General features: G+C 39.2%; 2 protein-coding genes across 3 annotated transcripts; one reads left to right on the top strand and one right to left on the bottom strand.

Annotated features, from left to right (window-relative positions):
* Window positions 1-67539: 67539 nt before the first annotated feature.
* LOC309821887 (ras-related protein Rab-5A-like) lies at window positions 67540-68259 on the bottom strand (the record flags this gene model as incomplete). The annotated part of the gene is made up of 1 exon (XM_082653431.1): window positions 67540-68259. The coding sequence occupies one exon, from the start codon at window positions 68257-68259 to the stop codon at window positions 67612-67614; it is 648 nt and encodes a 215-aa protein (XP_082509557.1). The 3' UTR covers window positions 67540-67611.
* Window positions 68260-101081: 32822 nt separating this feature from the next.
* STIM2 (stromal interaction molecule 2) lies at window positions 101082-269661 on the top strand (the record flags this gene model as incomplete). 2 transcript variants are annotated; one of them, XM_082653519.1, is made up of 12 exons in its annotated part: window positions 101082-101478; window positions 167227-167357; window positions 206410-206524; window positions 235501-235612; window positions 239806-239921; window positions 242816-242993; window positions 243513-243690; window positions 248765-248932; window positions 249619-249719; window positions 249964-250202; window positions 263189-263459; window positions 268096-269661. In XM_082653519.1, the coding sequence occupies 12 exons, from the start codon at window positions 101082-101084 to the stop codon at window positions 268571-268573; spliced, it is 2484 nt and encodes an 827-aa protein (XP_082509645.1). In that variant the 3' UTR covers window positions 268574-269661. The 2 variants fall into 2 exon arrangements, with proteins under 2 accessions (XP_082509645.1, XP_082509646.1); XM_082653520.1 differs by having other exon boundaries at window positions 248765-248954; window positions 249623-249719.
* Between the last annotated feature and the right edge of the window lie 11192 nt (window positions 269662-280853).

Below are 280853 nucleotides of genomic sequence, written 5' to 3'. Positions count from 1 at the left end.
ACTTGACACTGCTGAGATCTGTTGCCAGATTCCATTACTTTGGAAGTTTACAAAGAGGACACCCAAGGACTCAATGAAGGGAATGAAAAATCAAAACCATATGCACTTTTTTTTTTTGCGGTACTCGGGCCTCTCACTGTTGTGGCCTCTCCCGTTGCGGAGCACAGGCTCCGGACGCGCAGGCTCAGCGGCCATGGCTCACGGGCCCAGCCGCTCCGTGGCATGTGGGATCTTCCGGGACCGGGGCACGAACCCGTGTCCCCTGCATCGCCAGGCGGACTCTCAACCACTGCGCCACCAGGGAAACCCCATATGCACTTTTACTGAAGTTTGGTTTAATGAGATTTACTTCTAGGGCAGAGCAGCTTAGCGAGACCAGAAGTAGGTATTATACATTCATTCTAGAACTGAAGACATTATGCAAGGCATCAGTCTTATTTTGGTCCTTATTGTAAGTAGAGGGTCTTATTTTATATTACTTCTTAGAGACCTAACATGTCTATAATGCAGAATGATAGAATATGGGGGGAAAAAGTCCAAAAATCATTGTCTTTCAATTTTATACTCAAATTCAAGATGCTGATCACTTCAATAAAATTCTGAATCAATGGATTGATAGTCTTACTGAATGCTTAGAATCGTATTAAGTTTTATCAAAATCTAGTTCTGGAGTCTTTTATTTAGAGAGTATATTTTTAGGAAATGTATGAGGTTTAGCACAGGACTGCAAGTGTGGTGGAATTTTATATAACTACTAGTTATTAATTTGGAAATCTACGTAAATGCTTTTATTCATCAGGTACTTGTTGACTTATTGAGGACTAAATAATCATTTATTCAGTGATTGATTCTTAATAAACTCCATGTTATTGCTTTTGAAGACGATACAATTACAATCGTACGCTTTGCCATTCTGTGTATACAAATGCACATTCATCACAGGGATGAGCATATACCCATGATTGTTAGGAAGAGAGAGTTTTAAATGATTAAGGTCAAATGTGTACAGATACACCCACCTTTGGCTTTTTTCTTTAGGAGAATATTCATAAGCTTTTTTAAAAGTAGCAATGTAGTAATCTAGTGGGAGAAACATTAAACTGGAGGAGTTCTTGTCCTAGCTTGAAGTCCCCAGATAATCTATTCTCTCTTATCTGTAATTTGGGTGGGGTATGCGGGGGAGACGACAGGCAGCATGAAAGTTTTGTATTTGCTCTGTTTACCTTACAGGATTGAGTAAGACCAAATGAGAAAATACATTTGAAAGTGATTTTTTTTTTTTTAACTACAAAGCACCAAGCAAATATAAGAGGTTGTCAGTAATTAATTTTGTTTTGTTTTATTTATTTATTTTATGGCTGTGTTTGGTCTTCGTGGCTGAGCGCAGGCTTTCTCTAGTTGCGGTGAGCCGGGGCTGGTCTTCGTTGCGGTGCACGGGCTTCTCATTGCGGTGGCTTCTCCTGTTGCGTAGCACGGGCTCTAGGTACTCAGGCTTCAGTAGTTGTGGCTCGCGGGCTCTAGAGTGCAGGCTCAGTAGTTGTGGTGCCCAGGTTTAGTTGCTCTGCAGCACGTGGGATCTTCCTGGACCAGGGCTCGAACCCATGTCCCCTGCAATGGCAGGTGGATTCGTAACCACTGTGCCACCAGGGAGGTCCCAGTAATTAATTTTAAATATGACATTTTAAGATCAAGTGGTAGAAGATAATATGTGAAGAATGCCCAACTTCATTAGCATTTGTATGACTTTGATCATTTGAGGCTTCTTCTATATCTATAAGAAAATGAATGGACCATGGCATAGCAGATCCTTTCATTTGGAACAGGTGGCTCTAGCCAGTCATTCTGAATCTGAACCCCAAAGCCAAACCTAGGAGGCTGCCACACATTTCGCTGCTGTCACAAGCCCCTCTCAGCCATGTGCTGCTCTTGGCTGCTTGTTAAATTACTGCACTGAGGGCAGTCAGGCTGCCTTGCCCACTCCATCTCTAGCTACACTCACACTACTTCTCTTGACCTCCTCCCTCCAGTATTCTCCCACGCCATCTCCTACCAACCCCTGGCAGCCCCTCACATAGGCTCTGCCATTGATCACAGTGATCTGAATGACCAGTGATAATTACATCATTATTCTGCCTGTGGCATTCTTACTGGTGGTGAAATAGCCTAATAGACGAATGGCATTTGGCTCTTCTGGATTTCAGTTCACTCACTATGTATGTATGTAATATGTATGATCTTATATCGTGGAAGAGTTTATTGAACAATCTTTTAGATCAGAGTGTTTTGGTAATGCAGCCTTCTGGCTAATTGAAATTTTCAGTGTATCTTAAATGCATAGCATCCACTTACACTCTGCATGTACTCTCTCTGCCTATTTCATAGAGAAAATAGAGACCATTAGACTTGAACTCCCTCAGGCTTCCACTTCACAACTTAGCTTTATTCCCCTATACTTATCTTCTTCCTTGTCTCAGGAAGTATCTAATCTGTTCTTGCAGCTCTCTAAATACAGGTTCGATTGTGTCACTTACATGCTTAAAAATTAAACGATACCACATTGCTTAAAGGATAAAGTCCAGGCTCTGTAGCAGAGTGGGGGAAATTCACCGCAGCTTGATCTTTCCATTCCTGTTCTCTCACACTGATCTGTTATCCTGTGCTTCATCCTCACCAAATTACGTGCTCATCCTCAACCAGCTATGGCCTTGTACTTTATCTCTGCCAGAAGGACCTCCATTTTTCAAGGCCCCACTAAAAAACTCTCCTCTGCTGTAAGATACCATGGAGCCTATAAATTAGAATTAATTACACCCTTCTCTTTGTTCTCATAAAACTGCTCATTTACTAATATGGTGCTTAGAATATTGAGTGATAGTTTTTTGTGTATGTATTGAGTCTCACATCACTTTGTTCTGAAGTCAATTTTCATTGACTAGTCCTAGGAATGGAAGATGAAAGAAGAAATTTGTCCATGTGTGTTTGTACCCCCGGACTTGTTCTAAAAATTGTTGGAATCTGTTCAACAATTATGTCTTTCTTAAAATATAATTCCTCCTAAGTATCTATAGTCTCCCTTCTGCTGCAAAGGCTCTAATTTTTATTTGGAGATCTACCCCTCCTCCATGTGCTTCAGATGAGGCTGACTCCCACCTCCAGGACCTCTGGGTCCTGGCCAAGCCATCATTATGTACCATCTCTCTGGCCACAAGGATTGGTTCAGGATCTGTGCAAAACCTAAGACTGTGCAAAATCAATGAAACTTGATTATGAGGCTTTGGTTTAATCTTTCAGGGAAGCTGGATATGAACAAGAGAGGATATAGGGTCTGGAGCTGCTGCAGCCTAGGAATGCAAAAAGTGAGAAGCTGCTCTGTTGACCTTGTTAATTCCCAGGTCACACTCCATCAGTCTACCCCTGGACTGTTTTGTTACATGAGCCAAAAGATTCTCTTTGCAATAGAAAGGATCCTAACTGAAGGTATAGTTATTTTACCTTTTAGGTGATCCTCTACAACATAGATATCATCTTTGGTACAGGACCCCTATCTACACACTGGTTAAACTAGCAGAATCTTCTAAAACTTTTTTTCAGTCAAGACACAAGGATGAAATCTGTGTTCCAGATGTACTAAGCAACCTGCAGTACCTTAAACACATGGTATGTCTCTCTCTCCTTTGGCCCTTTGCCCATACAGCACCCTCTGCTTGGAATGCCTTCTCTTCCCTCTCTACCTAACTCTTACTTGTACCTCAAAACCCAGCTCAGGTGTTGCATCATCAGGGAAGATCGCTTCTCTTATGAATTCTCCTCATACCCTAAATATACGTAAGCAGTATCCTAATGATACGTTAGCTTGTCTTTGTCTTCCACTAGACAGATTCCTAAAGGGCAAAAATGGTTTCTTTTTCAGCTTTATATCTCTAGAACCTGGCATATTTCTTGCCCATAGTGAGCTTTAGTCAGTGCTTATTGAATGAACAAATGAAGTCATCTAATTGACTCATTTTACTGATGAGGAAAATTGCTCAGTTCAGAGTAATATCTCCACTTGTTCAGTGTCACTCAGCTATTTTACCTACTAAATTGATTTGTGGAGTTGCCTGTGGAAGCCCAAAAAGTAGGAATATTTTGAGAGAAAAAAATGTACACGCTTCAGCTCACTCAAGTTATTTCATTTAAGTCAACTTTATTAAGATATAATTTATGTACAATAAACTGTATTCATTTAAATTACACAGTTCTATAAAGTTAGACAAATGTATAAATCCACATCACCACCACTACAGTCAAGGTGCAGAACATTTCCATCACCTGAAGCAATTCTCTTTATGCTCCTTCCCATTTGCTCTTCCATATGCACATTCTTTCCAAACTACCATTGATCTGCTCTGTTACTAAATATTACATTGGTCTTTTCTGGAGTTTCATGTAAATGGAATCATACATATGTACTGTTTTGTGTCTGACTTCTTTTGCTCAGCATGATGTTCTGAGATTCATCCATGTTGTGTGATTAGTTTTCCATTCCTTTTTATGACTTAGTAGTATTTCATACAGTTTGTTTGCCCATCATTGTTAACGGCCATCCATGTTGTTCTCATGTTTTCGTGTATTATGGATACAGCTACTATAAACATATGTGTGCAGGCCTTCATGTAGAATATCTTCATTTCTTTAGGGTAAATACCTAGGAGTAGAATTGCTGAGTCATATGTAAGCATAAATTTAACTTTCTAAGAAACCTCCAAACTCTTTTCTGAAGTGGTTCTACCAGTTTATATTCCCACTAGCAATTTATAAGAGTTCCAGTTGCTCCAGATCCTCACCAATACTTGGTGTTATCATGTTAGTCATTCTAATAGGTGGTTTTAATTTGCATTTCCCTAGTTACTTATGATGTTGAGCATCTTTTTATGTCCATTTGCCATTTATATATATCCTTTTATGACGTGTCTAAATCTTTTGCCCATTTTTAATCAGTTACCTGAAGTTGTAAGAATTCTTTATTCTGGTTACACTTCTGGTTTGTAAAATTTTCTCTCAGCCTCTGGCTCGTCTTTTAATTTTTAACTGCCTTTTAAAGAGCAAAAGTTTTAATTTTGTTGAATCAGTTTATCCATTTTTTTATGGTTCATACTTTTTGCCTCTTATCTAATAAATCTTTTTATAACTCACGGTTACAAAATTTTTTTCCTATGTTTGTTTCTAGAAATTTTATAGTTTTAGCTCTTATATTTAGGCCTTTGATTCTTTTTTTTTTTTTTTAGTTAATTTTTGTGTATGGTACCACTTAAGGGTTGAGAGTCACATTTGGCATATGGATGTACAATTGTTCCAGCACCATTTGCTAAAAAACTATCCTTTTATGTCAGCACCTCTGTATAAAATCAATAGATCATATGTCTATGGATTTACTTCTGGACTCTTTATTCTGCTCCATGGATTCATGTCTATACTTATTCCAATATCACACTGTCTTGATTTTTGTAGCTTTAGAGTAAATCTTGAAATCAAGTAGTATAAGTACTCTAATTTTGCTCACCTATGTCAAAACTATTTTGACTGTTTTAAGTTATTTGCATTTCTAAATAATTCTTAGAATCAGCTTTTCCATTTGTACCAAAAAGAAAAAGCTGCTACAATTTTTATTTTTATTGAGATAGCATTAAATCTATAAATAGGTTTGGGAACAATTGATATCTTAACAATATTCAATCTACCAATCCATGAACATGGACTATCTCTTCATTTTCTTTAGGTTTTGTTTAGTTTCACTCAGCAATATTTTGTAGCTCTCCATGTAGAGTTCTTCCACATTTTTTGTTAAAATTATCCCTAATTATTTCACTTTTTATGCTATTGTAAATGGTATTTTTAATTTCAATTTCCAATGGTTTGTTAATATACAGAAATACAGTTGCTTATTTTATATTGACCTTGTATCCTGAGATCTTGCTAAACTTACTACTTCTAGTATCCCTTTTTGTAGCTGCCCTAGGATTTTCTACATATACAATGTGTCATCTATAAATAAAGACACTTCTACGTTTTTTTCAAATCTATATGCCTTTTATTTCTTTTTCGTCCTTTATTCACTGACTGGAACCTGCAGTAGAATATAGAAGTGCTGCAGCTCACCTAATTTTAAATTAAATGTACTCCTTTCTTGAATAAGTGCAACAAATATTTAAAATATATGTCCATTTACTAGTTTGGCCAGTTTAGGGATTAAACGGTGGAAGGAATGAGACAGATTCAGAATGAGGTGGGGAGACATACTGGTACAAAGTGAAGATAATTTTGTTAAGTTTTATTTTGCTGATGATCCAAATCACTTCTTCAGATCATTTAATTAAACAATTGGCTTCAGGTATTAATGTCTTTGTTATGTTAATTAGGTGATTATTTTATATTACTTCAACTATTCTTTACCCTTGAAACTTTTTTCTTAGATATGTGGTATGCATGTATTTATTCAACAAACACTAAATGCTTACTCTGAACGAGGTACTATTCTGGGTGCTCATGTTTATACGTATTTGTATGTTTGCTTTTTCAGTAATAAATGTGGTAAGAGACATTACTTCTTCTGGAACTAGAATACTAACACCTCTTTTTTTGAAGTAATGGTGCTATCCCTCTTACGATAGGAAGAATAATGTCTCCCCAAAGATTTTCATGTCCCAATCCCTGAATCCTGTGAATGTGTTACCTTACATGACAAAAAGGCATGTTGTTTGTGTGATTAATATAAGGGATTTGAGATGGGGCTATTATCCTGGATTATCAGGTGGATTCAATGTAATGACAAGGGTCCTTATAAGGAAAAGAGGGAGGCAGGCAGGAGTATCAGAGTCAGAGAAGGGTTTGAAGATGCTATGCTATTGTGCTTTTTTTGTTTGTTTTTTAATTCTTTCCTTTTTTTTATATATTAATTTATTTATTTTTGGCTGTGTTGGATCTTCATTGCTGTGCGAGGGCTCTCTCTAGTTGTGACAAGCAGGGGCTACTCTTTCGTTGCGGTGCACAGGCTTCTTACTGCGTGGCTTCTCTTGTTGCAGAGCTCGGGCTCTAGGCGCGCGGGCTTCAGTAGTTTGGCACGCAGGCCCAGTAGTTGTGGCTCGTGGGCTCTAGAGCACAGGCTCTAGAGCACAGGCTCATTTGTTGTGGCGCACGGGCTTTGTTGCTCTGCGGCATGTGGGATCTTCCCAGACACGAACCCGTGTCCCCTGCGTTGGTAGGCGGATTCTTAACCACTGTGCCACCAGGGAAGCCCTATGCTATTGGTTTTGAAAATGGAGGAAGGGACCATGAGCCAAGGAATGCAGGAATGCGTAAGGCAAGGAAATGGAGTCTCACCTAGGGCTTCTGGGAGGAACTTGGCCCTGCTGACACCTTGATTTTCAGACTTCTGATCTTAGAACTGTAACATAATCAATTTGTGTTATTTTAAGCCACTAAATATGTGGTAATTTATTACAGCAACAGCAGGAAACTAACCTACCTCCTCTCAGATAAATTGTGTTTACCATATCGACTGTAACCTATGACAATAAATACGCATTGCTTCAATTCTCTTACCTAAAAAATAGGTGATTCTACCTGTCGAGTTCCTCTCATGTGGTTTTTATAATATTCAAATAGGATAAAATTTGTGAAAGTATTTTGAAGACAACCTTCTTTTGCTCTGGTGGTGACAGGGAAAAGACCCCAAAAAGCTGGGCTTTTATAAGGCAAGTGTAACGGAGGAAGAGACGTGTTGGGGGAAATGCATTGCCAAGTCGTAATGTTTCTCTCCATGTGGAGGGAGTTCACTGGTGTAATGCTTCTCACTCTCTCCTCCCATAGAGAGGAGTGAATTATATTATTGTTGAGGTTGGGATCAATGAGTGGGCATGTAAATAAAGCCAGCCCCTTTCTCTTACCTTTCTTTTAGGGTCTAGCAGCCCAGAGCAAACGTATGTTCTGTAGTGTTCCTCTACGCCCTAGCTTTAGAAGTCTGGATTCCGTGGTATGGGGAGAAAGTGGGGTGAGGGGGTGGCTGCAGTTGTTCAGGTCATCCCTGAGTGCATAAGCCCAAGACACACTTTTGAAAAGCCTGTCCTTGCTGCAAAATTAAGTCACATTCCCGAGATTAACTTTATCAGTAGGAAAGAAGATACATCATCTTCATCTGCTTTTATTTACCTAGATTTTCATTTTACCTCTCAAGTACTCAGAACTCAGGCAGGAGGAAGGGTGCTGTTTATTGGGCCTCCAAACTTCATTCAGTAGGGCAAAGAGGCCACTTCTTTGGCGGTCCAGTGATTAAGACTCCACCCTCCCAATGCAGAGGGGCACTGGTTTAATCCCTGGTCGGAGAAATAAGATGCTGCAAGGCATGGCCAAAAAAAGAAGGGCAAGGAAGTTAAGGGTTTGAAGGAAAAAACTATAACAATGGGTCATGGAATATAAACTAGAAAAGAAGAAATGAGGGATAAGGAGGGGTTGGTGATTGAGGGCTTTCATTCTCTTATATGAATAAAGAGAAGTGGTTGGATTAAAGGTCACAACAAAAAAGTGAAAGCACTTTTGAAGAAAGGGTACTTTAGCAAGTAGCTTGGAAGAATAATATTTGTAGCCAGGATGAGATATTTGCATTTGAAATTTTGGAGATTATGCCATTTTTGTTGATGCCGAGATCTAAGGCATGGTGGATAGCTATGGTAGGGTAGAAGAAACACATCATTGAAAATATGAGGAAGTCAAGAAACCAGGAGTCTGTAGTATTGGATGAATCAATCATCAGCCTACATGTTGAAATCAGCAAGAAGGATGACAGGGATAGAGATAAGAAGAAAATTGAATTGCAAGTTAGTTTTACTGAGAATGAGGAAGAAAGACCCAGAGGCTACTAATTAGTGACTATAACATGGAGGAAGAAGAGTGGTACAGTTGGATGCTGTGAGCCTCAAAGGAGCAGAAGGGATTTGTAAGAGGGAAGGGGGGATAAAACTCCAACTGCCATTGAGGAGTAAGGCTGATGCTGAAGCACTTTGGGTCTGAGAGAAAAGAAATAATCCATTTGAGAGGGCTGCATAGAAACCATGTCCCCAGGATACAGCCACTTTTAGTTAAGAGGTGAATACAGTCTTCAGAGAAAGGGTTGAAAAATACAAGGGTTCATTGATTTCACATTGGGAATTAGGAATTTTAAGAGACAAAGGGGGAGGAATTTACTAGGGAGAGGAATGAAGGATGGGTGGGAATTAGGTCAGAATAAGGGAGGAAAGTTTAGGTAAGTAACTGATGACTGGGAAGCTTAGAATTCTGATGGAGAGAGGAATAAATGGAATCCTCTCAGAGATGATTGCTGTGCTCCAGACCGTTTTCTGTGGTGGAGCAGCTGCTCCCTGAGGGAGCCTGGGGTTGGTATGGTCTAATTATAGTCAGCTGCTTCTTCAGTCAGCAGGAGTTGTGGTTGTCTCTGCGCCAGCACTGCACTAGTTTGGTGACTTAGCTATTTTTTTCCCCATCCAGTGAATTTGGTTCTCCTCTCCCTCTTTGGGCTTTTGCCTATTCATGTTTCAACTTATTCATGGCTTGGGGAGAGATTATTTTAATTACTCAGACAAAAGGATCCTTCCTTTATAAATGAGATCACTGCAAATTTTCATGAAATAGAAAGCAACAAATTGTCTCTAATTACAATTTAATTTGCACCCATTGAACAAGCGATGGATTGACTCATGGAGAGACAATGTGTGTATGTGAGAGAGAGAGAAAAAATGAATGAAGGAATGAAAGGATGAGAATGTCAATGTTAAGACTGTATAGGAAGAAACTCTCTCACCTTTCAAAGGACTGTGTGCCTTACCCTCAAAGAAGGGCATACTATTTTTTGTGTTGATGGGCTTCCTCCCCTTATTGTAGGAGAAAAGTGGCTGAATAATTAAACATCTCATGTGTGAGAACCTAAAGAAAATGGAAAGACCAGAATAAATGTATGGGAAGAAAGATCTAGATCTGCGGACAGCCCTCTAGGACCCCAACACTGACAGGGCTCTGACATTCCCAGGCTGGTGGCCAAGTTCACAAATGTTGTAAGGGGACACCGTATGAGGGACAAGAACTCCCCTGGACAGAAGGCCAATCCAGGACTTCAGCCCTAGGACAAGGTCAGTGGCCTCATCCAGAGAGTAGGAACAACACCCTTCCTGACCTTCAGGACTTCTCTTACCAATATAATCAATGACTGTGTGAGGACACCTCCCAGCATTAACCTTAGGACCCTCTTTACTCTAAGGGACCACCAGATACCTATTCTACGTGAGGGAGATTGTTGGAAGGGAGAGGGAGGGTTCCTACTGTGCTTTGTAGGGAACCATGCATATTAGTAACTCCTGTGCTGAAGATAGAGGGAATGGTCACAGCTCTTGAAAACAAATATTTTCACAATATCCCTTTCTTTTTTTAATAAATTTATTTATTTATTTATTTATGGCTGCATTGGGTCTTCGTTGCTGCGCTCAGGCTTTCTCTAGTTGTGACGAGCGGGGGCTACTCTTCATTGTGGTACACAGGCTTCTCATTGCAGTGGCTTCTCTTGTTCCGGAGCACAGGCTCTAGGCGCGCAGGCTTCAGTAGTTGTGTCACGTGGGCTCAGCAGTTGTGGCTCATGGGCTCTAGAGCGCAGGCTCAGTGGTTGTGGCGCACGGGCTTAGTTGCTCTGCAGCATGTGGGATCTTCCCGGACCAGGGCTCGAACCCATGTCCCCAGCATTGACAGGTGGATTCTTAACCACTGTGCCACCAGGAAGCCCTCCATATTTTTTATGCTCTATTAGACATAAACTTGAAGCCCAGCTCCACCATTTGCTAGCTATGTGACCTTGGTAAAATTACCTAAACTTTATAAGCCTTCATTTCTTCATCTATAAAATGCTAATTAGAACAAAATAGGACTGATTACTCTGAAAATTAAATGAGATAATGCATATAAAACATTTCACATGACACTTTACTTACAAAGAAGAAAGGAAACTGTTCTTTTCCTCAAGAGGTATAGAATTAATATGTACATAGTTACACCAAAAATAACAAGTCCCGAATAGTAGGGCCCGTCAAAATCTCTGCCATTTTTAGGATTTCATGATCAGTACATTTGGGAAATGTGCAGTACAATATCTTCCTTTTGGAGATTTACACTGCCGTTAGAGACTCTCAGAACTCTTGCAATATACAACCTGATTAACTACCTAGCCCTTGGGTTTTCAACCTTGTATGTACACAAACTATTAACATCTTGCAGATTTAGTCTTCCCCAAAACACCGTTTGGGGAAACTTCCACTTCTGTCCTAGGTGGTGGTTATTGACTGAGTGTTTGTGTTGCCCCCAAATTCATATGTTGAAGCCCTAACACAGAATGGGATGGTATTAGGAGGTAGGACCTGTGGGAGGTAATTAGGTTTAGATGAGGTCATGAGGGTGGAGCCTCCTGATGGGATTAGTGTCTTTATAAGAGGAGGAAGAGACCAGACCCCTCTCTCCAGCACAAGGAAGAAAAGGTCCTGTGGGCACACCAAGATATATTAGCCACCACAAGCCAAGGAAAGAGGCCTTAGAATGAAATCTACCTTGCTAGAAACTTGATCTTGGACTTTCCAGACTCTAGAACTGTGAGAAATAAATTTCTGTTGTTTAAGCCTCCCAGTCTATGGTATTTTGTTATAGCAGCCAGTTAATGAAATAATTGCAATCATATTTACTCTCTCCCTAAAGCAACTAAAAAACAAACTAAAACAACAGGTCTCAAGACATGTGGGACATCAAACACTAAGGACGGTGAGCCTTACATTGCCCCAACTTACTGCCTATAGAAAGGTCCCATGATGCAACACAGGAAGGGGAAACCCAGCAAGAATTTGATGGTCTCCCTGAGTTGAAGAAATGGAACTAGGAGGCCAAGGAGGCCAAGGCAACAGGAGTTTGCAGGACAGAGTACTGGAGAGGAGAGCGATGCACAGAGAAGTGAAACTAAGGACCTGCAAAAAAATCCTTTTCAACTATCCAGCTGGGAGCTTTCCTCAGAGCATGCATGTGAGGAAACTACCCAAGGCCAAGAAAAAAAAAAACTACCGAAAAGTATTAGAACAATCCCTTGAGCTCACACAGGGCCAGGATGGTTCCTGTTCCCACCAGCCAAAGTGGAAAACCTCATAATTCATGGGGCATTAGGCAGAGTATTCAAAAGCATTTTGCCTCATTAGTGGAGAATATTAATCCTCACAATGGCGCTCTGGTCCCACCTAACAAACCTTAACGGCAAAACTGAAGATCAAATGGTTTCCAAGTAACTTAACCCTAACCCAAAAGAGAGCTCAAGAATGTCTATAGGAATACAAATATACCCAGCACTCAACAAGGTAAAATTTACAATATTTGGCATTTAATTTAAAAATTACCAGGCATGCAAAGAAGGAGGAAAATTCACTTCATAAGAGGCAAGAAACCAGTAAATCAAAACTGATTGAAAAGACACAGATGATAGAATGTGTGAACAAGGACATTAAAACAGTTTTTTATAACTGTCCCATATGTTCAAAAAGCTAAAGGAAAAACTAACCATGTTAAGTAGAGACATGGAAGATATTTAAAAGTTCCAAATCAATCTTCTGGAGAAAAACAAAAATACAGTGAGATGAAAAATAGCTGGATGTTTTAACATAAAATTAGACATTTCAGAAGAAAAGATTAGTGAAACATGAAGAAATTGCAATAGAAAGTATTCAAAATGAAATACAAAGAGAAAAAAAGACTGGAAAAAAAATGAAAAGATAAATGAGATATATGTCAGCTTCAGACAACCTAATATACTTGTAATTAGAATCCCTAAGGTGGGGGGTAGAGAGGGTGATATTTGCAAAAATAAAGATATAAAATTTTCTAAATTTGATGAAAAATAACCTCATGTGCAAGAAGATCAACAAAACCCAAGCACAAGAAACATAAACAAACTGCAACAAGACAAATCATAAATTTGGTTAAAAGCAGTGATAAAGAGAAAATCTTAAAAGCAGCTGAAGAACTCCCATTCTATGCAGAGAAATGAGGTTAAGGATGACAGCATGTTACTTGCCAGAAACATGCCACCTAGAAGACAGTAGAGTAATATCTTTAAAGTACTGAAAGAAAAAATATTGTCAATCTAGAATTTTTTACCCAGTAAAATTATCATTCAAGAATGAATGTGGAGGGACTTCCCTGGTGGCACACTGGTTGAGAATCCACCTGCCAATGCAGGGTACACGGGTTCAATCCTTGGTGCAGGAAGATCCCACATGCCGCAGAGAAACTAAGCTGGTGCACCACAACTACTGAGCCCACACACCAGAACTATTGAAGCCCATGTCCCTAGAGCCTATGCTCCACAACAGGAAAAGCCACCACAATAAGAAGCCCACACACCGTAACAAAGAGTAGCCCCCGCTCACAGCAGCTAGAGAAAACCCTCGCACAGCAACGAAGACCCAATGCAGCCAAAAACAAAATTAAAATAAAAAAAATATCTTAACACTTAAAAAAAAACTGTTAAATAAAAGAATGAATGGGAAATAAAGATAATTTTTTCACACATTCAAAAGCTGAAAGAATTTATCACCAGCAGACATGCCTTAAAAGAAATGGTAGGAGGCGGAGTCAAGATGGTGGTGTGGGAAGACGTGGAGTTAGCATCTCCCCACAACCAGGCCACCTGCCGGCTGCTGGTGGGGAACTCTGACGCCCAAGGAGACAGGAGGAACCCCAAAGTGAACCAGTAGGACATAGGGGGACAGAGGGGCGAGGAAAAGTGAAGCCAGACAGGATCAGTGCCCCTGAGGCTGGGGACGTCATGAAAGGCAGGCGGGAGGGACTCTCCGGGAAGAGCGGGAGAGGAGTGGAGGGCAATCACCTGGCCCACTCGGGCCAGGAAGCCTGCTGAGCTCCCAAGCCAGTACCCACCCTCAAAGCCCCATCCAGGCCACGTGGGTCCTGGGGGCATAGGAGGGAGGCGGAGGAGGTCAGCACAGGCAGGTGGGAGGGAACCTCCCAGACCAGAGGAGCAGGAGAGGAGAGGAGGGCATGTGCCCTGCCCAGTTGAGCCCAGGAAGCCTGCTGGGCTCCCAGGTGAGGTACCCCTCCCACTGATACAAGTGGTGGGGGGTACCCCTGGGCCCCTTCTGTTCCTTGAGCCTAAGCCCCACCCCCCACAGCCCCCACAGCCTTTTCCAGCCCTGTGGGTCCTAAACATAGTCCCCGCCCACCATCCAAAGCTCACCTTTGCTTAGGCCCTGCCCTCCACAGCCAAGGCCTTCCCCCCACTCTTTCTTTCTTTTCCCTCCTCCTCTTTTTCACTAATGTGGTATTGATGTACCTTCCTGTTGTTGATTCATCTGTATTTTTATTTTTATATTCTTTCTAACATATCTGTTAGTTTCCTAGTCTAATTTTATTTTTTACTTTGTTATTGTTTTCTTTTTTTTTTTGCCACCCCACATGGCTTGCGTGATCTTGGTTCATGAGCTGGGGGTCGGGCCGAAGCTCCTGTGGTGGGAGCTCCAAGTCCGAACCACTGGACTAACAGAGAACCGCAGACCCCAGGGAATATTCATGGGAGTGAGGTCTCACAAAGTTCCTCATCTCAGCACCAAGACCGAGCTCTACCCAATAGCTTACAAACTCCAGTGAAGGAAGCCTCAGGCCAAACAACCAGTAAGACAGGAACACAATCCCGCTCATTAAAAAAAGAAAAAAATGGGGAGCTTCCCTGGTGGCTCAGTGGTTGAGAGTCCGCCTGCCAATGCAGGGGACACGGGTTCGTGCCCTGGTCCAGGAAGATCCCACGTGCCGCAGAGCAGCTAGGCCCGTGAGCCATGGCCACTGAGCCTGCGTGTCCGGAGCCTGTGCTCTGCAACAGGAGAGGCCACAGCAGTGAGAGGCCCGCATACCGCAAAAAATATATATATATACAATATGAGATGGCAGAAAAATATGTCACAGATGAAGGAGCAAGGTAAAAACCTACAAGACCACATAAATGAAGAGGAAATAGGCAATCTACCTGAAAAAGAATTCAGAGTAATGATAGTATACATGATCCACAATCTCGGAAGTAGAATGGAGGCATGGATTGAGAAAATACAAGAAAAGTTTAACAAAGATCTAGAAGAACTAAAGAACAAACAGAGAGATGAACAACACAATAACTGAAAGGAAAAATACACTAGAAGGACTCAATAACAGAATAACTGAGGCAGAGGAATGAATAAGTGAGCTTGAAGACAAAATGGTGGAAATAACAGCTGAGGAGCAGAATAAAGAAAAAAGAATGAAAAGAATTGAAGATAATCTCAGAGACCTCTGGGAAAACACTAAACGCATCAACATTCAAATTATAGGGGTCCCCGAAGAAGAAGAGAAAAAGAAAGGGACTGAGAAAATAGTTGAAGAGATTATAGTCAAAAACTTCCCTAACGTGGGAAAGGAAATAGTCCAAGTCCAGGAAGCACAGAGAGTCCCATACAGGATGAACCCTAGGAAAAACACAATAAGACACATATTAATCAAACTAACAAAAATTAAATTCAAAGAAAAAATATTAAAAGCAGCAAGGGCAAAACAAAAAATAACATACAAAGGAATCGCCATAAGGTTATCAGCTGATTTTTCAGTGGAAACTCTGCAGGCCAGAAGGGAGTGGCAGGATATACTTAAAATGATGAAAGAGAAAAACCTATAACCAAGATTACTCTACCCAGCAAGGATCTCATTCAGATTTGATGGAGAAGTCAAAAGCTTTTCAGACAAACAAAAGGTAAGAGAATTCAGCACCACCAAACCAGCTTTACAACAAATGCTGAAGAAACTTCTCTAGGTGGGAAACAAAAGAGAAGAAAAAGACCCACAGAAACAATCCCAATACAATTAAGAAAATGGTAATAGGAACATATCAATAATAACCTTGAATGTAAATGGATTAAAGGCCCCAACCAAAAGACACAGACTGGCTGAATGGATACAAAAACAAGACCCATATATATGCTGTCTACAAGACACCCACTTCAGACCTAGGGACACATACAGACTGAAGTGAAGGGATGGAAAAACATATTCCATGCAAATGGAAACCAAAAGAAAGCTGGAGTAGCAATACTCGTATCAGATAAAATAGACTTTAAAATAAAGACTGTTACAAGAGATAAGGAGGGACCCTACATAATGATCAAAGGACAAATCCAAGAAGATATAACAATTATAAATGTTTATGCACCCAACATAGGAGCACCTCAATACATAAGGCAAATGCTAACAACCATGAAAGGAGAAATTGGCAGTAACACAATAATAGCAGGGGACTTTAACACCCTACTTACACCAATGGACAGATCATCCAAACAGAAAATAAATAAGGAAACACAAGCTTTAAATGACACAATAGATTTAATTGATATTTATAGACCATTCCACCCAAAAGTGGCAGAATACACTTTCTTCTCAAGTGCACATGGAACATTCTCCAGAATAGATCATATCTTGGGTCACAAATCAAGCCTCAGAAAATTTAAGAAAATTGAAATCGTATCCAGCATCTTTTCTGACTACAATGCCATGAGATTGGAAATCAATTACAGGAAAAAAACTGTAAAAAACACAAATACAAGGAGGCTAAACAGTGCACTACTAAATAACCAAGAGATCACTGAAGAAATCGAAGAAGAAATTTAAAAATACATAGAAACAGATGACAATAAAAACATGACAACCCAAAACCTATGGGATGCAGCAACAGCAGTTCTAAGAGGGAAGTTTATAGCAATTCAATCTCACCTTAAGAAACCAGAAAAATCTCAAATAAACAATCTAACCCTACACATAAAACAACCAGAGAAAGAATAACAAAGAAAACCCAAAGTCAGTAGAAGGAAAGAAATCATAAAGATCAGAGCAGAAATAAATGAAATGAAAATGAAGAAAACAATAGCAAAGGTCAGTAAAACTAAAAGCTGTTTTTTGAGAAGATAAACAAAATTGATAAACCCTTAGTCAGACTCATCAAGAAAAGAAGAGAGAGGACACAAACCAATAAAATTAGAAATGGAAAAGGAGAAATCACAACTGACACTGCAGAAATACAAAGGATTATAAGAGACTACTACAAACAACTATATGCCTATAAAATGGACAACCACGAAGAAATGGACAAGTACAATTAGAAAAGTACAATTTTCCAAGACTGAACCAGGAAGAATTAGAAAATATAAACAGACCTATCACAAATAATGAAATTGAAACTGTAATTAAAAATCTTCCAACAAACAAGAGTCCAGGACCAGATGGCTTCAAAGGCAAATTCTATCAAACATTTAGAGAAGAGCTAACACCAGTCCTTCTCAAACTCTTCCAAAACATTGCAGAGGGATAAACACTCCCAAATTCATTCTACGAAGTCACCATCACCCTGATATCAAAACCAGAAAAAGATAACACCAAAAAAGAAAATTATAGACCAATATCACTGATGAACATAGATGCAAAAATCCTGAACAAAATACTAGCAAACAGAATCTAACAGCACATTACAAGGATCATACACCATGATAAGTGGGATTTATCCCAGGGATGCAAGGGTTCTTCAATATACACAAATCAATCAATGTGATAAACCACATTAACAAGTTAAGGAATAAAGACCATATGATCATCTCAATAGATGCAGGAAAAGCTTTTGACAAAATTCAACACCCTTTTATGATAAAAAGCCTCCAGAAAATGGGCCTAAAGGGAACCTACTTCAACATAATAAAGGCCATATATGACAAACCCACAGCAAACATCATACTCAATGGTGAAAAACTGAAAGCATTTCCACTAAGACCAGGAACAAGACAAGGATGTCCACTCTTGCCACTCTTATTCAACATACTTTTGGAAGTCTTAACCACAGCAATCAGAGAAGAAAAAGAAATAAAAGGAATACAAATTGTAGAATGGGCATCATCAGAAAATCTACAAACAACAACTGCTGGAGAGAGTGTGGAGAAATGGGAACCCTCTTGCACTGTTGGTGGGAATGTAAATTGATACAGCCACTATGGAGAACAGTTTGGAGGTTTCTTAAAAAACTAAAAATAGAATTACCATATGACCCAGCAATCCCACTACTGGGCATATACACTGAGAAAACCATAATTCAAAAAGAGGCATGTACCACAATGTTCATTGCAGCACTATTTACAATAGCTAGGACATGGAAGCAACCTAAGTGTCCATTGACAGATGAATGCATAAAGAAGACGTGGCACATGTATGCAATGGAATATTACTCAGCCATAAAAAGAAATGAAATTGAGTTATTTGTAGTGAGGTGGATGGACCTAAAGTCTGTCATACATAGTGAAGTAAGTCAGAAAGAGCAAAACAAATACCGTATGCTAACGCATATATGTGGAATCCAAAAAAACAAAAATGGTACTGATGAACCTAGTTACAGGGCAGGAATAAAGACTTAGACATAGAGAATAGACTTGAGGACATGGAGTGGGAGGGGGAAGCTGGGCGAAGTGAGAGTAGCATCAACATATATACAGTACCGAATGTAAAAATAGTTGGCTGGTGGGAAGCAGCAGCATAGCACAGGGAGATCGGCTCAGTGCTTTGCGATGACCTAGAGGGGTAGGATAGGAAGGGTGGGAGGGAGGCTCAAGAGGGAGGGGATATGGGGACATGTGGCTGATTCACTTTGTTGTGCAACAGAAACTAACACAGTACTGTGAAGCAATTATACTCCAATAAAGATCTATTAAAAAAAAACATAATGAAAAAGGATATTATATATGTATAATTGTGTCACTTTGCTGTACAGCAGAAATTAATACAACATTGTAAATCAACTATACTTCAATAAAATTAATTTTAAAAAAATGGTAAAGGGAATCCTGCAAGCAGAAGGAAAATGACATTGGAAGGAAACCTGGATCTACACAAGGGAATGGAGAGCACTGGAAATAATAATTATGTAGGTAAATATAAAAACTTTTTTCTTATTATTTAAATCTATTTTTAAAATAAACCGTGTCAAGCAAAAATAATAAGAAATTATGAGGTTTATATAGAAGTAAAATGCATGGCAATAGCACAACAGCAAGTAGAGTAGAAATGTAGTATACATAGTTTAAGGTTGTCCACATGAGTGGTATGACTATCACTGGAAAGTATACTATGATAAGTTTAAGATGTATATAATAAACCTTAAGGCAACCACTAAAATAAAACAACAGTTATTATAATAAGCCAAAGGAGATAAAGTGGAATCATAAAAACATGCAGTTCAGAAGAGCAGAAAAAGGAGTAAAAAAGATACAAAATACACATGGAGAAAATAGAAAATAGCAAAATATTCAGCCAAATCAATAATCACATTAAAATGTAAGATTTAAATGTAAACATTTCAATTAAAAGGCAGAGATTGTCAGATTAGATAAAAAACAAGACCTAACTATATATTCCTTTTAATTAACCCACATTATTATGAAGGTATGTTTAGGTCAAAAGGATGAAAAAAGATATAGCATGCTAATACTAATCAAAAGTAACCTGGAGTGGCTGTATAACTATCAGACAAATTAGATTTCAAAGTAAAGAAAGGAACGTTACCATAATGATAAAAGGTGAAATCATCAAGAATATATAACAGCCCTAAATGTTTATACATACAACAGAGTTTCTAAAATTATGAAGCAAAACTGATAGAGGAGAAAGGAAAAAGAGACAAGTCTAAAATCATAGTCAGAGATTTTAGCACCCCTCTATCAATTATTTACAGGAAAATTAGGCAGACAAATCAGGATGTTGGTGTTGGTAGTTTTGTGCTGATCTTCTGAGGTACTTTCTGTGCTCTTTCAACACATAATTTCAAATCTTTTTTTTTTTTTTAATTTCAAGAAAATTTTCTTGAAATATAGTGTTTAGTATTTGTTCTGTTTTCTTGTTTTTGGTTTTCTTCTACAGGAAACCCTGGGATAGTAGGTCCCCTGATATCTTTACATAGCTCTATTAGATAAGCCTTCTTCACTTTTCAGTGAATGAAACTGATGATCAGAAAGATTACGCAATTTGTTCAAGCTTCCACAGCTTGTAGGAAGAGAAGAACTCTGGCCTGCTCAACTCTGAATCCTGAGGTCTTTCTCCCACACTACCCTGCTGCCTGAATCCAGAAATCGGCCTTTCACTGCATTTATTTCACTGCCTTTCTGTCCCATGGTCACTCTCCTATGTCTTAAAACCTTGCTTCTCAAAGTAAGGTCCTTGGACCAGCAGCACTGGCATCACCTGGGAACTCATTAGAACTGCAGAATCTCCCTTGCTTTAGGACTTCTGAATGAGAATCCGAATTTTTACAAGATGCCCTGGTGATTCCTGTGCCGTTAAAACTTGAGAAGCGCTGCTCTAGGAGAAATATCTGAAGGCGCTTCATGCAGCGGTTCTCAAACTTTTACTGCCCGTTAAACGAATCACCTTGGAATCGTTTAAAAATCCTGATACCCAGGCCACAATTCCTACCAAGTAAGTCAGAATCTCTTGGGATGGAGCCCATGCATCAGTATATTTTAAAACTCCCCAAAAGTACAGCCAAGTTTTGACACCAGTGCTTAAGGAAGAGCTTTTTAGTCCTTAGTGTTCCTAGGAATCACCCGGGAGCATCTTAAAGGACAGATACTGATTTAGTGGATCTGGGGCGGGTCCTGAGATTCTGCATTTCTAACAAGTTCCCAGATGACAGATGCTACTGGTCCGAGGAGTTTCTGGAGCAAAATGAAACTCCCTGGGGTTTCTTTCAACAATACCAATAAATGCAAATAGCACAGAATCAAGGTAAGCTTATCTAAGGCACAGTCCTGGCCCGCTCATCTCTGAGTGAGATACAATAAGGACCTCTGGGAGAAGGGATCGGGTGCTTCTCTTCCGTGGCCTTCCCGCTTGCTTCACACCTGGTGCTGGGCTGGGCAACCACACCAAGCCTGGGCTGGTGGGCCAGCCAGCATCGGGCTGCAGCACTGGGGCCCCAGGGCAGAGCTCTTGCAAGTACGCGCTTCTCCTTTCCGGCTGCCTGTGCCTTCATGGGCCGTCTACCTTTTCTTCCCCTAGTTATCCTCTCACTTCTCCCTGGGATCCTGCGTCTAGGCTTACCAGCAGGCCCTGGGGCACTTGCTCAGCCCCGCGTGTGCTTACTCGGGCTAAGTCAAAACTGCAAAAGTTCAGGCCATAACACTGAGGAACTCAAGCCAGGAGAATAAGGGCCACAGGATGAGCGACCAAGAGACCCGGCGTGACGGAACTCGATTTGTCGTTCATCCCGGCTCCATGCATGGCAGGCAAGATTCAGTCTGACGACTGGAGCTTGGCAGGACTTAACACACACTGTGCTCACTCCAGCTTCTAATTTACATATTTTTCTCCCTTGGCAAGACCCAAGCAACTGTCATCAGCAAGTTGCGTGGGACCTGCCGAGTGCGAGGTGGGCCTGTGTTGGGTCCAGAGTTTTGACTCAGATCCCCTGGCCTCCAGCAGGCAGGGCTGTGTTGGTTGGTTGTGACGTGACGGCTGAGTAAGGGGTCCCTCTGGACACACTGAGGCTGAGGAAGCCCCCTGGCCCTGTTTCTAAGAAGGCAGGACACTTACCCAAAATTCCAGTGGTCCCAAAATTAACTTATACAACAGAGCAAACTAATTCACTTTTCTCTAGGGTTGGCAGAAAAAAAAAAGAAAAATGGGAAGGGAAGGGAAAACTGAGAACTTAAGACGTCTAGTGTACAGGCCACCAAGTAGGGGATTCTTTCTAACTGGGATTATCCCATGTTTTTTATTTGGGGCTTGTTCACTGATGTTTCTAAGCCCTACTTACAAGGCATTTTACCACGTGCCACATAAAACTGGCCATCAGAGCACAAACTGTTTACCCTCTGCAATAACACCTGCCCATCCCCCGCCCCTCCCGCCCTCCAGATTCTTGAGACTCTCTTTAATTTCCTGCCAAGGATTTAGAGAAAGCCACTCTGGGAACTAAAAGAGTTAATGTAGCTCAAAGGCTGAGCAAGTTTCTCCTCTCTACTGATAGCATAATTAATCCTTATTGTTCCCCAAAGCATAGCCAAGGGAATGCTTCATTTCCCAGATGCGGGTGTTCAACAACCTCCCAGAGGCTCTGGTCCCAGCTACTAAGTGGCCAAGTACCCGCAGCACAATCAGTGGGTTGGACCCAGCCTCTCAGATGGGCCTCTAGTCTCCCATGACAGGTCTAAGTAGATTTAGTTTCCTGTCTTCACTTCCCCAAGCCTAATAACACCCCCTGGGGGCACTATTTAAATGTAGGCATTTGAGGGTGGAAACAAAAGAAGAGATTACTTCCTGGCAAGTGAGTAATTGGCCTAGTGCAACTTCACCTGGGGGTAGCTAGTTAACCAGTAGAGAGCAAAGGTGGAAGCAACTCTGGAGGGAAGTACCCGACAAGTGGAGAAACAGCCCAGTGTGTGGAGATTGTCTGTTTATGGGACTGGAAGTTTCAGCCTGGCCGCTGGGGCCCTCTGACAGCCCTAAGCATCCAATAAATTAGAGGAACTTCTTAAGGGCTCTAAGACCCAGGCCTTGAACTGTCTGCCTTGGAAAGCCCCAGAATTAAGGTCCTGCTCTCACCCACGTGTTCTCAGTGCGGTTGCTAAGAAGCAGCATCCCCATCACCTGGGAATTTGTTAGAAATGCACATTTTCAGGCACCGTACCAGACCCGCTGAGTTCAAATCTCTGGTGGTGGGATCCAGCAATCTGTGACTGAACAAGCCCTCCCGGTGATTCTGGCACAGGCTCAAGTACGAGCACTACTGCTCATCGTTTTTTCAGCCCCTTGAAATCAGGCTGCCTTGGGAGCATCCAGAGGTAATGGATGTGACTTTGGGTCACAAAGTGGGGCTTGCAAGTTAGATTGTCAGGTTCTGAATATTAGCTCTGCAACTTCCTAGTCATGTGACCTTGCAAATTGGTTCCCTCGGCTCTAAGATGGGGGAAATAACACCTCTTCCACAGGAGGTCATGAGCATATAATAGTTTCTGTCTCTTTCCCACTCCACTGTTTCTGATAGGAAATTTACAGAACAAGACCTACTGTCCTTAGAGTGAAAATCTGCAAGATAGGAAATGGCCACACATGTATAGGATGCTAATGTTAATATGTTTTAATTAACATTTTTTAATGGTTCTAGGTTTAAGAGTTCAGTTCAGCCTTTGAATCCTGACGATAAGGATTTTTTCTTTTACCAGAAATATATTTCCTCATGCTGACTTTCATCCAAATAGTTTCAAATATTAAATTAAAACTTTCCTAAAAAGTGAAACTTAACTTCATGCAATGATGCTTCCCTTTTTTTTTTTTAATTTTAAAGATATATTTATTGGAATGTAATCTTGGGCCAAGGAATATGAACTCTCTCAAGGATTTTCATATACATGTATCACCAACGTACTTTCCATAATCTCTATGTAACGCTGCAGTCATGCAACTCTTTCATTTAATAACTTTTCAGAATGATGGAGTTGATCGACTCTCAACTTCACTTCCTGATTGAATAGAACACAGGAGAGTGAAAGGTAAAAACACATAATAAATGTCCCATTTGGGGCTGAGATGTCAAGGAGCACAGGTGGGCAGTGATGTCCCTGAAGCAAGACTGTGCCCATAACCGTGATACCTAGTCATTCACTGTATTGGTTTGCTAGGACTGCCATAACAAAATACCAGGTTGGGCGGCTTAGACAACAGAATTTAATCTTCTCACAGTTCTGGAGGCCAGAAGTCCAAGATCATGGTGTTGGCAGGCTCCTTCTGAAGTCTCTCTCCTTGGCTTGCAAACGGCTGCCCACTTGCTGCCTCGTCACATGGTCTTCCTTCTGTGTGTGCATCCCAGGTTTCTCTTTGTGTGTCCAAATATCCACTTCCTTTTTTTCTTCTTCTTCTTTTTTTCTTTATTTTTTTTATACAGCAGGTTCTTATTAGTTATCCATTTTATACATATTAGTGTATACACGTCAATCCCGATCTCCCAATTCATCACACCACCAACCCCGCCATTTTCCCCGCTTGGTGTCCATACATTAGTCCTCTACATCTGTTTTTTTTTTTTTTTCCTTTTTAAGAGAGAGAGGAAGCTTAATTTGGGCTTTTCGTATATATAATTCAGGATCAGGCAAGGTTAACACAACTAATCAAAACAATGTGAGCGTTTTCCTTCTTCAGGCACGACACTTTTGATTCTATATTGCATGCTACATTGGTTTTTACTTATATATTAAAAAGTATATCTTTATAGCAAGAATTTTAGAAAATACAGAGAACTATGAAGAGAAAAGAAAACACCCATATCCTACTGCTTAGAGATTGCCACTCAAGTACTCTTAAGGTTTCAGTATATTTCTCTGTGGTTTGGTTTTCTGCTCACAGGTGTAACTATTAATATGTGTACATATAGAAAAACTTTTTCATAGGAGCTCACTGTTTTGTTGTGATCGCCTCAACTCAAAATTTGGTTCAATGTCAAAACTGATGATGCCACACATGCACCAGCAGGATATAAAAAGGTTTATTACTCACATTATGAGGTATTCTGGGGAATGCAGGGCAGACTTCAAAGAAGGTCCAAAAATGGCTCGAAAGAGCAGAGAAAGGAGACTGGCTTGGGGGTTTTAGTGTGGTTAGAAGCGGGGGCTGGGTGAGGGTTCCTGCACGGGGACTGGTGCAAACCATCCCAAGTTCATGGTTTGAACTTCCTGCTGGTGCCAAAGGAGGTTGCACCTGGGCGGGCTCCTCAGCTTGCCCAGCCGTGGGCCAGACAGGGAAAGGGAGAGGGGCTTGAAGGTTGTCGGCAGACAAACCTCAAAACTGGAGTTAGACTCCATTACTTGCACAGTTTTGCGTCTTTGTCTTAAATTTAGCATTGCGTGTTGTACTACGGTTCATGGTGACCAAAAGCTTTACTGTCAAATTTAATTTCTTTTTACATTGGTGTCTTGTGGCAATGCCTGTTTTCCCTGTAGCTGATCATTTATTTATTCATATTATGGAAGGATGTGTAGGTTAAAAAACAACATTGATTTTTTTTCTTATAAAACAAATTTTTAAAAATCATGGAGCATACACACACTACTATATATAAAATAGATACACAACAAGGACCTACTGTATAGCACAGGGAACTATACTCAATATTGTGTAATAACCTATATGGGAAAAGAATCTGAAAAAGAATATATATACATATATGTATAACTGACTCACTTTGCTGTACACCTGAAACTAACACAAGATTGTAAATCAACTATACTTCAATTAAAAAATAAACTAATTAAAAATAAATAAAATAAAATGCAAATTGAAACAACAGCAAATCATGGCAGAATAAAACATAGCATATATTCTGAGAACAAGGCATTAATAAGTTTTCCTTGAAAATAAATACAGATTGCTCAGGGAAGAGAATACAAATAGTTTTCCTGTCTGTGAGTATATTTGCATTTTTTATGATCACACATTCTACATTCTACAGAATGTGTGAGTCACATATCTAATCTGCTTCTAAATATTGGTCCTAAAGAATGTAAGTATTTACAATCCTACACTTGGAGTCCACACCTTGTGACAACAAAAGACAACTCAAGTCAGCTTCAAACAGGAATTATAACTAACCTCAGGGCTATTTTTTCCAACTGTAATAAAGAATGTTCCAACATCTTAAATGACTGAAGATAATCCTCTGTCATGTTGTGCATCTAGGTTATAAAAATATATGCACTGCTTTGAAGAAAGGTTCTGGTCCACTGATGTCAATTGAAGGTCAGATTATGGAAAACTGGCATTGTTTCAACAAGAAATGAAGCCTGCTTATGTTTCTCTCGGTATTTTTGAATAAAGAATCTTACTACGTAGGTTCCAACTTGAAGATTTAATTAAGGGCATGAGGAGTGATTGATTCTAGATGTTGATCAGAGAAGATGACTCGCCGTGTGTTAGAGAAGCACCTTCCATTGAAATGTATCAGGGAAACAAAATCTGGTTTCTGATTGAAGGTCTACTGAAAGACATTTTGAATAGACCAGAAGAGCAGAACAAATTGGAATATCTTATTCCAAGATTAAAAAATCACTTTTTAAAAAAAGAAGCTATTTGGGCTTCCCTGGTGGCGCAGTGGTGAGAGTCCGCCTGCCGATGCAGGGGACGCGGGTTCGTGCCCTGGTCCGGGAGGATCCCATATGCCGCGGAGTGGCTGGACCCGTGAGCCATGGCTGCTGAGCCTGCGTGTCCGGAGCCTGTACCCCGCAACGGGAGAGGCCACAACAGTGAGAGGCCCGCGTACCACAAAAAAAAAAAAAAAAAAGAAAAAGCTATTTGGTAGAAACCTTAGCCAATCCTATTTTTTTCCCTTTAATGCAAAAGAACTTGTCATCCCAAGAAATAAGGTATGCCTTTTGAGCTAAAGTGTAAAGATTGACAATACAATGTCAAAATGATAGCTAGATGGGGGAGATATAAGATAGGAGGATGGAGGCGGGGTGAACAATTGAGAAGGAATGCTCTTCACGGTTTTTAATTTAGAGAAATGGGCGTTCCTCATAGTTCCCCTAATAGGTATGGTTCAGCCGTGGCAGAAATGTTCCTGGAGCACAACGTCTTCTGGTGATTGCCATCTCCAGGAAGCTTCCCCCCAGCTTCTATGCTGATCATCAATAATTCCAATAATGTATGCAGAGTGGTTAACACATGTCTGTCACACAGTTTGCACTGAAAGATGTTAATGTGCTGATGATGGTGATGACGACATGGCTATTGCCCTCCAGGAGTTCACAGCCTAGGGGAGGGAGCATTCAAGTAAACAGGTGATCATAATACAGTGCTGTGAGAATATTGCATGAAGTATGATCAGGACTTTAGATAGGAGAACTCTACCGAAACTGGGGGCAGGGGAGCGGGTGGGGACCACATCATTCAGTCAACACACAGAAGTGCTGCGTGGATGTGCATGGGTGGCTGACAACCGCTTGTTTGTCCATCTGCTGTGTAAACAGGAACAGAGTTGGGTTCAGACAACTGCTGCTTTATTCATTTCCTTTTCCTTGTGCTACATAGGACCAGGATTTCCAGGAGCTTTTTAAAATACCACTTTGGTTGCTGTTGAAGAGTAGATTGGATTTGTATTCCAGTCATCAGAGCTTTCATTGTAATATAAAGGGGCATGCAGGATGGAAAGAGAAAGAATTATGGTTGTTTAGGAAACGGAGCACTGTTTCCTGTGATTACAATCTCAAGGCTAAAGTTCAATGCTCACTGCAGAAGTTTCTTGACAGCATTGTATACCTGTCAAAAGGTTTTGAAAGAATATAAAACTCAGGTTCTTTGGGGCTCCAGGAGACGCTGGCTCAGGACTCTGGCAAGAGACCCTTTGTCTGTTGACCTGTCTTGAATGGCCTTCCCTGGCCCTGGTCACCTAAAGACCTGGCCTCCTGCTTCCTGGTCACCTGGGAACATGGTTTTTATTGTCTCAGCCTGCCCATAAAAAGCAGGGTAAATATTCAGTCATTAACCAGTTGTCAATAAGTATCCAAAATGCCCAAAGTGCCGTGGTAGGCTTCATGAGGGACACCTGATCCCTGTCCTTGGTGATTCCGATCTGGCTAGAACGGTAATGTCTACACTAGGAAAGAATTAGTACCACACTGGGCTACCATAGGAGGCTTACAGATACTGAGTGTCACAGGACATTGGAAGTGGAAGAGAACTGCTTTGCTGTATGTAGGTATTTGGGGAAGGAACAAGAGGGTGGTAGATGGTCAGCTGAATGGATAGATGAGAGGGTAGAGGGGTGGGCGGACAGATGGGTGCCTGCACACATGCATGGGCGCTGTGGCATAACTCAGTGGCTTTTTCTTTTTTTGGTTTTTGGTTTTCGTTTTCGTGTTTTGGCTGCGCTGGGTCTTCGTTGCAGCGTGCGGGCTCTTCGTTGTGGGCTTTTCTCCAGTTGTGTTGTGCAGGTTTAGTTGCCCCGTGGCATGTGGGATCTTTGTTTCCACGTCCCCTGCATTGGAAGGCAATTCTTAACCACTGGACCACCAGGGAAGTCCCACAGTGGTTTTAAAGCCAACTGGGCAAGAGTTGCCGGTCTGTCATTTACTAGTGACATGACCTCAGGAGATTTAAATAACTCCTTCAAACCCAGTTTCTTCACCTATAAAATAAGATGATAACACTTGCCTTGCAAGATTGCTGAGAGAATCAAGTGTGATAAGGTTTGTAAAACACCTCTTATATGGTAGGCACTCAATAAAGAGTGACTTATTTATATTCGTAATGGTCTAGAAAAGTTTCCAGGTGGACATGAATTAAAGTCAGGCCTGGAGAAAGGATGGGATTGAGATGAATGGAAAGCAGGGAGAGGGTCCTCTGGCAGAAGAACAGCATGATGAGAGCGTGTGCCTAGAAAAGCTGGAAGCACATTCGGTGTCACTAAGGGGGGCTACCTGGAGCCATAGCTTCCTGAGGTGGCAAAGGCGAATTGAGGCCTGAGCTTAGAGGACTTGAAATGCTAAGGAGTTCCGTCCGGCTTTTCCCTAGAGGTCAGCAGGGAATACCGAAGGTTCAGAGGAAGCAGAAAGGTTCCCTCTGGGCCCCCTTTCTTCCTCAGCCCGACCCTGACAACATCCGGACTTCCTATGAACTTGGAGGCTCTCATTTTTTACAGTATTTCTAGTTCCCCTTACCTTTTACAAGTAGCCCCTGGACTTCCTGTGCCCAGGACAGCTGCAGGACTGTGGCAGCCAGCCTTTCCTCCATTACAGAAACCCTCCTCTGACGGTGAAGAAGCAAATGCTTTTTAAAGGTTAGCTGTCACAGGGCTTCCCTGGTGGCGCAGTGGTTGAGAGTCCGCCTGCCGATGCAGGGGACACGGGTTCGTGCCCCGGTCCGGGAGGATCCCACATGCCGCGGAGCGGCTGGGCCCGTGAGCCATGGCCGCTGAGCCTGCGCGTCCGGAGCCTGTGCTCCGCAACGGGAGAGGCCACAACAGTGAGAGGCCCACATACAGCAAAAAAAAAAAAAAAGATTAGCTGTCACAAAGGGAAACAAGGCCCCTTAAACCTCCTTTGTCAAACAAATGCTCCCTGTGAATCAGAAGAGCTTCTGCCATGACTCACACTTTCACAAGGCTGGTGGAGAAGGCTGTCTGCCAGCAGATCTGGGGGCGCGGTGCCAAGCAACCAGAGGCCTTGGCTGGTGGGGTGCGGCTGTGCTTAGCACAGCCAAGCGGACCTCCTGGAGGCTGACCCCGGAACCCAGAAGGTGCCGGCAGGTTTCCTTCCATAGGAGGCAGCAAAAGCAGGAGGCGCGGCTCTTCACTGCTTTTGGAAAGCAAGAGCATTCAAGCTAAAAAGTAACCAGAGTCAGCTGATCTGAACGAGAGCTTCAGGGATAGCCTTCAGGAAGTCAGACAGTCCTGCAAAGTCAGCTGGCTATGTGCATTTTGTGGGGAGAGGACCCCTAGTTTTAGATACTTTGGGTTTTAAAACCCCCCTGGATGTCTTGATCACATCTCAACTCCTCACTTTCCCCAGAGAGCATGAGTGAGTGACTTCCCAAAGCTACTCCACCAGTGGGCAGCAGAGAAGAGAAAGTGAGGTCTCCAGGGCCCTTTCCACTGCCCTGGCCCCATGAAAGAGCCTAAAATAAGACGACAGCCCATGATGTTCTGAACAGGGCCCCCTAGACAGAAATTAGACCCGTCAGATGGACTACTGTGGAAGTCTCGATCCCTCAGCCCCTCTATGCCTTCCGGTGAAGCCCTCCCCCACAGCCCGCCCACCTGCCAGGCTGGCTTCCCGTTAAGAGAATGACAGGCATTTGTGACGGGAGGATTGCTGAGGCTGGCTCCCTGATTATCAAGCACCTGGGGGCGGGGGATGGGCATGGGATTGTTGCTGAGTTTATGGCCCTCTCGGCTGTACCCTCAGGGGAAACAGCAGATTGAGAGTAAGCAGAAACATGGGAGCACTCTGGGGGTCTAGGAGTCATTGTTGCTTTTTTTTTCATTTATTGGGGTGGCTGGTCATCACTTTGCCCTAACCTCCATGGGACATCATCACAGTTGTAGTGATAAAGAGCCTGTACTCTGGGCACTGACAGCTTGGGTTTGCATCCTGGCTCCATCGCTTTCTACTGATAAAACCTTGGGAAATTTCTTAACCTTCTAGCCCTTGGTCTTCTCATATGTAAAACAATATACTAGTGCCCGCCTTTAGCAAAGACAGATATGTGCCCACTGTTCACACACAGCCAGACTGTTCTTCCCAGCCCAGCCTCCCTTGCTGGTAGGTCTGCTATGGGATTGAATTCTCCAGCGAATGGAATCCAGCGAATGGAATGAGAGGGGAGTGATGTGCACTGATTCCAGGCCTGGCTCATGGAAATTTCCTGAGTGATCCTCACATTCTCACTTAACCCATCTGCTAGCCTAGGGTGCCTAAGAGAACTCTGAGGCCTTGCGGGTGAGGGAGCCACCAGATGGAAGGAGTCTGGGCCCCTGAGTCACCATGCAGAAGGCTGCCTGCCAAACACCTGCATGAACTATTACTTGAGTGAAAAACAAACTTTTTAAAAATTTTTATTATTTTTGGCTGCATTGGGTCTTCGTTGCTGCATGCGGCCTTTTTCTAGTTGCAGCGAGCAGGGGCTACTCTTCATTGCAGTGCACGAGCTTCTCACAGCAGTGGCTTCTCTTGTTGTAGAGCACCGGCTCTAGGCACACAGGCTTCAGTAGTTGTGGTACACGGGCTTCAGTAGTTGTGGCTTGCGGGCTCTAGAGCTCAGGCTCAGTAGTTGAGGCACATGGGCTTAGTTGCTACGCGGCATATGGGATCTTCCCAGACAGGGCTCAAACCCATGTCCCCTGCATTGGCAGGCAGATTCTTAACCACTGCACCACCAGGGAAGCCCAAAACAAACTTTTATTGTGCTAAGAAGCTGAGAATCTGGAGTGGGTTTCTACAGCAGTTAGCCTACTTCATAAGGCAGTTGTAATAATTAAATGAAGTAACATATGCAAAGCTCAAAACAGTGCCTGGAATATATATATAAATGAACTACATACATGATTGCTATTATCATAATAGGAGGATGGATGGATGGATAACTAGGTACTGAGAGAGAGAAAGTGAGAAACCGAGAGAATTACCTTTAAGGATTACAAAGGTATTGGCCCCAGAGTCTTTTCCCAGTTTTATGAGATATAATTGACACACAGCACTGTATAAGTTTAAGGTCTACAGCATAATGGTTTGACTTACATATATTGTGAAATGATTACTATGATAAGTTTAGTTAACGTCCATCACCTCATCTCGATATAAAAAAAAGAAAAAGAAAAAAATTGTTTTCCCTTTTTAGGAGAACTCTTGGGACCTACTCTGTTAACAGTTTTAAAATATGCCATACATCAGTACTAAATATAGTCGTCATGTTGTACATTACATCCCTAGGGCTTATCTACCTTATAACTGGAAGTTTGTACCTTCTGACCACCTTCATCCAATTCCCCCTCCCCCTCCTTCCCCTCTGGTAACCACAAATCTGATTCTTTTTCTATAAGTTTGGTTCATTTTTGTTTTTTGTTTTGTTTTGTGGTAGATGCTTCATATAGGTGAGATCGTACAGTATTTGTCTTTCTCTATCTACCTTATTTCACTTAGGCCAGAGTCTTATTTCTTAGATTGTTGCCAAGATAATATTAAAAATATATTTTCACTGTACAGCTGTAGAGTTTGCATTTTGGGGGCAAAAGATAGCATTGTAGAAAAATACATTGAAGCATTTATTAGTACATTCCTATGTTTCTTGAATAAAAACAAAAGTCTGCCACTTTCCTCAGAGAGATATAGTATGGATGAGACAATTAAATTCTTTTCCAATCAAATATGGTGTTTATGAAAAAAAAATATTTTCACTTTTCCACTCAAATAATCATTATAATCATTTGCTTAATGGGAAATAAGAAGAAAAAGAAGGAAGATCATAACTGAACGTGCCTCAGAGGAATCTCCCTCTCCAGATGTTGAGTTTTCCCTTGCAGTGCTGTCTTTCTGCCCCAGTCACAAAGGCTTAAACCCCAAAGTCATCATTAGTTCTTTTCTTGACTATAAAAATGGCCTCCTGCTGGCCAACCTACCCCCAGTTTCCTCCCCATGCCCCCCCGCCCAACCCCACAGCCATCCATCACACTCTCCCCAAGACAGTTGCCCCCAGATTCTCCTTTGTCCCTTCTCTCTCTCCTGCTCTAAACCCTGCATGGCTCTTGGCTGCTTCCCACAGAGAAGCTCAAACTGTTCTAGAGAAGAGCCGTAATGGAATAAGAGAACAAACTCTGTCACCGATTCTTTAATCATTGATTCAGTTCATTCCAATAACATTTTTGAGCACCTGTTATGAACCAGGGGTAGTGAAAAAACAGGCCAAAAAATCTCTGCCCTCGTGGAGCTTACACTAGAGTGCAGAAAGATAGAGGATAAATGAATAAATAAGTTAAATCACAGTACATTAAATGGAGATAAGCAGAAGGAAAATAGTTAATTAGGGGTGAGTAATAGTAGGTACCAGATGTGGGTGTAGGAGGATGCTATTTTAAATAACACCTATTTTAAATAGGTGATCAGGGAAGGACTCACTGAAAAGTGCTATTGAAGTCAAGCCCTGAGAACATGAGGGAGCAAGGAATGTGCAGAGCTGAGGAAGAGCATTCCAGAAGAAAGAAATTTGAGCCAAGAGCAGTCCTGGTGTGTTTGAGGAGCAGCAAGGAATCCAGCAGGACTGGCATGGAATGAGTCAGGAGAAAAGGCGCTAGATCAAGTGAAGACTTGAAAACCATCAGGAGTTTGGCTTTTCCCCTGAGTGAACTGGGAAGCCATCGGAGGGTTCAACAGGAATGAATGGCATGGTCTGACTTCTGTACTAAAATGATAGCTCTGGTTGCTGGGTGAAAAATACCCTAATGTGGGCAAAGGCGGAAGCCAGGAGATGAGTAAAGAGCTGAAGAGAACATGAGCAAGAGACGATTGATCATTGCAGCTTAGACCAGGGTGGCACCGGTAGAACTTCTGGATATAGTTTGAACATAGAGCCAAGACAATTTTCTGATTGATTGGAAGTGGGGTATAAGAGAGGAATCAACCATGACTCCATTGTTTGAAGCCTAAAAGTATCAAAGATGGAGTTGTCATTTAATGAGATGTGAGAAGAACAGGTTTACTGTGGGAAGACCAAAAGTTTCCTTTTTGGGTGTGTTAAGTATGAGATGTATATTAGACACAAGTAGGGATGTCAACTATGCAGTTGGAATTCAGGGGAAAGGTCCAGGCTGGAGACAGCAGTTTGGAAGTTGTCAGCATGTAGACGGTATTTAAAACTGTGAGACTGGCCGAGATCGCCACACCAGACATGTGAATAGAACAGGCAGCAAAGGGCTGAGACCCAGAATGCTCCACCCCCTTGCCTCCCCCCACCTCCATGCAAAGTGGTCTGGGAAATAAGAGCCAGCAAAGGAGATGGAAAAGGAGTAGCCACTGTGAGAAAAGAGACCCTAGGGGAATGTGGGGTCCTGGGAGCCAACTGCAGAGAGTGCTTCCGGGAAGAGAGGCTGGTAAACTACATCAGATTCTGCAGGGGTCACAGAAGCTGAGGGCAGATAATTGACCACTGGATTTAGCAACATGGAAGCTACTAGGGACTTGAAATATCAAAGTGGGAGCAAAGCACTGGTAGGGTAGGTTCAAGAGAGACCAAGATGAGAAGAAGGACAGACAGTAAATTTAGGCATAGCCCTTTGAATGAGTTTTGCTATTAAGGAAGCCAATTAAAGGGGCTAGAGCTGGAGGAGAATATGGGGTCAGGAGAGGGCTTTCCTGAAGCTGGGAGAAATTGCATCATAATTGTATGTCACCAGAAAACTGGGGGTTCATTGGCTGAAGCAGCCTGTCATAAGCATAAAACTTCTTTGACATCTTAAAGATTCAGATCAATTTTCCCTTTTATTCTGAAGAATATGTATTAATTTACAAGCAACTTATCCTCCCAAAATCTTTGAGTAAAATTGACCCTCCCAAAAAAAAAAAAAAGCTATATTTGTCCTCTTTCCCTGCAAGTACTCAAAATATATACATGCCCCATTCTGAGAAGCTGAGTTCAGATCAAGGTCTGTCTGTTTAGCCTGGCTTTCCACGCCCTCTATACCCTGAACACAGCTCCTTTCCTGGCCTCCCTATCTCTCTGCACCAACACACACACCCTGTCTGCAGCCTTCCTGCCTTTCCAGGCAAATGGGTCCCTTAAGGAGGTAGTTCTGTGACCAAAAAGTTAAACAATTCTGCCCTTCTCCCAAGTCAAAACATTCAAACTCCTAGCCAGCTTTGAAATAAAGGGTTTTTCTTTCCTGTTACCCTTAAAAAAACACCAACATTTAACAGACAACCATAAGACTTGGGGAACCAAATAATGTAGAAGTTGCATGCTGAAGAGACCTACGAAGTGGGCCAAGAGGGATGTGACGAAGAAAGCCTAAAGTATAGGGGGTGACTCTGTCAGTGGTGACTTGACCCCTCTCTACCAAGAGATGTGCAGTGACCACGCAATCTGTGTCTATTAGGATTCCTCGTATGGTGTGTGTCAGAAGTCCAATTCAAACTCACTAGACAAAAGTGATAATTTACTTGCTTATATTACTAGAACGTTCAAAGGAGGTGAATCAGCTCAGGCATGACATGATGTCATTAAGAATCCATTGCTTTGTTTCTGTGTTGACTTCAGTCTCAGGCTCTTTCTAGTGGCAACAAAGACAGCCACCAGCAGCTCCAGACTCTTGCTTCATAGCAACTGAAATCTCAGAAGGACAGTCTCACTCTTTCCCAACAGTTCTAGCAAGCCCTGGGAAGAGATCTGATTGGCTCATCTTGGGTCCTGAGCACATTCCTGGACCAATCATGTGGCCAGGTAGATGCAGAGCTCTGAATAGCTAGGTCTGAGTCATTTGCCTCCATCCTCGAGCTTGGCAGTGCGATCTCATTGCCTAAGGATAAGGGAGACATTGTCCCTAAAGGAAAATTGATGTTCTGTTGCCAAAAAGAAGGGGGATGCATATTACAGGAGTAAAAAGAAATATTGATGTTAATTCTACACTACTAATTTCAATTTATTTTTGAAGGAAAAAAATCCTAATTTAGTCAAGAATTATTGTCACTTAACTATTCACATTTTCCAGCCTACTTTGTTAATGCCTTGGAGCTTAAAATTAATTTTTCTAAATAAGAAAATAAGCCAAATGAACTAGGAAGATGAAATTAATGAGACAAAAATCTAACATTATTGAAACAGAAATCAACAAAATAATTAAAGGATAAATAAATCCAAAGTTGAATTACTTGCAAAGACTAATAAACAGATTTTATGAGCTTTATTAAGGATAAAAGAGAGAAAAATGTACATTTATAAGTAAAAAGGAAACACAACCACATATACAGAAGAGACTAAAAGTCACAAATGGATGTACAATGGAAAACATCAAGGAAATGTATGATTTTTAAAACAAAATACAAAGAATCAAAATTAATCATAAAAGAACTAGAAAAGTCAAATATTCATTACCACAGAGGAGATGGAAAATGTGACTTTAAAACCACCATTGAAACAGACATTAGTATCAGATGGCATCACAGTTGAATTTCAACTTTTAAAAATGGATAATTAAATGTTACTTAAATAATTCTAAGCCATAGAAAACTGTAAAAAGTTCTGTAATTCATTTAAAAGATAAAATAAACTAATCAATTAAACATAAATGTAAAACTTGAAAACAAATCAGTTAATACAATCCAGCAATGAATCAGAAGAATAATAGCTTCATGATTGAGTTTTTATTCCAATAATTCAAGGTTAGTTTAGTTTCAGAAAATCTGTCAACATAATTCATTACTACAACATTTTCCCAATTATCTATTAATACTTAACAAATGACCTCAAAACCTGTGGCTTCAGTAAATGACCATGTAGTATTGCCTGTGATTCTGTAGTTTGGCTGGGCTCAGCAGGGCAGCTGTGTTCCACATGATGTTGTTGGGTCCCTCATGTGATTGTCTCTGACTGGGAGTTCAGCTGGGCCTGGAGCATCCAAGATGGACTCTCATCACTCAGTTTAGCCTAAGCTTTGTTACAGCATAGCGCCTGGCTTCTAAGGGGGAGTGTTCCAAGAGGACCACTTCCATTGTGCAAGTGCTTATCAAGCTCTGATTGCAGCAATTGGCTGAAGTCACACAGGGGTGGGAATACTGGGAAGGGTATTCATCGGGGTCACCAATGTAACAGTCAACCACAATATTAAAAGAGAAAAATCATAGGACCCTACCAACGAGTACCAAAACAAATTTGATAAAATTAGCAGCCATTTCTAATAAAAAACTAGGTAAAAGAGGTATGGAAACCAAGAACAAACATTTCTATTGAATCATGTGAAATCACCAATGTTCATCTCTTTTTGACCTATAAAACAATCGCATATGGTTCAACCTAATATTGACCTAAATGCAAAGTGCTGAAACTATTTCCATTAAAAAAAGGAACTTGGAAGGAAAACTATAATCATCATTATTTAACAATGTCTTGGGCTCTAAAAAATGCATTCAGACAAGAATATGAAATAACTGGTATAAATGTTGAAAGAGTCTAAAAGATCTCTGTTTGCTGATGATATGGTTATATATCTAGAAAATCCAAGATGATCTTATAAAATGCTACAAGAATTAATAAAAAAAAACTACAATGAGGTATCACCTCACACCAGTTAGAATGGGCATCATCAGAAAATCTACAAACAACAAATGCTGGAGAGGGTGTGGAGAAAAGGGAACCCTCTTGCACTGCTGGTGGGAATGTAAATTGATACATCCACTATGGAGAACAGTGTGGAGGTTCCTTAAAAAACTAAAAATAGAATTACCATATGATCCAGCAATCCCACTACTAGGCATGTACCCAGAGAAAACCATAATTCAAAAAGACACATGCACCCCGATGTTCATTGCAGCACTATTTGCAATAGCCAGGTCATGGAAGCAACCTAAATGCCCATCGACAGACGAATGGATAAAGAAGATGTGGTACAGGGCTTCCCTGGTGGCGAGCAGTTGAGACTCCGCCTGCCAATGCAGGGGATGCGGGTTTGTGCCCCGGTCCGGGAAGATCCCACATGCCGCGGAGCGGCTGGGCCCGTGAGCCATGGCTGCTGAGCCTGCGCATCCGGAGCCTGTGCTCTGCAACGGGAGAGGCCACAACAGTGAGAGGCCCGTGTACTGGAAAAAAAAAAAAAAAATGTGGTACATATATTCAATGGAATATTACTGAGCCATAAAAAGGAATGAAATTGGGTCATTTGTTGAGACGTGGATGGATCTAGAGACTGTCATACAGAGTGAAGTAAGTCAGAAAGAGAAAAACAAATATCGTATATTAACGCGTATATGTGGAACCTAGAAAAATGGTACAGATGAACCGGTTTGCAGGGCAGAAATTGAGACACAGATGTAGAGAACAAACGTATGGACACCAACGGGGGAAAGCCATGGTGGGGGTGTGTGGGTGTGTGATGAATTGGGAGATTGGGATTGACATGTATACACAGATGTGTATAAAATTGATGACTAACAGGAACCTGCTGTATAAAAAAACAAATAAAATTAAATTTAAACATTAAAAACAAAACTAATGTGTTCTTTCTTTGGGCAATAAGCACTTGAAAAACAAAATGGGGAAAACTGTTTCATTCACAATAAAGTCAAAACTTTTCTAGAAATAAATTTAATAACAAGGACACAACCATAAATCAAAGTATCTAAGCCAAAATCTTAACAAATAGAAAAATATTTCATAGTCTTAGTTGAGAGGACAATGTAACTTAAAAATCCACTCTCCCACAGGAATGAAGATGCAGACGTAGAGAATGGACTTGAGGACACGGGGAGGGGGAAGGATAAGCTGGGATGAAGTGAGAGAGTGGCATGGACATATACACACTACCAAATGTAAAACAGATAGCTAGTGGGAAGCAGCTGCATAGCACAGGGAGATCAGCTTGGCGCTTTGTGACCACCTAGAGGAGTGGGATAGGGAGGATGGGAGGGAGATGTAAGACGGAAGAGATATGGGAATATATGTATATGTATAGCTGATTCACTTTGTTATACAGCAGAAACTAACACACCATTGTAAAGCAATTATACTCCAATAAAGATGTAAAATAAATAAATAAAATTCTTAAAAAAAAAAAAAAAAGAAGAAAGAAACATCTATATAAACCCAGCCCAGCCAGGCCCACAGCCATCAATCAGCAATGCAGGAATCAGCCTTAATCTAAGAGCACACATTTTTATCGCCCTAAATTTCTATTAGTAAAAATAGAAAAATCAGCCCTCCTTTTCTTCTAAAGGACTGATAAATTTGGAGGAAGGAATTATATGTCTGGTGAAACACTGTATTAAACATAAAAATCCAGTCTCCCAAAATTAAGATATAAGTCTAATGTGATTACAGTTGGAATGCCAGCAGTGTTAGGAAGGTGAGGAATGGCTAAAATTATCTTAAAATTTGTACGGAAGGATAAGTGGCTGAGAAGAGCTAACAGAAAATTTTGAATAGGCAAAAATATTAATTAAAGTTAAGGGAAAAATTATACAGTGAAAACTTTTTTCCATCCTTGTCCCACATCTGCCCAGGTCCCCCCCACCCATATCCTTCCAGAATTTCTTTGTATAGGTAAAAGCAGATACAAATACAGAATCTTGTTTTTTCCACACTTTTTACATAAAGCGTTGCATATTATTCATTCTGAATCTTGTTTTTCTGTTTACTAAGTCTCCAAGGTATTTGTAGTATAAAAAGAGCTTTTCTGTCCTTTACTATATAGCTCTTCATGTTCTGTTGCATAAATATACCTTAATTATGGAACTATCCTCTGCTATTGAAAGTTGATGTTGTTTCTAATATTTTGTTACTACAAACAATGTTGCAACTGTGTGTGTCACACCTTTTCTCCTTAATGAAAATGTATCTGTAGAATAATTTCCCAAAAGCACAGTTGCCGGGAAGATGCATTTGACATATCGCCCGATTGCCTTACCTAGGGGTTATGCTCTTATCAGAAATGAATAAGAATATGTTTGCCCATATCCTCACCAACACAGCAAACTTTTGGATTATTGCCAATTTAAGGGGTGAAAATGGTATCTTGGCACAGTACATTAGGAGTGAGATTGAGCATCTTTTAAAAGATATTTGTATTTTCTTTACAAAAACTCTTCGTATCCTTTGCTCATATTTCTACTGGGTTGAATGAGAGACAAATAAATCAGTGGAACAAAGCAGTGTCCTGAATGGATCTAACCACATACTTATAGTTTCTGGTAGGACCAAAGTGAGTTTTCACCTATAGAAAAGGCAAATTTATAAACACAGAAAGCAGATCTGTGGTTGCCTAGGCTGGAGGGTAAACAGGCATTAAGAAAACTTGTCGGGGTGATGGAAATATTCTGAAACTAGATTGTGATGATGGTTGCCAAACTCTCTAAACTTACTAAAAATCACTTAATGACGGGTTTATTTTATATGGTGTGTAAATTATACCTCAGTAAAGCTGTTTTTAAAAGTCATTTTTCAATCCAGTAGGGAAGGATTAGATATTAAATAAGATTGCTAAAACAACTGACTCTCCAGCCAGAAGAAAATAAAAATGAACCCCTCTTTTATCCCATATGCAAAAATAAATTCTGGGTGGATTAAAGCCCTAAATGTAAAAAATTAAATAGGATAAATAATACTAGAACATCACATGTAAAATCAAGGATGGGTGAAAGCTTTTTAATCAAGACTGGAAACTCGGAAGCTATCAAAGGACATATATACATATTTGATAAAATGAAAATCAGAAATATTTGGAAAAGATACCATGAACTAAGTCAACAGATAAACACTAGATTGGGGAGCAGGGGAGGACTGTCAACCCAGAGATCAGACAGAGGGTAAATGGCTATAATATACAAAGAACTCTTACAAAACAAATAAATAAGACAGGGATAAACACCACAACAGAAAATTGAGCCAAGAATATGAATAGGCAATTCACAAAAAAGCAATTCCAGGTAGCCAACAAATACGTGAAAAGAAGCTCAAACTCACATGCACTCAAGGAGATGTGAATGAAGCCACAATGAGACATCAGTTTGCACGGGTCAGATGGAAAAATTAGACAGCAGCAATCCTTATTGCCAAAGGGGATATGGGGACTTTCGTAGTACATTTCTGGTTGGAAATATGTATTAATGCAGTCTTTTTGGAAAGCAATATGGCAACATCTGTTATGATTAAAAATACATTCATCTTTGACCAGAAAATCCACTCCTGGGAATCTGTCTCTTAGGAATGAAAGCTTCCAAACCGAAGGACATATTTACATGGAAGTGGACTGCATATGATAAAAACAAACAAACAAAAACTGAAAACTGGAAACAAAGTGAGTATCGTCCATATGGGAATGGTTGAATAAATTATAGTTCTGTCACCCCATAAAGTTATACGTGGTCATTAAAAAGAATAAGTTGGGGCTTCCCTGGTGGCGCAGTGGTTGAGAGTCTGCCTGCCGATGCAGGGGACGCGGGTTCGTGCCCCGGTCTGGGAAGATCCCACATGCCGCGGAGCAGCTGGGCCCGTGAGCCATGGCCACTGAGCCTGCGCGTCCGGAGCCCGTGCTCCGCAACGGGAGAGGCAGCAACAGTGAGAGGCCCAATTACCGCAAAAAAAAAAAAAGAAGAAGTTGGAGCTAAACTGAGTGAATTAAGAGAGATTCCATGAGGTGTTAGAGATTTTTTTAAAAAAAGCAATGATTATATGAACATGGAGAAAAAATAACGGAAGGATAAGGTCTTATTCAGCTAGGGCTGCTGTAACAAAATACCATAGCTTAATTATCAGACATTTACTTCTTACAGTCCTAAAGGCTAAAGTCCAAGATCAAGGTATCAAGAAATTCAGTTCTTGGTAAGTGCCCTCATCTCACCCTAATTACCTCCCAAAGACTCCACCTCGTAATACCATCGCATTCGGAGTTAGGACTTCAACATATGGATTTGGAAGGACAGACACATCCAGTCCATACAGATATGTCCTAAGTGGTCTATACAGGTTGCCTGGGGTACCAACAATGCACTGGGGGTGCTACAGTACAACTGAAAAAGAGAAGAATGGAAAAAGAAGAAAATAAATCACAAGGTTTATCTGTTAAAATAAAGATTTATCTTGTTCCAACAGATTTCAGGGCACCTGACTAATAGTTGCAGCCCGTAAGGTTTCTCCCTGTTTTCAACATGGAGAAAGGCTGGCTCAGAGAGGATTATTTCCTGAGCCAGGGCCTCACAGCAAGGCAATTACTGAACCATAAATACCACCCAAGCCTCCTGACTTTCCCATGGCTTGAATCGGAACTATTCCCAGATAAATATAACCAAGTCATTAGCATGAAATCGATGAACACAAGCATATAAATGACAAAGGCTTGGCTTCACAGCCTGGGAGTTTGGAATTGGCCCTGCGACTTCAGAGAGTATCCAGTGTCGCTTCGCGGGGTGGAGGTGAAAGTGGCTTGCCTCTGTGTGTTTCCGAAAGAAACAGAACAAATGCGGTTGTGGCTGGAGCCGCACGAGTCAGCTCTGTGGCCCCGCTGCCAGTTGTCTCCAGCCCATTTGTGGCAAACGGTGCATCTGGAGGGATTAACAGGGAGTAGGAGTGGGTGAACAGATGCAACAGATCAGAGAGGAAATCTGTTCCTGGGTGGCTCTTGGCAAGCTGGAGGGGGTTCTGGCAGAACAGCGGGGAGTGAGAGAGGCTGGGGAAAGGAGGAGATGGAAATGTTTCTTTCATTTTTGATTTTGCAGGGCCCTCTGAACAAGAATTTTTACTGCTTGCATGCCCTCAATAAACTGCAGCTACATTATAAATAAAGGGGAAGAGGGGAGTTGATTTAGGAAGGGTGAATTTTCCGGAATTCAATGGATTCAAATGAATTCAGATGGAATTCAATGGGCAGCCTCAATTTCTCTTCCAGTGGACTTGTCTCAGAGCGCCCAGGGATCTAACTCCTACAAAAAAACAAAACAAAAACAAGTAGCTAGCTGCCTTTTTCTGGGTTATTAAAAAGTTGACAACTGGTTATCTCTGCCAGCAGATCATGGGCATTTACCCTGGCATCTGAAAGTGTACCTGGGACGTGACTCCCTCCCCAGCCTTTCACCTGGGGCGGGGGGCAGTTGGCGGACCTCAGCTAAACAAGAGCACCCTGAAAGAGCAGGGAAGCAACCTCATCCCAGTAAAAGGGGGGCTGGCTCTGATGGGCCAAGACGACCAGGCACGGCCGCAGGACTGAACCGGCTTTGCCTGAGCAGCTGCAGGAGAGGCCAGCCCAGGCTTGAGGGCCCCTCTCCCCTTCCGTGCGCGCAGCCATCCACTTCACTAGCACTTGCGCCATGTGCAATAAATGGAGCTCTTAAACGGGAAGCAGCAGACACAGTCCAGAGGGCAAGGTTTATTTTTATTTAGAAACATTGAAGAGGAAAAATTTAAACCTGATTTATATATTTACTCAGGGAGGCGGACAGCTGAAACATTCTAACCTAGACTCAGGAGGAGAAGCTGAAGATTGCCTTTCTGCAGTCAGCCACCGGCCACAGAGAAACCCCCTGGTTGAAAGAAAGAGGGTGTGAAGATTCAGGAGAGTCAGGAAATCAGTTTACAGTTTGAGGTCATGTGGCCCAGCCCCTCATCGCACAAATGCTTCATTGGACTTGCCATGAGACTCTGGGCGAATTACTTAGCTGCTCTCAGCCCTGGTGTTTGCGTCTGTTATAGTTGGAGGGGAAAATACCTAGCTCATAGAGCTCTTATGAGATTAAAAAAAAAGGGAATGTAAAGTGCTGGCATATAGGAAGTACTTAATAAAAGTGAGCTATTATTCCCTAACTCTACGTTAGGCCTAGGAAACTACAGTTTCCTGGACCCTCTTATATGAAGACTCATGGGTCTGAGGAAAGGCCCAGGAATCTGTATTTTGAATATGCTCTCCAAGGGTTTCTGCTGGGCAACCAGGTTTGGAGACCAGGGTCTCACGACCTCATGCAGAAGTGTCCCCAGCCCCTACGGTGGACGCCAGTAATATTCTCAACCCAGAGGTCCTCATTAGGAATCGGATGAGATGCCTAACAGACCAATGGATGCCTAACAGAAGTACAGAGCTGCGTACTTCCCCTCAAACTGCTCCTACCTCGCCCACACCTCCCAGATCACAGCCTTATCCACACAGTTGCTCAGGCCTCGAGCTTGTGCTCTCTCTCCCCTTCCCCGCCTCCTACCCCAACAAGTCCCATCACAGCCTCTCCTCCTGACCTCCCCCTTACCTGATCTGTCTCCCGTCTTTCCCTTGTGCTCCACTGCTGACGCCCATGCACAGGCAGAGAGAGCTCTATAAAGATTAAATCAGGTCCCCGGGCCCCCTGCTCCCAAGGCCTGCCTCTCTCCTCTCTCCTTGCTGCCCTGCTCTAGACTTCAGCCACAGCCACCCCTCTCTCCTGTGCACATGCTAAACTTGTGCCTCACTCCCGGCCTTGGCACTGGCTCTTACCTGTGCCTGGAACCTGTGCTCCCTGCCACTCACCCCCCGGCCTTCCCGCAGCTGCTTTCTCCTCATCCAAGTCTCTGCTTGCAGGCCATCTCTTCAGAGAGGTTTGCTCTGACCGTCACAGCAAAGGGACTAACTCTGTGAGGTTTGGCAGGTCACTCAGCTTTTCTGGAACTCAGTTTCCTCATCTGTAAAATGGGGATAATATTAGCACCTGCCCCTTAGGGTTGCTATGAAGATTCTATGAGTTTAAATGTAAAATTAATTAATTTTTTTCCTGTTTTATTAAGATATAGTTGACATATAACATGGTATTAGTTTAAGGTGTACAACATAATGATTTGATATATGTATCTATTACAAAGTGTTTACCACAGTAAGTTTAGTTCACATCCGTCACCTCACATTGTTACAATTTTTTTCTTGTGATAAGAACTTTTACTCTCTCAGCAACTTTCAAATGTACAATACAGTGTTGTTAACTATAGTCACCTTGCTGTATATTCCGTCCCCAGAACTTACTTATCTTATAACTGGAATTTTATACCTTTTGACCACCTTTACCCATTCCCTCCACTCCCACACACCCCACTGCTGGCAACCACCAATCTGTTCTCTGTAGTTATTTATTTATTTATTTATATTGATGTATAGTTGATTTACAATATTGTGTTAGTTTCAGGTGTACAGCGGAATGATCCAGTTATACATATACATGTACATATCTATACTGTACGTATCTATATTCTTTTAAAAAATTCTTTTCCATTATACTTTATTGCAAGATATTGAATACAGTTCCCTGTGCTATACATAGTAGAGAAATCCTTTTTTATTTTATATTTATTTTATATATAGTGGTGTGCATCTGTTAATCCCATACTCCCAATTTATCCCTCCTCTACCCCTCCCCTGCTTCCCTTTTGGTAACCATAATTATTTTCTATGTCTGTGAACCTCATTCTGTCTTGTAAATAAGTTCATTTGTACTATTTTTTAGATTCCACATGTAAGTGAGATCATACAGTATTTGTCTGTCTCTGTCTGACATTTCATTTAGCATAATGCCTTCAAGTTCCATCCATGTTGTCACAAATGACAGGATTCTCCTCTTTTTTATGGCTCAATAATATTATATATAATAATATAATATTTTATAGAAATAAATAAAATAATATATAATATTTTATAGAAATATGTTATATAAATAAATAAATATTATATATCTTACATTTTCTTTATCTATTCATCCATCTATGGAAAATGTACATTGTTTAAAACAGTGCCAGCCACTTAGTGCTCAAGGTGTTAGATCATATTTGTCTCATTGAATTACAATAATTTACTTATGTGCCTATTTCATCTGCAGATTGTGAGAATATGGGGGATCTTACTCATCTTAATATTCAGGCCAACTGGCAGGGTGTCTGGCATAAAGAAGATATCTCTACTGGGTTGAATAATAGACCCCAAAATTCATGTCCACACAGAACCTCAGAACATGACCTTATTTGGAAACAGTCTTTGCAGGTGCAATTAGGTGAGGTCATACTGGATTAGGGCAGGCCCTAAAGCCAATGACGTATAAGTTCACATGGTCCTTATAAGAGGCCATGTGAAGATACATACAGGCACAGACACAGACACAGACACAGAGGGAAGAAAGCCATGTGATGACAGAGGCAGAGGTTGGACTGATGCAACTTGAAGCCAAGGAACACCAGAGATTGCCAGCAAGTTCCGGAAACCAGGAAGAGGCAAGGAAGGATCGTCCCCCAGAGCCGTTGGAGAGAGCGTGGCCCTGCTGACACCTGGATTTCGGACTTCTATCTTCCGGAATTGTGAGAGAAATTTCTGTTGTTTTAAGCCACCCAATTTGTACTTTGTTATGGCAAAGTACAAATGAATACAACAGCCAGTAGCTGCTGTCAGAGAGAGAGAATAATTCAAAGACACACTGTTCAGATTCTCCCAGCACACTGACTCCCAAGAGAAGGCAAACACTACTCTTCTCCTTTTCCCGCTAACATTACCAGGGAGCTCTTCGGGGTGCTGGCAGACAGGGTCCCCTTGGGATATACAGGTGGGGACCCAGAGTCCTTCCCACCTTCGATTTGGAGGTAGGGAGACCAGTAACGGGCTTGCATCAGCCAAGGTCAGCCCAACATAAACCAAGCCGCCATCTGTCATCAAGACAATGGCCTCTGTTCAAGGTGGGAGGAAGGTCTTCCACGGCAAAAGCGGCTAAAACCCATCCATTGGTTCGGCGACACCGAGTGCGTACCCACCCACCGACGCGTGCCAGGTACTGAGCCTGACTCTGGGCTCCCACAACCACTGCTCTGCCCTCTCTTGGGAAACCTCTCACTTCCTCTCTGAATCTTGACTATTTATATACACTGAGCTGCCTCATTTTCCCAAGGGGGTCATTTGGCAAAGATAAAAATGGCTCGGCAAAACCACAGACCAAAATACGTTTCTGATGAGAACCGCCCACCCATCAATGTGCCACTTGCGGGTTGAGTTCATTCTCTCCCATCCACGGGGGACATTATCAGTTCGCCCAGGACACAGCACGTAGCCCCGGTCGGTTTCTCTCTCTCTGGATCTTTGGCCTTTTAAGGTCAATCCCTATATTCTCTAGGCCAGGTCATAGGTTGAGACATAACTACAGACTATATCAGGTTGATAGGACAATGGAGACTAATTAAAATAATGACAGCTGGTCCTACTGAGGGCTTACTCTGTACCAGGCACCGTGAACTCTATTTAATGTTCATCACACCCCACAGGGGTAAGGACTACTATTAACCCTGCTTTGGTGATGGGGAAATTGAGGCATGAGGAGGTTGAATAACTTACCCAGAGTTACACAGTGAATAAGGGACAAGTGACAAGCCAGAGTGTGATGATGGTGGTCTGGCCCCAGAGCCCAGGCTCCCAGCCACTGCTGATAGCAGAGCTGAAGGACCCATTTTTGCAAGAAGCATATTATACTATCATTGAGGACCCAAAAATGATTTCTCTGAGGACTTACCTTGTTTGTGTTTCTAAAAATAACCAGTATCGACTTTCTTAGCAATAATCCACTAGAAACCTTTATTGAAACATAGAAGAATATCGAATTTGGAGTCAGTGAGACATAGACTTCATTCCTGCCTCTGGCCTCACTAGATATGTAACCTTGAGCAAGTTACTCAGTCTCTCTGGATCCTGGTTTCTCCACCTGTAAAGTGATGGCATTTACAAGTTGCCTGGCACGTGGTAGGTATTCAGCATTTTAGTTCTGTCAGCTCCCTCTGCCTAAGTAGATTTTACATGAAATTCCACAGTTAAGGAGGTACGATATACCCACTGTCTTAGTCCTTTCCAGCCTCTATAACAGAATACCATAGACTGAGTGGCTTAATAACAGCAGAAAGATATTTCTCACAGGAGGCTGGGAAGTTCATGATCAAGGTGCCAGCAGATTGGGTGTCTAGTGTGAGGCTGCTTCCTGGCCCTGTATCCTCACACGGCAGAAGGGAGAACCCCAGTCTCTTCAGACCCTTATAAGGGCACTATTCCCATTCTTGAGGGCTCTGCCCTCATGACCTAATCACCTCCCAGAAGCCCCACCTCCTAACACCATCTCCTTAAGGGTTAGAATTTCAGCACATGAATTTTGTGGGGGGATGCAAACATCCCATCTATAGAACTACCTTAGGTCACATCTAATCTAAGCGAGATCATTATTAAACTAAGATATTTGAAGCTAAAAGGGACCTCCAGGAATCAAGAAGTTTGGTTACTGATTCTGAGCACCAGCTAAACAATTATAGAAGTGTTTAGTAAACACTCAGAATATGGTCATTGCTGAGCACCAATAACCTTATTTTCTGGGAGGACATAGTGTACTGGGATGAATGCTGGACTTTGAAGCAAAAGAGAAGATTTAGATTCCTGGCTCAATAGGGAATGAGTGTTGATACCTGCTCTGCCTCGCTGACCCAGTTATTTTGAGGCAAAAGGAATCTGGGGTCAATGTAAAGTAACTGTAACTATAAAGAGCTCACAAATATAAGGCATTGTTGGGTAAAGCTGTGTTTGTCATGAAATGGTGAGTTTTCCAGCAGCATGGATGCCATTCTGAACAGTGCAGGTTACGTGCTACATCCTGGTGGGATACAGGTGTGCTGGATGTTCTCTATTTGCCCCGCACGCGGACTGTGCTCTCCACTCTTCTCCTTGCTCTGTGCCCCTGGAGACCCTTCCTCTGGGACCTACCACATCACTGGGGCTTCCTTGTCCTCTGGCCGGGGGACTGGGCGAGAGAGGGGACACGGAGCTTCGGTCTTCAGCTCCCTGCCTAGCAAGCAGGGCAGGGCTGCAATTCTCTACGGAAGACCACACTCCCCTTGGACAACCACCTTCCCTGGGCTCTAGCTCTCCATGTCTCCCACCAAGAAGATTCTTGGGTTAAGAAGGACTGTTTAGGGGAGTAGGGAGATGCGCCAGGAAAGGGAAGGTGGCGATACAGGGAGCACTACTGAGCTGCTCGGCTCAGACCTCGGCGAAACAGTGTCTAGGCACCTCCACGTTGTCCCGCCTGAAGGGTGGGGAGGCCAGGGTCCCCCTTCCGGTCCCGGAGCGCTAAGCGGCTGCGCACGGACGCCGGCCTCGCCTGCCCACACCTCCACCCCCATCGTCCTTCCATGCAGTTCTCTTCGCTCACCCCCTGGGCGTGCCTTCTCTTCCCTGCCTGACTCCAAAACTCGCCATGTTTTTCCAACTCGTTCTATCTGCATAACCAGAGGGCGCGGATGCTCGGATCCCTCAGGTTCCGAGGACAGCTTCTTCGCACGCCTGCGGCTCTGCCTGCGGGCTTCTCGGGCTGCAGGCTCCGCTGGCGCTCGCACCGGGACCCACAGTGTCGCGAGCCAAAGCCCCTGGGAGCTGCCCTCCAGCAACGACGCGGGAGCCGATGGACAGTGCCCCCACCCCCCACCCCGGCGTCCTCGCCCCTCGAGTGGAATAACTCCGAAGCACGCTCTGCAGTTTTCCAGGGGTCTGAGCCGGGCTGATCAGGGCAGTAACTGCTCATCGGGGCCGCCTTCCCTTTCCCGGCCCACTTTCCCAACCTTTAACAGTCTCTTGGGATCGTCGCCCAGCGAAGCTGCTGGCACTTGAACCTTTGCCTCAGAGTCTGCTTCTGTGAGAACTCAACCTAGGACCCCAGGTAATCAGGGGTCCTGATTAATCCTGACCTCTGGCATCATCGAGAGCCTTCTCTACCCAGGTCACTTACCAGCCACTATGGACGGAACTGTCTAAATTCCATAGCGAGGTTGCTAAGATCCTCTCGATCAGACCCCAGCTTCACCTTTCCCCAATCCTTTCTCCACCCCACCCTCCTGGTGACTCCCACATACCAGCTACCTGTCAGTTATGTGGGGCTCTTGGAATATATTCCAATCCTCAAGCCTCTGGCCCGGTGCCATGCTGGTCTCTCTGCCAGGCACGTCCTTCGCTACCGTTTATTTGTCTCCCTCCCACTTGGCTGCGAGGTTGCCGGCTTCCTTGGCCACTCCGACAAGCAAGCACCCAAGCTGGGTGACCTGTCCCTCTTCTGTGCTCCCAGACCACTCCGTCCTCGTACTGCCTGTTTTCTTTCACTAGACTGTAAGCTCCAGCACGCAGGAACTCTCTCTTATGTATCTCCAACTTCTCAAGCCTAGCACCATACCTAGGCAGAATAGGTTTTGAAAAAATGCTTGATGACTTAATGGGGGGGGGGGGGAAGTACTAAATGAACAAAGCTTTTAATTTTGAAAAGGGAATAAGACAGTTCTTCCAATACAAGGTGGGATATGGTGAGAGTCGTGAGGAAAGTCTAAACCACTTTGTGGGCAGCCAGTGTAGAGAGAAGGCAGCCATGACTTCCTTGTAAAAGAGATGCACTTTGGCTTTGAAAGTCATCAAGGATGGTGATAGTTGGGCGCTGGAATTGAAGAGGAGGTGTTCTAGAGAGAGAGAACGGTGAGCACAAATGTCCTGAGGAATGATCCAGGCCAGCAGAGTGCAGAGCACCCAGGAGAGCTTTTGGGGGGAGGCGGTGAGGAAGGGGCCGATGGTGGTGCTTCCTCTGACCATGTAGACACCATCGCAAAACGTGTGATTTTACTTATTGTTTCATATACTGACCCTCCCCCGGCACTGCCATCTTTCCTTCCTTCCTTAGCTTCCTCTGTTAGTGGGTGAGGCTTCCTGTTAAGTTGTTCTGAGAACTGTGGTTTTCAGAGCTTCAGAGACCAGGAATGCCTGCCAGCAACATTACCACTAAAGATCCCCACTGAATTCCAAGAAATGATGCCTCACCCTGCTAACCTGGGCACTTCAGGGAGTGCCAGCCATCGAGGGGGATAAGCTGTTCTCCTCACTGTGGGGTCCCCTCCTTGACAGAGTATTCAAGGGCACTCAGGAAGAGTCCTGCACCGCTCCGCTTCTTGCCACAAAGCCAATTTGTAATGACCAGGATTCTTGCTATTTAAGGGAATCCTGCTGTGACTCATTTCCAGGACAGAGACTCTCTTGTGAAGTGGATCACCATTCTCTTCTATTTTTTAATTAATAATTTGAAAAACCTATATCAGGTAAATTTCCATTTTTCTAGAGTCCAGACAATATATGTATATATAAATAGCTACACAGTAACAGAAAGACTATAAAGGACAATCAATCAGCATTCATAATAGTGACAAAATGCTACCAACTCCTAGGATGACTTCTGAAAATTTAACTGCTGGTTAATAATTTCTTACCCACAGTTCCAAAAATCATTGGATAGCAAAAATTGACCCGAACTAATGAGAAGTTATTTATATTCATTTATCTCACTTAAAGTAAATATTCATGCCTTTTGCTTCAGATACACGAATATATTTTATTACAGGGTGCTGCCCTAGACCCCGCTGGGGGCATTATATAATATATAGTTCATGAGAGTAAAAATATTCTCAATTCCGGAACACCTCTGGCCCAAAGGGTTCCAGATAAGGGATTATGAGCCTGAGCTCATGTAAATTGTATTCATCTTTATTTTAGTGTTAGTGAGAAATGGAATATTTCCTGCCATATCAGTAAACAAAGGATGTCACAGTCATCAGCAATTGCAGCCGGTGGTGAGCTGGTGAGCCCTGAGGGAACTCAGGAAGGAAAGAATACCTGCCATCTAGCAGCCATCAGATTGCAGCCACTCCCTACAGTGAGCCCTGAGGAAACTCAGGATGTGAAAACACAGGATACTGGCCCCAGATAGGTGAGGTGCATATCAAAGGACCGATTTCAGTGAGCCCAGACTCTTTCATCTTCCCATACATAGAAAAGCACTAAATTCCTTAACTTGGGATATCTGGTTTTCTTTAATTAACAATACTCCTTTGACATTCAGAATACCTGCCCTTTGTTGCAAAACTTCTATATAACCTGGCTTCCTCCCTCACCTCCTCCTAGCAGATGTCCTAGGGTTACTTGAGATGCTGCCTCCCGGACTTGAAGTCCTAAAAACTCCTGCCAAATAAAACATAATTCTCAACTGTTAGGCTGTGAATATGTTTTTCGTTGACATTAGACATTTTTTAGGGTATTTCAACGTTGTGACGTTGAAGTGCTTGCTATTCCCTTTTCATTGCCTGCCGCCCTCCTGTCGCCTCCTGGATCCATACTTCACGCCCGGCTCTCTGTCCCAGGTGGTCACCCACATGGACGGCCTCATTCTGGCTGACCCTCTGGGTGGCCAGTGTCAGGCGCTGGCTGGAGAACCAGATGAGAGGGAAGTTGGGGTGTCTCCTCCCCACTGCACCCTGCTTCAGTGCCCGTTGCTGGCACTACCTGCCTCCCTCCCCATGTCAGCTCCTGCCAGGTAGCCCAATTCCCATTCACAGCTCCAACCACTAAATCCCTCCCTCCTTCAACTCTTAAGGGTAGTATCTGCTCCCCAATCTTGCAGGAGATAGATGTACCCACCTCCGTGTTTGTTCTCTGTATCCTGCCCACACCTCATAAGCGGCTCGTTTGTTAGAGTTTCTCCATTTGAACCATCTGGAGTGAATGCTGTTTCCTGCTGTACTCCAACCAATACGCTGACAAATCAGAGAGTCCCTGTAATGCCCTGTAAAATGCACTGAGCTTGAATCAAGAGGCTTGAGTTTCAGGATTGGCTGATTTTGCTGAAGAGTGAAGAGTCACTTCACTCTTCTCCTCCTTAGTTTTCCTACCTTAAAAGGGGGCTGATATACCTATTTCAGAGTGTGCCTTGATAATAAAACAAATCAATGTATGTAGAAATGTCCAGGAAACTACAGAAAACTAAGAATTCGAGAACGCTTAGAAAACTGGAATATTCAATTATTCCGAATAGCCTATTCTCCCAAATCTTCTGGAGAAGAATGTTTGCTTTGTGTCTTAGTCCGTTCAGGCTGCTATAACAAAAACAACATGGGTGGCTTAACCAGCAAACATCTTGGGACATCCAATATCAAGTCTCAGGCAGTGTCTGGTGAGGAGGCCCTTCCTGGTTTGCAGATGGAGATAGCCGTCTTCTCCTTGTATCCCCACCTGGTGGAAGAGAGATCCCATGTCTCCTCCTCTTTCCATAAAGGCATTAATCCCATCATGAGGGCCCCTCCCTCATGATCTCATCTTACTCCAACCATCCTCCAAGGCCCCACCACCTACTATCATCCCACTGGGGTTAGGGCTTCAAAATATAAATTTTGGGGGGACTCAAACATTTAGTTCATGACACTTTGTTAAAGCAAAGTATACCTATGCTGAGACCAGAGGTGACTAGAAAAAGGAAAGCCCCCAGCCTTCCCTCTCTCTTTCCTAGGTGTCCACCTTCTTTGCTGCCTGAACTTAATTTTTGTCATCCAACTTCAGTGAGTGTCTTAGCCAGAAGCTTGTGTGTTTTAACCTGACAGGGCTCAATCTACATTTTCTTTTCCATCTTCTCCCATTTTGTAATCGTTTGGGCTCCATTTTTATGATCTTCAATATTCTGTCCTGTTTTGAGGGCTTCTCTATCTGCTTTAAAGTCACATATTTCCGTAGAGTGTAAAGTAATAATTTTTAGTAAGGACTCTATCACTCACTGAAATTCTCTTCACTGCCTCAAGCCAACACTATCTCAGACAAGAATCTCCTGTGGATGGTTTTTATCAATAAGAAATTGTTGCTTTGGCTTTAGAAAAATCTAGATCAGTTTTCTTGTGTGGCCAAAATTCAACAGAAAGTTATTCTACTCTCTATTTGACTTTAATCATATAGACGTGGCCTAAAAATTTGATCTTTTCCAGTAGCTGGTCATTCCAACACTACATGGGTGTTCCCCATAAAAGGGAACAATCAACAAGATTAAGTTACTTTGAGTTCTTAATTGGTTTGCCAGAACTTCCTCTTCCTATCACGAAATGTAGCCTGAGCAGCACATTAAATTTTGCCTAATTCTGCCTGGAGCTTTAGCAAACAAGATGCATTCTGGAAATAAAAGAGACTTCACATGTAAACGACCAGTTAATACTTTTAACCTCCCAATAACCCTTATTATTTATCTTTACCAAATCTACTGCCAAAACAGCTTTGAGAATTGTTCAAATTCGTTTGATCCCTGGAGTTTTGTTGTACCAAATATGTGCTAGAAATAAAGAGGACATTCTTACAGGACTTGGCAATACTTTGAGATGCAAAGATTTTGATCATGCTAATTATGATAATTGTATTTAATTGCTGTGACTTGGTATAATTTTCCTTCTTGATAATTTATAATTATACTCAAAAAACGAACAAAAAACCAGAATTACTCTCTTTTAGGTCATGATACCTCTGTAGTGTGTGTGGTAGCCCAAATGGGGAAGCCCTACACATTCCTAGGTTCTGGGGCAGGAATGCCCTGATCCCCCCACACCTGCTGTACCCCGCAGGGCCTACAGAGTAGATGAATGTTGCCTATGTATGACTTAAACAGAAGTCCAGTTCAGCAGAGCTCTCCCCACGGGCCTTTTTTATCAAGGGTCAGCAAACTTTTTCTATAAGGGCCAGGTAGTAAATATGGTAGGCTTTGAGGGCTATGCGGTCTCTGCTGCATCTTGTCAATTCTGCCGTTACAGTGTGAAAATAGTCAGAAATAATAGGCAAGCAAATGGGTATAGCTGTGTTCCAATAAAACTTTATTTACAAAAATAGGTGTTCGGCTAGATTTGACCCAGGGGCTTGTAGCTTGCCATCCCCCGCTTTACTTTACCTCAGAGCATTTGCTATATTGTACTGTAATTTCCTGAAACTTGTCTGTCTCCTCCATAAACCCATGCACTTCTAATGCAGATTCTCCCCTGTTAAACATTTTCAAAAATAAAGACCAACTATTGGGCAACCCATCATAAAAGTAATTGATTCAGGCAAGAGTCATCAGTGGATACTAAAACGAGTGAGAGAGTTTAATGAGAAACAAGATATTTACATAGTCTCTAAGTATCTCTCCACAACATACTTATTAATTACAAAGGAGAAAATAGTAATTTTACAGCAGAGAAACTGAGCAGAAACCCCCTCAATCAAGTGATCAAAGTTAAGATACCTTGTCATGGGGTAAATCAACACCATACGTCTCACTTCTGTGGGATTCCTGCCAAAAATAAATAATCCAAGTCCAGTTGTGTGAAAACATCAAAGAAACCCATACTGAGGGGCATTCTGCACAACATTTGGACTATACTCTTCTAAATATCAGCGCCACAAAAGACAAAGACTGAGGACTGGTCCAGATTGAAGAATCGAAAAGAAACATGACAAGTGAAGGCACCATATGATCCAGGATTTTCTTTTTATAAAGAAAAATCGGGCATTATTGGGAAGATTGACAAAATCTGAAAAAGGTCTGCAGATTGAATAGTATTTTGCATCAAAATTGATTTCCAGATTTTGATAATTGTACAGTGGTTATGTCTTTGATTTTCGTAAATACACACTGAAGTATTTACAGGTAAAAGGGCATCACAGCTGCAACTAGAGTGAACAGTTGTCCCAGTTTGCCTGGTACAGAAGGAGCTCTCAGATGTAGGACTTTTAATATTAAAATCAGCAAAGGCCCAGGCAAGTTGGGAGGATTTGGTCACCCCAGCTGCAATTGACTCTCGAAAGGTTCAGAACAAAAATGTGTATGTGTGTGTGTCTTGGTGTCTGGTTGTGTCTATGTGTATGTGTCTGTGTGTATGTACATATGTAAGAAAAATGTGGTAAATGTTAACATTTGGGGGATGTGAGTGAAGAACCTTTGTACTATTCTTGCCACTTTTCGATGTCTGAAATTATAGCAAAATAAAAAAGTTGAAAGGAAATAAAGTCCAACTCAGTTTGAAGAAATGTCCTCCTCGGTAGATTCAAATGTGTCTTTGGTGTCATAGTAATAAGTACAGTGGCCCAACATAGGAACCACAGTGATCTGAGTCTCTGGGTTGTGCGGTGTTACTCAAAGAGCGGCCCCCTTGACTTCAGGGGAGGGGAAGCCCTGCAGCACACCAGCTGGATCACTGGAAGCCCGTGTTAGATACCGTGCTTTTAGACCCAAGGGTTAGAGGCGAGTCAGAAAATAACTGAAAGTCAGTTATTGTTTCATCATCGATTCTATGCTGAGCACAATGTTACAGACTTTCTTTCAGGTACACTCTCTCAGTCTGCAGAACAACCTTGGGGGAGACTGTTAGAAACCTCATTCTACAGACGAAGGGAACTTGATTAATGGAACACAGCTACAAGTGGCCAAGGAGGGATCCAAAATCAGGTCCAAATAATGAAAGACAACACAAATGCCTAACAGTAGGGGTGGGAGAGTGGGGGTGGCAGTTAAACACTGTATGCTGATCCCTACTGGGGAATAGGAAGTGGCTGTTTAAAAATATGGGTTATTGCTGCATATACTGATACAGTGTTATTGAGTGAAACTAGCCCGGCCACATTCACTTTGTGTTATATGAATCCCTTTGTGCAGGCAGGTATGTGTTTAATCTGCGTGTGTGTGTGTGTGTGTTTGTGTAAAACTATATGTACACACGCACATTTTGTGTTAATAGAAAGGTCAAGGACAATCGACTTCTCAAATTTTAGAGTCGGTAAGAACCGCCTGATGAACTTGTTAAAATGTATGTAGCAGCACGCTCTGCTTCTACTAAAGAGGTGGGGACCCACGAAGCTGCATTTCCAACAAGCTCCTAGAATCTGGAAGGCCTCCAATCTAGCAGTTTCCAATGGTTTCACCTAGAGAGTAAGAATTTTTATTGTTTACTTTTAAAAATATTGTACTGTGTGACTATCTTTAAACAGGCATATACCACTTTTATACTTTTAAAATTTATTTTTCACCCCTGCCGGGATGCCAGTCCTCTTATCAAACCCCACGGCCACCTGACAGCTACTGGACTCAAGACCAGCCCGTTACTGGCAGCTGAGACCCAGGCCCCAGGGGAAGCAGAGAGCTGTGAGGCCATCCTGTAAAAGTGAGTCTTTCCAGATGCCACGCTTAAGGTAAGCCCAGAGGCTAGCTCATATGTAGAAAACTCATCTGAGCTTCTGGAAACAGCAGCTGTGGCATCTCCGAAGAAATGGATGCCAGGGAGGCCAACGCCCAACAAAGGCAGGCTGTGACCTCCCAGGGCAGCTGCTGGGAACAAGGATAAAAGAAATTCCCAGCGACTAACTGGTTCCTAGAAGAAAAGAGTAACTAGATTTTTTTTCTTTAGTGTTTGTGAGCAACTTGTTCTAAACTTGGGCATCTGTATTCTCTCCCAGTGTAGCCGCCCGCGAGGTTCTAGGAACCAGAGATGGTGCATGGAGATCGAGGTGCCTGGGATGGAATCTGTCACTGAGAATGACTGGGATGGAAGGGGTGTTGGGTCTTCTGGGTCACCTATTCCTGCTCTGTTTTGCTTCTATTTACCCTGAACAGAGTAGGGAATGCTGGAGAGAGGAGGGAAGCACCCACACAGAGAAAAAGGACAAATATAAAGTCTAAATGGATCCAACGTCTTATCATTTCTCATAATTTCCATCACACACACACTGGTCCAAGCCTCCCACGTCTCTCATCTAGATGACTGTGAGAGCCATAGACTTGGCCATAGCAACAGCAAAACTCATGATCGCCCTGCTTCTGCTTTAGTCACTTTCAGTCTGTGCTCAACACTGCAGCCATGGTCATCTTGTCAATACTATGTAAATCAGATTGTGGCACACTGTTGCCTCCAGTGGCTTCCCATCTCACTCAGAATAAAGTCTAAACTCCTTACGATGACTCATGAGGCCCTTCCCAGTCTGGTACTCAGATGCCTCTCTGACCCTGTCAACTACTAGTCCCTGCCTTAATTACTTCTCTGTAACTGTGCTGACCTTCTGCTCTTCCTCAAGCTACCCAAACATTTCATGCCTCTGGGCACCTGTGCTTGCCCCTCCCTTAGACTGGAATGCTTTTCCTTCTTGCCTGACTTTCTTCTTCACCCATTTCAGCTCTTTGCTCAGATAACCCCTTCCCAATGAGGTCTTCTCTTGCCACTATGTCTATCTAGAACTGCAACCGTTAGTGCACTTCCTCTGCTTTACTTTCTCCTGAGCACTTACTGCCACCGAACATATTATACCTTTAACTTATGTGGTGATAGTCTTTGGCCCCATTAGACTGAAAGTTCCATCTGTACAGGGACTTGTTTTCATGGCTGTATTCTGAGAGCCCAGAACATCTCCTGGAATATAGTAGAATATAGCACATAAACGTCTGTTGACTGGTTACTAAGCGGACAGGAATCACTCTACTCAGGCTTTCGTATGCCCTGACCCTTGCGCTGAATTTGGTGTAGGGATGCATGGGTCCTAATGTGATGCATGGAAAGAGGACCTTTGGACTTAAGCATGCATGTGACTAAACACTCAGCAGCTTCAGACTGTCCGAAAGGTCTTCAAGTCCTAGCCACCCTTACTCTTGAAGATCCCACATCTTGGAAAATCCTTACATCTTAGAAAATCTATTTAAACACACCTACCTTTCACATTAAACATAATTTTAGCTTAACTTTTTTTAAAGGACTGTTATAATTTTGCTTTTGAAATCATTTGGCAATGAGTGACAAAGTTAATTTACAACCGGCTCTGACTTTCAGCAGTCATGCTCTTGGGATTTCTTTTGAAGTGAAACCAAATCTAACTTTCAAATAGTCTCCAAATGTAATGAAATTTTTCTGAATAATCAATTCAACAGTTAATAAAATGGGGATAATGCTGTGCTTTGTGGGCATTTATGTAAGCACCTGTGAATTCGGTTTTTGCAATGCTCCTTGTGTGTATGAGAACCGATCATTGTTTTCTGACTCAGGGACTCAGCCATGTTTATGGGCCCCTGGAATCTCATTGCACCAGGTCTTGGACCTAGAAAATCCAATGGATAAAATAGTCACGGCAGAAGTCAGAGATTAGAAAATGGAAGTGTCCTTTTACTGCCTGATAATGTAGGTCCTTGGCAATGAGAGATGTTCCATGAGTGTGGTGCGGAGCCCGGAACTGTGGTGGGACTCGCTGTGGTTGGGCTATGAGTCTCTGTCCTAGGCTGCCGGCATGAATGAGCTGGGTACCCATTCTTGATGTGTGGTAGACCTCTGGTGGTCAGGCATACCACTCCCCTTTGTGACCTTCATCATCTCGTAGGCCCTAGTGAAGGAAATGTTTTCACTGACATTTTATGACACTTTTGCAGAATTCCATTGACTCATGCGAGACAAGATGGGGGATTTTCCTGCAGCAGTTGCCACCTGGGAAAACAGATCCGTTAGTCATATCATACGCCAAGTCCCGCTGCTGTCTATGCAGAGCATTTTTAATCATGTAACTTTCAAAGCTGTCCCTCAGCTACAATGACATTAGCCTGGGTGAATTTCTTCCCCAACTTAAGCTGTCAGTGGCTGAGCTTTTCTTGCTGCTCTCTCTGGCAGAGGCACATATATTTATCACAGAAGAGCCTCGCTCTGAAAGGACCCATGCAAGCTTCCTTCTGGAGCTGAAAAGAAAACATCTCATTCCTAGCCTGTGCCATCCACTGAAAACCTTTCCAAACCCAAAGCTAGTGACTGTCCTAGGGGACAGATGTCATCCAAAGCAGGCATGGATCATTTTGCTTGTTTTTCTTGCTAACCCTGCACGACTTTGAACCCACTCTGTAAATAAAAGAGACAGGAGCACAAAACTCCTTACACTTCCTGCTTTCCTCCCAGTGTGCTGACATTTCAAAGCCCCATATGTTTCCCTAAACAAAGTTTCATGAAAATATGTATTCAATAATAATACAATGTTTTTTAGGTTATTACAACCCAAGAGGAATGACACTGCCTGCCTGTGGCTGTGTAGGGCAGTTTACAGGGTGCTCTGATGGCCTCCACCTCTCTTGGTAAACAGGAGGCATGTTGGAAAGGCTTAAAATGGAGATATGGTTGAAGACCTGTGATATGTGTATGCTTCTTCATTTAGCCATGTAAGTTAGCAATATTCTGCAACTAAGCCGCAGGCAAGATATAGTTTTAATAAATATTTCCTGTTTAGAAATGGACATCTAGACAGTGTTTAAACACATCAGACTTCTAAAGAGTTGTTATAGACATTTGCTAGTCACCCCTCCAGCATGAATTCTTCCCTTTCCCATGTTGACATTCCTTGGGAATACACAACTCTTCCACCCTCACTGGTGGTCCAGATGGGATTGACCTTGGCCCCAGCTTCAGGAATGAACTATAATTGGCTCAAGCCAATCAATGTATCCCATTCCTCAGGCCATATGGATTGGTCGGGGATGAGTTCATGATTCAATTTAGGCCAATGATTCATAGCGATAAACACCTACATTAAGAAAAAAGAAAGAGCGCAAATAAACAACCAAACTTTACAACTCAAGGTACCAGAAAAAGGAGAACAAACTAAGCCCAAGTTAGTAGGAAAAGGGAAATAACAAAGATCAGAGCAGAAATTTTCAATGAAATAGAGACTAAAAAGGCAATAGAAAAAAAAGACAATAGAAAACATCAATGAAACTAAGAGCTGTTTTTTTGAAAAGATAAACAAAATAGACAAACCTTTAACTAGACTTACCAAGAAAAAAAGAGGGAGGACTCAAATAAAATTCGACGTGAAAGAGGATTCCAATAAAAATTAAAAAAAATGTGAAAGAGGAAACATTACAAGTAATACCACAGAAATACAAAGGATTATAACAGACTACTGTGAATAATCATATGCCAACAAATTGGACAACCTAGAAGAAATGGATAAATTCCTTAAGCATAAAACCCACCAAAGGTGAATCATGAAGTAATAGAAAATCTGAACAGACTGATTACTAGTAAGGAGCTTGAATCAGTAATCAAAAACTCCACAACAAAAAAAGTCCAGGACCAAATGACTTCATTGGTGAATTCTACCAAACATTTAGAGAAGAATGAATACTAATCCTTCTCAAACTCTTTCCATTTGGGCCAGTGAGAGAGGTGACAATCACAGGACTTGCTTGAAAAATACTAAAAGAGATTCTCTGTCCCTAGATCACACCTGGTGGGTGGTGAGGATGAGCAATTCGCTACCCTGGAGAGAGAGCCCAGAGTTGCCAGGAGCCTTTGTGTAGAATCTGGAGCTGAAACTGTCACCACTGGAGACACTGAAAGAGCCATATCCTTGGGTAGCTTAGCCTTACTGAAGCCAGCCCAGATTTTTCAGTTATGTAAACCAATAAATTCTCTTTGTTGTTTAATCCAAATCTAAGTGAATTCTCTGCCACTTGCAACCACAAGAAATCTAAATGATTCAAGGCTGCTAATGCTACTCCTAGCCATGTCTAGCCAGCCTCTAAAGAAACTGCAATCTTGTGGTGAAGGTGTCTTTGTTTTTGTGGCTTTTACCTCACCACGTATTCCACTCTTCTTTTTTCACATGGAACCAACCCCACTGTCTCTTAGGGAAAACACCTTCCCCAACTCTCACTCCAGCCATCCTAGCTAACCACGCCTTCTGGCTCCAGCACTGGGCATGTGACCCAGGCATAACCAATCATGGCATTCCATTCACAGAGCTGATAGGATCACAGATGGGTACACTATCCTCAGACGGCCAATGAAAATAAGATTCAGGACTTTTAAGTCTTATTGAAAAGGCAATTGGTGGATTTGCTGAGAGAGGAGGATATAAATAGATTTGTGAACACGTGTACCACCACATGGAGAGAACATTCCTAAAAACGAAGCAATAGAAAGAAAAGAAAGACAAGAGATAAAGAGATGATGAGAGGTCTGAGACCTGGTCCAACCATGCCTGGGGCATGTTCAGGAATAACTTCCTTCTTGTTAAGACAATTTGAACTGGGTCTTCTGTCACTCAAAGTTTAGCATCTTGATTAATATAGACCTGAAATTTTTCCACATTAAAATAAATATTTTTATTTATTATAATATGCTTATTTTCCCCTAGTACAAAAGTAATACATGATTAATGAAGAAAATCTGGAAAACACAAAGAAAATATAGCAAAATTTACTTTTAGTACTACAACTCTGATGTTATGACTGCTAACCTCTTAGTGTATGTTCTTTGAGTCTTTTTCATGTGCATATTTATGGACGTCTACAATATAATTTCCAAATTATGCAGGTGCATTGTAATTTCTTTAATTTCTCCTTTTTAACAAATGAAGTCATTTTCTTTCCTTCTTTCTTTTCTTTTTCTTTCTTTTTCCTATCATTTACTATTTACTAGCATGAATATCTGTTTTGGTAAATCTTTGCTCACATCCATGTCCATTTCCTTAGAAAAAAATCGAATTGCCATATGCATAATAAATTTCTCATGAGGTTGCTCCCAAGTTTTTATTATAAATAATGTTTAAATAAACACATTTATGCATTCTTTTGTATAGAATTAATTCCTAAAAGTGGAATGGCCAGGTAGAGGGCATGCTTGTTGAAGGTTTTTTAAAATTTTTTTAAATTTATTTTATTTATTTCTTTTTGGCTATGTTGGGTGTTTGTTACTGTGCGGGCTTTCTCTAGTTGTGGAGAGCTGGGGCTAATCTTCGTTGCAGTGTGTGTGCTTCTCATTGTAGTGGCTTCTCTTTCTGCAGAGCATGGGCTATAGGAGCGCGGGCTTCAGTAGTTGTGGCATGCGGGCTCAGTAGTTGTGGTGCATGGGCTTAGTTGCTCCGCAGCAGGTGGGATCTTCCTGGACCAGGGATCGAACCCGTGTTCCCTGCATTGGCAGGCAGATTCTTAACCACTGCACCACCAGGGAAGTCACCTTGTTGAAGGTTTTTGATACTCTGTCAAACTGCCCTGTGGAAGGTCATTTGACCCTGAACCTCTGCTGCTCCTCCCCATGATCACACACACTGCGTGTTACCACATTACTATCAAGATGAACATTTTCTTCATACGTCGTTTGGCTATTTGTATTGATTTTTTTTTAACTTTTTATTTTATATTGGAGTATAGTTGATTAACAATGTTGTGTTAGTTTTGGGTGTACAGGAAAGTGATTCATGTATAACTGAGCAGAGTTTCCTGTGCTATACAGTAGGTCCTTGTTGGTTATCCATTTTAAATATAGCAGTGTGTACATGTCAGTCCCAAACTCCCAATCTATTCCTCGCCACCGACCCTTGCCACCCTGGTAATTATAAGTTCGCTCTCTAAGTCTGTGAGTCTGTTTGTTTTGTAAATAAGTTCATGTATTGATGTTCATGTATTGACTTGCCTCTTCAAAACCCAAAACTTGGAATTCTTTTACTTTTCTTTCAGGAGTGATGGGTAGATAAGGCAACACCTCATTTTCAGTTATTTTAGTTATTTTTCCAATGACATTTTCTGTAGGTGAGAGAAACAAAAACAAAAAAACAAAAAACAAAAAACCCTTTAGGCTCTAATGGATGTATTTTGGTTAGACACACCCATTGCCCATGGCTTCAAATTTTTGCTGACAATTTTCAGTATCACTGACCTGCCATGAGTTAAGTACAATGACTTGAGAATTACTATTGTCTAGTCACACTACTTACGTAAAAGAGATTTAGAGCCAGACTTTCTGGGTTCAAATCCTAGCCCTCTTACTTAGTGATTTTGTGACATTGGAAACATTGCTCAAAATCTTTGTGCCACATTTTCCTTATCTATAAAACCAGGATAAAACTACCTACTTCAAAAGATTGTTATATCATTAAGGTAAGATGAGTAAAGTACTTGTAACAAAGCTTCCTGGTACAAGTTCAGCCATCAATAGCATTAACTATTAGTAATGGAATATAAAATAGCTAAACCATATTGAATGTTCACTGAGATACAAAAGACAAAAACATCCCACTTGATCTTCATCAACTCTCTGAATCAACTTCTTTTGTTATGTTCATTTTATAAATGAACTAAGATACAGAGGGGTTAACTAACTTAGCCAAAATCTCCTTGTTAATATGTGGAACTGGGACTAAAGTCCATCTATATTGCCTCTGGAAGAATATAGAGGACAGATTGTTCACATTTAAAAATTGTTTTTTTTATTTTAACATCTTTTTTGGACTATAACTGCTTTATGTTGTATTAGTTTCTGCTGTATAACAAATATCCCCTCCCTCTTGCATCTCCCTCCCACCCTCCCTATCCCACCCCTCTAGGTGGTCACAAAGCACTGAGCTGATCTCCCTGTGCTATGCAGCTGCTTCCCACTAGCTATCTATTTTACATTTGTTAGTGTATATATGTCAGTGCTACTCTCTCATTTTGTCCCAGCTTACCCTTCCCCCTCCCCATGTCCTCAAGTCCATTCTCTACGTCTGTGTCTTTATTCCTGTCCTGCCTCTAGGTTCATGAGAATCATTTTTGTTTTAGAATCCATATATATGTGTTAGCATACGGTATTTGTTTTTCTCTTTCTAACTTACTTTACTCTGCATGACAGACTCTAGGTCCAACCACCTCACTACAAATAACTCAGTTTCGTTTCTTTTTATGGCTGAGTAATATTCCATTGTACATATGTGCCACATCTTCTTTATCCATTCAAATGTCAACAGACACTTAGGTTGCTTCCATGTCCTGGCTATTGTAAATAGAGCTGCAATGAACATTGTGGTACATGACTCTTTTTGAATTATAGTTTTCTCTGGGTATATGCCCAGTAGTGGGATTGCTGGGTCATATGGTAGTTCTATTTTTAGTTTTTTAAGGAACCTCCATACTGTTCTCCATGGTGGCTGTATTAATTTATATTCCCACCAACAGTGCAAGAGGGTTCCCTTTTCTCCACACCCTCTCCAGCATTTATTGTTTGTTTGTAGATCTTTTGATGATGGCCATTCTGACCAGCGTGAGGTGATACCTCATTGTGGTTTTGATTTGCATTTCTCTAGTGATTAGTGATGTTGAGCATCTTTTCATGTATTTGAAGGCCATAATTTTGTTTAAAAAGTTTAATTGAATTCCCACTGTAGGTAGAACTTCACATTCTGTCTCCTACCACAAATCTAGCATTAGAGCATTTTTACCCAGCAACCTAATACATATTTAATGATGACAAGTATCACAAAAGGCAGGATATGTATTTTTTTTTTTTTTCGGTACGGGGGCCTCTCACTGTTGTGGCCTCTCCCGTTGCGGAGCACAGGCTCCGGATGCGCAGGCTCAGCGGCCATGGCTCCCGGGCCCAGCCTCTCCGCGGCATGTGGGATCCTCCCGGACCGGCCGGCAGGCGGACTCTCAACCACTGCGCCACCAGGTAAGCCCAAGGCAAGATATATTTATTTATTTATTTATTTGCGGTACGCAGGCCTCTCACCATTGTGGCCTCTCCCGTTGCGGAGCGCAGGCTCCGGACGCGCAGGCCCAGCAGCCACGGCTCACGGGCCGAGCCGCTCCCGGCATGTGGGATCCTCCCGGACCGGGGCACGAACCCGTGTCCCCTGCGTCGGCAGGCGGACTCTAAACCACTGCGCCACCAGGGAAGCCCTCAAGGCAGGATATTTTTAAACAATTTAAAGTTGATATATACATCAGTTCCCTTACTGTCTGGTTATAGTAGATGAACATTTTTTTAGAAAAAAATATATGAATGACATTACTACTAACCATGTATAAATGCTTAACAGACTCTCCTTATTAAGGTAGCAGGGCTGTTACAATCCTAAACACTTCTTGTGGCTCTTCAATATACCTTTGGGTGTCATTGTTTTAATTGACATCCACATGTATTTTGTCAGTTTGGATTTAAATAGATATTCAAGCACCCTAACCACAAGTCCAATAAAGCTTGGCCCAATGACAGTTCAAGGATTATAACTCTGTTGGTAAGCAGAAAAGACGGTGCTGCTTTTACTTAATAAAGATTAGTGCTCCGATGTTGGGTAGATGTTTATATTGGTTCAGGGTGTGGGTGGTGACGTAGATTGAGAGGACAGAGCAAAGAAAGTGGAGAGTAAAGTGTTATTAGCAATAAAAGATAAACACTTCCGGAGAAATAATAATACTTTTGAAATAGGAATGAACCTCCCAGTCAGGCAGTTCAACCCCCTACTGCGAGGTGGAATCAGGCAAGTCTCTCCCCTAAACTGGTTACATAATATTTCTTTTTCCCCTTAGGAGGTTTCACAACCTCTTTTATAAACTGTTAATGTGCTTATTCAATCGTATCATGGGGAAAGGTAACTAATTTTTAACTTTAACCAGGATGGCTTGACCTTCCCATGCTAAGTCTGGTGAACAAATGCAGGCTGCTGTTCCATAACCTTTCTTTGACTCATCACAAATTCCATCACAATAAATGATAAATACAAAGATTGAAAACGCTTTGTTTTCCCTTTCACTTGATTGAAATACTCAGCTTTAAATGTATTGCTATTTAAATGATCTCTCATCTCAGTCACCAAATCCATCATTTGGATCAAAAACATTAGGCTGGCACCCACCTACCCAGCCCTAAATCCAAGCAAATGTTTTCGAGGAAGGGACCATTTCACTGGGCTTTGAGATGGTTAGAGGCCATTCAACAAATCCATATCGAAGATTCTTAAAACAAAGAACTTTGAAATGGTTCCTCCAAGAACGAGTTTGGCAGATGTTTTGATGCCTATATGTTTAAAGGGTGGGATGGAAATTGCCCAGCGCTGCAAGTCCGAATACCTCAGCTCTGGCTCTCATTGTGTGCTGTCCCAGGAGAAATGTCAAGTACTCTGAGCCTCAGTCTCCTCTTCTCTAAAATAAGCTTGTCAGAGGATCCATGGGCTACATGTGTGAACACAAGGGATGCCCGTTATGATTATTACTTCTGGGTAGACCTAATGTACGTCACCTGGGGAAATTAACGTCAGCCTCCAAGGCTGTAGCTTCAACTGCCTTAAATGGAAGGACCTGACCTGTGAACCCTAACTTGGTTTATTTTTTCTAATTAAAAAAATTTTTCTGTTTTTTATACCACTGTATCCCAACCTGAGTACCTCAATATAAAACTAAACCCTGGTGAAATGTTTTCCTTACTAATTTTGAATTACTGTGAATGTACAAGTTCTGCTAGCAGTTCAACACTTAAATAGATTAAATCATCTCTGACACATGGTAGATTTCATATAATGAAAATACCTAAAACAATTAGTGCAAATATACTGACCTGATCAAAATAAAATGAACTTTGGAAAACAAGGCTGCAAGATTGTTACTAACATATCCAATACTTATGTTACAAATTACTGGTACATTGTTTATTATGGTTCTAGCCAGGTAGGAACAATTGAAGTCCCTTCCTTTCAAAGGAGGAGAGAAGGAAAAAAGTAGCTGTTTTAGTAACTGTACATTTGGTATACTTTTAAGCAACTCTTAAATATTATAGAAAAGTAATAAACATATATGGAGACTGCAATGCAGTACCCTATTTACAGTACAGCTGAAGATCGAATTTAAAATAATCAAGTTTGAATGTACATAATTGTTAGTGCGTTGACTATGTTTATGTCCAAAGGGCACAAAAGCCCCCTCCCTACTCCCAAACAACAAAAGCTATGTAATGGCCAGCAGTGATTAAACAGAAATCACAGACACCTGGTTTGTTTCACTTTTGTTGAAGAACTTACATGTTTGAAGGGAACACTATCCTTTAAGATGCATTTTATTAGTTTTCATGCTCCTAAAATAAGACGGGGTTACATTTGATTTTTTTTTTACCCCATTTAAAAAATAACAGGACTAGCTATAATTTAGATGCCACTTATGTTCATTTTTTTCCCCTTGAAGATGTGGGACTGTTTCCTTGTGGCTAATTTGTTAAAATGTGGAATGTATACTTTAAATAAGGATACTAAGAGAAATTACAGGTTGCCTGAATATGGTAGCTAAGCATAAATATCTTTAGAACCTCCTTCCAAAGAAAGAATTTTTTTGGAAAAGTCCAAATGAGTAAGTTCCAAATCTTTTTCACAGAACTGGTTGGTTAACTGTGGGTTCAGAATCATTTGTTTATATCACTGGTGAAGAGAAATGAGTCCCGCTAACCTTCCAAGGAAACAAGGGTACACCCAGCTCTCATTTCCCCCTTCCACTGCTAAAACATTAGTCAGAGGGTCACATGTATGTTATTAAAAATTAAGTTCAAAACACTTAAAATAATTCTGTATTAGAAACTTGCCTATTGTAAGTCTCTTCTTTTTGGAAGTCATACTGGGCTGGTTAAATGCTCCAATTCCACTGTTATTAACAATTAGGAAGCAGAAGAACATTCCAGTTAGTTTAAACTGGAGGTTTAGTTACTACAGCACTGACTCCTGGTTGGCTGCGTGGGTTCAGTAAGGTCTACTTCTCTTCCTCTGGCAGAATATGCTCCTGGATTCTGTGGCTCATTCTTTGGCAACTTTTTAGCTATTGCCATGAATATTTCATTTACAGTCATTAATGTTTTAGCTGATTTCTCCAGAAATAATAAACTGTTGTCATCTGCATAGGACTGTGCTTCCTGGAAATTGACAGCTGTTTTATTGGCGAGGTCAGCCTTGTTTCCTGATAAAGCTATTACAATGTTAGGACTGGCTTGCCTCTGAAGTTTTGTAACCCAGTTTTTGGCTCTGACAAAGGACTCCTCGTTTGTGTCATCATATACAACTATGGCCGCTTGCGCTCGTCTGTAGTACATGGGTGCTAGGCTATGGTATTGTTCTTCACCAGCTGTATCCCACATTTCAAACTTTACTGTTGTGTCATCAAGACACACAGTGTGGGCTAGAAAAGCAGCCCCCATGGTACTCTCTTGAAATTCATGAAAGTGGCCCTTCACAAAACAAAGCACTAGGCTCCATTTGACAAAAGCAGACTCTCCCAGAAGTACTAGTTTGAACTGGCATATTTTATTTCCAGTATTTGGCCTGTTAGGTCTTGTTGCTCCTCGATTAGCCATGTCCAAATTTGAAAGAAGTCTCTAATTTCAGTCTCTTAATGAACTTCCAGGATGCAAGGTGTCAGTTGTTTTCTTTCCGGAGGTAAAGAAACCTGAGACCGCAGCGCCTGGGGCCGCGGCTCCGCAGCTTCGGGCTGCAGGTCCCGGGCGGAGCCTGAGAGGCTAAGGCTGAGGCTCCCTAACTTGGTTTTAAATAGACTCCTTCTGACAGTTTTTTCAGAAATTCACTATGGGAGCAGAGATAAAAAGAAAGTACTGAAACATCTCTGGCTGGTCCATAAAATCTTGGAGGTGTTGCTTTTATGCTGATTATTATCGGCATAAAAGATTACTAGGGCTTCCCTGGTGTCGCAGTGGTTGAGAGTCCGCCTGCCAATGCAGGGGACACGGGTTTGTGCCCCGGTCTGGGAAGATCCCAGATGCCGCGGAGCGGCTGGGCCCGTGAGCCATGGCTGCTGAGCCTGCGCGTCCGGAGCCTGTGCTCCGCAACGGGAGAGGCCACAACAGTGAGAGGCCCGCATACCGCAAAAAAATAAATAAATAAAAAGATTACTAAATGGAAAGATTATTAGAGGGAAATCATTTTGTCATTCCAAATCATCTCTAGATTAGCCTTTGCTTGGATGATAAAATACTAGATGAAATGACATTTTAAAAACTTCTGTTATAACATTGCTTCCTGAATTCATGCATGCCGAGTCTAATGCCCTATGGTAAAATGGTTGCGAGTCTGAGCTCTGGAGCCCTACCACCTTCACATTTTGCTTTTGCCACTTTTTAGCTGTGTGACCTTGGACAAGTTACTTAAGCTGTCTGTGCTTTAGTTTCCTCGTTGTTAAATAGAGATAATAAAAGTACCTACCTTATAGGACTGCAGGGAGAACTTGCTAAATTAACAAATGTAAGACTTGGAATATTGTGAGCGCTATGCTTAGTGTTAGCCCTTAGAACAGTGTTTGGTAATTAGGCACTGGGTAAATGTTACCTTTTACATTACTGTTTTAAATGATAGAGGCTGTAATGCAGGAGAGTGGGAAGAACTCAGGAAGGGAGATTAGGACAAATCCATTGGTTTATATGCTTTAGTCATTGTATCTACAGTGTTTATCAAACCAATTATCTTTCTTGAGAGCTACAATTTCCTGGGCATCTGCAGATGCCCAGAACTCAAGATTGGAAGGAAACATGAAGCTCTAATAGTGGGTAATTAGAAGGAGCTCACTCTAAAAAATGTTCGTTTTTTAATAAATTTATTTATGTATTTATTTATTTTTGTATTTATGTATTTATTTATGGCTATGTTGAGTCTTCCTTGCTGCACGCAGGCTTTCTCTAGTTGCGGTGAGTGGAGGGCTACCCTTCCTTGCGGTGCGCGGGCTTCTCATTGCGGTGGTTTCTTGCGGAGCACGGGCTCTAGGTGCACAGGCTTCAGTAGTTGTGGCATGCAGGCTCAGTAGTTGTGGCTCGCAGGCTCAGTAGTTGTGGCACGCAGGCTCAGTAGTTGTGACTCGTGGGCTCTAGAACACAGGCTCAGTAGTTGTGGTGCACAGGCTTAGTTGCTCCGTGGCACGTGGGATCTTCCTGGACCAGGGCTCAAACCCACGTCCCCTGCATTGGCAGGTGGATTTTCAACCACTGGGCCACCAGGGAAGTCCCAAAATATGTTTGTTTTTTAATGGCGCTTTAAATGAGCTCATGGGAAGTTTATTATAAAATAGCTTGCCTGCACCAAATGCCTTAATGGGAGAAGCCTTATTGAAATTCCATTGTTTAAATAATATACAGGCCATGTCCCTCCTGGAACTCTGTTCCCTCTGTGGGAGTCAAAGATTCTTTGAATGTCCCAAGGTATTCCAAAGCAATCACAAAATCACATTTCAGAGCTAGAAGGGGATTTAGAAACCATCTCCTCCTAAGCTTTCTTTTTACAGCTGAAGAAACAAACCCAATAGGGTTAAAGGATTTGCCTGAGGCAACTCAGCAACCTTGAAGCTAAAGTCGACCCCCAGTTTCTTTAACTCTTAGTCCAGCCCCTTGCTACTAACCTGTCCCCAATCTTAGAGAGAGAGGGAGAGGGAAGGAAAGAGGGAGGGCCAGAGGGGAAAGGACCCTGCTACTTGCAGATGGGGAGTGCCCCAGTTTTTTCCCTTTCACACTGAAAAAAGAATAAACTGATCACATACCTGTAGAAACAATTATAATTTAGCAGAGAAAATATCAAGGCTAAGCAATGAATCACCAAACATTCAAGGCGAAAGTTTATTACCTTTCTTGTTTATTTTTACTTCTTCAGGACTAAAACCTGTTGCTATGTTGGATCTGGGCAGCATTTTGTGATGCCTGCAGACAAACAGCGTGGCTAACTACCCAGGTGGTGAGGCTTTGCTCTCCCGGAATATTCTAGCAAACAATGTAACCTGACACGGGTGTGACAGGGCTCTCCGGGTGGTTATAGTTTATCTTTGGCAATTCCTTCTGCACCCCTTCCACACCCATAAAACCATACAGGAACCATCCAGGAGCTGGGCTTGGGGAACAGGTACTCTGTGATGTGGGCCACTCCATCCCAAGGAAGTTATGGCTCCCCAGTCTAGGGTGCCCACCGTCCACAAAATAGATTTCTGTAAGAAGTGGACCCTACCAGAGGAGCACCCAATCGCACATACTGAATTTGGAGGGAAGAACACATAACTGTTTACTCAACTTAGAAGGTACTTGCAAATCACCCGCTCTCTTCCGTTGGTGAATAAACAAAGCTTATATGCAAATGATGAACACCAGTTTTGGCGGGGACTCCTGAGCAGTGTGGGTTGGCATGCCAGTGGAGACTTCATCGGAGGGTTCCTGTCTCCCATCTTTAACTTGGTGGGTTATCATTTAGTTATTCCAGTTACTTTTTTTAAAAATTTTTAACGTTTTTATTTTTGGCCGTGTTGGATCTTTGTTGCTGTGCGTGGGCTTTCTCTAGTTGCGGCGAGCGGGGGCTACTCTTGGTTGCGGTGCGCGGGCTTCTCATCACGGTGGCTTCTCTCGTTGTGGAGCATGGGCTCTAGGCGCGTGGGCTTCAGTAGTTGCGGCACGAGGGCTCAGTAGTCGTGGCTCGAGGGCTCTAGAGCACAGGCTCCGTAGTTGTGGTGCACGGGCGTAGTTGCTCCGCGGCATGTGGGATCTTCCTGGACCAGGGCTCGAACCTGTGTCCCCTGAATTGGCAGGCGGATTCTTAACCAGTGCACCACCAGGGAAGCCCCTATTCCAGTTGCTTTAAAGGTATGTGACATCCTACCTCTGCATAGATATTTCTGCAAACCTGACTTGCACTGCACACTAATGGGTAGAAAAAACTGAAAGACTTAAAGAGATAAGTCCTTGCAATTAAGTGTGGGGCCCATACGGAACTCTCAGAGCTGTGCAGTGTTTGCATATTTCTGGGACGTTTATCACCTGACCTCTGCAGTTGCCTTCTATTACTGGAGATTCCCTAACCACCAGATTGCAGCTTCTGCAATTCAGAGGCTCACAAAGGTTTTTTTTTTGGTACGCGGGCCTCTCCCTGTCGCGGCCTCTCCCGTTGCGGAGCACAGGCTCCGGACGCGCAGGCTCAGCGGCCATGGCTCACGGGTCCAGCCGCTACGCGGCATGTGGGATCTTCTCGGACCGGGGCACGAACCCGCGTCCCCTGCATCGGCAGACGGACTCTCAACCACTGCGCCACCAGGGAAGCCCTCACAAAGGTTTTTGTTTGTACCTCAGATCATGTAGAGCCAGCATCCAAACACTAGTGTCTGCAGCCTAAATACCGTTTAAGGCTTTACTTTTATAAAACAAAGAGGCTGCTTCTGAGGTGTGATTTTCTGTGCATGCTGGGACCCTCCGCATCCCCCTCCTCGGACCAGCTCGTGCCTGGAGTCCTGCCTGTAGAGACTCATCAGTCAGTAAAAGAGTAATTTACCTGGACTGTACAGGTAGGCTTCAGACCTCTGTGAACGCTTGAGGTTATGCACAGAGTTTGAGTGCATTTGCCCATTTTTAGCCCTAAGGGAGGCTCTTTAGGCCTTTGCTGGTAACCGAAAGAGTCGGTAACCACCAAAAGTTTAAGAATGATTGCTTTTTCTCATAAGATGTTTAAGTTATTTACTATTGAATGTGCCTGAAAACACATAAACACATGACTATAAATTTTATATCACAAAGAGAGCCAGCTGGAAACTTTGCCTAAGGTATTTTCTAGGAAAACAAACAATAATTTTATTAGCTTTCTTCCTATTCTTTATTCAAAACAAAATATCTGTACTTTTTTTCTTTTTTTTTTTTTAAATATCTGTACTCTTGAGAGAGAGATTCACAACACAGATGCTACCTTTTCATTCTTCACTTCAAAAGTAAGGCCCGAGTGCAGAACTAATGGGGATTCTGAAACTGACTATGGAAGATGTTACCTCTTAGAGGAGAGATGGTCAAACTTCTGTAAACAGTCGGTAGTAAATATTTTCAGCTTTTTGGGCCATGTGGTCTCTGCTGCAACTTCACAGTTCTGCTGTTGTGTGGAAAGCAGCCATAGACAATATGTAAACAAATGGAAGTGGTGATGTTTCAATAAAACTTTATTTACAAAAACAAGTGGCAGGCCAGATTGTCCCATAACAGCAGTTTGCACCCATCTTAAAGGTTTAAAGATGCTATTGAATGAAAATAACAAGGCTCACATATTTGCCAGGTTTATGATGCATACCAACTTCAATCTACCTTGCAAAATATGAAATGCCGGATTATATTATTCTATTGATTGTTGTGTTGGAATGAAAGCATTTAATAATTTCAGCAAGTTATTCTACAGGCTGGGCAAGCCATGGGTGACATTAAACACCTGACAATTAAAATCAATAACTCCACGTGCCACCATCAACAAAACGAAAAGAAAACCTACTGAATGGGAGAAAATATTTGCAAATGATATGACCAATAATGGGTTAATATCCAAAATATATAAACAATTCATACAGCTCAATATAAAAAAAAAAAACGATTAAAAAATGGGCAAAATGGGCTTCCCTGGTAGCACAGTGGTTAAGAATCCACTTGCCAGTGCAGGGGACACGGTTTCGAGCCCTGGTCCAGGAAGATCCCACGTGCCATGGAGCAACTAAGCCTGTGTGCCACAACCACTGAGCCTGCGAGCCACAACTACTGAGCCCACGTGCCACAACTACTGAAGCCCATGTGCCTAGAGCCCATGCTCCGCAACAGGAGAAGCCACTGCACCACAGCCAAGAGTAGCCTCTGCTTGCCGCAACTAGAGAAAGCCCGCACACAGCTATGAAGACCCAACACAGCCAAAAATTTAAATTAAAAAATCAATAATTTTTTTTAAAAAAGATCAAAAGACCTGAATAGACATTTTTCCAAAGAATAAATGCAGATGGCACAGGCACATGAAAAGTTGCTCAACATCATTAATCATCAGAGAAATGTAAATCAAAACCACAGTGAGATATCACCTCACACCTGCCAGAATGGCTATTATCAAAAAAACCACGAATAACAAATGTTGGTGAGGATGTAGAGAAAAGAGAACCCTCATACACTGTTGGTGGGAATGTAAACTGGTGCAGCCACTGTGGAAAACAGTATGGAAGTTCCTCAAAAAACTAAAAATAGAACTAGAATATGACCCAACAATCCCACTCCTAGGTATATATCCAAAGAAAACCATAACACTAATGCAAAAAGATACATGCACCCCAATGTTCATAGCATTATTTACAATTGCCAAGATATGGAAGCAACCTAAGTGTCCATCAACAGATGAAGGGATAAAGAGGATATACATACATACACACACAATGGAATATTACTCAGACAGAAAAAAGAATGAAATTTTGCCATTTGCAACAACACAGATGGACATGGAGGGTACTATGCTAAGTGAAATAAGTCAGACAGAGAAAGACAAATACTGTATGATATCACCTATGTGTGGAATCTAACAAATAAAAGAAATGAATGAATATAACAAAACAGAAACAGACTTCCAGATATAGAAAACAAACTAATGGTTACCAGTGAGTGGGTAGTGGGAAGGGGGAAGGGGCAAGATAGGAGTAGGGGATTAAAAGGTACAAACTGTGTGTAAAATAAATAAGCTACAAGGATATATGTGTGGTACAGGGAATAGACCCAATTTTATTAAAACTTTAAATGGGACTTCCCTGGTGACGCAGTGGTTAAGAATCCACCTGCCAGCACAGGGCACACGAGTTCAGGCCCTGGTCTGGGAAGATCCCACGTGCCATGCAGCAACTAAGCCCGTGTACCACAGCTACTGAGCCTGCACTCTAGAGCCCACGTGCCACAACTACTGAGCCCACGTGCCTAGAGCCCATGCTCCACAACAAAGACAAGGCACCAAAATGCCTTGACAAGGCCCGCACACCGCAACGAAGATCCAAAGCAGCCAAAAATAAATAAATAAATTTATATTAAAAAAAAACTTTAAATGGAGTAGAATCTATAAAACTATTGAATTACCATGTTGGACACCTGAAACTAATATAATATTGTACCTCAACTATACTTCAGTAAAAAAATTAAATAAAATAAGTAAAAGACATAGCTTTAAAAAAGAACTCCACATGTCAGATTTTTCCAGGGCATAAGACAAAAACAAAACCAGATTCTTTAAACCGATTTGTCTCCATGCAACTCAAGGAAATCATATTTTTGGCAAATGACAATGATAAGGGCTGGAATCGGCACCCTATGAACCAGAGGCAAGTCAGTCGAAAGATGATCAAAGAGCCCATCAAAATTGAAATCACTCCTCTGGAAAATAGACACCCTCAGAATGAGTGAGTGCTGAGTGCTGACTTACCTACAGGAAAAACAATCAAAATGTATGTAAGCTCTGCCCACTGTCCACAGGAGCAAACAGCAGTTGCAAAAACACAGAGAGACAAACCAGGAAAGATTTTACACTGCCGGTAACAGATTTAAGTCGACACGAGTAGCCAGACTTCATACATGCCAAGGTAGGAGGTGGTACAAGAGAGAAATCAGGGGTGCAATGCAGGTGCAAGAGTCAGTAGGAAGGAAAGATTTTTTTTTTTAAGTTAAGCTTATTGAAGCATAATTTACAAGCAGTTAAATCGCTCTCTTGAGTGTATAGTTCTATGAGTTTTGACAAACACATACAATCATGAAAAAATATTTCCATCACCACAAAAAAATTCCCTTGTCCCCCTTTGTAGTCAACCCCTCTGGCAAATCCCAGCCCCTCCCAACCACTGATTTGATTTGTGTCCCCACATGTATATTTCTGTCTTTGCCTTTTCCAGAATATCAGATAAATGAAATTATACAGTGGGTAGCAGAAAAAGTGGGATTTTAATCTCAAGCAAAGAGGAATGTTTTAGAGATCAAATGTCTCTAGAGCATCTTAAGACAGATGAGGCAGTTGGTAAAGGTGGCCTGTGCTATAAAAACTGCCATGGATAGTGGAACTTCTGCAGGTATGTTATTTCCACACAAACTTCCTAAAATGAATACCTGAGCATGCCACATCCCTACTGGAAACCTTCAATGGGTTCCCATTGTCTTTAGGATAAAATCCAAACTGTTTCATGTTGGCTCGCCAGGCCTTTCTTTTTTGTTTTTAAAGAAGATGTCGGGGGTGGGAGTTCATTAATTTATTAATTTATTTTTGGCTGTGTTAGGTCTTCATTTCTGTGCGAGGGCTTTCTCTAGTTGTGGCGAGCGGGGGCCACTCTTCATCGTGGTGCGCGGGCCTCTCACTATCGCGGCCTCTCTTGTTGCGGAGCACAAGCTCCAGACGAGCAGGCTCAGTAGTTGTGGCTCACGGGCCCAGTCGCTCCGCGGCATGTAGGATCCTCCCAGACCAGGGCTCGAACCCGTGTCCCCTGCCTTAGCAGGCAGACTCTCAACCACTGCGCCACCAGGGAAGACCAGGCCTTTCTTGATATGATGTCTTTTGCCTCCTCCAGCCCCATCTCTCCTCATTCTCCTCTTCTCCATTCTCCATTTCAGAATTTCTGTGCCTGCCACTCCGCCCACACCTGGTTTATCTTCCTGAAGTGCATTCTCTTTCACCTCTGGGCCTTTGTACGTGGGTTTCTTTCTATCAAGTGCATTTTCCCATGACCCCTACTTCTTTGGTTTCAGACTTTGGCTTCCTCTAGAAGCACTTCCTGACCCTCCCAGTTTGCTTTAAACACCATTCTTGTGTGGACTCCCACACATGTACTTCCCCTATCTTAGTGCTCGTCAAGCTACATTGTAATTGCAGGTTTAACGGTGTGTTTCCCCAATGAGACCTTGAATTCCATGAAGGAATTCTGTCCAGGGGAACAGAAGCCTAGCCTGTCATACTCATAGTTGTATTTTCAGCACCTAGCACGGTGCCTGGTACCAAGTGGATTCTCAATAAATATATTTTAAATTGAGTCAAACGGACAAACAAAATTTAGACAAAATTCAGAAGAGGGAGCGTTTCTTTTAGCTAGGGGTGGTGGAGGGGCCGGGAGGTAAGGAATCAAGAACTCCTTTAGGAAATGCATGCTATTTGAATGGGGCTCTTGTCCAGTTAATGCCTGTTGTCTCACAGCCCCACCTGCCATTCTGTGCTATGTCTCGAAGAGGTAAGGCTGAGTGTCTGAAAACTACATTACTAGACCCTCTTATGTGCTGGGCCCAGAAGGGAATCCAAAGGCAGCAGAGAGAGGAGTCTTGCTCTGGCTCTGAGAGTGAGGTGGCTGCTGGAGCTGCAGCAGGGGCGGGGATCCAGACTTTAGCAGCCCAGGCCATGGCAGCATCATTTCAGCAGTTCCAGCCTGGTCCAGGCAGCACCCCTTTGGCACATCCAGAACTGACAAGCAGCACAGTAGTAGGTGTGGACTGAGAGGCTTCAGACCAAGGGTGCTTAGCTGTGCCTTCTCTTACTCCTTCAGCTTCCCCCGCCTCACCTTTTGCTATTCCAACACTTCCAGCATCTTTGCAACCAATTCCCTGTATTAAATTCCCTGTGTTTGAAACGCCTAGAGTGGTTTCCATTCTCCTGCCTGGACCCAGACCAATACTGCCTTGAAATCAGGATGGGGGTAAAGAGAGAAAGGGAGAGACCGCCATGAGCAAAAGTCCAGAGCTTGAAGAGTTTGGAGGGACTTTTGGAGAGCAGAAAACAGTCCAGTTTGGCTGGGATGTAGTGATTGAATAGGAGAGTGGCAGAAAGAAAAGCCACAGAGGCATAATAGGCTAGCTTTCCCACTATACTGCTTGTGGACCTTGGTCTACAACTTGACAAAGATGTTGGGTTTATGTGACATGATTTGGTAGTCATCGGCACAGAAGTGAGAATGAAAAACATAATGCTGGATGACATCACTAAGGGCGAGAGTAGAGAAGCCAGTCCCACAAGGATGCACGTGGGAGGTGGGTGGGAGGATGAAGTGTTGGAGGTGAGAGAAAGGACATGGAGAAGTAGTGGGAATGTAGGTGGCAGGAGGACCAAGACAGTTCTGTGCCACAGAAGTCAAGGAAGAAGAAGACTTGATGAAAAATGGGACTTGCCAAGACTGTCACTTCCTGCAAAGCGTTAAAAAGAATAAAAGTTGAAGAAAAATCCATGGGGTTTGCACATGTCAGTCTTAGTGATGTAGCAGGCACAGAATTGAGATTTCTAATGGCTAGAGTGGTTGGATAATGAGGAAGTAAGACAGTGAGAATGGCCTCTTGGCCCCTTCTGCACCCATTTTCTCTGCCTACCACAAAGCCCTTCCCTCCCCACACCCTTAGCCCCTTACCCACAGCTCCCCACACCGCCTTCATCCAAGTCTAGGATGGGTCAACTGTTGGAATTATGTATACAAAGCCAGCTCGCTGACTTGCAGCTTTGGACTTCAGGTAGAGAGTATCAGCTTATTGTAGAGGCTCAAGCTATTCAATAGCATCAAAGAATGGTGCTCAAAGTTGCAGACTAAATGCCCTTAACATTATGCTTTCAGTTTTCCTTAAAGATGTCTAGCAATTTATTAAATAAAGGCTGGTTGCTATCTACGACTTCATTAAAAACAAACATATAAAAATTATACAGTTCTCCCCTCCCCTCCTTTTTTTAAATAAAGTGTAGCTTGTCTCATGTACTTGACATCCACTCAAAGTCACAAAATCTCATCAACACACATCATTGTGTTGAAAGCTGCATATCTTACAAGACCCTGGTGAACTCTGCAGACCACATTCTAAACAGTTGGTGAGGGGAGGCCACAGAGGGAGTGAGCAGGCTTCCTGTATTTTGATAGACTAGCGGAAGCCAAGGTTAAAATCTGATTACTTTGCAAGGATTCCAAAACTTGCCCTAAATCACCTCGCAGAAGTCTGTTAACAAATCAGAGCATCTCCAGTAGCACCGAGCAAGAGGCATTCAGTCCTCACAATTCTGGTAAGTTCCACTTTGGGGGTAGGGTATACTTGCCCAAGTCAGACCTTTCATAAAATGTAGAACCTACTAAATCCAGAGCTAACTAGTTCATGATCAACTATCAGCCTCTAAATCACATTCTGTATGGAAAAACAAGCCTGCGAAACATCCAAACAATGGTGCAGTAGGTGGAAACAGATGTCACCATTTATTTTAAGATTAGTTTATTCAACAATTGAAAGGGAGAATGTTGCTTAGTCTACACAACAGCTTAGGATCTGAGTAGTTTACCTGTTATTTTTTAAAAATACAGGGCTATCAGATAGTTTTCGAGATTTTCAAAGCAGAGCCTAAATGTTTAACTCTGTGTTGTGCTGCTATATTAAAAGAAAAAAACAAAAAATAAACAGGTTAAATATTTTAAAGTAACTGTAAAAAAAAACAACTCTGAATTAGTCTCAAATGAATTAGTCTCTAATTTTATTTTTTCTAACTGCCAATAAGAAGCAATAAATACTCATGATTGGTATCTTTGAGGATGACACTTTAACACGGAGCAGGAAAATCTCAGTTAATTTCCACTTCTGGTCTTGAACTAATTTTTTTTTTCCCAAAGTGTAAAAATTTCAAGCAGAGATGTTGCTTTATGTCATCTTGCTTTCTTTCTTTATTTAGTTATAGAGAGTGTGTGGGAAGGAGAAAGAGGGAGGAATAGGGATAGCTGGGTGGGTTCAAACTACTTTTCCATCACCCTCCTTTATGACAAAAAAAAAGAAAAATGCGTGAAAAATGAGTCTTTACCTTTGCTGCCTCAACTTCATCATCTCCCATTCACTTCACAACCCACTGCCATCTGGCTCCCATCCCATTTGCTCTATTCAGACTGTTCTAACGAAGATGTCAACAGTGTTTTCCTACTTGCCGAATCCAATGACCTATTTTTAGGCCCCCTTCTACTTGACCTTCCTGCAGCCTTGGACAGGCTGTGGGACCCAAGTTTCTGATCTCGGCGCCCACGGTAATCGGCTTGGGGGAAGCGGGGCCCGGGTGGCTGCACAGGCAGAGCCCAGTGAGTCCTGGGAGGCTGGTCCAGCAGCAGCGATGCAGCCCTTGCAGGGGAGCAGCGGCTGCTCAACTTTGGTTGATTTTCGCCATGGCAGAGTGTAGACACGGTGTTGTTAAATCTCTTAATTTTTTAAAGAAAAGCTTTTTTAATGAGAATCCTTCTCATTTCTAAATATTGGCTCAAATTTTTAAAATGCTTGTGGAACAAGTAACCATATCTGTAGAGCTCCCAGGAGAAGCCTCGGCTGGAGGTGGTCCTCCCCTTCTCTTGGCTTCTGCACTTACCTCTCTCTCCCTGTTCATCTCTGCCTTATTTATTTTTAAACATCTTTATTGGAGTATAATTGCTTTACAATGGTGTGTTAGTTTCTGCTGTATAACAAAGTGAATCAGTTATACATATACATATGTTCCCATATCTCCTCCCTCTTGGGTCTCCCTCCCTCCCACCCTCCCTATCCCACCCCTCTAGGTGGTCACAAAGCACCAAGCTGATCTCCCTGCGCTATGCGGCTGCTTCCCACTAGCTATCTATTTTATATTTGGTAGTATATATAAGTCCATGCCACTCTCTGACTTTGTCCCAGCTTACACTTCCCCCTCCCCGTGTCCTCAAATCTGCCTTATTATTTTTTTTTAAATTTATTAATTTATTATAGTTATTTTTGGCTGCACTGGGTCTTCATTGCTGCTCGCGGGCTTTCTCTAGTTGCAGTGAGCTGGGGGCTACTCTTTGTTGCGGAGTACGGGCTCTAGGCGCACGGGCTTCAGTAGTTGCGGCACGTGGGCTCAGTTGTTGTGGCTCAAGGGCTCTAGAGCACAGGCTCAGTAGTTGCGGCGCACGGGCTTAGTTGCTCCATGGCATGTGGAATCTTCCTGGACCAGGGCTTGAACCCATGTCCCCTGCATTGGCAGGCAGATTCTTAACCACTGCGCCACCAGGGAAGTCCCAAGTCTGCCTTATTTTTGTTCTTGCTTTTTTTTTTTCTTCCATCTACCTCTCTCATGTTGGAGCTCCCCAGTCTTCCTTCTTGGCCCTCATCTATTTTCTTATCCTCTTGGGCAATGTCACAGGCCTAGGGCTGGTTGCATGTGTTTGCGATTATTACAGTCGCAAAGAGTCCCACGCTTGGGGTTTCATGCTGCTGTCCTGAGATTCTTATGCTGTCCTTGAATTTGTATTCGGGAGTGAAGCTTGATGGCCAGCAGGAGCATGTGCTGAGGGCTTGGCATCTCAGTGTACGTGCTATCTTTCCTCCTGTGCCTCCCTGGGAAGTGTTCTTGGCCACCAGCTCTCTGACCCTTGCGCCCTGGGTCCTGCCTGCTCTCCCTTACTCCCCCTCTCCCCAAACTGCTGCCGCCCTCTGCCCTGGCAAGGATCTAAGTGCAGTGTGAGGAGGTTTGGGGTCACAACCAGTGGCACCTCAAGGGCAAGGCCCGGCAGTGGTGGCTGTCCCCACCCCAGGTTGGCAACACTGCAGCTCCTTCAGTGGGCGATTGGCTGGGCCCAACCTCTCCTTGATCCATATACCCGGCACATCCTGGCACAGAGGTTGTGGTACCCTTGGGGTCGCCTATCTGCTGTAGGTTGGGACAGATGGAAATGGGAGATGCCTGACTTGACTTCCCAGCTCCCTCTTGAGGCACGGCACATTGGTCTGGGGGCTGGTGGGAGGGGAACACAGCATCTATCACGTCCAAGTGCATGCAGATCTTGCCAGTCCCAAGGCGGAATCCCCAGCACCTTCAAGGCTCTGAACTTACCCTGCAAGTATCCCCAGATCCTTTGGGCCCATACCGTGCCTGGGGAAACCTTTTCTTCCTCCTAACTTCTCTGAATCTGGCTAGGATTCTTTTCGTCTGAGCAGCTTTGAGGCACCTTCCAGAGTCCATCCAGAAATATGAATTGCATAATTTGAGTGATTCCATGTACACAGAACAGTTGAACGGATATCTACATTTAGAACTGGCATTGCACAATATAAAGATGAATGGTAAAATTCATGCCAATAATTTAATATTTTTATTTACTTAGAAGAACATTAAATAGCAAATAAAAACCACCATGACACGCTGAGAGACTGTGGAAGGAAGGAAAATGCTTTGTATTTTAGGACAAGTTTATTTAATAACTTTAATGGCACCCTATTCCTGCTTTGTGAACAAGGGGAACCACATTTTCTTTTTCACCAGGCCCCACAAATTGTGTGTCTGGTCCTGTCCAGACCATCATTTGCTGATGGCCCCCACCCTTTTTCTTCAGTCGGGACCTCCCTCCTCCTCTCAGACCCACATTTCTGCGGGCACACTGGACCAGTGCACCTGGAGGCTTTGCAGGCAGCTCAAATTCAACATCTGATCTCACCCCCCTAAACTGCTTCTGCCCTTATATTTCCTTTTTCTGTCATTGGAATGTCATCCACTCACTCTCTTGTAGCAGAGTAGGTAATAAAATTGTTAAATGAATGAGTAAAATCTTAGAAGCGTTTTCAATTCTCTCCTTTCTCTCAGTTTCCAACATCCAATTGGTCATCAGGTTCTGTCAGTTCTACCAAATATTTCATACCCTCTCCTATCTCTATGCCTATATATGATGCATGCTGCCTACAATACCCCTTTAATGCCCACTCAAAACCCAGATCAGGGCTTCCCTGGTTGCACAGTGGTTGGGAGTCCACCTGCTGATGTGGGGAACGCGGGTTCGTGCCCCGGTCCGGGAGGATCCCACATGCCTCGGAGCGGCTGGGCCCGTGGGGCGTGGCCGCTGGGCCTGCGAGTCCGGAGCCTGTGCTCCGCGGCGGGAGAGGCCACGACAGTGAGAGGCCTGCGTACCACAGAAAAAAAAGAAAAAAAAAAAAAACCCAGATCACATACTACCTTGTCTAAGAAGCCTTTTCATAATTGCCCAGGAAGAATTAGTCATTCCTTTTTCTGTGATCCTATAGCCTGCTTTTACATTTATTATGCTTTACTGTGATTATTCGTTTATATGTCTGTCTCCCTTACTAGCCTGGGAGCAAATCAAAGGCAGGGTATATTTATTTATCTCTATATTTTTTATGTCTGGCATAGTATACTGGAGACTCTCAGTAAGTGATTAGATGGTGCAGGGAAAATAAGACAGAATATACGGGCACCAGAAAAAGCAGAATCTTATACAGAATAAACCTATTTTCTAGGAATACCTGGGCCCAGGGGGACCGAAAATGGAGGCAGACCCCACATCTGTGTAGCTAAAGGTTCATTTCAAGCACAGACATATCATGAAGAAGAAACATAGAGAAGCAGGAAAAAAATTTTTTTGCCACTTGCAAAAACATTATATAATGGAAATTAATGAGTAATGAAATAATTCCTCTATTATTTTTTTGGAAAGCTATTAACATGACACTTTTTATTTAAAGAAATGTTTTGACATACAAAAAGCTACACATAATTAATGTATACAACTTGATGGATTTGTAGATAAGTATATATATCTGTGAAACCATCACTGTGACCTGTGCCATAAACTCGTCCATTACCTCCGAAAGTTTTCTCCCAACCTCGTATTTATTATTATTGTTGTTGTTATTCTTGCTACTATTATGTGATAAGAACACTTCACATAAGATCTATCTTCTCAGCAAAATTTTAAGTATTCAATATAGTACTGTTAACCACAGGCACTGTGCTGTACAGCAGATCTCTAGGACTTATTCATCTTGTATGACTAAACTTTATACCCTTTGGCTAATACCTCCCTGTTTCTCTGGCAACCTTCATTCTACTCTTTCTTTCCAAGAGTCTGACTATTTTATAATCATCTTGTAACTGGTATCATGACACTTAAAGCTTCACACTTATTTAAAGTCCACCCAAGGAAAAACTATCAAGGCCATGTCCAAGTAAATTCATATCTCCCCAGACTTTTTAGTCATAACGTACATTTGATCAAGAATTCTCTATGTTCATTACATGTTTTCCCACAGTGTCTTACAAATCCAGATACCAGATGTTAGGATTAAACATCTTAAGGAATCAGAGAAAGTCGATATGGTGCCAAAGCACTCTGGTGAAAACACTATGATAAAATGTTCTACTGACCCCAAAGACCATTAATTACATATATTACATTTTTATCAACATTAACTAAGAACTTCAGGACAAGGTCTATTGTAACCCAAACTTTAAACTTTAGTAATAGCAGAGAGAGAGTTCTTTAAAGTTAAAAAGAGGGCTTCCCTCGTGGCGCAGTGGTTAAGAATCGCCTGCTAATGCAGGGGACACGGGTTCGAGCTCTGGTCTGGGAAGATCCCACATGCCACGGAGCAACTAAACCCGTGCACCACAACCGCTGAGCCTGCACTCTAGAGCCCGTGAGCCCCAACTACTGAGCCCGTGTGCCACAACCACTGAAGCCTGTGCACCTATAGCCCGTGCTCCACGAGAGAAGCCACCGCAATGAGAAGCCTGCACACTGCAACGAAGAGTAGCCCCTGCTCACTGCAACTAGAGAAAGCCCGCGCATGGCAACAAAGACCCAATGATGCCAAAAATAAATAAATAAAATAAATAAATTTATTTTAAAAATAAATAAATAAAGTTAAAAAGAAAATCATATGCTCAACATCCCTAATCATCAGGGAAATGCAAATCAAAACCACAATGAGATATTACCTCACACCTGTCAGAGTGGCTATCACCAAAAAGAACACAAATAACAAATTTTGGTGAGGCTGTGGAGAAAAGGGAACCCTCTCACACTGTTGGTGGGAATGTAAATTGGTGCAGCCACCGTGGAAAGCAGTATGGAGGTTTCTCAAAAAAACAAAAATAGAACTACCGTTTGACCCAGGAATTCCATTCCTGGGTATATATTTGAAAAAAAAAAAAAAAAACACTAATTCAAAAAGATACATGTACATTAATGTTCACAGCAGCATTATTTACAGTGGTCAAGATAGGAAGCAACCTTAGTGTCCATCAACTGATGAATGGCTAAAGAAGATGTGGGGTATATATATATATATATATATATATATATATATATATATATATATATATATAATGGAATACTACTTAGCCATAAAAAAGAAGGAAATTTTGCCATTTGCAGCAACATGCATGCACTTGGAAGGTGTTATCCTAAGTGAAATAAGTCAGAGAAAGACAAATACTGTATGACATCACTTATATGTAGAATCTAAAAAATACAACAAACTAGAGAATAAAACAAAAAAAGAAGACTCACAGATATAGAGAACAAATTAGTAGTTACCAGTGGGGAGAGGGGAGGGGGGAAGGGCAATATAGGGGTAGGGCAATATAGAGTAGGGGATTAAGAAGTACAAACTGTTATGTATAAAATAAGCTACAAGAATATTTTGTACAACACAGGGAATATAATTCCTAAATTACGTCTTCATAGCTTGCTCTCACTGTTTCAGAATGTCCAGAACACATCATCTGGGGTGTTTGTTAAAAATGCCAGTACTTAAGCGCCATCCCAGACCTACTAAATTAGGATCTTTTGAGGAAGGACTGAGGACACTGCATTTTTTTTTTTTTTTTTTTTTTTTTTTTTGCGGTACGCGGGCCTCTCACTGTTGTGGCCTCTCCCGTTGCGGAGCACAGGCTCCGGAGGCACAGGCTCAGCGGCCATGGCTCACAGGCCTAGCCGCTCCATGGCATGTGGGATCTTCCCGGACCAGGGCACGAACCCGTGTCCCTTGAATCGGCAGGCGGACTCTCAACCACTGCGCCACCAGGGAAGCCCGACACTGCATTTTTAATAAGCCCTCCACCCCATCCCAAGTGATCATTAGGCACTCCAGATTTTAGGAAAACCCAATTTCCAATATAAACACAAGAATTTTAGATTGTCAAATAAAATAACTTTTAATTTCTCTTTAACAATATTGGGAAAATGAGGAGTTCCAGCGAAGTGAGTTTCCCAGAAGAATTTAATTTCAGTTTACCCCTGGAAGTCCTGGAACTTCTCAGTGTTTTAAACATTTTAATGAAAATCCTTCTAAAGTGTGTTATATAATGCACCACCTTCTCAAACAGAATATATTACACTCATTGGGCATCGTTATGGGTGACTCAGGATCATTATTACAAATATCCATTATTATAGGAACAGCTTAAAAAGTTATGAAGTCTATAAAACTGTCTGATCCTACCCTAAATTCTACTGCCAGCTGTGTTTTTATGGTACTACAGCTGCTTTTTTGTGTTTTGTTTAGATTATTTTCCTTTCTCCCTTGCTGGTAGGTAACTTTTATTAATGGCACCATTACTTTTTCTACTTTCCACATTTCTCTTTAATAAGCTCTGGGAAAGCATGAGGAATTCTAGATGAAAAAGTTCTTGTGTGGGTGTAAGGATCTGTTGGAATGCTTTCAGGTGTCATAAAGAGCCCCAAGTCAGACTGGCTTAAATAATAAAGGATTTCATTATCTCACATAGCAAGAATCCTTGTTTTTGCATAGGAGTCGAAATCAAATTGTATATACAAGTTTTATTCTGCTTTTTTCACTTATTGTATCAAACCATTTCCTATTTCATTAAAATCCTTAATAAATATTCTTATACGTAACATTTCATCCTACTAATTAATTCAGTGGAACTGTGTTGGGTAGCTTCTAGGTGCCAAGGAAGGAGGGTGGAGATGAAGATCAATAACAGACATGGTTCCCACTGTTCTGCACTTTCACTTTACTAGGAATGTGCCATTATTTACTTTACCATTATTTTGTTTCCAAAGAATTGTTTTACAATTATAAACAACATTCTGATAAACATTTTGCTTAAATTTGAGTTTATTTCCACATGAATAATTTCTAAAAGTGAAATCACTGGGTCATTTTAAGGCTCTTAACATATATACACACATATATATATACATATAAATGTGTATATATATATATTTTAAGTTTGTGGTAAAATACATATAAGTAAAACTTACCATTTTAACTATTTTTTTAAATAAATAAATTTATTTATTTAATTTTGCCTGAGTTGGGTCTTCATTGCTGTGCACGGGCTTTCTCAAGTTGTGGCAAGTGGGGGCTACTCTTTGCTGCGGTGCGCAGGCTTCTCATTGTGGTGGCTTCTCTCATTGCGGAGCCCGGGCTCTAGGTACGCAGGCTTTAGTAGTTGTGGCTCACGGGCTCAGTAGTTGTGGCTCACGGGCTCAGCTGCTCCGTGGCATGTGGCATCTTCCTGGACCAGGGCTCGAACCCATGTTCCCTGCATTGACAGGCGGATTCTTAACCACTGTGCCACCAGGGAAGCCCCCATTTTAACTATTTTTATATGTGCAATTCAGTGGCATTAGATATACTCACAATGTTGTACAACCATCATCAATAACCATCTCCAGAGCTTTTCAACATCCCAAATTGAAACTCCACCCATGAAACGATAACCTTCCACTCCTCCCTCTCCAGACCCTGGTAACCTCCATTCTGCTTTCTTTTTCTATGGATCTGACTATTCTAGGTACCTCATACAAGTGGAATCACACAATATTTACCCTTTCGTGTCTAGCTTATTTCACTTCGCATAATGTTTTCAAAGTTCATTCACAATGTAGCATGTATCAAATTTCATTCCTTTCTAAGGCTAAATAATATTTTATTGTGTGTATATACCATATTTTGTTTATTCCTCCATCTGTTGATGGACATTTGGATTGTTTCCACCTTTTGGCTATTGTGAATATCTCATTCTATTTTTAAATTTCTTTCTGAAATAAATTGTACCCGCTTAGGTCTCCTGACAGTATATAAGTACTTTTTTTCATAGTTTATTTCCCATAAAATTTTTAAACTTTGTTAATTAATAGGAGAAAAAAATCTTAGCATTGTTTTAATTGATATTTCTCCACTTTTTAGTCAAGTAGATCATTTTTAACTGTTTATATTTCCACTTTTGTGAAATGTCTGTTCATGTTTCTCATCCCTATATATATTAGTCTTAAGATTTTTCTTATTGTAAGAGTTTTTTCAATTTAAAAATATTTCCCCATTGTCAAATTTACTGCACATGTATTCCCAGTTTATTTTAGCCTTTAGTTTTGATTAGGCTTCTTTTCGATGCAGAGAATATTTTTCATTTTAATGGAGTCAAATTTATCATTTAGTGCATTTGTAAATTATATAATTTATTTTAAGCTTAGAAAAGTCTTTCCCATCAAGAGCATATTTCTTCACTGATTCTTTTCACTCAACACTTTATCCATCTGGAATTGGATATGTTGGTGCAAGATGATCTAAGCAATTTTTAGGGACACTTTTTATTGCCAGTCTTAATCTTTCTGCTGCATTGGCTCCTAACCACTCTTTCTGGAAGTATGTCTACAATTTTGTTGCTCACTCTTTCCTGGTTCTTCCATATTCTTGCTATTGGTTTTCAGTCTCTTTTCTTGCCCCTATTTTTCTACTTGTTCCTAAAATTGATTTCAATCATTTATTCTTCTCATGTTGTACATACTCTCTGACTAATCAGCCCCTTGGACCTATATGTGACTGACACCCTCCCCCCTTCTTTTAATCTTTGGCAGAAAATCCTACCTGGATCTATATGTTCAGTCATTAATTCATTTAATATTCACCAAATATTACGTGAACATTTACTCTACCAGGCACTTTTTTAGGCTCAGGAGATAAAATGCCTACTCTCATGGAACTTACATGAGGGAGACTGACAATATTCTAAGTACATACAATATATAGTATTTAAGGGCTATAGAGAAGTAATGCAGGCAAGGAAGTTAAAAAGTATCTATGGATGGATAAGAGGGTGCAATTTTAAATTGAGTGGTCCAGGAAGGCCTGCTGAGAAGGGGACATTTATGCAAAGAGCTGAAGGAGATAGATAGATGAGGGAACAACCATTGTGAACATCTGTTAGAAGAACATACCAGGAGAAGGAAAACCAAAAGCAAAAGCCTGAGGCAATGTTGTACCCAGTTTCTTCCAGAAGGAGTGAGGGAACTGAAAGGCTTATGCAGATTGAATCAGGAGGAGAGCAATAGGAAATGTGGTCAGAGATGCAACTGGGGCCAGATCAGCCATTTATTGCTTTTACCTCGAGCAAAATGGGCTGTTCGAGAGTTTTAAGGAGGGAAATAAAATGATCTCTGGCAGATGTGCCGAGAATAGCCTTTGGGAGAGCATGGGCAAAACAGGGAAACCAGTTAAGAGGTGCTTGCAATAATCCAGGCAAGAGGTGATTGTTGCTTGGACCAAAGTGCTAGCTGTAGAGGCTATGAGAAATGGGTAGAGTCAACAGGATTTGCTGAGCGATTACATGCGGGAGTGTGAGGAAGGATCTCAGTCACTGACTGAGTTGGGGAGTAGAGAGAAGCAGGTTTGGGGAGAATATCAGGAATATGGGTTTTGAACATGTGAACTGGAGATGCTAATTAGATATCCAAGTGGAGATGTCAGTGTGAGTCTGGAGTTCACAAGACAGCTCAGAGCTGGAGAAGTTAATTTGGAGGTCATTAAACTATGACGGCATTTAAAGCTATGAGATTGGCTGAAATTATCAGAGAATGAGTGTAGCTAGAGAAGAGTTCTACACACTGAGTTCTGGGCACTCTGTATATGTATAAAACCACCATTTTGATAGAACAGAGGAATAAAAACTGAGAGGAAAGAGTAAGCTTTTATATAGGTTTAAGCTCTTATATGATTATTGAAATCTCAGAGCAAATTTAGCTTTGAGCTTTCTGGAAGCTAAAGAATGAATATTGCTCATCAAATTCTCAGAAGGCTTATTACCATTATTACATCTTTCTTTTACTTTGTAATGATAAACCACTAGCTTTTCTAAAGATCTTCTCCCACCCATTTCTGCTCCAGTGGGTGTACACGACTGTGGTTTTCTTCCATCTGTCCCACCATATTGTTTATTAGGTAGAAATAAGCTTTTAGGTTTAGCTCTTTCAACTCATAATGTAGTATTCTAAGAACTTCCCAAATAGTTCAATGTTGAAATGTGCATGCACACACACACACAAACACACACACACCATCATGAATTTGAGGCCTCATGATGTCAAGATCTATTATTCAATTATCTACATGCTAATGTTTAGTGAAATATGGTTCTCCAAAGAGTGCATATTTACATTTTTATAAGAAAGTTGGTTTTAAAAAAAAATTTATTTATTTACTTTTGGCTTCTTTGGTTCTTCGTTGGTGTGCGCGGGCTTTCTCTAGTTGCAGCAAGAGGGGGCTACTTTCGTTGTGGTGTGCGGGCTTCTCATTGCAGTGGCTTCTCTTGTTATGGAGCACAGGCTCTAGGCGCATGGGCTTCAGTAGTTGTGGCACACGTGCTCAGCAGTTGTGGTGCACGGGCTTAGTTGCTCCACAACATGTGCAATCTTCCCGGACCAGGGCTTGAATCCGTGTCCCCTGCATTGGCAGGTGGATTCTTAACCACTGTGCCACCAGGGAAGCCCTATAAGACAGTTTCTACTTTCTTTTTTCAGCTGCTAGTACTTCCGACTAGACTATCTTCCCCTTTCTCTTTGTCTTGTTACCCTTTAACTGGTAACAGCTTCCTAACCTTCAAAGCCATCTTAATTGTTGTCTTCTCTAAGACAATTTTCTCCTCTATCGTCCTCCCTAGCGCCCCGGTAGGACTGTGGTTATACAGCATTCTCTTTTTACCCTTATTACTATATTTTTATCCCATTATGACATTTTTACTGTAAATCCTCATTCATATGTCTCCATCACTAGGTAGAGTTTCTTGGGAGCAGGCAATCTATCTTTTTAACTTCTGATGCTCAGTAAGTAGCACAGTGACTGGCATTAGTAATCAATTGATACATATATGGTGAAAAAATCAATGCCCTTTGCAAATGAAAGAGCTTTAATGAACACAGAAAATCAAGGTTCTCTTGTTGTTGGGTGAGCTTCTAATCCACATCACATTAACTTTAATTTCTAAATTATTTTCCAAGTTTTAGAATAACCCAATACACTATTATATGCAACTTTTGGTTGGCTCTGAGGGAGAGTGACATTTTCATTATTTTTACAGCCAGCTCATGTCTGGTACCATGTTAATAGAAGGTTTTTTTAAGGGATTATACTTAGATCCCTATTGTTTGCCAAACCGTATTTTCTGTTACCCTACAAAATCTGATTGCCTACTATATGCCAGGTACTGTATTAGATACTGGACTTATTTAAGCTTCAGGATAGTCTTGAAACCTAGGTTTATTATTTTCATAGGCACTGCATTGGGTTGAATTGTGTCCTCTTCCTAATTCATATGTTGAATTCCTAACCCCTAGTACCTGAGAATGTGACCTAATTTGGAGATAAAGTCTTTGCAGAGGTCATCAAGTTAAAGTGAGGTCATTAGGGTGGGCTCTAATCCAATATGATTAGTCCCCATAAAATGAGAAAATTTAGAGACAGACGTGCGTAGACAGACGGGAATGTGAAGAGACACAGGGAGAAGATGGCCATCTACAAGCCAAGGAGAGAAGCCTAGTCAGATCTTTCTCTCACGGCCCTCAGAATGAACCAGCCCTGCTGACACCTTGGTTTTGGACTTCTAGTATCCAGAACTGTGAGAAAATACGTTTCTGTTGTTTAAGCCGGTTTGTGGTACTTTGTCATGGTAGCCCAAGTAAATGAATACAGACATGTATTAATTTTCTCAATGACAAACAGAGTAGGCTGATCCCAGGGTTGATTGGTGTCACAGACTTTTTTGTTGTATTGTGAAATACACTCCTTGACATTTCAAACTTTGGGTGAGGGGTACAAGAATATAAACCTAAGCTACTGAATTTTCTTTAATAAACTCACTTTGGATCATTTGGCCATTAATTTAACAAAGGCTTTGCAGTTATTTAAATATTTATTTTTTACTACTTCTAAGGTTAGTACAGTCTATAAATGAGTTCCTTGCTGTAATAAGTACTTTTTCTTTTATTTGCACCTGTTTAGTGCACAAAGGACAAGATAGGATGTGTACATTTTGGTAAAGTGTGGATAATCTCATGGTTTTATAGTCAATCTATATGCTGATGACTTCTACATGTATACCTCCAGCCTGGGCTTTTCCTCTGAACTCTAGACCTGTATATCCAACTGCTCATTGATGTTTCCACTCAGATGGCTAATAGCATCTCAGATTGAACCTATCCAAAACAGGCTTTTTTTTTTTTTTTGCGGTACGCGGGCCTCTCACTGTTGTGGCCTCTCCTGTTGCGGAGCACAGCCTCTGGACGCGCAGTCTCAGAGGCCATGGCTCACGGGCCCAGCCGCTCCGCGGCATGTGGGATCTTCCTGGACTGGGGCACGAACCCGTATCCCCTGCATCGGCAGGCGGACTCTCAACCACTGCGCCACCAAGGAAGCCCCCAAAACAGGCTTTTAATCTTCTCCACCACTCACCCCTACCCCTGCCCTGCTCTTCTCATAGTCTTTGCTGTCTTAGTTGATGACAACTTCACTCTTACAGTTGCTTAAGGCAAAAATGTCAGTGCTATCCTTGACTTTGTTCTCACACGTTGTTTTCAGTTGGCTCAATAAAGCCAGTTGATTCTACTTTCAAAATTCACCAAGAATTTTACTATTTTTACCATCACTTCTGCCTCTATTCTGGTCCAAACTGCCATCACCTCTTGTCTTGGTTGTTACAGGAGACTCCAAACTATTGTCCCTGCTCCTGCCCTGAAGCAACTGGAGTGATCCTATAAAAACGTACGTCAGATCTCATAGTGCTATTCAAAACCTTCCACTGCTTTTTTTTTCTTTTTTTTAAAGATTTTTTTTTTATGTGGCCCATTTTTAAAGTCTTTATTGAATTTGTTACAACACTGATCCTGTTCTATGTTTTGGTTTTTTGGCTGCGAGGCATGTGGGATCTTAGCTCCCTGACCAGGGATCGAACCTGCACCTGCTGCATCGGAAGGCAAAGGTGTAACCACTGGACTTCCAGGGAAGTCCCCTTCCACTAGTTTCTGACCTCATTTAGAAGAAAAAGCTAAAATTCTTACTATGACCTGGGAGACCCTGCACTTTCTGGCTCCTATTTCTAGGCTCCTATTACATCTACTATTCTCTCCCTATGTCGACTCTAGCCATACTTACCTCCTTGTTATTCCTGGAACAGGCCATACTTTTGTTTCCCCCAAATCTTCCTGCTTCTGGGATCCTCTCTCCCCAGATAGCTGCGTGATCATCTCACCCTGTTCAAGCCTTTACTCAAAAATCACCTTCCTTCACCTTGCTTCTTTTCCTCCTTTATTACTTATCAGCATCTGACACTTGACACATATTTATCTTACATATTGTCAGCTTCCCCAGCTAGAACGTAATTCCCATGAGGTGTGTTTTTCTTTTCTTTTTATATTTCCCCATAGTCAAGGGCCCAATAAATTTTGGACAAATAGCACTAATTTGTCCTGCTTAGAGAGAGAACACTGAACTGTCATCTTCTTCCTTCTGGATTTGCAGTAATGCTACAAGAATGTGCTCCTCCATAATCTGAACCTCCATGTCTCCAGGCTGTTTTCCTTCTTTTCCATGTCAGAAAGCTTGTTCCCAAACAAGCCTTTAATCATTCCACTCCTCCAAACATATTCTGGAACACCTTTGTGTAAATATTAAAACATTCAGACAAATGCCTAATTTTCCAGTTCCTGGCAGCTGCATTATGTGAAGTATGAGATCATTCATAAACTCATTTGATATTAATTTTTTGAGGGAAGAACTTGAAAAATGAACTGTTTTCTTAGAAGTTTTATCCACACCAGAGATTGTAAAACAATCATTTAATGATGGCAGATATTATTAAACAAAGCACGAATAAATGAATGAAATATCTATTTTTTTTATTGCTGTTATGTGACTGTGAGCTCCTTAAGTCCTGAACGTAAGGATTGTTTTTTTCATCTTTGATCCTAGCACCTAATATATTACCTGACACTTAAATTCAACGTTTGATGCATGAATCATGAAGGGCTTCTCTTAGTTCATAATGCCCTTTATGCCTTGGTCCTCCTATGTCTCTGCCATTACTGTTATGTCGAATCCAAGTTATGTATCTCCCTGAGTTTGCTTGGTCATAGTCTTCTGTTTGATGCTACATTTGCCATCCTGGAGCATTACTGCACTGCAACAGCACCCTTCTAGGTTGCAGAAAGGATGCTTCAATCTTCCTTGGAAGGAGGCTTGTTGAAATCTGTGGTGATATCTTGGTGATAGTGGCCAAGACATTGTGATGCTCTGCTTGCTCAGGTCCCTCATGCTGCTTTGGGGCATGACTTAGTAATGTTTTGCTTAATGCCTTGAATCCCCAGCCTTTTTTTCCTGGAGGCTTTCTGTTGCTGCAGAGGTGGTAGGCACTGCTGGAAGCTGCAGGCTGCGGGTGGACAGTTGGGGAGTGCTGTTGGCTCCCATTCACTTGCCGCCTCAGCTCATGCATGGATAATGCCACTGCTGCTGAGAGTGTGGCTTCCCTGGCAGCTGCCTGAGGAGGCAGGAGCCTTGATTCAGAAGTACGGGGGGCTCACAGCTCCTGCAGGAACCTTTGCCTGAAGGGAGCCTGGAGCTCCATTGTTCTACCTTCCTCTGTTCCAAAACACTGTGGTCTCCCAAGTCTGCTACGGAGAAATCACACAAGATCCAGCAGCCAGTTCAGGAGTTCATCCCCTTGATTTTTTTCTACTTCCTTCCCTGCCTCATTTCTCCTTTTCCCTCACTCTTGCTTCCCTGGCATTGCACTCCCCAAGGAATTGTTGTTATATAAGCCTTTACCTCAGATTCTGTTTTCTAGAGAACTGGGATTCAAATACCATCATTGATCATCCCCTCAGGCATAGGCCCTGTAAAGATTTTTATGCGCTTACTTTTGTGGTATGTGCTCTTATCTTTTTCTTGTGTTCTTTCTTTCCATGTTCCTCTTTTGCACAATTTAAGTGAAAACAAGCTCTTGTCCTTAACACCCTTATGAGCTTAGATACTAACAGCTATTTATGCACCAGGTACCTTTACAACCACTTTTACCTCACAACAACCCTGTCTAGGTACTATTATTATGAACTTTTTACAGAAGAAACTGAAGTTAAAATGTTTAGTGACTTGGCCAAAGTCACACAGTTAGTAAATGGCTATGTGAATTCCAGAATCCATATTCTTCTCTTTTTTTAAATTTATTTATTTTATTTTTATTTATTTTGGGCTGCGTTGGGTCTTCGTTGCTACGCGCGGGCTTTCTCTAGTTGCGGTGAGCGGGGGCTACTCTTCGTTGCGGTGCGCGGGCTCCTCACTGCGGTGGCTTCTCTTGTTGCGGAGCACGGGCTCTAGGTGCGCCGCCTTCAGTAGTTGTGGCTCGTGGGCTCTAGAGCGCAGGCTCAGCAGTTGGGGCGCACGGGATTAGTTGCTCCGTGGCATGTGGGATCTTTCCCGGACCAGGGCTCGAATCCGTGTCCCCTGCGCTGGCAGACGGATTCTTAACCACTGTGTTACCAGGGAAACCTTTTTTTTTTTTTTTTAATAAATTTATTTATTTATTTATTTTTGGCTGCGTTGGGTCTTCGTTGCTGTGTGCGGGCTTTCCTAGTTGCGGCGAGCGTAGACTACTCTTTATTGCAGTGCACAGGCTTCTTATTGCAGTGGCTTCTCTTGTTGCAGAGCATAGGCTCTAGACGGGTGGGTTTCAGTAGTTGTGGCAGGCAGGCTCAGTAGCTGTGGCTCGTGGGCTCTAGAGTGCAGGCTCAGTAGTGTGGCACACGTGCTTAGTTGCTCTGCAGCATGTGGGATCTTCCCAGACCAGGGTGCAAACCCATGTCCCCTGCACTGGCAGGCAGATTCTCAACCACTGTGCCACCAGGGAAGCCCCAGAATCCATATTCTTAAAGACATCATAGCTCAAATAAGCCTCCAGCAAGGACCTGGCTTTCCTGGAACCAAGATACAGGAGTGTCTCTCCTTACAAAGCGTTTAGATTCCAAATGGCTGTACTTATGGCCATGTTTTTATTCATTCAAACTTAATGAGAAGGGGTTTAAATTTGCAGTCTCCAGATGAATTTTCCACAAAAGGAAAGGGAGATGGGAAACCCTTTGAAACTTTAAAACTTTAAAACCCTTTGAAATGTCCTTGCTCATATATGTTGTATGGCATCTTTTCCTAAAATAGATATGTTTTGTATATAGTAAGTCCCCTTCATATGAACGAGTTCCATTCTGAGAGCGCGTTCATAAGCCCAATTTGTTTGTTAAGTCCAACAGAATTAGCCTAGGTACCCAATTAACACAATCAACTATATAGTACTGTACTGTAATAGGTTTATAATACTTTTCACACAAATAATACATAAACAAACACAAAAATAAAGAAAACATTTAAAATCCTACAGTACCTTGAAAAGTACGGTAGTACAGTACAACCAATGGCATACAGGGGCTGGCATTGAGTGAACAGGAAAGAAGAGTTACTGACTGGCGGAAGGAGAGGAAGTGGGAGATGGTAGAGCTGAAAGATCATCAGCAATAGGAGATGGAGGGCAAGCTGCAATTTCACTCACGCTTGACATTGATGGAACGTGCGTTCGCATCATCGAAAGTTCGCAACTTGAAGGCTCGTATGTAGGGGACTTACTGTACTTTGAAATTGAGTGTAGGTAATTTCCTCCTAGATAATCTCTTCAAGTATTGAAAGGAACACTTTAGCAGCTTTGTGCCCTGTAACTCACAGGTGTTATGAACATTTGATTAGTGCTTTGAGCCCATGGAACCACACTTTGCCGGAAACAAAAAATTTACCATCCTAAGCTTTAGTTCTAGAACAAATACTTGGTCTTAACTGACTTCAGATTAGGTTAGTAGGCATCTGACTTAGAAGCCTATCTCTTGCATCATACTCCAAGGTTTTTCCATTCTATCAATCACTTTTCTAGTCTCTTGCTGTCAAGAGCATAGGTGTATCATGTTTTACCTGTTGCATAATTTGCCTTTTTATCTTCAGAATCGTCAGTACTATCCAAGGAAGTCATCTGTGTACAAATGAAGCAATTCTCATTCTCTCATCATTTTCAATTATGAATATCTCTTCTTTTATCTCCATCACAATTCCACTTTTTTTACAGGAACTGTCAACTCCTACTGCTTTTGCACTTATCAGATACTACATGATCATTATTATTCATGTAACACCTCAGATTAAGCAGTACCAGAGCCAACATCTTTAATAATAGAAATGACCCCAGAGCCTGCTGACTCCCATAGCTTTGGTGGGCAGAGTTGACTTGCTTTTGCTCTGATGGGTGGCTTTTAAAAAAAGTTATGTTAATACATTAAAAATTCTTAGTTTTTTATTTCCTACTCTGGATGCACGACACCTTTTAGGAGACTTCCTTTCTCCACTCAAGCAGAAAGATGGTATGAGGTCTACCACCTTCCCTGGATTAGGTAATATTCCATGCCTTATTGGCTTTACGGAGAAGGAATCTTGCTAATGAGTTACTCCCAATGTGTCTCTTTTTTTTTAGTGTTTTAATTTATTCAACAATTTGAGGGCCATATTTATAAGCGGAGGCTTCACTGATCAGATACTGGAACCATCATATAAGCAGTATCACTTTGGACGTGTTTCCAAAGTTCTCGGGGCCTTGATTCCCTTGCAAACTAGTGTGGGGAGTCAGTGGGAACACATAGAAGGGTTGGTACGCAACGGTGCTTCCACCAAAGGGAGCTCTTTGCATTTCTCCAAGGGGCTTAACCAGGATGAGCAAATGAAGCGGGCTCTCGGATGATGTTCAGTCAGCCCCCGACATTCCAGGAACACGAAGTCGAAGGTGAGAAATCCTACTTGCAACCGCCCTCCAGGTCACAGGCGGACCGGAGAAATTCCGTGGGCGGTGCGAGTAGCAAGACAAAGCCCCTCTCGGTTAACCACAGGCTGGCGCTCCCCACTTCTTCACCCCCACCCCTGCTCTCGCTCCACGCCCACCCACGGCCCGCCCGCGTCACAACGTCATCGCCTGGCTGCCGGGTGCAAGGACGCGCCGCCCACGGAGGGGGAGCCGGAAGCCGGGAGGGCAACCGCGCTCGGCGTCCCGGAACCGCGGGAGTCTGAGAGCTCGCGCACCTGGGGAAAAGCGGCAGGAGACAGTGGGCATGCGCGAGGCTGCCGGGCGGCGCAGGCGCGCTGCTGGCCTCACTCGAGGGACCAGATCCGGTTCTCCGGGTTGGAGCGGGTGGGATGTCGTGGGTTGTCCTGGCTGCTGGGGAGAAGGGGCGAAAAAGGTGATGTGGCAGGAGGCAGACTCTTCAGAAGGGCGGATTTGCTTCTGGGATGGAGAGGGCCCGGGTGGACGGATCCTAGTGTGCGTCTGTGCTGGGCGCCCCACAGAGTTAGGGATTTGTCGGAAGATGAAATTAATCCACCGCGCAAAGTGCAATGCAATTTTCCTAAGCCAGGAACACGCTTAGAATACACGCCCAGAGCCTGGGGCCAGTTCTCCCCTGGGATGACTACGTATCTGTGTGCCGGGCACCAAGCAATGGCTGACCTGTTATTTCAGTCTCCCGCCGCCACCAACAACCCTGTGAGGCGGGTTTATTACGTGGTCCCCAGTTTCCCCTTTGGAAACCCAGAACAGATTATCTTGTTTACAGGTCGCGCAGCTGAAATACCGTGGAGTTGCTCTTGCCACCAGGTTTGTCTGATTCCAAAGCTCACTGCTGCCTGTCAGAAGCTTGAAGTCATGAATGGGTGAAAATTAGACACAGACATTCTGTAAATAAATGGTAAATCGTGAGGTTTGGACGTTAAAAGGTATAAATCAGGCTATAGGAGTAGGTAGGTGTCAGGGAAAAGGGGTCAAAGTGGATTTTGAATAGGATTTGGCTGGAGGTAAGAAAAGGGAAAGGAAAGGCTTGGAGGTGGAACAGGAAACCTGAGAAGAAAAGGAAGCGATTGCTTCAACTGGAGCCTTGTCTTTACGTTTGGCTTGCAAATTGTAGCATCTGTAATTCTAGAGATAGGCTTGTCTTCCAAAGCAATGGACTTTCTCTTTTCTGCACCTAGATTTCTGCTCGATGCACAGTGATAACTATTCCTCTGTTCAGCAAGAAGATGCATTCTGGCCACCCGTTTAACAGCCGGAAACTTTGGTACCCGTGACAAAGATGATACGAGATGGAGGATGTTTTGCTGAACCCTGGCCTGCCTGAGAGAGGTCTCTTTAGTGCTTGCAGGTTCTTCTACCTGTGTAACTCCTTTGTGGCTCCAGTAGTGAGAAGAATAAACAATCATAAGCCCCAATCCAGTACCATCTCAGTGCCAACATCTATCTTTAAAAGAAAGAAAGAAAAAAAGCCCATATCATCTTTGTTTAAAGAAGCTTGGACCCAGTGATTTGTTCATTTGTTCGTGGTTTCATACTGCTATTGAAACAGCAGTAACAGCTTGCTCTGCCCAATTTAACAACTGATTAACTACTACCTTGTATTAGCCTCTAATTGTTTAATGGGTGTAAATTTTATCTGCTAAGCAAGATTGTAAGATTCCCCACGCAGGGACGGTGTTCTCCGTCTTATATCTCTGAACTGACTTGACTTTTCCAAGTGTCTCTCTTATACCCCCTTGAATCCCCACTACTAAGTACTCTGCCTGGCACATGCTAGGCACTCAGTTAATGTTGAATGAAATGTTGCCTTCTGGAGAGCAGAAAACAAGCTTGCTATTTCTTTATATTTTTCTGGCCCTCTAGTACAATTATCTCCTTTTGGAGGACATTCAGCAAATATGTGACTTGATTGCTGTGCCTTTCAGCAGGGGAAATATAATCTCCCTGATGCCTTATAAAGAATTGCCACCTAAACACCGTGTCCCCAAGAAGTCTGTCAAGAATTCATTGTTGATAGATTGATTAGCCTCAAAGAAATTCTTAGTTCTTTTCTGAAGTGTGCATCTGTCTTTCCACAGTCAGTGACATTCATGGTTATGTTGGTCAGACTGCCTAAGAAATTATTTGGGAGATTGTGTAATTTGAGTATCTTCTTGACTTGAGAAGACAAACCAATAAAAAACCAAATCAAAACCCTAACCCAACAACAGAAACCCAATAACAAACAGGACCTTTGTGCTTAAGAACTCTATCTGCAAAACAACTTTGTGCCTCCGGAGACAGAATGTGTGTGTGTGTGTGTGTGTGTGTGTGTGTGTGTGTGTGTGTGTGGCGTGCTTCTTTTGAGGTACGTGAAGCCAAATGAAATCTGAAACACCGTTTTTCTGTCAACCTATTCAGCTGACAGCAAAGACTCCTTAGGGTGGGGTGCGGTTAGGGAGGTGATGAGTTCAGGTAATGTCTGAACATAGGAGAGTAAAGGCTAGACCAAATCCTTTTCAATATTTACATTCAGTGGCGCTAAATCTGGCACGGTCTCCCATTTTTTAGCTGTGGAAACTGGGGGCAAATAACGTTTCTCAGCCTTAGTTTCCTCTTTTGTAAAATGGGGATGAAAACGATATCACCACCTAACTTTTAGAGTTACAATGTGTAAATCTGTAAAGCACTTAGGACATTGCCTGGCACACTAGCACTTAGCAAGAGCTTTAAGTCTTTGGTAAGTAAGTAAAACGCTATGACCTCCACTTCCATACTGCTAGCCTCTTGTAAGCCCCACCTATACCGAAATTCTGGAGACGCCGCTGTTTCCGATTACAAGGTTTTCTGACCCATGCAATTATTTTTGCTGCCATCTGCACGGTTAAAAGTCGCCCAAACGATTTCGGATGTCCGTACTCTTCTCCCCGTCCCCTTGGTTCCGCTTCCCGCTCCCCCGCCCCCGCCGCCTCAATCGCGCTGGGGGAGTGAATGGGGGAGGGGGACGTGAATGGGGGAAGGGGTCATGTCCGCCTTCCTCGCCACCCCCTATCTTCGCCGCTCAGCGAAAGCCTTGAAAACCACCCCACGGCTCTCGTCCTACCCGGAACGCCCCCGGGGGCGGGGCTCGGGTGCCGCGCAGGCCCAATGCTGCCCCGTCGCGCCTGCGCAGTGGAGGGGCTGAAGGAGGCGGGGGATTGGTATGCGAGCGATTGTGTGAGGGGAGGAGGCGTCCGGGCCGAGCGTGGTACTACGACGGGCGCGGGCCGGAGGGGGCGGGGGGATGCGCCGCGGCGGCGGCGGCGGCGGCGGCGGCAGCGGCGGCGGCGGCGCGGACGCTGGGACTGGTGTTTGGAGGCGCCAGAGCAGCGGATCCCAGTCTTGCTGCCGCAGCAGCGCGAGTGTCGCGCGCGGCCTGAAGACGACGTACCTTTTTGCTCCTCACCTTTTTTTAAAATAACCGAAACCAATGAACGCAGCCGGGACCCGAGCTCCAGAGGCCGCCGGTGCCGACGAGACCAGGCTGGAGCCCGACAGGAGCTCGCGTCTGAGGCGGCGGGGGCGGCCCGAGGAGTCGCAGGAGGCGGCGGCGCCTCGCGAAGCGGGCGAGTGGCTGGCGGCCGGGGCGCCGCCGCGCTTTCCCCCCGCTCCTCCTCCGCGTCCTCATCCCGCCACGACGCCCGGCCCGGCCTCGGGCTGGCTGCGGCGGCGGCGCTGGGCTGCGCTGCTGGTCCTCGGGCTGCTGGTGGCAGGCGCGGCGGACGGATGCGAGCTGGTGCCCAGGCACCTCCGCGGACGGCGGACGGCGGGCTCTGCCGCCTCTTCTCCCGCCGCGGCGGGGGGCGACAGCCCGGCGCTCATGACAGGTGAGGGCCGGGAGGGCGGCGGGCGGGGCTCGGCCGGGCACTGCGGGACCCCCATCCCTGGGAGGGGCCCGCGCCCCCTGCCCGGCGCCTGCTATTCGACGGCCCTCGTCAGTGCGCGATGCCCAGCCGGGTGCCCAGACGCCAGCGCCCTGGCAGCTGCTTGGGCGCTGCACTCCGGACGCCTTCCCTCTCCCCCTTGATACCCCGCCCTCGTCAAAGCCTCTCGACGGCAGTCGCTTCCCCGCCCTTAAGTCTGCTCTCCGGTGTTCCACGCTGAGCAATGCGGTGGTTTCTCTTCCGTGCTGCAGAAGAGCCAGCAGGGTCTGCAGGGTACTGGACTGATGTTTTTTTTTTTTTTTGAAGCTGCTAGAAGAAGTCAGCAGCAGCAATGCGGTATTGAGTCCGCCTTTGGTGCTGCTGTTGCAAAGGCAGCTGGCCCCGAGTCTCACAGGTTCAGAGACCCGCTGAGCACAATGTCCCAGGGGAGGCTGCTGGAGAGGATTCTTTGAGAGTCATAATACCTAGTGGTTCCTTATTAGTTTGCGGAAACCTCTAAGTCTAATATGGACTTTTTGAGGAGTGGGGAGAAGACCGTTATAAAGGATGGATAGATAGTATTTGCTGGTGGGAGCATCACTGGGTGCAAAGGTGCAGAAAGCTGAGCAGGTTACCAGGAATATACCGAAAATTTACCAAGTGCAGGATATTCGGTGCTCGTATTTGAGCAGCACAGTTCTGATAGACTGCAACAGCACTTTTTAAAAATATGGAACGTTCTTGAAATTATTGAAAACTGGCGAACATATGTGGTAAGGTGAGGTAGAAAATTGAATCCTTTTAAAGCTTTCCATTGTCATGTACTACTGATAGGTTGTGGTTTAAGTAATGATGTAAGGATCTTGAAATGATTTCTTTTGGAAAAGTAGTGGAGTTTAAAGTAAGCTTTTTTTTTGTACTTTATTTTTAAAAGTACTTTGTAGGTTTTCTGCATAATTGCAAGACTAAAAAGGAAAAAGTAAAGTGGAACAAGATGACCCATCATTAATTTAACCAAAGTGATAGTCCAAGAGGCGTTTGAAAGTTAACTAACAGCTGCTGTGAGTGGAGCTCAGGAGGTCTATTCTTTAGAGCAAAGCAGCTATTCACTGGGTTCAATGACAGGATGTTTACTATTCTAGAGAGGAGGGTGTTGGTAAACTTTCCAAGCTCTTTGGAAGTTGTAGTGTATGGAACATAATGATAGGAATATTTAGCTTGCTTTACCCTGAAGTATATTAAGCCCTTTAAGTGGAAATTGAAACATCAGACTTATAGCTGGGTAATTTTGATGAAACGATTACAGAATGATCAGTATTAGGAGTGTAATAGAGTTTGAGTGAGAGGTTAGATTGGATAGTTTTATGCTTCAGTAGTCTTATAGTGATTATTGGGAAAGTAGCAAGATAAAACTATAATGTGAAGGTTTAATGCCTCATGCACGAAGGGAAGCAGAATTACTTGGGTTTCTAGAAGCTATAGGAGTGTGGCTCTTGGTTTCTTGAGCAGAAAAGTTTGGTTAATAAATAATTGGCTAGTGTTTTATCAATATGTAGTTGCTAAAAGGGCACATGATTCGGAAAATGTAGTATTAACCACTAACAGTATGTTGTATATCGTGTAGATTAGGTCAAGAAAATTACTTAAGATCGAATTTTATTTTAATAAGCTGTTTATAATCCTTCCTTTTGAAGATTTAAATTCCTCTGAGTTATTTATGGTATTGTGAAAAAGGAAAGGTGATTCTTATTGAATGAAAAGTCTGATATATCACACAAAATTAGTTTGTGCTGTAGTGCTTTAAAATAAGTTTACTAAAATAATATTGACCCTGGAATTTATTTTTAATATTCTTAATATTCTTTCCCGTTGTTAGAATATTGATTTTTAAAAATAAATTTATTTATTTTTATTTTTGGCTGCGTTGGGTCTTCTTTGTGCTCACGGGCCTTTCTCTAGTTGCGGTGAGTTGCGGTGTGCGGGCTTCTCATTGTGGTGGCTTCACTTGTTGTGGAGCACGGGCTCTAGGTGCACGGTCTTCAGTAGTTGTGGCTCGTGGGCTCTAGAGCACAGGCTCAGTAGTTGTGGCGCACGGGCTTAGTTGCTCCGTGGCATGTGGGATCTTCCTGGACCAGGGCTCGAACCCGTGTCCCTTGCATTGGCAGGCGGACTCTTAACCACTGCGCCACCAGGGAAGCCTGAATATTGATTTTTTGAATCATGTAAATCACTTGAAATTTAAGATAATCAAATTACACAGTATACAAATTAAATTGGGTCATTTTAATAAGTTTATGTAAATACAGTTCACAAAGTTAGAGCATACTGAAAATTTCTTTGAATTATATGGTCAGTATGGGGCTCCTTCCTATTCTGATTGTATGAATAGTGCTTTCTTTTGTGGTTTCCATTTGTAAATGTTGTGCTAAACCCAGAACATAATTAATTATTGCTGTTGTACACTTCAGGAAGTAGAACCATAGACTGAACTTAAAAAATACTGTGTTATCATAATCTAGGCAGTGTTAATGGATAGAAATGGAATAGAGAGCTTAAGTAATGAAACTGAGCTTCATGTAAATGTTGAAAATTCTTGTAAGAATTTTGAGAGAATTGCTATCTCTGGCTCTATATTAAAGATGTCATTTAACTGTGAATTCTTAATAGCTCTGAAAATGACAACCAGAGTCACTTTATCTTCTCTTTTTCTCTTCAGATGAGTATTTTAAATACTTACCTTGAGCAACTTCATAAGAGTTTGCCTCTTACTAATAAAATCTAGAAAACAGTCTTTTCCACTGAAGTTTGCCTCTCAAGGGTTTTACTTTAGAGGTTTAGTGTATTTTAAGAATAAATTGCCTTTAAATCATCTACTGCATGCTTAGTTTTGAGCAAGCAGGTGTTCTTTTAAAGAGAGAGACTATGTCACATCAAAATAAACAGGCCCGTTGTCATAAGAATATTGGTTTATATTTCCTTTTCTTTTTTTATATTACCTTTTCAGGATTCAGTGTGTGCAAATGTTTTGATAAGGTGAAACCATTAACTATTTACAGTGCTGTGTAGTAACGGCTTAAGTTATATATATATATGTGTGTGTATATATTGATATATAAAATTTTAATAATAATTTAATAATAACAATACATTTATATTTAGGGTTCTTACTTTCAAAGTGATTGAAATTTAAAGCAAGTTAGGGATTGGTGATTGAGTGCTTGTTGATTATAATCTAAAGCAGTGTTTGAATAATTCAAAACATCACTTTCTTTTTTCTTTTTTGCCTAACAGATTCAGAGTCAATGAATTGATCCCAGTAGGCAGTGATTGATCTCATCCAGATATGGTCCCTGAGAAATAGCTTATGAAAGGGCACACACGTATACAATAGACATACACACATACATAAATATATCGCATGTTTATAGAACACAATTATTTATTCTGACAAAATATGTATATTTTGTCATATATATGTTATATATATACATATACATGTTACTTTGAGTAATATTTTGTGAATTTGCACGTGTTAATGTTTTCATTGTGACAATAGTTAAATTCATAGTGTACTTCACATAGTGTTAGAAAATGTTTTACCTCCTTTTGTGAAGTTACTCTTTTTGAATTTAGCTTAGGATTTCCTGAAGCTGCCTTTTGATGGCTAGGTCTTCTGCTGTATCCTTTTTTTTTTCCTTTCCCACAGTTATCATTTACCAGTCCCTTTCATTTTAAAAAAAAAAAAAATATTTTTTTTGATGTGGACCATTTTGAAAATCTTTATTGAATTTGTTACAACATTGCTTCTGTTTTTTTTTTTTTTTTTTTTTTTTTTTTTGCGGTACGCGGGCCTCTCACTGCTGTGGCCTCTCCCGCCGCGGAGCACAAGCTCCGGACGCGCAGGCTCAGCGGCCATGGCTCACGGGCCCAGCCGCTCCGCGGCATGTGGGATCCTCCCAGACCAGGGCACGAACCCATGTCCCCTGAATCGGCAGGCGGACTCCCAACCACTGCACCACCAGGAAAGCCCTTGCTTCTGTTTTATGTTTTGGTTTTTTGGCCACGAGGCATGTGGGATTTTAGCTCCCTGACCAGGGATCGAATCTGTACCCCCTGTATTGGAAAGCAAAGTCTTAACCACTGGACCGACTGGGAAGTCCCATACCAGTCCCTTTTTTTACTAGTGTTTGGTCATTGCTCTAGGTTGTTTTTTTCTTTTTCCTGTTGCTGACTACAGAATTAAAGAACATACTCGTATCCCTTTTGATCTAGTCTATTCTGACCATTTAAGAATTGGTAGTAATCTTATTGGTCTGGAAACATTGCATCCCTTGGTACTCTTTTTGAGAATGCTATGGCAGAACTGAGTGGTCTCTGTTGGGAATCCCCTGACACAGGAAAAACTCAGAGGGCCAGCTGGAAAAGTGGGTTCAGGATTTAGTTTAATTTTAACAATAGGATCCACACAGGAATTCTTTAATTTGCTAAAGGCTTGCTTTGTGATTGGATACATTCTAATGTTTTTAGATTAATTTAGACTTTTGAGTAACTGTATCAAGTATTTTGGATATTGCCCTACTCATTGATAATAATGCAGTGTGGAACATTTTTGGAATGATGCATGGAGATCTATATTTGTGTATAGGGTAGCTAAAGATTGAACTCATTAAGCTAATGTTAAAATTAACACCTAATAATATGATTAGCAAGCCATTTTTGATATTCACCAGAATTTGGACCTTACCTTATTAAGACCTACCTAGGAGATTACTTCTGAATTGATCAGATTTCATCAACCAAGCAATTATTAAGCATATGCCTATGCCTAATACCATGTAGTACGAATGGGAAAAAATACAAAAGAGACTAAGACATGGGTCTGCCTATTGGGAATAATAGGTATATTTATTAAACTATTACTGGCAGTCAGTATTGTGCTAAGTGCTTTACATACATCACTGTTTTTGATTGTGAGATTAATTCTGTTAGATAGTTGCTTTTTTCATGTAAGAGATGAGGAAACTGATGCAGGATGATCTTAAGTAACTTGTCCAAGGTTACATTTAGTAAGTAGCAGAGTCAGATGTTGACCTGTGTTTCTCTGATTCCAAAGCTTTGATTCTTAGCTGGTATGTTGTATGCTTCCTTATACACACAACTAGACATAATAATGAGATAGACTGTGATTAACAATAACAGACCTAAAAATGTTGGAGAAAGAAAGGCTACTAGAGACTATTACTTGGAGGAGGGTTGGTTTTGAGCTGGACCTTGATGTATAGATAGGGCTTGTTGTGGAGATGAGTGAAAAGGCTTTCAAGGAGGAAGCGTATGCAAGAATAAGGAATAAGTTAATAGCTTTCTTTAGAGTTAAGCATAGGTTGTATGTAGAGTGGCAGAAATGCAAGGAGAAAGGTTTGGCCAAATTATCAAGAGCTTTAATATTCCTTAGTTTATTCCCTGTGTATCAAAATGTCAGCACATCTAAAACTGGGGTACTCAGCCATGTGCTGGGGAGTATGGAAAGCCACAGGAAAGTTGTGATACATTTTCTTGGCATATTCATTTTACTAGATTATTTTGAAAGCAAACATTAAATATTTAATAGATAGTAATTTAAAACATTTAACAATACTAAACATGCACAAGTTATGGAAAATGTAAGTTTATTTTAAAGTTTAAGGTCAAATGAAAGGCTTAAAAGGGTATTTTGACCTTTCAGAATGTTTTTTTCATGAACTTAGAGTTCTAAATCTATTATCCTGTCAGGGGTTGAGAAGCCCTGTGGTTTTTAAACATGGGAGTGACATGATCTCAGTGTTTGAAAAGCTAAGTCTAGGTTGATGGAAGTGAGGAGATAAGAGAGATAAATAAAGAGGCCAATTAGTAAGCTATATAGAAGTGGAGGTCTTGAAAGTTTAAAAGATACAGTGGCTATGAAAATGTTTAGAGGAAATTTTATAAAATTTCCTTTATGGTTAGATTAGAAAGGAATCTATTTATATAAAGTCTAAGAAATAAAAATTACCTTTAAACTTTTAAACTCCTAGAGCTTGTAAAATGACTTAAATTGGTACAAGTCCTTGAAAATAGGCAAGAAGGAACACTTTGTTGTAGAGCGTCTTTATTTCAAATGTGCCTATTTAATTAAAAAATTACTGTGTTTTTATATGATTGGACTTATGTGATGATTTACAAACTGTTTATATGAAACTTTTTAGTATTCCATATTTAAAAATGCATGTTTATTCCTTAACAAAGGATAACTGTTTCCAGATTGAACTAACATTACAATGCGTCAGGGTTGAACTCCCCCCCAGCTGCCATTTGAGTAACAGTGTCTCAGAGTACTGATATATTATTTGTTTCAAAATTAACTTTTGAATTTCATTGTGTGAATTTCACACTTGATCTGTAGATGATTTCAAATGCCAAATCTACATGATTTGTTCCTTTCCTTATCATTCTAGATCTTTATATTAGTAGGTATTAGATATTCAATCCGTCTTGACACTTTCTCATCCTACCGTCAGTAACGATTCTCCTTGACTGGTTTCATTGTTGCAGATTTGAGGTTGGTTCTCCCCTAAGCCTGTGTCCTCAGTCTGTGTTCCTCTAGTCTACCTGAACATTTCCTCCTCAGAGAACTTCATTACTAGGAAAGTTCTAAATTGGGGGTGGGGAACCCCAAGCCAATGATTGATTTGACTTTTGGCTTTATTTCATTTGGCCCTTGAGGTGATACTGCACAACCATCATGGCTGCAGTCCTGAGAGTAATTTCCTTTCTGTTAGGCTTTATCAGCCATCTCGTCTAAAGTGAAACAACTTTAGGATTAAGGCTAAGATTAGTTTTAGAATGTTTAATAGTGACTTTTCAGTGTTTTCTTAAGATAGTGGTAACCGCCTCCCCCCCCCCCACCCCAGGACCAGGAAACCAGAGTATGACAAACACAGTTTACTTGGACTAGTTCATTTCAGAACTCAAGTGCCTGTATCTGTCCCAGTGTTCTTGCAAACGAATTTATCTTTTTGTGTGCCTGCATCTTGGCATCTGTAACTTACTCTTTTTCCTCTAGTCATTTTCACTTTCTCTGCCTCTCTCTTTGATTTTCCTAAACTTGACATTATATGGAACTGAAAATGTCAAAGAAGATTTTAGTGAATTAAGTAAAAACTGGTTTTTAAATTTTGAAAATATTTGAAGTGAGTATCTTATTTAGGTAATTAAAAGATAGTAAGAAACCTCATCACAAACCCCCAGAGTAATGAAAGTGATTCGTAATTGTTTCTTAAGTGAGTCTCAATAAGTGAAAAAGGTTTTAAAATCCTTACTTGAAATTTTTTCCTGCTATTCAGCACAGTGTACGGGTCGATGTTATTGCACTCACGTTTTCTTTGCACTATTGTTTTTCTTTCCTTTCAAAAATATGTGATGTTGAGTAATAGATAATCTTAGTTCCCCTTCTTCTTTACTCCTAGTCTCCAGCAATAAATCTTTTAATTTTTCCATTAATGACAAGTATGTAATTTTTCCTCTTTTCCTGCTCTGTCATCTTCATCTGTTCTTTCTACTTTGTCACAAACATTCAGACTGTGTTAATCCTTGATATTTCTTTCTTCTGTATTGCTGTGTACCAAATTAAAAAAAAAGCTTCTCCAGATCTTTGTCCAGCTGTGGTACAGGTATCCTTTGCTGTTTCTTGAATTTGCTTTTTTAAATATACCTTGCAGTGTGCGTCCAGTATTTGGTTCTAGGTCGGTCGAAATGGATCCTAAAAAACCCAGAGGCTAAAAGTGAGAAAGTCAGACTTCAGTGAATGTGTGTGTACGCATATAGTTTTGAACATTTTTTAGTGACTGTTTTGTGTCAGAATGATGCAAAGAACTGGGAATATAAAAATTGAACATTTTTATTGTTGCAAGAACAATATAAACTTGAAAATTGCTATAGAGTGGATTGTATAATTTTAAAAATGTATAAATACCATTTAAAAAAATTGAGGTATAGATGATATACAATATTATATATGTTTCAGGTGTACAACAGTGATTCACAATTTTCAAAGGTTATACTCCATTTATAGTTGTTATAAAATAGTGGCTGTATTCCCTGTGTATCCTTGTAGCTTATTTTATACATAATAGTTTGTACCTCTTAATTCCCCACCCCTATCTTGCCCCTTCCCCGTTCCGTCTCCCCACTGGTAACCACTAGTGCTATATATCTGTGAGTCTTTCTTGTTTTGTTATATTCACTAATTTTGTTTTTTATAATTCCACATATAAGTGATATCATACAGTATTTGTCTTTCTCTGACTTATCTCACTTAGCGTAATACCCTCCAAGTCCATTCATGTTGTTACAAATGGGAAAATTTCATTCTTTTTTATGGCTGAGTGGTATTCCATTGTGTGTGTGTTTGTGTGTGTGTATGTGTACACACGCATACATACACACCACATCTTCTTTATCCATTCATCTGTTGATGGACACTTAGATTCCTTCCATATCTTGGCAATTGTAAATAATGCTGCTGTGAACATTGGGGCGCATGTACCTTTTCAAACTAGTGTTCTTTTTTTTGGATATATACCCAGGAGTGGAATTTCTGGGTCATACGGTAGTTCTGTTTTTAGTTCTTTGAGAAATCTCCATACTGTTGTCCACAGTGGCTGCATCAGTTTGCATTCCTACCAACAGTGTGCGAATGTTCCCTTTTCTCTGTGTCCTCACCAGCATTTGTTATTTGTGTTCTTTTTGATGATAGCCATTCTTTTTTTTTTATCTTTATTGGAGTATAATTGCTTTACAATGGTGTGTTAGTATCTGCATTATAACACAGTGAATCAGTTATACATATACATATGTTCCCATATCTCTTCCCTCTTGCGTCTCCCTCCCTCCCACCCTCCCTATCCCACCCCTCTAGGTGTTCACAAAGCACTGAGCTGATCTCCCTGTGCTATGCAGCTGCTTCCCACTAGCTATCTATTTTACGTTTGGTAGTGTATATATGTTCATGCCACTCTCTCACTTTGTCCCACCTTACCCTTTCCCCTCCCCATATCCTCAAGTCCATTCTCTAGTAGGTCTGTGTCTTTATTCCTGTCTTACTCCTAGGTTCGTCATGACATTTTTTTTCTTAGATTCCAGATATATGTGTTAGCATACGATATTTGTTTTTCTCTTTCTGACTTACTTCACTCTATATGACAGACTCTAGGTCCATCCACCTCACTACAAATAACTCAATTTTGTTTCTTTTTATGGCTGAGTAATATTCCATTGCATATATGTGCCACATCTTCTTTATCCATTCATCCGATGATGGACACTTAGGTTGTACCCATCTCCTGCTATTGTAAATAGAGCTGCAATGAACATTTTGGTACATGACTCTTTTTGAATTATGGTTTTCTCAGGGTATATGCCCAGTAGTGGGATTGCTGGGTCATATGGTAGTTCTATTTGTAGTTTTTTAAGGAACCTCCATACTGTTCTCCATAGTGGCTGTACCAATTCACATTCCCACCAGCAGTGCAAGAGTGTTCCCTTTTCTCCACACCCTCTCCATTTATTGTTTCTAGATTTTTCTCCACACCCTCTCCATTTATTGTTTCTAGATTTTTTTTTTTTTTTTTTTGTGGTACACGGGCTTCTCACTGTTGTGGCCTCTCCCGTTGTGGAGCACAGCCTCCGAACGTGCAGGCTCAGCGGCCATGGCTCACGGGCCTAGCCGCTCCGCGGCCTGTGGGATCTTCCCGGACCAGGGCACAAACCCGTGTCCCCTGCATCGGCAGACGGACTGTCAACCGCTGCGCCACCAGGGAAGACCCATGTTTCTAGATTTTTTAATGATGGCCATTCTGACTGGTGTGAGATGATATCTCATTGTAGTTTTGATTTGCATTTCTCTAATGATTAATGATGTTGAGCATTCTTTCTTGTGTTTGCTGGCAGTCTGTATATCTTCTTTGGAGAAATGTCTATTTAGGTCTTCTGCCCATTTTTGGATTGGTTTGTTTGTTTTTTTGTTATTGAGCTGCATGAGCTGCTTGTAAATTTTGGAGATTAATCCTTTGTCAGTTGCATCATTTGCAAATATTTTCTCCCATTCTGAGGGTTGTCTTTTGGTCTTCTTTATGGTTTCCTTTGCTGTGCCAAAGCTTTGAAGTTTCATTAGGTCCCATTTGTTTATTTTTGTTTTTATTTCCATTTCTGTAGGTGGGACAAAAAGGATCTTGCTGTGATTTATGTCATAGAGTGTTCTGCCTATGTTTTCCTCTAACAGTTTGATAGTTTCTGGCCTTACATTTAGGTCTTTAATCCATTTTAAGCTTATTTTTGTGTATGGTGTTAGGGAGTGTTCTAATTTCATACTTTTACATGTACCTGTCCAGTTTTCCCAGCACCACTTATTGAAGAGGCTGTCCTTTCTCCACTGTACGTTCCTGCCTCCTTTATCAAACATAAGGTGACCATATGTGCGTGGGTTTATCTCTGGGCTTTCTATCCTGTTCCATTGATTTATATTTCTGTTTTTGTGCCAGTACCATACTGTCTTGATTACTGTAGCTTTGTAGTATAGTCTGAAGTCTGGGAGCCTGCTTCCTCCAGCTCCGTTTTTCGTTCTCAAGATTGCTTTGGCTATTCGGGGTCTTTTGTGTTTCCATACAAATTGTGAAATTTTTTGTTCTAGTTCTGTGAAAAATGCCAGTGGTAGTTTGATAGAGATTGCATTGAATCTGTAGATTGCTTTGGTTAGTAGAGTCATTTTCACAATGTTGATTCTTCCAATCCAAGAACATGGTATATCTCTCCATCTATTTGTATCAACTTTTTTTTTTTTTTTGCAGTATGCGGGTCTCTCACTGTTGTGGCCTCTCCCGTTGCGGAGCACAGGCTCCAGACGCACAGGCCGAGCGGCCATGGCTCACTGGCCCAGCTGCTCTGCGGCATGTGGGATATTCCCGGACCGAGGCACGAACCTGTGTCTCCTGCATCGGCAGGCGGACTCTTAACCACTGCGCCACCAGGGAAGCCCTATTTGTATCATCTCTAATTTCTTTCATCAGTGTCTTATAAAATTCTGCATACAGGTCTTTTGTCTCCTTAGGTAGGTTTATTCCTAGATATTTTATTCTTTTTGTTGCAGTGGTAAATGGGAATGTTTTCTTGATTTCACTTTCAGATTTTTCATCATTAGCATATAGGAATGCTAGAGATTTCTGTGCATTAATTTTGTATCCTGCTACTTTACCAAATTCATTGATTAGCTCTAGTAGTTTTCTGGTAGCATCTTTAGGATTCTCTGTGTATAGTATCATGTCATCTGGAAACAGTGACAGCTTTACTTCTTCTTTTCCGATTTGGATTTCTTTTATTTCCTTTTCTTTTCTGATTGCTGTGGCTAAAACTTCCAAAACTGTGTTGAATAAGAGTGGTGAGAGTGGGCAACCTTGTCTTGTTCCTGATCTTAGTGGAAATGCTTTCAGTTTTTCACCACTGAGGACGATGTTGGCTGTGGGTTTGTCGTATATGGCCTTTATTATGTTGAGGAAAGTTCCCTCTGTGCCTACTTTCTGGAGGGTTTTTATCATAAATGGGTGCTAAATTTTGTCGAAAGCTTTCTCTGAATCTATTGAGATGACCATATGGTTTTTCTCCTTCAGTTTGTTAATATGGTTTATCACATTGATTGATTTGCGTATATTGAAGAATCCTTGCAGTCCTGGAATAAACCCCACTTGATCATGGTTTATGATCCTTTTAATGTGCTGTTGGATTCTGCTTGCTAGTATTTTGTTGAGGATTTTTGCATCTATGTTTATCAGTGATATTGGCCTGTAGTTTTCTTTCTTTATGACATCCTTGTCTGGTTTTGGTGTCAGGGTGATGGTGGCCTCGTAGAATTAGTTTGGGAGTGTTCCTCCCTCTGCTATATTTTGGAAGAGTTTGAGAAGGATAGGTGTTAGCTCTTCTCTAAATGTTTGCTTGTGAATTCGCCTGTGAAGCCATCTGGTCCTGGGCTTTTGTTTGTTGGAAGATTTTTAATCACAGTTTCAATTTCAGTGCTTGTGATTGGTCTCTTCATATTTTCTGTTTCTTCCTGATTCAGTCTTGGCAGGTTCTGCATTTCTAAGAATTTGTCCATTTCTTCCAGGTTGTCCATTTTATTGGCATAGAGTTGCTTGTAGGAATCTCTCATGATCTTTTGTATTTCTGCAGTGTCAGTTGTTACTTCTCCTTTTTCATTTCTAATTCTGTTGATTTGAGTCTTCTCCCTTTTTTTCTTGTTGAGTCTGGCTAATGGTTTATCAATTTTGTTTATCTTCTCAAAGAACCAGTTTTAGTTTTATTGATCTTTGTTATCCTTTTCTTCATTTCTTTTTCATTTCTTTTTGATCTGATCTTTATGATTTCTTTCCTTCTGCTAACTTTGGGTTTTTTTGGTTCTTCTTCCTCTAATTGATTTAGGTGCAAGTTAGGTTGTTTATTCGAGATGTTTCCTGTTTCTTAAGGTAGGATTGTATTGCTATAAAATTCCCTCTTAGAACTGCTTTTGCTGCATCCTATAGGTTTTGGGTCATCGTGTCTCCATTGTCATTTGTTTCTAGGTATGTTTTGATTTCCTCTTTGATTTCTTAGTGATTACTTCGTTATTAAGTAGTGTATTGTTTAGCCTCCATGTGTTTGTATTTTTTACAGATATTTTCCTGTAATTGATATCTAGTCTCATAGCGTTGTGGTTGGAAAAGATACTTGCTACAATTTCAATTTTCTTAAATTTACCAGGGCTTGATTTGTAACCCAAGATATGAGCTATCCCGGAGAATGTTCCATGAGCACTTGAGAAGAATGTGTATTCTGTTGTTTTTGGATGGAATGTCCTATAAATATCAATTAAGTCCATCTCATTTAATGTATCATTTAAAGCTTGTGTTTCCTTATTTATTTTCATTTTGGATGATCTGTCCATTGGTGAAAGTGGGGTGTTAAAGTCCCCTACTATGAATGTGTTACTGTCGATTTCCCTTTTATGGCTGTTAGTATTTGCCTTATGTATTGAGGTGCTCCTATGTTGGGTGCATAAATACTTACAATTGTTATATCTTCTTCCTGGATGGATCCCTTGATCATCATGTAGTGTCCTCCTTTGTCTCTTCTAATAGTGTTTAGTTTAAAGTCTATTTTGTCTTATGAGAATTGCTACTCCAGCTTTCTTTTGGGTTCATTTGCATGAAATACCTTTTTCCATCCCCTCACTTTCAGTCTGTATGTGTCTCTAGGTCTGATGTAGGTCTCTTGTAGACAGCATATATGTGGGTCTTGTTTTTGTATCCGTTCAGCTAATCTGTGTCTTTTGGTCGGAGCATTTAGTCCATTTACATTTAAGGTAATTATCGATATGTATGTTCCTATTTTCTTAATTGTTTTGTGTTCGTTATTGTTGGTCTTTTCCTTCTCTTGCGTTTCTTTCCTAGAGAAGTTCCTTTAGCATTTGTTGTAAAGCTGGATTGGTGGTGCTGAACTCTCTCAGCTTTTGCTTGTCTGTAAAGGTTTTAATGTCTCCATCAAATCTGAATGAGATCCTTGCTAGGTAGAGTAAATCTTGGTTGTAGGTTTCTCTCCTTCATCACTTTAAATATGTCCTGCCCGTCCCTTCTGGCTTGCAGAGTTTCTGCTGAAAGATAAGCTGTTAATCTTATGGGTATTCTTTGTGTGTTATTTGGTGTTTTTCCCTTGCTGCTTTTAATATGTTTTCTTTGTATTTAATTTTTGACAGTTTGATTAATATGTGTCTTGACGTGTTTCTCCTTGGATTTATCCTGTATGGGACTCTCTGTGCTTCGTGAACTTGATTAACTATTTCCTTTCCCATATTAGGTAAGTTTTCAACTATAATCTCTTCAAATATTTTCTCAGTCCCTTTCTTTTTCTGTTCTTCTTCTGGAACCCCTATAATTCAAATGTTGGTGCATTTAATATTGTCCCAGGGGTCTCTGAGACTGTCCTCAGTTCTTTTCTTTCTTTTTTCTTTATTCTGCTCTGCAGTAGTTACTTCCACTATTTTATCTTCCAGGTCACTTATCCGTTCTTCTGCATCAGTTATTCTGCTGTTGATCCCTTCTAGAGTTTTTTTAATTTAATTTATTGTGTTGTTCATCGTTGCTTGTTTCATCTTTAGTTCTTGTAGGTCCTTGTTAAATGTTTCTCGCATTTTGTCTATTCTATTTCCAAGATTTTTGGATCATCTTTACTATCATTATTCTGAATTCTTTTTCAGGTAGATTGCCTATTTCCTCTTCATTTGTTAGGTCTGGTGGGTTTTTATCTTGCTCCTTGCATCTGCTGTGTGTTTTTCTGTCTTCTCATTTTACTTATCTTACTGTGTTTGGGGTCTCCTTTTTGCAGGCTGTAGGTTCGTAGTTCCCGTTGTTTTTGGTGTCTGTCCCCAGTGGCTAAAGTTAGTTCAGTGGGTTGTGTAGGCTTCCTGGTGGAGGGGACTAGTGCCTGTGTTCTGGTGGATGAGGCTGGATCTTTCTGGTAGGCAGGTCTACGTCTGGTGGTGTGTTTTGGGGTGTCTGTGGACTTATTATGATTTTGGGCAGCCTCTCTGCTAATGGGTGGGGTTGTGTTCCTGTCTTGCTAGTTGTTTGGCATAGAGTGTCCAGCACTGTAGCTTGTTGGTCGTTGAGTGAAGCTGGGTGTTGGTGTTGAGATGGAGATCTCTGAGAGATTTTCGCCATTTGGTATTACATGGAGCTGGGAGGTCTCTTGTGGACCAGTGTCCTGAAGTTGGCTCTCCCACCTCAGAGGCACAGCACTGACTCCTGGCTGCAGCACCAAGATCCTTTCATTCACATGTCTCAGAATAAAAGGGAGAAAAAGTAGAAAGAAAGAAGTTAAAAGAAAAGAAAATAAAGAAATATAAAATAAAATAAAGTTATTAAAATAAAAAATAATTATTAAGAAAAAAATTTTTTTAAAATGTTAAACAAAAACAAAACCAAAAACGGACGGATAGAACCCTAGGACAGATGGTGAAAGCAAAGCTATACAGACAAAATCTCACACAGAAGCATACACATACACACTCACAAAAAGAGGAAAAGGGGAAAAAATAATAAATCTTGCTCTCTAAGTCCACCTCCTGAATTTGGGATGATTCGTTCTCTATTCAGGTAATTCCACGGATGCACGTACATCACGTTGATTGTGGAGATTTAATCAGATGCTCCTGAGGCTTCTGGGAGAGATTTCCCTTTCTCTTCTTTGTTCACACAGCTCCCGGGGCTCAGCTTTGGCCCTGCCTCTGCGTGTAGGTTGCCGGAGGGCGTCTGTTCTTCGCTCAGACAGGACGGACTTAAAGGAGCCGCTGATTCGGGGGCTCTGGCTCACTCAGGCCAGTGGGAGGGAGGGGTACGGAGTGCGGGATGAGCCTGCAGTGGCAGAGGCCGGCTAGGCGTTGCTCCAGCCTGAGGTGTGCCCTGCGTTCTCCCGGGGAAGTTGTCCCTGGATCCTGGGACCCTGGCAGTGGCAGGCTGCACAGGCTCCCGGGAGGGGTGGTGTAGATAGTGACGTGTGCTCGCACAGGCTTCTTGGTGGCAGCAGCAGCAGCCTTAGTGTCTCATGCTCGTCTCTGTAGTCCGCTCTGTTAGCCGCGGATGATAGCCATTCTAAATAGATACTCATTTATAATGAGGTGATATCTCATTATAGTTTTTTTTTTCTGTCCTTAGTCTTATATCTCTCTAAGTGTAATAGGTATGAACGGTTCATAAATTGAAGAATTTTTTAAATTCCCTTTCACAATATCATAAGATGTAGAAAATACCTGGAGATGTTTAAGTTACCTGGAGATGTTTAAGACCTACAAACAGAAAACTAAAAAAGACTGCTAACAAAAATTAAGCAAGATCTAAATAAAAGGAGATCTGTCGAGTTTATAGATTGGGACACTCAGTATTTCTTTCTAAATTGAAGCTTAAGTGCAATCCCAGTCAGAATTCTAGTAGGATGTTTTTGTGATGCACAAATTGAAAAGTGGATTCTCAGCTTCATATTGAGGAATTCCCTGGAGATCCAGTGGTTAGGACTCTGTGCTTCCACTGCAGGGGGCACGGGTTCAATCCCTGGTCGGGGAAGTAAGATCCTGCATGCCACAGCATGGCCAAAAAAAGCCACCACAAAAAATAAATAAAGTCTTTCTCTGGAAAAGCGACTAAAATGAGCAGAACAAGTCTGGAAGAATATTGGTAAATATTTCCATTAGAGGACCTTAATCAGTAATCCATGAAGAAACATCAAAACTCAGTAATTAAGATGACAAAATTATATGAACAGAAATTTCAAAAAAGAAATATGGCTGTCTGATTCACTTTGCTGTACACCTGAAACACAACATTGTAAATTGACTATACTCCAATAAAAATTAAAAAAAAAAAGAAATATGGTTGGAAATTAACACATGGAAAACCACTCACATTGTGTCAACAGGGAAATGTTAGTTAAAATCACTAGATACACCTATGACATCACAAATTAGAAAGGCTGAACATACCAAGTGTTGGCAAAAATGTAAAAAACAGGAACTCATGTTCTGCTGCTTCTCGTGAGACTATAAAAAGATACTACCATTTTAGAAAAGTTTGACTGGCCACATATAAGGTATACATTCACCTACTCTACTACATAGGAATTGTGCTGCTAGATATTAAGTGAAGGAAAGCATAAGTGCAGAAGGCATTGCCCCAGTGTGAACTTTGTTTTTTATGAGCTTGGAGCTACCTACAAAGAACTGCATTCTTAAGGCTTTTCTCTAGTGTGGATTCTCTGATGGACAAAAAAACGACTTCTGTAGACAAAGACTTCCCCACATTCACTGCACATATAAGGCCTTTCTCCAGTGTGGATTCTCTGGTCAACAGCAAGACTTGTTTTGTAAGTGAAGGGCTTCCCACATTTGCTGCATTTAAAAGGCTTTACTCCAGTGTGGACTTTTTGGTGCTGAACAAGTGTATACTTGCGCATGAAGGCTTTCTCACATTCATTATGCTTATAAGGTCTTTCTCCAGTGTGGATTCTCTGGTGCTCAGCAAGGTTAACTTTGCCGTTGAGAGCTTCCCCACATTCGCTGCACTCATAACGCCTTCGTGCAGTGTGAACATTCTCATGTCTATTGAGGGCAAAACTGCTTGTAAAGAATTTCCCACATTTGTTACACCCATAAGCCTTTTCTAAAGTGTGAATTCTCTTATGCACAATAAGACTTCCTTTGTAGACATGGGCTTTCCCACATTCACTGCACATGTAAGGCCTTTCTCCAGTGTGGATTTGCTGGTGATAAAGAAGCCTTTTTTTGAAGACAAAGGACTTCCCACATTTGCTACACCCATAAGGCCTTTCTCCACTGTGGATCCTCTGGTGTACAAGAAGGTTATTTTTGTACAGGAAGCACTTTCCACATTCACCGCACTTATGAGGATTTTCTCCAGTGTGGATTTTTTGGTGCTGAACAAGTGAATCCTTGGGAAGGAAGGCCTTCCCACATTCATTACACTCATATGGTCTTTTTCCAGTGTGGATTCTCTGGTGCTCCAAAAGTTTATATTTGTGGGCAAAGACTTTCCCACAGTTACAGCACTCATAAGGCCTTTCTCCTGTGTGAACTTTCTGATGATGAATAAGACTGGAGATGTGTCTAAAGAACTTCCCGCAGTCACTGCACTCATAAGGTTTTTTTCCAGTGTGAACTCTCAGGTGCTCTGTGAATTTAAACTTTTTACGGAAGGCTTTGCCACATTCGCTGCACTTGTGATGCCCTTGCCCAGGGTGAGAGACCTCCCTGCTCTGCCTGCTTCTACGTGGATGCTCTCCATCGTGGGAGGGTTGGTGCTGGGGAAAGCCCAAGCTGCCTAGGAAAGCCTTCTCAACCTCTCCGCACGTGAACATATTGTCAGCCAAGTACAAAACACCTTTCTCCGCCAGGACACTCGTATTGGAAGTCAGAGGCTTCAGGATAGATGGTTTCAGCTTTGGATTCCAGTCTTCTGTCACTTGTTCTACAGAAACACATTGTTCAGAAACGGCCTCCTCAGCTTCTACTCCATGCCAACAGCCCAGGGAGACTATAAGTGACAGGTTCTCCAGCATCACGTCACAGTACAGGAGTCTCTGAGCATCGTTAAGGAGACCCCACTCCTCCTGGGAGAAGGACACAGCCACATCCTCAAAGATCACATGGCCCTGTTCAGGGACCATAAATGCTGCTGCTACCATGGGAACCTGAAACAATAACGGAATCGAAAAGGATGAAGACTCCTTTCCTGGAAAGGGCTCAGCCAATGAAAAGCCATGGACTCAGGGCCGGCTCCTGCACCGCGTTGGTTGACATAGGACACTGTGGGCGCGGTGGTGCCAGGAGATGTGCGGGATAATGGTGGAGACCTAGGCCGAAAATTCTGGAAGTGGGTTCCGCAACCCGCTCACTCCTGGGCAGTGTGGACGGCGCCCCTCGGGCTCTTTCCAGTTTCTCTAAGCTCAGCTTCACCGAGTGATCCTGAGCCTCGGGTGCTGCAGCTCATTATAGTTTTAATTTGCATTTCTCTGATGGTTCATGATGTTGAGCATCTTTTCATATGCCTGTTGCCCATTTGCATGTCTTCTCTGGAAAAATGTCTGTTCAGGTCTTCTGCCCATTTTTTAATTGGGCTGTTTGCCTTTTTGATGTTGAATTGTATGAACTGTTAATATATGTTGGGTATTAACCGCTTATTGGTCATACCATTTGCAAATATTTTCTCCCATTCAGTAGGTTTTTTTTTGTTTTGTCAGTGCTTTCCTTTGCTGGGCAAAAGGTTTTAAGTTTGATTTGGTCCCATTTGATTATTTTTGGTTTTATTTCCTTTGCTTTAGGAGACAGAGCCAAAAATTATTGCTACGATTTATGTCAAAGAGTTTCCTACCTATGTTTTCTTCTAGAATTTTTGTGGTTTCTGGTCTTACACTTAGGTCTTTAATCCATTTTGAACTTATTTTTGTATGTGGTGTTAGAGAATGTTCTAATTTCATTCTTTTACATGTAGCTGTCTAGTTTAACCAGTTATTGGAGAGACTGTCTTTTCTCCATTGCATGTTCTTGCCTCCTTTGTCGTAGATTAATTGACCATAAGTGCGTGGATTTATTTCCAGGCTCTCTGTTCTGTTCCATTGATCTATGTGTCTGTTCTTATGCCAGTACCATACTGTTTTAATTACTGTAGCTTTGTAGTAGAGTTTGAAGTCAGGGAGCATGATTCCTCCAGCTCTGTTCTTTCTCAAGATTGTTTTGGCTTTGTGTGTTTCCATACACATTTTAAAAGATATATATATTTTTAAAATTTATTTTGCTGCATTGGGTCTTAGTTGTGGCACATGGGATCTTTCATTGTGGCGCATGGGCTCTTCGTTGTGGCGCACGGGCTCTCTAGTTGTGGCGTGCAGGCTCTAGAGCGCGTGGGCTCAGTAGTTGTGGTGCATGGGCTTAGTTGCCTCGTGGCACGTGGGATCATAGTTCCCTCACCAGGTGTCAAACCTGTGTCCCCTGCCTTGGAGGGCGGATTTCCAACCACTGGACCACCAGGGAAGTCCCTCCATACACATATTAAAACTATTTGTTGTAATTCTGTGAAAAATGCCATTGGTTTTGATAGAGATTGCAATGAATCTGTAGATTGCCTTGGGTAGTATGGTCATTTTAACAATATTAATTTTTCCAGGCCATGAACACAGTATACCTTTCCATCTGTTTCTGTTGTCTTCAGTTTCTTTCATCAGTGTCTTACAGTTTTTCGAGTACAAGTCTTTTACCTTCTTAGGTAGATTTATTCCTAGATATTTTATTCTTTTTGATGCAATTGTAAATGGGAATGCTTCCTTAATTTCTCTTTCTGATAGTTTGTTGTTAGTCTATAGAAATGCAACAAATTTCTGTGTATTTGCTTTTTAAAAGGAAATGACTATGGTAACTTATCTAGGAGTGTTCCTGCATTTACTAAAAATATATTTTAGGATTTTTATTACAAGTGCTTGTTATACGTTTACAGTATTGAAAATAAGTCTCCTTCTCCTTTTCTTTGGAAAAAAGTATAATGTAAACAAACATTCTTTTTTGTTCACCCCTTTGTATTACTTTTATTCTTCATTTACAAAGAAACCAAAAACTACAAGCAAACAAACAAAAATCTTCAGTGACTTTTATATGCCAGTCACCAAATCAGATGTTTGGGATTCCAGGATTAATAAGCTATTGACTGTGCTTTGTTTTCCAGGAGGAGATATAACCACTTAAAGGATGATGATACATTGTGATGAGGGTATATGGACATTAGGGCATGTGCTGTATTTAGTACAATTGAATACAAAGTTGGAAGTCCCTAACTTTGATGTGAGGAGGTGGGTTATTAATGAAGATGTCCCCCCTTCCTCACAGTAGGGGTATTCACTGAGACTATATAAGAGTTTGTCAGATAGGGGAAATTATAATGGTATCAGAGGAGTAAGCTGAGTGGGGAATGACATTGATCATACACATTGGCATTTGAGAATGCTGGATGGTGATTGTGAATTACCAAATACCCAGGATGGCAGAGTCAGTGGTCAGCCTGCTTGTAGTTTACGAACATTTGTGTGTGGGATTCAAATTTATGCCTGGCATTTGTATGTTTTATCTTATTTAATCCTTATAGAAGCCTTGTGAAATTGTCATCTCCATGATAAATTATTCCGTATAATGGAGATTTAGGATTGCTTTCAAATAGTTTATGCCTTAAAAATCCTCCAGTGCCAAGGAGTGTTACGACAAAGCCCAGGGTGTGATTAGAAGTGAATTAGGAAATGAGGCTGGAGAAGTAGCAGAATTAAACTTTTTGATTAATGTTAAATTCTAGATCTTTATTGTCCAAGGAACGTTATGAGTTCTTTCTTCATTTATCTTTGGTAAATAACGAGTTTTTCATTTTTTAAAATTTTGCTATTAAATATTCTGAACTCTTAAAAAATACACATTTAAAATGTATGATTTCTGGGGCTTAAGACAAAGGGCTTTTTAATAAAAATTGGTATTCTCAATAAGTGGGTAATTCCTACTTGTGCTTTGTTTTCATGAATATTCCTTAAGGATGGAATGTAATTTTTTTTTTTTTTTGCGGTACACGGGCCTCTCACTGTTGTGGCCTCTCCTGTTGCGGAGCACAGTCTCCGGACACGCAGGCTCAGCGGCCATGGCTCACGGGCCTAGCTGCTCCGCAGCATGTGGGATCTTCCTGGACCAGGGCACGAACCTGTGTACCCTGCATCGGCAGGTGGACTCTCAACCACTGTGCCACCAGGGAAGCCCTGGAATATAACTTTTAAGAAACATAGCACTTTATATCTTGAATTTTTATTTGGGCCATAAGTCTGTTCCAACTAGTGTGGTTAAGAGCATAGCCTCTCAACTAGAGCACGATTTCCTGGGCTTGAGGCCCAGTCTGGCAGTGCTTTTGTAATTTAGGGTTGGTAATTTAACCTATTAGCACCTAAATTTCCTTCTCTCTAAAATGGGTTTAAAGTAAAAATGAGTTAATCTATGTAAAGTGCTTAGAGTATGGCAAGTGTAAGTGTTCAATTACCGTTGACTTTTTTTTAAATCTGTAGATATAGATGTAGGAAAGTTGTAGAAATGTGCTGTGATATGTTGAGTATTATTAAAATGTTTTATATGCATTTAGAAAAGTAAGTAGGCATAGTTTGAGTCACTTCTGTGATCTAAACAACCATTTGGTCTGATATTAGTTAAAACTTTGTAGAAATACAAAAGTTAAGTATAGGCAGAGATTGAGGAGTACTGTGGTGTATTTAAAAAGTTGGTTGTATCACTATCTTGTTTTGTACCTTTATTATTTTATATAATTAAAAGATCTGAAGCATTTAGAAGTTGAAATATCAGTCTTAAAAATCTTTAATTTCTGAGTATAAAGATTTATTATAGGAAAGTTAGAGCATATCGAAAAGTATAAAGTCAACATGTCTACCTCAATAACTAGAAATAATAGTTGTCACATCAGTTAGTGTTTTAAAGAACTGTGTGTATATTTATATATATTTAATAACAGGCTTATAGAATGATTTTTTCTTAATGTGAAATTACTCAATAAATATTTGAATGTTAAGTATATAACAAGCATATGATAAGTATTCGGGACATAATGATGAACAGGATTGGTGAGGTCCTTGTCCCTGTGAAGCTTGCATTTTGTTTGGGAAGATAGGGGAAAAGAATAATATTTTATTTTGTGAGAAATGCTACCAAGGAACAGAAGAGACATAAGATAGAAAAGAATGTGGATGGTGTGGGGACACCTATTAGTTTAGGTAGCCTGGTTAGGGAAGGCTTCTGAGGTCACATTTAAGGTGACATCTGAAGGATAATAAAGAGCCAAGTCTGTGAAGAATTAGGGATGAGCATTCCACACAGGGGTGATAGAATGGACAAAGACCTTGAGGCAAGAAGTAATTTGAATTTTTTGAGGAAGTGAGAGAGTATCATTTTGACTGAGCATCTTGAAGGAGGAGAGTAGCATGTGATCTGGCTGTACAGGCAGGAAGGACCAGATGGTTCAGAGCCTCATGGACCTTGTTTGGAGTTTATCAGTGGGTGATGGGAAGCAGCTGAAGCATCTTAAGGAGGGGAATGAAGTGATATGATTTACTTTTTTTTTTTTTTCCTTTGGCCTGCTGTGTATGTATGTTATGAAAAAAATATAACATAAAATTTACCATCTTAACCATTTTTAAGTGTACAGTTCAGTAGTGTTAAGTATATTCACTACTATCTACTTTGTTTCTATGAATTTGACTATTTTAGATACTTCATATAAGTGGAATTATTCAGTATTTGTCTTACTGTGACTAGCTTATGTCACTTAGCATAAGGTCCTCAAAGTTCATCCTTGTTGTATATGACAGGATTTCCTTCTATCTTAAGGCTGAATAATATTCCATTTTATGTTTATACCGCATTTTTTTATATCCATCTGTAGAAGGACACTTGAGTTGCTTTTTTACCTCTTGGCTATAGCGAATAGTGCTGCTATGAACGTGAGTGTGCAAATATCTCTTTGAGACGCTGCTTTCAATTTTTTGGTATATATATACTCAGTGGTGGGGTTGCTGGAGCATATGGTAGCTTTTTTTTTTTTTTTTTTTTAAGAAAACTCTGTACTGTTTTCCATGGTGGTCATACCATTTTACAGTCCCACCAACAGAACACAAGGGTTCTAATTGCTCCATGATATATATTTTAAAGATTTCTTTGGCTGCTGTTTGGGGAATGAATTGTTGGGAGCAAGAGTGACCACAGGGAGATTGCCTAGGAGAGTAATTGTTAAGAGTCCAGTTGAGAGTTAATAATGGCTTCGATTAGGATGATAGGAGAAGAGGAAGGGTTAGCAAGGTGTTTTGGAATTATTGAATAGAATCAATTTGACTTGCTGATGGATTGGGAAACAAGAGTGAAGGAAAGGGAGGAATCAAGGGTAATTCTTAGATTGGTGGTTTCAAGGTTCCTAATGACATCCATGATGCTAATGCAGGTAAGAAAGTTTCCCGGAGCCCTCAACATATTTCTTCTCATGTCTCATAGGTCAGGCCTGGGTTATTGGATAATGGAAATAGATTCCCCTTGTTTAGAACAATCAAGTTTCATTGTCCCAGGCCTAGGGGAGTGGCCCACCTTCCTGAGCACATTGCTGGCCCATATTTGAACAAAATGGAGGTTCCCTTAGGAAGGAAGAATAGAGAGAGTGACACATAACTAATTAACTTTGTGAGCTTTGGGGAAGCATCTTGACTTCTTTGCTTCATTTGTAAAATGGGAGTATAACTATCTCACAGAGTTGTTGTGAAGACTAAATAAAATAGTGTATTTGAAATGCTTAGGAAGGAATAAACGCTCAACAAATGTCATTTTCTTTACGTCATTCTCCCTCCACCCCATCTTTTTTTGACTTTGTATTTCTTTTAATTATGCCACTGTTTTCTGATCAACCAAACTCACAGTCTTGGAATTGTATTTGACCTTTTCCCCACTCTTTTCATTCTTATTGCTGCCATATTTGTTCTGAACTAAATCACAAATAACTAAATTTGTGTTAGAGGAGGCAAAAATCTTATAACTCATCTTGCATTCTATTCTAGTTTCATTAATAAAGCTTTTATTATTTTCCACTTATACCAAATTAAATTTAAACGTGTTATGAAGTTCATAGTGGACACAAACTCCTGCTGATCTTCTGCATGTTATAAATATACTCCAGCAAAATTAGGCTACTCCGTGTTCTTTGAACACACCTTATTTCCTCCTTTATTCTTTTCCCTATGTGTTTCCCTCATGCTAGAGTGTCCTCTCAATCTCTCAGGGTCCATTCTAAATGTTTGTTTATTCAGTCAGTAAATATTGATAATATTCTGTGTTCAGTGCACTGTTGTAAGAGTTGGAGATGTCATAGTTGGCAAAAATTGAGATGGCTCCTGCTCTTCCGTGTTTCTGTTGTCATAAAGTCTTTCCAGAGTCATCTTTAATTTGAGGGCATGACTCCTTCCACCTTGGAACTTTCTTAATGGACTTTTTATACCCTTCTTACTACAATTCTGACAGGCAATATCTGTCTACTTACGTTGTATTATAGTGGTTCTTCTTTATTTTTTACTCAATTAGGGTATCTTTCTCTTAAAAGTTGTACCATAGTCTTGTAGATACTTTTTGACTTGAAGCTTTGTCTTTGATTGTAATCTGTTATAGTTGATGATACCTTACATTTGTATAGTGATTAATCATTTACAAATATCACTTTGATACAGTGTGTCCAGGACTTTAAAGTAAGTTAGTCTGGAATATTGCATGATTTAATCATTGGCATCTGTTCTGATCTAATATGTCTTTGTTGGTATTGAAAAATTTTGTGTGTTAGGTATTTTTGGGAAGAACTGTAGCACATCTTCGTCTGTGACTGCTAACTTCTAATGGAAAAATGTTACAGGATTAACTTTGTTTTTCACTTTTATAGACTGAGCAGTTATAATTAATATATTACTCAGTTGGCTTAAGTCATGAACTCTAATTGATAATTTCACATCTTTTTCACATCTTTTTGAAAGAGTTTAGGGAAATTTAAAATGATGTGATTATTAAAAAGGATGGAATTTTATTCAACCTGTAATCTTACAGACTTTAAAAACATTTAAAAAGTGCTGATTAATGTGCAATTAAGAGTAGTAGAATCAGTAAGTATTAGGCAGGGACTGTGAGATTACAGTGTGTTATTCAGTTGGGGAGTATATTCAACAGATGTTTGAATGCCTACTTCAAACTACTAGACACTTTTTAGGTGCTGGAGAAATATAGAGAACTAAACAAATGAAGTCTCTGCTCTCATTTCACTTTTAATGCTCTGGTTACTTGTCATGCAGTTGTACTTTTGCTATATACAGTATCTGATCTTTGAACAAATTGACAACTTCCTCATTTTATGGTTGCTAATGATCCCAGTATCTGATCTTTGAACAAATTGACAACTTCCTCATTTTATGGTTGCTACTGATCCCAGTGTTCACTAGTTCCCAGACTCCTTTGTAGTTGAAGCTAAGTGGCACATTGATTTTATTTATCAATCTTTTTACTCATTTATAGTATATAAATGAGTAAAAAGATTTATACAAGTCACGATAAATCTGAGTTTTATACAAAGCACATACAAATACATGTTTTCTGAACCCAACTTTAGTACAATATGGTAGACCTCGAACTAGAATCCAGAATTTATTAACTCCTGGTCCTGTGTTGTTTTTGCCATATGCTATATAATATTTCTTTATGGGACCCATTTTTTTCTCACTGTCCCTCCCCCAATCCCTTCATCCCTCCCCTGCCCCCCACTGCTTCCTCCTCCCACAGTCCACCCATAGCTTGATGCAGCTGCCTCTGCCTGACATGCCCCCATCTGCTCTCCTCCTAATGTGTGCTTCTGCCCTCAGCTCATGCTTCTGCCTTGTTAAAGGTGTGTGGTTAGCTTCACGTTTGATGTCTCCTTGGAAGCCTCTTTCTGGGTAGTGCGGGTGTGTGCAAGCATTAGGGTATCCATTTTTCTGAGCCTGTATCTTTGTCAATTTTTATACTTTTATTTGCAGCTCTTGGAGTTTACTTATGTATCTTTTTTTAGCTTTTATTCAAAAAATTTTTCTATAGTCATATGTTTGTTACCATTTGTAGACTCTTAAAAAGAAACCAAAGTTCATATTTTGTGTCTTAACATATATTTTAAAAATTTTACTGTTTTTACCTTTTGACTTTTTGGGGGTTTATTTTAAAATGACATAGAAACATGCAGATATGTTAGCCCTCTGAATTTAGTCAAAACACATATGAAAATATCTGATAAATTGTTTAAACTTGTTTATAAAATTATCAACTAGTTTTTATGGTGTACTGAAAATTTAGGTTTACATTCTGAAGTCTTTAAAAATTTGTTTTCAGGTACATGGTGATAGTCATGACATGTTCATTATAAGCCTTGAATACTGAACTGTTAATAATTAGGACTGTTGTTTTTCATATTCTAGGTTAGTAAAGGAGTAAAAAATTGCTATGATATTCTAGGATCTCTAATTTATAATGAAACAACATGGAATAGACTCTGCTTAGGAAATAAACGATAATAAGTCTTTTTTTGTATTCAGTCATTTTTTCCACATTTCTAGATAAACAGCAGCTGTACTTGTTAAATACAAATTCCAAAGCAAGACATGGTATGTTTATAGATAATTCCTTTCTAATCATGCTGAAGATGTTCCTGAAAAATCTTAACCCTACCACAATTTGGAATTGAAGAACTAAGATCCTGTGGGAAAAATGGGCTTTGAAGTGAGGATCAACAGACACATGAAAGTCTATTTTTTAAAAATAAATTTATTTATTTATTTATGGCTGCGTTGGGTCTTTGCGGCTGCGCGTGGGCTTTCTCTAGTTGCAGAGAGTGGGGGCTACTCTTTGTTGCGGTGCACGGGCTTCTCATTGCGGTGGCTTCTCTTGTTGCAGAGCACGGGTTTTAGGCACACGGGCTTCAGTAGTTGTGGCACGTGGGCTTAGTAGTTTTGGCTCACAGGCTGTAGAGAGCAGGCTCAGTTGCTCCGCGGCATGTGGGATCTTCCCTGGCCAGAGCTTGAACCTGTGTCCCCTGCATTGGCAGGAGGATTCTTAACCACTGTGCCACCAGGGAAGTCCTCTAGTTCATTTTTATGTGGAGATAGTAAATAATATGTCGTATTTTTATGGGTAATAGAAAATAATTTTACAATATCTGCTAAATACATACTCCTCAGTAGCTAATTTTTTCAAGCTATATCTTTATTGAAACCTTTTATTTTAAACTTGCTTGATATAAAATAATGATAACTTCACAATTTTAAGAGCTTACTGACCTCCTTGGGTCTGTGATTTGTTGTCTTTATTTAATTTTGGAAAATGTCAACTGTTATCTTTTGAGATAATTCTGTTCTGTTTTTCTTCATTGGGACTCCAATTAAGTGTATGTTAGACCATTTGATATTGTCCCACAATCATTGGATGCTTCCTTCTGGTTTCTTTTTATTTTTTTAAACACCCTTGTTTTCTCTCTTTGTTTCACCTATAGTTTCCATGTCTCTGTTGAAATCCCCCATCTGTTCATACATGTTATCCAGATCCTTTTACATACTAATCTTTTCCTCTAGGTCTTTTAACATGTTAATCATAGTTATCCTGGCATCCCTGTCTGACAGTTCTAACATCAGGGTCATCTCTGTGTTTGGTTCTGTTTTTTGCTTTATCTCTTGACAATGAATTTGTTTTTCCTTTTTTATGTGTCTCATAATTTTTGATTGGATGACAGAACAGTTGAGACTGAGGACATAAATGTTGCGTATCTCCAGAAAGGGGTATGTTTCTTCTATTAGACAATTAGTATGGTAGTTTGAGTTAGTTTTGTCACTTAGTTGAGCTGGGTATGGCTCTGTTGTTACTATTGTCATAGTATTGTGGTTCAGTGCACCACAGACCTGAAATTTCCCCAGTGGAGTATTGCTTTTACTTGGTGTTTTGTGTGGCCTGAGTATTGTCCCTGCTCCACTGGTAGCTATCCACAGCATGGCTGTGCTACAGAGGAGCCCTCTTTGTGTGTGCTACTGTGGGAGTGGAGGAGTTCTTGGTTGTCCTGATTTGCCTTCAGCTTTAGGTAGAGCTTTTGAGCTTGGACCTTGGCAGTTGGGCAGCTAGACTCTGCCTTGTGTCTGATGGAGGACTTAGACTTGAGAGAGTTTCCTGTCTTTTGCCCAGGGGTAGCTAACTGCTTAGCTGCGGTATGGGATCCTGGGCCAAGTGGGTTTCTTGTCTTTCTCCTGAGGCAGTGGGATTTTACTTCTGCCTTTCCCTTAGGAGCAGTGGATCTTTGCCTGGGCACTGGGGATAGGAGAATTTCTTAACTCTATCCCAGAGGTAAATACCTGCTTCTTCTGGTCTGTGCTTCTCTCTCAGACTCTAATACTGGTTTTTGGTATACGTCTCTTTGCTAATGCTTTCCTTCCAGGTTTTGGATTCTGTTCTTTTATCCTGGTACTCACTTGTATTCCCTGTCTAGGTCTTGACTTCCTGTTGATAATTCTCTGCTGCCCAGACCCCCATGGTCTAACTAAATTCTAGTCTTGTGCTCCCTCTGCATTCTGTTCAGGTTGAGTCCTCAACATTACTGAAGTAGGGTACTTACTGAAAAGACAATAAGGTTTTCAGTTAATTCTGTGATTCAGAAATTGCCAATTATTCTAGTTAATCTACTTGACTGTGTATTATACTTAACCCTCTGGACTTTGGATTGTTGTGTAATTTGTACCAAAAAGTTTCTAATGAGGATTCCATCTTCTCCTTGGTTGATTTCACAGTCTAACAGTTGTTACAGTTTTTATTCTTCATTGTTCACCTGTGGTGTAGAGTGTATGGTTTTGTAGAGATTGAGTCAGATGACCTGGGTTTAAACTCCTGTTTCACCATTTCTTTTATCTGCCTATTTATCCATAAAATATTTATTGACTAACTCTTCTATTCTGGTTGCAGAGTCATTACTATGACTTCTGGCAGATTTAATTTATTGAGCACAGTCATTATGTTAAATAAGTGTTTTTCATAGGTTCACATTTAATTCTTCCAACAGCTCTGTAAGAGCAGTAGGTGTTTTTGTTTTTGTTTTGTTTCGTAGTAATTATATGAGGAAATATTGAGTAATTATTTTAGGAAACTGAAGGCCTGAATAGTTAAGAATCATGTCCGCTGCCTCTAGATAGTAAGAGAAGCAAACCTTCCACAAACATTAGTAATGTTTTTCTGATGGATAGTTCATAATATACTTAACTCCTCCTCTGTTAGAAACACATTTTAAGTTTTGTAAGTGATGATTCAGCCAGACTCCTAGGAGCTATACTTGATTGTTCTGAGTTCTCATTTCCCACATTCTGACCATCTGTCAGTAAATACTATGGGTTCTAACTACCCACATATGTTTTGAGTTTCTCTACTTTTCTCTATTCCCATTGCCATCACTCTAGTCCAGGCCACCATGACCCCCAACTGAGATTCCTGCAGTAGCTTCCTAACTTCTTGTTATTGCTCTTGACATTTGACAGTCTGTCCGCTCAGAAGCCTCTAAAAATGCACATAAGATCATTTTCTTCCCCATTCAGTGGCTTTACTTTGTAAGTATAATAAAATAGCAACTTTTTACCCTGGTCTGCAAATCCCTGCTTGTTCTGACCCCTACCTACCTCTCCACATCTCCTTTTGCCGTTTTATCCCACACTGAGTTCCTTTCTGCTGCTAGAATATGCCAAACTCTTTCCCTGTTTCTAAGTCTTAGCACTTGAGGTTTTCTTTGTTTACTGTTCCTCTGTTCCTCATCAACTTTTTTGCATGACTGACTTTAGTGTTTGGTTTTGCATCTTTTTCAGAAAGATGTTTTTTGGTGATCACCTATAGGGGCAGTCTCCTTCCTATCTTCAATAAATTCATAAGTCACTTTTAATACTTAGGTACACTTATAACTAGAAATTATATTTTGATATATTTATTAACTTGCTATCTGTACTTGCACATAGAAATGTAAGCTCCTAAAAATTGGACCCCTGTCTGTCTTGTTTGTATATTACCTAAATAGTGTCTATGTCATAGGTAATCCATGAAACTTTTTGGATGATGAATGTCTTGATTCATGCCTTTTGTGCATAAGCCTTTTTCTGTATTTTGATCTTTTCTCCCCTGAAGCTAGAAAGCCAAAGTAGAATTAAGCTAAGGGAAATGTTTACTGTGTTTTTAACCATATGTGGTAATTTAAACATTTCAGAAATGATTTCTTCTCTTTTTATTTAGGTCTTATGATATTTAAAATGAGTGCTGGGCCATCTCAATTTTCATTCTTCTTTTATTATGAACTTGGAAAATACAGACAATTGTAGCAAAGAGAATAAAACAAACTTCACCCTCAGAACCACTTTGGTATTGTTCTTTTTTATATACAGTATTACTGTATGTATATAGTTGCAGTCCTCTTAGATGCAGTTTTGCATCTTGCTTTTAAAAATCTAACATTCTGAGCTTTCTCCTAACTGTTAAATGGAATAAAAGACATATTTACTTGTTCTTATTGTTGGATAGATTCCCACTGTTAAATAGATCATCTTCAGTTTTTCCACTAAAAATATTGTTGTAAACATTTATGTGCAGAAACCTTTCTGGCATTTTGGATTTTAAGGGTACGTTCCCAAAAGCATACTATTAGATTAAAGGGTATGAATATTTTTGTTTGTTTGTTTGTTTTTTGTTGTTTTGTTTTGTTTTGTTTTGTTTTGTGGTACGTGGGCCTCTCACTGCTGTGGCCTCTCCCGTTACGGAGCACAGGCTCTGGACGCGCAGGCTCAGCGGCCACGGCTCACGGGACCAGCCGCTCCCCGGCATGTGGGATCCTCCTGGACCGGGGCATGAACCTGTGTTCCCTGCATCAGCAGGCGGACTCTCAGCCACTGCGCCACCAGGGAAGCCCCAAGGGTATGAATATTTTAAGATTTAAAAAATATGTATTACTGGCAGTATATGTATATTTTTGCCTAATTCATATATTACTGCCAAATTGCTTTCTGGAAGGATTGTGTTTTTGAGTGCCCATTGGTGTTTTCATTGAAAAAGAATCTTTGCTATTTTGGGTGAAATATCATGTTTCATTTCTTTAATTATTATAGTTGGAATGTTTTCCCCTTTGTGTATTGTTAAATACATCGTCCCGTGTGATCAGTGGTCCTGACAACAGATCTCTTAAACTAATGAGAGGATGAAGCCTGATTCTTTCCTGACATTCCATTATTGTGACTCTTGTAGAAGTGTGATATTAAAAGGGTTGCACTTTCTGATAGATTATTTATGCTTCCATTTTTTCCAATTTTGTTAAAGTTTTAGCTATTGATAGTTTCTCCCACTCCTTTTAATTCTGATTTAATCCGGAACCTAGTTTCTTGAATTTCTTGAATTTAGCAACTCAAATTTCTGACCAGTAAGTTACCATGAATATTACAAATGTTGGTTGCCTTTATTTTCTGTTGTAAGTTCCTCTTGACTATTCACTACTTTCTAAATGGTGATGTCCGTGATACCTAATTGCATAGTTAGTCTGAAGTTTGTGTTATTCATCTCTTTTTATGACTTGAACTATAATATGTAAGTCTAGGAACTAACTGTGTGTCTCTTCCACCATGGGGACTGGTGATCAGAGAAAACTGCAGAGTGAGAAAAAAGAAGGGTAGGGAGTAAAGATAGGCTTGGAATAAAGGAAAAACTAGGCTTTAGAGTTGAAAAGCTAGGCTTTAGAGTAATGTAAACCTGCTTTAATTGTGTATCATTTACTAACTTAAAGTTTCTGTGCCTCAGTTTCTTTCCTGGGGAAAAAAGGAGATGATAATTCCTATCTTTCAAGGTCACAGTAAGGATCAAATTATACAAACACATAGTATGTATATACCTGTGCTGTGTAATACATTATATGGTGTTCAGTAAATAGCTGTTTTTTCCCTTTAGAAATAGAGGGATTGTCACAATGTCTGGGAGGACCATATTGTATAAACACAGGTGTGAGTTGTACGAGCATATGTTAGGACATTGTCTGAGATGCTGAACATATACAGTAAGTTACGTTGTGGTGAGCAAAACACTTCAACAGATTCGTTCTCTGTAACCAAGCTGTAGTGGAAATAGAATTGTGTAATTAAAGTATGAAAAAACTCTTTGAAGTTTAATTAAAAATGAAAACTTCCTGCTACATTTATTAATTTTTTGGAAGGAGACTTAATGCTATATCAAATAATGCTTCTTTGGTAATTGAAGGAAAAAAAGCAGCATGTAGGATACTGGAGTACTGTTGCTGTACTGTGAGGCATGTAAATCTGCAAGATTGTGTCTTTTGATAGGATGTTGATAACTTAATTTCATATTAGATGCCCATCCAGTGGATCCTCAGCATTTATCTTATTCTCTGCAAAGTATTGATGAAATATGATTATCAAAATATCCCCTGGATTAACACCTGGCAAATGGATAACCGTCTCAGCAAACCAAGCAAGTTACCTCAAATGGGACTGGAATAATGGGATTAGATGCTTGAGTTCTTTACATTCCTCTTCTGGAAGTTAGGAGATGCTTGCTCTAGAATTCACTCAAACGCAGCTGGGCTTAAGAGTTACAACTTTTTTTTTTTTTCCTAATATTTATTTATTTGGCTGTGCTGGGTTTTAGTTGCAGCACGCAGGATCTTCGTTGCGGCAGCGTGCAGGATCTTTTAGTTGCGGCATGTGGGATCTAGTTCCCTGACCAGGGGTGGAACTCAGGCCCCCTGCATTGGGAGCGCAGAGTCTTAACCACTGGACCACCAGGGAAGTCCCAAGAGTTACAACTTTTTAATGAGCCAGTTCCTGGAGAACATTCCTGAGTCCCTTCTTTGTGCTGTACTCTCTGCCAGTTCTGGGAAAGAGGAGTTGAGGTATTTATAACCTAGGGAGGAAGAGCAGGTATAACTACAGAACACTGTGATAACTGAGGTGTACATAAAGACTGAGAGAAAAAAGTTGTGAGAGAATAAGGTGAAGGAGATAAATGTAAGAAAGTGGGCTCTGAAGTAAAATGGACTTATGCCATTTTAGTTAGAGTGAACACTATATAATACCTATTTAATAGGGTTGTTGTGAATAAATAAGATCAGTATAGGAAAAATGTTTGGCACAATATTTGCCACATAGTAACTCTTAACAAAGTGTTAAGTACTAGTATTACTTTAAATTCTTACAGTTTCTTTCTGTGATGATGCAGTGCTCTAAGCGGTTATTTAATTCTTAAAGCTACTTGGAGTAAAGGATTAAAAAAGACCCAGAATGGGACTGCAGTATGATTTGTTGCTACTATCCCAACTTCTTTGGGTAATTCAAATATGAGGAAAGCTAATAGTTAATGATCCTGTTTTATAGAAAGAGTGTGGTACATGTTATTTTAAGAAGGGGCTTTTTGTTGCATTCTGGTGCCCATCTGTCAGTTGGCTATGGTGGAAACACCCCACCCTGTTTACTTAGCATCATTGGGAGATAAAGTATGTCACATGAGTGAAAAGCCAGCACTTACCTGAATACTTACTTTGTGTCAGATGCAGTTCTAAATGCTGTACACAGAGTAATTCATTTGGTCCTCACCACAGGCTTATGAGGTAGATCTCCATTTCACAGGTGAGGTAATGGTGGCCCAGAGAAGTTAAGAATACATTAACAGAGCTGGCAAGTGGTAGAGGCGGGATTCTACCAACAGCTCTCGTATCCTTAACCAGTACTCTTTTGATTCTTGAATAATTGCAGCTTAACTCTTTTGAATTATAAACTTCTTTTATTTTAAACATTTTGGAATCAAATTATTTCTAAAATTTGTTACTTACTTCCCTGCCTGGTACTGAGTGCAAGTTAACAGGCACATTGTTACTGCTGGTGCTCATGCAAAAGCACAGGTATTTTTCAGGGCTGTTGATTCATGTAGAGTTGTTCAACCTTATCTCTCATGGCCTTGAACAGCTGTAGTATTTATTTCTTCATAAACTTTTTACTTAAGTAGAACAGTACAGAAAATGGCATGAAATCTTTAGACAGCTCAGCTGTTTTTCACAAAGTGAATGCTCCCATATTACCAGCACCCAGCTCAAGAAACATAATATTGCCCTCACCCCTGATGTCCCTCATGCCCCCTTATAATCACTGCCTGCGTCTGCCCAGGGTTAACCGCTACTGTCCATACTTCAAATACTGTAGGATCGCTCTCCTGTTTTTGAATGTAATATAAATGTAGAATCATCAACATATGATTACATCACAGTTTATTCATCAGACAGCTGTATTTTAAAAAAATTTTTTGGTATCTGCTAAGGCTGGAAGATGGGTGTCAAGGCTTGAGTTGTCATACCTATTGGTAGTGTAAGGGGTCCTCCTTTGAGTAAAGCATGTAGAGTCTTTATGTGTGATATTTGTGATATCTTTTTCATTTCTGAGGATGTATTTGTGGTTTTTCAGGTTTATCTGTGTTCTGCCTAGGTGAAGTCAGAAGGAGCTTTCAGATAAATGAAGTTTATCTGAGTTTAACTCTGATTATCAGACTAAGGAGTTTAGGAGCAGAGAAACTCAAAATGTGAGGTTCAGTGTTGCTTGCATTTTAATTAATTATTTTAAATTTAAATATTAAAAAATAACTATAGGGGCTTCCCTGGTGGCGCAGTGGTTGAGAGTCCGCCTGCCGATGCAGGGGACACTGGTTCATGCCCCGGTCTGGGAAGATCCCACGTGCCACGGAGCGGCTGGGCCCGTGAGCCATGGCCGCTGAGCCTGTGCGTCCGGAGCCTGTGCTCCGCAACGGGAGAGGCCACAACAGTGAGAGGCCCGTGTACTGCAAAAGAAAAAAAAAAAAAACCACAAAACTATATACATATTGAAATAGATTAATTTCAGGGAACTACTTGTAACAATTCCAGTTTTTCTGTAACTGGTCATGTGGTCGTAGTTGGTATTTCTGCTACCTTCTTCTACTACCCATTCCATATTCTGTTTGTTCTCAGCACCTTAGCTGGTTGTGGTTCTTTGCTTGGTGAGGTGACCCAAAACTTTATTCCTGAAGGATCTGGGCCATTAGTAGTCCTGCCTGGATTGGGTTGTTGTAGTTTTCTATTGACTTTAATCACAGGGCATGGTAGTACTATGAGTTACCTTAAGGGATTGCCTATATTTCAGACTTATTCTTTTTTACCATCCTTGTTTAATACCAATCCAGTCTCCTCTTGGTAATCAGGATTCCTCACACCAGTCAGTAAAGCAGCTCTCTTCTTTGCCTGTTGATGTACAGGGAGGAAGCACCTAAAGTGGCCGGTGGCAGTTTTAACTTCCAGTTCAATGTAATCATTGTGTCTCCCAGTGGCAGCATCTTCCCTTTGGAACTAAGACCTCTAGACAATCAGAACATAAAGTTATGGGGACAGGAAGCAAAAATTTTGCTAGTGGATCTCTAGGGGCAGCAGTGAGTGGTGCCACTCTCATTTCTGCTCTTAGATTCTAGGATCTGTGAATCCTAGCCTTGGGAGAAAGGGCACTATATATTGGATGCTGATTTAGAACATATACAACCTCGTGGAGGACATTGCCCCAACCCTGCAAGATATTGCTGCCTAAGTAGCACCGTAACTGAGTCTTCAAAAGGCCATTCTGTTGTTCTATCAGCCAGCTGCTTAGGATGATGGGGAACATGGTAAGACAAGTGCTCTTACCAAGTGAATTCCATGAGCATGAGCCCGTTGCTGCACTTCTTCTGCTGTGAAGTGAGTTCCTTGATCAGAGGTAATTTTGTGTCTAGTATCGTGATGGTGGATAAGCCTTCTGTAAGTCCATGGATGGTAGGTTTAGCAGAAACATTAGATGCATTGAAGGCAAATCTGTATCCAGAATGTCTGGTTCAGTAAGGACAAAACTTCCCCTTCTGTGATGGAAGCAGTCCAGTGTAATCAACCTGCCACCAGCTAGCTGGCTGATCACCCTGGGGCATGGTGCCATATTGGGGACTCAGTGTTGATCTCTGCTGTTGGCATATTGGGCATTCAGCAGTGACTCTAGCCAGGTCGGTCATCATGGGTTGAAGCTCATGTTGCTGAGCCCACGTGTAACCTTCCTTCCTCCCATGACTACTTGGTTCATGAGTCCGTTGGGCAATGATAATAGTGACTGGGAAGAGAGGCTGACTTGTATATACAGAACAGGTCATCTTATCCACTTGATTATTAAAATCATCCTCTGCTGAAGTGACCCTTTTGGTGAATATTCACATGGACACAGACATTTTCATGTTTTTTGTCCATTCAGAGAGGTTTATCCTTATGTCTCCTCTCCAGACCACCTTGTCACCAGTTTCCCAATCATGTCCTTCCAGGTCCCTGATCATCTAGATAAATCATTTGCTACATCCTATGAACTGGTATGCAGTGGCACCTCTGGCCATTTCTGCTAAGCAAAATGATCAACCACATGCACTGCTCTAAGTTCTGTCCACTGGGAGGATTTCCTTTACCACTATCCTTTAGGGATGTCCTGGAAAGGGGCTGCAGTGCTGCAGCCATCCGCTTTTGGGTGGTGCCTGCATATTTTACAGAATCATTTGTAAATGAGGCCCAAGTTTTCTCTTCTTCATTCAACTGATGGTAGGAAATGTCGCATGAGGTCATCAATGTAGGTTGGGAGAGAGAAAATAATGTAGCAGGAATGGAGACCATGGGCATTTGGGTCACCTCTTCATATCTTACTTGTGTATGTGTAATCTCCATCTTGTATCTACTGTTTACTTCCATTTGATGCTGGAGTACCGATGTGCATGCCTAATCTTATGGCTTGATGGGTCAAATAATACCCAGTTCATGATGGGCAGCTCAGTTCGCATGGTAACTTGGTGGCCCATTGTTAAGCATCAGTCTCTGCTGAAGGCCCAGTAGCATGCCAGAATCTGTTTATTATAAGGAGAGTAGTTATTTGCAGAGGGTGGCAGGGCTTTGCTCCAAAACCCTAAGGGTCTGTACTGTGTTTAACCTATATAGGCCTGTTAGAGGCTCTAAACAGCATCTCTGTCTGCTCTGACACTTCAGGCATCATTAGATATGTTAGATCACATCGTCCAGAAGCTTGCAGGGCAGGCTGAATTGTCCCAGAGCTGCCTTTTCTTCTGGGCAATACTCAAAACTAGTAGCTTTTTAGGTTACTTGGTATGTTGGATAAGTTTTATGTGTCAGCTTGGCTAGGCTGTGGTGCCCAGTTGTTTCATCAAACACTGCTGTAGATGTTGCTGTGAAGGTAATGTGTAGATGTGATTAACATTTACAATCAGTTGACTCCCTAAGTAAAGGAGATTCTTTGATAATGCGGGTGGGCCTCATTCAATCAGCTGAAGGCCTTAAGAGCAAAAACTGAGATTTCCCAGAAAAGAAGAAATTGCACCTCTAGATTGTATCTAGAAATCTTGCCTGAGCTTCTGGTCTGCTGGCCTGCTCTACAGAGTTTGGACTCAAGACTGTAACATCGACTCCTGTCTGAGTTTCTTGCCGAATGGTCCATACTACAGACTTCAAGTTTGCCAGACCCCACAATCGTTTGAGCCCGTTCCTTAAAATAAGTGTGTCTTCTCAGTGTGTATTCTCTCTCTTTCTCGCTCTGTGTGTGTGTGCGTGTGTGTGTGTGTGTGTGTGTGCGTGCATGAGTATATACATGTTTATATCTCCCATTGCTTCTGTATATTTGGAAAACCCTGACTGATGCACTTGGTTAATGGGCTGGAGTAATACACCCAAATGAGGAGTATGTTGCCTCTCAAATCCAAAGAGGCCCACTAGGTGTTCTTTTTTTGTGTGTTTGTAGGAGGGACCAGATGCAACTTATCCTTTACCTTAGAAGGGATATCTTGACATGCCCCATACCACTGGACTTCTAGAAATTTTACTTAGGTGGAAGGCCCCTGAATATTTGTCCAATTTATTTCCCACCCTCTGACATGCAGTTGTCTTTACCAATAAGTCTAGAGTAGTTGCAACTTCTTGCTCACTAGGTCCAATTTGTAGACTATCATGAATGTAATAGATGTGATATCTTGTCTAAGAGAAAGGCCGTCAAGATCCCTGAGAACTAAGTTATGACCCCCATCAAAGGGCTGGAGAGTCAATATACCCCTGAGTGAAGATGTAGTGTTGGACTTGCCAGCTGAAAACAAACTGCTTCTGGTAGTCTTTTTTATTTTTTTTGCATTTCTATATTTTATTTTAGTTTTTATCTTATTTTATTTTTTAACATCTTTATTGGAGTATAATTGCTTTACATTGTTGTGTTAGTTTCTACTGTATAACAAAGTGAATCAGCTATACATATACTTATACCCCCATATACCCTCCCTCTTGCGTCTCCCTCCCACCCTCCCTATCCCACCCTTCTACGTGGACACAGAGCACTGAGCTGATCTCCCTGTGCTATGCGGCTGCTTCCCACTAGCTATCGATTTTACATTTGGTAGTGTGTATATGTCAATGCCACTCTCTCACTTCATCTCAGCTTACCCTTCCCCCTTCCCATGTCCTCAAGTCCATTCTTTATGTCTGTGTCTTTATTCCTGTCCTGCCCCTAGGTTCTTCAGAACCATTTTTTTTTTTTAGATTCCATATATATGTGTTAGCATACAGTATTTGTTTTTCTCTTTCTGACTTACTTCACTCTGTATGATAGACTCTAGGTCCATCTGCCTCACTACAGATAACTCAATTTCATTTCTTTTTATGGCTGAGTAATACTCCATTGTATATATGTGCCACATCTTTATCCATTCATCTGCTGATGGACACTTAGGTTGCTTCCATGTCCTGGCTATTGTAAATAGTGCTGCAATGAATATTGTGGTACATTATTCTTGTTGAGTTATGGTTTTCTCCGGGTATGTGCCCAGTAGTGGGATTGCTGGGTCATATGGTAGTTCTAATTTTAGTTTTTTAAGAAACCTCCATACTGTTCTCCATAGTGGCTGTATCAATTTACATTCCCACCAATAGTGATAAAAGAAACTGAAGAAGACATAAACAGATGATCTGTATTTCTGTTTTTGTGCCAGTATCTGGTAGTCTTTATTAATAAGTATTGCAAAGAAAGCATTTGCCGATCTATATCTGTATACTAGGTACCAAGAGATATGTTAATTTCCTCTCACAGTGAAACCACATCTGGAATAGCAGCTACTGTTGGAGTCACCACCTGGTTAAGTTTATGATAATCCACTGTCATTCTCCATCTGTTTTCTGCATAGGCCAAATAGGTGAGTTGAATGGTGATGTGTTGAGAATCACCAGCCCTGCCTTTAAGTCCTTGGTGGTGGCACAAATCTGTGTAGTCCCTCCATGAATGCTGTATTGCTTTTGGCTTAATATTTTCCTAGATAGAGGCAGTTCTAGTGGCTTCCACATGCCCTTTCCTATCGTAATAGCCCTTACTCCGCAAGTCTGGGAACCAGTGTGGGGATTCTGCTAGTTGCTGAGTATGTCTTTTCTAGTTACGAATTTTGGAACTGGGGAAATAACCACAGGAGGATTCAGGGGACCTAATGGATCTATTGTAATATGGACCTGAGGTAAAACTCCATCAATTACCTGGCCTCCATAGTCGCCTACTGTGACACATGGACACAGTGACATTTTGGGTCTCTTGGAATTAGTGTCAGTTCAGATCTAGTGTCCAATTGTCCCTGAAAAGTCTAATTATTTATTTTTCCCAGTGCATAGTCACCTTGGTAAAAGGCTGTAGATCCTCTTGGGAAAGGCTGGGACAAAGATTAACAAAATGAAATTTTTGCTGTGTAGGAGGGTCTTTCCTCAAGGGGGCCTATTCCCCCCTTCACCCAAGGAGTTCTGAGTCTGTAAACTGGCTTAAGTTTGGGAGGACCTTGACTGTGTTTTGGTTTTTCAAGTTAGTCTTGTGTTCACTTGACCTAGAACTCTTTTGCCCATATAGATCAAATAAGAATTTAGTAGACAGCCGATCTGTTTCTTTTAGAGGTACCATGATCAACTATAGAAAGCCACACACAGGTCTCTGAGTCAGACTTTTCTGATATCCATTTTTACCCTGCTGTCCATTGTGGTAACAAAGTCCACTTTGTATTTGGTGATTAAATACTGGCACTTGGCCCTTACCTCCCAGGATGCAGTTTTCCCCATTGCATTTAAGTATCCCAGTTCACTGGTATCATTTCCCACTGTAATTTCTGATCTGCAGAGAAGAGCAACCATGGAGTTCTTCAGCGATGCTGACTCACCTCACACGTTTATTTCTGGCAGTTGTGGTGACAGGTAGGTCTTCTGGACCATTCTGGTGTGGGTGAGCAGGTTTTACATGATAAAACCGTTTTTGACGTTTCATTTTCTCAAAGCATTTGGATACCACCTTCTACATTATACCAAGGCAGTCCTGGTATTTCAAGTTCATTTAATGTAGGCCACCTTTTGGGGCATGTTTTATGCAACTCACCAAACTGCTAGAGCCTTTTCTAACCCCTTGAGCTGCAACATTGACTCTAGAATATCTGTTTAATTAGTCTCATAAAAATAAATTCGGCCTTATCCAACTTTATGTTTTGTCCATATTATCCCACATCCATAATATTAAATCCCACACATATTCCTCAGGTTTGTATCTATATAAATTGGAAAAATCGTGCTGCTCTTTTGAGTTGTAGTACATCTCCTAGAGGTCACACTTTGTATCGCACCTTTCGGGGCCAGTGGGACTTGAGTCTAGTTGTAGCTCTAGAAGCAAAGGGTCGGTGTGGGTCCTGAGGATAATCAGCTGTGTCTGGCAAGGCAACTACCTAAGGGGAGGTCATTATAGATTCTTCATGCATAGCATAGTTCACCTCTGTCAAGGGTAGAAGGTCTGCTTCTCCTAGCAAAGAAGACCCAGCAAAATGTAAGGCTTCAGTGTCCCCAGCTTCATTGAGATCTGCCCACATGTGCCCATTCCAGTTTGCAGGATCCCATTTCTTCCTAATCAGTACCCTTACTTTAACAGACAGTATCTTGTGAGGTCGGGAATTCAGTGTGTGTTGGAATTCAGCCACTCACAGGATGACACTCTGGGTTTGGTTTTCAGAAATCTCAGCTCTGAGGCTTCAGGAGATAAGGGTTTCTCTCAGGCAAGACAAAAGCTTTCAGGTCATTTGCATAGCATTTGAGCTAGGCGTATGAAGGTGCTGAGCTTATACTTTTACTTCCCCACTTTACCCAGCACAGTTAGGAGTCACCAGCTAATCTTATTGTAATTAATAATTTGACAGATGTTTGACAGATGTCAGACATCTAAGGTGTCAATTACACGTTCACCTAGAGCCTTGGTTTTTGTAAGTATTTGATTAGGAGTATCCAGTGGTTATAGTTTGTATATCTCTTTTGCTGTATCATGCCATGGATCACCAGTGCCTACTTTGCCTCTTTAGTGGAAATGGAGTCACCAGTGCCTTTAAATGTACTCACAGTAGAGAACCAATTTCATAAACCCCAGAACCAATTCAGAAAACTCATCCATACGTTTCTTTTCCTCTAGAACTACTCTTAATATCCAAGTCAATATCAGTCAGGGTTCTTCAGAGAAACAGAACAAGTATATATGTGCACACAGATGTACACATTACTTCTGTGGTAATAATTTTCTTCCTTTTGTTTTTACTTTTACCATTTGTATATGTATACCTAAACAATATTGCTTAGTTTTGTCTTGAAGTGTATATTAATAGAATCCTTGTATGTACTTTTCTCTCTCACTTATGCTCAAGAAAAGTATGAGTTTTGTTCATTTTATTGTATGTAACTTCATTTTATTGCTGTATTATATTCCAGTTTTGAATACTCCACAGTTTAATACATTTTTTAAAATTGTTTCTAGTTTTGGCCTTTTGTGAATAATGCTTCTGTGAATATCCTCTTATTGTACATTTATGTGAGTTTATCAAGGGGATGTAATCAAGGAGGTTGCTGGGTCAGATGATATCATCTTTACTTAGTAATGCCTAATTATTTGCCAAAAGAGGTGTATCAGTTTATTTTCCAGTATCACCAATATTGGTATTATACATTAAAAAAAATTTCTGTGGTGGATGTGAAAATGGTATTTTTTTGTGCGTTTAATTTGCTCTTTACTATTGAAATTGAGCATTATTTCATATTATTGGTTATCTGGGTTTCTTCTTTTGGAGATTGTCTTTCAGGTCTTCTGTCCATTTTTCTATTGGGTTAGTTGTTTTTTTTTTCCTTATAGTGTTTTTGGAATTCTTTATATTTCTATTCTTCGTTACAAAGTATTTTTGGAATTCTTTATATTTCTATCCTTTGGTTACAGTTGTCATATCTTTTTTCAATTTATGGCTTGTCTCTTTATTTACTTTATGGTGTGTTAATGTTAGTATTATCAAATTAACTGGGCTTTTTATCGTTAAATGCTTTTGGTGTCTTAGTTAAGAAATTCTTTCATACCCTGATGATATTGTCGTACATTATCTTAAAGCGGTGAAATTTGTATTTCAAATTTAAGTTTTTAACTTGCTAGTAATTGATTTTTGTGTGTTTTGTGAGAATCGGGTCTGATTTCCATTTTTTTTTTCTATATGTGGATGCTCAGCCAGTTCCAGAACCATTTATTTTATAAGTGAATTTTCCTCACCAATTTGCATTGCTCATTCTGTCATATATCAAGTGTCTGTATATGTGTGGATCTGTTTTTGAGTTCTTTATTTCTTCCACTGATTTGTCTGTTACTTTGACAATACTCAGAATTTTTTAAGTTACTGTTGTCTTATAAGACTTAATATTTGGTATAGAAGGATTTCTCGTTTTTTTCAAAACTGTCTGGCTGTTCTTTGCCCTTTGCATATTCATGTACATTTTATAATCAGTTTGTCCAGCTCTAGGGGAAAAGAAACCTATTGGGTTTTGACTGAAATTGCATTGATTCTTTCAAATTGATTTGGAGACAGTTGACATCTTTATAACATTGAATCTTTTAGTCTAAAAATTTGGTGTATATCTCTATTGGTTTAAATTTATTTATTTATTTTTTCTTTTTTGCGGTACGCGGGCCTCTCACTGTTGTGGCCTCTCCCATTGCGGAGCACAGGCTCCGGACGCGCAGGCTCAGCGGCCATGGCTCATGGGCCTAGCCGCTCCGCTGCATGTGGGATCTTCCTGGACCGGGGCACAACCCGTGTCCCCAGCATCAGCAGGCAGACTCTCAACCACTGCGCCACCAGGGAAGCCCGGTTTAAATTTATTTTAATGACTCTCATAAAGTTTTATAATTTCTTTCCTTAGAGGTCTTACACATTGTTGTATTTATTCCTAGGTACTTTATGTTTCGATCTCCCCTTCTGTCTGAAAAAATAGTATCTTTATTTTAAAAATGGGATTATCAGTTCTTACGCTTTAGGATAACAAGTATTATAGATTCATGATTGTCTTGATTGTCTTTGTACTTCAAGAAACATGAACTTGTAAATATTCTCTTTTCCTGAAATTTTTTAGCATGGGTAGGGAAAGGCAGGAGTTGGGGCTTAAGTTGGGTTTTGGAAACCCTCTATGGATGAGAAATGTGAAAAACAGGAATTTGGGTCTAACCAAATTTCATCAGTTTTAAGTCTCCGTCTTGCTCCGTTGTTTATGAGTTGTAATCACAACCATGGAACTCTTTGGATAGTTTGTTCATATGAAACTTTCAGCCAGAACATGAGGGCCTAAGGTTCAGACAAATTTTGAATTAGTTTGAAAAAGTAAATGAATCTATTTTTGGCTTTATCCAGTCCTCAAAGTCATAGTCTTTGCATGTTTGAGGAATAATTGTCAGACTCAGTGTATTAGTTATCTGTATTGCTGCATAATACATTACCACAAACTCAGCTGCTTAAAACAACGTGAATGTATTTTATCTTGGAGTTTCTGTTGATCAGGCGTCTTGGCGTGGCTTAACTGGGGTCTCTGCTCGAAGTCTCTCAAGGCTGAAGTCAAGGTGTTGGTTGGGCCACATTCTCATCTGGAGCGTAGAGTCCTCTTCCAAGCTCGTTCAGAGTGTTCGCAGAATTCAGTTCCTTGTGGTTATAGTACCAAGGACCTTGATCTCTTGAAGTCTTTTGGCCAGTTGCTTTCTTCACAGCATGATGGTTTGCTACTTCTAGGCCAGCAGGTGAATCTCTCTTACATGTTGTGTCTCTTTGACCTTTTTTATTGGCCTTTTTAATGGATGAGGTATTCCCACCCAGGATAAATTCTCTTTTGAAGTGAAGTCAGAGTCAACTGATTGACGTAACCTTAATGACATCTACAAAGTCTTTTCTGCCATGTAATATAACATAATCACAATAGTGATATCCTATTATATTCACAACTCCTCACATTCAAGAGAAGTGGATTGTACAGGATGTATACACCAGGGAGCAGGAATCTTGGGAGGCATCTTAGAATTCTGCCTATCACACTCTGATCCATACGTGAAAATTCCAGTTTCTCATATCAAATGATACCTTGATTCTTCTTCACACCTGGATTGCTTTTATTTTGAACTAATTGTAGACTCAAGAAGTTGCAAAACTTTTACAGAGAGATTCTATATATCCACCCTGATACTGAATTTCCAATCTAAAAATTGGAAGTTTTCCCTAATGGTGACATCGTACATAAATATAGTACATTATCAAAACCAGGAAATTGGTATCAGCATACCATGATTAAGTAGACTACACACTTTACTCCAGTTTCACCAGTTTTGTATCATTAATTTTTAAATTTTGGTATGTCTCTGTGTATAATTCTATGTATAGATTCATATAACCTCCACATTCAAGACACAGAACTGCTCTGTCATCACAAAGCAATTTCCTTGTGCTCCCCCCATATAGTAACACCCTACTTCTGAATCCCTGGCAACCACTGTTCTATTCTCCACTTCTATACTTTTGTCATTACAAGAATGTTATATAAATGGAATTTTAGATTATGTAACGTTCTGAGATTGACCCTTTTCACTCAGCATAATGTCCTTAAAATTCATTCAAATTACTGAATGTGTCAGTAGTTGGTTTCTTTTTATTGCTGAGTAGTATTCCATTGTATGGATGTACCACAGTTTGTTTAGCCATTCACCCACTGAAGGAAATTTGGGTTGTCTCCAGTTTGGGCCTGTTAACAAAGTTCCTGCAAGTATTTCTGTTCAGGATTTTGTGTGAATGTGTTTCTCTTTTTCTAGAGAAAGTGTCCAGGAATGTAATTGACGGGCCATATGGCAAGTGTGTGTTTAACTTTTTAAGAAACAGCCAGACTGATTTCCAGAGTGGGTGTACAATTTTACATTCTCATCAGCAAAGGATGAGTGATACAGTTTCTCTGCATCCTTGCCAGAATTTGGTTCTATTGGTACTTTTTATTTTGACCATCCTAATAGATGGTGTGGTAGTATCTCATTATGATTTTAATTTGAATTTTTCTAACTGCTAGCGGTATTCAGCATCTTTTTATGTGTTTATCTGCCATCTCTATATCTTCTGTTCATGCCTTTGCCCATTTTCTAATTGGATTTTGATTAGTTTTTACTGTGGCCATTTTCAAATAAATATTAAAGTTGAGACTGTGGTATAATGAACCCCTATTATCAAGTTTCAGCAGTTACATTTTACCCTTTTGTTTGTTTTGAATATTTCAAAGCAAATCAGATACATAGACTTCATGACATTTCACTTGTAAGTACTTAATTTAATGATAATTCCTTAATATCTAATACTAATACCTAATGGTATTAGTATATACTTAGTATATATTAGTACTAGTATATGTTAGTAGCTAGTATATCCTTAGGATATGTCACTAATAGATAATAGACATCTAATAGCTAATACTTGGTCCGTGTTTATATTTTTCTGTTTTAAACATGTATTTTTAAAAGCGGTTGGTCTGAATCAGAATTCAAATAAGACCACTTACTTATGTATTCTTTTTTCATAGCGCTCCCTCCTTTATTTTTCCGCTCAGGCAGTTGATTTCATTGGAGAAATTGGGTCATTGGTCTTCTAGACAAATTTGGATTTGTCTGATTCCTTTCTCTTTGTGTCAGTTAACTTGTTCTATGCCCTCTTTCCTCTAAACTAATAGAAAGATTTAGTGGCTCAGTTAGATATGGGTTCAAATTTTTAGACAAGAGTACTTCACAGGGGTACTCTATACTCCCTGTTGCATCACATCATGAGGCACATGATGTTTGATTTGTTCTGCTTTTTGGACTACTAAGTTCAATCAGTTTGTTCAGGTATTGTCAGCCCCATCTCTACATTTAAGCGTTTTTCATTCATCTTTCACCTAATGGTTATGGCTTCTATTGATGATTGTTGCCTAGGTCCAGTATTTCATTTGGGGTTGCAGAGTGATGATTTCCCAATTTAGTTATTTCTGCATTTATTTGCTGGACTGTTGAGAACTTTCATCAACTTTTTGGTTTTCATTAAATACACTCATACAGGAAAGGTAGGAAAAAATGCTCAATTCCCCCCACTCCCCTTTAATTATCAGTTCTCAGAGTAATGACTTGCTGCCCAGGTCATCTACAGAAGACACCAATGAGGTGTTTTTCCCCCACCATTTTCTCTGTGTATTATTTTGAATTTGTAGATTTTTTAAAAAGGTATTTGATGCTTTTCAATGACAAAATTTTTAAAAAAGGTATTGGATGCTTTTAAAATTTCACTTTCTAACCATAGGTGTTTAGAAGTATAATTGATTTGTACATTGATCTTTTTAATCCATCAACCGTTAAATTCTTGTTCATTTAAATTTATTTTTAGATTTTTATCATTGCAGATGGCAGTTTTTTATTCTGCTTTTCAAGTCTTTATACCTTTCATTCTTTCTTTGTTCCTTACTGTGGTAGTACAGTACTCGAATATTATTCGAATAGAAATGGATAATGCAATCCTTTTGTTATTCCTTACCTCAGGGGCAACACTGTCAATATTTCATTATTAATAATGTGTTTTACTCTAGGTTCTTTATCTGATTAAGGATGTTCCCTTATATACCTATACATTTTATCATGTATGGATGTCTAATTTTATGAAATGCTTTCCTGTATCTGTTTCTATGATTATATGAGTTCTCTGCCTTTAATCTGTTAATGTGAATTATGTTAATTGATTTTCTAATGTTAAACCAATCTTTCATCCCTGGGATAAACTCAGCTTTATCATGACGTATTATTATCCTTTTTGTAGTTTGTTAAATTTAATTTGCTAATATTTTCAGATTTTTACATTTATGTTCACAAGTGAGGCTGGATTTGTAATTTTCATTTTTAGTACTTCTTTCTTGGTTTGGTACTGCTGTTAAGCTATCCTCATAAAATGAGTTAAGGAAGTTTCTATTCTCTTTGTGTCAAAGGTAGAATTCCCTTTTCCTTGATTATTGTTAGAGCTCACAGATGAAAACATCTGGGCTTGGAATTTTCTTTGTGGGAAAAATTTCCAGGTGGTTTAGTTTTTAGTTCTTTGAAGAATATAAGGTAAAAGTAGTATCTTCCTGTGGTGACAAACTAGGAGTTATAAGTGAAAAACTCATTTTTTTATTTTTTTAGGATCCTGTAAACCTTTAAAAAAATTTAAAAAAAAGTTCACAGGAGTTCTTAGTTTTCAATTTATGTATGTATGTATTTATTTAAATTGAAGTATAGTTGATTTACAGTGTTTGTTAGTTTCAGGTGTAGAGCAAAGTGATTGTTTCATATATATATATATATAGTTATATATATATATAGTTATATATATATGTACTTTTCCAGATTCTTTGCCCTTATAGGTTATTACAGAATATTGATTATAGTTCCCTGTGCTATACAGTAGGTCCTTGATGGTTATCTGTTTTATGTATAGTAATGTGTATATGTTAATCTCAGACTCCTAATTTATTCCTCCCTGCTTTCCCCTTTGATAACTATAAGTTTGTTTTCTATATATGTGGGTCTATTTGTTTTGTAAATAAGTTCATTTGTTTCTTTTTTTTTAAGATTTTTTGAAGATTTTTTTTTTTAGATTCCACATTCTTTGATTAATATTTTTTACTGAATGGTTTGAGTTGAGCAATTTTGTCTCCGTTTGTTGAGGTATTGCCTACATGCTTTTTGTCTGTAAGTAACTCTTATATTAAATACAATTACATTAAAAAATAGGTTATCTACTATATTGCTTTACTACAGTTTAGATTTGTGTTTTAAGCTTCTTAAGTTTGTAAGGTTTCTAAATAACGAATCTTTAAGGAATCTTTAGAGGACTTTGATCTAGATACCTAAGTTCAGCTTCTTGCTCTGCCAGTTACTATCATGAGTATATCTCTTACTCTTTGGGCTTCAGATTCCTCATTTGTAAAACACATATCTACTTCATAGTTTTCATGAGGATAAACTGTGAAGTGCTTTATAACCATAAACTATATATAAATGAAAGGTTTTAAAGGTAGTGAATATAGATAAAATGTTCCAAGAAAGAAAGAGGTTAGAAGGAAACAATATTACATAAGTTATAGGTATGTAACATAGTGATTCACAATTTTTAAAGGTTATAGTCCATTTATAGTTATTATAAAATATTATCTATATTCCCTGTGTTGTACAGTAGATCCTTATAGCTTATTTATTTTATACATAATAGTTTGTACTTCTTAATCCCCTACCCCTATTGTGCCCTTACCCCCTTCCTCTCCCCACTAGTAACCACTAGTTTGTTGTTTATATCTGTGAGTTTGTTTCTTTTTTGTTGTATTTACTAGTTTGTTGTATTTTTTAGATTCCACATATAAGTGATATCATACAGTATTTGTCTTTCTCTGTCCAACTTAAGTTCACTCAGCTTAATACTCTCCAAGTCCATCCATGTTGTTGCAAATGGCAAAATTTCATTCTTTTAAAAATATAGCTGAGTAGTATTCCATTGAATATATATACCATAATCTTCATCCGTTGATGGACACTTAGGTTACTTCCATATCTTGGCAATTGTAAATAATGCTGCTACGAACATTGGGGTGCATGTATCTTTCTGAATTAGTGTTCTCAGTTTTTTGTTTGTTTCTGGATATATACACAGGAGTGGAATTGCTGGGTCAAATGGTAGTTCTATTTTTAGTTTTTTGAGAAGCCTCCATAGTGTTTTCCACAGTGGCTGCTCCAGTTTACATTCCCACCAACAACGTAGGAGGGTTCCCTTTTCTCCACATCCTCATCAATGTTTGTTATTTTGTTTGTTCTTTTTAATGATAGCTTTCTGACAGGTGCGAGATGGTAACTCATTATGGTTTTAATTTGCATTTCTCTGATGATTAATGATGGTGAACATCTTATCATGTGCTTGTTGGCCATCTTCATTTCCTCTTTGGAAGAATGTCTATTCAGTTCTTCTGCCATTTTTCAATTGGGTTGTTTGTTTTTTTGATGTTGAGTTGTATGAGCTGTTCATACCTTTTGACTATTAACCACTTACTGGTAATATCATTTGCAAATATTTTCTCCCGTTCAGTAGGTTGTCTTTTTGTTTTGTCAATGCTTTCCCTTGCTGGGCAAAAGCTTTTAAGTTTAATTAGGTCCCATTTGATTATTTTTGGTTCTATTTCTTTTGCTTTAGGTGACAGAGCCAAAAATTATTGCTTTGATTTATGTCAAGAGTGTTTCTCCTGTGTTTTCTTCTAGGAGTTTTATGGTTTCTGGTCTTACACGTAGGTCTTTAATCCATTTTGAACTTATTTTTGTATATGGTGTTAGAGAATGTTCTAATTTCATTCTTTTACATGTAGCTGTCTAGTTCTCCTAGCACCACTTACTGGAGAAACTGTCTTTTCTCCATTGTATATTCTTGCCTCCTTTGTTGTAGATTAATTGACCATAAGTGTGTGGGTTCTGGGCTCTCTATTCTGTTCCACTGATCGGCTATGTGTCTGTTTTTCTGCCATTACCATACTGTTTTGATTATTGTAGCTTTGTAGTATAGTCTGAGTAAGGGAGCGTGATTTCTCCAGGTCTCTTCTTCTTTCTCAAGATTGTTTTGGCTATTTGGGGTCTTTTGTGTGTCCACATAGATTTTAAAGTTATTTGTTCTAGTTCTGTGAAAAATGCCCTTGTAATTTTAAAATTTTTATTTATTTTAAAAATTTAATTAATTTACTTTTGGCTGTGTTGGGTCTTTGTTGCTGCACGTGGGCTTTCTCTAGTTGAGGCGAGCAGGGGCTACTCTTTGTTGTGGTGCACGGGCTTCTCATTGTGGTGGCTTCTCTTGTTGTGGAGCACAGGCTCTAGGCGTGCGGGCTTTAGTAGTTATGGCTCGCGGTCTCTAGAGTGCAGGCTCAGTAGTGCTGGCACACAGTCTTAGTGACTCCGTGGCATGTGGGATCTTCCCGGACCAGGACTTGAACCTGTGTCCCCTGCATTGGCAGGCAGATTCTTAACCACTGTGCCACCAGGGAAGTCCACCCTTGTTATTTTGATAGGGATTACATTGAATCTGTAGATTATCTTGGATAGTATTGTCATTTCAACAACATTAATTCTTTCAGTCCATGAACACGATATGTTTTTCCTTCTGTTTGTGTTGTTTTCAATTTCTTTCATCAGTGTCTTACAGTTTTCTGAGTACAAGTCTTTTACAAATTCCTTAGGTAGGTTTATTCGTAGATTTTTTTTTGATGTGATGGTAAATGGAATTGTTTCCTTAATTTCTCTTATACTGTTTTGTGAGGGTTTTGAAATGTAACAGATTTCTGTGTATTAATTTTGTACCCTGCCACTTTACTAAATTCATTGAAGAGCTCTGGTAGTTTCTGGTGGCATCTTTAGGATTTTCTCTTTGTAGTATCGTGTCATCTGCACATAGTGACAATTTTACTTCTTTCTAATTTGGATTCCTTTTATTTCTTTTTCTTGTCTGACTGCTGTGGCTAGGACTTCCAGTATTATGTTGAATAAAAGTGATGAGAGTGGGCATCCTTGTCTTGTTCCCAGTCTTAGAGGAAATGTTTTCAGCTTTTCACCATTGAGTATGATGTTAGCTGTGAGTTTGTCATATATGGCTTTGATTATGGTGAGGTATGTTCCTTCTGTGCCTACTTCCTGGACAGTTTCTGTGTAAATGAATGTTGAATTTTGTCAAAAGCCTTTTCTGTGTCTATTGAGATGATCATGTGGTTTTTATTCAGTTTGTTAATGTGGTGTATCACATTGATTATTTGCAGATATTGAAAAATCCTTGCATCTCTGGGATAAATCCCACTTGATAACAGTGTATGATCCTTTTAATGTATTGTTGGGTTCGGTTTGCTAGTATTTTGTTGAGGATTTTTGCATCTATGTTCATCAGTGATATTGGCCTGTAATTTTCTTTTTTTGTGGTATCTTTGTGTGATTTTGCTTAGAAGTAACCTTTGAGATCTGTTTGAGTCCCTCTGGTTTATAGGAAATAGAAGCTACTAGTGTATGTACAGAGCTGTCTGCACAACCTAGGCTTCCTGTTTTCCAAATCGTTTGTTTTTCCTAGTTTGTCTTCCTTCAAATTAAACACTGGATGCTTGAGAGAAACTTTGACTTCTTTAGGCACATAGTTGAGTGCGTCATTCCCAAGAGGTTAGGTAGAAAAGTACATGTGATATTAGGGAGAAAAAGGAATTTTAAGACTTTAGTTTCTTAAGTTACCAGTAATTAAAAGTGCTGTCAAAGTAGTTATTGGTTTTTTTTTTTTCCACCAGAGTTTAAACAAAGAGAACCTTGTTATACTTTTCAGGGATTAAAATTCATGTAATGCAGTAAGAAGTAAGGCTCTGTGTAGTTGCTGCATAACTTTGTACTTGAAATTCAGTTGAAATTTTACTTAAAAAAAATTACTTCAGTATAATTTTAGTAAAATTTTACCTTATATTTAACATGAAAACTTTCAAACCAATTGTATTTGTAAGAGTTAGTTCCTTGAAATCTAATTTGTCTGCTTAATTCCTTATTGTCACTAAATATAGTCTTGAAGAAAATTGTTTCCTTCAGATTTAAGTTCATACTCATAGTGGGAAGGGTTGTTTTTATTTGAGCTTTGAAGATTCAGTATACAGTAAGTCCCCTACATACGAATGAGTTCTGTCCGAGAGTTCTGTTCGGAAGTCCAACAAAGTTAACCTAGGTACCCAACTAACACAATCGGCTATATAGTACTGTACTGTACTGTAATAGGTTTAAATATATTGTCTTGTATTTGTGGTGTCTTATCCCCGGGACGGGCTTTTACCTCCCTCTCTCTCACTGCTGCTGTAACTGGAGACCCCAGACTGCTGCTCTCCTTCGCTCCAGCTTAGCCTTCTCTCCCCCTTCTTCTTCGTTAGAACAGCACATATTTCAGTTGCTAATCCCTATCTCCAGTTCCTGTTGTCTGCTCTCATTTAAGAATTTCCTCTTTCCTTCCTTTCTTACCCTTCCTTTCCCAGGAAGTTTATTCCTTATGAAATGATGAGACACACAGGGACATATTAAAAGGACATATTAAAAGGGAGGAAGCCAGGTTTGCTGAGGCAACTTTAAAATACCAAATGTCTTTGTAGAAAATATGTGTCCCATATTTTAAATGAATTTTTAAAAATTTTACTTAAGTCATTTTCATCATGCTTGCATATTTTTAAAGGTAATGCTGTTACATGCTAGATTTGTCAGTAGTTATTTTAAATAAAGTTTCTAGGAACTGAGGCTGTGTTGTTTTTGTTTGAATACTAATTTCTCTGAAGATTTAATAAGCATTTATATAAAATTAATCGTAATTTTGTTGATTTAAAGTTGAAGGTCACATTTAACATGGCTTGTTACTTCTTTGCTCTGAAAAGCAGGACATTTTACTTAAATAAAACTCATTACATATATCCTCATCACAAAAGTAGGGCATATACCTTCCATAGAGAAGGTTTAGTTCCTTTGTATAATACATGTTAGTTTCTTTTTAGGTTTTATGGGTGTTGTTAGCTGCACTATAGTTCTCCAGGTTTACCAAAACCATGTATTATTTTTTACTTATATTTTTCAATGCTACTCATAAGAAGTTATGAGGGTGAATATTTTATGCTAATTTTGCAGGTGAGGACGTTAAGAACCAAAGATGTTAAGAGGTTTGCTGAAGGTTACATGGTTATTGCAGTGAAATTGAGATTAGAGCTCATGTCTGTTGCCAGAGTTGATGGTATTATGATTATTTAGGGAATATATGAGCTGATAGGTAGACAGTTTCATGTGATTATAATAGTTATGCATAAAAATGCTGTGAAAGTGGAGAATAGGAAATATCTGTTAAGCAGTCAGGAAGGCTTTATAGAGGGGGTTAATCACTAGTGAAGTGATTCTTCAGGGATCAGAATGTGCTTTGTATTTCATGCTGGGTTGAATGGGCTTTATTCTTTGGGGGATTGGGAAGTACTGAAGGATTTCAGCAGGAGGGGTGATGTGACCATCTTCATATTCTAAAGATATGGTGGCCGTAAAAGGGGATACATTTGTAGCGTGGTAGTACTAGAGATGGGGAGACCATTACAGGAAAGCTGTGGGGGAAGTGATGAGGTTATCTCTGATGGCAGCGGTGGAGAGGAGGAGAGGAGGGAACTGGATTTGAGCTTTTAATAGTCAGACAACATACAAATGTTGTTCTCACTTCTTCCATCCCCCACCCACCCCACCCCATCAGAAAAAGAGCTAAAAGTTTGCGTTTAGAAAACTGACCCAGTTCTGATCATCTTCAGGTTGCTGATCTGCAAAGAGCTTTGCTCTTAATTGTTAAGGGTATAGCTACATTTAGGATAGAAATCATGTCTTTTAGTGACAAAGCTCTTTCTTTGGATGGAAGCTAAATTTATGCCTGGATTATGGTAATAGTGTAAATAAGACTTTTCAATATAGGATCTACACAGTCACATCATTTCAGGAAGCAAAGCTAACATTACTTAAAATGATCAGTACTATTTTATGAATGACTTCTTTCATTCCATTTTAGATCATTATAAATCATTTCTTAGAAATTTCTGATTGAGTTCTGTAGGCAGGAAGAATGCTGTAATTGTCAGTCTCTTTGATTTCATGTCCTTCTAGGCCAGATTCTACCTATTTGATGCCACCCTGTATCTTGTCCTTTCCTCATATCCTGAAACGGAAGAGACCTGTTGCAATGTTCCCATCCGTCATGTGGTAGGTGGAGTTTTCTTGGATTGTCTGTAAGAACAGTCTTCCTATTGCTAATTGGGCCAAACTCATAATAATATGAATTTAGTTTTTAGTATCTAATCATTCAGAGATTTAGTTTATATATCTTTCTCTAAAATTATGAAACACAAAGGAAAATGATGCATAGTTATATTTATGCTTGATAATCAATGAGGTCTTTTTCTGATTGATAGCATATCTATTTGATGGAGGCTGCATACTATAGTGGAATGAATGAGAGTTCTAGAAATTAGTAAAACTTAGCTTGTAAATATTTTTGTAATCTGCCCCATTCTATATCACCTTATTAGCACAATCTTAGTTCGGACCTTGTGGCTTGGCATAATAAAATAACTTGTCTCTCTGCCTTCAGTCTGTTGTCCTCGAATCCACACTCTGCAGCTACCTGAATATTCTATAGGAAACACAAATCTCACGCCATCCCACCCATGTATCCATGAGTCTGTTGTTGCTAGTGAGTTCTGCTAAATGCTTGAATTTGTGGCATAACCAGAGTGGCTCCTTGAATATTTAATTTCCATGAAGTCTTGCTAGCTCCGACAATTTGACATACACACACCCACACACATACTTGACTTCTGTAAAATATTTCAATGCATTCATTTCTTTTTATGCTTTAAGTACTGTTTACTTATTTACTTAATAACTTGTTGATAGTATTTATTAAAATACCTGATATAGATTGATGTTAATTGAGATGGGTATAAAATTATGAAAAGATAGAAAATAGGACACATAACTGATAGTAAATAAGAAAGCGGCACAGATCTCTGTCAACCATCTTCATAATTCCTTTTTTAAAAAAAATTATTTATTTTATTTTTGGCTGCATTGGGTTTTCGTTGCTGCTCGTGGGCTTTCTCTAGTTGTGGCGAGCAGGGGATACTCTTCATTGCGGTGCATGGACTTCTCATTGCGGTGGCTTCTCTTGTTGCAGAGCACGGGCTCTAGATGCACAGGCTTCAGTAGTTGTAGCACGTGGGCTTCAGTAGTTGTGGCTCGCGGGCTCTAGAGTGCAGGCTCAGTAGTTGTGGTGCATGGCCTTAGTTGCTCCACGGCATGTGGGATCTTCCTGGACCAGGGATTGAACCCGTGTCCCCTGCATTGGCAGGCGGATTCTTAACCACAGTGCCACCAGGGAAGTCCCTTTTATACAATTTTTAAAGGTTACTTTCCATTTACCATTATTACAAAATATTAGCTGTGTTTCCTGTGTTGCACAGTACATCCTTGAACCTACCTTACACCCAGTAGTTTGTAGTTCTCACTTCCCCACCCATATATTGCCCCCACCCCGCCCAGGCACTACAGAGCAGACTTTATATCTGAGTCTGTCTGTCTTGTTATATTCACTAGCTTGTTTTATTTTTTAGGTTCCACAAATAAGTGATAGCATACAGTATTTGTCATTCTCTGTCTCACTGATTTCACTCAGCATAATACCTTCCAAATCTATTCATGTTGCTGCAAATGGCAAAATTTCATTCTTTTTTTATAGCTGAGTAGTATTCCTTTTTATTTATATACCACATTTTCTTTATCCATTCATCTGTTGGTGGACACTTTGGTTGCTTCCATATCTTGACGATTGTAAATAATACTGCTATGAACATTGGGGTGCATGCATCTTTTTGAATTAGTGTTCTGATTTTTTTTTTTTTTGGATATATACCCAGGAGTGGAATTGCTGGGCCAAATGATAGTTCTGTTTTTAGTGTTTTGAGAAACCTCTGTACTGTTTTCCACAGTGGCTGCACCAATTTACATTCCCACCAACGGTGTACAAGGGTTCCCTTTTCTCCATATCCTCGCCAACATTTTTTATTTGTGTTCTTTTTGATGATAGCCATTCTCACAAGTGTGAGATGATAATCTCGTGGAATTGATTTGCATTTCTCTGATGATTACTGATGGTGAGAATTTTTTTCATGTGCCCTTTGGCTATCTGCATTTCCTCTTTGGAAAAATGTCTATTCAGTCATTCTGCACATTTTTTAATTGAGTTTTTTTTTAAAATCACCTTTTTAAAAAAAATTTTATTGATTTTTGGCTGCTTTGGGTTTTCGTTGCTGCGTACGGGCTTTCTCTAGTTGCAGTGAGCAAGGGCTGCTCTTTGTTGTGGTATGTGGGCTTCCCATTGCAGTGGCTTCTTTTGTTGTGGAGCATGGGCTCTAGGTGCGCAGGCTTCAGTAATTGTGGCACGCACACTCAGTAGTTGTGGCTCACGGGCTCTAGAGCGCAGGCTCAGCAGTTGTGGCACATGGGCTTAGTTGCTTCGTGGCATGTGGGGTATTCCTTGACCAGGGCTCGAACCCGTATCCCCTGCATTGGCAGGTGGATTCTTAACCACTGCGCCACCAGGGAAGCCCAAGTGGTTTGTTTTTTGATGTTGAGTTATATGAGCTATTTATATATGTTGGATATTAATCCCTTATCGGTCATATCATTTGCAAATATTTTCTCCCATTCATCAGGTTGTCTTTTTGTTGATGGTTTCCCTTGCTGTGCAAAAGCTTTTAAGTTTAGGTAGGTCCCATTTGATTATTTTTGCTTTTATTTCCTTTACTTTAGGAGGCAGAGCCAAAAAAATATTGCTGTGATATATGTAAAAGAGTGTTCCACCTATGTTTTCCTCTAGGAGTTTTATAGTATCTGGTCTTACATTTGGATGTTTAGTCCATTTTGAGTTTATTTTTGTATATGGCTTAGAGAATGTTCTAATTTCATTCCTTTACATGTAGCTGTCCAGTTTTCCCAGAACCACTTATTGGAGAGACTGTCTTCTGCATTGTATATTCTTACTTTGTTTCTTATAGATCAATTGACCATAAGTGTGTGGGTTTATTTCTGGGATCTCTATTATGTTCCATTGATCTTTGTCTGTTTTTGTGCCATTACCCCATTGTTTTGATTACTGTAGCTTTGTAGTATAGTCTGAAGTCAGGAAGCGTGATTCCTCCAGCTCTGTTCTTTCTCAAGATTGTTTTGGCTGGAGTGTATTTTTTTTTAAATTAATTTATTTTTTATTTATTTATTTTTGGCTGCGTTGGGTCTTCGTTGCTGTGCACGGGCTTTCTCCAGTTGCAGCGAGCGGGGGCTACTCTTTGTTGTGGTGCGCGGGCTTCTCATTGCAGTGGCTTCTCTTGCTGCAGAGCATGGGCTCTAGGCACGTGGGCTTCAGTAGTTGTGGCACGTGGGCTCAGTAGTTGTGGCTTGCGGGCTCTAGAGCGCAGGCTCAGTAGTTGTGGCGCACGGGCTTACTTACTCCGCGGCATGTGGGATCTTCCTGGAGTAGGGATCGAACCTGTGTCCCTGCATTGGCAGGTAGATTCTTTTTTTTCTTTTCTTTTTTTTGTGGTACACGGCCTCACTGTTGTGGCCTCTTCCGTTGCGGAGCACAGGCTCCGGACGCGCAGGCTTAGCGGCCATGGCTCATGGGCCTAGCTGCTCTGCGGCACGTGGGATCTTCCCGGATCGGGGCACGAACCCATGTCCCCTGCATCAGCAGGCAGACTCTCAACCACTGCGCCACCAGGGAAGCCCGCAAATTTACTATTATTCCCATTTTACAGATGAAGAAGTTAAGGCAAATAAGTTAAATAACTTTCCTGAGGTTATATAATAAGAGGCAGAATGAGAATGAATTAAAAGTTCTTTTTCCTCCTACAGAGTGCTCAACATTTCTCATCTGAAAAATTGGGATAGTGATTTTATTTTTGACTGTTGTTAAGTTCTCGCACTGAGAGAGAAGTGAAACAGAGAAGTGAAACAGTTGGATCAATGCCTGTCAGTAACAGCAATGTTCTCTTTATTTCCTGAGGTGTTGATATAGGTAGAATGGTTTTAATGGTCTTTGTTCTCCATAGCTTATGTTTTGCTTATAGCTTTTTAAAAAATTGTGGTAAAATATATATAACATAAAATTTACCATTTAAACCATTTTAAGTATATAATTCAGTGCCATTAAGTACATGCACAGTGTTCTGGTTGTAACTTTGAATTATCATTTTCTTCCCTCCAAAACAAATAAAAATAAGCAAAGCTATTTCACTACTCTGTGCACATAATGTTGCTAATCAAAATGTTAGAGTTTAGGGCTTCCCTGGTGGCGCAGTGGTTAAGAATCCGCCTGCCAATGAGGGAACATGGGTTCGAGCCCTGGGCTGGGAAGATCCCACATGCCATGGAGCAACTAAGGCTGCATGCCACAACTACTGAGCCTGTGCTCTAGAGCTTGCAAGACACAACTACTGAGCCCACGTGCCACAATTACTGAAGCCCACGTGCCTAGAGCCTGTGCTCTGCAACAAGAGAAACCACCGCAATGAGAAGCCCACGTACCGCAACAAAGAGTAGCCCCCACTCGCTGCTACTAGAGAAAGCCCGTTCACAGCAATGAAGACCCAATGCAGCCATAAATAAATAGATAGATAAATAAATAAAGTTAGTGTTTATAGCATCCTGGGAAATTAGGAGTCAGTAAATAAGTGTATGCATGCATCTGTTTACTTTTGTTTTTTGCACCTAGTCAACAATATTTTCCTGCATATGACAGATACAGCAAAGTTATACTCAGATATAGTATTGCTTTCTAGGAAGTTATAGTATAAAACACAGTGGGAAAAATTAGGCAGCTGTCAATGAATCTAGAGATAAATACAGCTGCATAAATATTTCTCATTTATTTACATACATTAAATGAACATATTGGTTAACCACAAATGTAAGTGTAGATATTTTTGGGTTGAGGAATGTGTTGGTAAATGAATTGCATATTAAGATAGTTTTGAGGCAGAGGCATCACCTTGTCTCCTACCTTTAGAGAGGCTCTTTGAGAAGATTAGTGGGAACTTTTTGAGGTGGCAAGGACAAGATGCTTTGTGAGGGTGGGGGAATAAGTGGGAGTGAAATAATCAGAAGATGGTAAGTTGAAAAATATCCCTGGAAAGTGGGAAAGGACCTAAGTAACTGAGTTTGTATCAGATAGTCTGTTTAAAACATTTGGAAGGTATAATTGAACTTAGCAATTTTTAAGGGAAGTTTTTAGCTAACAGGTGAGGGGAAAGTTCTTTCTTTTTACAAGAGTCAGACTAATTAATGAGGACTTTGTAAACGAAGTCAGTGATTCAGAGCTCCAAGAGGCAGTCATTAATCAGAAAGGGTTTCAAAATAAAGGCTCTTTATTTTCTTTTCAGTATAATACTTAAGCCATAATTTGATATATCAGCAGTGGTTTCTCAGCCCTGTTGTTGGTGAGGTCTGTCTCCTTTGTTGAACTTTTCAAAAATCTGAGTTAAACATTTGAGATTCAGAATCCACCTGCATTTTTATAGCCTCCTGGTATAGCGTCGTGTATACGAGTTACAATTTTCCTTTTCTCATTTGTTGTTCTGGCATGTAATATACTTTCAGTAAATATTAGCATAGTTTGAATATCTATGAAATTATATTTCCTGGTACCATATACCGGGAAATATAATAGATTATGGGTTGAAACTTCTCTTTAAAAAAGTATGTGGCAGCCTTTATTATTTATTTATTAGACTTTTTGAGAAACATCCATTAATCCTCCTGTATGCCAGGTGTTGGTGATATGCTAGACATTGGGATAATAAGAGAAATAAGGCAGACTCTGCCTTAAAGAGGATATCAAAAAAGAAAGAAGACATTATTCACTTTCTTTTTGAGTTTGAATCAGATTGTTGGTTTATTGAAAAATGACACCAAACGGTTATCTCTGAAGATTTTAGAGAAGATTTGCTCTCAAAATATTCAGATTGAAGTGTTTGATTTGATAAATGCTTGAACTATTAGTGGAAGCACCAAGTATGAACAATATTTATTTAAAATTTTTCTCTCAGTGGTAGTAATTAAGAAAATCCTAATCATGAGACTCATAAAAGTTGCCAGCGTGGTAAGCCATGTTCTTGGCAGTATATGATGTTGCACATTGTTAATGGGCTACAGTCATTGGTTTGTGATGAAAAGTCGGCTGGCTCTCCTTCTTAGTTCTCTTCTGCATGAAATTTGCTGACCTCAAAGGTATTATAGGAGGGAAACTAGCTTTAAAGACTGGATTTACTTTTTCAGTTTCATTTATTTCTTAAGCTCTTATTTTCTTACATTTCTGAACTATATTCCTTGCCTATATCAATTGACTGGGACAACAAAATATAGAATATGGCATAAATATTTGTGCCTCTAGTAAAGGCTTAATGGAGTCACATTTGGCGCAGTTTGTAACTCTGTGTTGTTTGGTTTCACTCATCCAAATAGAAGTTACCTTTGTTTTACCTAGAATTTTATTAGTTCATTCTAAAAATGTCAGTCATATTTGTCTCCTTTCTCTCAGTACACTCAGTTGTCACTTCAGTCTGACCTCTTCCATCTATCCTCACTGCTGTGGTTGTAGTTTATGTTGTTACTTCCTGCCTGTACTGTTGGAATAGGCATTCACTGGTAACAAGCATGTAAACTGAGACTATAGTTTTTTCTCTAGATTAAAATAAAACTGACTATATGGGAAAACATTTTTTGAACTTGAAAGCACTACACAAAATATAAGTTGTGATTTCTGTTATATTTGCCATCAAGTCACAGTTCACTTAAAAATGATCAGTGGCTTCTTTTAGTCTCTTCTTTCTTGGTTCATTGCCGTTCACTGACGGATAACCCCAAGCCATCTTTCCAGATTCACATCCTACTGCTCCTCCACCCATGCTTGCTAGTGTTTTCTTCCTCCCTCTGGGCAGTACTGTTAGCTGGCAGAGGACAGTTCCTTGTTATGTGGGACTGGCCTCCCCAGCCCTCCGCTGAAGGCCTACAGCAGCAGATGGAGGAGAGGTGAGCAGCGAGGAGCCCTGAGTAGCACTCTCAGTAGAGAGCCAGTCTGCTAGCCAGACTGCTCTTTGTGGGTCCCAGATATCGTCTTATTTCCTCTTTGGGTTTGTTCTTGTTTTCTCTTTTTCTAACCCCACTTATTAAAATCCAATTTCTCTTTCCTAATACCACCAAAAATGCAATTGCTTGCATGTAAAAGCCAGTCAGCCATAATTATTTATTAGGAGTAGTACTGTATAATAATAATGTACATATATTATAACATATATAATAATAGTAATAATATATAGTCATGAATAAAACAAGCTTAGTCCTTGCCTTCATGAAATTTTATCTTTGCTGCTAAAGTATAAGGGCCTTGAATCTTAAATATTTTAAAGTTCCCCTCCATTATTTTTTTATAATGTGTTGTATATTTTGTTCATTAAGTATTTAAACAGCAGTATTTGACAGTGGAAAAATAGACTTTATACTTTAGCTCTTGAGGGCCACTGAATACTTTTAATTGGAGCAGGAGTAATATTAGTAGATTTCTACTAACACTTAGAGTTAACTTTAGTACTATAAAGAGGTGAGGGGTTTTACTGTCACTTTCTACATCTTAGTTTTCTAATCAGCCAAGTAATTTTGTGAAAAGTTTTTCTCTTCCAAACATTTATATTGGAAACCAGTTAGGTAAGTAATGCAGTAAACATATTTTTTGAGCGCTTACTATGTGCCAGACACTTCTAGGCACTCAGAAAAGAGCAACAATCAGAACAAAGCCTTTCATCTCATGATTGCATTATAGTGGAGGATTGGACAGTAAGCAAGTAAATACATAATATATGCACTGTGATTAAGTGCTGTGAAGAAAAATATAACAAATAGAAAAGGAGAAGGCTATTTTAGATAGGGAAATAAGATGACCTCTGAGGAGAAACATTTGTGCTGGAATGAACCAACAGTGGGTGTACTTGGGAGAAAGAGCTTTGCAGGCCAAGGAAACTGCAAGTAGAGGGTTTCAGTGAGTAATTTATTAACACTTTTTCCCTTTTATTGTCACTTTAGAATAATCTGTAGATCCCTCTATAGTCTGACCCTCAATGATATTGTCAGTCTTTTCTCTTAATTACCTAGTCAAATGGTAATAATAATGCCTATTTTATAAACAAAGTGAAATATATAATTTATATATAAATTTATGTAATATGTTATAGACACTCTGTAATTGATAGTTATTGTCATCATTATTTTGTTAGTATAACTATTAGCAGCTTATGTTCTTGCCCATTCATGTCTTCCTAGAGAACACTTGCTCATCTTTTAAGAATCAATGTGTAAATATCACTTTCTCCTCAAATCTTCTTGCTATACAGGACTACTCCCTTAGTTTTACTGCCATTATATATTTATTACATGTCTGTCATTGTACTTGCCATATTTAACTTTGCTTTTACCCTTTGTATACCTGGCTTCTAACCTGAAGTCTGGCATTTATGTATTTTGCTAGATAAGTAACAAATTAAGAAGTTTATTTAGTTGGCTTCTAATATTTATATTGGTTTAAACTTTCAACATATGTCTGTTACTGTGGTAGTATACTTATTGTAAAGGTTTTTTCAAGGGGAGTGTGAATTAAAGGTACGTTATTCTCAAAAGGAGAAGTAATCTAAGAAGTATAGGTCTGTATTTCAGATTATGTTTGTCATTTATGAGGTATCTAGTGATCCCCTTCCTTGGGACACATTTATGCTTCTTGGTTCTCTCTGCTTCTCAGCCAGGTTCTGGCAGTATCTATGATAGCAATCCTTTATTCTTCTCTGACACTGGTGACACTGACGCATTTATGTTCATTATACTGACACTCGAACATGAATTGGAGTCTTGAAGACTGGTGTGAATCCCAGGTCTGTCATTTCTAGGGGTGTGATCTTAAGAAAGTAACTCATTAGTCTCATTTCCTCATCTGAAAAATGGAGATAATATGTTCCTCACACAGGGTTGTAGGGATTACATTATGTACATGAAAGAGCATTGGCTTCTAGAATATATCAGATGTTTCTTATTAGGTGAAATCATTTTAATTCAGTAACTCTGTTTCTGCAGAATCAGATTGAGCGTTTGTTTGGCTTTGGGTAGAGGAAAACAAGGTGGAATTTAACAATGGTGTTGATTGCTGACTTTGGTTAAGTCTTACTCTGTTTCAGCTGATTCCTTTTTTTCTCAGTGGAATGTGCTGGTCTTGATCCAGAGGAAAGAAAGGAATGCTCAGCATAATAATGCTAGAAAGATATATCACACCACATTGCATTTAACACAAGGTGAGGGCACCAAGGGGAGGAAATTTGCCTTAGTTGGGTGTCCAGCACCAAGTACAGGGCTTGGCACATGACAGGCACTCCATATCATGTTTAAATGAACAAGTGATTCTGTTTAGATGAGAAACCTGTTCTGGCTATGGAGTACATAGTGCATTTTGGGTAGCTAAGGTAGATGTCTGTAAGATGTTGGCAAAGGAGACTGATTTTGGTATTTTAGCAGTTGTCTTTGAAACCATTATACCTGATTCATTATATGTACAGTTCTTTTATATCATATTGTATAAAATGCATAAATGTATAAATGTATAAAATTGTATAAAATCATATTGTATAAAAAGCTTAAGCTTTTTAATGTTTCTGCCGTCCTCACTGTTGACTTCGCTTAGAGAGTTTGACAACAAAGCCTATTTAATCAGAGTGAGTGATGCTGAGACTTTCGTTATTGTACTAGTTGTAATAACTTTCACTTCATATGTTTGTTAGCAAAATAAATACGTGTTAAAAATATGTCTGCTGGAGGCAGTAGCATGTTGTATACACATCTTCTTCACACCATGTGTTGTTGTGATACCTGAGAGCTTATATTTTATTTTGCATCCATTCAGAATAACTTGTGGGCATATGAGGGTTCTGGATGTCTTGTGAATTAGGGATCGTAATTGACCATTATGCCTGTAAGTTCTTAGATTTTAGCAAATCTTAATCAGAGTTTTGAATATTTATACACATATTTATGTCACATAACTTATAATTTCATTTTTAGAGAGTTTCCTTTTCTGTTTCCTTCCCTTCTAAGATTAAAGGAATCAAAATTAAGTTTCAGATTAAAAACTTAAAACTATTAAATGTTAAATTGCCAAAATGTTCTATAAGTAGAACATGCAGGTAATATAGGCTTAAATTGTTTTTTTTTTAGAAAATTATTAGTTTGTCTCCAGGACTGGCTTCTTTTCTTGTAATTTTTTTTCCTAAATGCAGAATTAGATATTCTTAGGCCGTTATGGCTGCAATAGAGCTTAGTAAACATCTAGTCTACTTGCTTTATTTTAGAGAGGTAACTAAGATACAAGGACAAGTGATTTGTCCACAGTCAGTTAATTCATAACAGGACCAGATGATAAACTAGATTTTTAACTATTGTTGAGGAGATGGCCATACTGTGGCTAACCCTTCTGTTATGCTAATAACCACTTTAAACTTTAAGACCATACTGTTCCTAGAAATACATGTGGATCTGATGATGTTTTAAAAGGATATTATTTTAGTGACCTGGTAGAAGTCAGTTCCTGGAATTTGTCAATCCAGCAGTCAGCCAGATTGGGTGTGAGTGAAGTTTTGGCAGTACTTTTCCATTTTGGTATGTAGACTGTTTACTAATTGAGTCAACAGGAGGTAATTTTTACTAATCTCATTTTAAGCCATGAAAAGCCCCACATTCTCTTTAAATTGTTAGTTTTGACAACCTAGATGTGAGGATTCACTCATTTTCCATAGGAAAAGGTTTAGCCAATAAACATGTTAAGGAAAACATGAAGAACAAGATTTTTAAAAATTCAGTTTTTCCTTGTTGAATCTAAGAAGTTATACATTTTATTTTAAAAAGTCATATGGTGGACTCTTGGATTCTGTTAGATAGAAAAATGATTAAAAAATGTCTAAGGATCATGTGAATAGTCTTCATTTCTTTTTCTTGTATTCTTTGTGATGTTTCCCTAGGACTTACATTTTAAACTGGACTATATAAAAATAGCACCTTGTACTCTGTGATGTTTAGTTTTTTTTTCCTTTTTTTAAAGGAGAGAGTTTATCTGTTTTGGGGGAGGAATAATTTATAAATATAATGATCTGGATAAGAAGAATGTAGACAACCTGAATTTAGTACTGGTTTTAGTTGACTAATATCAATTAAATTGAATTATTTATTTTTAGTCAGTGTGTTCATATATTATACTTTTGATGTGAAGAATACCCTACTAGACTTCTTAAAGCCTCTTAGTTTGACTTAGTCTGAAATTTAATTTGTTGGTTTTGTTTTAAATTACATTCTCTTGACTATAGCTTGTGTTTGGGGATTGCAAGTTAGTAATTGCCCTTTGTTCTATTTCAGATCCCTGCATGTCACTGAGTCCACCATGCTTCACAGAAGAAGATAGATTTAGTCTGGAAGCTCTTCAAACAATACATAAACAAATGGATGATGACAAAGATGGTGGAATTGAAGTAGATGAAAGTGATGAAGTAGGTGGAAACCCTTTTTCCCTGGTATTCTCTTAAAACAGAATGACCAAGTTTTTAGTCTTAAATTTTCCCATTATTCCTTGTATGACTCAACTCCTTCATCTTCATCATCTTTAGTTTTTCTCTTTACATTTTAATTTTACCCTTTGTATTTACATGGTTTTTCTTTTTTCTTTTTTTTCACATCTATACAGGTCTTCTCAGTTTTATAAGAATTCCCACTCTGTGTACTTGGGTTTCTCAAACATATATCCTATTCTGACTATGTCAGTTATCTATTGCTGCTTTACAAACCACCACAAAATTTAGTGGCCTAAAACAACATTTTGTTATTTCTCCTGATCCTCTGGGTTGACTGGGCTTTGCTGAGCACTTTTTCTGTTCCCGTAGTTATGGCCTGAGAGTCACTGTGGCAGTTGCATTCAGTTGCCAGCTCTGCTGGGCTGGAATATCTCAGATGACCTCTTTTCCATCAGAGTCTCTCTCCATCCAGTCTCTCATCATTCAGGAGTCTAGCTCAAGCTTCCTTACAGCATGGCAGCCAGCTTCCAGGTGGCAGTGTTCCAGGAGAACAAGTTTCCATGTGAAAGTGCTTATCATGCCCCTGCTTGCCAATGCCTGTTAATATCAAATTGGCTTAAAGCAAGTTATTTGGCTGAACTCAGAGTCTGTGTTGGAAAGGATTATACAAGGATATGAATACCAGGAGATGTGGTTTACTGGGGGTCACCAATGTCCTAATCTACTGTACTCACCGTACAAATAAATAGTACTTTATTTCTTAAGCATTCTCATCTTACCCCTGTCTATTGTCCCTTTTGGTTTTCTTCTTAGAGGTTGTTTTCTTTATTTGACTATGGTCTCATTCTAACCAAATTCCCCAGTCAGTTTTTAGTTCTTTTCACTCTTTTTGTTGTATTTGTCACTGTTGAGATGCTTCTCTTTTAGTTTACATGATACTAAATTACACTATTTTCTACATTATTATCTAATGTTGTATAACAGTGACATCCTCTCATCACATTTTTATCTAATCACATTGTTATGTAACAGAAACATTCTCTAAAGATCGATTTTTGACCTGCTGTATAAAACATTTACCTTGAGAATGCTCATCCACTTTCAGGTTACTCCTGATGCCTCCATCTCTAAGCCAGTCCAGATTCTGACCTACATATATTGCTTTCTGCCTGACATCTTTTGAGGGCTCTTGTTTTCAGCTTAGTTTATCTAAAGCAAAATCCCAGATCTTCTCTTTGAAATCCCTCACTGTTCAATGGCAATTGTGGACCTACTTCTCGGTTGTTACTCTTTTATTTAATTTTTTTAAAGTTTATTTTATTTATTTTAAATTTTTGGCTGCGTTGGGTCTTTGTTGCTATGTGCGGGCTTTCTCTAGTTGTGGCGAGTGGGGGCTACTCTTCATTGCAGTGCGCGGGCTTCTCATTGCGGTGGCTTCTGTTGTTGCGGAGCACGGGCTCTAGGTGCACGGGCTTCAGTAGTTGTGGCACATGGGCTCAGTAGTTGTGGCTCGCGGCTCACGGGCTCTAGAGCGCAGGCTTAGTAGTTGTGGTGCATGGACTTCGTTGCTCTGTGGCATGTGGTATCTTCCTGGACCAGGGCTTGAACTGTGTCCCTTGCGTTGGCAGGTGGATTCTTAACCGCTGTGCCACTAAGGAAGTACCAGTTGTTACTCTTTTAAATTAGGAGTTGGCAGACTTTTTCTGTAAAGGACCAAATTATGCGTTGAAATATGTCCCCCCCCAAAAAAATACTTTGAAGTTCTAACCCCCAGTACCTCATAATGTGACCTTATTTGGAAATAGGTTCATTTCAGATGTAGTTATTTAAGAGGAGTGTATATTGGAGTAACATGGGCTCTTAATCCAATATGACTGGTGTCCTTGTAAGAGAGGAGAACACCATGTGGACAGACAGACACAGGGGAGAAGATGATCATGTGACAGTGGATGCAGAGATTGGAGTTACGCAGCTACAAGTCAAGGAATGACAAGGATTGCTGGTGACACCAAAAGCCAAGAGAAAGGCATGAAACAGATTCTCCCTTAGAGCCTTTCAGAGAGCATGGCCCTGCTGACACTTTATTTAGATTTATAGCCTCCAGACCCATGAAAGAATAAATTTCTGTTATTTTAAGCCACTCAGTTTATGGTACTTTGTTACAGCAGCCATAGGAAACGAATATAGGCCAGCTAGCAAATAGTTTAGATTTGTGTGAGCCGCATGATCTCTGTTGGATCTACTTAACTCTCCCATTGTAGTGCCCAGCAGCCATAGACAGTATATGAACTAATGGTCATGGCTGTGTTCCAATAAAACTTTGTTTGCAAAGACAGCCATCAGTCTGTAGTGTGCCAACCCCTGCTATAAATAAAATTTTGTGTTCTTAGAATTTATTCCTTTTTCTTCCTTTTTCATTTACCTGTTTTAGTTATTTACTTATTCCATTTTAATCTAGGTATTTATTATCTTATGCCTAGATTATTACCTCTAATTTTTTCCTCTCTAATCATCATGCATATCACTTTGAGAGTGTCTTTCTCTAGCTAAGAAATTTAACAGTGATTTCTTAGTACTTATTAGATCAAATATTAACTCTTTAGTCTTTTTTTTTTTTTTTTTTTTACTATCTCTGCATCAGCTGTTTCATGCTTACTGAGAGATAATCTCTTCTCATTGTGGTTAAATCATTTTAATTAGAGTTCAGTTCTATTAGTACCAAAATCATGGCTTTCAGTTCAAAGTAGTCAAATTTATTTCTTTCATTTTTGGAACTGCAGATGACAGGATAGTCCTATTTTACATTGTTTCCAACTTAAAAAGTATTTGAAGTATGTAAATATATTCTGTTGGTCGTAAAGTAGAGTAAATGAAATGAAGTTGATGATTATTAGGAGTTTTACTTGCTGGAATATAACAAAGTAGTTGTCATTTATTGAGGGTCACTTTATTATACTGAGTAATTCATTCTCTCAACATCATCACCATTCCTTCTCTTTCTTCCAGTACAAACACACACATACACACAATAAAATCAAGCTATAAAACTACTTTTTAGAAGTAATACTCTGAATTATTAGTGATGAATTGTTCTTTCTGATCCTCCCAAGATTGTCTAAATTGTTTACTTAGTTGCTAATATAGTTGCTTAAGATTTTGATTATCAAATAGTCTAACATAAATTCCACTTATTCCATAAATTATTACTATCTATATGAATTATGGAGTCAATAGAATTTTATGTTCATATATTTGATGCTCTTTGTAGAGGAAATTATTCTCTAGACTAAACAGATTTCCTGAAATTATTGTTGTACATTTTCTTAGTCATTTACAGTATTAGTTTGATCAAATTCCATGTCAACTCAGAGAGAGTGTAGTCTTTAGTAGATGAGTACTCTGTGCAGTTTCATAATTCTGTCCATCAATTAGATTGGAGATAATTTACAACACTAATTCTTGTACTGAGTTGAAAGGTTATAATTTTAAGTTATTACACTGATGGTGCTAAGTTTTCCTTTGATTTTGGTATTTCTGAGGAACTAATTATTGCTTAGATTGTTTTAGGTTAAGGAATATATTAATTCAGAGGGATTATTATTTTTTTTTATAATTTATTTTTTTTGGCTGTGGTGGGTCTTTGTTGCTGCACGCAGGCTTTCTCTAGTTGCGGTGAGTGGGAGCTACTCTTTATTGCAGCGTGGGGGCTTCTCATTGCTGTGGCTTCTCTTGTTGTGGAGCACGGGCTCTAGGCACACGGGCTTCAGCAGTTGTAGCTTGTGGGCTCTAGAGCGCAGGCTCAGTAGTTGTGGTGCACGGGTTTAGTTGCTCCGCGGCATGTGGGATCTTCCTGGACCAGGGCTCGAACGCGTGTTCCCTGCATCGGCAGGCGGATATGGTTAATTTGAAGAGTTTTAGTATTATAAAATGTTTGAAAAGAGTGGTGTGCACTTTCACTTTTTAAAGCTGGAATAGTTTTAGGTAGCCACATTTCAGAAGTTACAAATTAACTTATTAAGATTGGTTAATTCTGAGCCTAGAATAAGGCTAGATTCTTTATATTAAAAATCTACTTAATAAAATTACTTTTGTTATTAATTGATATATCAAGTTATAAATATTACTACTCTGGGGTGTTTTCTGACACCAACCAGTTCTTCAGTTTTCCAACACCAACTGCATTTCCAACAATTCAATTCAATTCTGACGCTCTCTCCCTGATCCCACAAGTTAAAGGGCTCAGTCTCATAATACTGCCCTTACCTCAGATCCCAGTCACAAGTCTCTGGTTATGTTTTTGAACTTCTGACTGACTGGCGATAAATCTGGGGTTCCCATGGCTCCTTCCTCAGGTTTGAACATTTGCTGGGTATGTATCTGGAAAAAACAAAAAAACACGAATTCAAAAAGATACATGCACCCCAGTGTTCATAGCAGCATTGTTTACAATTGCCAAGATATGGAACCAACCTAAGCATCCATCAGCAGATGAGTGGGTAAAGAAGATGTGGTACATAAATACAGTGGAATACTACTCAGCCATAAAAAGAATGAAATTTTGCCATTTGTAGCAACATGGATAGACTTGGAGGGGTGTTAGGCTAAGTGAAATAAGCCAGACAGAAAGAAAAATACTGTTTGATAGCACTTATATGTGGAATCTAAAAAATAAACTAGTGAATAATACAAAAAAGAAGCAGACTCACAGATATAGAGAACAAACTAGTGGTTACCAGTGGGGAGAGGGAAGAGGGGAGGGGCAATATAGGGGTAGGAGATTAAGAGGTACAAGCTATTATATATAAAATAAATAAGCTACTGTACAACACAGGGAATATAGCCAATATTTCATACTAATTATAGAGTATAACCTTTACAAATCACCATATTGTACACCTGTAACTTATATAATATTGTACATCAACTGTACTTCAGTAAAAAAAAAAAAGGAAAATTTGCTGGAATGGCTCACAGAACTCAGGAGAACACTTTACTTATGTTTACTGGTTTATTAAAAAGGATATAACTCTGGAACAGCCAAGTGCTGTATATGTATAGGACAAGGTATGGTAGAAGGCGCATGGAGCTTCCATGCCCTCTCTGGGCATGCTGCCCTCCCAGCACCTCCCACACCTTGATATATTCACCAACCTGGAAGCTTTCTGAATCTCTAAGTTCAAGAGTTTTTACAGAGCTCAGTTTTCCCAGAGGTCAGGTAGCTGGGACTGAAATTTCCGGTTCTCTGATCCCTGGTCTTTCTCATGATCAGCCCCATCCTGAGGCTATCTAGGGGCCCCTCCCTTAGTCATCTCATTAGCATGAACTCAGGGGTGATTAAAGGAGGAAAGGACACTCTATCACTGAGGAAATTCCAAGACTTTTAAGAGCTCTGTTCTAGGAACCAGGGATAAAGACCAAATATATTTCTTATTATATCACAATTTAAAAAATATTTAAATATGGAAAAAATAGCAAAAATTCATATTTTTTAATTATTAAAAATACCTTCAAGAGAAGGATCTGTTGCAATTGTGTATAATATATAGACAGAGAGGTATTAAGTAAGCTTATGCAGATATTTGACAGCCGATTTGAATGTATTTGATTGCATAATAATTCCTAGAATTACAAGTTATTTTAATCTTTTTATCTCATCATCAGATAGTAAATGCTCAAATGTGTGAAATATTATCATTATCACTGTGCCAAACAAAGTAATCACGCATGGTTGTATAATTTATACTTCAATGGAATTCTTATTGAGTCTTAAATTTTAGTGGAATTCCAAATATTTTGTAATAAAAAAATAATAACTTTGTTAAAAAGTAAAACTTATGTTAAAAGAACTTAGAATTCTATCAGTATAATAGGTGAACTTGAATGTTTAAAAACAGAAGATATCTTTCTCTCTGTATTTCTTTTAATATGAATATTTAAAAGCAAATATAGTATGCTTCTGTGTTTTATTAGTACCCCCAAAAATCTAGAAATCCATTGTACAGTATGGTAGCTACTAGCTATATTTGTCTATTGAGCACTTAAAATTGAGGTGTGTTATATGTGTAAAATGCACTTCAGATTTTGAAGATTTACATAAATATTGAAATATTGATTACATGTTGGAAATGATTATATTATGGGCATACTGGGTTACATGAAATATAATATAAAATTAATTTAACTTGTTTTTACTTTTTAATGTGACTCCTAGGAAATTTTTAATCACATATGTAGATCACTATTTATATTGGACAGGACTGATCTTAGAGACTATAGTGTGTTGCAGGCTTTAAGAGAATGGGTTTTTTTTTTTTTTTGTGGTACGCGGGCCTCTCACTGTTGTGGCCTCTCCCGTTGCGGAGCAAGGCTCCGGACGCGCAGGCTCATCGGCCATGGCTCACGGGCCCAGCCAGGCCCAGCTGCTCCGTGGCATGTGGGATCTTCCTCGACCGGGGCACGAACCTGCGTCCCCTGCATCGACAGGCGGACTCCCAACCACTGCGCCACCAGGGAAGCCCAAGAGAATGGGTTTTTAATTCTGTAGTTCTTGGACCAGTTTGGTGCCTTCAGTTCATTATTGCTACATCTTGATTTGTATTTCTTGTTAAAGTGTCTTTTTTTTAAAGAAGTGAATATTAATACTGTTATAGGTCTCTAGTAGCCATCATTAGGAAACTTCATGAATTTAATAGGAAACCTTAGAAATTTAAAAATACTTAATTTCTTGTGATTTTTGAATGGAAATATTGCTTTTTAAAAATTTTAGCAAAATATTTAGCATTTGAAAATGCTGGTTGGAAGCTTAATTTTTTTCTCTTTAGTACCTATTGTTTTTGGTCATATGAGAAAGCATTTACTTTTCTAGTTTATTCATTCATTTGATATTGAGCTAATATTTGAGGATCTGTTCCATGCCAGATACTCAAATAGATCTTGAAATATATCAGGAAAAGAACAGACAAAATCTCATATAAATCTTCAAGCCCTTAGGCTAACATTCTGATGGGGCTTGTGACTAAACAAAACAAAACTAAACAAGACTAGACAAAACAAGACTAAACAAAGCAAGACTAAACAAAAAACTAAATAAGCAGGGGAAGGGGGATCAGGACGGGTAGATAATGGATGGCTGTAATTTTAAATAGGATGGTCATGGCAGGCCTCATTACGAAGGTAACAAAGTGTGTACTGTTTGCAGTGCTTGGACAAGTAAGAGAATAAATATCTGGCAATTTTCCAGAGCTATTCTACAATTGAAATTGGAGGCCTAGGGGTGTTTCAGATTAGGAACAGGATATGCAGCTTTTGCTCTCTAGGTCATTGTCTTCTGACGCAAGATCTAGAAGATTAGATGTCAGTGTATGCTGAATTTGTGACCTGCTTAGATTGAGTTATTGATTACAGTTAAGTTTGCCTGTTCTGTCAATATTGAAGGTATTTTGGACAGTGTAGGTACTTGATTAGCCAATAATTTAAATGAGAGTATTGAATGGTTTTGTGGCCCTGAGCACAGCAGTAGGAGGCAATGAGAACTGACATTGTTATTGCCTACTTCATGACTGGAAGTTTTATTATAGTTCCTAGTGTGTATGAACCTTGTTTTCTGTTTTTATTTTTCCCCCTTTTTCTTTTATATTTTAAAAGGTTTCTTCCCCTTTTTCTACTTTTTCCCCCCTTTTATCCATTCTTCCCGTTCATTTATGTGATTCCAGATAGTTTTAGAATGTTATCAGTTGGTTTTGTATACAAATGTATATAAAACCAACTTTAAGGCCAACTTATGTGAAAAATCTGGTTGTACCTGGTATTTGTTTTTCTTATATTAGCTATTCTGCCTGAAAAACACCTTTGTCATCATTTCTCGGTACACTTCTCAGAAAACTTAGTTTTAACCACACAGATGAATCTGTCTGAAACAAGGAGAGTCACTTAAGAAAATAGGCAAAAGTAGGGTTAGAAAAAAATAGGAGAAAATACATTTTAAAAAAGGATCGCTGAGTTTTGAATTACGTGGAGTATTGTTTCTAAAGGAATAACTGCGTCTGTTCTTTACTGAAGTTTTCTAAGTTAAAATTTCAACTTAGTTATCTATTATTGTGTAACAAATTCTTCCCAACTTAGTGGTTTACTAAGCCACTCACGGTTTTATCATCTCATGGTTTCCGTGGGTTCGAAATCCAGGAGCAGCTTAGCTGGCTCTTGCGGCTCTGGGCCTCTCACTAGCTGCGGTTAAGATGTCAACTGGTATTGCAGTCATCTCAAGGCCTGATTTGGGGAGGATTCACTTCAAGGCCTACTCATGTGGCTGTTGGCTCCACAGGTCCTCACTGGTTGCTGGTTGCAGATGTCGGTCCCCTGCCACATGCCTCTGTCCATAGGGCAGTGGTCTTCCCTGAGTGAGAGGGGCTGAAGGGGGTGGGGGGAGCACGGGGGTGGGAGAGAGAAAGTCGGGGGAGGGAGGGAGGGGGGGAGAGAGAGAGAGAGAGAGAGAGAGGGAAAGGACAACATGGAAGTCAAAGTCTTTTTATAACCTCATCTTGGGAGTCCTGTTTCATCACTTTTTGCCATATTCTGTTTGTTGGAAGTGAGTTGCTAGGTCCAGCTGATACTCAAGGGGAGGCAGTTAACACAGGAGCACAAATAAGAGGATGTGGGGATCATTATGAGCCATTTTATTTTATTTGTTTATTTTTGTCTTGTTATCTCATTTTATTTACCTTTTAGAACTCTTCCTATGAGCCATTTTAGAGGCTGCTTATCGTGGTTTGTTTTTGTACTCTGCTAGAGAGATTTGATGGGAAATTCTCAAGCCATGGAATTATAAAGTATAAAAGCAGTAAAGTTATATGACTTCCTTCAAAAGGCTTTGCTTTGGAAGTGACCCACAATAAGACTTTTCATGTTTATCTTTGTATTAGGATATGTCTAACATTTTAAAGCATGTTAAATTTGATTAAAGTTATCTACTGAGTAGTACTTTACATGCACAAATGTACCGGTACAACTTATTTGACTGAAGGATCACTTGGTGTTCACCTGAAAGGACAGGCAGGGCAAAGGTAAGGTGAAGAGAGTAGGTGCTAAAGAATTCTTGCTGTTAAATTATAATTATTGAGGTATTTTCCTGTATACTGAAATTTTCATAGTTTAATTAGTTAAAAACTTGATGCCGTAAAAGCAGGCTTTAATTCTTTCTGGAAAATAATAGCAATAAGCATACAACTAGAATAGCAGAGAATGTTAATAGTTATTCCATAAAAAAAAGGGTTAGATGGCCAAAACTGAGAAATGATGAATTAATTTAGTTTTGTTACTGGAGGACTTCTCAAACTTGTATTTATGGCTTTATATACTAAAATAACAGAAAACATTTATTTAGCATTTACTGTTTGTTCCACACTGTAAGCACTTTGCATACACTATGGAATGGACTCCTCCTAGCAACCCTGTGAACTAAGAATATACCATAATTATCTATTTGCAGATAAGGAATAGGCTTAGAGAGATGAGGCAAATGCCCAGGGTCACCAGCTTATAAATGATAGAACAGACTGAACCCATGTTCTTGATTTCTAGTCTGTGTTGCTTTTCTATGTTAATATATATCATTAATCTCCATCATTATGCCCTCCCTGATACAATTTATAAATAAATAGTTGTATATAAGTAGTATGTGTATATAAAAATATTTTTATTATATATACATTCTGTTATACCAGTGTTATGTCTTTTTTAAATGTTCATGAAAATATAAATTAAAAATGAGATAAAATTAAATATAAATGGAAGTTCTAATGTTTTCTCCCTCTAAAGTGGATTAGACTGTACATCCCTATGGGGTCTGGGCAACCGAATTTGGAGGCCACTGCTGTAATGAATTGTAAAGCAAGGTCTGTTATTAGACACATAGGCTTCATTCCATTTTTATAAGAACAGGCAATTGTGAGAATTTTTCAAAAAAGCAATTTCCAGAAACACTGATAATGTTAATATTCTTCTCTAATTTCCACATTTATTGTATACAGGTCTCTACTATACGGCACATCAATTACTGATATTCTTATGATGACCATTCTGCCTTTCATGACTGACATTAGCTCTGATACTGTGATATCTAGAAGAAATGATATTGTAAGAATAGAGGAAAAGTCACACTCATTTATACTAATTTAGAAAAAAAGGTAGGGAATGACCGAGGCAGAAAATTTAGATATCATTTTGATGAGAGAAGAAATGATTAAAATCTACACTTTATTTCCTTTGTTTGAAAAATACCTTTTTCTGTACATTTGCCTATGATTTTTTATTTTAGCTGCAAATTCTAGGTTAAAAAATTTAATTTTTAAATTTAATTTTTATTTGGAATGTGTCTAATTATTGATCTGTAGAGCTCATAAAAGAAGTAATGATTTTGAACACCTTTAAATAGGAGTCTGTGCAAGAAACATCCTTCTCGGGCTTCCCTGGTGGCACAGTGGTTAAGAATCCGCCTGCCAATGTGCAGGGGACACGGGTTCGAGCCCTGGTCCGGGAAGATCCCACATGCCGCGGAGCAACTAAGCCCGTGCGCCACAACTACTGAGCCTGCGCTCTAGAGCCCATGAGCCACAACTACTGAAACGCGCATGCCTAGAGCCCGTGCTCTGTAACAAGAGAAGCCACTGCAATGAGAAACCTGCGCACGAAGAGTAGCCCCCGCTCGCCGCAGCTAGAGAAAGCCCGCGTGCAGCAACGAAGCCCCAACGCAGCCAAAATTAAAAAAAAGAAAAGAAAAGAAACATCCTTCTTTTACCTAGGAGGAAGTCATCTCCTGGGGTTTGTGTACAGTATTTTGATCAAAATCTGTTAATATCTGTTTGTCACTTTGCTTATATCTGTTTGTCACTTTGCTTATTACCTCTTCTCTGTTTGCATGTTCTTAACTATGGCTGGAGCTATTCAAAATAATGTGGAGGCTGTATACATGTTTTGGAAGTAAGGCAGAAATAAGGTTGGGGCACTCTTCCATTCAGTACTTTGTTTGCATTTAGCCTACAGAATGAGGAAAGAAAGGCAGTGAACCCGTAAGACAAAGTGGATTACTGCAGCCAAATCTTTGGGCCTCAAGGGAGAGAAGTGGAAGAAAAAGAAGTTGGTATAGTTTTGAAAGATTGCTCTAAGGAATAAATCAAAGTGTGCTTCTGGGACAAGCAGCAACTTGTTAGAATCGTTAGGCCCCCTCTCAGCCCTACTGAATCAGAAACTTGGGGGTGGGGCCCAGAAATCTGTTTTAACAAGTCCTTCCATGATTCTGATGCCTGCTTTGTACTTTAATAAATTTTAACAGCTGTTTTTGCACTATACTTTTGTAACAGTTTTTATAATCTCAGGCATTATATTTGGCTATTGTGATGGTCTTGCAAAAGACATTTTTTCCTGCCCCTGTACTTTGTGATTTCACATTGGCCAAGTTCCACTTTAAAGAGGTCATGGACTTGCAGTTACTATAAAGCAGGGCTATATGTGTATTTTTCTGGGTAGAAGATTCTTTGCTTTTGTTAAAGTAAGATGGTTCTGTAGCCTAGAATGGTTAAGAACCACTGTATGAATTAATGGGATGTATCTTAAGAAAATATCTCATTTTATAGTTATATAAGCATAACTAGAATATTTCTTAAGTTCTAAATTTTCTATCCTGCCTCAGCATTTATTTACTTGAGTACCTGGGCTCTTATGTCTTCCCTTGACAATTATAGTACCTATTTACTAGACTTCCTCCTCTATCTCTTTCTTTTCCAATTCATTTACCACCTGCTGTTGTTATCTTTCTCTTTATAGATATTTGATAAGAACTAATTCTAGAGTATTTCAATTCATATACCTCTGTCTCCTTCAAAGCAACCACCGTAGAAACCAGAAGACTTTCTCTTTTCTTACCATCCAGACTGTCTCACCTCTACCTCTTCAATCTCTTCTTGATGATTCCTTAGTCACGGGTCATTCGAGAGCACCGTTGGTACTATATAGTTCAGTTATATATAGATTAAATATTAGGCTTTTGTTGTAGGAACTTAAATACCACAACAGTTTCTGTAGAAAGATGTGTTTCAAATAGCAAATAATGCTCTTAAATGCAACTGGCTTAACTGGGAATGAATAGTCTATGGTTATGAGTTCTGTCTATAAAGAGCCAAAAACTTCTGAGTTATTTTATGGCCATGAAACATTCAACCCAGGACCTTTTGCCTCTTTCTGGGAATTACCACAACCCCTGCTTCAACTGGTACATATTTTAGCCCCTTCCTCCAAATTATATCTGCTTTTCTTAGTCATACCAAATAATAATCATTAAAAAATACCATTTCCCATTCCTGTTCCATTAATTTTTAATTTACCTTACAAAGAGTTTCGTATTAAATACCGTTATAGGCTGGAAGGGAGCGGAAGCATGCGAGTGTGCATCAGGGCCTGCATGTGTACTCCTTCGGTTCCAGCCCGACCGGACTGCCAGTCCTGCCCTTTCCTCCCCCTCCTTTCCTGGGCGTTTTTAGGATCACAGCATGGCATTGCATTTATGTAATTCTTTTTTTTTTTTTGAGAGTTTAGCACACTTAACATATTGTTTCATATTGTAAAAGGTCTCTGAGTTTGGGTGGGTACAGAACGTATTTATTCCCATTTCACAAATGAAAATAAAATTGTACCTTCACTATAACATTAACTCCATCTGCCTCATATTGTTATTATAGATAGGATGACCATATAATTCATCATCCAAACAGGAATACTTTTGAGAGTGAAAGAGGGTGCTATTAGTAATTATACCAGGACAACAGGTGTAAATGAGGAGTAACCCTGGCAAATGGGGCTGTATAGTTACCTTACTATGTGTCTTATCTCAGTCTGCTTTCTATTGTACTGCTTATCTTTATCTTTGTTTTGCTCCTTTACTAAGTTGTTATTAAATTGATCTAAGTTTATGCCAAGGTTTGTTCTGTTAGTAAAGCTCGGCTGGATCTATTTCAGTTTAGTTTATCGTCTTAGTCTTTTTACATGGTATAGTTTGTTTTCTAGTAACATGACAGAGATTCGGGCATTTTTCTCTTCCTTTTTCTTAGAGTTAAGCGATTTTGTCCTGTCTCTCTTTTCTTTAGAAATACTATAACTTAACAGTATTTCTTTATTAACTTAAAATAATACTCATTGACCCTTTCATTGATCTTTACAATTACTTTTTTTTAGTAGTAAGTTTTCTGGCTTTCCCTAATTTTCATATCTGAAGAATTTAGTCTGACTTTTCCTATGGACCTGTTCAGTGTTCAGCCTGCTAGGCAGAAGGGAGCAGAAGAAAGAAGCGGATTGGTTGTGTCAAGGTAACCTTCCTTTAGGGGACAGTTGTGGGTCTGTCGGGCAGCTTACCTCAGTAGTGCTGACCAAGTGATTTCTGATTGACTGGTTTAAGGTTCCATTCTTGGGAGAGGCCAAAACTGTAATTAAATTAAGTATTGTCTTGGTTTGGTGATGTGGGGCTTACCGTAAGTGACTCCATTATGGGCCTGTTGTCCTGTTTTTAACAGTTCCCCCCTTTTGATCATGACTCTCAGCCTGAGAGGTATGATCAAAATTTAAGGCATTAGTGCCACTGCCAGCTACTGCTCTGAAGTTCTTGCAGTTTTTACTGATCCTCTGTGTGGTATTCACAGGTCATGACTTCAGGTTCACGTTTTTTAAGCTGGTCATTCTCTTCATTCCTTTCTGATATTCCAGTCTTAGGGAGATCATTTGTTTGGTGGTTAGGGGCTGCAAACATGCACTTAAAGCTTTTGAGAGAATACAGCATACCAGGGAGACTGTTGTGGTTATTATAAGCAGGAAAATTCTTAATACCTGGAGTGCATTTTGGAGCCATGGTCCCCAAGACCAAAACCACTCAAAGTCAAAGAAAGACCCTGTTGAAGGAGTCACTTTCTTAAGCCAAGTGGCTTGTTCAGTGATCTTACATAACTGAGTTTCAGCTTCCTCAGAAGTGTTAATCCAGGTGCAGCAGGTGGTGTTGGCCACAGCACAGGCACCTTCTTGCTCAGCTAAAAGATAATCAAGGACTATCCCATTACCAAGAACAACTTTGGCCAGAGAGTTGAGGATTTTTGTTGGACAACTATTGCTTTTGCAGCAGATTCTGTAATATCTTCAAGAATTAAGGAGGGGTTCCTGATCATAACCTCATTTGTTTACTTGAGTACCTGGGCTTATGGGCTCTACTCCTAACCAGAGAAGTAGGGACCTGCCAAAGGAAGCAAATCCTGAATCATGAATGCCTCCTGTTAGGTCCCTTCTAACTTGCTGATATAAATTCAGGGGAGTTGACCAATGCGGTGTCTCACTTTGTGGGCAGTTAGGAATACAGTTAGATCACCTAAGAGGCATTGCTCAGTTATGTGCCAGCCATCTAGGCATAAATAGGTCCAAGGAGAATGATAACCACCATAGACAAAGATAAATCCTGTCAGGGCACAAACTATTCCCGCTAAGCTGGTACTGTTAGTGGGTTCATTCACAGGGATGGTTGGATTTGCCTCTTCCAAGCCATGGGTCAGTTAGGTTTTCAGTGCATTTGGAAAGTAAATCTCCTAGCCTGAAATTAAAAAAAAAAAAAAAAAAGTTATAAATTCCTTGCAAAGATGTGTGCTGCTGGTGAGATCTTTTTGTGATTGGGGGCAGATCCAATTTAGATATAATCATAAGAATGTGAGGTACAAATGTACCATGATTTATGTAGGCATTTGTGTCTAATTGGGAAAGTACAGTTATAATTGGAGAAAGGTTAAAACAAGGCAATGGATGTTCTGGCTATAAAAGTTGGGACTCTGTAAGTGACTTCCAACGGAGTTTGACTGTAGTTCATTTGTTCGTTCGTTCTTCCCTCCCTCCCTTCCTTCCTTTTTTATAGTTTATGGTGACATTAGGAATAGAAGAAAAATTGGTCACAGGGAGGACCAGGGGGTCTCTAGCATCATGGATAAATTGGAGTATTTGCTAAGAAATCTAGCAGTTTGAAAGGTTACCTCTCTTAGCAGTGGCTTGGGAGATACAGATGAGACATTATCTTCCCAGGCCAATGCCAGAGTAAAGGAAAGAAAGAGAAGAAGAAAGTGTTTCATGTTTAGCTAAAGCATGAAGTCTTGACCCAGCATCTTGGGTGGAAGCAGTCTACTTCGATGTTGGCTACTTCTCTTCCTAGTCAGTTTGATTTGGAGGTTTCTAGTGTTTGTACAGGACCAGATGTCAGGTGGAGCCTTCTTCAGCTGTGAAATGTGTACCCAAGTTTTAATGCCTTCTAGTTTCATAGTAATGTTAGTGGTCAGAAGCACTTGGTAAGATCCATTCCAATGGGGCTCAAGGGTTGATGACATTTCCAGAATACCCGATCACCAGGCTTCAGACTGTGACCAACAGGATCCTTTGAATTGGGATCTGGGAAAGCTTTTTTAACCTGTTGATAACAGGCTTTAGCATAAGACATTAAAGACTTACATTAGGTAGTCATATTAGCATGCGATAACAAGGGATCAAAAAGTTGTATACCAGTAGCTCATGTGGAGTGAGGTTGTTTCCTAAAAGGAGTACTGCAAACAGTCAGCAAGACCAAGAGGCGGTACCTTAGGCCAAGGGAGACCAGTAGTTTCAGCAAGTTTTGCAATGTTTTTATTAAGGCTTGTATGATTTGCCCAGTGAAGTGGGTTCCCTAATTACTGGAGGTTGTGGAAGGTATACCCAAATGCGAGACACGTTTTCTAACAGTTTCTTTGCCACTGTGAGGGCATTAGCCGTGTGGCAAAGGAAGACTTCAAGCCAGCCAGAAAACATACATAAAATAACAAGAACATATTGATAACTCATTCGAGGTGCAGTTGAATGAAGTCCAGTTGCAGGTGCTCCAAGGGTCCAGAGGGATGAGGTTTGAAGCCTCTGGAAACAAAAATAGTTTTCCCAGGATGCAGATCTGACAGGTCAGACCTTTGTGGTAAACTGTTTTCATAGTTTTACAGAATTGTCCTCACTCATGTTTATTCATAATTTGAGTCATCTTAATTGCACCGTGGTGGGTAAAGGAATGTAAAAACTGAAAGATGGGGTTTGCCAGGGAGCCGGAAGAACCAAGCGGCCATCTTGGGTTTCCATAGCCCCAACTAGTCATTTAATTTGCAACCATTATTTGCCCATTGTGGTTTCTCTGATTCAGGAGCAGATTGTTGCCATGTTGCAATGACATCAGGATGGCAGAAGTATGGCAGCAAGGGGTCAGCTTTTGCAGAAGCAGAATGGACTTTATCCACATGTGCTGCAGTCTATAGATTCCGTTGCTGCTGTCTGTGCAGGAAGGTCAGCCAGGGCATTTCCCTGATAGCCAGGTTCAGTCGTTTTGGTGTGAGCCTCAGTTCTGATACAGTTTCAGAAAGTAAGAGAATGGTAGTAAGAAGGACATTTACGTGTTGTCCTTTTTTAAAAAAAGTAAATTTATTTATTTATTTATTTTTGGCTGAGTTGGGTCTTCACTGCTGTGCGCGGGCTTTCTCTAGTTGCCGTGAGTGGGGGGTTACACTTCGTTGTGGTGCGCGGGCTTCTCATTGAGGTTGGTGGCTTCTCTTGTTGCGGAGCACGGGCTCTAGGTGCACGGGCTTCAGTAGTTGTGGCACAGGGGCTTAGTTGCTCCGCGGCAGGTGGGATCTTTCCGGAGCAGGGCTCGAACCCGTGTCCCCTGCATTGGCAGGTGGATTCTTAACCACTGCGCCACCAGGGAAGTCCATGTGTTGTCCATTTTTGATTGGAGTCTCAGTGGATGTAAGAAAGCCCCTTTATTTCCATGACATCCCCAAATCATAGATGACCCCAAGGCACATCAGCTGTCAGTATAAATATTAACAATTTGTCCTTCTGATAATTGGCATTCTCTGGTAAGGGCATGGAGCTCTGCTTGTTGGGCTGATTTAGCTTGTGGGAGGTTTCACCTCTCAAGTAGCTCATGTCAAGTAGTAACAGCAGAGCCAGCTGGGAAATTCCCATTTTCATTTCTACAGTATGACCTATCAACAAACAAAATTAGATGAGGATTAATCAAAGGGGCATCTCATAAATTGGTGTCATGAGATGGGATGTTATTATCTCACAGTCATGGGATTCACTCTGATCAGGCGGGGTAGTAATGAAGAAGAATTAAGGAACATTGCAACGTTTAAGAAACACATTAGGTGATGAAAGCAGAAGGCTCTCATAAGAGGTTAGACTGCTTGCAGAGAAATGCTTAGTCAATTCAGAATTAAGAAGACTTTGGACAGCATGTGGAGTTTGTAAGTAAATATCATTTCCTAGGCTTCTGAGGCTTCTACTAACTTTGCAGCTGCAGCTGTAACCTGTAGCCTTAAGGCAGTTGGGATAGGCACAAACAGCTGAATCGAGTTCTATGCTATAATAGGCAATAGGCCTGTGTTTATTGCTGTGGTCTCCCATGAGCATCCCAGGGCTTGGTTATATTGTTGATGCACAGATAAGGTGAAAGGCTTTGAACAGTCTGATAGCCTTCGGGCAGGTAGCTCTTGCAGCCCTTGTTTAAGTCTTAGGAAGGCCTGCTCTTGTTATCTTCCCAAAGAAGGGGTTCAGGGGCTGAATTTTTAGTAAGTTCATAGAGTGGGGAAGCTGATAGAGAAGAATTAGGAACCCATAGTCTACATTAGCCGGGCAGACCTTGGAATCCATGAAGCTGTCGCTTAGCTGTGGGCCTAGGAAATTCTTGGATTAATTTAATTCTTTTTGGAGATAGCTAGATTCCTTTAGTGCTTAGATTATGACCTAGGTGATGAACAGTGTCTAAAGATAATTGTAATTTTTCCTCAGAGACTTTCTGTTTTCAGCTGTTGCAGCAAATTCATCGAATCCTTTATGGATGCCTCTTTGGTAACTGAACATAAAAAGAGGTCATCTACATACTGTAGAAGGGTTGATTTCCTGGTGAACTGGAGGGTACTTAAATTTTGGTGGGGCACTTGGGAGAAATGAGAAGGGACCTTAGTGAATCCTTGAGGTATGACTGTCCAGGTATATTGTTGATTGTTCCAAGTGAAGGCAAATAGTTATTGACTGTTAGAGTGGAGTCTACAGGGGTGCTGAAGAAGGGTGAACGTAGGTTCTCAACAGTCAACCATTTTGAGTCAGGTGGAACTTGTGACAAAAAGGTGTTTGAGTTTGGAACAACTGGGAAATGGGGAATAGCTTTCTTATTAACAGCTGTCAAGTCGTGGGCTTATAACCATCCCTGCCTGTTAGTTTTACAGACTGGCAAGATCTGTGTGTTACAGGGGCTGGTTCAGGGAATGATTAGCCCTGGAGTGATTGGGTCTTCTATTATTGGTGTGAGGCCTTGTATGGCCTTGGGCTTTAATGGATATTGAGGCAATTTGGAAAGAGATTTAGATATATGTGTATCTGAATTTTTATAGGTTCTACACTTTTATTCTTCTAGTGTCAGTATTGGAGGTAGCCCACAGATTTTTTTGTTAACCTTGATTAACTTAGGGCTTTTTGCTGGAATTCTTTCTCTTCCGTATCAAGGACAGATAGTAAGGAACATAAAAGATCAGGTGCAGATTGGTCAGGAAATTCTAAGGTGAGGTCTCCATTGGAGGCAAAACGTATTAGCCCTTTTAATTTAGAAAGGGGGTTTTTACTGAATAGATTAATTGGAGCTGTATCACATAGCAAAAAAGGAATGTTTTTCAGGGAAAGGTCCCAGAGGCATCTGTACTGATTGAGATAGTAACTCTCTTTGGGTTTTATTAGATACACCCACTGTAGAAACTTCTTTTTCACTCTGAGTTATTTGTTGTTCTATGAGACTAGGGTTTAAAGTAGAGAGTGTAGCTCCAGTATCTACCAGAATTTGGCAAGGTTTTCCATCTATTTTAATTTTAGTTTTTTCTCAGCTGTCTACAGGAATTACTGGTAGCAGTTTACTGGAGAATTCCAGAGTCTTGTCAGTTCTAGGAGGGGTCCATAGGGGGGCCTTCCTTCTGGAGTACGCATGGGGGCATTGAAGCTGGTGATGAAGAATTTGCATAAAACCTTTGAGGACAATCTTTTTTCTGGTGTACCGGTTGGTTACAAATGAAACACTGATTCCTGGGCCTGCATTTTGATGATGAACCCCTAGGAGGGTACAGTGGGGGAGGCCCAGGTATTGTTTCTGGTTTCTGGCCTCGGAACTGTTGTAGCTGTAAGGCTCATAGCTTGGCGGACTTTTGTTTACAGTCTTATCCCAAAGTTCTTTTCAAGTGGTCAGCTGTGGTCATGAGTTCAGTCAGATCAGACCTGTGGCTTCCCATCCTATTTTCTGCCTTTTAATCCACTAATCTCAAGAGATAATCCATTTACAAATAGCGCAGCTAGAGCAGGTCAGGTGACATCATTTTTTGTATGGAACCTAGAATGCTGTAAGAAGAGAGGTTCCAGATGGGCTTTAAGTCTGCCACAGATTCATCTTTCTTTTGTAAATGACCATTCAGTGCAGGCAGGGAAGACTAGGAATAGCTTTGAAAAGATCGGTTGCTATTTTGTGAGCTTTTCCTGTTCCCTAAGGGGGAAGACCAAGTTGAAGATTGAGGATCTCAAGTGTCACGCTCGGGGTTATGCCATTCTCCTTCTTTTTTTTTTTTTTTTTGTGCGGTATGTGGGCCTCTCACTGTTGTGGTCTCTCCCGTTGCGGAGCACAGGCTCTGGACGTGCAGGCTCAGCGGCCATGGCTCACGGGCCCAGCCGCTCTGCGGCATGTGGGATCTTCCCGGACCGGGGCACGAACCCGTGTCCCCTGCGTCGGCACGTGCTGCGGAACAACTAAGCCCGTGCGCCACAACTACTGAGCCTGTACTCTAGAGCCCACGAGCCACAACTACTGAAGGTGGCGCACCTAGAGCCCGTGCTCCGCAACAAGAGAAGCCACCTCAGTGAGAAGCTCGTGCACCGCAACGAAGAGTAGCTCCCGCTGGGCACAACTAGAGAAGAGCCCGCATGCAGCAACAAAGACCCAACACAGCCATCAATCAATCGATCGATCAATAAAAAAAAAATAGATAAATAAATAAATTAATTAAAAAGATAAAAAAATAAAAAAATAAAATAAAAAAATAAATAAATATGTGTATATAATTTCGTCCATATAAGTCTTCCCTGGTTTTGTTGGTATTTTTTTCTATCCTTTTAAGCCAGAGTAATCCCTTACATTGCACTGTGTTTTTCCCTTCTGGTATTTGTTGGCTTATAGTTTAGCTTGATCCTTATTTCATTTTATTTCCTTCTTTCAACCAACTCTTTATGTTTTCCCTATCCCACATTAGCATATGTGTGTTGATTGAAGGAAATTAAGCTCCTTCTATAGGCTATAACAAGGAGGCTTAACAAGCCAATATTCCTTGAGTACCAGTATAGGATTATCTTATTCAAAGAAATGGATTACAGTTACTACCCTGAGTCTCACTGATGGAAGTATTTTAAGCTCCTCTTCTATTCTCTTTTCAACGATTAAAAATCAACAAATGATAGAAAAGGACATTTAAAAATTACAGTATATGACAAATTAATGGAATCTCTTAAAGGTTGGCTTTCTTAATGATCCTGAGATATGAGCAGTACGTTTAAAGTAAGTATATTTTTAGTGAATAAAATTGTGCCTATAAAAGACAATGAATTTTCTAACATTCTTGTTGGTTTAAATATTTGAGGTGTGTTTTACATTCATTTTAATGCAGAGATTTTAGCTATCAGTTTGATGAATTTTGACAAATGTGTACACCCATGTATTTACCACCCCATTTGAGATACAGAACATTTTGCTTCTCAGATTTTGAAACTCCCACTTTCTTTTGTAGAAGACAATGAAGAGAAATCTTTGTGCTGCTTTAAATCTACTAAGTGTAATTGGTCAGTAATTTTCCTTTAACTTCCCATTGCTGGTTTATTTCCCATACTTTGTGGTATGTTTAAAATCTTATTCCAGTGATTGAATAACTAACCAAAGATATTAGGATTGGGGTAGGGAAGTTTTTTCCTCTCTCATTGTCAGAGCCACATAACATCTGGGGGCTCATCCACCTGTATTCGTGTCCATAAGCTCTATATCTTTCCTATTACTGTGCGTTGACTGTGCTCTTTGCAGAAATTGAATTCCTCCACCTGTGCACTCAATCTCATCTCCTCTTGGCCACTCTTTAGCAATTTTCCTCTCTTCTTCAACAACCATATTTTCCACTTTTCTACTGGATTTTTCTCATCTGACTCAAACCTGCAGTTACTTTCCCACCTTATAAACACAAGAGAATAAAAACTTCTCTTGATTCTACTTTTCCCTTTGGTTATTGCCCAATTCTGTTCTCCTTCCTTTACAACAAGATCCCACAAAAGGACTTGTGAACTATTTCTCTCATCTTGTTCTTTCTTTAACTCACTTAAGCTTTTGCCTCTTACCCACCAGAGATGTTCATGTTGCTATGCAGTGGTCAGTTATCAAGCTTTATATCACTTATCAGTATCATGATAAAGTTAAACATGCTTTATTTTTATTTTATTTTATTTTTTTTGAGGTACACGGGCCTCTCACTGCTGTGGCCTCTCCTGTTGCGGAGCACAGGCTCCAGATGCGCAGGCTCAGCGGCCATGGCTCACGGGCCCAGCCGCTCCGCGGCATGTGGGATCTTCCCGGACCGGGGCACGAACCCGCGTCCCCTGCATCAGCAGGCGGACTCTCAACCACTGCGCCACCAGGGAAGCCCTAAACATGCTTTATTTTTAAACATGATGTTTTTCAGTTGCTTCCAGGAAACCACACTTTCTTTCTTTCTTTTTTTTCTCCCCACACTTTCTTTATTTCCTTCTGTATTAGTTGCTTCTTTTCACTTTCTTTGCTGATTTCCTCTTCATCTCCCTGCCCTCCTAATGTTGAAGTGCTCCTGAACTTAGTCTTTACACCTTTTGCCTATTTATACTGCCTTAGTGATCTCATCTAATCTCAAGGCTTTCAAATATCTTTTTCTGATTGGAGTCCTGAGCTCTGGTTTTATATATCCAACTGCATCAGCATCTTTATTTGGATGTTTAATAGTAAACTTAGATTTAAGTTGTTCAAAATTTAGCCCTAATTTTCTGCTTGACTCAAATCTCTTCTCAGTTATCTTCATTTCTAGCAATGAAATTACTGTTTAAACAGTATATATAACAAACCTTGAGTGGCCCCCCCCAAAATTTGCATCATCTCTAATGTTTTGTGATTTTATCCACTGTTGCTAATCATATCCGAGATCCATTAATCTATTAGAGCTGCAAAATGTCGATATTTTAATGCCATTCTTCTTTCTTACTAGTTGGAATACTTCTTTAGTGAAAAATTTCAGTATATCTGTTACTGGGTTTCCTGTTTCTATGGGAAAGGCAGGATAAATCCTTGATTCTTTCCCCTTATTTATAGGTTTTCAAAATAACTAGGTGGTTTCCAAGGATTTACCAAAGGAGATAGAAGAATATATGTATGTGTGTGTGTGTGTGTGGGTGTGGGTGTCTGTGTGTGTGTAGTATCATGAACTTATGGATCTAAATGAATTTCAGGCTATTATTGTTGTTTTTAATCTATTTTGTTGTTTAAATTGTCCCATATTTGGCCAGTGGAAGCTTATTTAAGCTTTCATTGGATCCTTTTGACCCAACTGGAGTAGTCTTTGATAGGTTTCTTGCTTTCTACTGTAATAAGATGTACCAGGCTCTGTTTGTACATAGCTGGCCCCAGAGTTCCATTTTCTTTAGCCATTTCTTTTAGAAGACTTGATTGCTTTTATTGGAAAACAGTATCTGACAGACCATAATCAAGATGCTAGCAGTGCTGAGTTAGTCATTGTTTCTATGTCTTTTCAGTGGACAGAGCCAAGAAACATTGTTACTGTTGTTTTTTTTTTTTCCTAAAGATGATACCCACTATGAATTCAGATTGATACTTAAGATTCAAATTTAGTACTACAGGGTTTTTAACTTTATTGATCTCACCCCTACAGTCACAGGATACTCTTGGTGCTTAACAATACCAGCATAATTACTCATTAGAATTATCCCACAGTATGTACCCAACAGTCTCAGGATAACAATACTAATATTAAGTCCAAGGTATGGTCACTAAAAATAGTTTAAGCCTTTTTTCTTTTAGTTTTTGTTCACAGGGTGTATCCTACTAGGGATATATGATTAAAATCATTGGAAGATGGTTCCTAATTATATTGTTATACTACTAACTGGATATACAGTTAGGTTCATTTGTTTTATTTTACTTGTGATTCTTAGGGGTTACATTTAAAAATTCATTTTTTCAATAATTATAAAAGACATTTATATGATTCCACAATTCTACCTGTAAAACAAAGTATATGCAAAAAGTATAGCTTCTGTCTCTGTGTCATAGATCATATTTCTTCCATTTCCTTTAAAGGAAACCTCCCCCCCCGCCCCCCCCCCCCGCCGACTTTATGGTTTACCTGTCCTTTAATTTTTTTAAAATAGTAAGCAAATATTTACATATTTCTATTATCTTCTTAAAAAATCAACCTTGTTTCAAGTAACAATATACTTTTAATTTTACTTATTAATTTCTGGGTTCCCCATGCTAGGAAGTATATTCTTTGAGGGTAGGAATTTTTTTTTTTTTAAATAAATAAATTTCTTTATTTATGTTTGGCTGTGTTGGGTGTTCGTTGCTGCCTGCGGGCTTTCTCTAGTTTCGGCGAGTAGGGGCTATGTTTGTTGCAGTGCGTTGGCTTCTCATTGCGGTGGCTTCTTTTTTTGCAGAGCACAGGCTCTAGGCGTGGGCTTCAGTAGTTGTGGCATGTGGGCTCAGTAGTTGTGGTGCACAGGCTTAGCTGCTTCGCGGCATGTGGGATCTTCCCGGACCAGGGCTCGAACTCGTGTCCTCTGCATTGGCAGGTGGATTCTTAACCACTGCGCCACCAGGGAAGTCCCTTGTTTGTTTCATACTGTATAGTCTCACAACTCAGAACAAAGTCTAGTTCATAATAGATACTCATTAAATATTTATATGAATAATTGGTACATTGTGCTTTTATCGTGTTTTATCTTAATGCAATTTAAAATTTCTGTGTTTATTAAAATATAATGCATTAGGATTCTTCAGTATATGCAAATCAATCAATGTGATACACCATATTAACAAATTGAAGGATAAAAACCATACGATAATCTCAATAGATGCAGAAAAAGCTTTCGACAAAATTCAACACCCATTTATGATAAAAACTCTCCAGAAAGTAGGGATACAAGGAGCTTACCTCAACATAATATCTTAAGGCCATATATGACAAACCCACAGCCAACATCATTCTCAGTGGTGAAAAACTGAAACCATTTCCTCTAAGATCAGGAACAAGACAAGGATGTCCACTCTCACCACTATTATTCAACATAGTTTTGGAAGTTTAGCCATGGCAATCAGAGAAGAAAAAGAAATAAAGGAATCCAAATTGGAAAAGAAGAAGTAAAACTGTCACTGTTTGCAGATGACATGATACTATACATAGAGAATCCTAAAGATGCTACCAGTAAACTACTAGAGCCAATCAATGAATTTGGTAAAGTAGCAGGATACAAAATGAACGCACAGAAATCTCTTGCATTCCTATAGACTAATGATGAAACATCTGAAAGAGAAATTAAGGAAACAGTCCCATTTACCATTGCAACAAAAAGAATAAAATACCTAGGAATAAACCTACCTAAGGAGACAAAAGACCTGGATGAAGAAAACTATAAGACACTGATGAAAGAAATTAAAGATTATACAAACAGATGGAGAGATGTACCATGTTCTTAGATTGGAAGAATCAACATTGTGAAAATGACTATACTACCCAAAGCAATCTACAGATTCAGTGCAATCCCGGTCAAACTACCAATGGCATTTTTCACTGAACTAGAACAAAAAAGTTCACAATCTGTGTGGCAACACAAAAGACCGTGAATAGCCAAAGCAATCTTGAGAAAGAAAAACGGAGCTGGAGGAATCAGGACCCCTGACTTCAGACTATTTTACAAAGCTACAGTAATCAAGCCAGTATGGTACTGGCACAAAAACAGAAATATAGATCAATGGAGCAGGATAGAAAGCCCAGAAATAAACCCATGCACATATGGTCACCTTATCTTTGATAAAGAAGGCAAGAATATACAACAGAGAAAAGACAGCCTCTTCAATAAGTGGTGCTGGGAAAACTGGACAACTCCATGTAAAAGAATGAAATTAGAACACTTCCTAACACCATATACAAAAATAAAGTCAAAATGGATTAAAGACCTAAATGTAAGGCCAGAGACTATAAAACTCTTAGAGGAAAACATGGGCAGAACATTCTATGACATAAATCACAGCAATATCCTTTTTATTTTTCTTTTAATTTTTTTTGCGGTACGCGGGCCTCTCACTGCTGTGGCCTCTCCCGCTGCGGAGCACAGGCTCCGGACGCGCAGGCTCAGCGGCCATGGCTCACGGGCCTAGCTGCTCTGCAGCCTGTGGGATCTTCCCGGACCGGGGCACAAGCCCGTGTCCCTTGCATCGGCAAGCGGACTCCCAACCACTGCGCCACCAGGGAAGCCCCTTTTTTAAATTTTTAAAATTTATTTTTAATTTTTTTTTGCGGTACGCGGGCCTCTCACTGTTGTGACCTTCCCGTTGTGGAGCACAGGTTCCAGACGCGCAGGCTCAGAGGCCATGGCTCACGGGCCTAGCCGCTCCGCGGCATGTGGGATCTTCCCAGACCGGGGCACAAACCCGTGTCCCCTGCATCGGCAGGCGGACTCTCAACCACTGCGCCACCAGGGAAGCCCCGCAAGATCCTTTTTGATCCACTTCCTAGAGAAATGGAAATAAAAACAAAAATAAACAAATGGGACCTAATGATACTTAAAAGCTTTTGCACAGCAAAGGAAACCATAAATAAGACGAAAAGACAACCCTCAGAATGGGAGAAAATATTTGCAAACAAAGCAACCGACACAGGGTTAGTCTCCAAAGTACACAAGCAGGTCATGCAGCTCAATATCTAAAAAGCAAACAGCCCAATCCAAAAATGGGCAGAAGACCTAAATAGACATTTCTCCAAAGAAGATATACAGATTGCCAACAAACACATGAAGGGATGGTCAACATCACTAATCATTAGAGAAATGCAAATCAAAACTACAATGAGGTGTCATCTCACACCGGTCAGAATGGCCATCATCAAAAAATCTACGAACAGTAAATGCTGTAGAGTGTGTGGAGAAAAGGGAACCCTCTTGCACTGTTGGTGGGAATGTAAATTGATACAGCCACTATGGAGAAGAGTATGGAGGTTCCTTCAAAAACTAAAAATAGAACTGCATGATCCAGCAATCCCACTACTGGGCATATACCCCGAGAAAACCATAATTCAAAAAGAGTCATGTACCATACTGTCCATTACACCACTTTACAATAGCCAGGACATTGAAGCAACCTAAGTGTCCATTGACAGATGAATGGATAAAGATGTGGCACGTATATACAAATGGAATATTAATCAGCCATAAAAAGAAACGAAATTGAATTATTTGTAGTGAGGTGGATGGACCTAGAGTCTGTCATACAGAGTGAAGTAAGTCAGAAAGAGAGAAACAAATACTGTATGCTAACACATATATATGGAATCTAAAAAAAAAAAAAAAAGGTTCTAACGAACCTATGGGCAGGACAGGAATAAAGACGCAGACGTAGAGAATGGACTTGAGGACACGGGGAGGGGGAAGGGTAATCTGGGATGAAGTGAGAGAGTAGCATTTACATATATACACTACCCAATGTAAAATAGATAGCTAGTGGGAAGCAGCTGCATCACACAGGGAGATCAGCTCAGTGGTTTGTGACCACCTAGAGGGGAGGGATAGGGAGGGTTGGAGGGAGATGCGAGAGGGAGGGAATATGGGGATGTATATATATATACATATAGCTGATTCACTTTGTTATACAGCAGAAACTAACACAACATTGTAAAGCAATTATACTCCAATAAAGATGTTAAAAAAATAGAATGCATTACTTTATACTTCATTTAAGAGTGATAATATGCTGAAGAGCTCAAATTAGTATTCTAAAGTTTATTTTTACTGTTGTGTAATAATCTTTCCCAGTAACTAGTGAAAACAGTTTCTTAATGAAAGTAACAGAACATTCTTCGTAAGTTAACAATCACTGAATGTGTTTTTCTCATTGATTACCCAAATAATATTTCCCCAAACTCTGTGTCTGTTAAGTCTGTGCGTATGTGTACATATGAACTGGTTTGTGAATATGGCTCAGTATAGATTTTAAATCTAACAGTGTATGGAGAATGTTTAAATGACAAAAAGCATGTACTGTGGGGGCAGAGGATATATGGGAACTCTACTTTTCTGCTAAATTTGCCTGTGAACCTAAAACTGTTCCAAAAAATAAAGTCTAAAAAAAATCATGTACTATTTTAGTACTATTAGTACTACTAATACTGTTTGAATTGGAATCCATGGCAGATTTACAAAGTTACAGTGATATCATTTAGTTTTGTGCCAGGAGCCATGTATAAAATTGTTGTATTTGTCTGTGATGTCATTATTTTAAGTTGCACATGCAAAAATCATTTTTCTAATATTAGTATTAAAGTGAAACAAGTAAATGCATTTAATAGAACAAGTATCCCATAAATAGAACTGTCTATGTGTATGATTAGGTTGAACAGTGTAAAAATACTGATATTTGACCATGTTTAATTATATAAAGGTATATTGTAGATCATCGGAGATTTTAAAGTTATTTCCATAAATAGTACTTGGATAACTAAGATTTGGAGAAAAATAAAATTAGATTCTAACCTTTCACCTTACATCAAAAATAAATCAGATTAAAAAATTTAATAAAAGTGAAACCATTCAGGAGTTAAAAGAAAATATAGGTGAATACTTATTAAAAATTACTAGAACTTATGACTAAGAACCTGTCAGTTCCCTTAATTAGTCTGATTAAAACTTGGTTCTTAATATTGGCAAGGCAAAAAGAATATCAGATGGAAGGAACTGTTCAATTGTAGCTCTGGCTTTTATCTCTAGATATTTTTTCTCTCCTTAGGAATGTCTCTCACTGTTTACTGCTGTGATTGCCTGGCAAACGTGTGTGTGTGTGTGTGTGTGTGTGTGTGTGTGTGTGTGTGTATGCACACTTCTGTGTATTTGCACTTCTCTGCACTCTTCTTTTTCCTTTATCTAACTCTAATATGGAAGTATGCCTTTCCTTGAGTTCCCCCAAAGCTGAAACAAATTTTGGATGGCTTCATATCCTTTAGTTTTGATTAAAAGAATATATAGACAATAATATGCAGTTGGATAATTAGTTTATAAAGTCAATTTACCAGTTTGATTTTGTGGTTCCTTATATTTCTAATTCCCTATTTTTCTCTTGCTTTATTTCCCTATGTCAAAAGTCATCTTTGCTTATTACTGGTCATTAAATGAGTGTAGACTTTGGGTAATGAGTGCCGGATGGGGACTGACAAGCTACAGAAGTTTTGTTACTTGAGGATTGTATATTTTAGGATGATTTTGGCTGCAAGTTATATAATATCTGAATTAAAGTAGCTTTACAAGTAGGAGTTTAGCATTTGAAAAGAAATTACCGTAAGTCTGTGACCAAATGGTTTCAAGGTTAGTTCAGAAGCTCAGTGATGTGTAGGACTCTGTGTTAGCTTTTTTTCATTTTCTTGGCTTCCTGCTCATGCTACAAAGCTCCAAGTTTTGTATATCCTCGCATGATAACATCAAGAGTGAGGAGATTGGAGGGCTGTTGTTTTGCCTTTATCTCAGTCTCTCTTTCTTTATCAGAGAGGAGTCCAACACATATTCCCAGATGTAAATTAAGTATGTAATATTTCATAAAAGAAATACAGATGGTTAGTAAACATATATGAGAATTTTAATCTCATTAAGGCTCTGGGAATGCCTGATTTAATTCTGTGTTGTTCTTGGAAATTATCAGACAGTGCCTTGATGAATCTAGCTAACACCTTCCTGCGTTAGGATAGGAGTTAACAGATAGTATGAAAATGTACATCAGAAGCTTTGATTGATTTGTTATAATTTTGTTTTTTAATGTATTAGGCATGTAACAGAGCTTCTAGTCAGCATGAAAAAATATACAAGGTAATCATACTCAGTGAACATAATTTTATTAAGTATCAGATTTATTAAATGTAAGCTCTTTTTTTAAGGATAAATAGACCTTATTTTAAATTTTACCATGGTAGTCCCATAATTTGTTTAATAATTCTCCTAATTATTGGCAGCTTGGGTGTTCTCAAATTTTTATTGTTGGTTAAACGATATTGCAATGAAAGTTCTTGACCTTTTTTATAGTTTTGGGAGTGTTGCTGTAGGATAAATTCTGAAAAGTGGAAATTCTGAGGTAAAAGCAATGAGCATTTAACATTTTAATTGATTTGCTAAAATTATCCTCCAAAAGTGTTGTGCTAGTTTGTACTCCCACAGAGGTATGAATGTGCCATTTCCTACACATCCTGTACAGGCTTTGTGTTTTTTTCCACCAGCTTGAGGTATAATTGACTTACAATAAATTGCATATATTTTTCCCATGTAGTTACATTTCCAGCAATCTTTCTTCTGCTTATAGGGCTTGTTTTTTTTTTTTTGCGGTACACGGGCCTCTCACTGTTGTGGCCTCTCCCGTCACGGAGCACAGGCTCCGGACGCGCAGGCCCTGCGGCCATGGCCCACGGGCCCAGCTGCTCTGCGGCATGTGGGATCCTCCCGGACCAGGGCACGAACCCGCGTCCCCTGCGTCGGCAGGCGGACTCTCAACCACTGCGCCACCAGGGAAGCCCTGCTTATAGGGCTTTAAAAACATTTCTAGTGGTACAGGACTTCTTGTCTGAACAAACTCTTCTGGTGTTTGTATATATGAAAAAGTTTTTATTTTGCCTTCATTTTTGAAAGGTGCTTTTGCTAGGTAAGAATTGTAGGTTAACAAGTTGTTTGTTTTTTTCCCATACTTTAAATATGCTGCTGAAGTATTCCTTGGGTTGTATTGTATATGATGAAAAGTCTGCTGTCCTCCTTTTCTTTCCCCTATACTTAATGTGCCTTTTTTCCCCTCTTCTAGATGCTTTTAAGATAGTCTGTTTATCCCTCATTTAAAGCTGTTTGACTGTCATGTGGATTGGTGTAGTTTGTGTCTCTTGTCTTGAGGTTTATTGATCTTATGGAATCTATAGGGTTCATAGTTTTAATAAAATTTGGAAAAATTATAGCCATCATTTCTTCCAATAAGATTTTTTGTCACTCTTTCTTGGTTCCTCAGGGACTCCAATTACAACTGTGTTAGGCTGCTTGAAGTAGACCCACGGCTCATTATCCAATTTGGATAGTTTTTGTTTTTTTTTTAAATAGAGTTTTTTGGCTGCGTTGGGTCTTAGTTGCTGCGCGCAGGCTTTCTCTCATTGTGGCGAGCAGGGGCTACTCTTTGTTATGGTGTGCGGGCTTCTCATCGTGGTGGCTTCTCTTGTTGCAGAGGACAGGCTCTAGACATGCGGGCTTCAGTAGTTGTGGCATGTGGGCTCAGTAGTTGTGTCTCACTGGCTCTAGAGCGCAGGCTCAGTAGTTGTGGCGCACGGGCTTTGTTGCTCTGTGGTGTGTAGGATCTTCCTGGACCAGGGCTTGAACCCGTGTCCCCTGCATTGGCAGGCTGATTCTTAACCACAGTGCCACCAGGAAAGTCCCTGGATAGTTTCTAATGCTTATTGTATTTAAGTTTGCTAATATTAGTCTGCCATGTTTAATCTGTCATTAATCTCATTTAGTGTATTTTTCATCTCATTCATTGTAGTTTTCATGTTTAGAATTTTGATTTGGGTCTTTAGAAAAGAACTTTAAACATGTCTCAATTAACATGCTTAATATTTACCCTAACTTAAATATCTAGAATATAATTGCAGTAGTTATTTTAATATGTTTATTTACTAATTCTCTCATCTGTGCCATTTTTGGACTGGTTTTAATTGATTTTTATCCTAATTTGAGGTTGTATTTTTCTGTATCTTTGCATGTCTGGTAATTTTTCAGGGGGTGCCAGACATCGTAGATTTTACCTTGTTGGGTGTGGGTATTTCTAGTTATTCCTATAAATGTTCTTAAGCTTTGTTCTAGGACAGGTTTAAGTTACTTGGGAACAGTTTCATCCCTTTGGCTGGTACTTATAAGCTTTTTAGACAAGACCAATGTGGAGCTTAGTCTAAGGTTAATATTCCCTAGTACTGAGGCAAAACCCTTTTTAGTGTTCTACCGGGTGACACACAAATTATGGTTTTCTACTCTGTTTTGTAGGAATAAGCACCATTCCCTGCCCTGTGAAATCTTCAGGGATTGTTTTCACTAATTCTTTTGCATGTCTTTTTTCTTTGGCTTGCTGTAGCTTCCTTGCATGCATGAGCTGATCGGTAGTCAGCTAAAGACTCAAGGCACTCTTTCTAGATATCCAGGCTTCTCCCTCTGTGCAGCTTACTCTTCTCTGGTACTTAGTCCTGTATTCTCTACCCTCCCTTAGTCTCCTCAGCCTTTCAGTTCCATCTCTTCAACTCAGGACTGCCAGTCTCTGCCTGGGTTCTCTCTTCCTGCACCTTGTTCTGGAAGTTCTCTCCAGGAACTAATTTAGGGCAGCCATAGGGCATACTTTGTTTGTTTCCTGTCTCTCAGAGATCACTGTAATTTGTTGCCTAGTGTTCAATGTCTTGAAAGCTGGTGTTCCTTACATTTTGTATGGGTTTTCAGTTGTTTTGGGGGAGGATGGTACATCTGGTCTCTATAATTTCATCTGTGGCTGGAAATGTAAGTTCTGACTTACTAAATTTTCGCCAAAAAAAACAGAAGGAGATTTTTTTTTTGTTATGTCTTGAATGCTTATCACTACTTAAAGTGAAATTTCACATATTTGTGTTAAATTTGAGTGACTTACTTTATATATATTACTGATGTTATGCTGATTGGATATAAGTTTAATTTATGTGATCTTACGAGTATTGATCACACACAAATTCATGGATAGCAGAAAGACATGTATGTAGGTATTTGGGTGTTCAGAGTTCTGGAATCTGAGACCAAATCCTAATGGTAGGTTTTGGCAGAGGAAACTAAGGCCAAAACTTGACTTTGGTCTATCTCTAGTTGGCACGGTACCTACCTGTTTTAACTCAAGTATGTATTTTCACCATATATTTGTAAAGCTATGCTCTCTTTTTTATCATTATAACTTTGTGAGATATCTTTTACCTTTTATTTTCCAAATGAGAACACAGAAGGTAAGTCATTTTGACTCTTTTGTGTTCTTTTTAATGACAGTACAGTGCTATTTTTCTTTTTTAAACTAGTGGGCAGACTGATGGAATCATGGGTAATTTTGTTAGAGATTTTTGGATTATGATCAATAATAATCTTGAAGAATAACCATGATATAGGTCATGCATTGGTTTCTGTAAAACAAATGGCAGGCCGACTTCAGTTGATAAAAACATTGTGTTTTACAAGTTTCTTTGTAAATTAGTTGTTTGACTCTGACCATGGGTCATCTCTCTGTCTATTAACTGATCCATCAATTGCACCAGTGTCATAAATAATGGTTAAGTTCTACAATTAGCTTAAAAAAGGCTATGGTCTAGCTTAAATGGTGTTGACAGTAATTGTGGAACCAGTTGAACCCTGAGCTGTTCAGAGAACAGGATCCTAAGGAGGTCATCATTGGATTTATTATTGCAGGTAAACTGGGGATTGACTGGTGGTTTTTTGATGTTGGAAGCTCAGGGAATGGGATTAAGGGCTGAAATGGTACTATGGCAACACTGCAAGGAGTTACCCTGGTGGGAGGTGGAGCAGAAATGTAAAGTTATGCTTGTATTAAAATGGAGAAACTATCCAAATCAGCCTGAATTTTTCATTAAGCGTATACTTTAGATGTTTGAATTTAGGATCTGAAGAAAATTTTTTCAGATGTTAAATAATTATACTGTTTTTTTTCATTCTTAACTTTCGTGAAAACATATACCAGTTTGCCTGTGTTCTCTTGTGTTTTTGTCATCATCCATCTTAGATGGTAAGATCAAAGTTATTAAAACAAGGAATGTGTTAGTATACTAGAAGTAGCTCACACTTTTGAGTGTTTACTATATACCGGGCACTGTTCTTTACACATCATATGAAATAAATTAATTTTCACAACCCTTTGACGTATGACTTTTATTACCATTTTGCTGATGAGAAAACAGGAGCACAGAGCATAAAGTAATTTACTTAAGGTCATTTGACAAATAGTAGATTTGGGATACCTGTGTGGTCTGGAGACTGGATCTGTGTTCTCAGTCACTGTGCTGTTTGTTTTAACAATTTTGGAATGACGAGAGAAACATAGGCAGCTCATGCTTAATTGTTAATGTTATCATTTCTGAGAGTTTGGGAATCAATTTTTACAGAGTATCCAGGTTAGGATGATGGTGAAGAACTTACGTTTTAGAATTATTTAGAATTTACTTTCACTATTAGCTCTTCTAAATAGCTATATACAAAATAGAATAAATTGTTAACCCTCTCATTGCCTTAGCTTTTTCATTTTTAAAAGTTGAGATTAACAGTAGTTACCTTTCTTGTTAGGCATTCTTTCCCCTCTGAAGCATTATGCTAAGCTATTTTAGTATTATTTTCAAGACAGGAAGACCCTGGAATTGTTTTCAAGGAACGCATCTGCTTTGACTGACTCACATATCAGACCTTGGATGATAGGTGTTGTTTTGATGACAGGTGTCCTTTGGGAAAGTCTCTGCTTACATTGTCAGTGAAAAGACTGTGGTTTTCCTCTCCATCTCTGTGTTACGTATTTTGTTTCAGAATATGTGAAATGGTACTTTAAGAGTATTGGGCAATCTTTTCTTCATAAATGTCTAAGTTCCCCAAAATGTGTATTAAACCTACCAATATAGTTGGGGTGAAACTCATTTATTTAGGTTTTAAACTTCAGCAGTAATAACATTGATATATAAAAACCAATTATTTTGGTTCGAAACATTTTTATTGTCTAATACTTCTGTGCACTATGAACGCATTTTTAATTTAAACTTTTTCATAACCATATGTAATGGGCAATTTTATTTTCCTCACTGTACAGAGGAGAAATATGAGGCTAGAGAGAACGTAAGTAGTGAAGTCAGATTTTGAATACAGTCTGTCGCTTCCAGAGTCTGAGTGCTTAACTGTGATGATAAATCACCTCTCCTGGGTTTTGAGGTCTTAAAATTGTGTATTTAAAAATAAAAGAGGAAAGACAGATTTATCATTGTTACATCATGGCAATCAGGACAAGAATTGTATAGCCCAGGCCTCCGGAGTAACTGAGACTGGAAAGTCATTGGGAACCGAGGCAGTTCTGTTGCTGTATCTTTCTGTGTGCTCACTCCTATCTCTTTTATTATTTTCTCTTTCTGCATATTGGCTTCCTCCATTCTCCTCACCACCTGGCCCACCTTGACTGCTCATAAAATGGTACCTTCAACACAAGTGTCTTTACTACCTTGAAAATCCAGAACCTTGGCCAAGTGACGCAGCTTTTCATGATCTGATTTGTAGTTTCCTGTGAGATAGAATTTTGTCATCCTGGTCAGGCTCTGGATTATTTTCTTCTGGGTCGAGTGTCTGTCCTTTGGTCACATAGCTGTGGCGGGGGTGATAGGTTGAGGGAGGGGACACATTCAGGGATCTACACTAATGTTGGTAGGTAGTTCTCAGGGAAAGAGGTAGAGGCTGAATAGAGTCCCAAAATATGTCTATATTAATATGTATCAGATTTTATTAAGCAGTATCATAAAAATACACAATACAAATATCAGTACAAATGCAATAAATAGCATAAAAATAAAACAATAAAAGTAAATACAACAAAATAATGCACAAATACAAAATATAAATACAAATATAAAATGCAAAATAATATGTATGTTACAGGTACAAGGAACTGAAATCAGTCTTTCAAAAGGTGACTTCCTGTAAGGTTGTGACAGTCAAGGAAAGACTGATGAACTGTTCTCAATTGAAGGAGACTAAAGGGACATGTGGACTAAATTTAACACATGGTCCTAGATTGAATCCTTTTGCTACAAAGAATATCATTGGGGCAACTGCACATACGGAATGTGTTCTGTGGATTAAATAGTAGGGAATATAGAGTATCAGTGTTAATTTCCTAATTTTTGTGGTCATACCATCACTATATAGGATGACATCATGTTTATAGGAAAACATGCTGAATTATTCAGTGATAATGGGACAACATGCCTGCAACTTATTCCCAAGTGATTCAGCTGGGGGGAAAAAGCTTTTTGTTTATTCTGCAGCCTTTGAAAATATTTCAAAATAAAAAGTAAAAAAGAAAAAAAACTAACTTCTTTAAACTGGATATGTAATTTCTTTAATGGTACCAGAAGAATTTATATAAAAGAATCCTCTGGGTAAATGTTTTTGAAAAGAATATTCAATAGTCATTCATTTATTGAGCATTCCTTTATTTGTATTGTCAGTGCAGACTTTCCTGCAGTAGGTTTGCATAATTGGATATGTTTACTAAGGAACTCTACATTGTTTGCTGTACGTTATTTGAAGATTTACTTCATGGGATTTCAGATTCTATTTTCAGATTTCTTAATTCACAGATTTTAATGAATAAGAAGTATTTATAATTTGCTCATGCATTTTCAGTTATTGGTGACTCTTTTTAAAATTTCTCTACTAGCCTCCCCCATTTCTAAAATCTACAATTTCCTGTGAAGTTATAAAGTGTGAGCAGTCAGAATTGTCTGCTCCTTTGTAGGATATTGGGAAAATGGTTTAATGGAAGCTAATGGTTTGTATTGTATTTGGTTTAAGTATTTTCCAACTCAGTGTCAACATAAAGTAATTCTAATTATGGTGCTTTCTAGTCATATTTTATGATCAAAATGTTGAAGATATATTAGATATAGAGTATACTTTTGTTATATGAATATACTTTTGTTTTATTTTGAGGGTTATATTTTATTTTATTTTATTTATTTATTTTTTTTGTGCTATGCGGGCCTCTCACTGTTGGGGCCTCTCCCGTTGCGGAGCACAGGCTCCGGACGCGCAGGCTCAGCGGCCATGGCTCATGGGCCTAGCCACTCTGCGGCATGTGGGATCTTCCCAGACTGGGGCACAAACCCGTGTCCCCTGCATCGGCAGGCGGACTCTCAACCACTGCGCCACCAGGGAAGCCCTCGAGGGTCATATTTTAAAACAGAAGTATGTATTAATTTTTGAATGATAATTCCAGAGAAAACATAATTCAGTGTATTTATTCAGTTTACGCTCAACTTTCTTAGGAGTCAGTTCTTTTATAGCAGATGTACTATAGATATCTTTATAAGCTTTTTAAATTGTCTTTTTTATATTTTAATTATTTTGTTAAGCACATATTTTGATAGATATCTATACACTTATTCTAGGCTTTCTAGAGTAATTCAGTAGCTAGAAAGCCACACCTAGTTTATATATGGTAATTAGCTTTATTTTCTGAAATATGTTGATCCTAAAGCCACAGAACTCTACTTCTGGGCTCTTTGTGTTCACGTGGTAAAAAGAATTTCCTAGGACATTGTTTTTTTAATGTGTCACATAAATGAAACAGTTGCCATTTGTTCCAACTGACTGGACCATTTCCAAGACAGGCTTCCTCTCTGCTCTGTCAATCATCATGTTTTTCATTCTAGAATTTCTCTCTAACTCTTGGATCTCTTCCAAGATAGGGGCAATTTCTGAGCATCTCAGTGGCAGATATTTTCCAGGTATATCTACAGGTTTCAAAAAATGTCAGTCAGAAGAGGAAGAGGGATGGGCAGAAATAGGGAAATAGAAAATGGGAAATAGAAATAGACAGGAGGAGTGGAGGCAGTGAGGCAGGTCCCTTTAAAAATAACTTTAAAAAAGGACATTTAGGGGCTTCCCTGGTGGCCCAGTGGTTGAGAATCTGCCTGCCAGTGCAGGGGACACGGGTTCGAGCACTGGTCCAGGAAGATCCCACATGCTGCGGAGCAACGAAGCCCGTGCGCCACAACTGCTGAGCCTGTGCTCTAGAGCCCACGAGCAACAACTACTGAAGCCTGTGCACCTAGAGCCAGTGCTTCACAACAAGAGAAGCCACCGAAATGAGAAGCCTGTGCACCACAGCGAAGAGTAACCCCCGCTCGCCGCAACTAGAGAAAGTCAGTGCACAGCAGCGAAGACCCAACACAGCCAAAAATAAATAAATTTAAAAAAAAGGGGGGGCATTTAGGAAAAAAAAGAGTAAGGCATTGTTTAGAACAATATAATATACAAGTGCTAAAGTGGGCCTTCTAGATTAGTGCTTTCCAGATTACCTCTATGGTGAAGAACCAGATATTTTGTTACCAGTTCATTATGGATAGGACCTACATGGCAAGTAAATTTACCTCATGCTTGGGGTCAAATTCCTTGAAAGCATTGTCTAATTGCTATAAAGGTTTCTAAATTCTGAAATTTCTTCATTTCTGTGTATATTCTACACCAGTGTCAGTTTGCTGACTGACACTAGTCTGCTGACCACATGCAGAGTAGTGGTTTTTCCTAAAACTTTGTTTCTTCATTTGTACCCAAGGTTATTTAGCTTAGAAAAGTGAAATGATTTTCTCTATATTTCTCTACAGCTATTAAAGTTTTCTTTTTTAGTTTCAGTAGAGAACAGCTCTACTCAAAAGTAAAATTTGGTCTTTTGTTTGAGGGTGATGTTCATTGTCAGTATATAAAAGTCAGAAAAATATGCCTCTAGAGTTTGGAGCTCTAAGAGATTTCTACTTTCTGCATTATGGATTTCTGAAATAAGCTTTTGTATGATCTTATAATTTTGGAATCAGAAAAAAAAATTAATAAAGATACCAAATAAAACAATACCAAAGCAAGAAAGATCAGAAATATTGAGGTAGAAAAAGCATAATAATTTATAAAAACTATTAGTTTTATATAATTAGAGTATTGGATTGATTTGGGGAAAGTGTCAAGAGTTAAAGCCTAAAAGATTGTCAGGGACAAGATTGGGAAATGGTATGTAATTCTTAAAAAGTTAGCTTTTTATTTGCTAGACAGTGAAGGGCAGTTGGAGAATTTTATATAATGAAGCAATACAGAGTAGGTTGGTTTTTAGCAAAGAAAATTTTTAGTGTTTTCTCTCTGTATATACTTTGAAGTAAGATTAATAGAGGATCTACTTCAGTTTTGTAAAATACTTTAGTTCTAAACACTGTAATCATGTCTTTCAACTATAAGTAATGACTTAAAAGGTAGAAGAACAGAAATACGATGCAGTAATTGAGGTTAGTATTTAGTGTGTTCTGAAATATCCCTGTCATTAAGTATTTGGTAAAAATGTATAATAATTGAGGCAGTACATTATGCTGTTGAGTGTAACCAAACTGCTTGGGTTGGAATCTCAGCTCTGACATTCATTATTTTTTCAACCTTAGGCAAATTACTTAACCTCTTTGGGCCTTGGTTTTCTTATCTATAAAATGGCAATACATAATACTTTCCTTATAGAACTGCCATGAAGTTAAATGACTGTGTGTGTGTGTAGATATGACATTTATTATATAATGTGCAATAGGACCTGATAAATAATGAGTTAAATAAGTACTTTTACTGCTGCTGTTGTTGTTATGATTAGAAGACATCTCATTAAATAAATTTTATAAACATTTAAGAATGTGCGTATAAAATACCAAACATGCACCAGTTATGATCAGAAAATTACCAGCTGCTGTATTTCACATTTTACTTTCTTCTGTTTGTAGAGAATAAAATAATGAATTTAAGTATACTTAACTTAGTGTTTTCTCTTTTATAGTTTATCAGAGAAGATATGAAATATAAAGATGCTACTAATAAACACAGCCATCTGCACAGAGAAGACAAGCATATAACTGTTGAGGATTTATGGAAACGATGGAAAACATCAGAAGGTAAGACTGTTTTAGTGATCTGAATCCCTGAGCTGCTTTTCTTGCTAATTGCATATGATTTACAAACAAATCAAAATAACATTTCTGTGAGGATATTTATATTTTAGTAAATAATTGTTCCATTTTTTATTTTGAAATATGATTTTAATTTTTCTTAGGATTTATTAAAGGTCAGCCTGTTTTCAGATAATTTGATACCTTATACTAGAATAAATAAGGTAACGCACGTCTGAGAGCTTAAAGTTGTAGAGCATTGTTTCATCTGTTAAATGGCATTATTAGAAAAGGTTTGTCAAATAAACATGTGGATCCCAAAGTTTAATTTTTTTTTAAATTTATTTAATTAATTTATTTTTGGCTGTGTTGGGTCTTCGTTGCTGTGCGTGGGCTTTTTCTAGTTGCGGCAAGCAGGGGCTACTCTTCGTTGTGCTGTGCGGGCTTCTCACTGCGGTGGTTTTTCTTGTTGTGGAGCACGGGCTCTAGGCGCACGGGCTTCAGTAGTTGTGGCACGTGGGCTCAGTAGTTGTGGTGCACGGCTTAGTTGCTCTGTGGCATGTGGGATCTTCCCAGACCAGGGCTCAAACCCGTGTCCTCTGCATTGGCAGGCGGATTCTTAACCATTGTGCCACCAAGGAGGCCCCACCAAAGTTTTTTTTTAATTACGGAGAACAGTTCCTAAAGTCTTTAGAAGGCAAAGTCTGCTGATGATAAAGACTGCATGATACAGTTGTGTAATTTATATTTTATTCCTTTTTCTACCCTTAAGTCCTCAAGCTGTCTTACGGATAGTAATTTTTTAGGGCAGGAAAAGTGTATGGCCTAAAACCTCAACTTGATCCCCAATTGTAGAAAGCTACATAAAAAAAAAAGTCTGTTTTTTTTTCTTTTTCTTTTTTTAGTGACAGTGTCAAACAAAATGTCTTTTTCCTAATGTTTCTATTCTTTTGTCAAAGTCAAGCAATTATATTGTAGCATATATTTTTCTCTGCCAGTTTGAGTAGCGAAATGAAATTAAAAAGAATGTGGGACAGATTACCAAGTAGGAGTTATGAAAAAATAACAAAGTTTACTAGACTGTCAGTGGTAACATTTGGAAATGAGAAAATACAGGAAACTATTCCATCAACTCAGTATTATTATTAATATAGAAGAAGGTTTGCATGGGAGGGGAGGGATAAACTGGGAAATTGGGATTGACATATACACACTACTATGTATAAAATAGATAACTAATAAGGACCTACTGTATAGCACAGGGAACTCTACTCAGTACTCTGTAATGACCTATATGGGAGAAGAATCCAAAAAAAGAGTGGATATATGTATATGAAAACTGATTCACTTTGCTCTACACGTGAAACTAACGCAACATTGTAAATCAACTATACTTCAATAAACATTTTTTTAAAAAAAGGTGTTCTTATGGTTTTGTTTTCACTTTCTAAAAGAGGCATCTGATGAAATACTCCGGGAAGAAGAAAAAGAAAGAAGGAAAAAAATACCACTGACTTTAATGAAAGATACATAGACTTAAAAAAACCGTCTCCATTTCCTTTCCCCATATTATTTTAAAGTAATATGAACTTGGGTAGGAATAGAAATAAATAATGAGTATACTTATTTATTTAATAAGTATAATATACTTAATTATTTAATAAATAAATGAGTATAAGTTTCATGGGGGAAAGTGCTAGAATGGTCAAAAACTCAGTAAGGCTACTTATATGAGATATCTCAGCAATATATAGATATTAGTAAAGGACTTGGAGATCCAATGGAGTCTGTTGCCACTAGTATATTCTAGATTTGGAGTTTGTGGTAAGCTGAATGGAGCCCACAAAACTAACTACGTTTGAATGAAGGAAAAAAAAAGATTTGACCACTTCTCACCACCTGTTGTGCTACCACCCTGGTTCAGCCCTCATCCCTTTCCTGGATAATTGTGGTAGCTGCCTGAGGGTCTCCTTCTGTATACTTGTGCTTTTTGAAATTTGTTCTTCACTTAGCAGAGTAATCTATTTAAGATATAAATCAAATTTGCTCAATACCCTGTAATGGCTCAGAGTAAAAGTTAAAATCTTTACAAAGATCTGTAAGGCTCTACATGATCTGTCCTCTCCTGTACCCTCCTCTCTTCCGTTTTCTGTCTTTTCCATTTCTCTCACTCAATGTGCTCTGCCCAGATGGAATCCTTGCTGCAGGAATGCAGATGTCCTCCTGGCTAATTCGTTATCTCTTTTTCGGGCTCTTCTCTCCTTGAGGCCTACCCTGACCACTCTATTTAAAATTGCAAATTGTAAACCATGTCCCCCTGCCCCCCTCTTGGTCATTTGGCACCCTTGTTGATCCCTCTTACTTAGCTTCACACTTTCTTTACCCCATGTCAGGAATCAGCTTGTAAGTTATAATATAATTGACTTATTTGTTATGTTTGTCTCCCTTCTGTCCCCTACCCCTGAAAATGTTAGCCTCAGAAAGCGGGGTGGGGGGAGGTCTTTGTCTATTTTGTTTATTACTGTGTCCCAAATTCAAGGGCATTCTGTACTTAAACCCCATTTTGATTTCCCACCCTGGTGAGTTTTGTGGGATCTTTTGTGATTTATGAAAATGTATGTTTGTTTTCAGCTTAAGGTCTTTTCAAGTTAAATAGCTTCTTAAGTCTCTTTTTTCCTAGGCTTTCACCTTAATTTCCACCCCCTAAGATTTTACCATTATGGTGATGAGACGATTTCCCCCTAAGCCTTCAGAGTTGGCCTAAATTATCTGCTTTATGCTTCCTTTTCTCCAAACCCCAGTCTCTCACATAACCTTCTTAGGGGATTAGGGCTTGGGAGGAAGTATTTTAGGGCTCCTACTAAAACAGCTGCATGGGAGGGAAGAGAGAGGAGTTGAGTGAAATAAACCTCTACTAGAAGCTTTATGGTGACCTGATTGATTTTCTCAGTGTCATTTTTCTCAATTGATTTTACCATGTCATAGTCTTTTAATTTATTACAGGCTTCATGTAAAAAGGCAGAGCATTGTTGTTAGATCAGTGGTTTTTAAATCACAGCCTGACAAGCCCCGGGTTTCCTGGAGGTATCTCAGGGACAGGGATAAATGGGTAGAGTTCTGCTTTTATCTGGTATATTCTGTTTCTGTTTAAGATTTCTCTTGAGAAACAAAAAGTAATTCTTCTGAAAAGGTTTGGAAATTGTTGATAAAGAGATTAGAATGCAATTATATGTAATTTAAGGTTGTTTAGTTGAATATGAATATAGGTACATACACACATATATGCACTCACATGCATACACACACAAACATACAGTCATACTTTGCCCGTCATTGTTGTGTCTTCAGTGCCTGGAGCAATGCCTTATTTACTTTGATTTTCAGTAAAGATTTGTCTAATGAATTGAATGAATGAGTGTATAGTGCCCCATGAGCATTGCAGTCTCAGTAATTCAGTTCATACTTTGAGTACAGGCATTTCTGCCATAATGAAATATATGCACTCCTGGAAAACTTATGCTTTGCAAAATTATGAACTTAAAAATTAGAAGTTATGGGAAAAATCGGGGTTGGAGCAGACTACTGAAAACCTGTGCAATGTTGTAATCAGAGCACTAACAGTACTAATAAAACTACAGGTAAAAAAGGCGTGTTAAATTCCTAATCAGTAAATACTGTAGTAGATATAGGACTTTACCTTAAAAAATAATTAAAGATAACTTATTAAAAGGAGGTATTAGGTAGGGTTGAAGTTGCTAAATTATGGAGACAAGGGCAATGTGCACAAAGATGAGAACTGAGCAACAAGCATTTCTAAGAGCCTGTGGCCAGATTGAGCTAAAAGGAAGAAGGAATGGTGAGCAGACATCATGTTCATAGCTTTGTTGTTCTGGTATGGAAGGACTAATGAACTCTCTGATAGGATTATACACAGAAGGTGGTGTTTGTGGTAGGCTGTGAGGGTTGACCAGGAGTTCTGGAAGGGGATAATGAGGTAGACCATAAATGGTAGCCCCCATATAGCTCCTCCTTCAGTTACCTGAAAATTTGCTAGAAATGGAAGTGTAGGTAGCATACTAAAGGAGACGTGTGGACTTTCAAGCTGTACAAATTTAAATCCTGGCCCTTCTGTTTATGAACATTAAGACATTTGGCATATTTAAAAATTCACTTGTAAAATGCAATTCTTGTGTGATTTAAATGAGTAGTGTAGTAAAAGTGCCTGGCATAATTCCTGGCAACACTCGATAGGCACTAAGTAAGTGTTGACTTACTTACCTTTGTAATAATGCTGAACGAACGAAAATGTTCAGCTCTATTTAAAGTTTTGTAAGGTTTTTGATTCAGTCTCTTAATATTCATCAATAAAATGAATAGATATATTAGACTACATACTCACCATTGTAGTGTGCAATTCTCTGGTTGGTAAAATGTACCTGAGATCTTTATGGAATATTGTCAGTGGGGAAAAAGTAAAGTTGTGTTCCTTAAAAATTGATACTGATCTCATATAGAAAAATTTCAGCATGACCTGAATGTACTTTTTGTGTGTGTGTGTAGAGAATGCTTGGTTAATTTGCACATGGCAACAGTCCAATACAAATGAAAGCTATTTAGAAAACTAGTATTAGATTTCAGACAGATTTTGATAAACTGGATCAGTTGTTAAAATTAATGAATGAGCAGTTAAATAGTAGCCAGCTACCTCATGAAGGAAAATATAGATAGAAAATTATTGGTTATGTATAAGATCTAGGGACCATAGTAGATTAAAAAACTGATTAAGTAATGTACTGTTTTTAAAAATGATAACTCATTAGGTTAAATAGTTATTTTAACATGTGACACTCATGAGGTAATCTTTCCATCCTGTTCAGCACAGGTCTTATCTTACCTAAGGTCATTGTGTAATTTTGGGCTTTACAGATTGAATAGACATCTGGAAAATTTGCTGAAGGTTTTTTATTATTATTATTATTGTTTATTGATTAGAAATTTAAAGGAACTGAAATTGTCTGAGAGAATGAAAGATGTCGGCCTTTAATGATGGATGTTTTGAAGTGTATATAAAGCCTAGCTAGAGATAAATGACTAAGAGTGTTTTCTTTCTGTTTAGGAAAGCAAAAATGTAAATGTTACATAAAGGAAATACAAACGAAAAGAATTCCTGACTATGGGTGTTAAATTTCTAAAAGTAAGGAAGATTATAACTATCTCCTTTGTATAGATCCTTGATATTCATAAGGATTTTCTTCTGGGTGTGAAAGTATAAATGGATCTCTAAATGTTGATAAAATCTATGTGCTTTTTCATGTGTATGTTGTTGGTTACAATGAGACTGGAATGAAAAAAATGTAAAAGGATCAGTGCACATTGCTTGACATTATCAGCAGAGTAACTCAAAATGTAGACCATTATAGATAAGGTAGCCATTATCTTTGTGGCGTCCATCAACACAATATTGTATGTTTACAGTAGTAGGCATAGCAGTCACTATGGTGACTGATATTCACTTATACAAGTAAGTATAAGATAAGGCCTTGTTTTTGCAGGAGTTTACGATATTGTTACATGTGCACAGATGAAATGTTAAATAACAGTACAGGAAGGTTTGATTAAATACTAGGTCAGTGGTTCTATTGTGGGAATTTAAGAGAATGAATAGATTTATTATGAGGAAGTCTTCATTAGGGAGGTGAATCTTCAGCAAGATTTTGAAAGAGAACAAATTTTCTTAGAAGTGAGAAAGAGAGAGGGATATACATACAGGTTAGCACATTAAAATGAGTAAATGAATAGGTGTAATTCCAGACTTTAGTCCTAAATCCCTCAAATAAGCACAGTTTATAAGTCAGAAATGTAATTTTTTTTGTTTTTTTGTTTTTTTTTTTGGCCATACGCGGGCCTCTCACTGTTGTGGTCTCTCCTGTTGCGGAGCGCAGGCTCCGGATGCGCAGGCTCAGCGGCCATGGCTCACGGGCCCAGCCGCTCCGTGGCATGTGGGATCTTCCCGAACCGGGGCACGAACCCGTGTCTCCTGCATCGGCAGGCGGACTCTCAACCACTGCGCCACCAGGGAAGCACAGAAATGTAATTTTTTAGTGTACGACACAAGAATAAATCATTGTTTTAATATTTGTCTTTTGCTATTAACATGTAGTGCTTAACCTTTCTGTGTCTTGGTTTTGTCATCTGTTAGGGGTAAAGGTTATCTATTACATCAAAGTGTTGAGGATGACATGAATTTGTACATGTAAAGTGCTTAGACTAGTGCCTACTACATAGCAAGTGCTCAATGACTGTCCGTTGTTACTATTTTTGTAAGGCAGGTGTGAAGGTGGCACATGGTGGGGATGTTGGAGACTAATATTTCTGAGTTGGGGAATAGTAGAAAATAGGGTTAGTTAGACAGGGAGTCCAGACTAGTGAGCCTTGATGTTTAAGTCTGATGAACTGCTTTAAGAATGACAAGTAAGATTCCACTGATACACCAGTGCTTACCAAATGATAGTGATTGCCTGGAGGACTGTATTAAGGATGCTTGATCTGTGCCTGGTCTCACTAGCAAAGAAGGATATTACTGTAGAAATTACTGGTTGGCAATATTTACTACGTATGTGAGAGGTGGTGTAGTGTATTTTAACATTTTTATCATCCTTGCACTAAATATTAGGAGCTATTACAGCTTCTTGTTTTAGAAAGTCATATAATATGGAAGAGTTATAGGATGATGAATTCACTATAGGCAGGAAAATCAGCTGTGAGTTTAATGTAATGTGGATTTGAGTGGGAAGAATGAAAATACACAGATACTGAAGATACACAGCTGAAGAATATGTTTTCTGTCCTCCACCTGACTGTAGTCTATCACTGGAGAAAGTTCTGTTGACAAGTAATTAAAGGATGTGATACTATCTGTAATCAAGATAGGTAGTAGGCACTGTGGGTTAATAGAAAAAGAAGTATGTTAGTCTGCCTGCAGAAGTCAGGTAAGGCCAGAGGAGTTAGTTGTGTATAAAGGGACATTTACTTTTTTCACCTTTTGTCACCCTTCCCTGGGAAGGACTCTACTGGATTAATAGCTTTCAGGATATTTGTAATTAATATAGCACATTTTAAAAACACAAGGCACTTAATATGCTTCAAATGCTTATGCTGTTTTATTAGCCCAGATGTTTAACACTTTTTAACTTTTATACAATACTTTTAGTTCTAGGAGAAGCAGTTGTTAGCCATCTATAGAGGTGCTGGGTTTTCATTGTCCACAGAAAGTGGTTTATACAAGGGAAGGCCTGTCCTTGAGGTAGAGTCTGGTTTCAGAATGACAGATGTCATTATTTGCACCACTAACAAAAGTCTTTTGTTGTCAAAGTTTCTTTTATGTAGAGAGTAGTCGACATGAACGTATTGTTCATTTATTCTATCAACCAACATTTAAGTGTATTAACATGGGTTTTTTTCTATAACAGTAGCATAAATATTACTTGATCAGTTGGTAAATTGATCATTTTGCAAACACTGCTTTATATTAATCAGGATTGATTTTTGTACTTTGTATAAAGTATGTTTTTATTCCTTTTAATCAGATAGCTTTCTTTGTATTATATAATTATCCAAATGAATTCAGAGCACTCGCAATAAATTGCTAATCTTTCTTAATCTTATTCTATGTTAGTATTTCAGTCTTTCTGTACCCTTAATTTCAGATCTCTTCGTCAGGACTGTTTTGGTTTTTACTAGTTTAGTTGTCTTCTTTTCTCTCTCTTTCTCCTTCTCTTTTATTGTTGGCACTCTTCCTGTTTTACTTCAGGATACTTGACTTTTGGAGACTTAGGGTCATTGCATGTACTGATTTTCTGGGATTAATTATGACTTTTTAATCTATAGAAGATACTTGACTTTGAGATAGCTCTGTCTTCCTTTATAGTTCTTTCTTGGTTTTGTCCTGAAATAGAGACCACCTCTCAGAATAGGATGCAGCGACCGACTGCCTATTACATCTCTCTGTACTTTGGGCTTTAGAAAACTTGACAATTTCTATTCTGTGTGGACACATGAATTAGATACATTGTGAGCCTTCATTTTTTCTCAAATAACAAAAACCCAACTTTTATATATTCATCATATGATGACACTTTTCTTATAATTTAAGGAAGTACTATTCTAAAATTGTGAATTTGCCTTATGGTTTTCTGTATACCTGAATTATTCTACATTTCTCCTCTGCTGTGTTCACAGACTCAAGGGATACCTCAAGTTTGGAGTACAGTAACAGAACCTTCTGCAGAAGGTAAAAATGAGGGCTGTCCACTTTTCACTGTGATGGACTATCTAGAAAACAATAGGCTTTCTTGAACATCTTATTGTCCTTTCCTCCCTTACCCCACCAACTGGGAACTAGTTCCACATGGATGTGTGTTAAATTTTGCTTTACTAATCCTTGGTTTGGCAAGGGGGTGGGTAGGAGAACTCTGGTTCAAGTTCTGGTTGTTAAAATATATGTTATTGCGGGAGATTCACTATATCAAATTCTGCTTTAGGTGGAACAAATATTTTGTTCCTGCTCTTTTGTATGAAGAACTTGTTCGTTGGTAATAATATTTTCCTCTTCAAAGATGGTCAGTTTTACAAAAATCTTTTCTCAAACAAATTTTATGCTTACTTGGGTCTTTTTTTCAGTTCCACTGAATATTACTTAGCAATTTAGAAGCAACTGTAATAGAAATAATGCAAATTACAATGAAAACAAAGATTTCACAGATACTAGATAACCATTTCGATTTGAATATGACGTATTTCTAAAAATTCATTTCTATAATTCTGAAACATATGTATACACATAATCTGTTATATTACATATATAAATATGTCTCAGAGGGAATGTATGATTAAAACATAGGATAAATCACATAGCATTTATATTAAGTCTTAAAAATCTTTTCACTCTGTGGATGGTTATGTATTCAGATAGAGTACAAAGTACAAATAATGTTTATTGTCTAACTTTCTCATCTGGTTAAGGTACTCTTAAATAAGAGGTCCTTAATAAGCATTCCTCTAACATTTGGCCAGTCTTCTGTTTCTCTTTCGCTTTGCATCAGTGTGAGTTCTTCCGAGGTGTTGAAAATGGAGGACATTTAGATAGTTTTGATTCAAAGTGTTTAAAATCAGCTGCTTACTTAAGTTATTAGTTTAAAACTAAGAGTCTAGATCAGTCTAACAAAATGAAACAGCAAATGTCAGTTGCATTGAAGGAAATTAAGTTTCTATTTCCATCATCAATTTTCTTTCCTTACCAGGTAATAGCTAAAAAAAAAAAAGTATAAAACAGGTGTTTATCACTAGGAACTTATGGCTGCTTAAAGGCTATGTTCTAAAACAGAAATAACAATATAGAGTTGTGATTCCCTCATATAAAGGTAACATAGAGTTATATGAATTAAGAGTTCACTAAGAGAAGGAAAAGGAAAGAGAATAGCCCCTTGGGAATACTGCTAATAAGACAAAAGCAAAGGATTAGCTAATGAAATAAATAATGGCCATCAGAGACATGGGAGGTGAATCAGGGAGGTGCACTTTCTTGAAAGTCTGTAGAGGAGAGTTTTCAGGAAGTGACGGATGGTTGTATAGTTGAGGGCGTAGTACACCATATTGCAAAGTATCTGCTGAGAGCCCTCATGAAAAATCTTTTTTTAGTTCTCTGTAATAAGAATAGTTGTATTCCTGAGGGGATGATTTGTGACTGATTTTATTTCCTTCTTTGTCTACTTTTTGTAGCTTTTATTAAGGACCTCATTTATATTTTGTGCATGCTTTTAGTTTGATTTTATTTCTCTGGTCCATTGACATCCTTCATGTTTAATTCTCTTTATATTATATGAATCTTTGTAAGTCATTTCTTCTCTCTCTGTCTCTCTCACTGGGGGATAGAGAGAGGAGAGATGAAAAGTGGCCAGTAGTGCTAAATAGAGAAATACAGTGTATTGGAAAAAAGCCATTAGATATGACAAGAAGAAAATCATTGACCTACAGGATATCACTTTAAACATTGGTATGGGGAATTGACTCACATATACACACGGAATAAATATTTAAAAAGATTTAAGTGGAAGCAACCCACATGTCCATCAACAGATAAATGGATAAACAAAACGTGATATACAATGGAGTATTATTCAGTCTTAAAAAGTAAGGAAATTCTTCCATATGTTACGACATGGATGAACCTTGAAGACATTATGCTAAGTGAAATAAGTCAGTCACAAAAAGGCAAATACAGTATGATTCTGCTTATATGAGATACCTAGAATAGTCAAAATCATAGAGACAGTAGAGTAGTGGTTGCCAGGGGCTAGGGGGAGGGGAATGGGGAGTTATTGGTTAATTGGTACAGAGTGTCCATTTTGCAAGATGAAGAGAGTTGTAGAGTTGGATGGTGGTGATGGTTACACAACAATATGAATACTTAATACCATTGAACTATACACTTAAAAATGGTTAAGATGGTAAATTTTATGTTATACGTATTTTGCCACAATAAAAAATGATTTAAGAGAATGAGTAGATAGGAAGTAGATATATGGGTAATCCCCTATTTAAGGGGTAGGCAAGAAAATGGAGGAAATTGAATGGTAGTTACAAATAGGTAGTATGATCAAGTAAAGGGTTTTCTTAAGAACTGGTAGATCTGATTATGCTTAAAGAAAAAGAGAAGTACTCTCCTGACATTTTAAAAAGTTGAACATCTAAAAAAATTTTCATTTCAGCAAGGATTTTGTTCAAAAAGTACTACCACTATGTATAAGAGTTGGAAGTTGGGATTACATCTTATTACATCTTAATGTAATAAATGTCAGTATTTTCTTTCTGGATAATTATGTTGGTTATGGATTGAAAAGATATTGTTAGGTTAATAAAAAATGAATTTAAGCTAAGACAGGCAAGAAACTAGTTGACAGAATAATTCTTCATTGCTAGATGGCACTATCACTAGCCATTTTCAAATCCTTCGCAGAATTTACTTCTCGTGAAGAACTTGAGTGACAGTTCTTTGCCTTGAACGTTTTGGAAGGGGATAGAGGTGGCCTAGGAAAAGGGGAAATGGGAGGGTGAGTAATTAGAAAGGGGAGGCCCAAGAAATTCTTTACCCTTTACATATGCTTATTTGGTTTCTGAATTATATATTGTAAGAATATAGAATTCTAACATCCTTATTTTCCATGTTTTGACCAGTACCAAATATTTTGTGGCAGAATTTTAACAATAGTGCTACAGCTCTACTACAATGAATAATAATAGGTTTCTGTGTGCTAGCTGCATACCCACTGATCCAGAGCCTGTGACCTTAGCAAAGGTAAGCATATCCCAGATTGCAGTGTGAGATAGTTGAAGATTGATCTGCTTTGGTAGTTGTTTAAATTTCTCTCATCTGTTTTTAATGAGCATGCTCAATTGCATGAATCTGACCATGACTTTACACTGCATTCTCTTTTAGATGTGTTATTGGAAGCTTTTGAAAAAAAGGGAAGCTTAAGTTTTAAGTTAGTGGATATATGTTTTAGGACTGTGTCTAGATTCTTTGAGTGTTTTTCAGTAATGCCCCAAAAGTAATCACTCTAGTTTCTAATGGAACCTGCACTATATTAAGTACTGGAGGCTGAATTTATCACAAAACTAAACACTTAATAAGTTACTGTGCATAACTGATTGTTCAACATGCTTTGTTGATTGGCTTGAAGTTACAGTATACTATGTCTTCTTTTTTTTTTTTTTTTTACTACAGAGCTTTATTTTAAAGTTTGAGCAGTTTGTATGTCTTAATAAGTCTTTTTTTAGTGGCAGAAGATAAAGAGAGAGACTCAAGTTACTTCAAGTAATGGGAAATTTGTTGCAAGGATACTCTGTCATCAATGATTTTATTAATTGCAAGTGACTCACTGGCATTATTCTGGGTTTTGGGGTTAGAGCCTTGAGCAAAATAGATATCCTACCTTCATGAAGTTAGAACTCTTTTAGGAAGACAGATAATGAACAAATCTGCGTGTGTGTGTGTGTGTGTGTGTGTGTGTGTGTGTGTAGATATATACACACTCACAGGACTGCTGGAACAGATTAGTGATATTATACAAGTAAAGCAGGGTAATACATGGTCGGTGACTAGGTAGGGTGGGGGCTATTTAAGTAACGTAGTCAATGAGGAACTTCCCAAAGAAGTGATATTTGATTATAGACCTGAGTGATGAGAGAGAGTGAGTCACGGGAAGGTCTGGATGAAGTATATTCCAGGTTTAGAGATCAACCAGGCTAAGGCTCTGAGGCTGAAATGACCTCAATGTATTTAGGGGACTATAGAAGGCTGGTGTAGCTAGATGGTCATTAGGAATGGGGAGAGTGGTAGGAGACAAGCAAGGTCACTGGGATAAACAGGGGCCAGATCTCATAAGGCCTTGAAGGGCCTAATAAAGAATGTGGGATTTATTTTAAGTATAATGTCAGTATACTTACTGAAAGTCTAGCCCCATTTAGGAGTTTCGAGCTAAGTAAGGATGTGTGGTCTATCTTTTGAAAAGATTATGTAGTTACTGCGTGGATATTAGACTGCAGAAAAGAGGCAGGAGTAGAAGTAAAAGGCCTGTTGAGGGTCTTGCGGTGAGCTGGTAGAGGGAGGTAGCAGAGAGGTCTGATTTGAGATATAGTTTGAACGAATAGCTGGCAGGATTTGCTGTTGGATTAGATTTAGGAAGTTGATCGGGGTGGGGACAGATACATGCCCTCCAGATACATGTTAAGTTTAGGAATTAAGGACGGTGCCTAGGTTTTATGTATTATCTGTGGTATTAAAATTTCTTGGAGATGGAGGCAATTAGGGGAAAAAGAAGTTGAAACAGGCTCAGTTGGGCCTGATCAATAATGGGGAAAAAAAAAAAAACGTTGAGAAACATGGAGATCACGATGCAAAGTGAAGGACTGAATGCTGAGAGGAGAAGGATCCTGGAAAGAAGAAAGAGAAGACGTGACCAGTGAGGTATGAGGGGAACCGGGAGAATCTAGAGTGCTGAAGTATATGAAGGAAATATTTTAAGAAAGAAGGCATAGTCAGTGTCAGATGCTCCAGAAGTTTGAGTAAGCTCACGACAGAGACCCACCATTGGATCGGGAAAGTAGAGGCTGAGGTTGCTGGGGATCTCGACAAAGCAGTTGCCCTGTAGTGGTGGAAGTGAACGTCGGATTGGAGTGGATAGAAGAGGAAGTGCAGACAGTAAATATTGTTGACTTTTCAAAAGGAGAAGAGAAGTGGGGCTGTGATAACCTGAAGATAAATATGATATGAAGGCAGTTTTTTTTATTTTTTAAAAGGTGGAAATATATAAAAGTGTGTTTTTCAATGGAATGACCCAGTTGAGAAAAAATTGATGTAGGAGAAAATCAATCTATATTAATTAAAAACTATATTTAACTTAAGGAACGTGTAGGTATGTAGTCAGGGGCTTAATCCACCCTGGTTATCTGCATTTCTCTGTTTCTTTCTTGATTTTGCTTTTATTTTCTCCTACTGCATTTCCTAGGGGCTAAACTCTGTGGCTGTGGGCAGTTGTAAACTTACCTTTTCCCAGGATCTTGACCAAAGAGAAAAGAGTCTTTCCTGCCTGCTCTAGTTCGAAAAAGTTAAGGAAGTAACTGGCTTAGGTAATGTGGCAATATTCTCTGATTACTTCCTTTTCTGACCCCCTTTCCCTGGTGATCATGAGTCTTGTCTCAGAAGACGACAGAGAGAAAAGGGGTACCTAGTTGACAAACAGCTATAACAGATTGATGAGCAAGAGAAACTAGACTTTGAGAAGAGTAGGTAGAAGAAAAGCTTAAAAGGTTATTCTGGATCCAGAGGTAGGTGTGTGGGGTCTGGCAGCACGGGTCCCAAGATGTAAAATATAGCCACTCCTTCAGAAAATCTGATATGTTCTTGACATTTTCAGGCCAAAATTTTTGGATTATAAATGGATTTTCTCATATACCTCTTTTTTTCCCCACTCTGAATTTTATGATGAGTATATTATTTCCCAAATATACATGCTTTATTAAATCCCATTTTGGTATTTTAATTAAATGAGCTAATATAACTCTCATCACTGGACACTATATCAGTAAATTTTGCTCTACTTCTACCCTTTCCAAAATCTTCCTCGTGGGCTGGCTTCCCTGGTGGCACAGTGGTTGGGAGTCCACCTGCCAATGCAGGGGACACGGGTTCGTGCCCTGGTCCGGGAGGGTCCCACATGCCGCGGAGCGGCTGGGCCCGTGAGCCATGGCCGCTGGGCCTGCGCGTCTGGAGCCTGTGCTCTGCAACGGGAGAGACCACAACACTGAGAGGCCCGCGTACCGAAAAAAAAAAAAAAATCTTCCTCGCTGTTACAAATTTTCACCTCTGCACGGCTCTTTTTACTTTGACAAGGTGAAACCCTGACTTTGTTCACCTAGATCACCAGACATGTCTGTACTGTGCAAGAGGAAACATAGGTGTTTTTAAAAGCATCATTGGAGGATCAAAGAAGTGAATTCGAGGAGGCAAAAACTAGGTGCTGTCATTTGGAGTTAGTTTGGAAATCTTGAGAAAGTGATGCCCTCCAGATACATGTTAAGTTTAGGGAATATATGATTCTTGGCACATGACCTAAACACCCCCAAAAGGCAAATAGTATTCATCACACTTAAGTAATATCTAAGAATACCAACTACTGTTCGCAACTACTGGTAACTTTACTATAAAGAGCCTAAGAATGTAGAAGGTTTTTGCAGTGCTGTGTGTTCATGATGTCCTAGAGTTCTTATCTTTTGAGTTACTCATGAATTTTTGCCAAGTGAGGTCTTCTCAGTAGGGAAAAGAACAAATATAACATTAGAGAGTCAATGAATATAAAGTTTCTAAAGGCGTCCAGAGAATTGTCAGGAAGATGTGCTTTTATGAAATTATAAAAAGAGTTATTAAATTATAAGTAGCTATAGGCAGTACTTTGCTGTTATCAATTCTAGGAAAAGCAATACTTTTATGAGATTTAGACTACTATAAGAAATGGAAGTTTTATTTAGTTTACGGTGCTGTCTTCATTTTCTATATATATATATATATATATATATATTTAAATATTTATTTATTTATTTGGCTACCCTGGGTCTTAGTTGCGGCTCGTAGGACCTTTTAGTTGCAGCATGCATGCGGGATCCAGTTCCCTGACCAGGGATCGAACCCGGGGCCCCCCGCACTGGGAGCGTGGAGTCTTAACCACTGGACCACCAGGGAAGTACCTTCTATATTTTTTAATGAAAAATTTGGATAATATTTTTTCAGAAATTAATTTGATATTGTGATTGTCTTTCATTTTTCTTAATAGGAAGCAAGGAGCAGAATTCTCTGAAATACCAAATTGGTGTAATATTTTTATTAGTAGCATTTGTGTAGACTGAAGACATGGATAAATTATGAATAGATATGGTTTTTGTCTTCTGGAATGTAAGAATTTGTTTATTTTGCAAGTAAATGGGCTAGGCAGGACTTAGAGGTCACTTCTATGGTTTTTGGTTTGTCAACACTTCCATTAAAAGAGATAATCAGGGCTTCCCTGGTGGCGCAGTGGTTGAGAGTCCGCCTGCTGATGCAGGGGACACGGGTTCGTGCCCTGGTCTGGGAAGATCCCACATGCCCGTGGAGCGGCTGGGCCCGTGAGCCATGGCTGCTGAGCCTGTGCGTCTGGAGCCTGTGCTCCGCAATGGGAGAGGCCACAACAGTGAGAGGCCTGCGTACCGCAAAAAAACCCAAAAAACAAAAAAACAATAAAATAGATAATCATTACTCACTAGAAATAAGAGGGCAATTTATAATTTAAGAAGAACTCTGAATTTAATTATTTGGAAATAACTTCTTGTTTTGTCTCCAACACTGTTTCACCAAAGTAAGCAGAATTACTTTCTTCCCCATTGACACAGCTGGGGCCTGAAAAAAAAAGAAAAAAGTTAAAGCAGGAAAGCGCTTCTGGATCTGGGAAATAAGTCAATTCAAGAGAACAAAGAAATATAACTGGGAATTATTGAATAGACAATTAGAAAAGGCAAAAAAAAAAAAAAGGTTATTTCAACTCCAGCTCTACTTTTACAGTAGTGAAATAGTAAAGTTTAAATGTTTTAGTGTTTTAAACCAATGTAGTCACAATGTTCCTAAAAAAAAAAACTACTTAAATTTCAGGTTATTCCTGAATGCAACCAAAGTTAAGAGAAGAATTGGTCTTCTTTAAAGTCTAGTTTTCAAAAGTATCATAAATATTTTTTTTTAAATTTTTAAAAATCAAAATTTTTTTTTTGCTATACGCGGGCCTCTCACTGTTGTGGCCCCTCTCGTTGCGGAGCACAGGCTCCAGACGCGCAGGCCCAGCGGCCATGGCTCACGGGCCCAGCCGCTCTGCAGAATGTGGGATCTTCCCGGACCGGGGCACGAACCCGTGTCCCCTGCATCGGCAGGCGGACTCTCAACTACTGCGCCACCAGGGAAGCCCATAAGTATCATAAATATTTTTGTAGTAGTTTATTATTAGTTTTTTGCTAAATAAACGTCATAAATCTGTACTAGAAATTTCCAGTATTATGAACTTAGGATCTTACATCTTTTCAACCTGCTACTAAATGAATGTTGAACAACAAGTAAACATTTTATGGATTCTGAGGCTTTATAATCACTGAGGTCTCTCATCTTTTAGTTACTGGTATCTTGAGAAACTCCAAGGTACAGCTGTCCTTTCCTAGAGAGACAGTATTCCATAGAAAGTGTGGAGCTTGACTTCTTAGATTCAATTATTTGTGTAACACTTAGTATATATTTTTTTCCCCTTGTGCAAGTACCTTAATCTTTGTCTTTAACTTTCCCCATCTGTAAAATGTAGGTAGTAACAGTACCCACCTTAGAGGATTGTGTTGAGGATTAAATGAGTTAATCAATATATAGAGCTTAGAACAATACTTGACAGCTAATAAGGGCCTAATATTTGCTATTATCATTGTTAGTGTTAAAAGATTACCATACTTTCTTGAAGAAAACCATAAAATACAAAAGTAATGAAGAAGTTAGCAATTATTAGAACTTTCTGCCTGCATAATTGAAAAAGAAAGATTATTAATACAGTTTTTTTAATTGAAAGCAATTTCAAATTTAGTGAAAAGTTGCAGGACCAGAACAAAGAACTCATATACACTTTGGCCAGAGACCCTCATTCCAATTTTGCCTTTTATCCTCATAATGACCTTTATAGCCAAAGGATCCAAGAGTGTTCATTATACCCAGTTGTCCTGAATTTGTAGTCTTTTTTAATCTGGAACAATTCCATAGTATTTCCTTGCCTTGCATGTCTTTGGCCAGTAATTGTCAAAAGTGTCATTTTGTAGATTGTATCTAAATTAGGATTTGTTTGATGCTTTCATATGATTAGATCCCAGTTAGGCATTTTGGGCTGGACTGTCACAGAAATGATTCTTTTCGTTAAATCCTTTTGAGTGGCACATGGTGTCAGTTTGTCTTATGTAGTGTTACCTTTGATCACTTGATTAAGATAGTGTCTACTCCGTTTCTGTAACTGTAAAGTTACTTTTTTCCCCCTTTGTAATTAATACCTTTTGTGTGTGTGTGTGTGTGGAGACTTTGTAACATCACATTCCTCATAGCACTTTCACCCACTAGTTTCAGCATCTGTGAATGCTTCTTGCCTGAATTATTTATTACTCTGATGGTTGCCAAATTGTAATTTTTCAAATTCCATCATTCCTTCTATTTATTAGTTGCATTTTACTCTAAGGAAGAAATTTAAACAGCGTATTGTCAACATCTTGGCCTGTGAAAATGGTGGGAGATAACAGACATATCTTGAAAATAGAAATTGGGGAAATAGTGAATCTCAAAATCTTATGACTGTTCTGAAGATTGATCTTCTGCATTTATTCATTTATATCAGCATGGACTCCTGGATTTGTTGCTCTCATTATTTTAATGCTTAAATTGTCCCAACTATGGCTAGTGGGAAGCCTTTCAGCCTGGCTTTTCTATTCTTTCACATGTATTTCTCTATCATTTTTTGAGCTTTCCTTGTATTCTGGCACAAAAAGATGTTCCAGGCTTATTTTGTTATTTCTGAGCCCTACCCCTGGAAACAACCATTTCTCCAAGGAGTTCTGGTTACTTTTAGTTGAGGTGGTATTTAGAAACCAAGATTTGCACACTAGGTGTTCTCATTGCTACTGAGGTATTATTCCCAGGCCTTCTCAGTGGACAGAGCTAAGAAACACACACACACACATCTCTATTTACTTCTCTCTCTATATTAAAAGTCACGAGTTCTCACTGATACCTGATACCAGTTCACATTGATACCAGTCTAACACTACTGGATTAATTCTAGCTGGTTAATTGTAGTTAACTTCTTTCCCTATTTGTATCTCATTTCACCGACTATGAAACACCTAGCTCTGTTATCTTCAATATATTTTCTAATTTGCTGAGTCCCCCTGTACATATTCAGTCTCTTGACACCTTTGGGCTGCTGCCTCACTCAGAAGCCTGCCTTGTAGGGACCTAGTGTTCCCATTGTCCTCATTATGCAGACTCTGCCCACCACTACCTATCTTCCCATCCTCACATGGAACCCAGCTACTGCTAGGCAATTTGAGAATTAAAAAAGACTTTGGAGAGAAGTCGAGTGAGCACTATACAGTGACATTGTATTAAGGAGTTCATCTTTATGAATTTATTTTTATCACTGAAGCACATTATTCACATTTTTCCTTCATCACATAACTCTAGCTATTGACAAAGGTCCCCTGTGAATGGGAAGGCTATTTAGTATTTTAATGTTTCAATCATTGTGTCAGTAGTACTCAGAAAACAAGTGAACTTTTCCTAAATTGTTTTGGCATTAATAGTAATGAGTTAAACCACTACTCTATATAGTAGTTGAAACCTAAGTTGGAAAATGCTATATACCGAGTAAATGCAGCTAATAGCATTTGTGAACTGTTAGAATTTTAAATGCTACATGTACTAGAAAAAGTCATATCAAAGTTCCTAGGTAATATTATCTTGAAGATGCTTTTACTGTTGGAATTGGTGAATTTTTCTATTCTAGGAGAAATAAGGATTAACACATTTAGCATGTGATGTCTCTTCTTACCTGGAGATGTGTGACAAGAAGCTGTGAAAGCTCCACTTTAGCTGGCCTTTGATTTAATACCCTTTAGAAATAAGGTATTTATTAACTGGGCTTTGTGTTCATTTTTGTTGAACTTCCTCTTAAAGTCAATACATTTTCTTACATTGAGCTTTACGTTAGTCTTGGTAATAATTTCTTGACTCTGATGTTTTACGTTTATTTTATTTGGTGCTCAGGAGTAATTACTGTGCACTCAGTAAATATTTGTTGAATATAAGAATCCCAGGTCACCTGTGCAGATAGTATTTTGAAGAAACTCCCAAATTCCAAGAGAAAAAAAATTGAGCATTTTTGAAATCTTAATAGAAAATTAATGCAGACATTTGTAAATATAATAATTATAATTATAGAATTGTTGTTCAACATATTCTTTGAAAAGTAGCATCCTTTCTTTTTTATGAAGCCTAGCCGGACTTTTGAAAAAGTTGGTTGCTTTATCTAGAAATGCCACTCTTTTTAAAAGTGAATGCAAAGGTGACGTTTTCCTGGCAGCCTTGGTTAATAAATCATTTTGTAATTCATTCACTCATCTAGCAAGTATTAATTGAGTTCCTAAGAAACATCTGCCATTCCACATTTGTTTAGTGCCTGCTGTATTTTTGGCATTGTATATAACATGTTGGGAATATACAGATGAATAAGAGATATTGTCTGCCCTTAACTTATTTTCATTTGATGTGAACTACTCTTTGTAGTCTCAGTTCAGTGTTTTAAAAAAAAAGAAGGTTGAGGGCTGAGTGTAAAGTGGAAGATGCATAACCAGAGATTCAGCCACTCAGTCCCTAATGTCTTCGATGACATTGTAATGAGATGTTTAGGAAAACTTAATTAAACATTTAATTCCCTTATAGCTGTTGAGTCCACTGATTTTGTGGACGTACTTTTAAAGAAAGCAAATTCCTTGAATTTACTTATTTATTATAAGTAACAATATTTATTATATTATAATAATTGACATGTGTGGAACAGTTTTACCATTCCTAAGAGTTATTTCCACATACATTTTGTTCGTTAATCTTCAGAACAGTCATACAACTTTGAGACTGAATGTTTCTCCAGTTTCTATTTTTTAGATATGTCTTTGTTATCTTTCATCATCTTCACAAAACTAGGTGTTGATGGTATACTCCATTTAAATGATAAGAGTGCAATTTACAACAGGAAAAATATTAAAGCCTTCCCTTAGTGTCCATTATACCACTGTTGGAGAGAGAACACCTGGTAATTTTTGAGTTCTGAACATTCAGACATTTACCAATATTTATGTAGAGTGTCTAAAAATTACATGTAATTCTTGCATGGTAAAAGGTAAGGAGCTCATGAGAGAAAGTGTGTACTTATTTCTCTTTGATACACCTACTAATATCTGCTAATATCTAGACTTCCCAAGTTCAGGGTGTGGCTTTTAGGTGTCCAAATATAGCATGGTGCAGGAATTTAGTCCTGTTAACAGAGACATGCCCCACTGACCACTGTGCAGATGAGGCGCTCACGTGCTGGTTCTGTTCTAAAGATAAGCCTCTCTTGACTATGCTGAGCAGCTGATCATCTGAAGTCTCACTCAGAACAGATACCACAAAGTCTATAAACCGCCTGAGTTGAGATTAAGTGTGGAAAGCTTTAAACATTTTCATTTTTTATATTTTAAAAAGTTACTTTTTTTAATGTTTATATTACATTTAGTTAAAATTGCTTTTCATCAAAGTCCTGCTATGTTGAACCTTTGGTTAGTTGCAGTTTCCCCAGATAAATTGTTTGTCACTGTAAGAACTTCTGAGGCTTTTGTAACTTAAAATTCTTAGTTGAAATTGAATTTAGAGAAGCTGTGAATACTGGTCTGCACCTATATTTTAGAAATTATAACGTCACATAAACATGCCAGTAATTCAAATATTTTTCAAACAACAAATAATTTTTAGCTTGTGTATCAGAGTAGCTTCAAAATATAGAACTTGTTTTACTAACCATTTCATATGGCCAACTTTAAGTATAGTTACTTTTGTTAACAATGTTTCTTCTTTCTCCTTCCTGACCCCCTTACCACACCTTTTGTTACTTATAAAGAAGTTTTCATACTTTAATAGAAGGTAGTAAGTGTGTAGTAACTGTACTGTATGTAGCTATATGGTACTGTATTAAAATATCACAAGTTGATTTCTTTGAAATACATTAGTTTCCCAAAAGAAACTGTTAAAGCAATGTTAGTTGCTTTCCTAACATTAAGAACATTACAGGGCTTCCCTGGTGACGCAGTGGTTGGGAGTCTGCCTGCCAATGCGGGGGACGCGGGTTCGTGCCCCGGTCCGGGAGGATCCCACATGCCGTGGAGCGGCTGGGCCTCTGAGCCATGGCCGCTGGGCCTGTGCTCCATGGTGGGGGCGGGGGGCACAGCAGGGAGAGGCCTGCGTACTGCAAAAAAAAAAAAAGAACATTACAAATGTTTTTATCATAAATTTAGAAGATAGCAGTTTTTAAAAAGTAGTAGGAGATATTAAGAAATGAAATGCAGAGTAAATGTAAATGGTGTGTCTGTTATACGCAAGGTGTGACACAGCTGATGGTGGCTTTGAAATTTTCTCAGTATGCAGAGGAGGGGAGGAGGAAGTGCATAATGGTTAAGAGTTGGGGCTTTGAAGTCGATGTAGCTTTGAATCCTATCTCCACTGCTTACTTGGTGTGTGAATTTAGACAAGTTACTCATACTCTCTGAGACTCAGCTTCCTGATCTGTAAACCAAGGTTATAATATTACTCCTAAAACCTAGTTCATAGGGTTGTTGAAAGGATTTCATGAGATAATTCATGTAAAGCATTTAGCACAGTTCCTGGAACTTGCCAAGTGCTCACAAAATGTTAGGTACTGTTTTATTAACATGTCTGTACATGCACACTAATGCTTTATAATTAGAAATTAGTTTTCTCCCTCACAGTATTTAGGTGATTTCACAAATCATCTTTGAAGGCTTTTAGGACAGCATGTACTTAATATTAAATACAACAGATGAAAACTCACATCGTGGTACTTCACTAAGCTGTTTTGTATTTTTAGGCCTGTAACTTAATACAAGTATATGACTAAGTGTACTGGGTGCATTGGTTTTATAAGATTGCCTTCTGCAGATGAAATGAGCAAGTAAATACATATATTTAAATCTTCTGAAGTTTCTCTTTTACACTGTTCATGTCTGTCACATTTGTTTAAGGCAGAGATGGACTGGAAACACACAAATTCTCATCTCATCCAGCTGTCAAACACATGGCAATAAAACTAGCACCTTAACCTCCATTGTAAGTCTCTGTGATCCTCTTTTGGAGTCAGGGATTCTCTCTTTGAAATGGGATATCATGAAAACAGTATTGTTTGTCTTTCATTCCACTATGGGATAGCAAGTAGACACAAAAAACAAAACAGGTTCTTTAAGGAAGAAAAAAGTCAGTTATATTCAGCTAATACTTAAATGGCAACTTTATCCTGGGCTGCTGGAAGCTTACAGTATGGTAGGAACATAAGATGTAATTAAGCAAACTGTTACAAAATAAGGCAGCACATATGATATGCCATTTGGTAGAAATAGTAAGTACTATAGAAATTCAGGGGAGGGAGAGATCACTTTCAGTTGGAGTGTTTCTTCTACTCATAACCTAGTTTGTACAACTGAGCATGTACCTATGCATGACTCATGAGTCTCTTTTAGAAGGCTGCTTTTGCTGGGTGGCCACAGGAAAGCTTGATTCTTTACCTCTCTGTTGCTGGGTATTTCTAGCCCTTACTATCTCTCTCTCTTTTTTTTTTTTTTTTTTGGCGGTACGTGGGCCTCTCAGTGTTGTGGCCTCTCCCGTTGCGGAACACAGGCTCCAGATGCGCAGGCTCAGCGGCCATGGCTCACGGGCCCAGCTGCTCCGCGGCATGTGGGATCTTCCCGGACCGGGGCACGAACCTGTGTCCCATGCATCGGCAGGCGGACTTTCAGCCACTGCGCCATCAGGGAAGCCCCCTTACTAACTCTTCATTCTCCCCATTACTATAGCTTCTACTGCTGTCTCCTCTGAGGCCCAGTTACTGTTTTTCATCTTTTCAAAGTGTTGGTCCAAACTAATTATATGGAGGTGGCATTGACAATAGCAAGTAGGAAGGGCAAGAAAGAGGAACTGTTTTGGTGTAGAATCAGGATTCTCATTCCCTATTACAGAAAGAGCCCTTTAGATAGCAGCAAAGGGAGCATGGAAAGGAGAGTCCTCATAGTGCCTCTGTTCCTGTGAAAAATCCATAAATGTATTCTCCCACACCCCCTCATCTCCTGGAGATTTGGTTCTAGTCACCATCCTGTCCCCACTCTCCCCTGTCCCACACTACTTCTTTGGCTCCAGAGCCCTGCTCCAGCTCTCAATCCCCTGACTCTTTGAAATCTTACCCTTCAGGCTATTAGAGCCCCCTTTTCAAGTTCTAGGAGTCAGTCCCATGATGAAGAACTGGTGTAGCTCCATTGGGCTATTGTGTTACTACTCCAGGCCTTCAGTAGGCCATGATGCTTACTTAATGCCTTTAGTGGAATCCTGAATCCATTAGCGCAATTACCCACAGCAGATTACTCATATGTAATGTTTAACTCTTGAATTACTATTAGTACTGTACGTCTGGAAGCTTTTTTTCTATGAGAAAATGTGTTTTGAATTTTAACGTTAAATAGTGAGCTCTTCTTTTAAATCAGGAGCCACCTATATTGGCAGTGAACTTGGAGTCAGAAGATTTGAGTTCAGATTCTAGCTGTGTAATTACATTGTAATTACATGACCTCTCTTGGCTAAGGTTCTCTCTATAGACTGTAGAGGTAACAGCTGTCTCTCAGATGTGGTTTGGAGGTGTTAGAATGTATGTGAAAGTGTGTAGTAAAATGTAAAATCCTGTATCAAAGAAATGTGGCATTATGGTGTTAATAATCACTGTGTTAGGTAAAAGAACAAGTTCCTGCCCACACAAGCACGGACAATTACATTAGAGTATGTGATAAATCCTTTGGCAGATATAGGTACATGTGATCAGGGGCGCAAGGAAGAGCAACTATAATCTGGAAATGGATAGATGGGGAAAGCTTCGTGGGGGAGTGACTTCCTGATCTGAAGGCTAAGGAAGAGCAAGCCTGGCAAAGAAGGAAGAAGGGAAAGCCATTCCAGGTTGAAGGAGTGGCATGGGGGAACATGGCAGATTTAGAAAGCTGCATATATGGTTTCAAGTATGGAGCATAAACCGTCTACTTGTAGTGCCTAATTTGATTATGAGGACCACTTACCTAACTCTAAAGAGGTAATGTTATTGTACAGTGGTAGACAATTCTAGAAATGGACTTGGTCTGAAACCTGGTTTGACCATTTAGTAATCTGTTTTATCTAATTAGAAACTTCACCTTCATGAACTTATAGGTTCAGTATGATGATGAAAATACCTACTTCAAAACGGTTGTTGCAATGGTGGTTTGAAATAAGTTTTGCTGGTTTGAAATAAGTTTTGCAAATCTCCTGGTGTTTAATAAACATGTAGTAAATGTTAGGAACGGTTTTGTTGCTGTCCTAAAAGTTCTTAAAGTTACTTTTTCCCTCTCAGTATTCTATAATCTACTGTTCTAGGTTAACAGTTTAGCAATATTTTAAACGTTATCTCTTGTTCATTATAACGAAATCATAAAAACAGAATTTGAATGAATTTTAAAGATGGTCTAGCTCAATTTCATTATTTTGTGTGTGTGTTGAGAAACTGAGTCACAGTTAAATAATCTGGCTATGATATCACAATGAGTTAGTGACACAGCTGGGACTAGGGTCAGGTCTGTTTGAATTCCAGAGTTCTTTCTATTGGTCTTGGAATAAGTTGCCAAAAATCACTCAAAGACACCAACCTATGGCACTGGCCACAATTCCTAGCAGAAACAATATAAGTTAACAATGTAGAAACTGACATTTCTGTAGCTTTAGATAGATTTAAAAAATCTGTATTTTTAAAGGAGTATCATATCCTTCTCTGCCTGCCCTCTGGTGGGAATGGTATTTAGCAACAGCACACGTTAAAGAGCAGTGGGAGGCAGATAATAAGGAGCTGGATGATTCTGTTTTTTAAATTTACTTTTTTAAATTGAAGTATAGTTGATTTATGGATGATTCTTAAATGAATAATTCCTTTGCCATCAAAAATTTATCATACAGATTCTTATTTCTGTTTGAATCTCCTTTCTAAAATATGAAAATAGATTTTCATACTACTTCTCAATTAAACACGCTCTACTTTGTTTACTCAAGAGGATCCAATAGATAATTTGTTTAGTGCCTTTTGTGTACCAAGAGCTAGGGCTAGAATGGTGAGCAAGAAACTTATGCTTTAGTGGTATAAACAGATGTTGAAACAATAATCATACAAATAAATAATTATAATTAGTTAAATGCTATGCCTAAAAGTACAGAGTGATATATGATCATATAGTAATGTTTGAGGAGGCTCCCCTGAGGAATTAAAGTTTTAACTGAGATATGAAGGCTTCATAAAGTAAGTAGGCAAAGATGAGTCAGAAGGATAGAGAAAAGGAAAGAGGAAACAGCAAAGGCTCTGAGGAAGGACATAGTATTATCTGTCCTAAGAATTGAAAGACAATTTACTGTAATTGGAGCATAGAAAGCTAATATAAAATACAGCTCCTGCTCATGAGAAGTGAAGGTATTTCCTAGGCATCACCGAAGAAACCAAATAGCACAAGAAGAAGAAATAAACCTCCCCCCCACCAAAATAAAATGTGTGCTCTGTGTTAGAATTTTGGAATTTTACAGATTCATTGAAAAGAAAATTACTTTAGAACCACTATAATATTCTATTTATTAGATGGAGTAATACTAGGATTTGTGTACTTTAAACGTATTATTTTTCATTTGATTTTTCTTATTTTCTATCTTGGTTCATTGGGAATTGATGTACTGGAGTGTTTAGATCAGGGACTTTTGCTTTTGATCAGCTGAACAGCCATAGAAGTGACAGAGAGAATCTTATCCTGTTCTCTTGGCTGAGGTTTTTGTGTGGGTGTGTGAGGTGCAGCTGCACCGTCAGTTTCTTGGCAGTCAAGGCAAGGCAATTCTCACTGCAGTTCATCTTGGATGGGAAGAAACTTAAGATAAAAAGGCTACTTTGCATGCATTAAATTCAGTGGAAAGACCCAGGGCCTGAACCTTTGGCTGATATTTATTCTAAGTTATTTGGCTAAATGGATACAGCAGCCTCAGGCACATGCCCAAGCTTATGGCAGGAACACATGAAAGAGAGATCATTAAAAAAATAGTCAAAGCTTTGTCTCAGTATAAAATTATCAAATACCATATGTAATTTAAAAATTAATTTTTGTTAATTTTTTGTTTATGATTTAGTTAATTAAGCTTTTCCTCTAAAGAACACTTAATGAAAAAGGCAGATTGCTAACACCCAAGCTTTGCTTGCAAAAGTTAATTCATAATCAGAAAGATCTTATCTCAGATTTATCACAGATGGATTCCCATCTCTGCTTTTATTGCTCATTTGTTTTCTTCACTCTCCTTTGGCCTATTCTGTGCTCTATAAGCATTTTGTTTCTCCACACCCTCAGATGAAATGCAGACGAATATGGAGCTCTTTTTTTAAGCACATTTGCATCCTTTCCTTTGGATAAACTTATCATTGTTCTTCCTACTCTTCAAGTATCAACAGAAATGTCTGAGTTGCTTCCAGTGTTTAACTGCTTGCTTATATCTCTACTATTATTTAATATTACTGCTCTTAGAGTAGTGTAGAATCAGGTCCTGAGGTCAGTTGGCCTGGGTTCAGATCCAGTTCAGCTACTGCTATCTTGGTCCCGTTAACTTCTCAATTTCTCATCTCCAAAATGGAGATAATCATGTTAGTGCCTCATACTTTTTTTTTTTTTAAGGTTTAAAGGGGAAAATGCATATAAAGGGCTTAACTCAAAATAAGTGTCTAGGGCTTCCCTGGTGGCACAGTGGTTGAGAATCTGCCTGCTAATGCAGGGGACACAGGTTCGAGCCCTGGTCTGGGAGGATCCCACATGCCGTGGAGCAACTAGGCCCGTGAGCCACAACTACTGAGCCTGCGCGTCTGGAGCCTGTGGTCCGCAACAAGAGAGGCCGCAATAGTGAGAGGCCTGTGCACCGCAACGAAGAGTGGCTCCCGCTTGCCACAACTAGAGAAAGCCCTCACACAGAAACGAAGACCCAACACAGCAAAAATAAATAAATCAATTAATAAACTCCTACCCCCAACATCTTCTTTAAAAAAAAAAAGTGTCTAGGAGAAGAGACATTAGCTATTCTTCATGATTTAGAACCAATCTCCTAGAATCCATTAACAGCTATCTTCAACTCTTGTGGGTGATTTCATTTAGTCTAAAGACCATCTGTATGCTCATGACTTCTAAGTTATATCTCTGTTCCTTACCTCACTCTTCCCCAAGCTTGAGATTTGTATATCTGACTGCTACGTATATCTGCACTTAAATATCTAATACATACTTCAAACATAACATGTCTAAAAATAGAACTTTCGACCTCTATCACCTGCCCCTACTTGCCTCCCCAGTTTGTTCCTCCTCATTCTTTCCTATCTCAGTTAGTGGCAGCACTCTCCGTACTTTTTTTGACTTTCCTCTAGCTATCAGACCCCATCCATTTCATCAGAACATCTGAAAGCATTTTCCCCAGAATATGTCCTGAATCTGACCACTTGTCACCATATCCTCTACTAGCACCTTAGTCCAAGGGAATATAACCCCTTTTGCTAGGACAGTTATGGAAGGAATGGTCTCCTTATTCCTCTCTGTTTTCAGTCTTGTCTCTCACAATTCATTCTCCACATTGGATAGTGATATTTTAAAAACATAGATTATTTACGTCTCCTTCTTCTTATTGAAATTAGAAAAATATCCAGAATTTTTGAAAGTATTTTTTGACCTGTCCCCTCTGACTACTTTCTTTCTCTCAAACACAGCTAGTTCATTCCTTATCTTAAGGTTTTTACACCAGCTTTCTCCCGTGTTTGGATTATTTTTCTCCTAGATCATCACAATGTTGACTCCTTGCTATTTTTAGGTCTTAATTCAGGTAACAGCTCCTCAGAGAGACTTTACCCTGACATCTTTTCTTTCTTAATAGCTGATCACTATCTGAAATTTCCTCCTCTTTTCTTCCTCCTTTTGTTAATTGCCCCTCCCCACTCCCAAAAGAATTTGTTTTATGAGAGCAAGGACTTTATCCATCTTCTTTATTGCCATATTCCCAGTGCTTAGAATGGAACCTGATACTCAGGTTTACAGTATTATATGGATGGATGGTTAAATGAAAGAATAAATACATATCTGGTAAGTTTACAACCAGGGAAATAGTGGATTATTTCGTCCTGTTCAAACTTTGCATAGATGCTTGTTTTAGAATTAACCATGCTAATATTTTATCTTTTCCTTTATGTGTCTTCTCTGTTCTAGATTATAAGCCCTTAAGGGTAGGAGGTATGTCTCCATTGTTTTTAGCTTTCCATAGAAAGCTACATATTATTGTAGTACTTACTATTGATTGAATTGAATTGAAAATTCAGTCTAACATCTTTATTTCCTCTGAAGTTATAGTATTGTTATACATATGTGTATGTATATAAATTTATATATATAATTTATATAAATTCTGAAAGCAGATGTGTTTAAAATATTCCTTCTCTTTTCATCTTTTGCAGTTCATAATTGGACCCTTGAGGACACGCTTCAGTGGTTGATAGAATTTGTTGAACTACCCCAATATGAGAAGAATTTTAGAGACAATAACGTCAAAGGAACAACGCTTCCCAGGTGGGTCTTTATTACTCAAATGTATTTTTTGTACTCCTGGAGAATAATGTTACTTTTCAAAGCAAAATCTATAAGTTATTTCTGTGGCTAAGTGCTCAAAGAAAATATTATAAATATATCCATTCTTTGATATCTGTACAGTGTGAATTTGCGAGCTTTAACCAATTTTTCTTGCCTAAATAATCTGGCCTTTTAAAAAAATTATTCCTAAGGAAAGTAATTTTGAAAATTAGAAAGTAGGTCAACTACATCTTTTTTAGATAATATCAAAGGACCAACCTCTGTGGAGCAGCTAAGCCTGCGATCTGCAACTACTGAGCCAGTGTGCTGCAACTACTGAAGCCAACACACCTAGAGCCCGTGTTCCACAACAAGAGAAGCCACCGCGATGAGAAGCTCGTGCACTGCAACGAAGAGTAGCCCCCAGTCACTGCAACTAGAGAAAACCTGTGCACAGCAACGAAGACCCAATGCAGACAAAAAAAACAAAAAAAACAAAAAACCCACAAAAAACAAAGGGCCAACCTCTGACCCCATTGTAAATGTAACAAAAGCTTATTCATTTGATATGGATCCACCTTTATGAAAAGACCTATTTGAATGGATTAATGTACAGATCCTTAGTCTTAATTGGTATTCTTTTAATAACAACTCTTAATTTTAGTGACCATATGTTAAACCTCAAAAAAATGAAGTTTAATAAATAAATTGTAAGTAATAACAACGATTTTTGAATATATATTACATAGAGGTACTGTATATTATCTCATATAAGCTTCATGGTTAAAATGAAGTACAGTGTATTATTACCCCACTTTACAGATTGAAAAAACCATGTCAGAGAGAAGTTAAATATTTTGCCCAAGGTAGCATTTGAACACAGATAGATCTGATACCAAAGTATAGGATGCCAATTTACTCTTTAGATGTCTGGAATTAATTGTCACTACTTTTCTAAATTATGTTTTAAAAATTCCATTAGCTAACCTAATAATCGTTAAAGATTTAAATGTTAAAATTTGCATAATTCCACTGGAACTTGACCCTTACGAGATTCTTATGTTCCATTCCAACCTAGATTGTTTCTTGTACCAAAAAAGTCTCTCATAGTGCTATCTAATTATTATATGCATATCATATTTCTAATCAATTTACTTGTACATCCTATTTAAATAAGAGGCATTTGTTGCTTTGAAGTTTGTATTTTGGATCAAGTTGAAAGTTTTCATATCTTCTTAAATGTATTCTGAAAATCAACATCAGTATTTCTGATTTTACTGTGCACATGACTATAATGATGAAATTATGGAGTTAAGAGTCAAATCAGCAAGTGCATATTGAGTGTCTTTTATGTTCATGGTGCAACTAGATGCTGAAAAGAAGGAAAAAAAATAAAATAAAGTTCTTGCTTTTAAATAAGACAAGTTTCTAAGTTAAAACAAAACAGGATAGTAGAGCATTGATGGGATTAGGGTTTTTCAAGTTGTTTGTGTTACCCTGGAACGTATAGAATTTTTCTTATCCTGTCTTTTGGGAAGTTTCTTTATATAACAACAACATGAAATAAAATAAGCTGCTTGATTTTGTTTTTTTGAGCTGCATTGGGTCTTCGTTGCTGCACACGGGCTTTCTCTAGTTGTGACGAGTGGGGGCTACTTTTCGTTGAGGTATGCGGGCTTCTCATTGTGGCGGCTTCTCTTGTTACGGAGCACAGGCTCTAGGTGCGCGGGCTTTAGCAGTTGTGGCTCGCGAGCTCTAGAGTGCAGGCTCAGTAGTTGTGGCGCACAGGCTTAGTTGCTCCGTGGCATGTGGGATCTTCCTGGACCAGGGATAGAACCCATGCCCCCTGCATTAGCAGGCAGATTCTTAACCACTGCGCCACCAGGGAAGTCCCAGGCTGCTTGATGTTTTGACCATAAATGTTATAGCCACTTTTTTCTTTTGTTTAAGTAAAGGTTATCAGAGATTACCTCAAATTCTGGTAGAATTGTTGAGATAACATCACACACTTAATCAAAAGATCAGTTTTTTTAAAAATAGTGAACACGTTACTACAGAAGAAAAGCTTATAAATGTGGAAGTTCAGCTTTCAGGTCAGCCCACTGGAGGCTGTTTGAATGGAGGGGAAAGGAAAACTGGAATAGCCTTCATCAAGCCCCTTTCATATGGTAATAGAAATTAGATGAGTCCATTTAAAAGCTTAAAACGTTTATATGGTAATAGAAATTAACTTCACAACTTTTAAACTTAAACTTTTTTGTAGGGTAACTGTAGATATAAGAGCTATTTATAAGAATGTATAAGAAAATGTATTACATATTCCAGATGTACACATACCTACAATAATTCATTATTTTGTTTCCTTTCTGTGGCATTAAAATATATTGTTACATCTGCAGTAGGTAGGTAAAATTATGTTAGTTTTATGTCATGGTTATCTTTAAGCCTTTTATTGTATTTTCTATATTCTGTAATTCTTGTTACCAGAGCTTATATTAAGGCTCTCTTCACCTGACACATGCCTCCTCATTCCTTTCAGACCTGTGTGAACTTTCCTGACATCCTCACCCACTCAGGTAGAATTGCTTCCACCTCTGGGCTCATATAGAACTTTGCATAAAATTCTGTTTTATAGTTTCCTTTTTACTACATCTCATTGTCTGTTTTAAAATTAGTCTACCGATAGTATTGCTATTCATTCATGCATCCATCCATGCATTCATTCATCTGTTATATAAACATTTATCAAGCATCTACTTTTGCCAAGCACCATGCTAGGTTTGGGGATAAAGAGATGAGGCATAGTTTGCCTTCAAGCACTTTGATAAGTGTCATATTGAAGATGTAACAGGAGCATACACAAAAGTTTACCTGCAGAGATGATGAGGGAAGGCATTTTCTATAGGGCAAGTTAGAGTTCTTTACTCTCTAAAGTTTTGTAGAAACCTCATAGGATTTCTGTAACCTGAAATCTTCCTAAATAAAATGTAGTGGTTCAGAGTACAGTCATTGGGATCATACACATTTGGGTTTGAATCCCTGCTTTACTTCTTACTAATTAGTAACCTTGGGCAAGTTACTCAGCCTCGCAGTACCTTAGTTTCCTCATCTATAAAATGGCAATTTTACACATATTATAGGTTCTTTGAATTCTAAAAACCCTTGGCACAGTACCCAGCGCGTAGTACATGCTTGTTTTTTTTGTTTGTTTGTTTGTTTTTTTTTGCTGTAATCGGGCCTCTCACTGTTGTGGCCTCTCCCATTGCGGAACACAAGCTCCGGACACGCAGGCTCAGCGGCCATGGCTCACGGGCCCAGCCGCTCCGCGGCATGTGGGATCTTCCCGGACCAGGCATGAACCCATGTCCCCTGCATCTGCAGGCGGACTCTTAACCACTGCGCCACCAGGGAAGCCCGTACATGCTTGTTTTAATCGTCATTGTTATTAACAATTTTATTATTATTATTACGCTTTGTAACCTAAGATTCTTCTTGGCATCATAGTTGGTTGATAAGAAATCTTAACTACTGGGATACTTGGATTTGAAGTCCAAAACAGAGTGATTTTATTTCCTTATTTCACCTGTGCCTTTCGGCACCCTGCATACTTTCTTCATTGCTAATGAAATGGTTCAATACTTCTTACTGCATCAGTCCCTCAGTTTACTCCCCCAGCCAGCGATGACTTTTTACTTTCCATTTATGACTTCAGTGGACTTTAACATTTAAATAGTTTAAATATTAGAATGTAAAGGTATAGGTGTTTTAAAAGATATTTATAAAGAAAAGCAATATGATCTAAATTGAGGATGATTTTTGAAAGTCTGCTATGTTCAGTAAATTACTTACAATTTTCTTGTTGTTTATGAAATGATAGTAAAATGCCAGAGGTAATTAATGCTTATAAAATATTTTGAATTTGATAAATTTCTAAATCATATTGTTATAGCATAAAGTAACCATAGAAAACAAAAACATCAATATAGCAACTAAATTGTTAACATACAGGAGTGTTTGCACGGCTGAGTTTTCACTGAAAAGGTTTTCGATACATGTAATAAAATGTTAAATTGCACAGGATGAGCTCTTAAAGTAATCATCACTAATATGTAAAGTGTTAAGTATGTTGCTGAAATATTTAAATTTATATACTAGTAATATTTTTAATATATATGTATTTTTTAAATGAACAGGATAGCAGTGCATGAACCTTCATTTATGATCTCCCAGTTGAAAATCAGTGATCGGAGTCACAGACAGAAACTTCAGCTCAAGGCGCTGGATGTGGTTTTGTTCGGACCTCTAACGCGTTAGTATTCTCTCTCACAAAATATGGTGTGAAAGAATAATCAGATCATCCATTGTTGTTTAAAGAAGGAAAAAGTAAGAAATGTGGTAGGCCAAGAAGAATCCTCTGTTAGCTATGAAAGAAATGTAATACTATCTTAAAAGATTTATAGGGTGAGATTTTCTGTCATTGAAATACGGAGTGTGGAATTTTCAAAGCTGGTTACTGATGTAGAAAGTTGTAAAAACTATATGTTAGTTGATTTAGAATTAAATTTCTAGATTTAAAGCTCTTTACAGCAGTTTTAATGTTGATGTTATTATAGCTGGATATTCGCTGAAGAGTCCTTAAAAAAAAGTTGCAATCTAACCATCTTGATAACAAGAAGTAATAAATCCTAACCTGACTTTATTAATTACCAGGAAAAGGATTTTTAAGATACAGATCAAAAACAGAGGCCCTAGAGGCCTGCTTGAAACTGTACAAAGTAACAGACTATTCTGGCAGAAGTACAAGGTGGAGAATGTTATTTGATTGTTCTAAAGAAGAACATTTAAGAAATCGCTTTGTCATATTTGTAAGGAAAGTGAGCCTTGTTCTTCTTTACCTTGAGAGGAATACTTTCTTCCCAGAAGGGAAGTTTAATATGTTTACTTCATTTAATTTCAAATTTCAGAAAGCTTTGGGGGAAAAATGTTTGAAGAGTACACATTTTAGAGGAATTATATTTTATTTTTCAGAAGCTAAAAAGGGATAACAAAATTAATCCAAGAAAAATGGCTTTCACAAATTATAAATTAAGAAACGAATGTTAATTTTACCTCAGTTCTTGAAGTTAAGAGACTTGCAGGTTTTATAATACCATGTTGGGGGTGCCCCTGGTAGTAAAGGGTTACTGGAGTGGTTGGATGGATTCCATGACTTTACGGGTGGTTCTTTTTTGGCTCAGGCTAAAAGGGCAGCTGGTGAAACAGCTGGAACTCTCCTTTGTGAGAGTTGGTGGAAATTACAAACCCTATGAAATAGAACACTGTTGAAATGCCAAGCATTCCATAAAGATGATACCCTTTCTAACCTTTTCCTTATCCTAAGTTTTCAACTGAATCTATTGGGGGTTGTCTTCTGTGAGATTCGATCTAGTTTTTTCATGTGAATGATTGGTGAAAATAGGAATTAGACTATAGAATTTGTCTCTATATACAAACTGGTCAGGAATATTTATATTTTATTAATCCAAGAACAAACCACTCTCTAAGCCAAACAGTATTATCATTTGAAAAGAAACCAAACTAGTCTCAAAGAATGTTGAAAACAAATGTTTTAATAACAAACCAGTTTAGAAGTTAATGATGCGTTACCTTTTTAATGTGTTTGTCTTAGAATTATTATTTGAGTGAATGAGCCCTACAGTTGGAACACCCACATTAGATTTATAAAAAATTAGCAGTGTCAAGTGAACAGAAATACATTTTAAAGGAGTTTTCACTGAAATCTTTTCCAGTTTGTGGTACTTACTGTACAGTTTGAGACTTGTCCATCTGTTTATTGTTATTCCTGGTGATTATAGTTCAGCCTAAACAAGGCTTATATTTGGACTAGAGCCTGAGCTGAACCTCTCAGTCTGAGGCAGAATAAAAATAAATCCTTTTGAGACTTTAGCCTTCTGCCAAAGAGTGAATAGTGAATCTCTTTCACTATAGGTGAGGGCGTGCACTCTTGAAATATGAAACACTGAGAGTCTCTGGCGTAGAACATGCTGTTTATCACACAATGTAAATGTATACGAACGCTAGACTTGCAAGCATGAAAACTTTTCATTTCTATAGAGCTCTTCATCTCATCAAACATGCAGAATATCTCCTTACTTCTGGAGGTGTGGGCAGTTAGGCAGTTTTTCACTGAAAAACTGTATCTCTTTTCAACAAATAACACATTATATTGTATTAGTTATCATGTCTTCCCCCACTGAGCCTCCACACTCAGATCAACTAGGAAATTATTTGCCTAGCGGTTGCTGTGGTTTGTACTACTGAGGACAGTAGGCCTGGCTCCTGGCTTCTGACTTTAGAAAAAATGTCAGGGGTTACTGTCACGCTTGGTGTGCCACAGGGGAAGGCGATCCCGATGTTTCCCTCTAGTAACCCAGATCTCTCTGGCAGATAACCACCTAAAACGTTACTAGTTATGATCATTTAACCCATGGTTTCTCAACCTTGCCACTATTGACATTCCGGGCTGGATAATTCCTAGATGATTCTTTGTTACCGCCAGACTGGGGGCAGGAAAAGAGACTGTGTTATGCATTATTGGATGTTTGGGAACATCCCTGGCCTCCACCTACTAGATACCCATAACAGACACCCTTACTTCCACCTTCCAAATTATGACAAGCAAAAATTGTCAGATGTCTGCTGGAGGGAATATCACTCTTGGTTGAGAATCACTAATTAATCTCGTTACATGGCTGTGTGCTTGGGAAATTGCTTTTTGGTGAATGATTAGGATTTCAGTTTGTGTATCAAAGCATGACCGCTGCCTAACTTGTCTGAAGGAGGGGAGCTGGTAATGGTGTTACTCTTCATGACTCCTTTCACCCCACAGAGGACCATCCTCTCTATGTGATTGGAGATACTGTTGCTTCTTCAGAGCTCCCCAGGAATTCTGTCACTAGCTCCTGTAGCAGCAGGGGGCATGGTGTATCCATGTGGGTTTATCACTGCCCTCCTGTAGGTCTAGTATATCAGGTAGTTATAATAAGCACATTGATTATTTGAGGAGAAGTTGTATATGGGAGGGACATCTTCATATTTTGTTTTGTTTTTAGATACCTACTATTTTTTAAAATAAGTGGCTCTGTGTACTGAGATTCTATGATACTCAAAGATTAACTTAACCATCTGTAATTGTCTTCGTAGGCCCTCCTCATAACTGGATGAAGGATTTTATCCTCACAGTTTCTATAGTAATTGGTGTTGGCGGGTGCTGGTTTGCTTACACGCAGAATAGGACATCAAAAGAACATGTTGCAAAAATGATGAAAGACTTAGAGAGTTTACAAACCGCAGAGCAAAGTCTCTTGGACTTACAAGAGAGGTGAGTAGGTAAAAAAGACTATAAAACTTTGGGAAGATACAGTTTGTGAATATGTAATATGGGCATGTGCTTACCATGTATATTTAGGTTACATACATCAGGAGTTCATTTCATGTTTTTAGAAAAGTATCATATTGTCATAATTACAAATTTATTATAAAGGTATACACTAGGGAATAAATGGGCAGAAGACCAGTGGAAATAAATCAAATATAGGTAGAATTGTAAGTGAAGTTAAATTTTATTTTTAACATGATTTAAATAATTATGAATTTCTTAAAAGCTTCTTCCTGAAGAGTGTTTCCCTTCTATATCTTGTATTTTTAGCTCAATATAAATCAAAATAGCTATATAGTAGGTTACCTGATGTTTTTGTTGTCCAAATTTAAGATTAATAGAAAATGCTGTGAATTCTGATTGAAACATGTATCTTATTGCTTGATACGTATTTATTGTTCATTAAGATAATGAAATTTTGGAAACTTTTGTGAGGAATTTTCATTTTTATTGTTCTGTAAGGCTTGAAAAGGCACAGGAAGAAAACAGAAATGTTGCTGTAGAAAAGCAAAATCTAGAGCGCAAAATGATGGATGAAATCAATTACGCAAAGGAAGAGGCTTGTCGGCTGAGAGAGCTAAGGGAGGGAGCTGAATGTGAATTGAGTAGACGTCAGTATGCAGAGCAGGAATTGGAACAGGTATTTATGTTTTAAAAAAGTATTTGTGAGGATATTTGTATTGCTACCCTGAGGAGTTTTTTGGGTTTCATTCAATCTCCTACATTTAGTTCCATCATATACTCTTCCTTAGTTAATAAAAGAGTCATCTGTCTATATTGTTAGCATTGGTCAAAGTTCATTAGTAAAAAACAAAGTACCAACTAAAAGAAAAAGTTACCCTCATGTTCACTCATTCATGAAGTCCTATCCCATGCCATGTTAATTGACTTGAGTGAATCTAAGATGTTTATTTAACACCTGTAGTATATTTCAGTTTCTGACTGTAACCTAGTAAAGTATATCTACTGTTAAAGTTCTCTGCAAATGTTAAGAATCTCTATTAAACATCCATTTGAATCCTGTTAAATGGTTTTAGAACATAATCTGCTACAAATTCTGAAGTTGTTCAAAAGGTGTCCTTTTCAATATCTGCTTCTACTATGCATTTACTCAGGATGGAGTTCAGGCATTGCACAGTCCTTCAGAAAAGGTGGGGAGGTCCTGGGAGAATTTAATTATAGGCAGATGTATTAGTTTTATAATTCTGCTGTTAAAAATTACCACAAACTTAGGGGCTTAAAACAACACACATTTATTACCTTAGAGTTACTGAAGTCAGAGTCTAAAATAGGTCTGCAGGGCTGCATTCCTTCTGGAGGCTCTAGGGGAGGATCTGTTTCCTTGCCTTGTCCAACTTCTAGAGGCTGCCTACATTTCTTGGCTCATGGCCCCTTCCTTCATCTTCAAAGCATGTCACTCCAGCCTCTGCTTCCATGGTCTTATCTCCTTCTTCTGACTCTTACCCTTTCTTTACTGATAAAGAAGTTGAGGAACAAAATGAGGACGAGAAAACTTGTTCAAGTTTAGAGAGTGACTCGGTTGTAAAGCAGGGCCAGGAACCTAGGTATTCTGCCTCCCACTTTGCTTTATGCACTGTTGTCTTCTCAATCAAGTGCTAAGTAAGAATTATGTAATGGATGAGTTTCAGTTTCAACTCATGAGGAAATGTTCAGGGTACATTACTAATTCCTTCAAGATTGTCATTTTGTCTGACTGAATGCAGCTGTCTCTTTTGTTAACAGTTAACTGTTCTTTCTCTCATACCCCAGATACCTGTCTTTTGGGTCTTTTCCCTGTAAGGGGTTTGTTCTCTTAAGTTGACTCCTAGACCTATTTTGCAGTCTGGTCCTATTTACCTGACAGACCTTGTCTATGTAGAATGTAGTAAAGAACCAGGGAGTTAACAAAAAAGGCGTACCCAATTACCAAAAAAGGCATAGCCAAATTATACTGTGTCCAAGAATTAGATACTATATCCTTTTCTCCTGTGAGAACTCTGTGCCTGTTCCCACCCAGACTTCAACTCTTGGTTGTTCCCAGTACTAAATAAACTAAAAAGCTTGTTAGCTGTTTTCCTGAACTTTGCAGATGAGAAAGAACAAATCAGAAAGCAATAGTGGGGATTCTTCTATAGAGACATAAACTGGTAGCAGTATTTTACAGGAAACTGCCTCACAGTGTGGGAAAAAGACACAATATAAAGAAGGACCCCTAAATCAGAAATATTCTAGTCTGGGGTTTGGAACATAGAGACGTTGCATCCCTTAATAGACCCTAAGATTACTATGATACTACATCCCAGCACAAACGTAATAATCCTAATGAGATCCTGAGTAAGAGGTGGTTTAAAGGAGAGAACTGGGTATTTAAAAAAACGCTGTCCAACATGATTACAGTAATAAGAAACACAATTTTATGAGTGCTTACTCTGTGCCAGAACTTTATGCTGGGCACATCACTGCAAAATTTTAATCCTCACTATACATAGACATTATTCTCATTTACAGATGAGATGTGTACAGGTTAAATAACTTGCCTTAGGTCACACAGCTATTATGTGGCAAAGGCAAGATTATGTGTGTTTTATTCCAAAGTCCATGTTTTCCCATACTGCTATTAAAAGCTTTGTTTATAAAAGTAAGTTTAACTGGGAAATTAATTTACATATGTCACATAATCCACAGTTCCACATAGTTTGAAGTATTATGTGAAGTATTATTGTCGAGTGGGTAATCAACTTCTCAAAGTTAGAAGGCAGGAAGATCTGGTACATATTTTGTATAATGTTATTTTCTGTTAAACAAAAGCTTTTGGGTGAATAATAGTACTGCTTTATATTTTGTGTGGTTTAAATACTTTTCACATAAATTATTTTGTTCTTAAAGTCTCAAGAAGCCTAAAGTTAGGGCAAGTCATAGTACCTCTGTTGTACATGCAACAGTAAGTCTCCGAAAGTAAAGAACTTGCTGAAGGAAACAGAGGTAATAAATCGTAAAGTTGGTCCAGAAACCAGGTTTTCAGATATTTAGACTTTCTTCTGTGATGTCATGTTTTTACTTGTTGCTGTTTTATTCCTAGAACACAAAAATTATATAAATAATTATTGTATTTTTAAACAACTTAATAATTCATCATTTGTAAAACCTATTAATTACTCAATTTTCACTGCATCTATTTCCCTGTAAATAACAATGTTAATTTAGACTGAGGGTTGGAATTCAGATCAAGTGATAAACTTAAGAATAATGGCAGAGAAAATAGTTGCTGTTATTGGAAGGTCACAATTTCCAAAATTTTGAGACATTATTTGACAGTCAATCAAAACATTGGTCAGCCTCAGTTTAAACTAGAACTATATCAATTCTATGTTAAATGTGTTTTGGGGAAACAAATTTATGGATATAACATTAAGGAAAATCTTTATGGTTAAAGAGAAAAACACGAGTGAATTTGTTCAGATTCTCTGTATACATCTTTGTCAATGAAAACTGTATAGAAATTTTAGCTTTAAAATCTTGTGAGGGCTTCCCTGGTGGCGCAGTGGTTGAGAATCCGCCTGCTGATGCAGGGGACATGGGTTCATGCCCCGGTCCTGGAAGATCCCACGTGCCGCGGAGTGGCTGGCCCCGTGAACCATGGCCGTTGAGCCTGCGCGTCCGGAGCCTGTGCTCCGTAACGGGAGAGGCCACAACAGTGAGAGGCCCGCGTACCGCAAAAAAAAAAAAAAAAAAAAAATCTTGTGAGAAGAAGGGGCTGTGACCTACACTTTGTAGTGTTATATACAACTCCATGTCACAGGACCTGAGTTCAAATTCTCTCTTGAGAGATTAGCAGGGACGCCACACACGCTGCCAACTGTCTTATTAAGTGCAGTATTGTCCCAAGCACATTGCACAGGGAGTCGCGTCAGGCAAGTGTTGCTTACGATTTGTCTCAAGTGAGTAAGTCCTGTTTTACCCTTCCTGTTAGTATTTTGAATTGTTTACTTCCTGTCTGACGGTTTTAGAGTTTTAAAAAAAGTTTTTAGAAAACTTTTTAGAAGTTTTAGAGTTTTAAAAAATACCTTTCTACATTTTTTTTCTGTAGTATCTGGCAGCTGTTCTCTTTATCAGAAATTTGTGTCTAGTACTCTAATTTAGTTTATTCTGGCACATGATAAAGTTTATTTAAATAAATGGGGTTTGATCAGATCCAACGTTCTTCTGCACATTAGTTTAGGAATGAAGTTTTAGTTACTTTACTTAACTGTGGGGAAAATTAATTTGTGGTTATGGTGCTCCAGAAGCAGGATGCCCCATGGTTCATTTGTCACTTTGTCTGGAGGTCTTGAGTGTGTGTATGTAATTTCATAAATTCCATCATGTATCTTTTTTTTTTAAGAAGATGTTGGGGGTAGGAGTTTATTAATTAATTTATTTATTTTTGCTGTGTTGCGTCTTCGTTTCTGTGCGAGTGCTTTCTCTAGTTGTGGCAAGCGGGGGCCACTCTTCATTGCGGTGCGCGGGCCTCTCACTATCACGGCCTCTCTTATTGCGGAGCACAGGCTCCAGACACGCAGGCTCAGTAGTTGTGGCTCACGGGCCTAGTTGCTCCGTGGCATGTGGGATCCTCCCAGACCAGGGCTCGAACCCGTGTCCCCTGCATTAGCAAGCAGATTCTCAACCACTGCGCCACCAGGGAAGCCCCATCATGTATCTTTATACATCCTTAGCTTGAGCTCTTGCTAGTTTTTAAGTGAATCATTCCTACAATGGATTGTCTCTTTATTCTGTGTCATTTTCTTAGTGAGACTTTCCTTAAGAGTTTTTTCCTTAGCATGTAATACCACCTCATACACTAAGCATTTTAGTTTTCTGTTTATTGTCTGGCTCCCCTAAAGGGAGGCTAGAAGAAAAACTTCCACATTCTGACACTGAAGCTATTCATAGTTTCCCATGGAAAAATCAAGAAGACTCTCACTCAGAATCTGTTTTCTCGAAATTTACACTTGGTCTGCATATGCTAATTTATCAACTTTTTGGTATGTGAGAAGCAGGAAAAAATTAAATAGAGGTGATAAAACAGACTATAATAGGCAGATATGCTCATAACAATGAGAAATAACTAGCCATAAAGATGTCTGAAAAACTTTTTAAAAATGATATAATTACTTTAAAAAAATGGGTGTATAGTTAGGTAGCTACAGCAAGGTCTTTGGGGAACACTAGAAGGGGTAGTAGAACAGGTATTCACCCTATTTTGGATACTTCTTCATATCCTGTCCATAAACAAAGAAATACAAAAAGTGTAATCCATTTCAGTTTGTACATGCCCTGGGTTTTTGTCTGTCAGTGAGTCTGGCTATTATAAAATATAAAAATGCAGTATTGCAACCTAAGATATATGTAAGCTCCCTTTCACCCTCTGGCTTTACAAACTTGCTTAGTGAGTTTAAGAGGTACTTAAAAACTTCAGCTTTAGTTTTTAATGTTAGAAATATTGTTTTAGACTGTGATTTAAAAAGATGTTTACAAAGAGTATAATTCAGATTGCCTTTTCTCTTAATTTTGGTACTAAAAAATCTTAGTTTAAATATCTTTTAAAAAGAGAAATTTCTCTTTCTCTCTCTAACCTCTACCACCTTCCTCTACCCCTCTTTCTCCCTCCCTCCCTCCCTCCCTCCCTCTCTCTCCTTCTCTCCCACTCCTCCTTTTCTTTCCTACCTCCCTCCCAGGTTCGAATGGCTCTAAAAAAGGCTGAAAAAGAATTTGAACTCAGAAGCAGCTGGTCTGTTCCAGATGCACTTCAAAAATGGCTTCAGCTGACGCATGAAGTAGAAGTACAGTACTACAATATTAAAAGACAGAATGCTGAAATGCAGTTAGCTATTGCTAAGGATGAGGTACTCTATTATATTGCAAAACGTACTACGCTTCTAAAGGGATTAACCAGTTGGTATACAAAGATCTGAATAAAATTTTTAGTATTGCAGATTATTTTTATGAATTGGAACTTATTGCATAGATTGGCTCTCATAAAAGTGAAATCACTTTATTTAAGAGAAGTACATACCTTTCAGAATGACCTTAGTATCATTTAAAAATCATCCCTACTATCATTATCCTAAATGTTTTATACGGAGCTTTTCTCCTCTGGGTTGCTGCTTCATATCTGATTCAGGTTAGTAGTTACTAGAAATTAATGTCTGACTCTTAATAATTGTGTGAAATTACTGAGTCTTAATCTGATTTCTAGTGAAACAACAACAACAAAAAACTCGGTGCACTCACTAACACCTCCATTGCAGTAGGATATATAGTTTATGTTATTCTCCTAGTTTTAAATAGAAGATTCAGGTCTTTCTGATCCATAGAAATAAGGGAAAAAATTCTCCAGAACAAAGTTTGGCTTAGGAAAGCATGCTTTCTCTCTCATTTGTTTTCTTTTTTGGAAAATAGGGCTATATCTTGGCTAATAACTCCCCATTGATTTTATAATTATTAATATATTCAAAATAAAATAAACCTTATTCGTATATGTGTATTTTATCCCAAACCTAGCCTTATTTTTCTCTCTTTGGGTTTCTAGGCAGAGAAAATTAAAAAGAAGAGAAGCACAGTCTTTGGGACTCTGCATGTTGCACATAGCTCCTCCCTAGATGAGGTAGACCACAAAATTCTGGAAGCAAAGTAAGAATGTTACTGTCACTGTCTGTCTATTTTTATTGTGTTGAAATGTGTAATTTATAGGCAATTTATGTTTTAACTTGTCATTTAATTATGTACTATTATATCATTTATACTAATTCTGAAAAGGGGTAATTTCTTCTTGAAATTGGTTAATTGCCTTGGTCTGTTCATGTAGTTGACTTTTTTCAGTGCTGTATTAAAGACTTTTTGATGCAACAAGTAATTCCTATATTGGCTTTTCCAGGAAAGCTCTCTCTGAGTTGACAACTTGTTTACGAGAACGACTTTTTCGCTGGCAACAGATAGAGAAGATCTGTGGCTTTCAGATAGCCCATAACTCGGGACTCCCCAGCCTCACCTCTTCCCTTTATTCTGATCACAGCTGGGTGGTGATGCCCAGAGTCTCCATTCCACCCTATCCCATTGCTGGAGGAGTTGATGATTTAGATGAAGATACACCCCCAATAGTGTCACAGTTTCCCGGTAAGTGGTGAGTTCAAAAAAGAGAGTTGGTACAGTTTTAAAGGTAACTTTCTGCCATGCCTTTTATGAATCATTTGCTTTGAAATCTATGATAAAATTTGTGTTAATTCTTCATTTTCTCTTTTTTCTTTTTCTTGATCATTGTGTTTACTGTTTGACATACTATATGAGCTATGTGTGTTACACACATATATATATGTACACATATATAATAACACATACATGCTAAGTCACTGTATGAATGAAGTGCTGAGCTTTGAGGGAAAACATCCCTTCATATGGAAGCTTAATCTATAGTAGAAATTAAAAATTAGAGGAAGACCTTGGAAACCTGAGTTGCAATCCTAGCTCTGCCACTAACTAACCAACTGTGTGACTTTGAGCCAGTCGATTTATTTTAAATTGAGTTGCCTTCCCAGTAGGCATGTTTCATAGTATTTTGTTTTGCTTTTCCAATTCTATCCTTTTATTGAAAGAGTATTAATTAATATTTAACTCATAAAGCATTAAATCCACTCACCTTTACACAAAATTAAATTGCGTTTATATTTAGAAAACATACATTTTTTTGTTGCTAAAAAGTGGAGCTTCTCCCAAAGGTGGTTTTTTTGTTGTTGTTGTTGTTGTTGTTGTTTTTGCGGTACCCGGGCCTCTCACCGTTGTAGCCTCTCCCAACTGTGCTCCCGGAGCACAGGCTCCGGACCTGCAGGCTCAGCGGCCATGGCTCACGGGCCCAGCCGCTCCGCGGCATGTGGGATCTTCTTGGACCGGGGCACGAACCCGTGTCCCCTGCATCGGCAGGCGGACTCTCAACCACTGCGCCACCAGGGAAGCCCCCAAAGTTGGTTTTAACATGTACAGTTTTCATTATAATTGCTTTGTTATGCTGTATTCTTTGAAGATGTTTACAGTGTAAAGAATACATTTTGGTAGGAAGGTGAAATTTTACTATTTTAGATTTTATTAATAAATTGTAGAATTTATTAATAAATATTTGGAATTTTTGCAAAGTTATAGAGAGTGTAAATTTAAAGCGGTGTATTTCTTGTATTAGAAATCATTTGAAAAACTGTTTATCCTTATTACTGCTTGCCTGATTCATTTTCCCAATTTTTGTAACCTTTTTGAAACAGTATAGCTAGAACAAGATTCCAAAGAATAGAGAGCAAAATTTAATCATTAATCAGTTGAAAAACTCACACAGAAATTTGAGTCTTTGAGACACAAATCATCATATATGAGCATTTTGCAGTTTGAAATTTTCTGTCCAATTGTTACAACTTTCCTAAAGTTATGATTTAGAAAGGGTTCTAATGTTAAAACAATTTTATGAAATAAAGCCCTAAGTTTGCAAATAATTAATCAGTGACTGTGTGCTTGTGTTCATTTCTGTGATTTTAATTATCTGGTTTAACGGCAGACAGATAATGCAAGCAGATTGGGGAGACACTAAACTCTTACAAGAGGAAGGGGGAGAGGACAGATTGTAAATGCAGTGAATACTGGGAAGTATGTGACCTCAATCATTTCACTTGCCCCATGCTGCAAGATAGTGATGGTTGAAAAGTTTTATCTAGATATGGGCTAGCTCTGCTGTTTGGATACTGTCAACTTGAGTTTATTTGAATTATGTGCCCTTAAGCTTACCATATATGCAGCACTGATTCATAAGTGTATGATTTTGTTTGAAAATGATAGCTTTTTAAAGTTGCAGTTCCTCCTTAGAAACCATAATTATTCGATATCAGAAGTGTGCATATATGTATTCCCTAAAATTAACTAGTTTTTTCTTTACTTTTTTTTTAAAGTACTTTTTGATGGGGCAAGATATCCACATGTGCATTAAAACACTTATAACTAAATGTGAATAATTTTTTAGTGATTGTGATACACAGAGAAATTTGAACTTTTTAAAATTCAGTATGATGCTTTAGAAATGCTTAAGTTTATTATCTCTGAAAAATAACTTATGCCAAAGATTACACTTTGAGAGCTCTGTCTCCACCCAGTGGCACAAAAGTAATACTCCACTCTGTTTAGTTATAAAAGCGTAATTTCTGGACCTGACAAATAAACTCTTGGCAGTAGTACTAGGGTCTAGGGTAGGATGAAGGCTCTTCATTATATACTCTTTTAAGCAGTTTTAAATCTGCACCATGGATATGTGTAAATTGTCTAAGAGTGAAGGAATGACAAGGAAGCCTGCCTGTGGTATGTTAAGAGCGAAGTAAAAGATTATAAAACCATATACAGAATAATATTGTCTATGTTTAATTATGTGTAAATAAAAAAGAGAAGATATTATCAAAGGTTAGCTCTGTATGGGTTTTCCCAGTACCTTTATAGTATCTACTAAATATTCATAGTGGGATTGTGGTAGCAATTTATTTAAAATTTCTTATCATAAAGCTCTTCAGATATGCTTAAAAATACTGAAAATAAATTGCTCATTTACTACAAAGATAAACAGATTTTAACATTTTGCTTTATTCATCTTTCTTTTTCTCTGAAAAAGAAAACACATCTCCTCCCCTTCCTACTAAAGTTGTATATCTTCTAAAGCCTGTTTTACTTGTATTACATGCAGCTACATCTATAAACAATAGATACAATTGTTGTTTGTTTAAAAATGTACATAAATGGTATCAAACTGTGGGTATCATTTTGCAGCTCTTTTTGGTCAAAAGTATGTTTTAGAAAATTTCCATGTTTATATACAGATAAATTCACTAAAACTGTTTAATATGAGTCAACCACAGTATATCTATTTATCTTTTGTAATAATAAACCACAGTTTATCCAATTTTCTACTGAGATAGGTTCTTTCTACTTTTTTGCCCTTGTAAAAATGAGCATCCTTATCTCTATCTCCTTATTTCTAACTTTGAGAGTTTCTCTGGGTGGACACCTAGAAATGGATTGCTAAGTCATTGGGAAGGCACCTCTTATTAGTCGTTGCCAAGTTGCTTTCAAAGTGGTTCTATCTGTTTACATACCCACTGTTTATAAGAATGCCTGTCTGCCTGTATCCTCACCATACTAGGAATGATCTGGTTTGTTTTGTAACTTGAATGCGTGTGATATGATACCTTAGTGTTATTAAAATTGTAATTTCTTTAAAGACTACTGAGGTTGTCTTTAAAGACTAAAAAGACTACTACTACCATTTCATATTTATTGGTGTTTGTCATTCAGATTTTTTCCTCTCTGAGTTGCTTGTTCCTGCTGTGGAATCTCCCTCCGAGATTCCATACTTATCTGGAAGAATTTTTATTATTATTTTCTGGTTATTTGAGGGTTGCAGATATCTTTTCCTAGGTCTTGGCTTTTCTTTTTTACTGTGCTTTGTTACTTATTTTCTTTTTTTAATCAAATGGTTTTTTTTCAAAAAACATTTTTAATGACAAATTTACAAATCTGGTTTGTGTTTTTATGTCTTTTTCATAAGGCGATAGATTGTTGTTTGCTCTACTAAAAGTTTTTAACTTTCACTTTAATCCTTTAGTCTTTTCATCTACCTGGAAGTTATTTTTGTTCCTTTTGTGAGTGGAATCTAAAGATATCTCTTGATGTATGGATAAACAGTTGTCCTAGTCTCATTCCTGCTCTATCCTTGCTGGTTTGTAATACAACTTCTCTCCATAGATACATAAATGCTTCCAGGCTCTTTATTTTTTTTCCGTTGATCCCATTTTGCTTTAGTTGCTATATGTAGCTTTATAGTAAGTATTAATGTTTGATGGGTTTAATCTTCCTCTATTAAATTCAGAATTGCTACTCTTGGCAAGTTATTCTTATGAATTTTAGGATCAGCTTACGAAACGCCATGAAAACTTCCATGGGGCTTTTATTGGAATTTCTTTGAATTTAAAGATTAATTTTTAGCTTGTTTTTTTTAATAGTTACATGTGTTACCTTTCTTTAAAAAGTTATACTTCAAATTGCTTGTTGCTGATATGTAGGGAAAAGCTGTTGATTTTGGTATGCTGATTTTGTATATAGAAACATGGAATTTTTCTCTAAGAGTGTTTTGGATTTTGTTTTGTGGACAATAATAATGACTTCCCCCCCCCTTTCCATTCCTTGTGCTTTTATCCCAAGGCAGTCTAAGACCTCCAGTAAAATGTTGAATAAAAGTGCGAAAGTGATCGCAGACAAATAGTGATCTCCATTTCTAACTTTAAAGAGAATGCTTATTTCATCATGAAGTGTGTTTTTTGGTTTATTTGTTTTGTTTTTTGCTCTGTGTTCGATGGGTTACATTTTTTTTTTGGCTGAGCCACGAGACACGTAGGATCTTAGTTCTCTGACCAGGCATTGAACCCATGCCCCCCTGCATTGGGAGCACGGAGTCTTAACCGCTGGGCCGCCAGGGAAGTCCCTGATGGATTATTTTTAAATTAAGGAAATTAATCTCTATTTCTATTTTGCTAAGAATGATTTTTCTTTTAAATCAATGGATGTTAAATTTTACCAAATTATTTTTCTGCATAATTTGAGGTAATTGCTTGTTTTATTTTTCTTTATTCTGTTGAATTTTAATCTGTTTAAATAAATTCCTTTAAATGTCAGTGAAACTTTTAGTCACAATGTTCTGTTTTGATAATAATTAGATTTGGTTTGCTATATTATTTTATTTAGGGTTTTTACGTTTTTAATCATAGATTAGTCAATAATTTTCCTTCTCGACACTCTGATTTTGGTATCAAGGTTATATTAGCATCATAAAATAAGGCAAAGAATACCCCCTTTTTCTTTCATTTCATTTTTTTTTTTACTCTTATAGTAGTAGTTAAGAATTTGGTCTCTAGAACAAGATTGCTAGAGTTTGAATCCTTACTCCTCCATTTAACTTATATGTATGTAATGTTGTCTAGTATTTTGTTTTGTTTTGAATGTCCCGCAAAACATTATTATTATTATTATTATTATTTTTGAGGTACGCAGGCCTCTCACTGTTGTGGCCTCTCCCATTGCGGAGCACAGGCACAGGCTTAGTGGCCATGGCTCACGGGCCCAGCCGCTCCACGGCATGTGGGATCTTCCTGGACCAGGGCACGAACCCGTGTCCCCTGCATCGGCAGGCGGACTCTCAACCACTGTGCCACCAGAGAAGCCCAAGACATTATTTTTTATTTGTGTAACTTTGTGGGAGGTACTCTCTCTAAGCTTCCTTGTCTGTAAAATGTAACCTACCCTATGAGATTATTTTGTAATTTAAACTAAATAATATTTGTAAAACAATTAGAACATACCCTGGCCCATAATAATCCTCAGTAAATGTTTTGAATTTTATTCTGTATTCTGAAATATAAGATACAGATGATTCTATGAAGATTTTGAAGAAATTGCCTATAGGCAGTTTGAGTTTGGTGTGTGTGTATGTTGGCAGAAGGGAAGGAGACAGATTTTTAAATTATTGATTCAGTTTCTTATAATGGTCATACGTCTAGATTTGTTAAATTATATATTTCTAAAATATTGTTTGTTTTATCTGAGTTACAAAATTTGTGGCTTAAAGTTGTCCATAGTATTTTATATGATTTTAAAAATCTCACATCTTTAAATTTTCTTTTCATTTCTCCTCCTTGATTAATCTGGCATGATTTGTCTATTTTATTTCACTCCGTCATTCTTCAGAGAGCTAACTGTTGGTTTTGTTGATATTCTCCATTTAGTTCTGCTCTTATCTTTTATTTCCTTTATTGGAATTTGCTTCATTTGTTTGTTTTTAATATTTAGACAGCTAGCTCATGAATTTTCAGTCCTCCTGTTTCCTTAATGTATGATTTTTATGGCTGCGAATTTCCCTCTAAGAACGACTTTAACTGAATCTACCTGAAGTTTGGATACATATAGTTTGATTATCATCTAGTTTTAAAATGTTTCCAACTTTTAATATGTCTCTTCCTTGAAATATGAATTATCTGGAAGTATATGTTTAAGTTTCCAAATGTAGTATGTTTGTTTTGTTGTTTATTTGGTCATTAGTTTTTAAAGAATATCTTTACTTATCAATTTCTAGTTGTATTATGCTTAGAGAATAGCATCTATATAACATTTATTCTTTGGTATCTTCTGAGACTTGCTTCATGACCTAGTATTTATTTGATCGAATATTTAAAAATTTCCACACATATCTGAAAAGTACATTTTCTTAATTGTTAGTTATAGGATACTATATTGTTGGTTAAATCATGTATTAGTTATGAAAAATCTCTATATACCTACATTTTGGTCTACTTTTCTGTCAGTTGCAGAAAGAAGTTTGTTCTTCAGATCTCTCTGAATTTCTTCTTGTAATTCTGCTCATTTCTATTTTATATAGTTTAAACCAAGTTATTCGGTGAATATAAGTCCAGATGTATCTTTTTAAAAGATTAACTATTCTTCTATGATTATGCGGAGACTGCTTTACAGCTAGCCGTACTTTCTGCCTTTAAGTTTGTATTATCTGATATTAAAATAGCTATAGGAGCTTTCTTTTGATTAATATTTGCCAGCGTAACTTTTTCTTTACTTAAAATTTTTTCCATCATTAGGCTCTAGATATGTCTGTATAAGAAATAGTAATAACTTACTATTTTGCTTTCTATTTGAGGATCTCTGTTGCCAGCGAAGTCCAATTTAATCCAATTACATTTAATCTGCTTGCTGATCCGTTTGGATTTCTCTCTGGCATATTATTTTGTGGTTTCTCTTTTCTATACCTCTTTTCAGCTTCTCTGTCATTCTCCTAAAGGATCTTCAGGTGCTTTAATTTTAGATACTACCCTCCGCATCTTATATATTAATGTTGTCTAGTATTTTGTTTTGAATACCCTGCAAAAGTCATTTTTTATTGTTTTATTCAGTCGTTTTTCAGAAAGACTTATGTGTTTCTCTCTTCATCATTGTATTTTGTTTTTTACTCTTTCCTTTTTTTTTGCTTCCTTGAAAATATGTTCTTTGGTAAAAATTCTTTCAGTTAGCAACTGAGAGTAGTAAATTCTCTGTCTTTGCCTGAAAATGTCTTTATTTTCACTCTCACTTGAGAATAATAGTTTAACTGGATATCAGATTCTAGATGAACAATTACTTTTCCCATAGTATTTTGAAAACATTTGTTGTTATTTTCAGGCCTCTTATTGTTACTGTTGAGAAGTTTTAGTAAGGCAGATTGTTCCAGTTTCCTTTTAGGTAATTTCTCATTTCTCTCATCACTTAGAAAATGTTATCATTTTCTTCTGTTACACGTTTTTACTATAATATAATTAGGTGTACAATTTTTTCCCTGATACTTGGTGTGCTTTTGAATCTGAAGATGATTATCTTTTTTCAATTACAGAAAAATTATTAGTTGTTTTCTCTTTTAATATTGTTTTTCTTTTCTCTCTTCACTCCTACTGGAATATTAGTTGTATAGAAATATAAGACTAATATTAGCCTATAATTATATGTTTGATCTTATTTTATCTTCCACATCTCTTAACCTTTCTTTTTATCTAATTGTGCTGCATTCAGAAAAATTTCCTTAGATCCATCTTTGAGATTACTTACTCTTTCTTCAGCTCCAATTTTGTTTAACCCATTCTTTGAATTTTTAATTTCAGTGACTGTTTTCATTTCTATTAGTTCTCCTTGATTCTTCATAAAATCTACTTGTTTTTTAATGCCTTGTCCTTTTTTCATTTTTATTTTATAATTTAATGCCCTTAAACATCTTATATTTTAGTTTTATTTGATAATTGTATTATTTGATGTTCTTGATTGATTATTGCAGCTGTTTCTTGAGTTTGCAGAGCAGATTGCCTTCTCCTGTTTTATAGTGTTTTACTGAACTATCTTAAAGGAACTTCCTTTTTTTCTTCCCTCCAGGGAAACACTTTGTGAGGAGTAGGAGTGCTCCTCAATATGATTTCTCTTGCTTCTGGCAGTAGTTTCAAGGGCTTCACCTACTCAGGACCATCTTTTTTTTTTTGTTAACCTTTCGGATTTGGGTTTCACAGACCCTTCTGGTAGTATAAACTTGAACTCCAGGGTAATATGAGTTAGTTTGTATTGAGTTTGAGTATTGAACACCCAGCATATTGAGTTTTTCATAAGAACCTTTTTAAATTCCAGTATCCAGAGAACATTCATTGAAGGAAGTTCCCTTGTTCATTGGTCAGATTTCTTTTCAGTACACCCTCCCACTGAGGAATGCAGCCATCTAGGCCCAGGCTTTTATCCAGAACACTCACAATTCCTATTCCTCACCTTCTGTGGGCTTAAGATGTCATTTATGTCCCCAAATTAAAGCGCAAACCCTTAAATTACTGAGACCGAGAACCTCCCACAGCAGTTCCAACATCACTCACAGGCCTACTAACTCTGACTTTTAGTCTTTGTGTTTTGGCATCCAAGAATTTTCTCTTCTTCCTTGCAAACTCAGCTATGCATTTAAAACTGTTGTTATATTTTATTCAGCATATTGAAGTACTTGAGGCTATTTAAAGTGTGTGGTTGGGGGTTGGAAATGGTGGTCAGGTTATCTTTGACTGCCATATTGCTAGAACCAGAAGTCCCTATATTACTTATTATTTTTGGTTGTTGGTGGTGGTGGGGGACCCCCTTATTCAAAACCAAATTTCATCTTCTTTGCCATAAGAAAATACAGTTTGCAAAATAGTGTCTTATTAAATTGTTATGCTCCTGTATATAATTATTGATATTAGAATGAAAAATCACCTCAAATAAATATCTGTACAGTGAACTTCAGTGTTTCATTTAGCTACTCTTATAAATCACAGGTAGGGATGGCTGTCGGCTTTCATTGAGAATTAATAATAGCCTGGAGGTACTATTAAACATGTTCACCTTTTGTATAGGAGAGCTTGTTACAAGGTCAAAGTGAACTGCTTTTTAATCCTACATGAGTTTTGTGGTGTTGGCAATATGTAAGAAGAAAATTTTTTGAAAGGATTGTAGAGTTGTAAACATTTTCTAGATGTGACCCATTTATGAGTCTCATCTTTATGTTATATTCTTTATTGGATTACTTAGAATTTTCCTCATATAAACTATTTGCTTTGTATTTAAACCTTCTTCATGCGGTATCTTTCCATCTTTGTGAGTAATACAAAAAAAATTTTTCCAAGCAGGGAATCCTGATTCTTCTCAGCCCTTCGCATCACACCTAGTCATGGCTGAATGTGGCTGTGTTTTACTGTGTATACCAAGTAACCAGTGACTGATGAGAATGGCTGTATTATATGCTAAGAGTTGTAGAACTTAATCATCTGTGTCAGTCTGGACACATTCTTTTAGTATTTGTAGGATATTGTTTCTTCTTTGACAAAGTGAGAACATCGGACTAAAGATTTCCAGGGTTTCCTCCAGTTCTGTAATCTATGAATCATTATAAATAAGTAAGGGAAAATTCTAATGTTTGTCTACTAAATTATAAATAGTTTCATATTATATAATTTGTGTTTGGAAAAAGCCTTGTATGGTATTTATGGAGGTAGTCAAATATTCTGAAAATATTCCCTTTAATTTTACCCATTTTCTTTTTTTTTTTTCCCAGTCAAGTTATTTCAGTGGCTGTTTCTGTTTGAATTGTTTGTTAATTCACTCAGTAAATACTTACTGTACATCTACTTTTTTTAAAAAATAAATTTATGTATTTTATTTTTGGCTGCGTTGGGTCTTAGATGCTGCGTGTGGGATTTCTCGAGTTGTGGTGAGCGGGGACTACTTTTTGTTGCAGTGCATAGGACTCTCATTGCAGTGGCTTCTCTTATTGCGGAGCACGGGCTCTAGGTGCGCAGGCTTCAGTAGTTGTGGCTTGCGGGCTCTAGAGCGCAGGCTAAGTAGTTGTGGCGCACGGGCTTAGTTGTTCTGCAGCTTGTGGGATCTTCCTGGGCCAGGACTCGAACCTGTATCCCCTGCATTGGCAGGTGGATTCTTAACCACTGCGCCACCAGGGAAGTCCCTGTACATCCACTTTTTGTCTGGCATTGTGCTAGTTGTGATTCAGTGTTGAACATGGTACACAGTTATTTCCTTCATGAAACATGCAGTCGAATGGAGGACAGACAAGAGCAATGCACTAAGTTATGTCATGGGGAAATACACTTTGGTGTTGCCATGTGAGCACAAGAGGGCAAACACTGACCTTAAATTTGGAGGGGTTGGGAAACTTCCTGGAGGAACTGCTCTTTAAGTGAAATGGGAGGTCAAGGGAGAGATGAGATGAGGAAAGAAGGTATGGAGATACTCTGATACTTCTGGGAGCTGAGTGAGGTATATTGTTCCTAGTATTCCTATAACAGAGAAGAGGGACACTAGTTCCAAATTAGAGGCTAGATAAATAGGGCATTCTAAGCCATGTTAAGGAGTTTGACTTTATCCTAATCCTAGAAGTAATGGGAGCAACTTAAGGGTTTTAACCAATAAAATGTCATATTCCTTTTCCATTTTAAAATGATCATGCAGGTTGCAGTATGGAGAATAAGTTGGAGGAGAAAGATCAGTTATTATTCTGGTGCAGTAGTCCAGCATAATACAGCAGTGATTTGTTGAGGGGGAAGTGGAGAGATGTGAGAGATACCCAGGAGGTAGAACTGGAAACACTTTATGATTAACTAGATGTGGTTTATGATGGAGGAGGAAGAGTCAAGAACGTCTGCGTTTCCAATTCAGATAACTAAGTGAGTGGTGGTGTTTTTGTTTTTTTTTTTTTTTTTTTACACCAAGGTGTAAGGAACATAGAAGAAGGAGTGGGTTTGGGAGGAAAATGTTGAATTCAGTGTGGGTATCTGTGGAACACCCAAATGTCAAGTAGGCAGTTGATTGTGAAGTCCTAAAGTTTAGGAAAAAGATTAAAAGCTAGAGTCACAGATTTGGACTTCTATAGACTGCAAAGGGTAATTGGAGTAATGGGAGTGGATGAAATTTCTTGAGAAGAATAAGTGGAACAAGAATAACAAGGCCTAGAACAGAACTTCGGAGACAAACAATTAAGGGACAGTAAAGGAAGAGGTGAGAATGTTGTTGGAGAGGTCAAGGAAAGGATAAACTAATAATGTCACGTGCTGGTCCAGTGTCAAGGAAGGATGGAGATACTCACTGAATTTAGCAATGAGGAAGTTTATCATAACTTTGTTAATGATAGTTGCAGGGAAATTGTATGGAAGCACTTTACCATTTCTTTGATGAATGAGTGAAGATAAAGTAGTATAGAAAGCAACATAGATCATTTACATAAAAGGGAAGAGAGATGTCAGCTGAAAACAGTCTGAGGGTAGAGGAGGTTTTCTTATTGCTGTTGTTTATCTGTTTGTTTCTCAGGTTTGTTTTTTCAACTTTTTTAAAAAATAAATTTATTTTATTTTATTTTATTTTTATTTTTGGCCGTGTTGGGTCTTCGTTGCTGCACGCGGACTTTCTCTAGTTGCTGCGAGCGGGGGCTACTCTTCCTTGCAGTGCGTGGGCTTCTCATTGCAGTGGCTTCTCTTGTTGCAGAGCACAGGCTCTAGGTGTACGGGCTTCAGTAGTTGCGGCACGCAGCCTCAGTAGTTGTGGCACATGGACTTAGTTGCTACGCAGCATGTGGGATCTTCCCAGACCAGGGCTCGAACCCATGTCCCCTGCATTGGCAGGCGGATTCTTAACCACTGCGCCACCAGGGAAGCCCCCTGTTTTTTTAACTTTTATTTTTAAGTGCCAATGGGAAATAGAAGAGGAGAAGATGAAGATAAAGGCAGCAAAAGGGATAAGCAGTAGATAAGGTCCTTGAGTTTAGGGTAGAGAATGGGACAGATAGTGGAAGGAACAGAATGTGTGAACTAGAAAGGTAGGAATGTTAGAATCTAAATTATCTGATGTCTTAAGCTTATTATTTCAAAAATGAAGCAATTCTGAATGATGGCAAGACCAAGGCATGAGAGTGGGTGGTGGAGTAGAGTAGAGGTGAATGTCTTGTGAGAAGAGATGAAAAACATGATTGGTTAAGGTGTTCATCTTACAGATGAGATGGCTCAAGCTGGTGAGAGGTTGGATGGACTGGTAAGAGAGAGACTAAGCAGGAAGTGACTAGTGAAGTGGAGATGAGAGATTCACGTGGCTTTATAGCGTGTGTCAAAGGAACATGTTTTTATAAAGGGAGTGAGGGTTTACAACAATATTGGGGAGTGAGAAGGCCGTCAATCTGTTGTTCTGATGCTGCAGCATGTGAGGTATGAAGAATGAACGGCTTCAGCTTGAGATCAGTATTCTTAGGAGAGCTATGTTTCCATTAAGGCAAAGAAATGAAGTGCCCATTCAATGAAGATTTAAGCACATAGGGGAAGTTTGTCTACTGTCTGCGTGGGTCTAGACTGAGACTGGGAGCAGAAACAAGGTAATCTAAGACTTCTGGTTAGTTCCACAATAGTCAGTGTTCAAAAAACAAGTTTTTATCTGACCTTTGCCTAAAAAATAGTGAGACTATATATACAGTATTTAAATGATCCTTGATTTAAAATTTCTCAAAGTTCAAACAAGTTGTGCTGTCTCAAGAGATATTTGTTGAAAAATCCAACCTGTTTTACTGAATAGTTTTCTCGTCTTTCAATGTTAAAATTCATTAAAATATTTGCAATAAAGTACAGATTCCTTTTAAATATGCTTTATTGATTTTTAAATATAAGAATTTGTTATCTTGGGTAAATGTTTAAGCCTTTATGGTTAGTAATGTCAGATTTTGTATTTAAAACCACATGTGTTTATATGTTCACTTCTGTTTATTTTTTAGACCTGTTTTTATTTTTGTTACATTTTTTTTTACTTCTTAACTTTCCTGAGAAGCAGCTTTACAGGTGATAGAGGATGGTAATAATTGTACAGTTACTTCAACAAAGGTAGATTCAATGGTGACAAAGGTAGATTAATCACATCAGTTCTCTTTGGTGTGTCTCTGTAGTGTGCATGAAAGGAGCATTGGATTTTATGAATGTTTTCATTTATTTCTGCTTGGCTTTCAGGGACCATGGCTAAACCTGCCGGATCACTGGCCAGAAGCAGCAGCTTGTGTCGCTCCCGCCGCAGCATCGTTCCGTCCTCGCCACAGTCTCAGCGAGCTCAGCTTCCTGCACATGCTCACCCGGCACACCCCCGGCATCCCCACCACCCCCAGCACACACAGCACTCCTTGCCTTCCCCTGATCCAGATATCCTCTCGGTGTCAAGTTGCCCTGCTCTTTATCGAAATGAAGAGGAGGAGGAGGCCATTTATTTCTCTGCTGAAAAGCAATGGTATTGGCAATGAATGAAATACTGTATGTGTTGGGCTGGGTGGGTAGGAGTGGTATGTTGTGTTAATTTTCTACTGCTGCGTAACAGGTTACAACAAACTTTAGTGGCTTCTAACAACACCCATTTATTAGCTCTCAGTTCTGTATGCCAAAGTCCAAGCTTGGTGTGGCTAGGTTTTCTGCTCAGGGTCTCACAAATCTAAAATCAAAGTGTTGGCTGGGCTTTATTCTTATCTGGGGCTAGGGGGCCTCATCAAAGCTCACTTGGTTGTGGCAGAATTCAATTCCTCATGGTTACAGTACCATGGTCCTGGTTTCCGTGCTTGCTCTCAGCTGGGGGCTGCTCTCAGATTCTAGAGGCTGCCTGCTCTTCCTTGCCATGTGTGGCCTCTATCTTCAAAGCCAGCAACAGAGAATTTCCCTTCTTTCAAATCCCTCCTTTGCTTTGAATCTCTGCTTTCCTTTATCTCTGATCTCTATACCCAAATTTAAAAGGCTTACCTGGATAATAATCTCTCTATATATTAAGATCTACTAGTTTGGGCCTTAATTACACCTGCAGAATCCCTTCATAGCAGCACCTATGTTAGTGTTTGATTAAATAACTAACTGGGAGAAGATGTGTGCACACCAGAGCTGGGAATTGGGGGACCATCTTAGAATCCTGACCACCACACACATAGGATATTTTGAGATATAACTGCTTAGAGGCTATTGCACACAATTGACTCAAGTCTCAGAATATAAACTTGTCTAACGAACAGTTTCATATGTAAAATATAAAGGCATGAGCTTAAATATACTTGAGCACAAGGAAACATTAAATATGACTGACTGAGGTTTAAAAATATTTGTTGCCAATTAATGATTTGTTCTGTTATGTGCTAGTACTTGCTAGCGAGCAAGCAGTATCAGATGCAAAAGATTTAAGAAAATGTCAGGAACTTAAAGGAGGAAATTATATTCATAACACTTCTTTTTTTTTTTTCTATAAAGTAGATATAGCAGCAGTGTATTCTAGTCCAATGAGACCGGTTGCTGTTGGGGATCTCTCTAAACCGTATTCCTCTTTTGGAGCAGTACGGTATTAAGTGACAGAAAAACTGGTATTGGTTTCTGAGTTTGCCATTTAGTAGCCATGTGGCCATGAAGTCTTTACTGTTCTTGTTAGAAAAACAAAACCAGAAGGAATGGGCTGGATACTCGCCATAAGCCCTGGTGGCTCTCTGTCATGTGATTCTTCACACATAATTGTTTCGTCTGCTAGTGAAAGTAAATTTTATGATTAGAAAGTGATTATTATAGCATATTCCTAAGGAGATAGTACAAGTTTTGTGTTGTCATTGCAACTGGAGAATCTGAGGCACCTTTGCTTGGTTAGCACTTTATGACCAGCTTTTTTGTCTAACCTTTGCAGTATAACTGTAGTCACCAGTAAGATGGCTTTACTGACAAAACTAATTTTGTGTGGCTTATGGAAATTAGTAGGAAAACTCTAGAGCTCTGCTGTCCAGTAGAATTTTTTGCACTGATGGAAATGTTCAGCCCTCATTTCAAAGAGCACTGTCAGAAATTCACAGCTAGCTCATAAATTTGAGAAGAATTTGGATTCAGACAACTTCCTCCTCTCCATTTTAGTCTTTTAAGTGTTGAACCACCAGAATCCTTACAAAATAATAATAATACAAACATTTACTATTTACCAGTCTTTTATGTTCTATGCATTATTGCACGTATACGCTCATTTAAACCTTATCTTGAGTTAAGTCTTGTTATACGTGCATTAAACTTACATAAATTCAACTACACGTCACTGTGGGAAAAAAGTAAAAGTAGAAAAATGACATAAATGGTACATACAGTTAAATTCAATATTCTGAAGAATATATGCTCTGGGAAAAATGGGAGATTTTAAGGTGTACTAGACCTGTATTCCAAGTCTGACTAGTTATGCAGAAGAAGCAACACTTCAGATTATTATTTGTTTTGGAATTAGGATATTAGAACTAAAAGTAGTATTAGAGATTGATCAAATACTCTTACCTAGACAAGAAAATTGAGATCTGGTTAAATTAATTGATTTGCCCAAGATTGTACAGCTAATTAATGGCAGGACCAGGACAGGAATCTAGGTCTCCTAAATTAGGTCAGTATTCTTTTCACACATTATTTAGATTTTAGAAGCTAGTTTTTAAAATATTTTTAACCTAGTTTAGAATTTCACACACAAAGCAGCCAAACCACATAACAGAATAGAAAGTAAATTCATAAAATTTTGACTAGATCAGCTTCTGGCTCTGGAAGCTGAAGGAACAGTGAACAGCTTCAGGGAACAGTGATATATGCTGTTTGATTAAAGGACATCTACTCCAAAAAGAAGCCTTGCAGAAAACTCCCTACCAGTGATTGATTTCTGAGTCATTTCTTCCGATCTGAACTGCTCCTTGCCCTCTGTTAGCACTATCCATTATCAATTGTAAGAGCATTTGAAAAATTATGCAGTACATGTAACTGTATAAAATGAAAGCATTATTTAAGTCTTTATTTGCCCAGGAGATTTTATACCTTCTGAAAGCTTGTAGTGTAATAAAGACAGTCTTCACATATATGTGTGAGTAAAGTTCATAGAAAAGACTAAATACATTTAGCAGTCTAATATATAACTGAAGTGTGGTATTAACAAAACACATGTCAAAATCAATAAACATGCATATCATAACATGGATAATGGTAGTAATCATAGGTCATCCAAGGTGAGAGAGCATTCAATTCATTTACTCTATAAATATGACTTTAGTCCTTGCTGTGTGCCGTGTACTTGCTAATAACTTGAGCTGCCAAGACAGGTGAGACAAGGTCCTGGCCTAGTTCCAGCTGGTAGATGATGATCATATGTGTTCCTGCCTTTCTGTCTTCAGCTCTCTTCCTTCTCTCACCTTATTTCTTTTGCCAGTTACTTTTTACCTTGACTCTACTTTTCATTTTGTAATCATTCTGTTCATAGAGTGAACGCTATTCATCTCAGGTATGGTACATTCAAAAATGAATAAATTGTTATCCCTATTCTTCAGAATTTTCCTCCCTCCCTCCCTTCCTTCTCTTCTTATCTTTTCTTCTCTTTTTCCTTCCTCCCTCCCTTCCTTTCTTTTCCCTCCCTCCCTCCCTCCTTCCTTTCTTCCTTCCCTCCCTCTTTCCCTTCCTCCTTCCCTCCCTCCCTTCCATACTTACTAAATATCCACTATGAGCTTGTCACTATTCCAGAGAATACAAAAGTTAATAAGACTTCCTGCCCTCATTGTCTCCTTTCTTCTGGGGAAACTGACTATAAATAAGTTAATATAAAATATTTTAGGTAGTGATAAGTTCTGGGATGCTAAACAAAGACAGGTAAAAGGAAAGAGAATGCTGCTTTGGATAGGGTAGTTAGGAGAAGCATCTCTGGAGAGAGAGCATTTGAGTCATGTGGAGATGGAGGGGAAAAAAGATGAGGCAGAGGGAACAGCAAGTGCAACAGCCCTGAGGGAGTCGCAAGATTGGCATGTGGCAGGAACAAGGAAGAGGCAGAAGATGGTACACCGTGCAGCTGGAGGGATAGCCGTGGACCTGACCATGCAGGGCTTTGCGGCCTTTGGCAAGGACTTTGGAGTTTAGCCTAAGTGTGTGAGGAAGCATTGGAAAGTTTTGAGCAAGAGATTATTGTGCTCTGATTGAATTTTTAAAAACCACTTTAAGGGCTGTGCAGAGAAGTAACTCAGAGGGAAGAACAAGAACGGAAGCAGGGAGAGGAATTAGGAAGCTATTGCTATCATTGAGGTAACTGGTAGGGCAGGAAGAAGGATGGTAGCAGTGGGACAGGAAGAAAAGGGTGGGTTTGAGGTATATTTTGAAGGAATAGCTGATAGCATTTACTGTACGTTGGCTTTGGGGTTGTAAACTTTATTTTTTCCAGTCTTCTTTATTTCTCTTGCCACTGTGGAAAAGAGGGAAAAATCACAAAGGAATAAACTTGTGATAATTTATTGAATGTCTACTTTAAAAAAATAGCTCAATATCATTACCTTTCACCTGCCATCCACTCCCCACCCGAGTGTATCTCACCTCTCTTCCCTTCTGTTTTAAACTTGGGAGAGCTTATATTTTAGCTTAGTATATTCGTTTCTTCCTTCCTTAGGAAGCTATATTTAATCAATTTAATGACTAAACAGTAAAGGGAGAAGGTGGTGACTAAAATTCATCTTTTCAACTATATGTCAACTATGTGATTTAGAAAGAAAAATTTTCAGTGTTGAAACAAAACACAGAAGTAGCTGAAATGATAAAAACCTGTAAAATTTAAACATTTTCATTTCTCTGACAATTGAAGAAGGTGTAACTTTAAGTTATAATATTTTCTAGATTGGAAGGTATCATTATCATAGTGTATGTTAAAAATTAAACATTTTGATAAGTCATATTATTTAAAGTAGTAATTTTCTAAATTTTGTTGAAATGTGTATAGAATTTTAACATCTCTCCCTTTAATATTTTGATAGCTTAAACAGTGGAAGATGTTTTGGTTAGAATTAGTTAGAATGTCTGCCAGTACCCTTAAGAAACATATTGATTTAAAATTTTACCTTTGCCTCTATCTCATCCAGGGAAGTACCAGACACAGCTTCAGAATGTGACTCCTTAAATTCTTCCATTGGAAGGAAACAGTCTCCTCCTTCAAGCCTTGAGATATACCAAACATTGTCTCCACGAAAAATATCAAGAGATGAGCTCTCTCTAGAGGATTCATCCAGAGGAGATTCGCCCATAGCTGCAGATATCTCCCGGGGTTCTCCTGATTGTGTAGGTCTGACAGAAACTAAGAGCATGATCTTCAGTCCTGCAAGCAAAGTGTACAATGGCATCTTGGAGAAATCCTGTAGCATGAACCAGCTTTCCAGTGGCATCCCGGTACCTAAACCTCGCCACACATCATGTTCCTCAGCTGGCAATGACAGCAAACCAGTTCAGGAAGCCCCAGGTGTTGCCAGGATAAGCAGCATCCCACATGACCTTTGCCATAATGGAGAGAAAAGCAAAAAGCCATCAAAAATTAAAAGCCTTTTTAAGAAGAAATCTAAGTGAACTGGCTGACTTGGTGGAATTCCATTCAAGTGGCATCTTTAAACTTTTATCTCCCATCCTTCACTCCTCTTTTTTTGTTTTAATTTTAGGAATGTAACTCCATTGGGGCTTTCCAGAGTGGATGCCGTAGTGGAATGTCCTTAAGAGCAACTGTCTACTGTCTGCTTATTTAAATGACTATATAATCAATTTGTCAAGCCAGTTATTACTGAAAAATCATTAAGAGATGAGACAGTTTACAGTCATTTTTGCCTATTTATTTCTGCTTTGTTATTAGTGATATATATACAACATTTTGTTGAGAGCCACTATGGACTTAACAAGCTTTAATGGACTAGTAAGCCAGCATGGGCTTGCAAAAATTTCTTGTTTACCAGAGCATCTTCTTATCTTTCCACAGAGCTATTTACATCCTGGACTAAAATAACTTAAAAGGAGTAAAACTAATTGCACTACTGTTTCTCAGACTGGAAAAATATCTCTGCAAGTGAAACTGTATAGAGTTTATAAAATGACTATGGATAGGGGACTGTTTTCACTTTTAGATCAAAATGGGTTTTTAAGTAGAACATAGGGTTTCTAATTAACTTGATTTCTGGAAATGAAAACCCACGCTTTTATTATGGGAAGCTTCTTTAAATGCATTTAACATTATAAAGTTTCAAGTCCTGCTGTAAAGACCATGTTGTTTTGTTTTTCCCAGGGCTTTCACTGTGATTTTCTGCATTGCAGGCTGTATGATAAAATATAAATAATTTAAAGAGAGAGGCTCTTGATTCCTTACACAAAGTGGAAGAGTTAAAACTTGATTGAAGGACTTAAAACATTCACAAGCATATACTAAACTAGGGGGATGTGGGGATTCAGGCACTTGTTTACAGACTCAATAACTGCAAAGATTTATGGTTTGTGAAAAACTTGTACTGTGGAAAAGATAATAAATCGAAGACATTATTTTGTGGGACTGTGCTGATTTTTGTTGATAACACTCCACTAAGAACACTATATGTTTTTTGGAGAGCTGTGTAAGCTGTCTTCTTGCTTAACTGCAATATAAGAAATAGTGATGTTTTGGAAGTAAGTTGTCAACAAATTTCTTTCTATTTTATATTGTTTGTCATATTTTTATGTAGTTTGAAATGTTTAAATGTTCTAATATCAAGATTAACAAATATAAATTTATGGTGCATTTAGATTGTATTGTATTTATAAAGTTTGGGGTTTGTTAAACTGATAGCTTATTATAAAGGTAACTTTTACTGTGAAGATTGTCACATGAGTAACAAAGTACATTAACATCTGGGGAGTTTCTGCTTAAACTGCTTCTTTTAAAAATTCAGTCAGAATGATCTGGTTAATGCAATGTGGATGGACATTTAGGTGAACAACTGATGCATATTAGCTAGAATGGTTTTTCAGCTTTGTGGCTGAAATATATAATGTCCAACTCAGTCCTGTTTAGATGAAAATGCTGATTGATAAACAATCATCATTCAAGATTTGCTCCAAAGAAATACTTTACTAAGAATATGAACAGTTTCCCAAAGTTTCCTGTAAATTTTGTGTACTTCAGTGCCGTCGTTAAAAACTGTTAAGGTCTTGAATGATATTTATATACACAGATACTTATATATTTAATAGACAGTGCTTTGAGGGCAAAAATTGTTTGACTGAAATGAACATAGTGTTTTGGACTAATTATAAGGTAAGTTAACCTGAAAGGTCAAGAGTTGAGGAACACAGACCCTAAAGCTGTTTAGGAAGGGGAAAAATTGTGCATGAAGAATTGAAAAGCGCCCTGGAAAGTTTCTTCAGAGTAAAGGGAATACCTAATCTTCTTTCTCCTTCTTACAACCAGGCAGGAGTTCTTCCCTTTGAGAATTGCAAAAGGGATGAGAACCTTTTAGTTTGATGAATAGAGAAGGTAAAAGCCACAGAGCATGAAGTGGGACTGGGAGAAGGAGGATCTCTAGGAGTGCCCAGCAAGGCTTCCACTTGTTCAGGGTAAGAAGGGATCCTGGATCAGAACCACCTAGATACTAGAACTTGTGCCTGGGAGTGGGAGAGGCTGGCCTGAGTAAAATGTGGGCCATCTTAAGTCAGGGGATGCATTGTTTGTTCTAAATTTCACACGGTTATAAACAAATTCAACCAAGGGATGCTTGCTGCCTTTTGTTGCTTGTAATATTTACATGCATTAGTATAATGCTCTGTGTTTGTAAATTCAACAGAAAATAATTGAGTTTTGGAAAGCCACAATAATTTCTGTATCACATCGTTTACACACGAAGAGTTGGACGTTAATATATATTTTTAAAATTACCCATTTCTTACCTTATTTTAACCTTATAAAACGATGGTATTTTCCTGATGTTAAAAGTAATACCTTCCTTATTGTAAAAAACGATTCATGATAGAAAAGTATGAAGAAGAGAAACAACAGCAATCAAATTCTACTGCCCACAGTAATCACTTTTAATATTTTGGTATGTTTTCTGCTAGATCATTTTCTATATACTGATATATATTTTACATAATTGAAATCATACTATATAGCTTTATATTATGCTTTTTCACTTAATATAGTATAAGCATTTCTCCAACATTATTAAAAACTCTTCACGAACAACATTTTAATGTTTCTATGATATACCATTGTATTGATTAACCATAATCTTTTTAATCATTCTTTTATTATTAAACATTAGGCTGTTTACAAATTTCTAATATGAGGAATAATAGCATTTAGCATTTATTGAGCACCCTATATACCAGGCACTGTTCTAAACTTTTTATATATTGTCATTGAACCTTGTAAGGTAGGTGTATTTTTTTCTTTTTTTAAAATCACCATTTTACTGATGAGGAAACTGAGCCCAGAAAATTAATAATTTGCTAAAGATCACATAGCTAATAAGTGGTAGAACCATGCTAACTTTTAAGTCATACTGCATAAATTGTAGTGAACATTCTCATTCCTTAGAATATATATTTTTAGAAAAGCATCAAGATTTTTATGTATATGCACATATGTTTGTATGTATACACACAAAGTCTCACATATATACCTTGTTTTTAAAGTTCTTTCTCCACGTAGCTATGTTTGTATTCCCCTCAATACCTGAGGGTACAATTGACTTTCTGCCTCAGACCATCATTTCTGAATTACCATTTGGTTAAAACTTTGCTATTTTAGTATTTTTTAATTGGTAAATAATGTCTGGTATGGTTGGAAAGTTTCTTTTTTATGCCATGTATTTTTCATTTCTGTGAATTGTCTTTTCATGTCCTTTGCCTGTTAAGTTCTTAAGGTCCTAGTGTTATTTTTCAATCTTTCATACAGTCTTTCAAATGTAGCTATTCTTGTATTCTTCATTTACTAACTAAAACTGATTTTTTATCAAATAGTATTTTTCATGTTTATTTTTAAAAGTAAGCCGAAGAAAACCTACATTTAAATTTTAGTCTTACTGCTCTCCTGTTTTTAGGTCTTCAGTGAGAGAGTAGATTCCCCCCCCCCCCGGCCCCCAATTACAGGTTAGAGACAATCAGAATCTGCTTAATTCATTCAACAAATATTAAATAGCTTACCACGTACCAAGCATCACGATAAGCTCTGGAGGTATAGAGACTAATGTGACAGGTACCTGCCCTAAAGGAACTTGGTATCTAATAGGGCAGACAGGTCATAAACCCTTCAAATAAGTGCAGTAATAGAAATGTAAACCAAATGTTGGAGAGAGAGATTATGTAACTCAAAGGTATCTATTAAATCAAGGATAATTTAATGATGCTAATTTCCTGAGGATGTGCAGAGCACTTGGTGTGGCTGAAACATACAGGTCCAAGGGCAAGTTGCACCTAACTAGTAGTCTAGTTCCAGCAGGTGAGCTTGCAGTTACTGAGTTCCAGCAAAACACTTTGTAACAGCTGTGAGGGTGCTCATTCGGGGGTAAATTGTTTACCAGAGAGAAACAGTGTTTGAGCAACCCCACATAAGCCCTGATAGTACTGATAAAAGACTCCCTCCCCACGTCTCCAGCCCTGAAACAGGATGGTCTGTTTCAGGATGAAAGGATGAAAGACACTCTCCTTCAGATTTACTCAGGTAAGCCTGATCTGATCTTGTGGCAACTCTATTTTTAGGTTTTTGAGGAACCTCCATACTGTTCTCTGTAGCAGCTGCACCAATTTACCTTCCCACCAACAGTATACGAGGGTTCCCTTTTCTCCACACCCTCTCCAGCATTTGTTATTTGTAGACTTTTTGATGATGGCCATTCTGGCTGGTGTGATTGTAGTTTTGATTTGCATTTCTCAATTGGTGTCAAGTGGGCTTCAGGCCAATTTTCAGATATTGCCTCAGTCCCATGATTGGGCTTTTCTGAGGTTTATCTACAGGTCTCTGGAGTGGCCTGAAAGGGTCCTCTCCATGGCGATGTTTGTTGTAGGCCCAGATAGGACATTGTGGGGAGGCCTCAGTCCAGATCTTGATTTCCTATCAGCAAGAAAGGATTGAGGCAGTGCCCAGGATCCCTTCATGAGCTAGAGTTATGACTGCCAGGGTCTCCATTATCCTGATGATCTAGTGTTTACTGCTTATGTTGCAGTGTCTTCATCAGCCTCCAGAAGTGAGAGAGCAAGCGGGAGCTCCAGGTAAGGCTGGCAGTTGGCCTCCACTGGGTGAGAGCGGTTCTGCAGTGTGTGGAGTGGGGGCAATGGGGGGAGTGGGGGTCATAGTGGCTCAGCCACTCCAAATCCCCAGTCCTTAAAGCAGAGGCAGAGCTGCTGCTTCCCCTTCCCACATCTTGCCTAGTTGGCCCTGGCAGGTTCTAGTTCCCTGTAAGGCAGACCTCTAAGAAGTCTTACCTGGGTCAAACTTGTTCTTCATCTCTTGCTTCAGACTGCCACATTTTAGTTTCAAATAGTTGTGTAATATAGCAGCCATCCCAGTATTGTGGTTCTGTTAAGAATACCTTGTGTCTATTCCTTAAGTACTGCCTCTTTAATTGCAGCATCTTAGTTCTAAAATATCCACGTGGGCTGATTTCCCACATGTGAGAATGTTAACTTCTGAGATACTCTCACAGACCTCTGGTCCCTGGGATATGATGGCGTCAGATCAGAGGGAGATTGAAGGGCAACACCACTTAGGAACTGGAAAAGGTTTCTAGAAGAAGAATGTGGCTTTTTTCTTTTGTTTTTGAAATTCCGGCTATTCAAGTTCGGTGCTTCTCCTTTAAAAAGCTTTCTGTTAACACTTGAGGTTGCATCTGCAGTCAAAAAGTACAATGACAAGAAATTAAAAGAAAGGGGGGCTGGATGGTGGTGGGGGTGATGAAGCCTGGGTGTAACAGTGAACCAGAGGTTGCCTTTGATGTGTAATGGAGGGAAAAGGGGAGGGGAGGGTAAAGGCGCATTTGTTGTCACATCACCAAATCTTATCCATTTAATCCCTGAACATCTCAGCTAATGCCTCTACTGCCTTTGGGCCTTGCCTTCTCCATTTCTCATTAACTTTAAAGAGCTAACTGAACCCAGCCTTACCATCTTTCATCTACTTGTAGGTGAGCTTTCTAAGCCATAGGATGGATTTTCTCTGATTAAAATCTTTCTATGCCTTTCCATTGCCTGTAGGATAAAATATAAACATAAACTAGCAAAAGACCTTGGTGTTCTGGGCCTGCTTACTTCTCTAGCCTCATGGCTTCACATTATGGACATAACCTAACCAGTTGCACAGAACTTCATACTGGTTTCTGAAGAAGCCACGCTGCTCCTTTTGCCTGGAATATCTTCTCAAGTCTTGGGCCACAAACTCTAAACCTTTAACTCAGCTCAGGTATCTCCAGGAAGCCTTCCATATAGGCCCCCGATCTGAGTGAGAAACCACTTCTGTGAATGTCCAGAACTTGGTGTTTATTACAGCACTTGTCACATCATATTACAAGGACCTGTTTACTTGTTGGCCCAATAAACTGAACTGCTTAAGAGCAGGGACTCTGCCTTATCTCGCTTTGAGGTCCCGAGGACTGGAACTTCAGGCACTGAATACATTACATGCCTGATGAATGAATAAATGAATAACATGTTATTGCTGCCTTCAAGTTTCAGACTGTTAAAGGCATTTACAAGTTTAATGATTAGAAGACAGTTCAAGACTATTACTCAATACAAATGAGCATTGTATGGCTGTGTTTCTGTTGTCTTATAATATAGATTCCAAGGAAGGAAGAGATCAAGATGGCATGGAGTAACTAGTCCGTTTTCTTTGTGAAACGTATTTTTAGAGCTGGACTCTGAATGGTGAGTGCTGTCTGAATAGGCCTAACAGAAATGGCGTCAGATTGATTGGATTCTTTCCTTTCAGACTCTGTTGAGGTGTTTGCTCTGTGCAGTGGCTTAGCCTATCCACTCTGCTGCTCTACACCCTCTCCTGACCTGAGCTTTTAATGACTATTCTACATATCTGGTAATTAATGAGATTTCTTGTCTTATTAGATCTTACTCTTTTAATAAGGATATGCTATAATATGCTGAGTGCTGGGCACAGAACCATAACTAAGATAAACATTGTCCTTACCTCACTTGTTGAACAAGTCCGTAAATAATTGTTTAAATCACCATGCCTGTTATTAGTGCTATGAAGAAAAAGGTCACGGGGCGGCTCTGCGAGTGCTTAATGGAGATCTAACTCGAAGGGCAGGAAGGGCCTTGCCGAGGAAGTGACATCTGTGCTTAACCCTGCAGAGTTGGTAGGAAACAGACGAGGAGGAGAGCAGGTTTCTGAGTGGCCCAGGCAGTGGTAACAGCATGTGTAGAAAGAGTCCAGGAGGAAAAGGATCCGGTGGGTTCAGGAAACTGAAAGAAGGCTGGATTGTAGGGAGGGAGTGAGAAAAGGGGGCCCAGTGGTGTAGGGCCTTGCAGGCCATCTCAGTCCTGAGATCAGTGGGAAACCACTGAAAGGGTTAAGCGTGAGGAAAATTATTCTTTTTTTTAATTTATTGAAGTATAGTTGATTTACAATGTGTGTGAATCTCTGCTGTACAGCCAAGTTACTCAGTTACACATATAGATACGTTCTTTTTTTTTATATTCTTTTCCATTATGGTTTTTCCCAGGAGAATGGACATAGTTCCCTGTGCTGTGCAGTAGGACCTCGTTGTTCATCCAGTCTAAATGTAATAGTTTGCATCTACCAACCCCAAACTCCCAGTCCATCCTTCTCCCTCCGCTCCCCAACCCCGTGGCAACCACAAGTCTGATCTCTATGTCTGTGAGTCTGTTTCTGTTTTGTAGATGGGAAAATGATTCTTCTTAAATTTATTTTACAGTTCTGTTGCTTCCAGATAGCTCGAGGGGTAAACACGTTTGTTTATATAACCTTACGTTCCCTCTTAGCACCTGCCACTAAATCAGAGACTCAGTAAATATTTAGCAACTTGTTTTCCAAATGGAGGGAGACAAGTATAAGGGTGAGAATGAGTAGGCTACTTTGGGAGACTAGTAAGGACCCTAGAGAGAACATGGGGAAGTAGGGTGGTCACCTCCTTCGGTTACAGGCTTGTATTAGCTGTGGCTGCTGTGGCAGAATACCGTAGACTGGGGGGCTTCAACTCAGAAGCTTATTTTCTCACAGTTCTGGAGGCTGGAAGTTCAAGATCAAGGTGGCAGCATGGTCAGATTCTAGTGAGAGCCCTCTTCCTGGCTTGCAGACAGCTAGCCGTCTTCTTGCTGTGTCGTCACATGGCAGAGAGACGGAGGGGAAGACGGGGAACGCTCAGGTCCTATCGGATGAGGAACCCACTGTGTGATTTCATTGAACCTTAATTACCTCCTTGTAGGCTCTGTCTCCAAATGCAGTCACATTGGGAGTTAGACCTTCAACATATGAATTTCAAGGGGACACAGTTCAATCCATAACAGGTTTGATAGTGTGAAACCGCTGAAGCAGTGGTTCTCAACCAGCATGTAAATCAGTAGCACTAGGGGAGCTCTCTCAAAATTGATGTTTAGGAGACCTGTCTTGGGTGTTTCTATTTCATTTAATTCTAGGCTAGGGACTCAATCTACATTTTAAAAATATCTGCCGGGGATGATCCTGATTGTATCAGGGAATATTGACTATATCTCTGCATTTTATTCTTAGCCTGTAAACGAAGGGACTTCTCCATGTTTAGGAAGCATTTCATCCTCTCTTCTACTTTCTCTAGATATTTTTTCCTGATTAGAGAAATTTGAGAGAACCCAACATTTGCTAGGTCTGCACAGGAAAAGCAGCCAGCCTTTCACTCTCTTGTGCTCAGTATTATTTGTCCTGCCACGATGGACTGGACTGTTAAACAAGCCATAATCTCCATATAGCTGGCTGAGTGGGTGCCAATCACACCTAGCTTTCCCACACATGGATGGCAAGGACTAGATTTGAAGGAGGGGAAAGTGGGAAGCACAATTCTGACCCTGGGGTTTACACAGGATTGCATTCAGCTGCAAGTCACAGAAAACACAGCCAAGCAATGGCTCAAAAAATTAGGGCTTTATTTTCTCTCATAGGACTGGATGTCCAGAGGAAGGTGGTCCAGGGTAGGGTAGTGGCTCCTCCCCTCTTTCCACTTTATCCATCCTGAGCTGCCTGATGGCCCAGGATAACTGTGCTGCCTCTGGCATCACATGCCAGACAAGAAGGGCAAAAGCAAAATGGTGTGTGCAGGCTGATGCCACTGCCTTGTAAAGAGCTTTTCCGGAAGCCTCGCCCAGGAACCTCCTTTTCCAGCTCATTAGCCAGGACGATGGCTCACAGCCATCGTCAACTAGAGAAGCTGGGAAATAGAATGGTTTAGCATTTATTTATTTATTTTTAGTATGCTGCTGCTGCCCTCAAACACAATTCTACTGATAAGAAAGAAGGGGGATTTTAAGTAAAGAATTAAGAAGGTCTGCCACAGGTCATCGGGCACTTGCCTGACCTTGAGATAAATTTTAAAATATTTGAGCTTCTACCATGTGCCAGGAACCATTCTAGATGCTGGGAATGCAATAGTAAAAAAAAAAAAAGAAAAGAAAAAAGCAAAAAGACAAAGTCCCCCTCTCATGGTGTTTACGTTCTAGTGGAGGATACAATAAACAAATGAAATATGTGATATCTTAGATGAACAGAGTGTCCAAGTAGTGAGGGTTGAGGTGGTGGGTTGTAATTTTCAGCTGGATCCTTAGGAAGACCAGTGTTACGAAGCTGGTTATGAGTAATGACATGAAGGAAGCGAGGTACGTAAATACCTTGGTATGTAAATACCTTGAAAGGAGCCTCTGAGGCAGAGCAACCAGGAACAAAGATACAAAGTCCCTGGGTTCTTCTCTGTACTTCCAGTATATGTTTGCTTTATGGATTCTCAATATTTTTTATCTTAATTGCTTCATATGGACAGTGATAGGTACAGTTGTGCTGTATAGGGCAATTCTAGGGGTACCTAGTGCTTCCTCCCCCTTTGGGAAAAACAAGGTGCCTGAATGTACATCTTGAGAAATTATTAAGTAGCTTTTCCCACTTCTCTCCCCTTCCTGAATCCTGTTCCCTTATTTCCTTATTTTCCTGGAGACTGTGCTGTAGTAATTATGAAAATGGACTTTGGCCTCTTGATAGCTCTGGGTATGAGCCCTGACATTTCCTACCTGCGATACTGGGCAAATAGCTTATCCTCCCAGAGCCTATTAGCTCATCTAAGAAGTTGGGATGTTAATATGCCTCCTTCACTATTACTGTATTGAATGAGATGGTGTGTGTGAAGGGCCTGCTGCAGTGCTGGGTACCCAATTGGTATCTCTACTCTACTCTTCTCCCCTTCCTTGTGGTCTTCAGGCTCTGGGTCACACAGAATATCTGGAAGAGGTCAAGCGTTGCCCTATGAAAAAAGAACTTCTTACTCTTTTACCAGTGTGCGAGAGCCTAGTGTCACCTATATATTTTTCAGTGAAGTCATATGTACCAGCCTGTCCCTACACCCTACCCTAATGTCTTCTGAAAGGTTGACCGAGACCCATACTTAACGTGAATATCAACCGCCACGAGGTAGATGAAACCTCGTCAGCATCTGGAACCGTCCACCTGCAGCCTCCATCCCCAACCTCACCCTGTGCCTCTTTGCTGCTGACTCCTTTGCTCTATTGTGCCTCGCCAACCTTGTCATGGGGCCCAGTCTCTGCATACCGTCCACCTCCTCCACATCCATCAGCCACATCTTGGCTTTCTCTCTTGTGTTCTCCTCCCTGAATTCCACAATACATCACTGCAATCGTCTGGAACTTCCTCCAACACATCCCTGATTCTCACCAAAAATCCCACGTTGAGATTAGTACAGCCAACACATTCCCTTTTCACCTCAGCAAGGTTGTTTCAAATTGGCCCCCTTTCTCATTTCTACCAGTGACTATTCAAACCCTTACCATGCCTTCCCATTACCTACCACACCACCAAACCCTCAGTCTCAGCAACAGACAGCTTATGTGGTATGAACATCTTCAACTTCTTGCTTCTTAACTTACAAAGTTATCTATGTATACAACTATACTTCCTTTCTTCACCATCAGAGGAAAAGTTGGTCATTTTTCTAATCAAGAGTCATCCAGCCATTCACATTTTGAATTTTGTGCTCCTTTTCTGGGATTTGACTCATTAATTGTCTCCTCTTGACTGAATCTTTAATAGTCCTCTTTTCATGGCTTCCTTTTTTTACATTGGGAAACAGACTTAAATATTTATTATCTTAAAAACATCCTTAACTCTCTCTAGCTTTCATATTTTACCCAGGCATCTAGGAAGGTAGTCAATGATTATATATCGAAAATTTTAAAAAGTGAGTCTGTGTCAAGAATTTATTAAACTCATTAATGAAGACTCAGCAGAATAGTGAAGCTGGTTCAAAGATAATTTGAGAGACTTAGGTATATAAAGTCATTGAAAGGATGCTGGAATCAGATTGCTAAGTTATATATAAAATAAGCCATAACTTTTGGGTTATAATATTTCCATTTGCATCTCTCCAGAGATAAATTTCATTTTCATTCCTATTGGACAAGAATAATTTACATCTCTGTTTTCTGTGAGTTAACATCTACCCTTACAGAGTCGAAAAATATCCTGAATAGTAAATAGCAAGTCATGCAGAGGCACACACTCCTAGAGAATCAGAATAACTCTGGGCGGGTTGTTAGACTACACCCAACACAACACTGAAACACAGGCAGAAACCCCTTTGTCTTTTTCCAGATTTTGGACACTTTTTCTAAAAGCCATCCTTGTGATCATAATTCCTAAAGATTATTTTTGATCACAAAAGCTAGTTTTATTTTATCTTGTTCTGATCCATTAACACTGGTGCAGCAAAAAGTGTTAGTTAAATATAAATTTCTTTGAAGTATGGTCAGCAAATCCAGCACCACGTGGACTTAAGCAATGACTAAGGCCAAAATATTAACCTCTGTCTGGAGAAATTACATAGAATCTACTAGTGTCTTTTCAATAGGCCAGAAGAGTTTTTGTTGCTTTTATTTGCACTCATGATGTGAAGCTAGAAAACCAAACCTAAGATATTCATTTCTATCAGTTTTTCCTGGAGGACCTGTAAATGTGAATGAATTTCTCTCTCACTGTGAAATTCTCCAAATCTACTAAGGGACCTGGTCTGCCAGGAAATGATCTAAAATTCCAGGATCCAGAAATCCACAAAACAGGTGTTAGACAGGTCTCCTGGGAGGGCTTTGTGAGCCTTTGTTCCGCATATGAAGTACAACTCCTGTTCCTCAATGGGAGGCATATCATATCTGATTAAATGAGATTTATTCTCATTTGATACTTCATGCGTAGCTTTGGTTACACAATTGATTTTTCTAACGATATCCTGCTTAAACAAACAAACAAAACTTATTGATCCCTTGAAAAACTGCCTCGTTTTTTTTAAAATAAATTTATTTATTTATTTTTGGCTGCCTTGGGTCTTCGTTGCTGTGCGTGGGCTCTCTCTAGTTGCAGCAAGCGGTGGATTATCTTGTTGCGGAGCACGGGCTTTAGGCGCACGGGATTCAGTAGTTGTGGCTCGCGGGCTCTAGAGCGCAGGCTCAATAGTTGTGGCATACGGGCTTAGTTGCCCCATGGCATGTGGGATGTTCCCGGACCAGGGATCGAACCCATGACCCCTGCATTGGCAGGCAGATTTTTAACTACTGTGCCACCAGGAAAGTCCACTACCTTGGTTTTAAAATCAAAAGACTTAGCAAAACCATTTGT

The sequence above is a fragment of the Grampus griseus genome, assembly GCF_964374135.1.
Source record: "Grampus griseus genome assembly, chromosome: 4".
In the NCBI taxonomy this organism is placed as follows: Eukaryota; Metazoa; Chordata; class Mammalia; order Artiodactyla; family Delphinidae; genus Grampus; species Grampus griseus.
The sequence above is the reverse complement of the archived record's forward strand: the minus strand, read 5'-3'. Positions and strand labels throughout refer to the sequence as shown.